Here is a 282,881-nt window from a genome sequence, read left to right on the forward strand (position 1 = left end):
GTTTTACATGGGCCACAAATTCAACTCTCAAGCTTGTTTTTCAATGAAGGAGGACCAGAGGCGTCTGGCCAGCTCAGTTGGGAGAACATGTGACTCGATCTGGGTCATGAGTTTGAGTCCCACATTGGGCATTAAGATTACTTAAAATAATAAAACCTTAAAAAAATTAAGAAAAGAAAGTAAATAAATGAGAGCCAGGTAGCAAGACGTAAGCAAAACCAACAGCAAAGACAGAAAAACCCCACTCAAACAGTTGCTAGTGGAAAAGGATTGCTGTCACAGACCTTTCAGGGATTTCATGATCAAGAGTCACATGCTCCACCAACTGAGCCAGCCAGGTGCCCCTAAATCATTTTCAAGTGAGGTTATGATATCCAATGTTTTATCTATAAATCTCCTCTCCAAATATGAGCGGGGCACGAAAACAAAGCTTTAGACATCAGTGTGACACGATCGCCACCTTGTGTTCCCCAGTCTCCATTACACCCGTGTTCCTATAAAAGATCACACCTGGATTCCGCAATACAGAATATAGCTTTATTTATAGAATCTTACAAATAAAACATTTACAGTCCACATAAGTTATTTTCTTTTCTAATTTATCCTCATAACACCTGAGTTATTTAAAAAAAAAATACTGTGATGTAACTGCAGAACTGTAAAAGGAAAGATGAATAACAAAAACCTAACCTCTCTCTTTTGCAAAAATCAGACAGCTTCTTGTTTTTAAGCAGACTTCCAGAATATTACCATGTCTTTGGAAGAGGATTTACTAAATACAGGTCTTAGGATACCCCAACAGAGATGCCTTCTCTTTTAAACCCAGGGTAAAGGACCAATGAGGCCTGACACTAACACCAGACACAAAAGATACTAACCACGTCTGGGGGCAAGGACAGAAGGCAACCTGCCTGCTCCTGGGTCACTGCCCCTGCCCATAACGTAAGCTTTCCTTGCTAACGTTAACAGCTGGTCACCTGGGAAAAGGCGTGGAAGACACTAATGCCGGGGTGAACAAGTACTCAAAACCTGCTACTCCTCAGACATCTAATATGTACAAATGCTTAAAACAGCAAATCCAATACTTAAAAATCAAAAGGGAATTGCCACATGTTCAACGTCTGAGGTCAATCTGCCGCCACGGACAACAGATACTCAGTTTACTACTCGCGTGCCTTCACCCCAACCACGTTCCAGCCAGGACTGGCCTCTGCACCCATTATGGTTTAAAGAGAATTTCCCTTTGAGGCAGCTGTCTATGGAAGGTAAGTTCTTAAGTTAATACAGATGTGCATGAAAAGGGAAAGCACCCTAGTACTTCATACTTTAATTTGATAACGATTACACTTTCAAGCTCTTCTCCTAAAACTAGGACCCACTAACTCTAACTTAGTATTCTACTCCAAGAAGAACAGTGTATTTGTAAGGAATGGCAGGTCTACAGGGAATGCTAAAATTATAAATTTCATAAATCCTTGTGAATTAGGGAAAGAAAACTCTTGGTAAAGTCTTAAAGTTTGAGTGTTATTTGCTACTAGCTCCTGAAAGCAATGTCAGACACTGAGAAAAATAAAACAGAAAAGACAAAGGACCATTTTAAAACCGTAACAACAATAATAAAAATAATGATAATATAAAAAGTTAGATTCCAACATTCAAGGAATTGGTTCTTTGGTAAAATTGGACCATAATCCTATCAGGAGTCAGTCCTGATATTTACTCTAGAATCTTGAGGACTCGAAGTTTTCCCGCTTCTTCAGCCCATTCTCAAATCTACCCAGGTCAACAGGCAAGAGAAGGAGAAAAACTTACAAAGCACCGCCAGCAGTTTTCCCGCTCATACTCTTTTCAAGACTATTCCTGGTTTGGGGGGTCATTTCCCAAGAAGGGGGGGGTCATAAAAAAAAGAAACCGAAATAGACGTGGCTTTTAAGTACTGTACAGTGGAAAGTCTTCCTGTGTAAGAACAGAAAAACTCACAGGTGTTGGCCATGACCAGCACTCATCAGTCATGCACGCAAATCAGTCAGTGAACACAGCCCCTGGGCTGCAACTGTGGGCACCACTAAGAAAGGCTTCTGGAGAGACAGGCTCCCCAAAGTGGCTAAAGAATCTCGCATTATCAATATGATAATAATAAATCAATTCACCTAGTGAACCTGGAGATGAGCTCCCCTTGAAGCCAGAGTTCTGAGGAGAGGGCTCCACAGTGCCTGGGGCTGGCCTACAGTCTCACAGACAAGGCTATCAATCCGTCTTCTGCAGAGGGTCAGTGCAATGAATGTTCAACCTGGTACAGGAGTCACCCTTTCTCGCTAGGGGTGAGGGAGGGGAACCTAAAACCCACTCATAGGGTCTCCTCAGGAAGCCCCTGTTCAGTGAGCATCTGCAGCGCCCCACCTTCCGTCTCAGACTTCCGCGACTCGTACTTTCATTGATGCAATTAACAATTTCTAAACTGTGCCTGCCCCGAGTCCATTTCTGATCTGACCATTTCTGACCTTTGTCTAAGAAGAACATGAGCTGCCTGTCCCCAATTGTGCATGGAAACTTGCCACTTTGCAGCAGAAGTGTTGATCAGGGGAGGGAAATTTGTGCAGTCTCCCCTCTGATACAAGATTGTAAATGTGCTTCTAGGGAGGCAGATAAAAAAGTCTCTCAGAAGACAGGAGAGGGGAGGAAGGGGAGGTGGAAATCACAGCGAAACCAACTGACTTCCCGCAGGCCGCCATTTTCCACCTTCCACTCTGTCGGTGTTAATGTGAAAGACAGGGGAGGGGGTCTGGGCAACTGACCCTGCACAGGAGGCCACCAGCGGGGAGCACTGGCTCCCCCGCACAGCTGCACATGCCAGCAGCAGCCCCGTCATTGCCATCCCGCTTCCCAGGGTTAACTGGGAACCGGGAATGACAGGGCACAGCTTCTGTGTCCCTTCTATCCACCACCCCCCCCTTGCTAGGATGAGCCTCCGCCTCTTCTCTTGCCTTACACCTCTATTCCAACTTTCAGTTCTGAGAAAACAGGCAACTGGACAGACTTTGAAAAATAGGAGGGATTCTTGTTTCCTGTACCTTATCTCTGGAAAAATAGATGAATTTATTTCAAAATGGGTCATCCTGAGGCCCAGGACACACATTTAGATTCATGGGCCCTGACACCACAGACTCACCTCCTCATACCAAGTCATGAGCACTGGCAGTGTTTTTGTGCCGCAGGCAAGGACGCAAAAACCTCTCGGTGCTGGTTTGAAGGGAAAGAGGCCAGGGTAGCCGGAGAGAGAAGTGAGGCTTGCCTGCTAAGGAAGCTGCATGCCGGTTCCAGGGTCACTCTGAAGAGGAAGGGGGGGGGGAGGGAGAGGCACTACCTAGAGCCTGGTTGCCAGGGCGGCTTGTTCCTAGGACAGAGCATGTGTAGAAACAGCTGACATCTGAATGCAGGAGTACAGTCCGTGTTACACTTTTTAATACAACTGCCTCTTCGGAGGTGCGTCATGGGTGCCGAGTCCTCGGGCCAGGGACCGGGCGGCCGAGGGCCAACTTCCAATCCTGATGGCTCCTGGCGGGGCTCTACCCGATCTGGATCTGCCCTGAATACATAGTGAGGAGCAGCATGATGGTGAAGCCAGTCAAGAGGCCCAGGTTCTGGATGACAAAGGGGACCAAGACGCTGCCGTTCCTTTCATCCTCCTGGCATACCTCGTTCATCTCAGGGAACTGAGGAAGGAAGAAAAATCAAGAGAGCTGCAGCCCGGTTCTCAAGGTGGGCAGTCCAGGACACCTCAGTGAGAGACACGGTCACCCTGGCTCATCACTGTAATACCAATCCCTAAGCTTATTTGTATTAGACCATGAACACAGTAATTACCCCATAATATAGGATTACAGGGTAATGATATGGATCATTATGTAGTAACTGTTCTAGAGCAAGAATACATAGTTAAACTATATGTACCTCAGAGAGGACTCAGTCACAAAGACACAGTCAAATCAGCAGCCGTGGTCCCAGGCGGCTTTGGCTACTTTTTAACTACTGAGGTAAAACCAAGTATTTATCCGTGTGCGGAGCCCTGCATAGGTGCGGATGCTGGCTATTTGCTGTGCACTTGAAAAACACGTCACAAGATGTTGTTACCAAAATGCCGCTGCCCCTTTTCGGGAAACGGAGCAACTGTGTCAGGAGCCAGAGCCCGGAGCCATGACATCGCTGGGACTCCAGGTCCTCAGCTGCAGGCCGGCAAGGCGGGTGACCAAGAGCAGAGCTCCGAATTCGAGCAACGCAAGCAGGAGAGTATCCTCACCACGGGAGGGCTCCCCCTAAGAGGAGGACCTAGAATATTTCCAGGGAATAAGGATGGAGTCACAGTGGTCAGCACCCGCACCACGCATCACAAGTGTGATTTTCAAAGGACATGGGAAATCATTCGTGCCAACGTGCCAGAGAACTGGTCAGGTCAACAAACAAGAAATCGCCCTCGTGCTATAAAAGATGGAACCAATCAGGTATTTCATGAGCCAACTCGAAGCTCCTTAGGAGGGTTATGCCAAATGTTAGCAGGTCAATAGCATCCATGATGTCAGACGCTGCTGAGATTGGCGATACTTGTTACAAGCCTCAAACCACAATGCATCCTTTCTGAGCCAGCAGTTCTAGCTCTGGATAAGGTATGGCCTGTCGCCCAATAATACTGCCACTGAAAAGGATGCTGCTAAAGGCATGCAAAATGAAAAAGACCTAGGATGTAGTAAGTAAAAAAGGAAATCCAAACATAAAGTTGTATACTCAATGTTCATTTCCATTCCCTCCTTCCTTTCCTATCTATAGGCATCTACTCTGTAATACTTAACTATTTAAGGGAGGACTGGAGTAGAGGTTAATCCTTTTCTTTAATAACACATGCTGGTAGGTTTTTTGTCCTTTAAAATCCAATGTCCTTTTTTTTATTTTTTTTTTAAATGAAGGAGTGTTATTACATTATTATTAGTTTTTTTTTTTTTTTTAAGATTTTATCTATTTATTTCACAGAGATTACAAGTAGGCAGAGAGGCAAGCAGCGGGGGTGGAGAAGCAGGCTCCCTACAGAGGCTTAACCCACTGAGCCACCCAGGCACCCCACAATCCAATGTCCTCTTAAAAAGCACTGAAGGAGGGGGCCGGGGTGGGGAGAGATACACACACACCTCAGATGGTTGAGTGTCGGCCTTTTTTTCAGGTCGTGATCTCTGGGTCCTGGGATCGAAACTGAGCCCAAATACATATCCCAGGTCAGCGGGGAGTCTGCTTCTCCCTCTCCCTCTGTCTGTCTCCCCTACTCATGCTCTCTCTCTTGCTCTGTCTCAAGTGGGGGTGGGGGGGTGGGGAAATCTTTAAAAAAAAAGGCACTGAACTGTACTTTCACTTTAAATAGGTGAAGCATGTGGTATGTGAATGATTCCTCAATAAAGCGGTTATTAAAAACTAACTTGGGTGCCTGGGTGGCTCAGTCGTTAAGTGTCTGCCTTCGGCTCAGGTCATGATCCCAGGGTCTTGGGATCGAAACCCGCATCAGGCTCCCTGCTCAGCAGGAAGACTATTTCTCCCTCTCCCACTCCCTCTTGCTTGTGTTCCTTCTCTCCGTCTGTCTCCATCAAATACATAAATAACATCTTAAGAAAATAAAAAACAAAACAAAACAAAACAAAAACCTAACTCATGTCCTCTCAGCTGCCACCTGTCCAGTGAATGACCCAGTCCCATTTTGCCTGCACGGCATGAACTATGGAAGACTTACCATATCAGCCAGAGCAATATACAAGAACATCCCTCCAGCCAGTGCAAAGATCCAGTTGGCAGAGAAGTGGCTGCCAGCCAGGATGCCAAAGGCCAGACCCACATAACAGCAGCAGGCAGAAAGGAAGTTGAAGAAGAGAGCCTGCTGGATACTCATCCCGGCGTTGAGCAGGATGACAAAGTCTCCTAAGGCGGGACAAGAAGGAAGGGGTGCAAGAGTTAGGCACGTTCGTATGCATAATGTCTGGGTGAACAAGCAGGACGGCCTCAGATCTGAGGTCACAAGACACATCCTCTTCACCTCTGGGAGCTGTCTCCATTTACAAAACTAACCGGGTATTTCTAGCCTAGAGGCTGAAAATGAGCACAAGATTTTCAACAGAGATAAGCCACCAGCAATAGCCTCGCTGCTCTTTTGATGGATGATGAAATAGGAGCTTCTTTCCTCACAATTACACTGAATGGTATTTTCAGGAAACAGAAGTGAGACTGAGAAAAGTTAAATAATTTGCCCAAAGTCATAAGTCAGTGAAATAACAAAGCCAGTACTTGACCTTGAGTCTCTGAGTCTCCGAAATCTGGGCCTTTCACACTCTTGCTCTGATAAAACTAGGGACCTTCTAATTCCTGGCTCATCTACTTCTTCCACCCACCTGACCTTTAACAGACATCTCAATCTTTGAAAGATTAATTGGATTGAGACCAAAAAAAAAAGACAGAGAGACTGATAATCCTATAGTGAACAGTTAGAATAGTGTATGGCACAAAGCAAGTCCTTTTCAACGTTTTTGCCTTTTTTTTTTTAAATTTTATTTATTCATTTGACAGACAAAGATCACAAGTAGGCAGAGAGAGAGAGGAGGAAGCAGGCTCCCTGCCGAGCAGAGAGCCCGATGTGGAGCTCGATGATCCCAGGACTCTGGGATCATGACCTGAGCCAAAGGCAGAGGCTTTAACCCACTGAGCCACACAGGCACCCCTGTTTTTGCTCCTTTAATCCTCATGAAAAATCTATAAAGCAGTATTATTAACCCCATTTTAGAGGTAAGGAAACAGAGACTCAGGATATGGGGCTACAGGGAAACAAACACCCTTAACAAAAATCTCCATCATTTTCATCGTGCCTGGGTGGCTCAGTTTGTTAAGTCTCCAACTCTTGATTTTGGTTCAGATCATGATCTTGGGGTCCTGGGATGGAGCCCCAGATTGAGCTCAAACTCAGCAGAGAGTCTGCTTAAGATTCTTTCTTCCTCCCCCTCTGCCCTGCCCTCCCCGCTTGCACTCCCTCTAAAATAAATAAAATCTTAAAAATCTCCATCATTATCAATGATCAATTTCAATTATTAATTCGACTATTAAGAATCAGTGGTCAGATTTCACAGAGCACAAAGAATGTGTTAATTGCAATAAGCATCCTGAAGTCTGGGATGGGGAGGGGTTCAGACACAGGTAGGGTCCTGTGCCGACAACCAAGGCAGCTCGGGTGGACCGGGAATGGCACAGTGCCAGCACACTTACCTAGCTCATGTGGGAACTCCTCACAGAGGATGGCCACGGAGGTACTGATGCCTTGGAAAACAGACACGGTGAAGGAGGCGCCAATAGCCAGGCCATCAATGAAATTGTGGAGGCCGTCGCTCAGGGTGATCATCCAGGCCAGAGTGCCAATATCAGAGTAGCGGACGCCTTTCAGCCAGTAACAGGCACTCTGGGAAGCCTGCAGGTCCTACAAGAGAGCCCATCCCCATGGCCTCTGGGTCAAAGGATGGACCTTCAAGGTAAGCCTCAGGCATCAAGGCCATTACTAGGTAAAGGCTCCTACCCAACAGCAAATGGCCCACTGACCTGGACGGAGAGTGAGCCCACGATGACCTTCTCCTCCATCCCGGGGGCCTTCCCATCCAGCTCACTGCTACAGTGCTGAGGAATCATGTGGTCCAGATCCCCATTCTGCAGCTTCTCAGTCACCCCCTCCTCCTGGTCCTTCTTGGAAGGAAGCGTCTCCGAGGCATAATGGCTATGTCCATGATGATGCTGGAGGGACCACCGGAAGGGATCAGCATGACACTCACCCAAACCACAAAGCTTCCTGAGCACTCACTCCGGGCAGGTGCTCCCAGCACTGGGAAGACCTCCTCATTCCCAGCATCACAGAAAAAATAAGCAGGCAATACACACAGAAACCTAGGGAAAGTCGTTATAGAAACGTAAACCAAGGACTTGGTGTAGGACAAAAGTCAAAGCAATGACCTCAGGGCCAACACTTGTTCCAGCGGGGCGGTCCTGCTCCGAAGGCTTGGAGCTCCTCCTTCGCAATGGCTAATCTGATTCCATTCACCGACTACATGGAGATTAACTGCATGCCAGGCACCAAAGATACCTTTCTGGAGCTGTACTGCAGTAAGCATTCAGTTTCTTTGTGGCGGTACTTCTGACCCAATGACTGTATGTATGAAGGCCCTCTGTCACCTCTTAAAGGTACAAAAGGTATACCTCCTCGTGAGGGGAGATGGGAGATCTACTGAAATCTGTCCACGGCATCAGTACTCACATAACCCCACTACCAAAACACACAAACGTGTCTAGGACGGAGGCTCTCCCTAGAAGCACTGCCTTTCCCAACAATTAAGCCTCACCTCATTTTTCTGCTTAAGAAGCATCTTCAAGATCTTCTCTGTGAAAAAGAAAAGATAAAAGCCCCCAAACACCACTGCAGACTTGGAGACATAATAATCTTCCAGAGGGTTGAAGCCAAAAGCCTGTGGACCCGGGAAAACAAAATGAGTTTAATTAAAAAAAAAAAACAAAAAAAAAACAAAAAAAACAAAACTACACAGGTCCCTGATTGTTTCTTAACCACTTCCTTGATTCTAGGAAAGGAGAGAGACATACTCACTAGGATAGCACTGCCACCTACCACTTCTTTCCTTTCCAGCAAAATTGAACCCCTTCATACCAGGCCAGTTAGGTTCTCTCTAGCTTACTTTCTGATGCAAAAGATAGAGCCTCTTTAGAATTTTACTCTCAGGAAGAACAGCCTTAGATATGGTTTCCCACTTTATTAAAGACTGCCTTTATTTTTCCTGGTGCTTTGCTGCAAGGGCAAAATCTGTCCTCCAATTCCATACTTAGGAAGATGCTTGTGTTTATTTTGTTATCTAATGTCCCTGGCTGATTTGCCTATAAACACAAAGAGATGGTCTAATTATACCTTCTAAAATGGGAAATCCATTCCCCAGTTAAATAGTAAGAATTGCAGCATCTTCCTGACCACAGACCTCCCAGTGACCACAAAGCAAAGAAAGCAGAATATGTTACTGCACATGTCAATTTGGGGGTGGGGGTTTGTTTTGGGCTATTTCTGGAAGCCTCGTTGATCATGGGGAGAAAATCATCTACTGGGAGGGGGACTGGAGCAGGAATCAGGAGAATTCCACACTCTGTGATGCTCCTAACTTATGGTGAGGCCTTGGGAAACTGGCGAGTGACCTGCTCCCTCCATCCTCTGACAGGAAACAAGCTTCTTGAAAAAACCTGCCTTCTTGTAAAAAGGTCAGAGATGAAAGTGATCCTAGTACCAGGAACTCTGGCCTGCTTAAAAGGTAACTGTTTTCCCTTTCTGTTTTAAAGGGGCAAACTGTTATCTCTACTTGCTTGTACAGTTTCCTCAGACACAAAGGTCCAGTTCTAAGGTAGAAATGACACATATTGGCCGGTTTTCCAGGAGAGACAAATCATCTCAGGAAAAGTGGAGTGAAAACCATCAACTGACAGTTCTCCGCAAGAAGCCATGAAGGATGGCAGAGTACAAAAGCATGGCTTTCATGAAACCCAGCCTCTAGGATAGCCTTTAGGTGGTCTTGTTCTGTATCTGTTAAATGGGTAAACATGTTCTCTAGACATCAGTGGATTTAAGAATCAACTAAGAAGACACAAAACCACAACTCAGAAAACCTAAGGTGCTCTGAGAAGAAGCATGTGGCATCATCTCATGCTTCAACTCTGGGTATGCCCAAGCCTGTCGGACCACCTACAAGGAGACGCCACCTGCTCCCTGTCATTAGGGGGACTACCACAGAAATTACACCAAATCCGATGACGCTTTTCCAAGGCTGCTTGCCAGATCTGACAAACACTAAGGTACTCCTGTTCTGTGGAGATTTTCTCATTAACCCAGGCAATGGGGCAAAGGTGCTGTCCATGTATGTGAAAATAGGCTCTTTTATTTAGATTACCTTTGCCCCAAGACAGCCTATTGTAGAGAACAGATCTTTTTATTGAGACCAATGGATTCTGCTGGTTTTTCTGTGTGGGCCACAAGCTCCCAATCAGGAGCCATCAAGTGCTACCACTACACTAGGTCTTTTCACCCAGCAGTCAGAGAGCACGTACGAGGCCCCCAGTGCTTTACAAGTACTAACATGTAGCCCACACAACACCATCATGAGGTCAGTCCTATCATTTCCCCTGTTTTGCATGAGGAAACAGAAGCACAAGAGAGGTTCAGTGATCTGCCCAAGGTCATTGAACTGGTTGATGGTGGAGTTGGGATTCTAATCCAGCTCCCAAACCTATGCTATGCAGCCTCTCCTAACTCGTGACTCAATCTCAGCTTCATTTTCCAAAAGGAAAAGGACCTCCCTCCTCTGCCTTGCATCGAAGTGGAGGGTCCTCCCGTTGTGCCCCACATGCCCCCCCAGAGACTGGCATGCTCCTATGTGAGAAAGCCCTGGCTTGCCATACCTCGGGGATGAGCTGGAAGAGGGCGTTGGAGTAGAGGGTTCCAATCGCCAGAGCTATGAAGTAGAGCAGCAGCCTCTTGTAAAAAGTCTTCTTCATGAAGGGCACCACGCTGGCCCCCATGAGGGAGCAGAGGGAGATGACGGTCACACAGAGGAGACCATATCCCCACACTGCCGTTGGGGGAGAGCCAGCCCCACCCAGGACAGGGAGTAGGGCAAATGCCCCATTTCACAGCAACCACCAATTAGGGGAAACATGGAGGTGGAAAGGATGGGGAGGCAGTGAAGGAGGTTTGGGTGGAAATTAACAAGGAAACAAAAAAAGAAGAAAAATCAGAGAAACAAATAGGGAGGGAGAGAGAAACAGAAAATTTGTTAGTGATTCAAGTCTGATGAAATTTCCTTTAATCCGTTCAGAAGAAATGAGGAGGAATTCAAGGTGGCCTTGGAATCCCATGGCTCCTGCCCCAGCTGTTGCCTTTGGTGGCCAAACCGACACCTGGAGGTGCACCTGCCAGCTGGCGTGGCTACAGGGCAGGGCACTGCCTTGACACACAGCGGAGGTGTGCTCAGGCCTATCCCCAGGCAGCCCGTGGCAGACTTTGGACTCGAGAACTTTCCCTTTAATAGCACCTCCCTTTAACAAGATTAAGGGACAAAGGGAGCTCACTGTGCTGTGTTTGCTTATCATATCCGGGCCACACTGTTTAGGCACATCAGTACCTCCTGGACTCAGTCCGGTTGGTGTAAGATACAACAAAGTCAGATGTGCAGGGCAGCGGGATGGAGAACAGAAGAAACTGAGGCCCATAAAATTCAGTTTCTTAACTTCTCAAGGTTTTGTTGTTTTCTCCCAAGTTTGTTTCAATGTGCTCTGAGAGCATTCCAGCATAGAGGACAGAGTCCAAGATCACCTTGTCATAAAAAATATTTCCTCTGTCATTTCCCAGTGTCCCACACTCCAGGTAGAATGACACGGAGCTGGGACGAGGCACGCCCCTATAAGGCACAGGGGCGGAGCATGTACAATTATTGTATTTCCATTCAGCAGGCAATATGGCATTTTATTTCAAATCTTTAAAGAATTAATAAATTCAATTTCTGGAGCTAAAGAAAAAAAAAAAAAAAGCCCAAGATGAGGCCTCCTGTAAGAGGTGCCTGTTAGACTCAGATGGGATTTTGAGATAACACTGAGATGGTTCCTCTTAAACCAGATTTCTTCTGGCATTTAGAAGGAACAGGCAAGGCCTGAGCATCCCATCGGTATCTCTTCTGGGTAAGTCTTTTGATTGGGAAAGGCTGGGCAGTCATTGACACAGTCTCTTCTTATGAGACTTCTTATGAAGTCTCTTCTTACGAAACAGCTGCCTCTGTTCCCAAAGGACGGCCACACAGTCACCCGTACTGCATAGCCACAGCCCTGCCTGAGCTGACAAAGTGGGCAGGCCATCAACTTGGGTCCTTTTTCTTTTCTTTTTTTTTTTAGCTTCTCAGTGGTCACAATTAAAAAGCAAAATTAACAAATATTTCAAAACAGTCAAGTAAGGGCACCAGGAAGTCAGTCCTATCCCAGGAAAAAGTCAAGATGCAAGGTATGGAGAACTGAGTGCTCTTTCCTTTGTCTTGGAATTTTCATTTCATTTGTTTCTGTTAAAAAGTTTTTGTTCTGTTTGGCTCTCTATGATATGGATTAAGGCCTACTTGGAAAAAGAAGGATCCCTTGCTTTTGAGCCAAATTCTATCAATCAGCTGGTAGCCTCTTTCCCTTCTACCTCCTTCCAGGTGGGTGATCTCGTGGTGGACACACCTGGGTACCGGTGGGGCCTCTGCTTAGAACAGAGCAGGTATGGAGTACCAGGGCTTGGACAGCGACCACCAACCACAGCATTCCTTCTGAGCCCTGTGAACTGGGCTTCAGAGAGGGAATCCCGGGAGGCTGAGAGGTCTCTGCCAGGGAGGGCAAAGGGGAAGAAAGAGCCTTGCATCTGACATCACCTGAAGAGGCCACAGGCCAACCTGGGTGCCCCAGGAGCAAGAGAAGGCCCTAGAGATCCAGAGTTAGAAGTCATATTTGTGTCCCCTGATATGAGGGAGAAGTGAATTTTCCAGGTGGCAGCAGTCAGGTGCCTCGGGACACAGGGTGGGGGCGGGGCCGGCCGTGAGGCAGAGGCAGCACAGCGGCCGGCAGGCAGGGGAAAGAGGACGCACGAGTTCTGTTCTACTGCACCTCTGGGATGAGCTGGAAGAGCGCGTTAGAGAGCAGCGTTCCAATGGACAGGGCGATGAAGTATGTGAGCACACGGCTGAAAAATGCTTTCTCCGTGCACGGCAGGACGAGGACTCCCAGGAGAGAGGCCAGGTTAATCAGAGAAACACTGAGGAAGCCAAAGCCCCACACTGTGGAGGAACAAGAACAGACGAGGCCTCTATTACTGAGGGTGGGGGTATTCTCGCTGCCTGGGGCGGCCTGGTCGGAATTCAGCTGTGCTCAGGGCAGACAGAGAGCACCAACCTGTCAGTACAGACTGGAGTCCATCTCTGGCAGGGTGCTGTGGGGCAGCTTACAGACAACATAGCAAAGTCACTCTCCAAAGAAGCTACCTTTCCGATGGAGAGGCAGGTGAAAACGATAGGAGAGTTTAAAAACCAGGAGTGAAATGATGACAACAGGGAACAATTAGCATAACGCAGGCGGCACGTGCTAGGTACCAAGGGCACTGCAGGCCCTCGGGAGGCACAGGCACTCAGCCGTGGGGAGTCCGCCGTGGCTGGAGCACAGGTACCGGGCAGGGCGGGGGACGGGGGAGAGGTGCCAAACTGAATGCCGAGGCATTAGTCCCTTGCAGTTAATAAGAATAAAAATGAAAAAGTAGCAAAAAAGAAAAAGAAAAAAAAAAATCCATAGGCAGGCACTGAGCTCACCAGCCATGCCACCGGATCAGACAATATGCCGGAGCAGTCACGGGAGTCAGAAGACACCAGTTATCATCGTCCCTCTAATCTACTCCCCTGGTGTTGATGAGCTGCTCACCGGTTAGATCTCCTGTGAGCAGCCCCAGCCCCAGCTTCCCTGTCCCCACTCACCTTCGATGGAGCTTGGCTTCCCCTCTTCCGTCTGCTCATCCTCCTCGTTCTCTTGGTTCTCAGAGGCACAGGCCCGGGAATCCAGCTGCTGGAGGATGGTAGGGCAGAACTCCTGGAACTCAATCCTTCCAATCAGGGACTGGTTGTTCAAGTTGTGGGCAGCAAAAAGGTCTCCGGAACTAAAGCACTGAGAAGAAGGGGGAGAGGGAGGAAGCTTCTCAGAACCCAGAATCACATCTCAGCCCTGGCAGCAACCGACTCAGCCTTCCACGAGGAGAACCTGTCCAGATCCCGGGGATCTGACATCACCTGAAGAGCTGAAGATTACCTGAAGATGATCTAGAGGCTCATCTCTAGGGATGAGAGCAAGGGGGTCCCTAAACCTGAAAAACTGAGACACAATCTCAGAGATCAGTCACCTGGTGCAAGTCACACACCTGACCCACACCCACGAGTACCTGGCTGCCCACAAGGTCTGGGAACAACTGGATCCCAGTCTTTGTGACCGCAGTGTGGTTTCTGGAAAATATGATCGTATTTGCATACCTGAAGCTACAGCTTCATCCAGATACCAAACCTACCCGCACATCACAACAGCCTGAAGAGTTATTCTATTAAAATGCATGTTCCAGATACTTGACCAGAGTTATTGAGCTCTAGCACCTAAAGAGGAACATCAGTCCCCAGGACCCTATACGTAGTGCTGACCCCACCCTGAAGCATGTGTTGATAGAGATCAGGGGAGGAAGAAGGAAAATCTAAAGGTTTGGTCTACCGTGGAGCATGTAAGGGCTGGTAGAGGTCACGAACGCGAACGCTCAGTCCCCTCAGGAGGCGTTAGGTAGGTGGTTCTCACATACCGTTCCTATGAAACACTACAGTTTTACTTCTAATTATACTTTATACACTTACACATCAGGCTTTATCTGGCTTGGTTTAACACGGGTCAGTCTCTAACAGCCCTTCGGGTGTGCTGACAAGTGAGAGGTCACCAGAGTCCAGCTCTCTACTTTGTAGGCTTCTGTAGGCCCAGAAGCCTACAAAGTAGAGAGCTGGACTCTGGTGACCCCAAGATAACTGCCGCTGTGCCAGGAGGCCCTCCGGGGTCAGTGAGCATGAGCCCGTGAGGGCAGCCTTCTCCCCAACTCCCACATTAACCGCACGCCTGCGGTTCTGCATCCAGGCTGCCTGGTCCTTTGGCCACGTTACCTCCCCAGGACGTTCTCCTTCAAGATGAAGGCCCTGGACACCTAACCCACAAACCTTCCTTGATCACTCTAGCATACACCCCCTTCCCCCTCTGGTCTCTGAACCCTATGAAGACTGTCCAACTCACAGCATTTAACACTTCATTTTTTTTTTCCCTTTTGTTTTTATTTTAATTTCAGTATAGTTAACATACAATGTTATATTAGTTAGATGACTGTATAAAGAAGATGTCTCACACACACACACCCCACAGTACATAATACACTGGAATATTATTCAACCACAAAAAAGAAATTTGTTTCCCTTTTGATTATTAACAGGTATTTGACATTAATTAATTCTTATATTTCTGAAATTGTATCTCCTTGGTCTTGCTTTATTAATTCCTTTGAAGTACTTAATTTGTAGTACATGTAGTACATGAAGTACATTTCCTTAGCTAATAATCTACTTGCAGATTTATTTTTTTTAGCAAAAAATTAAATTTAATTTTATATATATATATTTTCCAATTTATTTATTTTCAACACTTCATTTTTTTAAAAAAAGATTTTATTTATTTATTTGACAGAGATAGACACAGCGAGAAAGGGAACACAGTCAGGGGAACACGGTCAGGGGAAGTGGGAGAGGGAGAAGCAGGTTTCCCGCTGAGCAGAGAACCCGATGCAGGGCTTGATACCTGGACCATTACCCGAGACGAAGGCAGACGCCTAACTGAGCCACCCAGGTGCCCCAACACTTCATTTTAACATAGGTTTATTTATTCCTTTTAGGGAGAGAGAACGAGAGAGTGAGTGAGCAGGGGGAAGGGGCAGAGAGGGGGAGAATCTTGAGTAGACACCCTGAAAGCATGGAGCCCAAAGCAGGGCTCAATCCCATGACCTCAAGATCATGACCTAAGCAGAAATCAAGCATTGGAAGCTCAACTGACTGGGCCACCAGGCATCCCTAACACTTTGTTTTATGATCAGATAACTCAGTCCTCCACTGGGTAAGCTCTCCATCTTGAGAGCAGACTCTTTAACAGGACTCATTTTTCTCTATTTCTCCCAGCACTCAGTACAGGGAACAAAGCAGATATATAAAGACATTGCTGGCTGACTTACATTTGGCTGCCACAAATAGCCTCGGACTATGATTAGCCAAGATAACATGGAAGAACAAAGAACCAGAAGGCAAAGGACTTGGGTCTCCGTCCTGCACTGTCCAGGAACTCAGTGCGGGACCCTTGACATTCCCTTTTAAATAATGAAGACTTTCCACCTACACCCGGAGGGAGTGTGAGGCTTCCCTGAGACTTCAGGCAAAGGGCCTTGTAACCTGTAAACCCTAGGAGACATGCCAGCTGTCCTGGACACCCTGGCTTGCCCACAGGTGATTCCAGTGCAGCTGTGAGAAACACGGAGGGCTGAGAACTCCTGCTGACCACTCCCTCCAGCCAGAGCTTCAGAACAGCCACATGGGAGGACAGGAGGCGCTGCTGAGGACCCAGACAGGGGGCAAAGAGGAACTGGCCCCTCTGCTCTGCCATCACGGCTTGCCTGCTCCAAGTGTCTTGGGCTCCCCATGCCCAACTACACTGTGACCCCCTCGAGGCAGACAGTGCTCAGCAGAGCTGAGAGCCTTACCATCGAGAGGTTCCTCTGTCCATGCACCGGCTGGGTGACATTGTCCCGGCCCACACCCACATCCAGGTGGTTGAGCAGGGCCTTGAGCTGCTGCAGGGTGAGGGTGTCACCCTCTCCGTAGCGATGCAGGAGGTCTTGCAGGAAGAAGGCCGCACTGATGCCTGGCGTTCCCGTGGACACAGCGTGAGCTTTAGGAACAGAACTCCATAAGCTGACCCAGGTCAGCAGGAAACAGCTGAGGAAGGCTGGGTGAAGCAGCTTCATGGTGACAAACAAGCCTGCAAGAAGGAAAGGCAGGTGAGCGAGAGGCTCCAGAAACCCACTCTCTCCTCCCACTTCCCTGCCAGGTACACAGGACCCAGCAGACTTGCTCTGGACAGCCTCTTCTTCCCTCTGACTCTTCTCCCTTCTCTAATGCTTCTGCCAAGTGTTTGAGAAAAACCTTTCTCTTCAAGCATTGAATAAAAAAATAATGAAAGGACAAATTCAACAGATTTGACTAAATTTAAAAATTACAAAGTAAAACAACTGTGATGTGGTTAAAAAGTCTCTGTCTTTTAGAGACACCGAAATAATCACACATTAAACAATATCTCATCTGGAATTCACTTCAAAATAAGAAAGAAGGGGGTATTTCCATGGGGAGCATAGAGGAGGCAAGACCAGGCATGAGTTAGTAACTCATGAAACGGCTTGATGAGTGAATGGGAATTTATTATACTATTCTATTTTTTTTTTTTAAGTAAGCTCTACACCCAACACTGACTGAACCAGCCAAGTGCCCCTATACTATTACACTTTAATATGTTGGAAATGCTCCAAAATAAAAAAAGTTGCCTTAACAACAAACAAACAAAAAACAACAGGGGCACCTGGGTGGCTCAGTGGGTTAAGTGTCTGCCTTTGGCTCAGGTCAGGATCCCGGGATCCTGGTGAAGTCCAGCATCCAGCTCCCTGCTCAGCCGGGCGTCTGCTTCTCCCTCTGACCCTCCCACCGCTCATGCTTGTGCTTGCTAAAATGCTCTCTCTCTTTTTGAAATAAATAAAATCTTTAAAAAACAAACAAAACACACACACAAAAAAAGGCAAAACAAACAAACAAACAAACAAACTACAATTAGGGGCTCCTGGGTGACTCAGTGGGCTAAGCCTCTACAGTTGGCTCACGTCATGATCTCGGGATCCGGAGATGGAGCCCCGCATCAGAGCCCTACATTGGGCTCTCTGCTCAGCAGGGAGCCTGTTTCCCCTCCTTCTCCCTGCCTCTCTGCCTACTTGTGATCTCTCTGTGTCAAATAAATAAATAAAATCTTTAAAAAAAAAAAAAAACTACAACTACAACTAAAAGAGGGGGAAAAAATAGAGTGGGAAAAAGTCCACCATCAAACATGACAAAGGTTTATTTCTATATACCTTTTTTTTTTTCAAAGATTTTAAAAAATATTTATTTATTTGACAGACAGAGATCACAAGTAGGCAGAGAGAGAGGAGGAAGCAGGCTCCCCGCTGAGCAGAGAGCCCAATGCGGGGCTCAATCCCAGGACCCTGGGATCACAACCTGAGCTTAAGGCAGAGGCTTTAACCCACTGAGCCACCCAGGCACCCCTATTTCTATATACCTTAGTTAGAGAACAAAAATGAATACACTTAAGGGGGGTCAGGTGGACGGGCGAAATGGGTCAAAGGGATTGAGAGGTAGAGACCTCCAGCTATAAAAGGAAGACACGGGGATGAAAAGTGCAGCACGGCAAACACGGTGAACACCACTGTTAATAAGCTGATGTGGCAACAGGTGGCGAGTACACTTACGGTGGCAAGGGTGTAACGTATATACATAAGGTCGAATCACTATGTTAAACACCTGAAACTACTATATTGTTTGCTAACTACACTTCAGTAAAAAAAGTGTAGTTTGCTAACTACACTTCAGTAAAATATAAACTTAAAAGATGGATGGTGCCATACTGCTGCTTATTAAAACAGCAAAACAGATTCTTAAAAAATACAAAACCAAATATAGTGAGGTTTGACACCAGAGTAAGATGATGCTATAGAAGACATTACATTATCTTTAAATAATGCAGGTAAAATCACATATTTATGTAATGACATTAAATAATCAGACTCTTGAAAAGTTATGATAATAAGTGTCTCAATCTTTTCAATTGTTACATCTACAATCTGTACTAACAGAAGCAACCCCAAAATAAAAAAGTCTATAGGCAGAAAGTTATGGTCAGGCGAATTACAGCAATTTCATCGACTAGTATGCAGCTGTAAAAATGGAGTTTAATGTTCAGCAAAAAAGCAGAAAGATTCTGTAACAAGGTTATGAGGTGAGAAGGAATAGGGAAAAATAGGTCTCAGAGAAAGCAGGGCTTTTGTTAATTATTTCCCTCAGCATAGTTATAATTTAATTAGGGAAATAAGCAAACACCAGGCAGGGAGAGGAGGGACGAGCTTATTGAATCTAGACCTAGAAACCCAATCACTCAATCACTGCAGGTGTTTCCACGCCTCCCAGGCTCCCAGGGCTCCGGCTTGCCCCACAGTGGGTCACTCCACCTCTGGGCCTTTGCTTATGACAGAGGAGTTAAAGCAGAGTGCTTAAATGCAGGCTGGTTTGCATCCTGGTTCTGCCACTTACAAGTGGTACAATCTTGGGCAAGGTATTTAACCAGAGTCAACCTTCTAGAGTCACTCAGAGTAGTGATGCAGGGGCGCCCAGCTGACTCAGTCAGTGGAGCCCACAACTCTGGATCTTGGGGTTGTGAGCTCAACCCCCACACGATGGGTGGAAAGGTTACTTTAAAAAAAAAAAAAAAAAAAAAAAGAATAGTAATGCAGCTCACCCTGACCTTTAGGGTCAGAAAAACCAGACTTGAATTTCTGTGCCACTGATGGCCAGATAGGAGTAACCGTGGGGAAGTTACCTGGGCTCTCTACCTCAGTTTTCTCATCTATGAAATGGGTATTCACCCCACTGGAATACTGTGCAAATTCAAATGACATGAACTATGTCAAGTCTCCCAGTGCCTGACCTATAGAAAGCACTCAACCAAATGTTATAATGTGATTATAATCAGCAGGGTTCCTCCACTTTGACTTGCTCCCAGCCCAGATACCGAGCTTCTACTGGCACTATGAGGAATACCCCTGTGGCTAACTTCGTTCCAGACCAACAGCACACACATCACACAAGTCCCCCACCACAAACACACCAGCGGACATTTCAGGCTTTAGCCTCCACACACAGAATGCACAGGATCTGGGGACAGAAATTCTCAGGCTTCAGCAGAATGCACTCTGAGTCACACAAAGGGTAGATTAGCCATCAGCACAAACAGTGGTCTGTAAAGTGTTACTCTGAGACGACGAACTCTCAAATCTATACTGAGAACCAGAAGTTAATACAGTGGGCAGGTGGGATCTTAGGCCCAAATGGCAAAAATCCATTGTACAAAAAGAACAGTCCTCTCTACCTAACCACCCCGTCATCTGTCTGAGGCATGTGTTGTACTGTCAGAACAAAGGAGAAGAGGGCTGTGCGGATTTAGCAAAGGGGTGGCAAAGAGATGAGGACGGCCACCGGCAATCCCCAGTGCCAAGCCTGCGAAGCACCTGGCAGTCATGGATTCCTGGAGAAGTTGGGATGCTTATCCTCATTGAAGAGAGGAGGAAATTTTTGGAGATTAGGAAACATGATCCACAGCCAACAAGCTGAGTAGAGAAGCTAGAAATTAAATTTTTCATGAACCGATGCCAGGTCTGAATGAAAGTCCACACACTCTGAACCACTTCCCTGCTGTGTGGAGACACAGGCTCCACACAGAGGGCTGTAAAAACCTATAGGTCTCTAGGCAGGTCTTCCCAATTTGATTTAAAGATTTAAAAAAAAAAAAAAAAAAAAAAAAGTAATCTCAGGGCAGCTGGGTCACTCAGTGGGTTAAGCCTCTGCCTTTGGCTCGGGTCATGATCCCAAGGTCCTGGAATGGAGCCCTACATCAGGCTCTCTGCTCAGCAGGGAGCCTGCTTCCCCTTCCCCCACCTGCCTCTCTGCCTACTTGTGATCTCTGTCAAATAAATAAAAATCTTATAAAAAAAATAAGTAATCTCTACATCCAACGTGGGGTTCAACTGTACAACCCAAGATCAAGAGTCACACGTGCTACCACCTGGTCCAGCTAAGTGCCCCAGTTACTCCCAATTTCTATCAGCCCCAAGAAGCACCCCAAATCCAGTCATGGAAGACCTGTGCAGGGGACTGCCCTGGGTACACCTTAGAGGGCAGGCTGCATTACAGGGTACCTTCTTAATAAAAAAAAACAGTGGTTCCCACTTCAGCCATATTTCTCAGATTTATCTGCAGCAACCTCAAAACATTCAGAAGAGGGTGCCTGGGTGGCTCAGTGGGTTAAGCCACTGCCTTCGGCTCAGGTCATGATCTCAGGGTCCTGGGATCGAGTTCCGCGTCGGGCTCTCTGCTCAGCAAGGAGCCTGCTTCCTCCTCTCTCTCTGCCTGCCTCTCTGCCTACTTGTGATCTCTCTCTGTCAAATAAACAAACAAAATCTTTAAAAAAAAACAAAAACATTCAGAAGAAACACAGAATCACTCCACGTGTGGGACACCCCACAGAACTTCAGCGGCTTTACCTGGATGGGCATTCAGGTCCAAGTCAGCATTTACAAAACATCTGCTCTTTGTTGCCCCAGTGGCCCCTCAGCCCCTCGTCAGGCGTGGCTGGTCCAGCCTCCTGGAGTGCGTGAATAGACGCAGCTGAGCGGAACCTGCTCCCTGACCCACCACTCATGACATGACCCACTTCCCAGAGCACCTAAAAACAACTGCAGGACAGGAAGAAGTCCCGGTCCAGGGATCTTAGAGCTGCTAAAAGACACTTCAAATCCAAGGGACCCTGGCCTTCTGGCAGACACAAAAGGGGAGCTTTCTGCTCTGATGGAGATTTCTTTTTTCTTTAGCTATCAGTTAATTCTTAGGGGGGAAAAAAGTTTACAAAAGAGTCTTTGGATGAAAGAAAGGAGAGAGGAAGAGAACACATACAGCTCTTGATGCAGCTGGATGGAGAAGTCGAGCAGGGGTCGGAGGAGCAGGGGTCCTCCCAGTGTGGGCTCGGCTACAGGACGAAGCCCCATCTATTAGAAATCTGTGGAAATGGGTGGGGCCTGGGTGGGCCCCTCCAGACCTTCCAAGGGAGCCAAGCCAGCTGCCCTCAAGGACACCTTCCAGAAGTAGTAAGAGAAGCACATAGGGCAGGACATGAAAACAAGCTGGAAAGAGACAAAGGTCCGAATGTGCTCTTGGCTCAGACGACTAGTCTCTCCCACTCAAGAGAAGTTGGAGTCTCTCCACTCCTTTGTTCACTTGGCCTGGGTTCAAAGAAGTAAATTATTTTAGTGCCTTTAGGTCTGCCTCCAAGGCGCCAGACCCAGTCCTCCTAGGGGAAGTAAAAAACCCAAGAGAAAGTCAGTGAGAGATGCTTGCTTTCAGACCCTGAGACTTTAGGTCTCCTTACCATCTTGGGGGGCTCCTAAATCAGAATCTCACCTGCCTGCCATGCCTTCACTTGGTTCAGAAGTATCTTATCCTACAAACGGCACTTCTGGGCTGGGGACATAGTCCCACTGTTGTATCTACCATGCTGCCTGTTTTCTAGGCCCACACCCCCCCCACCCCCCACCCCCCCGTCAGAGAGGAGCGAAAATGGACTTCTCCCCAGGGTAACGAAGCAGCAACTCTTCATGATGCTTACTAATCCAGAAGCTGGAGCTCGGGAACCGATCAACGAGCCTGGGAGCTACCAGGTCTCCAAACATCCACTCCCTTGCCTGACCACTAGCTGGCCGGGTAACCCTCCCTACTCACTCTCAGGTCTTCTGAGCTGTGGAATGAAACAGGGAAGACCAAGTGCTCCAGAGACAACTCTTTCCAAGGCCACTGGTAAGCCACAGGAAGTGAGTGAAAGATGCCTGTAAGCACACCTCCCTGGGCCTGCTCTGTGCCCCTTCAAAGGATGGGTTATGTGGGAGCACAACGAATTTATGTAAAGCTAAAATTCAAGCTGAGGCCTTTGCTGCAGGTTGAAGGGTAGCCATCAAGGCAAGGGCAGTCTCAACTGGGTTTTTACAAAGCACTTTACTTAAAATTGAGAAAAGGTTGATTTTTCCTACCAAAGCAAGCAAGAATGACCATGGGGACTAGAGGGGTGGAAGAGGAGGAGTGGGAAGGGGAGGCCACAGAGATCCACAGGATGGCTCCCTAGAGCCCCTGGCCCCTCTACTGGTGGGATCCAGCGAATTACCTTAAGCTTTCCTTTCTTTTCTTTTTTTTTTTAAGATTTTATTTATTTATTTGACAGAGATCACAAGTAGGCAGAGAGGCAGGCAGAGAGAGGGGGGAAGCAGGCTCTCTGCTGAGCAGAGTCCTATGCGGGTCTCGATCCCAGAACCCTGGGATCATGACCTGAGCTGAAGGCAGAGGTTTTAAACCACTGAGCCATCCGGGTGCCCTTAAGCTTTCCTTTTAACTGCCTGCTTCCCCACCTAAAATCCAAAGGATATCAAAAGAGGTGTGTAGTTCCCTTATGTTCCTCTTGGGAACAGAGAGCATGGGCTCTCTAAGACACCTTGACCTCAGGACAGCCAGGGCTCCAGGGCTGTGAGCACCAATGCCCCCAACTAACCACAAGTCAATTCCCCACCCCTCTGGGGATTCTTTTCTGGTCAAGAGTGCACTTCTGTAGAATACCTTCCAACAGACTGGACCTGCTCCAGTCTCCATCCCTGTCCCATTCTTTTTTTTTTTTTAAAGATTTTATTTATTTATTTGATAGACAGAGATCACAAGTAGTCAGAGAGGCAGGCAGAGAGAGAGAGGAGGAAGCAGGCTCCCTGCTGAGCAGAGAGCCGGATGTAGGACTCGATCCCAGGGCCCTGAGACCATGACCTGCGCTGAAGGCAGAGGCTTAATCCACTGATCCACCCAGGCGCCCCTCCCTGTCCCATTCTAACACTAGGGCCAGACCTGGTAGGCCCAATAGGACCCAGAGAACACTCCCCACTAAGGGTTAACTACAAAGGTAAATAAATGTAGATGGCTCCAGGGGAGTCAAGGGGGCAACATTCCTGGCCTCCATTACAAAAACCCTGAAACTTACAAAGACAAAGCCATGGGGAGGGAGGGTGGGTAGGTCTTTGAGAAATCAAGAACCCTGGGCCAAAGGAAGTGCTGGCTTTGGCAGCAGAAGGACCACTGGATCTGGTGTGAGCAGGCCAACTCACAGCAACTCCATGCAATACCCTGATCTCATTACGTCTGTCTCCTTAGTTCCCGAAAGAGGAAAAGAAACCCGCAATTTTCTGAATATTAAGAAAGAAAAAGTATGTTATGAAAATATGGCTTTCTGAATTTAAATGGAGAACTGAAATGGTATTCACAATTTCCTTTCCCTTAATCATTCACATTTGAGTAAAACATTAGCCAAAAAAAAAAAAAAAAAGTCACTAACAGCAAGCAAACAAGGAAAGAGGCATACTGTAATACAGTAACTTCAAAACCAGAGGCAAGTTAAGAGGAACAGGGGACACCACCCATGGCTCACCTCCTAGGCCTGGCCCAGCCCTCACAGCCAGAGTTCTCACCCACCTCCCCCAAATCTGCAGAGGCCAACAGCTGCCAATTCTTTTTCTTCTTCAGTTAAGGAGTGGTGGGAAAAGCTGCTGGGAAAACAGGTGACACTGGGACCAGAACAATGAACGACTCTCCTGTGAAGGAAATCGGGGCTCCAAGGCCACACACTGAACTGGGGAAATGATCCACTTGCAGCGGGCATTCTTCCCCAGCAGAAGTGAAGCACACCTCCTAGATCTGTGGGCTGCGCCACGCCACAGGGCTGCCACCCAAACCCAAACCCAGAATCCGGGACAGCTGCCTTTCCCCCACCTCAGCCCCGCACTCACATGGTACAGGCTACAGAAAACAGGTCTTACTTTAGAGTCCACAAGCCCAACAGCACTAGCATGAACACGATGAGAATAGCAGGCAAACCATACAAAAAAACAAAGATGTCAATCCAAAGTAAAACCTAACTCCAGAGAAGCAATCTTCCCGACCGCTTCACCTAACTGCAGAATATTCATGCAATAAAACCAAAGCTCAAAGATGATAATTACAAAACGAGATCAAAGGGGATGAAGGCTTCCAAAAAAAAAAAAAAAGAAGAACAAAACATCACTAAAGAACCAATAAATAAATTATAATAAGCAGAGAACAAATTTCTGCCAGTAATTTAAAACAGAAATACTGACAAAGGAGGGTTTGAGATAACCACAGTGAACGTAGGTGGAAAAGACAAATTAAAACATGTAATGAGGGGTGCCTGGGTGGCTCAGTCGGCTAAGCATCTGCTTTCAGCTCAGGTCATGATCTCAGGGTCCTGGGATTGAGGCCCCATCCCCCACCAGCCCACATCGGGAACCTGCCTCTCCCTCCCCCTTTACTCCTCCCCCTGCTTGTGGTGTCCCTCAAAATAAAATCTTTAAAAAAAAAACCAACGAGGGGCGCTTGAGGGGCGCTTGGGTGGCTCGGCTCAGGTTGAGGTCTCAGAGTCCTGGGATCCAGCCCCACATGGAGCCCTGCATTGAGCTCTCTGCTCTGCGGGGGGCCTGCTTCCTCCTCTCTCTCTGCCTGCCTCTCTGCCTACTTGTGATCTCTGTCAAATAAATAAATAAAAATCCTTAAAAAATAAAAAAAACAACCAAACAAATACCTAACCTTGCTGGCTCAGTGGGCGCAGCCTGTGAGACACTTGGTCTCAGGGACGTGAGTGTAATGAGACAAAGATACCAAACATAGGATAACTGGTGTTCCTACAGAACTAAAGACAGGACTACGAGGTATGTTCAAAAATAAAGAACACGATTTCCCTGAATTGAAAGGAGCAACAGAACCTGAAGACTGAATGCTGAACTTGAAAGACGTTTTCAGGCATTGCAAAGGAAATCCCCCCCCACCCGCCAAAGTATTTTATTACAAAAATTGTGAAACATATGAAAACTTCTCTTAAGTGGCAGAAAATTCAGGCTGCCCTCCTCTTCCCCAGAGTAACATTCGGTATCAGAAGCAATTGCAACAGTGTTTACATTATTGAGAGAGAGAAAAAAACTGGAGATATTGTTCCTGGCCAAGATGTCACACAAATCTAGAAAGGACAACAGGCGGAAATTCTCAAGCATGAAAGAAGTCGGAGGCTACATTCTCCTTCCTAGAGTGAAAAAACAGGAGAACGAAATGCAGCTAATTAATAGAGAAATAAAAATAAAGGTTTCAGGAATGCAGTAACCATGGGAAAGTAACTGATGGTAATCATTAAAACCCTTCGAAAAAGAAATAATAAAAAAAACCTTGGAGACTACAGTTATAGGACGAAATCTAAGGGTTATAAAATGGACTATTTACTACTAATAATTAGTGCAAGCAAAAGATGAGGAGACAAAAAGGCGGAAATGCTAATGTCCAATCTCTCAGCAGAGTCAGTAAATACTATATAAAATGGCTAAGTAATTATAGATATGACTCACAAAGATTTTTTTAAGCCTCTTTTACAAAATAATCTCTTGGTGAAAAATACATTTCTTTAAAGCTTAATAATTCCTTTAATTTTACTGGTTTTTTTCTTCGGTTATATTCAGGGAAATTTTAAATACTTCTGTGTAAGATTATTCTTTTTCTCCATATGCATTTATCTGTGAATAAGCTGGAAGATTACAGAGTATTATTCACCTAAAGTAGTAAGGACTATTTCAGTGATGGGATTTTGAGTATTTGTTTCTTTCTTTTTTTTTTTTTTTTAATTTCAACTCATTGATGTGTCCCAATGGGAGGGGGGGTAGGGCAATACACAACAACATGGATGGTTATTTTTATAGTCAAGGAGTTAAGGAGAACTTTCTAAGTATGGCATAAAACCTACAACCCGTAAAAGCAATGATTAGGACGTCTGACTACAAAAACTGCCCAGTGTTCTATAAATTAGTATACTTCCAGTATTCGTGCTCAAACTAATAATGATACAGTCATGTGTGTAAGTACCAACAGATCCAGTGAGAAAACCAGTAGCCTCACAGCCTGGTCCTCAGGTAAATACCGCCCACTGGCTTTCTGGAGTTCCAAAGAATTTTGAGAACAACTACCAAGTCTGCAGCCCTCTCCACCCACCAAATGAACCAAGTCCAAGAAACCACTCTCCTCTGGGGCAAGCTGAAACCCCCTCGGAAGTAACAGTGCAAACACTCACGCTTGCAAGCCAGCCCTCCTCCTCACCCAAGAGGCCCAGGTCTCAACGGGCCCATTCTTCTGCCCCGCTCTGGGCTTTTGCTCTCTTACACACCCTAAAAGGACATCTTCTCTTCTCCCAGTTCCCACTCCCAGAACGTTAGCCTCAAGCTTTGGTTCAACCAAAGGCCACCCAGGGTGGGAGATTTCTGCAAACACTGCAGGAGGTCTAGGGGGGCGGTCCTGGCAGGAGGGAGAAGGGTGGTGTTACCTAGAGGTGGTGGCCCATTTACTTTCCCCAGAAAATCCCCGTTGCTGGGAGGGGCAGGATGGAGAGATCATTAAAAAAAAAAAAAAAAAATCAGTGGGGACTCAGAAGCAGGGAACAAAATTAGAACCAGCAGCCCGCTGCTCATTGAGTAATATTTACTGAGCCCCCACTGTGTGTGTCAGTGCCTATGGGAGGGAGATTGAGAAAGGCAGAGCCTAGTGTCAGGGCCTGGCACAGACAGCTGGGGTTGGTAAGGGGGGAGGCTGGTGGCTTGACTTAGCCACCTGCTGAGCCCTGAGTGAGGGAAATGACAGCCAGGCCCAGGGTCTGGACCAGGGGAGAAAGGGAGTACATTTGCCAGGCTCCAGCATTCAGGCGGAGGCTGGATCTGACAAAGCAGAGGAGTCTTCCAAAACTAACTGAGTGAGTCAGACGGCCTGGTGAGCAGCAGCCAGTCGGGGCTTCCCCACCAGAGGCCAGGGCAAGAGTCACTGCTGTTCTCATCATTCGTCCATCACCACTTCCCAGACACTCGGTTGCAAAATTCTGACCTGTTGTCCCTTATGTCCACTCCTGTTTTGTCAGACCATGGGGCCTGACATGTGGCTTAGGAAACATGGTGCTCCCATCCACCACTTGCGTCACCTGCTTGAAGTAAAACTCCCGGACTTGTTATTCAAGGTCCAATAAATAAGAAAAGTGTATGATCTACTGGCTAAATCAACAGACAACATGACAAGTTGGGCAGACCTAAGTTCAAATTTGGGGCCTATCACTAACTTACCATGTGCCCCTAGTACAATGAAGCAACAAAATGTCCAACCTCACAAGGGCACCCTGATAAATGAGACCTTAAGGGTCATAGCCCAGTGCTATGTTCCTTCTGTTCCCTCCCTGAAGCTCTCAGGCCAATCCCTTCCCCTAGAACTGACTCCTGCGTGTTCTCAGAAGGCAGTTGAATGGTGGCGCCTGGGTAGCTCAAGCTGTTTAAGCATCTGACTTCAGCTCAGGTCATGACCTCAGGGTCCTGGGATCAAGCCCCATGTTGGGCTCCCCGTTCAGTGCAGAGTCTGCTTGTCTCTCTGGCCACTGCTCTAAAATAAATAAATAAAATCGTTTAAAAAAAAAAAAAAAAAAAAGTAAAGAAAGGAAGCAGCTCAATGATCCTTTTCCCAGGAAGCCTTCTTGGACCACTATTTAGATACTCTTCAACTACTTTGCACTCCTCATTATCTGGTCTTCCAGGGATCCTTCCCAACAGATTTTTGCTCCTTAAAGGCCAGGAGGGCCCTCCCTTTACCTCTCCCCAGAACACAGTGCCTGGACCAGTACTGAGCATACAAGGAAGCAAAAGCAGCAAATTTCTGCTGGAAGATGTGAAGTCCAATGTCTAATGATGTTTCCTCTAAATGATGTTTGCCTGCATTGCCCCTACAGCTTGATGAGGAACAGGGAGCTCAGAGGCCCCCTCCAGAGACATTTTGTCCTCCTGACCTGGGGCCTTCAGACATTATCTGAGGTCAGTGGCCAATACCACTTACTACTTTCTTCTTCTTTAGCCTAATCCATCCCTGTTCCTTCAATTTCATTTTTATTAGCTAAAAGCTAGCTACACCTACCAGACTTTGAAAAACTGAGCCCAAGAGTTCATTTATTCAACAAATATTCATTGCATACTGGCTTCACCCCGGAAATAATGCTAGGTACTGGGAATGCCTAGCAGCTGTCCTCACTGAGTGGGGAGAGCAAACAACTCAACAACTTCTAAGAACAACGGTGACAAGGGTCATCATGTTGTTCAGGGTTCAGTTAGGCAATTTAATGGCTTGGAGAATCATGGGAAGAGCTGAAGAAACCCACAGCACGCTGCAGACTGAGGAGCTACTCCCAAAAATCAGAGTGCAGACACAGACCGCCCAGGAGCAGCGGCCCCTGCTGCATGAGGTAGTATGGCATCAAGAAGCTGCCCACTCAAGAACCATGTCGCCCCTCCCATGATCTACACCAGCATAATGGATGTTCTGGGGTCCATCTTGAGGAAGAGGATATCCAACCACTTAAGACCAGACTGCGTCCTGCTTATTGGCAAATCCAAGTCACAGTGGGACTTTTACTGCAAGGATGCCTGGCAAGTTTTTTATTTTCTTTTAATAGGGTTGGACCATAATTATCCAAAGCAGTGTGCTTGATGGTGAAAGGAGGCACCGTGTACAAACACATGGGGAGAACAGGAGTAAACCACGGAGTGGCCTTGGCATGGATGCCTGGTGACTAAGTCCACGCACACCACACACCATAGATCATGACATGGGGAAGTACAGGAAGCCATGGAGAGAACACAATGGGGCAATCAAATCTAGCGTCAGAGGAGACCTCTAAAAAGAGAACATTATTTTAGCAGAGACATGAAGGGCTGTAAAAGTGGGCCAGGTAAAGGTCAAGGGGGTGTGGGTCGGGTGGAATGTTCTAGAATGTAGCTGCAAAGATGGCGCATGTAAGAACTTCCAGGTCCAGTGGGGCCAAGGTAGTGGTCCAGTAGGCCTCGTTAAGGTGACGAGACCTAATTTTCACTAACAATGTGATCCAACTGGTGGTTTTAGCATACAGTCTGGAGAATGGATTGAAGGTTGCCAATCCCTGAGCCTGGGAGACCAGGAGGCTGTCTCGTGTCTGGGTGGGAGAGCACAGCACTCAGCTTGTTCTAAAGAGCAAGGCTTCTTTCTCCTTGCTTCAAAAGCCAGCCTGGGGCGCTTCCCCTGCCCCTGAAGCTGCTGGTCACATAGTTTTCCATTAAAAAACTGAATAGAGTCCTCTCTAGCAGCCACCAGGAAGAACAAGCCACATCATTGTCCTTACCACCCAAAGCCCCAGAGTTCAAAAAAACCAACCTACCTCCTGCCATCATTTCCTAAATCAGGCTGAAACAAGTCAGCTCCGCTGTCCTGCTGTCACAGGAGGGCCATTTATAAACACTAGCTCCTGCTCCCTGGCAGCAACAACTGTGGGCAGAATTTGCCACCCTGACTAGAAGTCTCTTATGCTGCCTTTTCCCCAAAATGGGTACAAATTACCCTCTGAGCCTCAGGCTCCCTCTGGGAGGTGAGGTGGGCCCTTCCCAAACAGTGAGCCTTTGTAAGACCCTGAGCCACAGCTGGCAGAGGTGTGCTTGGTTTCCCTGGTGCAGTGAACCTCTCTCTACTAGAAGCCAGGCCCTGGGCAGCTCCAGGGCTCCACGGAGTAAGACGATCTTGGCACTGAGGCCTGCTGCTCCACCCGCCCTTCCCCTTCAATGGCTTCTGCACCCTAGCTCCTCCTAAACAACCCCCATCCTTAAGCCCGTTCAAGTCCCCAACTCCCCACCAAAGACTCTGACCATGCCCATCTCTATAGCAGAGATGCCGGACTGTGTGGTAGTTCTTCTAGAAAAGTTGTTCCCAAAATGTGGTCCCTGAGCCAGCAACAGCGGTATCACCTGGGTACTTGGAAGTGCAAATTCTCAGTGGCACCTGAACCTGAGGACTCAAAAGATCTGGGGTGGAGCCCAGTGATCCATTTTAGGACACCTGTTAGGTGATCCCAATGCATCCTAAAGTCTGAGGACCACTGTTCTCAGAGGAAGATCCAGAGCTTCTGTTAGATTTCCAGATTTCTTCACCAAAGAGGGCAACCCCTTCTTGCCCAGCCACTGCTCCTGCATGTGAGCGACTTTCCACCTCAGCGCAAAGGCACAAGCTCCATCTGGGGTCTTAGATTTCTCAGCAGCCAGCACCATAACTGATTTTCAGCAGAGCCATACATGAGCCCAACTCTCATGAGAAAAAAGATTCTAGGGGAAAAGAAAGAAAAAGCCTGTATTTCCAAATTGGGGAAAGTAACAGGAAAGGGAGGGACACTAAGTAATTACACTACTGAATCATCATTCCTCCCATTTTCCCTCCCACTGTCCAAACTGCCCACGTGGCTCATCACTGACCCAAGGTTACTGGCAGTCACCATCTGATTACTGAGGCAAAAGGCTTTCCCCACATCCTACTTCCTCACTGTGGGCCTCCGCATGTGACCAGAGCAACCCTCTTCCTACAAATCCCAAAGAGAATGCAGTGTCACCCACAGTTTCATGCTGTATCTGCTTACATACTCCCTTCCCTTCCCTCCACTCCCCTGCACCATACCATCCTACCTCCTGATAAAATGCTACCTTTCCAGCACTCTCTTCCACCCAACAGCAAGTCAGTCCTTCTGCTTGTAGTTAAGAGTTCGTGCAACTAGACCCCATCGCTTCCACCATCCCCCGCCTTTACTCTCTGGCCTGGGCCCTGGATTCTACCCAGAATGCTCCGCCCACACCCCACTTCACCCCCGCACCTCCTGTCTTTGCAACCCACAGGCTAGAAGTCTGATTAACATCTGTTAGAAATGCCTGTCAGAAAGTCTGGATGTGTTTCAAGCACTCTCTCTGCAAGGTATGAAGGGCCTGGATGTGAAGGGGGGAAAAAAAGGGAGAAAGGGGGGCCAGGCAAAGCCCTATCTCTGACCCAACCCAAATCCTGCCTAGCACCGGTTCCACCACACAAGGAAGCACGTTCCTCGGGCTCCCACCACTCCTGTCTCAACTATACACTGTTTTAGAAGGCCGGGCTGGTTCTAGTACTTTCAACTATCTTCCCAGGTTGCTTCGTAACAGTCCTAGGCCAGTAGAACCTAGTAAGTACTTGCTGCATGAACACATATATACCAATGCGTATGGACTCAGATATACCACCCCCCCCGCCTTTTCTAGATATCACAGAATGGCTGGGACAGACCTCACTGAAGATGCCCCACTTTCAGCTGCAGGATCAAATGAGTGTCTTCCCAAAGGCCTCTCTATAAAGGGGTGAAGGGAGAGCATGAGGACCCGACCCTTTGCCCTCCAAATTGTCCTTTCTTTTTTTTTTTTTTTTAAAGATTTTATTTATTTATTTGACAGAGAGAAATCACAAGTAGGCAGAGAGGCAGGCAGAGAGAGGAGAAAGCAGGTTCCCTGCGGAGCAGAGAGCCCGACGCGGGGCTCGATCCCAGGACCCTGGGATCATGACCAGAGCCGAAGGCAGAGGCTTTAACCCACTGAGCCACCCAGGCGCCCCGCATAATTGTCCTTTCTTTGCCAGAGCTCTAGAGAGGCTGTCAAGAGCACACAGATGGATTCCAGAGCAAAGACAACCAGGTTTCTGGGTCCTCTCACACTCAGATCCAGACCAGGACCAACGAAAAAAACCACACAGGCAAAGCTTCCATTTCCCAGGTTAAAACACCCTCAAGGCTGTGGGTCCGCAGCAGTCCGGACTTCAGCTGCAGAAGTGACTTCCCTAACAACAAAACTACTTATGCGTGTATTTCCACTTCCCTAGCTCCTATAAACTGCTTGCCTATTAAAAAGGGATCAACATTCTGACCAGACTTAAAGGCTTACCCCCTCTCCGGCCAACCCTAACTCCAACCATGAGGGGCAACTGGATTACCACCTGGAAAGGGTTTCTGACTCAGAGGTGCTGTAGTTTGGGTGACTTTCCACTCCAAACAGAGAGAAAAAGAATAATTCTGGGGGAGCACTACTCACAATAATAAAAACCATGGAGGCAACCCCAAAAACCCATCAGCAGAAGTGGATAAATAAACAAACCAATTCTCACAACGGAACAGTATACAAGAGTGAATCAACCATAGTGACACAAACACTGAGTGTATACATTCTAAGATGTTACTAACAACTGCCTTGTGAATGCCACTCATTCTTCCAGACCTTTTCTCCAGGAAGGTTGGGAAGGATGGTCTGAATCTGAAGATACTGCACTGTAAATTCCCTGTGGACAAGAACTCATTCGGGTTTCCTCATAAAGCTGATGGGGCATAGGAAACGTGAGTGGAGGAGATGCTGAAATGAAATGAAATCTCTTAACCAGACTTCCAGATTCCACTGGGCACCTATCCCCATACTGTCAGTCTTTTCTCTCTTTTTAAAGTATAACATACACACATGTAAAGTGCCAAATCTTAAGTGTACAGCTCAATGAAAGAACTCACCCTTTGGAAGTACAAATCTGATCACAGCACGATCTTTGTTTTAAACCCTCTGATGGTTTTCCAGTACAAGTGGAATAAAAACTAGACTCCCTTCCCTGGCCTAAAACTCACTGTGTCATCTGGCCCTTGCCAACTGCACTGACATTTTTGAGCCCTCTCACTCACTAGGATCCAACCACTCTGGCCTTCTTTCTGTCCCTGACCTCAGGGCCTTTGCACCTGCTATTCCCTCTGTTTAGAGTGCCTTCCCCCTAGATCTTCATAGGTCTCAGTTCAAATGTCACCTCTACAAAGGTATGGATTCCCACGTGGTTCATGGGGAGGGTGGAAAGCTCACTTCCAGGCATTCAGAATCCCAACACACTGTTTTATTTTCTTCTTAGTGTATGTCACTATAAGCGTCTGCCTTTGGCTCAGGTTGTGATCCTAGAGTCCTGGAATGGAGCCCCACATGGGGCTTCCTGCTCAATGAGAAGTCTGCTTCTCCTTCTGCCCCTACCCCTTTCTCTCTCAAATAAATAAATAAAATTTAAAATAAAATGGTTCTCGTAGGGTGCCTGGGGGGCTTAGTGGGTTAAGTAACCACCTTTGGCTTAGGTCATGATCTCAGGGTCCTAAGATCAAGCCCCACATGGTTAGGCTACCTGCTCAGCAGGAAGTATGCTTCTCCCTCTCCATCTGCTGCTCCCCTCTGCACATAAGTGCTCTCAATAAAAAAAAAAAATCTCTAAAAAATGAATGGAAGTATTAATTTCCCACCGCCCATTGTCACAGTGTCAGGCAGTTCAGAATTGTGTTGTTCTTTGGTCCCTATCCACAGCTGAACTGTTGGCAAACTTAGGGGTTAGATCTCCTCTCCAGTAGCTCCTCTCCCCTGGAGCCAGAAGGTTGTCTGGAGCTGGAATACAGAACACCAGTCAGAGAAACTAAAGAGAAACCTAAACACAGCAGGGGGTCCAAGAGCAAGGTGGTAGGAGGGAAGCAGATGCAGGCAGACAGCCTCCCTTCCCAGCAATCCTGAAGATGACAAATGTGCCAAGGATGGGCAACCATCTGATAATCCCGCCAAAAATAACATGTGAACTTTCCCCCATGGCAGGGGGAGAAAAGGAAAGCAAACCCCACAAGTACAGGATGTTTCTAGAATTTCTCAGCTGCTCATGGAAACTCTGAGTCTCAGCCTAGTGGCATATAACCTCTCAACGTGCCAACTGCACACATCCTGAAATGCAGGGGGAGGGGCTTTGTGAGTGGCTGCCAAGAGGGAGTTTGGAGAGAATAGTCAAGGTCACAGGCATAATCTGGCCAGCAGAACTGTGCACACACCTCTGTTCGACCACGGTCAAGGCCTCTTGCCGTGGGAGGCATCCCCACGCAGTGTCTGCTGGATGCAGGGGGCGGTGGCTGAGGAAGGAAGAGCAGGAACTGGGACACAATCTCTGCTCCTAGGGCTGGTCAGGTTGCACCAGAGGCCACTTTGGCTAGTGGCCCGAGTCTGGGGGCATGGGTGACTTTGTACTTTTTGCACCTTTCTGGGAAAGGTGATGAGAACGGTCGTGGCTTGCAGCTCCTGGAAACGAACCGGGGACCTGGTATCCTGAGAATTTGCCTGGCCTCTCAAATGGAACATCTCCAACATCAGAGAAAAAAATGGTCAGCACTGGGGCGCCTGGGTGGCTCAGTGAGTTAAAGCCTCTGCCTTTGGCTCAGGTCATGATCCCAGGATCCTGGGATCGAGCCCCGCATCGGGCTTTCTGCTCAGCGGGGAGCCTGCTTCCCCCTTCTCTCTCTGCCTGCCTCTCTGCCTACTTGTGATCTCTGTCAAATAAATAAAATCTTAAAAAAAAATAAAAAAATAAAAAAAGTCAGCACTGAAATATATACACGCCAATCAATGTCACCTGGGCCTGGGATGGCTGAGTACAGGACATGCCATCCGTGGGCACGGGAGAGGAAGAAAGAGGCAGGAAGGGATGTCAGGGCCTTACAGCTCCGGCTCATCTCCTAGAGGAAAAAGAGGGCCAGCTTTCCCAGGCCGACATGGCTCCACCTTGCCCCAAGCTTCATGTACTCTGTGCTCTAAGAAAACGAGAGTCTGTGGGACTGGCTGGGAGCCCTCCAGTTTCCAGGAAAGGACGACAGTAGTCCAACAGTTCAGCTTGCTCCCCGTGATTTACAGGGCTTTCTTGACTTGCAGGACACACACATACCCCACTCCTTTCTCCCACAAACCAACCTTTTAGGCTTCCAGTAAAAAAGTAAGGGAAAAAAAAAAACAGCTGTTGGGTCTGCCCTCCTCACTCTCCCTTTGGGAGGGCAGCTCAACAATCCTGGGGCCAGGGAGGTGGTGATGGGAAAGGCCTTTCAGGAGAGTGGGCTGCATCCTCCCTCAATCTCCACCTGGCAGCAGGACACCCGAGAGAGGCCCTAAGGGGTCAGGAGGATCTCTGCAGAAGGAAAGGACCAGTGAGATAGAGTACCAAGTTGCCTGGGGGTCAGTCCTGTCCCCGTAGTGGCAGTCAACAAACAATTACTAAGAACTTACTCCACGGGCACCTGGGTGGCTCAGTGGGTTAAAAGTCTGACTGTCCGTCTTGGCTGAGGCTCAGATCATGGTCTCAGGGTTGTGAGATCAAGGCCCATGTGGTCGGGCTCCGAGCTCATTGGCGAGTCTGCTTGAGATTCTCTCCCTCTCCCTGTGCAGCCCTCTCTCAAAAATAAATAATAATTATAAAAAAAAAAAAAAACCAAACCAAACCAAAAAAAAAAAAAAAAAAACCTGGGTGGCTCAGTTGGTCAAGCATCTGCCTCCAGGATCCCAGCATCCTGAAATCAAGCCCTGCATCCAGCTCCCTGCTTAGTGGGGAGCCAGTTTCTCCCTCTCCCTCTGCAACTCGCCCCAGACCCGGCTCCTGCTCTCTCTCAAATAAATAAATAAAATCTTTAAAAAAAAAAAAAAAATCCATTAGAAATAAAACCCTTACTCCACAATCTGCTAAATCACCTTTTTTTAAAAAAGATTTTATTTATTTATTTGACAGAGAGAGATCACAAGTAGGCAGAGAGGCAGGCAGAGAGAGAGGAGGAAGCAGGCTCCCTGCTGAGCAGAGCGCCGGATGTGGGATTCGATCCCAGGACCCTGAGATCACCACCCGAGACGAAGGCAGCGGCCCAACCCACTAAGCCACTCAGGCGCCCCTGCTAAATCACCCTTTTGAAGGTTTAACTAATTTAATACTCGGACTATCTGTGTATAAGAATGCCTGCTTCAGGGGCGCCTGGGCGGCTCAGTGCATTAAGCCTCTGCCTTTGGTTCAGGTCATGATCTTGGGGTCCTGGGATCAGGCCGCGCATCGGGCTCTCTGCTCAGCAGGGAGCCTGCTTCTCCCTACCCCTCTCTGTCTGACTCTCTGCCTACTTGTGATCTGTCAAATAAGTAAAATCTTAAAATAAAAATAAAAAAAAAAAAAAAAAAAAAGGAATGCCTGCTTCAGGGAGCCTGAGTGACTCAGTTGACTGTGTATCCAACTCTTGATTTCAGTCCAGGTAGTGACCTCAAGGGTTGTGAGATGGAATGAGGCCCCCTGTCAGTTCTAAGCATAGCCGGGTGTGGAGCCTGCCTGGCAGTCTCCCTCTCTGCCCCTCCCCCACTCACACATGCAGGCTCTTAAAAAAATAAAAAAGGCCTGTTTCAGGATTCTCACCACCGTTGACTACTAAAATAGTAGTTCATCTTTACCAAATAGGTTAAAAATCATTCTTTCAATTCTTTTAATTTGCATTTCTCAGATTCTCAGTGTGGCTAAACATATTACCAGGTTCACTGACATTTGTATTTCTTCCTTCATAAACTATTACTCTCCTTTGCCCATTTTTGCTGAGATTCATTCATCTTTGTTCTTACTGGTGTATGTAGGAGCTTACTGTATGGTAAAAATATTAACCTCTTGTCATGTGTTACACATACCTTCCTAATTAATCATTTGCCTCCTAATTTTGTTAATAGGTATAACTGACAAATTTTATAAATAACGCAAAGTATATTTATCACACATTTCCTTTAAGATTACTGCTTTAAGTAGCATGCTTGGAAAATCCTTTCCCACTCATAAATTATAGAAATATATATCTTTCTTTTCTTTTCTTTTTTTAAATATTTTATTTATTTATTTGACAGAGATCACAAGTAGGCAGAGAGGCAGGCAAACAGAGAGAGGAGGAAGCAGGCGCCCCATATCTTTATTTTCTTGCATTTAAAAATTTTAAATCTCTCATTTAGAATTTTTTTTTTAAAAGATTTTATCTATTTATTTGACAGAGCGAGCAAGAGAGCACAAGCAGGAGTGGCAGAGGGGGAAGGAGAAGCAGGCTCCTGGCAAAGCAAGAAGTCTCACTCAGGGCTTGATCCCAAGACTCTGGGATCAGGAACTGAGCTGAAGGCAGACTCAAGGGACTGAGCCACCCAGGATCTCTCTCATCTAGAATTTGATCTGACACAGTGGAAGAAAGAGAATCTAACTTTTAAAAAGATACTCAATTATCCCAATATTGTTTAATAATGTCTATTTTCTTTATAAATTTCAAGTGCAGCGTCTATAAAAGGTAAGGAACGGAGGTAAATTCAAACATATCCTTTGCACAGGTGGCTACTCTAGCTAATAAGATGTGGTTGCCATCTATTTCCTCTCCTTCCTGCTCAGAAGTATAGACTGGCAAGTAACCACTACAAGACAGAAGTCCTACCTGCAAAGGATGGCAGAGCAGAGAGACACACTAAGGAGAGCCTGGGACCCTACAGGCATCACCGAGCAGGAGCATGGGCCTCACACAGCTAAAACTGCCGCATGCTTTACAAGTCATTTCCCAAAGCGGCATTGGTTGGACTCTGTCATTTGCACTAAACACCCCTGGAACTCATCCACGATCCTTTCTTCCTTAATTTTACAGTAAGAATTGCTCAGATTTATTGTTGTCTGTTAGGCACCACAGTTAAGCAATTTGTTTTCATCCTCGTTTGATCTTCTCAACAACCTCCGTTTTGACAGTCTACAGGACTTTGCTATAATTGTAAAAGTACCAATGACACCTTTTTGGAGTAGGAAAAGATTCCATGAAAAGCACACATCAATAAGACAACTCCCTATTTTGGAAACATTAAAATAAAAGCACCACAAAATTACATCATCTTCATTTTATTGATGAGGATACTGAGGCTAAGAATACTTGACCAAAATCAGACCACAACTAGTCAGAAATACCATTATTTGCTAAATTCCTACACATACTGAGGTCTGGTTTTGGATGTTTCTATTTTGTTCTATTCACCTATCCTGTACCAATGTCACCATTTCCCCCCCTGGTAAATCAAGTCTAACTTCACTACTTTCTTTTTTAAATTGTTTTTGGCGATTTTTGTACATTTATTCTTTCAGAAAAATACTTTTTAAGTCCTCTTGTCAAATCCCAATACTTCCCTTTTGGAATTCATCCTATGGAAATCATGTTGATTTCGATCTATTAAGTGCTGACTGTTTTGGGCATAGGGAATACAGCAATAAACAAAACGAACAAAAATCCTTACCCTCAAAGCGTAATGGTAAAAAGTTTCAAGCCACCTAAATGCTTGGTGCTTGGCCATCTCAGTGGGAAGAGCAAGCAATTCTCGATCTAGGGTTCTTTAAGTCTGAGCCCCACACTGGGTGTAAAGATTGCTTAAAAATAAAATCTTAGGGGTGCCTGGGTGGCTCAGTGGGTTAAGCCTCTGCCTTCAGCTCAGGTCATGATCTTGGGGTCCTGGGATCGAGCCTGCACTGGGCTCTCTTCTCAGCAGGGAGCCTGTTCCCCCTCTCTCTCTGCCTGCCTCGCTGCCTACTGGTGATCTCTGTCTGTCAAATAAATAAATAAAATCTTAAAGTAAAAGAAATAAAAACTCAGGGGTGCCTCGGTGACTCAGTCTGCTGAACATCTGATTCTTGGTTTCAGCTCAGGTCATGACCTCAGGGTCATGGGACTGAGCCCCGCTTTGGGGTCCATGCTCAGCGCAGAGTCTGCTCAAGATTCTCTCTCCCTCCTCTTTGGCCCTCCCTCCACTCATGCTCACACATACTCATATGCGCTCTCAAATAAACATAAAAAATCTTTTTAAAAAATCCTTAAAATAAATGTACAATACACTTGAACTGCTAGAGTAAGGCAATCCATGTAACAAAACATGTTTGAGCACAGAGATTAGGCGCTTTGGCTCTCAGTGAGAGAGACCTCAGTGCAAATCCTAGTCTGCTTTTACTAGCTTCAAGGCTTGGGTCAAGGAGACTTGCAGTCCTTATACAGAAAAACAAAGCCTACTAATGGTACCTACTTAAGAGTAGATGAGATACTGAATTATAAGTGCGAACACACAGTAACTGTTCAATTAATATTAGTTATTTGGGGGAAGATTAACATGGAAAGATGTTCATGATATGGGAAGTGGAAAAAAATAAAAAGAGCCTATAAAACTGTAGACACAGCAGACCATCTTTCCTTAAGCTGTATTCATTCAGAGAAAGACTAAAAACGCATAATTGTTATCTTCTGATGATGGATTTAATGCTTACATCTGTTATCGTTTTATTCATCTGCATTTTTTACAATGAACCTATATTACTTTAAGAAGAAAGTTAATTTTAGACTCCAGTTGGGAAAGAGGAAAGGCTTAATGACGACCAAGTGAGAAGGCTTTTTCCTACCCTTCACGAATCTGGAGGTGGACTGCAGTCCTCATCTGCCCTGGGCTGCACTACATTTGTGCCTGGTTCCTAAGTAAATAAAATCTTAAGTTTTATTTTATTTTATTTTTTATTTTTTTTTTAAAGATTTTATTTATTTATTTGACAGACAGAGATCACAAGCAGTCAGACAGGCAGGCAGAGAGAGGGAGAGGAGGAAGCAGGCTCCCTGCAGAGCAGAGAGCCCGATGCGGGACTCGATCCCAGGGCCCTGAGATCATGACCTGAGCCGAAGGCAGCGGCTTAACCCACTGAGCCACCCAGGCGCCCAAGTTTTATTTTAAAATCTTAAGTGAGCAGGGCCTCACTTCAGTTCTCCTGGATCAGGGCTTCTTCGATCAGATCCAAGTATCCGTACATCTAGGTCTGAGAGATCATCTGGACTGTAGTCTGGGGCACTGGTCTGACATTTCAGGACTGCTGTACTAGACAGGACTAGCAATTAACATTCTGTGATTTATCTAAACTCTCTGAAGTCAGATCACCCCTTTCCCTACCAAATGGTTCCCACCACCTCTGTCCTGCCCATCCTACATGGAAACTAGTGCTCGGTGAGAGCTCCATGAACACGCACATTGTTGTTACTGCAAAGTTGCTGGTCTGGATCCCAAGCATGAAGGACCTCAGAGGCCAGCTTTCAAATTTCTGCTTGGTTCTCAGATCTGGGTCAAAGGAGGGGAGCAGGCAGGCTGAGGCTGGGCCCCGGCCTCAACAGCAAAGCCCGAATTCGATCTTAGGTCTAAAAAGAAGCCTCCCTTTTCTTTTGCAACTCTGTGAATGACAGTCTATACAGGACATTTCTCCCCATCCTGAGTGTAGTGAGTTGAAAAACATCCCCCCAAATCCATGTCCACCCAAAACTTCAGAATGTGACTTTATTTAGAAATAGGATCTTTGCAGATATAATTAGTTAAGGATCTTGAGATGAAATCATCCTGTATTTAGGGTGGGCCCTAATGACTGGTATCTCTACAAGATATAGGAGAGGCAGATTTGGACAGAGAGGCACAGAGAAGGATATGTGAAGATGGAGGTAGACATTGGAATGAGCCAAAGAATACCTGGAGCCAAGAGAAGCTGTTAGAGGCAAGGAAGGATTCTCCCCTAGAGCCTTTGGAGGGAGTGTAGTACTGCTGACACCTTGATTTCGAAAGTTAGCCTCCAGAACTGTGAGAGGACACATTGCTGCTGTTTCAAGCTACCCGATTTGTGATAAATTTGCTCAAGAAGCCATGGGAAGCAAATGCTTCAGTGCTGGAATTAATGCCTGATTGTTTTTACCTGGGGTTCTCTTGCTATGGCTGGCAGAATTCTAAAATGACCCCCCCATGACCCTTGCCGTTGCTTGTGGGTAGGCCTTGTAAATATGAGGTATCACTCAGGTTACTATGTTACATTATCTGGCAGAAGGGATTTTGCTGGTGTTAGCTGACCAAATTCACTGACCTTAAGATAGAGAAATTACTTTATGTGACCAGAACTAATCAGGTGAGCACTGGAAAGAGACAGGCTCTTCCTGGCCAAAGAGATATGAGGCATAAAAGGATTCACCATGGGAGAAACAGTAATTTTTTCAGCGTGGAAGTCTAGCAGACACCAGCTGGACCAAGTGAAAGAACACATCACCAGTATTCAGACATACTCACATCCTGAGTGCCTTGACAGAATGCTCTGAAAGGACGCAATATCATTTTTGTGATATTCTCGCCCAAAATGCATGACCCCATTCTAAGAAAGAAAGACACAGGAACTGTGAGATACTAGAGGAGACTAAGAAGAAGTAACAACTAAACGCAACATGGGATCCTGGGAGAGAAAAAAGGCATTAGCGAAAATACTGGCCACATTACAAGAAGCCCTGCAGTTTGGTTAAATAATGTTTGCCAATGTTGATTTCCTCTTCTTGATAATTGTACTACAGGGTGAGGGATATGAAGGAACTCTTCAGTATTTTTTTGCAACTTTTCCTTAAGTCTAAAATTAGTTCAAAATAAAAAGTTTAAAAGGAAATGGCTGCCTAAGATATTTTTCGAGCCAAAAGGCAGACTAAATGCTTCAGGAGAAATTTTGATGCCAACGTACAGTGGGAGATAGATACCCAATCATATCATGAAAACAATTACAAGGGAACAGGTATTTTGTGAACGGAGGTTGCCTCAGGGCCACAGGATTACAAACTTTTTCTCCAATACTTCTTTATTCTTTTCTTTACAATAAGTTTTCTTTACAATGCATTACTTTTGACAATCAGAAAAAAAACAAAATTTTCAGGGGCACCTGGGTGGCTTGGTTAGTTGAATAGCCACAGCTCAGGTTGTGATCACCAAGTCCTAAGATCGAGCCCCATGTCGGGTTCCCTGCTCAGCTGGGGAGTCTGCTTCTCCCTCTCCCTCTGCCTCTCCCCGTCCTTCTGCTGTATGTGTCTCAAAAGAATAAACAAAATCTTTAAAATAGGGGTGCCTGGGTGGCTCAGTGAGTTAAGCCGCTGCCTTCGGCTCAGGTCATGATCTCAGGGTCCTGGGATCGAGTACCGCGTCGGGCTCTCTGCTCAGCAGGGAGCCTGCTTCCATCTCTCTCTCTCTCTCTCTGCCTGCCTCTCCGTCTACTTGTGATCTCTCCCTATCAAATAAATAAAATCTTTAAAATAAATAAATAAATAAATAATAAATAAATAAAATAATAAATTTTTTTCAAAAATACCAAACAGTTGCTTGGGGATGCTGTGGAGTATGATTAATCAAAGTTTCTGGAAGAGGCTTTTAAGGTAGAGAGGTCCGTGTTAAGATGGGATAGAAAGGTGTTCCCTGCCTCTGACGGCTAAGAGGAGGCAGGAGGTGGCAGTTTAAGTGGACTGGTGCAAAAGATCTAGATCTGGGGTCACAGAGTCGTTATTCTAGGTAACAGCAGGCTGGACCCCAAGACAGAGGGCTGCTGAAAGAGAGCTGTTAAGTATTTTTTTTTTTAATTTTCTTTTTTTTTTTTTTTTAAAGATTTTATTTATTTATTTGACAGAGAGAGATCACAAGTAGGCAGAGAGGCAGGCAGAGGGAGAGAGAGGAGGAAGCAGGCTCCCTGCCGAGCAGAGAGCCCGATGCGGGACTCGATCCCAGCACCCTGAGATCATGACCCGAGCCGAAGGCAGCGGCCTAACCCACTGAGCCACCCAGGCGCCCCAGAGAGCTGTTAAGTCTTTGACATGGAACAGCTAAGGATTCTCAGAGTGAGTATCAGTACCTCAGACCCCAGAGCCCTTCAAAAGCCCTGGGTCCAACCTAAATTTCCAGGCTGTCTGTCACCAGCCCTTCCCTCTATCACTACAAACCTATGGCCTATGCTGATCACCCCTGCCCCAGATCGTCCATCTTTGTGCCTCCTCGCCAGGACCCCTCTTCCAGCTTTCCTTTCTTCATAGCTTTCAAAATTTGGCTTAATTCCACCTCCAGGAAGCCTTCCCCGACCACTCCTGCCCTAAGCACTTCACCTTCTTCCAGTCTGCTTAAGTATCTCACCTGCTTCACTCAACTGTAGCTTAAACCCACAAGACAGCACATAACCTTCCACATGTTGTCGGTGCATCTCCGCAAGGACTTTGCAAGCATCTTCAGACCAGAGACCAGGTTCACCTGTCTTCACAGGGCAGATGCTCTCAGCTGAGCTCCACTGGTTTGCCCTGCCCCAGTACATCCTCCAGCAAATCACCTTTCTGCTCTCACCAGCAGAGGTCACATTTGGCAAGTCTGCTGTGCCTATGCCCAAACCTTTTTACACTAGTTTGTTTTGTGACTATAATTTAATTAAACAGTAACTGAAACGTAGGTGCAGAAAGAAAAAGGTTTGGTTTCTATGAAAATTCAGTGCTCTAGAACAGTAATTCTGAAATTCTGGTCTTAGAGGACACCTGGGGTCATTGAGACCATTTTGGGAGGTATACCAGTTAAAAACGACTTTCATTATAATATTAAGATGTTGAAAGCCTTTTCACTCATTTTTCAGAGGCTACATGAAGTGTGGTGAATATGGAATTCTTAGTTTTGAAAGATTTCTACGGCAGAAGTTTCGGGTATAAATATGTGTGTTTAGAGATGAACTCACTTTGTTCTCAAGACTTCAACTGAGTCTTTACCAGCAAACTTACATCATACCTATTATAATCTCTGCTATCTCATCATCTAATAAATCATTATTTTGAAATTCTGTAGATCTGTAAAGATGTAAAAACAATGCCATCCTGTTCTCCATTTTTTTACTCTTGGAAAACAGGTACTTACATAAAAATGTGCTTTTTATGTTAACATGTAATGATCTTGCATTTATTATTTTTAAATGTTTTAATCTGGGAGGGAGGTAGGGGGAGAGGGAGAGAGAATCCCAAACAGGTTCCACACCAAGCTCAATCTTACAACGCTGAGATCAAGACCCTAGCTGAAACCAAGAACTAGATGCTTAACTGACTGAGCCATCCAGGTGCCCCAAATCTGTTTTAATTTTTTTTTTTAAGATTTATTTATTTATTTATTTGGCAGAGAGAGAGAGAGAGAGAGATCACAAGTAGGCAGAGAGGCAGTCAGAGAGAGAGAGAGGACGGGAAGCAGGCTCCCTGCTGAGCAGAGAGCACGATGCGGGACTCGATCCCAGGACCCTGAGATCATGACCTGAGCCGAAGGCAGCGGCTTAACCCACTGAGCCACCCAGGCGCCCCTGTTTTAATTTTTAACACAGCAAATATCAAAAGACTTGGCACATAAACAAAAGACAATATTAAAGAATTCTAGGATCAAAAAGTCTGAGAACCGCTCATCTAGAAAGACATGTTACAAATGAGAGGAAAAGGGGCACCTGGGTGGCTCAGTCACTTAAGCATCTGATTTCGGCTCAGGTTATGATATCAAGGTCCTGAGATCCAGCCCTGTACTGGGCTCCCTACTCGGCGGGGAGCCTGTTTCTCCCTCTCCCTCAAAAACATAAAATCTCAAAAAAAAAAAAAAAAAAAAAGTAGGTTTCTACATGCAGACTGATAGGCAAATGTCTTTTATATTCTTTAAGAAAAACTAATGAGGGGCACCTGGGTGGCTCAGTGGGTTAAGCCGCTGCCTTTGGCTCAGGTCATGATCTCAGGGTCCTAGGATCGAGTCCCGCGTCGGGCTCTCTGCTCAGCAGGGAGCCTTCTTCCCTCTCTCTCTCTCTCTCTCTCTCTCTGCCTGCCTCTCTGCCTACTTGTGATCTCTCTCTGTCAAATAAATAAATAAAATCTTAGAAAAAAAAAAGAAAAAAAAGATTTTAAAAAAGAAAAACTAATGAACAGATGTATATGGCCTTTTACCCAGAATCCCCCTTCTGAGAATTTCTTCAAGTCGTAATTACACATGTAGGAAAAGCCATTTGTACAAAGTTATTCATTGCAGCGTTGTAGGTAATAACAGAATAGACAAAATAATGGAAACAACATAGTTCAGGGACAGAGAGAGATGACTTACGTACATTGGTTAAAAGTATCACCATACTTCCATATCCTGAATATTGTGTGGCTACAATAAAAGAATGACCCAAGTGTCATATGGAAAGATCCAACACAGTTGCTAGGTGAAAACATCCAGGGGCTAAACAACACGTCTAACGTGCTAACCAGAACCATCTGTAAAAAAGAGGGGTGGGGGGGGGCAGGGTACGGTGTTGCACTGAATACCAAGTGTGTGTGTGTGAATGTATACATTGTTTTTAATTTTTTGATTTTTCAACTATGTGAATAAAGCCTAGTGAAAAAAAAATTTAATAAAATAAAAGGAAATGTCAGGGCACCTAGGTGGCTCAGTCGGTTTAAGCGTGTGTCTTCAGGGCCCTGGGATCAGACCCCATGTGGAGCTCCCTGCTCAACAGGGAGCCTGCTTCTCCCTCTCTCCCTCTGCCCCTCCCCCCTGCTCGTGCAACCACTTGCTCAGTCTCTCAAATAAATAAATACAATCTTTAAAAGTAATAAAACGAGGGGCACCTGGGTGGCTCAGTGGGTTAAGCGACTGCCTTCAGCTCGGGTCATGATCTCAGGGTCCTAGGATTGAGCCCCGCATGGGGCTCTCTGCTCAGCAGGGAGCCTGCTTCCCCCTCTCTGCTTACTTGTGATTTCTCTCTCTGTCAAATAAATAAATAAAATCTTCTTTAAAAAAAAAAAAGGAATAAAACGAAATGTGAGAAAACTGCAGGTGGCATGTATAGATATGATTTTTATATAGAATTTGCAAGCTTGGGAACCTGGGTGGCTCAGTGGGTTAAAGTCTCTGCCTACAGCTCGGGTCATGATCTCAGGGTCCTGGGATCGAACCCCACAACGGGTTCTCTGCTCGACAGGGCGCCTGCTTCCCTCTCTCTCTCTCTGCCTGCTTGTGATCTCTGTCAAATAAATAAATTAATTAAATTAAATTAAATTAAAAAAAAAAAGAATTTACAAGCTTAATTAGAGTACCCAGAAACTCAAGAAAAAGGCCTCAGCCCTAAATCAATTTTGGTGAGTAAAAAAATACATGCATATGTTTTTAAAGTAAAATGAATTGTTTAAAACATGGATTGTTTTAAAACCCTCCACTTTAAACTGACTTTTTATTAACTACTAACACCAAGTGCCTTGCCTAAGAGCTCCTAGGGATCCAATGGTTAACAAATTCAGGACTGTCACCTTCTCATTCCATCAAACTCCAACATTCTCCTGGGCCAGATGCTGGTGGAAGGTGGTTAGGCCTGAGAACGCAGTCAGATCTTGAAGTTTCCAACGTAGGGAATACAGTTTTCCCACTGCTGGGCATGCCAGTCTCTCTCCAGGCTGATTCTGTAGCCACTCTCCCTCCCCCTTTGTGGGCTTCCCAGAGTGTATTCTGCCTCTGAAAGGCTCAATGACCACAGCAAGGGTGGGGACAAGGCAGCGGGGGTCTCAGAGATCTTGTAGCAAGGCTGTCCTGCTGGCTCCCGGGAGGGCATGAGGCCCCTGGCTGGCAGCAGACTCTGAACTCCTTATCTGCTGGCATTCTGCCAAACCACCAGCCTCCAGGTCAGACAAGTCCCACTGTAGACATTTAGCCAGTCCTGGCTGGGGCCCCAGCAGTGTGACCCTTCCACATTCAGTCCCTACCCTCACATGTCTCAAAGTATTCTGGAAAGAGAAGAAGACGACTCCTGCACTGGGGCGCCTGGGTGACTCAATCTATTAGGTGTCTGCCTTCAGCTCAGGTCATGATCCCAGGGTCCTGGGATGAAGTCCCACATCGGGCTCCCTGCCTCTCCCTCCCTCTCCCACATCCCACTGCTTGGGTTCCCCCTCCTACTGTGTCTCTGTCAAATAAATAAATAAAACCTTTAATAAATAAATAAGGACTCCTGCAGAAGAAACTTTTATCCACACAAGTAAAGGGACTTTCTTTCCCCTAAGTAAGCATAGGGGATAACTGGCTCCTTCCTCTTCACATTTTCAAGGAGAATTACCAATTTCATTATCACATTTACAAATAAAAACAGAACCCTCGATGGTCTTCGCCATCAAGCCTCATGGTCACTAGCAAGCAAAGTGACTTGGTTAATGTGACCCATTAACCTCTCTAGATCTAGTTTCTTTAGTTGTAAAACAATCTAGTTTCTTTAGATGTAAAACAAAGAGCCTAGACTTTAAGATTCTCAAAATCCCTGCAGTTCAACATCCTGCTGTCTTTAGTTCTGCAAGATGCCTAAGCATTACTTCTTTCACACAAACAGGCTGAATTATTTTAACGCAGTGGAGAGAAGGGGTCCCAATTCTCAGACATATTAACTTGATTCACAGCACTACTACTTAGATCCCAAGATCCTGTGAACACTGGACATGATTTCAGGTTCCTCCCGGAACTGAGTGGGATATGAGCAGGTAAGGAAAAAGGAAGACTGTGGGAAGGGTTTGAAAATAGAATCAGTCCAGTGACTGACATATACCTGCAAGCCCCCACACACAATGTTAGTCCTTCCAGCCCATTATCAGCCCAGTAAAGGAGTACTTCTGCTACCTAAAGAAATTACAACAGCTCCCAAAACTAAAGGTAGCGGGGAACCCTTTTTCCCTATGTCCAGTGATTCTGTGGAACAATCCCTAGAAGGGCACAGAAAAGCGGCTTACCAGAGGCAGGGAAATTGCATCCATGTTCCCAAGGAGGAGATGAATCAGGCCCAAGTCTGCACTCATACCACTCCTACAACCCAACCTACCTAGTTTCTAGAACCCCTAAATAATACACCCCATCCCACAGAGAAGCTGCTGCCGCTGCTGCTGAAACCTCTACTGTGTTCGAGGAACAATCACAACGTGCTTCACGGTAGGGAGAACAGGCCCACAGAGGTTACGAAACCACCCTGCTGGAGAGTAATGGGGCCAGGATCTGGGCAGATTGATCTGGTTCAAAAGCCCAGAATCTCCCACCACCTCACACCATCTCTAGCAGAGTGCTGTCTTTTCCTAACGTAACTGAACACAACAGTGTGGCCTCTCTTGTGTGGCTACTTTATTCATGTCTGGATGTTCTCTCCTCATCAGGAGTCTGCAGGAGCCAGGCCTCATCCCCTCCTTGCATCTGGCAGTGGCCACTGCAGAGCTGAGCACAGACTGGGCCCTGTGTATTGACGTACGAGAGAGACGAGGACTACTCAGAGAGCCATCGAGCCTACAGTTCTTATTCTTCTTGCCTAAACGACAAGGCCATTAATTCTGTTTGATGCCCTTTAGTCACACCTGCAAACCAAAGGCAGAAAGAGTACCACTAGTCTATCTCCTGGCTACCACACAATTTGGGAAAAGCCCACCTCTGGGCCTCCAACAAGAAATGGAATATGTAGTTTTTAATTACAGCTTCTAAAAGTCACAATTTTGGACACCCTCTCTCTTGCTTCATCATCGATTTCCTCTCACTTTTTATGGCTTTTGTTTCAAGAGTTAATGATTAATCACAGATGCTGTAGGTGAGAGATCTATTCTGACCCAGCACTGACCCCTTCCCAAGGTCACAGGGCAAGTTAAGAGCGGAGTTGGGACAGGGACCAGGATAACCAGGCCAGTACACAGTACACCTTATCACCACCACTTCCCAGTAGCCTACCACGTGCCTGTGGTTCCTTGGGAAGAGTGATTCCGGTGATTCCGAAGTCAAAACCAAATCCAGGGTGGCTCCAGGAAAAGGATTCAAGGGTTCAAAGTGGCTCCTGCACCCACCATTCCTATGCCCCCGGTGAGCATTCTGCCCTCATCAAATCATGCCCACACCGTCCTATTGGACCCCCAGACCCTATCAGACACTAGATTCTCAAAACTGAAGCCACAACTCCGAGTCGAGAAAATTTTCTTGGCTTTAATTCAATCTCAGAATCACAAGGTGAAAGTGCTGGATGGCTATTTTGTCCCATTGCCCTAACCCACCAAGAGAGGGCAGTCTGAGCCAGATCGCCCAACTTGGTCGGCAGGACCAAAAATAGCTGAAAAAAAAAAACCATGCCCACGGGGTAAGCCAGGTCAGGGTTTCACACAGTCCCTCCAGCTCTCGGTACTAGTCATCCGGGAGATTTGGGTCATTTTTCTTCTGCTGGTTGGCGATTCGGCCGGGGTGGGGGACACAGTTCCCGGAAAGCAAAGTCCAGAGACAAGTGTCCCATCGGAGCTGCCCACCAGATTTGCCCACTGCTCTCTGCTTTTTCTCCTATCTATGGGCTCCAGAAAGCCCTTTGGGCTTTTAGTGCGGCTGTCCACGTTCCGGACACCCTTCTTTGGCTCCCACATCCCTCGATCTCCTGCGGAAAGGAGAGCAGCTGCCACCAAATAACCCCCATCGTGGCACCGCGGCCAGGTGTCCCCTCCATCCAGCGTCCGGGCGCATGTGCGGGTGCCCCGGGGCGCCTCCCTGGTCTAGCCCGAGGCTTCGGAATCCGGAGCCCAGCTCCCAGTCCTCGGCGCCGCCGGGCCCCCGCCCCCACCCGGTGACCCCGAGACTTGGAGGCGCGCCGCTTCTCCGCGCGATGCCCCACTCCTCAGCACTGCGCGGTCCCGCACGCACGCACGCACGCCCTCCGCCCTCACCTGAAGCTCGGGAGGACGCCACCTGTGCTCCGCGCAACCTCACAAGCCAGGCCCTCGGACGAGCCGCAGCGCCGGCGGTACCCGAGTCGGTGCGTCCGCGGAGGGAGCCCGCGTGCCCCAGCCCCGCTGCCTGCGTCCGTCCCCGCCACCGTTGCGCATGCCCCGCTATAAGCCTGCGCGTCAGCGGCCGGGCCCACCCCCGGGCCTTGGCCCCGCCCCCGCCCAAAACCTCGCCCTCGCCCCACCCTGCTCTCCCCAGGGCCTGCCACGTGGGACCCCCGCGGGCCGTGGGGCGACGTGCGCGAGCTGTCAGCCGGCTGGCGGCCCGCTAGGCCCGGCCCGGCGCTGGCGTCTTGCCGCCCCAGGCTGAGAGCTAGCTCGCCGGGATCCTAGCCGCAGCAGCTTCGTCTTCTAGCCCTTACGCGAATTCCATTCTTCATTCACTGAGGCCCCGTAGACTCCTCCTTCGCTTGGAAACTCCCTTTAAGACCTTTCCCTCTCAACGTGGGAAGCTCTTACAACCTGGCCTCCATCCCTTAGCAGGAAGACTGCTACTCACCCGATATGTATGTATATATCTTAACTTTTGATTGATGTAAAAACCTTCTCACCCCCAGCTCAGTTCTGAAATGTACCCTAGAAGGGGACGCACCCATACACAATGTTTCTTCTGCATATTTTAACCAGCCAAAAGAACAAAAATAAAAACAAAAATTTCCGACTCGAGTTGCAAATAAACCAATACATGTCGCATCGCACCCCCCAAATAATCAGGCTCTCTAAGGGCGCTATATTTCTTCATCCCAAACTGGGAGAAATGTTAATTTTGGAGTGCGGCTTGTCCTAGGAGTCTCTTCCGGTGTGGGATAGTCCTATTGAGATGGATATCAGGCCTCGGAAATGCTAATTTCTTGAGAAAATAAGCCACCCATTAAACTCCCATTGTTCTGTTCTGCTGGACATCATGATTATTTCCTCTACAGCTAAACCAGCTGCCACCTGGGTCTAGGGGACCCAAAGGAAAGGTCTTGAAGCAGAACTGCAGCCAGTTAGTACCCATGTCCCAGTTTTACCTTAATGACTGATGCCTCACTGGCACTTAGGGTGTCTGTGAATTTGCTCAGGGAAGGGGGACCATATCCCACTCTGCAGAATTTGGGAGAGAGGAAGCCTCCTGCTGGCAGTCAGTGCTAACGATAAAAGGAAAGCAATCTCTGGAGCACGCAGCTGGAAGAATCCGGGGCTCAGTAACAGCTCGTTCCAAAGTACTGGGTAGTGACGGGAAAGCAAAGAATTGAAACAAAGCCAGCAGGCCAGAGTGTTTATGCCACTCTTGAAGAGACTAGCTCGGCCCTGGGTTTTTCTAAAGTTCAATTATCCTCATACTGTAATTACAGTGCTCCAGTTGGATAAGGGGTGGGATGATATTCCTCTCATTTTCCAAGTGATTTCAAAGTAATGGTATCTTGCAGAATTTCCCTCAGAGCCCCTTCATCTTTGTAATAACCCTTTATATTTGTCTTTCTTGGTTAAACTCGGAGTATTTTTCAGACATTATGTCATCCACTGGGACTCAATCCCATCTCCAATGGGCCGTCAGAAATGGTCCAATCTATACCACTCCTTCCTTTCCTTAAAGTTCTGGGAAAGGAATGAGAAACTCACCCAGGGACTAAACAAAATAAGCATGCTTCTAACACATACAGCTCTGAAAAGTATTAAGCCCTTAAATGCAGATTGCACAGGGGCGTTAATCTCTTCTTAAACCTGAGGTCCAAAAACAATACCATGACTTCTCCAGCAAGGTGTCAGTACTGCACCCAGGGGAACAGGCTCCTTTCAGAGAGACAGACAGGAGGGCAGGCAGGACAAGACACCCCACCACAGGGCCTATGGCAGCACTTCACTTGTTTGCAACCAGACGAAGGGTAGAGTTGCCAAAGTCCACCAAAGCTGATAAACTATCAGTAATCCATTAGGGGAATACAATTAATTATTAACACAGCTTAAAATCAAAAGGTTTTAACTCTCCTTATCCACCCCCACACAAAATTCTGTAGATGAACCCTAAGTCTCTCCTCGTTGCCTAGTAGTACTCAATTTTTTATGCCTAGTGCCATGTTTGGGTACCCAGTTCTAGATCTCTTTTTACATAATATGCCCTTTTTCTTATTAGCCTTTATTAGCCCTCTTCTTATTTTCACTTGTTAAAATCCTAACTCTTCAAAGCCACTTCAGAAAGCTTCTTGATTCTTCTGTAGCACATTTGATCTACCCTTTCAAACTTTCTTGATTGTAACCCACATTAAAAAATATTTTACAGGGGTGCCTGGGTGGCTCATTCCTTAAGCATCTGCCTTTGGCTGTGGTCATGATGCCAGGGTCCTTGGGATAAGCCCCACATTCAGCTCCTTGCTCAGCAGGGAGCCTGCTTTTCCCTTTCCCTCTGCCCCTCCCCCTGCTTGTGTTTCCTCTCCTGCTGTCAAATAAATAAATAAAATCTTTAAAAAATATATATTTTACACTCCACTATAAATAACAACTCGAGTATAAATAATACAGCAAAGAAGTTTTTAAAAATTTCATTAGTACAGACAATGTACTGATATTTTATATTCTATTTCAATCTTTTAAAAAGTGGTAACAAGCCCACTAAATTTATTTCAGGACCTATTATTGGGTCCTGAATTAAAACATTTTCATACGGTTTATGATACTTGCATTTTCCCCTTAAAAGTTATTTCATTTTGGGGTACCCAGGTGGCTCAGTTGGTTAAGCATCTGCCTTCAGCTCAGGTCATGATCCCAAAGTCCTGGGATCCAGACCCACAGGGCCCCATACTCAGAGGGAAGCCTGCTTCTCCCTCTCCTTCTGCCTGCCACTCACCCTGCTTGTGCTCTCTGTCAAATAAATTTTTTAAATCTTTAAAAAAAAATTACTCTCACCTCCTTATTAGACCTTAAACTATCTTGATTACCAAAGATTTCTGTATATACTTGCATCCCTTAACATTACATCTTGCATGTGAAAGATTCTCAGTATTTGTTGGATGAATGAATAGGCCAGCTCACTAGAAGTTCCATGTTGGATGATATTTAAGGGAACTAAGCACAAAACCCAGACATTTTCATGACTATTTCCTTTCTGACAAGTTACCACAACTACCAGCCAAAAGATATGCAGATCGCCCATAGCTGAGGTGAATGAACATCCTTTGGAAAAAAAGGCAGAGAAATGAGACCCCAGGCCTGAGGACTGGGGGCTCAGAAAACCAAACACCCCTCTATGGTTTGTGTTGACAAGGTAGGCAACTTGATCAGCAGGTGGGGCAAAGATCCTCTTTTGGATCCCTAGCCCTCAGGTCAGTTGAAAGACACTGAAGAGAGAAATCAATGACCAGGTTTTTAAGATACTTTTTTTTTTTTTTTTTAATTTATTTGACAGATCACAAGTAGGCAGAGAGGCAGGCAGAGAGAGGGGGGAGCAGGCTCCCCGCTAAGCAGAGAGCCCGATGTGGGGCCCGATCCCAAAACCCTGAGATCATGACCCGAGCCGAAGGCAGAGGCTTTTACCCATTGAGCCACACAGGTGCCCCTTTAAGATACTTTCAAGGGGAAAATGAGTTTTCCACGTTTGGCCTGGTGTAATGAGTTTAAGAGGATCAGAGTAAACGTGAATCATGTCAGAGGACCAGCACCTCACACTGTTATCCAAGAGTTAGAATGACTTTAGCTTCAGTCACTTCTTTTATCAAATAATTTTTTTTTAAGATTTTATTTTTTATTTATTTGAGAGAGACAGTGAGAGAGAGCACGAGCGAGGAGAAGGTCAGAGAGCGAAGCAGACTCCCCATGGAGCTGGGAGCCTGATGTGGGACTCGATCCCGGGACTCCAGGATCACGCCCTGAGGTGAAGGCAGTCGTCCAACCAACTGCGCCACCCAGGCGTCCCTCTTTTATCAAATAATTTTTAAAAAGATTTTATTTATTTGATATATACACACACACGAAGAGAGAACAAGCAGGGGGAGCAGCAGGCAGAGAGAGAGGGAGAATGCGGGACGGGATCCCAGGGATCCCTGGGATCATCCCCTGAACTGAAGGTAGGTGCTTAATGACTGAGCCACCCAGGCGCCTCATCTAATGGTTTGGGCAGACAAAAAAGACAACTGGTAAAAAATAACACTTGATTGGGTAGCAAATATAGGAATTTGCCCATTTCATCTAAGATAACTTAGTTTCTTAGCATATAGAGGATTGATGTTTGTCTCTAATTCTGTTTATAGTATTCCCTTTATAATCTCTTTATTTCTGTCAGGTCAGTAATCCTTTCTTTCATTCCTGATTTTTGTAATTTGAGTCTTTTTTTCCCCCTTGGCTAAAGGTTTGCCCATTTTGTTAACCTTTTTAAATAACCAAGTCTTATTTTTCTATTTTCTTTACTCATATTATTTTTCATTATTTCATTATTCATATCATTTATATATTATTCATCTATTTTCATTTCTTTTCTTTTTTTTTTTTAAGATTTTATTTATTTATTTCACAGAGATCACAAGTAGGCAGAGAGGCAGACAGAGAAAGAGGAAGGGAAGCAGGCTCCCCGCTGGAGCAGAGAGCCGGAGCCGGACTCGGACTCAGGGGTCGATCCCAGGACCCTGGGATCATGACCCGAGCCGAAGGCAGAGGCTTTAACCCACTGAGCCACCCAGGCACCCCTCATTTCATTTCTTTCATTAATTTCTGCTCTGATCTTTATTAGAAAATACCATTATTTTTGTCCTTGCCTTTGAATGAATGTTTACCTGGCAACAGAATTCCAAGTTGACGGTGCATTTTTTTTTTTTTAAAAGATTTTATTTATTTGACAGAGAGAGGTCACAAGTAGGCAGAGAGGCAGGCAGAGAGAGAGGAGGAAGCAGAGAGCCCGATGCGGGACTCGATCCCAGGACCCTGAGATCATGACCTGAGCCGAAGGCAGCGGCTCAACCCACTGAGCCACCCAGGCGCCCCTGACAGTGCATTTTTAAGTTACTATTCCTTTGCATTAAGCAGTTGTTGTGACTGATAACAAGTGAGCTGTTAGTTTGACAACCTTTCTTTGTCAGCTATCTTTTACCTCTAATCGTTGCTAAGATTCTGTCTTTGGGGGTTCTATAGTTTTACATTACATTTAGAAGTGAATGTGCTTTTCTTTAGCCTCAGGTTCTTCAAGAAGAGGGTTAATATTTGTCTCTAATTCTGGAAAATTCCACCTTTATATCTTTCGTATTTTCCCACTCATTCTTTCCCCTTTAAACTGCAGGAGCTCCTATTAGACAAATACTGGAGCTTCTCGTTCTCTCCGGTCTCATTTCTTGTGTTCCCACTGTACCTCTCCGTGCTGCCCTCCCATTGACTGCACTAGTTCCTCTCACTAGTCTGAGCCAATCTTCACGGTGATGTTTCAGCTTGTGGTTCTTCCACATGCCAGTAATATAAATTCAGACAATGTTTACGTTCATGTGGCCCAGGCTTTGGGCTTCCTCACGAATGCCTGTTTACCCCAAAGTTCCTTGTTGCCACCCCAGGATGGTTGGCAGGGTCTCTTTCAGGATCCAGCTCTCTTTGTCAGGACGGGGGGGGGGGGGGGGGGGGGGGGGAGGGGGAGTGGGGGGGAAGGGGGGGCACGACTCTACCTTTGTAATCCGGCACCTCACAGGCATCTTCCATCCTTAACTAGAATGCAAATCCTCAGTGCTCTTGCCCCTGCACTTTTGTCCCTAACCCTGGGAGCTGTGTTTGTCATCATCAACTATTACCTCTCCGGCTTCCCTTTCTTTCTTGTACCTCTGTATTTTCTTCCCTTCTTCCTTCCCTCCCTTGTTTTTTCCTATTTTGACCAACATTTGTCAGTATGGTCAATTCAGTCTGACACATTGCCAGACATCTCCCTAGTTTACTCACTTAAAAACATATATTTCAGGGGCGCCTGGGTAGCTCAGTGGGTTAAGCCGCTGCCTTCGGCTCAGGTCATGATCTCAGGGTCCTGGGATCGAGTTCCACATCGGGCTCTCTGCTCAGCAGGGAGCCTGCTTCCCTCTCTCTCTGCCTGCCTCTCCATCTACTTGTGATTTCTCTCTGTCAAATAAATAAATAAATAAAATCTTAAAAAACAACAACAACATATATTTCAGAGCAGTTTTGCTCAGACTGGTGAGTAAAACTGAGTGGAAAGTAGAGATTTCCCATGACACACAGTTTCCCCCATTACCACCATCTCCAACCAGAAATGGCTCCCGTGTCACAACTGTCGAACCCACAATGACACATCATAATCACCCGAAGTCCATAGTTTACATCAGGATTGATGCTTAGTGTTTTTCATTCTACAGTTTAGATGAACACAGGACATGTATCTACTATTACAGTATCATACAGAATAGTTTCCTTACCCTAAAAATCCTCTATGCTCTGCCTATTCATCCCTCCTTCTCCCCAACCTGATTTTTTCACTGTTTCCTTAAGTTTTGCCTTTTTCAGAATGTCATATAGTTGGAATCATACAGCCTTTTCAGATCGGCTTTTCACTTGGTAATAAACATTTAAGGGGCACCTCAGTGGCTCAGTTCTTAAGCATCTGCCTTCAGCTCAGGTCATGATCCCAGGGTCCTGGGATTGAGCCCCGCCTTGGGGGGGGGGTCCCTGCTCAGCAGGAAGCCTACTACTCCCTCTCCCACTCTCCCTGTTTGTGTTCCCTCTCTCTCTGTGTCAAATAAACAAAATCTTTAAAAAAAAACTTTTTTTGAGTTTTCTCCATGCTTTTTGTGGCTTGATAGTTGTTTTTTTTTTTTTAATATTCCGTTATCTGGATGCACCACATTTTATTTATGCATTCACCTACTGAAGGACATGTTGGTTGCTTCCATGGTTTAGCAATTATGAATAAAGCTGCTATAAACATCTGCATGCAGGGTTTTGTGTGGACGGAAGTCCTCAACACATTTGAGCAAATACCAAGGAATGTGATTGCCAGACAACATGGTAGGTTTAGATTTTGATGAGTCTGGCTAAAGGATTATAAATTTTGTTGGTATTTTCAAAGAAAGATTCTGGTTTCACTGATCTTTTTTTTCTTTTTTCCTTTTTAGTTTCTATTTATTTCTGCCCTAATCTTTCTTATTTCCTTCCTTATACAGGTTTTGTTTTTTTTCCTAGTCATTTAGGTATAAAGTTATGTTGTTTGAATTTTTCTTGTTTCTTAGGAAAGGCCTGTATTGTTATAATCTTCCATTTTAGAATAGCTTTCACTGTATCCTAAAGATTTTAGACTACTGTGTTATCATTTTCATTGTCTCTCCAAGCATTTTTTTAATTTCCTCTTTGATTTCTTGGTTGACTCATTCATTGTGTAGTATTGTGTTATTTAACTTCCACATATTTTTGTTTTTGTTTTTGTTTTTTTTTTAAGATTTTATGTATTTAGGGGCGCCTGAGTAGATCAGTCAATTAAGCATCTGCCTTCAGGTCAGGTCATGATCTCAGGGTCCTGGGACAGAGCCCTGCATTGGGGTTCCTGCTCAGTGAGGAGTCTGCTTCTCCCTCTCCCTCTACTCCTCCACTACTCAAGCTTCTTCGCTCTCTCACTCCCTCTCTCAGATAAATAAAATCTTAAAAAAAAAAAAAGATTTGGGGCACCTGGGTGGCTCAGTGGGTTAAAGCCTCTGCCTTGGGCTCACGTCATGATCTCAGGGTCCTGGGGTAAAGCCCCACATCGGGCTCTCTGCTTGGCGGGGAACCTGCTTCCCTCTCTGCCTCTGCCGGCCTCTCTGCTTGTGATATCTCTCTCTGCCAAATAAATAAATAAAATCTTAAAAAAAAAAAAAGACTTTTTTTTTTTTTTTAAAAGATTTTATTTATTTATTTATTTGACAGAGAGAAATCACAAGTAGACGGAGAGGCAGGCAGAGAGAGAGAGAGGGAAGCAGGCTCCCTGCCGAGCAGAGAGCCCGATGCGGGACTCGATCCCAGGACCCTGAGATCATGACCTGAGCCGAAGGCAGCGGCTTAATCCACTGAGCCACCCAGGCGCCCAAAAAAAAAGACTTTTTAAATTTATTTCCAAGATAGTGAGTGTGTGTACGAGAGTGGAGAAGGGGCAGAGGTAGAGAGAGAGAGAGACAATCCCCCCTGCCAGCAGACTCCCCACTGAGTGGGAACCACTGTGGGGCTTGATCTCATGACCTTGAGATCAGGACCTGAGTGGAAACCGAGAGTAGAAGGCTTAACTGGCTGAACAACTCAGGTACCCCCATGTATTTGCATTCTTTCCAGATTTTTTCTTTTCTAGTAATATTGCATGTTCAGAAAAGATGCATGGTAGGACTTTATAATCTTTTTGAATTTGTTGAGACTTGTTTTGTGGCCTAACATGTGATCTATTCTAGAGAATGTTCTCTGTGCACTTGAAAAGAATGTGTTATCCCACTGGAATGTTTTGAATATAGCTGTTGGGTCCATCTGGTCCAATGCGTCATTCAAAGCCACTGTTTCCTTATTGATTTTCTGCTTGGATGATCTATCCATAGATGTAAGTGGGGTGTTAAAGTCCCCTGCTGTCATTATATTATTATCAATTACTTCTTTTATGTTTATTATTAGCTGCTTTATGTATTTTGGTGCCTCCATGTTGGGTGCATAAATATTTATAATCGTTGTATCTTCACAATGGAGGAGTGTTCCCTTTATGATTATATAGTGTCCTTTTTTTGTTGTTTTAAAAAAAGTTTGTTTTTTTTTAAAGATTTTATTTATTTATTTGACAGAGACAGATCACAAGTAGGCAGAGAGGCAGGCAGAGAGAGAGAGGAGGAAGCAGGCTCCCCGCTGAGCAGAGAGCCCGATTCGGGACTCGATCCCAGGACCCTGAGATCATGACCCGAGCCGAAGGCAGCGGCTTAACCCAGGCGCCCCCTAAAAAAATGTTTTTAGTAGGCTGCAACGGAACCAATATGGGGCTTCAACTCACAATCCTGAGATAAGACCCAAGCTGACACCAACAGTCAGATGCTCAACCAACTGAGCCACCCAGGTGTCCTTAAAAAAAATTTTTTTCAGGGGCACCTGGGTGGCTCAGTGGGTTAAGCCGCTGCCTTCGGCTCAGGTCATGATCTCAGGGTCCTGGGATCGAGTCCCGCATCGGGCTCTCTGCTCAACGGGGAGCCTGCTTCCTCCTCTCTCTCTCTCTGCCTGCCTCTCTGCCTACTTGTGATCTCTCTCTGTCAAATGAATAAATAAAATCTTTAAAAAAAAAATTTTTTTTTTCAGGCATGCCTGGATGGCTCAGTGGGTTAAATAAAGCCTCTGCCTTTGGTTTGGGTCATGATCTCAGAGTCATGGGATCCAGCTCCATATCGGGCTCTCTGCTAAGCAGGGAGCCTGCTTCCCCCTCTCTCTCTGCCTGCCTCTTTGCCTACTTGTGATCTCTATCAAATAAATTAATATTAAAAAATTTAAAAAAATTTTTTTAATTGGAGTAAAGTTGATATAACCTTTGCCACTTTAACCATTTTGTTATTTTAAGTAATCTCTACTCCAAATATGGGGCTTGAACACTTGACCCTGAGACCAAGATTCTCATCCTCTACCAATTGAGCTAGCCAGGCACCCGCTCTTTTACCTTTTGTTAGTCTTTCTTTTAAAGTCTATTTTGTCTGATAGAAGTATTGCTATCCCAGCTTTCTTTTCACTTCCATTTGCATGGTAAATGCTTCTCCATCTTTTCATTTTAAGTCTGTAAATGTCTTTAGGTCTGAAGTTAGTCTCTTGTACTCAACATATAGATGGGTCTTGCTTTTTTATCCTGTCACCTTATGTCTTGTGGAATGTTTGTAAAAAAAAAAAAAAAAAAAAAAAAAACCTGCCAAACTGTCTTCCAAAGTGGCTGTACCATTTTTGCATTCCTACCAGCAAGCAACAGAAGTTTCTTTTGCCCCACATCCTTGACAGCATTTAATCTTGTCAGTGCTCTGGATTTTGGCCAATCTAATAGGTGTGTAGTGGTATCTTGTTTTAATTTGTAATTCTTTAATGACATGCGATGTTGAATACCTTTTCCATATGCTTATTTGCCAACTGTATATCTTTGGTGAGATGTCTCCTCAGGTCTTTTGCCCAATTTTCTTTTTTTTTTTTTTTTAATAGATTTTATTTATTTATTTGACAGACCGAGATCACAAGTAGGCAGAGAGGCAGGCAGAAAGAGACGGAGAAGCAGGCTCCCCACCGAGCAGAGAGCCTGATGCAGGACCTTGGGATTATGACCTGAGCCAAAGGCAGAGGCTTTAACCCACTGAGCCACCCAGGCGCCCTCTTCTGCCCAATTTTCAATCAAGTTGTTTGTTTTCTTATTATTAGGAGTTGTTTTATTTAGGGTAAGTCTTTTATCAAATATGTTTTTGGCAAATATTTTTTCCTAGTCTATGGCTTGTATTCTCATTTTCTTGATTTTCCCCATTTTTTTAAAGAAAAAAAAAAATGTACTAAGAAACTCATATAAAGCTAGGCATGGAGCCACAAAGTGAAAGTAGGGTCTTTTCCAGTAATCTCAAAGCACTGAGAAATTTCAGGCACAAATTTTGTTTTTAATATAGAAAGACAATCTATTTATAAGTCTGCTTCCTTTTATAAACCACTCAACAAAATGTTGCCCAAGTAAAGGGCCCTGTAACACTATACAGAAATTAGGTTCTGTCTAGGGGTGCCTAGATGGTTCAGTTGGCAGAGCGTGAGACTCTTCATCTTGGGGTCATGAGTTCAAGCCCCACATGGGACATAGAGCCTACTTTATTTTATTTATTTGAACCTATTTTAAAAAAATTTAGTCTCTATCTAGAATGAGTTCAGGGGCACCTGTGTGGCTCAGTTGGTTGAGCATCTGTCTTCAGCTCAGATTATGATCCCAGAGTTCCAGAATCAAGTTCCACATCTGCTCTTTGCTCAGTGGGTAGTCTGCTTTTCCCCCTGTCCCTCCCTGTTCTTGTGCTCTCTAATAAATAGATAAAATCTAAATAAAATAAAATAGAATGAGTTCAAGAAACACTACACCATCTCAGAATGGAGTTTCTAAATAAATACAAGAAGATGTAGTGGTGAAGCAAGCAGCCAGTGTGCTTTGGGAAGGTATTTTTAAGGGTTACAGAAAGAAGGGCAAGCAAGCATTATTAGAAAAAGGGGAAGGGAGAGGCCACTCTTTAGGCCGGCTCTCACACAGGTAATAGAAACTGTCTGATGGGAAAAGAGATTTGAATAACAAGATAAAACACACACACACACACACACACACACACACACATCCCTCTATCACTCCAGAAGACTGTTAGTGACTTTTTCGAGACATCTTACTACCGGGTCCCAGTGAAATTACCTTGCTACTAATACTGGAGCTGCATCTTGCATACTGAATAATAAACTAATAATTCTAACAAGTGTTGCAGTTCTAGAAAGGAAAAGAACTATATCAATATATCAACAGCACTATCTCAAACACAAATTTACATTTATACAAATTTGTTTTTATTTATTTCCCACACCACAGCCCAATCATTTCACACTGAGACTGAAAAACAAAGCAAGAAAATAGGAATAAAAAGTGAAGAAATTTTTGTATTATATTCAAGCATTTGTCTTTTCTGATTATATAAGAGAAAATGAGTATTAGGAAATCCAACTTCAAAAGAGAAATTCAAAATTCAAAATGCTTCTGAAGAGAATCAGAAAACTGATCAGTTAAGGCAGAGACCAGTGATCCAATGTGTTTGATTCAGTGGTTTTAAATTCCAGGCCTTAGCGTTACCCTGTGTCCTACCCTCCAAACGACACCAGAAGTGCACTTAAGGACTATCAACACTCAAAGTTCTTCAACACAACTTTGAAGCAGAGGCTGGGCACCACAACAAACTGAAAACTTGCTTGGTTTTCTTTTTCTAAGGGGTTTTTTAAGCTAAACTTTGTCTTCTCACACACTGTCATATAAAATGGGAATTTCTGCTTTGTCCCCTCCATGCCATTACACCAAAATATAAATAAAAGCAAATTCAAAAAGGCTAAATAAAACTGGCTTTTAAAACCAGTTAAAGCAAGTTAAAACGGAATTAACCCCAAAGGGGTTAGGAGATTTTAAAACAGGGAAAAATAAACACAAAAAAACCCACAGGCAGAGTGACAACTTTCTAAGCTGAAATGGCTGGACTTTGGCAGGAGTGTCATGTTTTCCAAAGCTGACTTCTGGAAATCTTAAGCTGGATTCAGAAAAATTCCTAGCAAAATGAGCCAAGACCCAGGAATAGGTTATTGAGCAAGGAAAATGAGTGATTCCATTTATAAACACATCAACGAAAAGAAGGCCACACATCCGGGAGAAAGGTTTAAGAAAGGCTCACTCTGTCATGAACCTTCCTGTTGAATTTCACCATGTTCTGATTCTTAATTTAAAAGCTGAAGCTTATTAAAGATCAGTAACAGAACAAATGTGTGTTGGGGGTGAGGGGTTTAAGAAGAAATCAACATGGGACACTGTAAAGCAACTAAAATATACAGAAAAAAACTATCTGGCCTCTCTCAGGAGGCTAAGGAATGGTTCAAGGCCTCTTTCAAAAGCTTCAAAGCCAACTCCTTCACAGGTGTCATAAACTCTGTCCCCAGACAAGATTAGGTCAGAAGGGCCTGACTATGCCACCAGCTGGTTTTACTACGTGCCTTTCACACTTGCCAGCAATAGCAGTATCTTGAAAAACTTTGCCTCAGCCTTTTTATTACCTTTCTCAGTTGCCCAAATAAAATAACTCTCTACTGTAAGAAACCTGAAATGACTTCATTCATTATCACCTCTGGCGCCAGAAATGGGAACTGCGTAGTCAGCAGGACTTCCGAGGTGTAAGTACTGCTCCCGCAGGTCTGCACAGGGCATGCTGGCTGCAGAGGCTCCTCAAGGCTCCCCCACATCCACCTCTCCATCTACACAGGAACAGTGCTGCCTGCACTTGATCTACAAAGACCACAAGGCAATTTCCAGCTGATAATTAGAATGGAACTTATTTCTTGGTGCTATCAGGTATAAAAGAGAAAAAAAAAAAGAAGATAAAATATCTTATTCTACTGGGTCGATGAAAAAAACCCAACACAAAAACCCCTTCAGTCTCTATTGCTCCTCCAGGAGTCGCCGCCGAGTTCAGAACTCTAACCTCGCTAACCAGCCCACAGCCTGGTGGTCCAGTCACAGGAAGAACAGGTTCTCGCATAGCTGGATGGCTGGTTCGTGATGCAAGATTTGTCCTGACAGGAAAGCGAGTTTGTGGGCATACTTGCAAGGAGCTGGAACTCTGATGGTGCCAGGCCAATTCCAGTACATGTGGCACAGTTTGAAAGTCAACCTGTAGGCCAAGAAGAAAATAGGATCTGTAGGACTCTCCACCTTCAATCTGGGACATGATTATGAAATGGGTGTATGACACACAGCATACTTTTCAAAAAACCAGGGGACTGAGAAATACATGATGCAACTTTGGGAAATCATTATTTTTAAGTGGAATTATTTCCTTTCCACTATTTGTAAGTTAAGAGGACATGGGTAACATGGGTAAATTCCCTCACTTTAGGTGCCCCATCTTTAGATGAAAACAAGGTGGGGCACCTGGGTGGCTCCATCATTTAAGTGTCTGCCTTCAGCTCAGGTCATAATCCCAAGGTCTAAGTCCTGCATCAGGCTCCTTGCTCAGTGGGGAGCCTGCCTCTCTCTCTGCCTGCTGTTGGTCCTATTTGTGCTCTCTCCCCATCCAATCCTCTCTGACAAATAAATAAATAAATCTTTAAAAAAAAAAAAAAAGGTAAACAACAGAACTTTTTTTCCTCTCAGTAAGAGGCTGCAGAAGGTACCACCCCAGCAAACTACTGATATAATCTGAGCCCCAAAACACTGGGTCTCAAAACTTGCTTTATGGGGGAGCCTGGGTGGCTCAGTCATTAGACTTCTGCCTTCAGCTCTCAGGTCACGGTCCTAGGGTCCTGGGATCCAGCACTGCATCAGGCTCTCTGCTCAGCGGGAGGCCTGCTTCTCCCTCTCCCACTCCCCCTGCTTGTGTTCCCTCTCTCTAATGTGTGTCTCTCTCTGTCAAATAAATAAATAAAATCTTAAAAAAAAATGAATCTCTTAAAATAATTTTAATGTGCACAAGACAGACCAATCCACCTTCAAAAAGATACCATTAGCATGAAAGATAAGAAGAAACTCAAAGGGTAAATATTTGAGGGGGAGGGGATTAACCCCATCTTAACTAGCTGCAGAATTAATTACTAGAGAGAAAGAGTAAATGACAGATCAGCTCACCTCTGCATGTGATCAGGGCTCAGGTTTGCAGTGTTGAGAACACAGATGTAGTGGGTAGGAATGCCACAACCCTGCCGTACGTGATGAGCAAGAAGGTAGAAGTCTACCCTAGGAAGGAAAAAGTACAAAGGAATGATATGGTCAGATCTGGCTACAGAAAGCTGGAAAAGATCTTGGTGGTCATTTTGGCTCCTTCACCTAAGGCTCAGAAAGCTCAAATGACTGGATCAAAGACACACACAGACCACCATGATTACAGCTCAGGTTTTCAGATTCAACAGGCTATTTAAGAGTGGTAGTAGGAACTACCAAAACTGTGTGCAGAAGATTAAAAAAGCATGTACGACCTTAGGAAAAGAATGTGCATTTAGTATTTTATACTGAATATTTATAAATACTTATATTTATTATATGCATTCATATATTTACATAAATATATTTATATTCTATATACATATATTTTATCTATAAAAATGTATACATTTATAAATAACTATTTTATAAATACTGAATATTTATATTTAAGAGGTAAAAGCTTTATTGTTGTTTTCTTTTTAATCCTTTTGGAAATATTTTATAATAGCAAAATCTCTGAGGATTCCATTTCATCTCTCTCTAGGCAACCTCCCCATTCCAATACCTAGGGAACAGATAACTCTTCACACCTACTCTTATTGAAATATAATGTTTTCCCCTACTTACCACTCACAGCTTGTTATGGTATGATCTACCACAGTCCCAGGGGAGGGAGTCACAAAGTGCTCAGTAGCAGCCAGGTACAGATTAGTGCTGATTTTCTTCTGAACTACAAATACTACCATCTTGGGCTGATAATTCTCAAAAGCTTCAAAACACTTCTGTAGCTGAGGAATCTCGTAGTTGGCAACTGTCTTCAGTTGGCCATCAGACACTCCATCACGGTACACCACGATCTTCTCCGGGAGACAGTGATTCACCTGCAATGGACACCACGCTGAGGTGAACTGTGGGGTCTGGGGTTAATGACCGCAGGCAGGAAGAGGCTCACTCAGTACACAGCCTGGAGATCTGGCAGCAGATCCCTCTGATGGAGGGACCAAACCACAATATCAGAAGGGAAAGGAGAAAAGATTCTAGTCACTTCTAGACTTCCTGAGGGTAGTAAAACAGACCTGGTACAGAGAAGGTGTTATAAAATATGAAAGCAAAAATAAGCCAGTGATGCGTCACATACTATGGCACGTACTCAAAGTTAAAAGGAATGGTAGGAAAATTATGGGCTGAATCAATCTTCCTATGATTTGGATTTAACATGAATTACTGTCTAGGCAAAGAACAAGGTAAACTGGTAGAGAAATGCACCTATGACTGCACATCCTACAAATCTACCATTTTCACATTTTTTGTATGTAAGTAACATCCGAAGTTACTAATTAGTGAAAAGGTCCTTTACTAAATATTATCCTAAAGGATAACATTAAACATAAAGGTATAACATTAAACATTTTTACTTTAAGTAATTAGTTAGCAAAAAGTCATGGTAAGTTATTTATGGATCCAAATCAAATTTGGATGCTGGCTTGAATCAGTTTGAAGAATAATGTGCTTCCCATTAAAGAATATAATTATGTTCTAGCTGGATTTGATTTCAATGGTTCAAGAGAATAAGCTGTTCTATTTTAAACTAGAAGTTCCGGGGCGCCTGGGTGGCTCAGTGGGTTAAGCCGCTGCCTTCGGTTTAGGTCATGATCTCAGGGTCCTGGGATCGAGTCCTGCGTCGGGCTCTCTGCTCAGCAGGGAGCCTGCTTCCTCCTCTCTCTCTGCCTGCCTCTCTGCCTTCTTGTAATCTCTCTCTGTCAAATAAATAAATAAAATCTTTAAAAAATAAATAAATAAATAAATAAATAAATAAATAAACTAGAAGTTCCCTGAAAAGTGCTTTAGTTTGACTCATAGTAAGTGGCAGTTCGATTCTAATCGCGTGGTATAGGTTATTCACAATTCCCCTCAAAAACCTAAATTACTAAATTAAATATACACACAGACTATACATTCTTTTTTCTTAACACTATTCATTCTTTATACATTACTCTTTTTAAGTTCAATTCAAAGAATACTTTTTAAATTTTTAAATTTAGAATATTTCTGGAATTTAAGTTCAGAACTTCAAATATTTTATAAATGTCTCTTTCTTTCTAACAACACCTCAAGTATTTCATTTACAAGTGTGTACTCATCTTCACAGTCCAAAACTGACATTAGTGCTCCAGTTTGTACTACTTTTTTTGTGTGTTATCTTTGGCTGTCCAGCATCTATTGTACCTTTTTTGGTAAGAACATTCAGTTTTCTCTTACCCCCAAAAGGATAAGCTGGGAGGACTATTAATCCAGGTGCATTCCCCTTATCCAAGGTTTTTCAGCACTCCTGATCTGGCGGGGCTAGATAATTTTGTTTTGCAGGGGCTGACACTATAGGATATTTAGCATTCCTGGCCTCTACCCATTAGGTGCCAATAACAATCGCCCCCAGTTTTAACTAAAAATGCCTCTAGACACTGCCACTGCCCCCAGCTGAGAACCACTAACCAAAGGACATAAAGAAGACTCAAGTCACATCAACACTACGTTCCTCCTTGCTCGGAATCTTGAGCAGAGAATGAAAATCACTTGGGGGACTCCTGGGTGGTTCAATCGATTAAGCGTCTGCCTTCAGCTCAGGTCACAATCCCAAGCTCTTCGGATCAAGTCCCACATGGGGCTCCCTGCTCAGTGGGGAGTCTGCTTCTCCCTTTGCCTGCTGCTCCCTCTGCTCGTGCTCACACTCGCTCTCTCTGACAAATAAATAAATAAATCTTTAAAAGAAAAAAAACAGAAGAAGAAAACCACTTGGATTTTGGACCCTTTGTGGTAGTATCTTTTTAGGTCCTTGCTTCTGGAACCTCTGGAGCTACCCTGGCTCCTGTCCATTTCCCAGCTTGATGCCAAACCTTCTCAGCCGTCCTGAGACTCTGTAATTTTATCAACTAATTCCCATTTTGCTAAAGTTAACACATTTCTGTAACTTCTCAAAGACCTCTTACTGATACACTGTGTTAAAAGGTGGATACCACAGGTATCAGGAAAAAACTCTCAATTCACAGGTAAGGAAACACAGAGGAAGGACACTGGATCTGGGGTCAGGAGATCTGGGACTGAGTCTGATTCTACTGTCCCTTGGCTATGATCTTGAACACTTTTTCCTCAGTTGAAAAATGGACTTTACCTTGTCAGGGTTGTTAAGAGAGATAAAGTAAAAAGTATATTTGGTTGACTCTTGAGCAACACAAGTTTGAACTGTGTGGGTCCACTTATACATTAATTTTTTCCAATACAGTGCAGTATTTTAAGTGCATTTTCTCTTCCTTACAATTTTAACATTTTCTTTTCTCTAGCTTACTTTGTTATAAGATTACAGCATGTGATACATTTAACATACAAAACATGTGTTAAATCTACTGTTTATGTTATTGGTAAGGCTTCTGGTCAATAGCAGGCTATTAGTAGTTAAGTTTCTGAAAAGTCAAAAGTTATACACAGAATTTTGACTGCATGATGGAGGGGGTTGATGCCCCTAACCCTTGTGTTATTCAATGGCCAACTACATTTATTTTTAAAAGCTGTTGAGAACCAGCTAGATCAGGGAAACACAGGTATTTGAAGCTCAAAGAAGGGACATAATGAGATCAATGGAGTGAAAAATAGAAACAAATTCATCTGAAGTATTCACTGATATCACCTCTTTCTTTAAAATTTGCTAACCAACCACTGAGTGTGAGATACTATACTTGGCCCTATATAAGCTGCCAGTAGAAGTGAAAAGACATGATTCCTGTTATCAAGGAGCTTAAAAACCTAATAATAGTTAACAATGGTAACTTTTCTAGGTCATCTAATCCAGTCTCCTCATTCTATAAATGATGATTATGGTCTAGACAAGGATCAGGACATAAGACAAATCATGTTTTTTTAAAAAGATTTAATTTATTTATTTGATAGAGAGCACAAGCAGGATGAGCAGCAGGCAGAGGCAGAGGGAGAAACAGGCGTCCTGCTGAGAGGGGAGCCCAGTGCAGGGCTTGATCCCATTTATTCATTCATAGAGCACTCAAAGCCACTAAATAAAGCAATTGTGCTAGTCTCAGAAAATTAAAAAATTACTTTGATACAACCCAAATATTCATGGAACCCAAAGTAAAACTGGGGAGACAGATATATAAAGTAAATGCTAGTGACAAATTATAAATAACATTGTAAAGGTATAAGCAAAACACTGTAAGAATAGAAAAGCATAAAACATTTGTCATCTGGAGAGAGAAAAATGAACATTATGCCTCAGTAAAAGGTGTAATGAAAAATCAGGAGACAACTGAGACAGCAGAAAAGGATAAAAGGATTCCAGGTAAAACATAAGCAAAGGCCTAGATTACAGCTGGAGAAAGGGTAAGAAAACTACTAGAGACAACGATATGATCAGTTACACATTTGAAAAACTACTCAGGCAACCATCTGAAAAAACAGATCGGGAGCCTGGGTGGCTCAGTCGGTTAAGCATCTGCCTTTGGCACATGTCATGATCCTAGAGTCCTGGGATCAAGCCCTGCATCCGGCTCCATGCTCAGCAGGGAGCCTGCTTCTCCCCCCCCCCCCGCTCAGGCTATCTCTCAATAGTTCTTTCTCTCTCAAATAAATAAATACAATCTTAAAAAAAATTAAAAAGTAAAAAAGATTAAAGATGATTAAGAATGGGTATTAGGACTAGAACACTTCAAGTTCAGAATGTCAAAAGACACCAAAAACCTTCATTCTTACGGTACCACACAAAGAAATCAAACTATAAAAATCACACTCCCAGGGATGCCTGGGTGGCTCAGTCAGTTAAGTGTTTGACACTCGGTTTCAGCTGGGGTCATGATCTTGCAGCTGTAGGATTGAGACCCACACTTGGGCTCCTTACTCAGCTTGAAGTCCTTTGGGTTCTTTCTCCCTTGGCCTCTCCCCCTGCTTGCACAGGTGTACACACAGTCTCTCCCTCTAAAACAAACAAACAAATAAATAAAATCCTAAAAAAAAATCACACTTCCATATGGGACTATCAAAGACCAGCAGATGCAAGAAAGCCTTGATAAACTGACTTGAACAAAGAGGAGCCTTCAAAGATGAGCAGTGAATCTCTGAAAGATCCAAGAGACAAATGCCAAGAATGAGTGTGGGTAGCAGGAAGAGGAGGCCCGAGGCTGGAGAAATTGTTATCCAAAACAGACCAGATTGACAGGATTCTTGGGAGGTGGTGGAGGAGGAAGGATAAGGAATTTGTCTTCCCCCACCCCTCCTTAACAAATGCACTAGCAGAATCCACCTGATGTAAATGGTTTTGGAACTCTAGATAGAATTCATTGAAGGCTTGCAACTTCTCAGGAAGACTTGGGACAGTGAAGTGCAGGTTATTTCTTAGTCTCAGTATGAAAGCAGCTCTATCGGGACGCCTGGATGGCTCAATTGGCTAAGCTGCGCCTTTGGCTCGGGTCATGATCCCAGGGTGCTGGGATCCAGTCCCGCACTGGGCTCCTTGCTCAGCGGGGAGCCTGCTTCCCCCTCTCTCTGCCTCTACCTGCCACTCTGCCTGCTTGTGCTCTCTCTCTCTTTCTCTGACAAATAAAATAAATAAACAAACAAACAAATAAATAAATAAAATCTCAAAAAAAAAAAAAGCAGCCCTATCCCCATGCTCACCCACGCTTCAGGGCACTATCCTCTCAATCCCAGGATCTGGGATTGAGGATCTGCTCTGATTGCTGCTTCTGATCATGTGCATGCGAAGAGGCAGGTAGCCATTCTTGCTACATCTATCTCTCCAGCACAAGTGACTTCCATGGGGTGCCTGGGTGGCTCAGTGGGTTAAAGCCTCTGCCTTTAGCTTAGGTCATACTCTCAGGTCCTGGGATCAAGCCCCACATCAGGCTCTCTGCTCAGCAGGGAGCCTGCTTCCTCCTCTCTCTCTCTGTCTAGTGATCTCTGTCTGTCAAATAAATAAATAAAATCTTAAAAAAAAAATTAAAAAAAAAGTGACTTCCAGAGGCTTTAATGGGTAAGTGCTATTCATTTTGCTCTTTCTCCTCTTTTGGGGGTCAAACACTGAAACTAGACATTCAAAAACAACTGCATATATGTAAATAATCAGGAAGTGACAATGCATGTCCAGACACAGAAATGTGCAAAAAAGAACTTAAAAGACCTTAAGTTTCAGCATAGTCATAACCTATAGCAATAAAAAAAAAGAAAACTAACAAAAACCAGCAAAGCCCTGAAGAAGGGGAAAAATCTGATTTCCAAAGTTACAACATTAGATGCAAATGTCCAGTTTTCAACAAAACTCACAAGGCAAAAAAAGAAAGAGGAAAGTACGCCTAAAGGAAAACATTAAATCAACAGAAACCGTTGCTGACAAAGACCTCATAGCAGTTATGCTGACCAAAGACCTTAAAACAATGGTTTTAAAGATGCTCAAAGAACCAAAGGGAGATGTGAACAAAGTAAACAAAAGTGGAAATAATAATGAAGAGAACACCTAAAATGTAATGAAAAATAACTTCTAGAGTTGGAAAGTACAATAAATGAAATGAAAATTCCCTAGACAGATTCAAATGCAGATCTAAATAGGCAGAAGAAAACAGCAAACTTGAAGACATGCCATGCAAGAAATGCTCAAAGAGTCCTAGAGGATGAAATAGAAGAATACCTGATAGTAACGTGTAGCTGTGCGAAGAAATAAAGATTTCAATAAAGGTTAAGTATTATTGTAATGATGGTTGGTACTACATTTTAAATTTTTCTACACGATTTGTAAGACTAGTAACTTAAAAAAGAAGTATTAGTCTACAACCTAGTGCCATTTACCTTTGGTTTATAACTCTAAATCTTGTTTTTTACAAAATTTAAAGACAAATGTATGTATGTATGTATTTATTTATTTTTTAAAGATTTTATTTATTTATTTGACAGACAGAGATCACAAGTAGGCAGAGAGGCAGGCAGAGAGAGAGAAGGAAGCAGGCTCCCTGCTGAGCAGAGAGCCCGATGCGGGGCTCGATCCCAGGACCCTGGGATCATGACCTGATCTGAAGGCAGAGGCTTTAACCCACTGAGCCACCCAGGTGCCCCAAGACAAATGTATTTAAAAGGATTATCAGTCTACATTTTGGGACGTTTTGGGACGTATTTATTTATTTACAAATAAAGATACCTATATTTTTGGACACCAAATGTCAAAATATATAATAAATTTTAGATATATTTTTTAATCTATCTATACTTATATATAAAGAGCTAGAGACAGACCTGCAAGGAGCAGAGCTTTTAATATGTTATTGAAGTTAAACTACTATACATTCAAATTAGAGTGTTAGAACTTTAGGATGTTAAATGTAATCCCCATACTAACCACATAGAAAATAGCTACTAAACATACATAAAAGGAAATGAGAGCACCCCCAACAAAGTCAACCCAAGGAGGTCCATATCTTGGTGTGGATATGTAAACCCCATCAGTTGATTTTTCAGCAGAAATGTTGCAGACCAGAAGAGAGTGATGTGAGACATTCAAATTACTGAAAGGAAAAGATCTCCATACAAGAATACTCTACCCAGCAAGGTTATCATTCAAAATAGGAGAGATAAAGAGTCTCACAGACTAAAAGAAACTTAAAGAAGTTCATCACCATTAGACAAACCTTATAAGAAACATTAAATGAAATTCTTTGAGTGAACAGAAAAGGTCATAAGAGCATTAAGAGTATTATGAAAGGGGGATTCCTGGGTGGCTCAGTTGGTTAAGCCACTGCCTTCAGCTCAGGTAATGATCCTGGAGTTCTGAGATCGAGTCCCACATCAGGCTCCCAGCTCCTTGGGGAGTCTGCTTCTCCCTTCTCATGCTCTCACTCCCTCTCTCAATAAATAAACAAAATCTTAAAAAAAAAAAAGAGTATTATGAAAGGAAAAAAATTCAAAGATAAATGCAAACATATAACACAAGTAGATTAAGCACTTATAAAACCTGTATAGAAGTTAAAGCACAAAAGCGATAAAATCAATTATACCTATAAATATCAGCCAAAGAAGTCACAAAATAAAAGTAAGACATCCTATACATACACTCTGGTTGGTCGGGGGCAGGGGGATAAAAATTTAGTGCTTTTGGAATGAATTCAAATCTAAGCAACCCATAAGATGTTATATACGAACCTAACAGCAACGACAGATAGATACACAAAAAATAAAGAAAATGGAATCCAGGCATATCACTGAAGAAGGACATCAAACCATAAGGCAAAAGAGCAAGAAAAGAAAGGAACAGAGAAGAACTATTAGAACAATCATAAAACAAGTAGGGGCACCTAGGTGGCTCAGTTGGTTTCGGTTAAGGTCATGATCTCAGGGTAGTGAGATTGGGCCCACCAGACTCAGCACTGAATCCACTTGAGATTCTCTCCCTCTCCCTCTCTTTACTCCCCTCTGCTCCTCCCCTCACTTGCACACGCATGTGTGGCACACTCTCTCTCAAATAAATAAATAAACAAAATCTTTAAAACACAACCATAGGGGCGCCTGAGTGGCTCAGTGGGTTAAGCCGCTGCCTTCGGCTCAGGTCATGATCTCAGGGTCCTGGGATCGAGTCCCGCATCAGGCTCTCTACTCGGCGGGGAGCCTGCTTCCTCCTCTCTCTCTCTCTGCCTGCCTCTCTGCCTACTTGTGATCTCTCTCTGTCAAATAAATAAATAAAATCTTTAAAAAAATAAAAATAAAAAAAATAAAACACAACCATAAAACAAGTAACAAATGTTAGGAGTACATACCTATCAATAATTACTTTAAACTTAAAAGGACTAAATGATCTAATAAAAAGAGACAGCGTTATTGAATGGATTAAAAAAAAAAAGACCCATCTACATGCTGCCTACAAGAGAATCACTTTGGACTCAAATACACATGTAGACTGAAAACAAAGAGAAGGAGAAGCATTTATTAGGCAAATGGAATTAAAAATAAAAAAGTGGAGTAGCAATACTTATTAGACAAAACAGACTTGAAAATAAAGACTGTAGTGGGGCGCCTGGGTGGCTCAGTGGGTTAAAGCCTCTGCCTTCAGCTCAGGTCATGATCCCAGGGTCCTGGGATCGAGCCCCACATCAGGCTCTCTGCTCAGCTGGGAGCCTGCTTCCCTTCCTCTCTTTCTACCTGCCTCTCTGCCTGCTTGTGATCTCTGTCTGTCAAATAAATAAAATCTTTAAATAAAATAAAATCAAATAAAGACTGTAGCAAGAGACAAAGGACACTACATAATGATAAAGGGAACAATCCAAGGAGAGGAGATAACAATTGTAAATAGTTGTGCACCCAACATGGGAGCACCTAAATGCATAAAGCAACTATTAACAGACATAAAGGAAAAAGCTGACAATAATACAATAGTAGGGGAATGGAAAGACATTCCATGTTCATGGGTTTGAAGAACAAATATTGTTATAAAAGGTCTAGGTTAGCCAAAAAAATCTATACATTTAGCACAGTCCCTATCAAAATACCAATAGCATTATTCACAGAGCCAGAACAATCCTGAAAAATTGTATGGAACCACAATAGAACCCGGATAGCCAAAGAAACCTTGAAAAAGCAAAGCAAAGCTGGAGGCATCATGATTCCAGACAATTGTAGTAATCAGAGAAGTATGGTATAGAAACAAAAATAGACATATAGATCAACAGAACAGAAAACAAAACCCAGAAATAAACCTATAACTATATAGCCATTAACCCTTGACAAAGCAGGAAAGAATATCCAATAGGAAAAGGACAGTCTCTTCAACAAATGGTTTTGGGAAAACTGGACAGCAACATGCAAAAGAAAGACACTAGACCACTTTCTTACACATACACAAAAATAAACTTGAAATGGATTAAATACCTAAATGTGAGACCCAAAACCATAAAAGTCCTATAAAAAAGCACATGCAGTAACATCTCTGACATCAACCGTAGCAATATTTTTCTAGATTATGTCTCCTGACACAAAGGAAACAAAAGCAAAAATAAACTATTGGGACTGTATCAAAATAAAAGGCTTCTGCACCGTGAAGGAAGCAATCAACAAAACTAAACAGGAAACTATGAAATGGGAGGGGATATTTGCAAATGACATATTCAATAAAGAGTTAGTATCCAGGGCGCCTGGGTGGCTCAGTGGGTTAAGCCGCTGCCTTCGGCTCAGGTCATGATCTCAGGGTCCTGGGATCGAGTCCCGCATCGGGCTCTCTGCTCTGCAGGGAGCCTGCTTCCTCCTCTCTCTCTCTGCCTGCCTCTCTGCCTACTTGTAATCTCTCTCTGTCAAATAAATAAATAAAATCTTTAAAAAAAAAAAAAAAAAAAGAGTTAGTATCCAAATATATAAAGAACTTGTAAAACTCAACACCCCAAAATAATCCAATTAAAAATGGGCAGAATATATGAACAGGCATTTTTCCAAAGAAGACATACAGATGGCTGGGGATCCTGGGTGGCTCAGCTGGTTAAGCGTCTGCCTTTGGCTTGGATCATGATCCCAGAGTTGGGGACTGAGCCCCAATCTGGCTCCCTGCACAGTGGGGAGCCTGCTTCTCCCTCTCTGTCTGCCTGCCACTCCCCCGTTTGTGCTCTCCTCACTCTCTCTCAAATAAGTAAAAATAAATAAAATCCTTAAAAAAAAAAAAGACATAAAAAATGCTAACAAATCCATGAAAAGATGCTCAACATTACTTATCATCAGGGAAATGTAAATCAAAACTGTAATGAGATATCACCTCATGCCTGGCAGACTGACTAAAATCAACAACAGAAGAAACAGATGGTAGAGAGGTGGAGAAAAAGGAACCTTTGTGCACTGTCTGATGGGAATGCAAACTGGTGCAACCACTGTGGAAAACAGTATGGAGCTTCCTCAAAAAAGTTAAAAATAGAACTACCCTACAATCCAGCAACTGCACTACTGGGTACTTACTCAAAAAATACAAAAACACTAATTCAAAGGGATACATGCACCCCTATGTTTACAGCAGCATTATTTACAACGGCCAAGATATAGTAAGCAGCCCAAGTGTCATCAACTGATGAATGGATAAAGAAGATGTGAGATAAAGAAATTTGTATTAAGTTTTTTTTTTTTTTTAAGATTTTATTTATTTATTTGTCAGAGAGAGAGGGAGAGAGAGCGAGCACAGGCAGACAGAGAGGCAGGCAGAGGCAGAGGGAGAAGCAGGCTCCCTGCCGAGCAAGGAGCCCGATGTGGGACTCGATCCCAGGACGCTGGGATCATGACCTGAGCCGAAGGCAGCTGCTTAACCAACTGAGCCACCCAGGCATCCCTGTATTAAGTTCTTTAACATCACCCATATTTTTTCTAGATAAGTCTCCTCAGGTATGGGAAACAAAAGGGAAATTAAACTACTGGAACTATAGCAAAATAAAAAGCCTTTGCACAGTGAGGGAAACCATCAACAAAACAAAAAGGCAACCTGCCAAATGGGAGAAAGTACTGGTAAATGATATATCCAGTAAGGGGTTAAAATTCAAAATATATAAAGAATTTATAAAACAACACTAAAAAACAAATCGTCCAGTTTAAAAAAATGGGCAGATGGGGGTGCCTGGCTGGCTCAGCTAGTAGAGCATATATATGACTCTTGATCTCAAGGTCATGAGTTCACTCCCCACACTGGGCATGGAGCCAACTTAAAATCTGGAAAAAAAAAAAATGGGCAGAGGATCTGAATAGACATTTTTCCAGAGAAGACATTTAGATGGCCACTGGACACATGAAATGATGCTCGACATCACTATTCATCAAGGAAATGCAAATCAAAAACACAATGAGGTATCACCTCACACCAGTCAGAATAGATAAAAACAAAAACACAAAAAACAACAAGTGTTGGTAAAGATGTGGAGAAAAAGGAACTCTCATGCACTACTGGTGAGAATGCAAAGTGGTGCAGCCACTGTGGAAAACAATATGGAGGTTCCTTAAAAAATTGAAAATAAAATTACAATATGATCCAGTAATTGCATTACTGGGTATTTATACAAAGAAAGCATAAACATTAATTTGAAAAGATATAAGGATGCTTATGTTTATGGAAGCAAAATAGTCAAGATACAAAGCAATCCAAGCGTCCACTGACAGATGAATGGATAAAGAAAATGTGGTATACACACACACAGAGACACCCAACATGCTGGATTATTACTCAGCCACAAAAACAGATCTTGCCGTTTGCAACATCATGAACAGACTTAGATGGTATTATGTTAAATGAAATAAGTCAGTCAGAGAAAGACAAATACCTTATAATTTCATTCACAAGTGGAATTTAAGAAACCAAGCAAATGGACAAAGAAAAAAGAGAGACAAACAAAAAACCAGACACTTAAATACATACAGCAAATTGTCAGTTGCCAGAGGGTGGGTGGGTGGGGAAGATCCTTGAAATAGTAAAAGGGGATTAACAGCACACTTAATCTGATGCACACAGCATGATGTATAGGATTGTTGAATCATTATACGATATGTTAATTATACAATTAAAAAATGAAATGAGAAAGGAATGTAACCATTTTACAACAAAAAAATGAACTAAACACAAAAGAAGATACTAATACAGTAAATGGAGGACAAGAAAAGCTAGAAGACATACATGGAAAACAAACAGCAAAAGGACAAAATTTCTCCCCTAATTAGTAATTACTTTAAATATAAATGAATTAAACTCTCCAATAAAAAAAAAAAAAACTGAGACTGGCAGAATAGATTAAAAACACATGATCCCGGGCGCCTGGGTGGCTCAGTGGGTTGAGCCGCTGCCTTCGGCTCGGGTCATGATCTTGGGGTCCTGGGATTGAGTCCCACATCGGGCTCTCTGCTCAGCGGGGAGCCTGCTTCACTCTATCTCCCTCTCTGCCTGCTTCTCCATCTGCTTGTGATCTCTGTCAAATAAATAAATAAAATCTTTAAAAAAAAAATTTAAAAACACATGATCCAAACCCCCCCCCAAAAATAAAAAAAACCCCACATGATCCATCTATACACTATCTACAAGAGACTCACTTTAGATCCAAAAATACATGTAGATTGAATGTGAAAGAATGGAAAATGATATTCTGTGCAAATAATAATAAAAAGAAACTGGGGGGGCTGCTGGGAACCTAGGTGGCTCAGTCAGTGAAGGATGCAACTCTTGATTCTGGTTCAGGTCATGATCTCAGAGTTGTAAGATCAAGTCCTTTGTCAGGCTCAGTGTTAAGTGTGGAGCCTGATTAAGATTTATTCTTTCCTTCTCTCTCTGTCCCTCAGTACAAAATAGACTTGAAATCAGAAATAGTTACAAAAGGCAAAGGACATTATACATTAAAAAAGCTTCCAGGGGCACCTGGGTGGCTCAGTGGATTAAAGCCCCTGCCTTGGGGTCAGGTCATGATCCTGGGGTCCTGGGATCGGGCCCCACATCAGGCTCTCTGCTCGGTGGGGAGCCTGCTTCCCTTCTTCTCTCTCTGCCTGCCTCTCTGCCTACTTGTGATCTCTGTCAAATAAATAAAATTAAAAATAAATAAAAATAAAAAAGGTTCCAAAACTGCAAGATGATGTAACAATTCTAAGCATTTATACAGCTGATAACAGAGCATCGAAATATGTGAGAAGGGCAGAATTGAAGGGAGAATTAGGGAAATGCAAAATCAAAAAAGTACAGTAATATATCACTTCACACCCACTGGGATGGCCAATATAAATATATATACATACACACACGCACACAGACAGAAGACAAGTATTGCCAATATGTGGAGACACTGGAACCCTTGTTGCACAGTGGGATTATTAAATGGCATAGCCGCTGTGGAATACAGTACAGCAATTCTTCAAAAAATTAAAAAGAAGACTTATCATATGATCAAGCAATTCCATTTCTAGATACAGAGGGTATTGACGAGATTTTTGTACATTCGTGTTCACTGCAGAATTATTCACAATAGCTAAAATGCAGAAGCAACCCAAGTGTCCATAGACAGATGTATGCATAATCATAATATAGTATATACATACAACAAAATATTATCCAGTCATAAAAAGGGAGAAAATTCTGCAATACAATACGACATGGATGAACTCTGAGGTCATTATGCTAAGTGAAAAAAGTCAGTTACAAAAAGACAAATACTGTATGATTCCACTTATGTGAGGTATTTAGTCAAAATCAATAGAGAATAGAATGGTGGTTGCTCAGGAGCTGGGGAAGGTGAAGAATGGAGATTTATTGTTAAATAAATACAATTTATTGTATGTACAGGGTTTCAGTTTTATAAGATAAAAAGAACTATGGAGATTGTGGTAGTGATAACTGCACAACATTATAAATGCATTTAAAACCATCAACTGGGGGCGCCTGGGTGGCTCAGTGGGTTAAGCCTCTACCTTCGGCTCAGGTCATGATCCCAGGGTCCTGGGATCGAGCCCCACATTGGGCTCTCTGTTGGGCAGGGAGCCTGCTTCCCCCCTCTCTCTGCCTGCCTCTCTGCCTACTTGTGATCTCTCTCACTGTTAAATAAATAAATAAATAATCTTTTAAAAAAATAAAATAAAACCATCAACTGTATTAATCAAAAATAGTTAAGACAGGGCGCCTGGGTGGCTCAGTGGGTTAAGCCGCTGCCTTTGGCTCAGGTCATGATTTCAGGGTCCTGGGATCGAGGCCCGCATCGGGCTCTCTGCTCAGCAGGAAGCCTGCTTCTCTCTCTCTGCCTGCCTCTCCATCTACTTGTGATTTCTCTCTGTCAAATAAATAAATAAAATCTTTAAAAAAAAATAGTTAAGACAGTACATTTTATGTTATATGTATTTTACTCAATAAAAAAATTTGGAAAAAAAAAAAAAGAAGAGGCAAGAAGAGGCCAGGCAAACTATGGGCAATTGTGGTTACAGGAAGGGCAAGGTGATGTCTGGAAGATTCCTCCAAATTATAATCACTTGCTGGAGTAAGCACTCCACCCCAATCTTGTCCCAATTCAGCTGAGAAAAGAGAAGTGAAGATGGTACTGAAAAGCGGAAAGAACCCACATTCACATATTCTACAGCTGCCTGCAACTTTTCATTCTAAAGGAAATTCCTTGGCCCTCCCCACTCTAAAGTCAAATACTAGCAAAACTGGTCTAGCCCTATGTAGTCATAGCAACAGTCAGAACCACATCAGCAGCAACAAGGATGATCAGAGCAGAGTTCCAGCTTCTTAGGCTGAGGCTAAGTAACTAATGAACTTATCATGTGTTGATTACTCATCATGAAAGATAAAGCTGAGTCAAGTGTCAAGAATGTAGTTGGGTTTTGATTTTCACACTTGAGTAGAAGGAAATAATGGCACCCATACTCAAACACTAGGTTTCAGTGGCTCCTGAGACACCAAAGTAGAGAGGCCAAGCAGAGAGTTGGAGATAAGTCTAGGAGCTCAGATGAACAGTACTGACTACAGAGTGTGTCCTTTTGGGTCCCATCTTTCTCTACCGGCAGTCCTTGGAACATTCTAGGAAGTCCATAAAGTCGAAAATATTTTTATACTACAATACTACTACTACATTACCTGTCATTTATCACTGTAATTCTCTCATAAATTACATACTAGAATTTTCCAGAAGTAAATGATGCATGACATCACAATAGACTAAATATAGAATATTTACTTGCATTTTGCTAACCCAAACGTTAAAGCCATTTGCAAAAATGTAAAACAATGGCTCTCTTCTCACTAAACATTTTGGTAGTAGTTATCTTTAATTAAAAACATTGTTACTGGGCGCCTGGGTGGTTCAGTGGGTTAAAGCCTCTGCCTTCGGCTCAGGTTGTGATCCCAGGGTCCTGGGATCGAGCCCCACATCGGGCTCTCTGCTCAGCTGGGAGCCTGCTTCCTCCTCTCTCTGACTGCCTCTCTGCCTACTTGTAATCTCTGTCTGTCAAATAAATAAATAAAATCTTAAAAAAATATATTGTTATTGGGCGCCTGGGTGGCTCAGTGGGTTAAAGCCTCTGCCTTCGGCTCAGGTTGTGATCCCAGGGTCCTGGGATCAAACCCCACATCAGGCTCTCTGCTCAGTGGGGAGCCTGCTTCCCTTCCTCTCTCTCTGCCTGCCTCTCTGCCTACTTGTGATTTCTGTCAAATAAATAAAATCTTAAAAAAAAAAAGTTATTGGGGCATCTGTCTGGTGCAGTCAGTAGAGTATACAACTCTTGATCTCAGGGTTGGAAATTCAAGCCCCATGCTGGGCATAAAGGTTACTTAAAAATAAGTAAAGTAAAAACAAAAATGTCATGTCATTAACATATACTGAGTTTATACTTATCCTATTTTTTACTAGAGTATAGTTGACATAGGAGACTAATTTCAGGTATACAATATAATTATTTCATATTTATACACATTGTAAAATCATCAGCAAAATCCATCTTGTTAATATCCATCACCTCATATAATTATAGTATTTTCTTCTTGTGATGAGAACTTTTAAGATCTACTGTTAGTAACTTTCAAACGTACAACATACAGTATCAACTACAGTTGCCAACATTACATCCCCATGACTCATGTAATTTTATAATTCAAAGTTTGTACTTTTTGACCCATTTCAACCATTTTGTCCATTCTCCTCACTCCCCAACTCTGACAACTCCAATCTGTTCTCTATGAACTTTTTTTTCAAGATGACACAAATGGGCTGCCTGGATGTCTCATGGTTGGTTAAGCTGGTTAAGCTTCATGTCCCACGTGGGCTCCATGTTCAGCAGGGAGGCTGCTTGAAGATTCTCCCCCCTTTACCCCCTCCCCCACTTGTGTGCATGCACTGTCTCTTAAATAAATGTATCTTTGAAAAAAGTCAACACAGGGGCACCTGGGTGTCTCAGTGGGTTAAGCCGCTGCCTTCGGCTCAGGTCATGATCTCATGATCCTGGGATCAAGTCCCGCATCAGGCTCTCTGCTCAGCAGGGAGCCTGCTTCCCTCTGTCTCTGCCTGCCTCTCTGCCTACTTGTGATCTCTATCAAAAAAATAAATAAAATCTTGAAAAAAAAAACAACAACACATATGAATAAACTCATGTGATATTTTTCTTCCCCCGACTTATTTCACTTAGCACAATGCCCTCAAGGTCCATCCATGTTGTTGCAAATGGCAAGATTTCATTCTTTTTTAATAGCTGAGTAATATTCCATTATAATATATATACCACAGTTTCTGTATTCATCCATTGATGGACAATTAGGTTGGCCCATCATATCTTGGCTACTGCGAATAATGCTTCAGATACCATTTTAAGTTAATGTTTTCTTTTTTTTTTTCAGATAAATAGCCAGAAGGAGAATTGCTGAATCATATGGTAGTTCTGTTTTTAATTTTTTGAGGAACCTCCAAAATGTTTTCCATAGTAGCTGTACCAACTTACATTTCCATCACAGTGCACAATGGTTCCTTTCTCTCCACATTTACCAGCACTTCTTTTCTTATTTTAAAGTAAACTCAAAAACATTAAACATTTCCTCAATTTTAACTTTGAATATGATAAATATTGATATATACTACTTAAATAAAAACTCACTAATATTTAAAAATGTAAAGGGTTCCTTAGACTGAAAGTTCAAGAATGGCTGGACTAAAGATATAAATCTAAATACAGACATTAAATCAAACCATGAATGAGCTTAAAGCCTGCCTGCAAGATGTGACACTTGAGACCAGGAATTCTGAAAAATCTTACAAATGAAAAGCTGGACAAAGTACATACACATTAGGTGAAGGCCTTAAATCCAGGCAACATCAGCAAAAGAATGGAGGCATAGACAAATGAACCAGGCTTTTGTATCTGTTTTTCCCATGGCATCAGTTGCTGGTTTTGCTGATATCACAAGGGTACCTAAAAGGCTTAGGTTTGGAAGTGCTTTTTTTTTTTTTTTTTTCCTTTTTTGAACAGTTTTATTTGCTTTTAGGTTGCTATGCCTTAAGGTCACTCTTTTAAGGTATAGAACTCAAAGGTTTTATATTCATAGAATTTTGCAACCTTCATGAGTTATCTATTTTTTTTAAGATTTTAAAGAACACTGCTTAAACTGTTTAAAGAACCCTGTGTTCAATCTTTAAAGATTTTATTTGAGAGAGAAAAAGAGTGTGCATGCCCCAGCACAAGTAGGGGACGGGCAGAGGAAAAGGGAGAAGCACAAGCACACTCTCTCCACTGAGCAGGGTACCTGGTGCGGGGGCTCCTTTCCAGGACTCTAGTATCATGACCTTGTACATGGATCATGATGTACTCCCTCTGCCCCTCCCCCATACTCATACTCTCTCTTCTTTCAAATAAAATCTTTTTTAAAAAAATTTTTTGATTTTTTTAAAAATTTGAGACAGAGAAAGAGAGCACAAGTGGGGAGGACAGTCAGAGAGAGAAGCAGACTCTTCAATGAACAGGGAGCCTGATGTGGAGCTCCATTCCAGGATCAAGATCATGACCTGAGCCAAATGACCTGAGCAGACACTTAACAAACTGAGCATGACCTGAGCCATCATGACCTGAGCAGACACTTAACAAACTGAGCCACCAAGGCGGTCCTCAAAGAAATAAAATCTTTATTTTTTAAAAGATTTTATTTATTTGACAAAGAGAGACACAGCAAGAGAGGAATCACAAGCTGGGGGAGTGGGAGAGGGAGAAACAGGCCTTCCGCTTAGCAGGGAGCCTAATGAGGGGTCCCATCCCAGGACCCTGGGATCATAACCTGAGCAAACACTTAATGACTTAACAACTGAGCTACCCAGGTGCCCCAGAAGTAAAATCTTAAAAAAAAAAAAATACTATTTTTAGACCATTTATAAGTTCACACACACAAAAAACAAAAACTGAGATGGCAATACAAGAGTTCCCACATAACCCCTTTCAATCTTCAGTTTTTCTCTATTACCATATTAACTATTAAGGTAGTACATTTGTTACAGTTAATGAGCAAATACTAACACATTGTTATTAACTAAAGACTATATTTACATTAGGGCTCACATGGTGTTGTACATTCTTTAGGCTTTGAAAAATGCGTGACATCATGTATCCATCACTACAGTATCACATATAATAGTTTCACAGCCCTAAAAATCCCTTGCGCTCCCCGTTTGTCCTTCCCTTCCTCACACTCCCAAACCTCTGGCAACCACTGATCTCTCTATTGGCTCCACAGTTTTATCTTTTTGAGAGTGTACTATAGTTGGAGTCATGCAGTATGTAGTCTCCCAGATGGGCTTTTTTTAATTTTGTAATATGCATTTAAATTCATTGCCTGGATACACCGCAGTTTACTTTTCATTTCACCTACTAAGGGAGATCTTTGTTGCTTCAAAGTTTTGGCAATTGTGGATTAAGCTGCAATGAACAACTCTGTGGAAGTTTTTGTACTGACATAAGTTTTCAACTCATTTGGGTAAATACTCAGAGCTACTGCTGGATCTTATGGTGAGAGGGTTTTTTTTGTTTTTTTTTTGTTGTTGTTGTTGTTAAGTAGGCTCCATGCCCAGTGTGGGGCCTGAACTCACCACTCAGAGATCAAGAGTCACGTGCTCTACTGACTGAACTAGCCAAGCACCTCAAGAGTCTTTTTGGGGGTGGGGGGCAAGTTCCAGGTGGACATGAATTTGGAAGGGTAATACTGAACTCAGTACAGTTAAGGTATTTAATTTTTGAATATAGTTAGATTTGCTTTGCTAATATTTTGTTGAAGATTTTTTTTAAAAACTTATTTATTTAACAGATCACAAGTAGGCAGAGAAGCAGGCAGAGAGAGGAGGAAGCAGGCTCCCTGCTGAGCAGAGAGCCTGGCACAGGGCTCGATCCTAGGACTCTGGGATCACAACCTGAGCCAAAGGCAGAGGCTTTAACCCACTGAGCCACTCAGGCACCCAGAGAAAGAGAATCTTAAGCAGGCTCATTGCCCCCCATGTAACCCAGTGTGGGGCTCAATCTCACAATCCTGAAATCATGACCTGAGCTGAAGAGTCAGATGCAATTTAAGCAAATGTGCCACCCAGGCACCCCTCACGTGTTTCTTGTCTATTTGTATATGCTCTTTGGAAAAATGTCTATTCAAATGTTTCCTGGTTTTAAATTGGGTAATTGGTCTCTCTGTTGTTGAGGGATAAGAGTTCTTTACAATGTTCTGGAAAGTAGACCTTTATCAGATATATGAGAAGAATGATTCTGTCCCATTCTATGGGTTGTCTTTTTACTTTGATGGTGTCCTTTGAGGTAAAAAAGATTTAATTTTGATGAAGTCCAATTTATCTTTTTCTTTACTTGCTTTTGCTTTCAGTGTCATATCTGTTGTCTAATATACAGTCATAAAGATTTACACCTACATTATTATCCAGAATTTTAAAGTTTAAGTTCCTACATTTGAGTGCTTGATCCTTTGGAGTTAATTTTTGTATCTTGTGTGGGGTAAGGATCCAGCTTCATTCTTTCTCATGTGGATATCCAGGAGTCCCAGCATCAGTTCTTCAAATGACCCATTCTTTCCACCCTTGAATGGCATCCTTGTGAAAAATCAGTTTACAATAGGGACGGGGTCTTCCAATCCATGAGCAAGGGATGTATTTCCTTTTATTTACATTTTTTTCAATTTCTTTCAAGACATTCTGTAGTTTTCAGCTTGCCTCTTGTCCTTTTGTTAAAATTTTTGTTTCCTTTCATTTTTGATCACTGCTAGTGTACAAAAGTACAAGTGATTAATATATATTAATCCTATATCCTCAATCTGGCTGAACTAATTTATTAGCTATATAGTTTATGTGTGTGATTTTTAAGGTTTCCTATATGTAAGTTAACAACATCTAAAAAGGCATAGTTTTTCTTCATTTCCCAACTAGATGCCTGCTGCAGCTCTCTGGTGATAGCTTTGGTTAGCTTTAGTATCGTGGTAATATTAGCCTCATAGTCTGAATTGGGAAGTGTTTTCTCCTTTCCAATTCGATGGAAAAATTTATGACAGATTGGTGTTAATTCCTCTTTAAATGTTTGGTATAATCAAAAAGATTCAGTGGTCTGTGTCTTTCTCAGGGTCTGTCCGTTTCTTTTATTTTCTTGGGACACAGTTGTTTACAGTATGTTTTTATAATCCTTTTTTTCCCATTTGGTCAGTAGTAAGGTTTCTTTTTTTCATTCCTGATTTTAGAAATCTTATTCTTCTATATTTCATGGGTGTTTAGCTAAAGGTTTGTCCATTTTATTGATCCTTTCAAATAAACTTTTGGTTTCATTGATTTTTACTATTGTTTTTCAATTTTCCATTTATTCATGTTCTAATCTCTATTATTTCCTTACTTCCTATTATTTCCTTGCTTTAAGTTTGCTCTTCTTTTCCTTACTTCTCAAGGTGGAAATTGGGTTGTTTTGAGATCTTCATTTTTAAAATAGGTATTTACGACTGTAAATTTCCCTCCAAGCACTGTTTGCCTACATCCACAAGTTCTGGTATGTTGTATCTTTGTTTTTATTTATTTCAAAGTATTTTCTAACTTTCCTTTTAATTTCTTCTATGATGCCTTGGTTATTCAGGAGTATTAATTTTCATGTATTTATGAATTTCCTGAATTTATCTTTATTAAAATTTCTAATTTCTTTCCACTGTGGTTTGAGAATGTATTTTATGTGATTTTAATCCTTCTAAATTTAATTGGTCTTGTTTTATATCCCAACATAGTTGACTATCTTGAGAGAATGTGCCATATACATTTGAGAAGAGTCTGTATTCTGTTGGTGGAGAGTTCTATAGCTACCCGTTATATTTAGTTGGATCACAGCATTCAAATATTCTGTTTCCTTGTTAATCTTATTTCTAATTGTTTTATCCATTATTGAAAGTGTGGAGTTTTGAAGTCTCCAAGTAATTACTGTGAATTTTCTTTTTGTTTTTCTTTCTTTCTTTTTTTTTTGTTTAAAGATTTTATTTATTTATTTGACAGAGAAAGACACAGTGAGAGAGGGAACACAGCAGGGGGAGTGGGAGAGGGAGAACAGATTTCCCACTGAGCAGGTAGCCCAATGTGAGATAGGAACCTGGGATCATGACCTGAGCCAAAGGCAGACGCTTAACGACTGGGCCACCCAGGTGCCACTGTTGAATTTTCTATTTCTGCCTTTAATTATGTTAATTTTAGTTTCATATATTTTGAGGGGTCTATTTTGGATTACGTTCATATGTATTTGTATTTTGGGTCTTCCTCATGGATTAACATTTTGCCATTATAAAATGTCCTTCCCTGGGGCACCTGGGTGGCTCAGTGGGTTAAGCCGCTGCCTTTGGCTCAGGTCATGATCTCAGGGTCCTGGGATCGAGTCCCACATCGGGCTCTCTGCTCAGCAGGGAGCCTGCTTCCTCCTCTCTCTCTCTGCCTGCCTCTCTGCCTATTTGTGATCTCTCTCTGTCAAATAAATAAATAAAATCTTTAAAAAAATAAAAATAAAAATAAAATGTCCTTCCCTATCTCTAGTAACAATTGTTATCTTAAAGTCTGTTCTATCTGATAGTACAGCCACTCCATCTCTGTTTTGGTTACTATTTGACTTGTATATAATCTTGTTCTATCCTTTTACTTTCAGCCCATTGTGTCTTTGACACTAAAATGTGTCTCTTGCAGAAATTATAACCATGTATTTTTCACTTAATCCATTCTCTAATCTCTTTTGAGTGGACGTTTAGTCCTTTTCCAAGTAAGGTAATTACTAATAGGGTAAGATTACTGTTTTCCACATGGTTTATATCTATTTTGTCCCTCTATTCTTCCACAAATGCCTTATTTTCTATTAAACAAATATTGTCTAGTTACCATTTTAATTTCCTTGTTCCCTTTGTTGTATTTTTCAGAGGTGGGTTTTGTTTTGTTTTGTTTTTAAGATTTTACTTATTAGAGAGAGAGAGAATGAGCACAAGCAAGGGGAGGGGCAGAGGGAGAGGGAGAGGGAGAAGCAGACTCCCCACCCAGCAGGGAGCCTGATGCAAGACTTGATCCCAGAACCCTGTAATCATGACCTGAGCCTAAGGCAGATACTTAACCAACTGAGCCACCCAGGTGCCCCTCAGAGTTCTTTTCTTAGTGTTTTCCTTAGACATTATACCTAACATATTAACTTGGAACAATATCATTTGGTTAATTAATATAAATTTCAGCAATATTAAAAAACTTTATATATGACTCCATTCTCTCACCTCTCCTTTGTGCCTTAATTGCCACACAAATTCAATCTTCACACTTTGTATACACTTCTACTCAGATTTACATCTATTATTTTAAACAGTTGTTTCTTAAATCATGGAGTATGAAAAGCTGACAAAAATACATTTTGCTCTCTTTTATATTTATCTGTATGGTTACCTTTTCTGGTGCTACTTATTTCTCCATGTGGACACAAATTACAATCTAGCGTTATTTCATTTCTACATGAAGGACTCCCTTTAGTATTTCTTGTAGGACAGGTGTGCCAGTGATAAATTTTTCCAGTTTTTATCTGAAAATGTCTAATTTCTCCTTTTTTTAAATTGGAATACTTATATTTTATTTTGCTTTTATTTATTTTATTCCCCTTTCCTTATTTTTTAAATTTAAGTTCAATTAACATATAATGCATTATTAGTTTCAGAGGTAGAGTTCAGTGATTCATTCTCCTTCATTTAAAAAAAAAATTGACATAGAGTTGCCTGGGTGTGGCTCAGTCATTAAGTGTCTGCCTTTGGCTCAGGTCAAGATCCCAGAGTCCTGGGATCAAGCCCCGCATCTGGCTCCCTGCTCAGCCAAAGCATACTTCTCCCTTTTCCACTTCCTCTGCTTGTGTTTTCTCTCTTGCTGTCTCTTAGTCAAATAAATAAATAAAATCTTTTAAAAAATTGACATGAATAACATACTATAAAATGCTCCATTTTGCAGTCAAATGCTCTACCACTGAACTATACCCCCTAAAATGCTCCATTTTGAAGAGTATAATTCAGTGGTTTTTAATAATATTCACCTAGCTATGTACTAATTCTGTAATATTTTCATCACCAAAAAGAACCCTGTACTCATTAGCACTTACTCCCCATTCTTGCCCACATTCTCACTCTCTGGAAACCAGTAATCTCTTCTGTCTTTATGATTTGCCTATTCTGGATAGTTCAAATGAAATGATATAAAATAATAGCATTTTTATATCTAGCTGCTTTCACTGAGCTTACTATTGTCAAGATTTCTCTCATTTTTAGTTTTTCTGGATCTGAATTCTTATTCAAACTTTTTCTTTCATTATTTTGAATATGTCCTCCCACTGCCTTCTAGCCTCCATGATTTCTTTCTTTCTTTTTTTTAATTATCCTGTTATTTTCATTCATAGTATCCAAGTCTGGCAAGTCATTTTCTTTCTTTCCTTTTTTTTTTTAAGATTTAATTTATTTATTTGACAGACAGAGAGATCACAAGTAGACAGAGGTGGGCGGAGAGAGAAGGAAGCAGCTCCCTGTTGAGCAGAGAGCCCAACGTGGGGCTCAATCCCAGGACCCTGAGATCATGACCTGAGCTGAAGGCAGAGGCTTAACACACTGAGCCACCCAAGCACCCCAGCCTCCATGACTTCTGATGAGAGAGCAGGTCTTAAACTTACTGAGGATGCCTTGAACACATTAATTTGTTTTCTCTCAGTGCTTTCAATATGCTTGCTTTGTCTTTCAGTAGTTTTACCGTGATGTGTCTAGGTGTGGATATCTTTGACTTTTACTACTTGGTATGCACTGGGCTTCCTGGATAAGTTTGCTACTCATTTTCATGAAATTTGAGAATTTCAGGCTATTGTCCCTTCCAATGTTCTTTCTTTTCTATTCTCTTTACTCCCCTTCTGAGAATCATGCTTTATTTATGTTGGTATGATTAAATGGTATCCCACAGATCTCTGAGTCTCTATTCATTTTCTTCATTCATTTTTCTTCCTTTTCCTCACACTGGATAATCTCAATTGACCTATCTTTAAGACTGCTGGTTACTTCTTCCACCTAGTCAAACCTGATACTAAACTCCTCCAGTGAAATTTTCATTTATTATATTTTATTTTTAAAAAGATTTTATTTATTTATTTGACAGAGATCACAAGTAGGCAGAGAGGCAGGCAGAGGGAGAGGGAGAAGCAGGCTCCCCACTGAGCGGAGAGCCCGATGTGGGGCTTGATCCCAGGACCCTGGGATAATGACCTGAGCCGAAGTCAGAGCCTTTAACCCACTAAGCCACCCAGGTGCCCCTATTTATGATATTTTACAACTCCAGAATTTCTGTATGGTTCTTAAAATTTTTAAAAACATCTTGTTTTGAGATATAATTCATATACCATATAATTCACCAATTTAAAGTATAAAATTCAATTATTTTTAGTATATTTATAAATATGTACACCACCACATTTAGTACATTCACAGATAAGTACAACATCACCACCTTATTCACCTTTCTGTCCTCTCAGACCTAAGCAAACACTGGTCTACCTTCTGTCTCTCTAGATTTCCCTCTCCTATACATTTTTTATAAATGGGCTCCGTGGTCTTCTGTGACTGGCTTCTTTCACAAGGTGTAACATTTTTAAGATTCAAGGATTGTATGCTATTTTTGTTTCAGCTGTTTCACATTCTTTTTTTCTTTCCTTTTTTTTTTTTTTTTAAAAGATTTTATTTAATTATTTGACAGGCAGAGATCACAAGTAGGCAGAGAGGCCGGCAGAGAGAGAGCGGAGGAAGTAGGCTCCCTGCAGAGCAGAGTCGGATGTGGGGCTCTTTCCCAGGACCCTGAGATCATGACCCGAGCCAAAGGCAGAGGCTTTAACCCACCAAGCCACCCAGGCATCCCTTTCTTTCTTCTTTTAAAAAAAAATTTTTTTTTCATCTTGATAGTTAATATACTTTTTATTACTTAAGGCCTGATCTAGAAATTACCAGCAACATAGATCTGCAGCAAATCTAAGTATAATATAAATTATTACTTTCATCTTTTACTCAACAATTCAAGGACCAGCATTAGAATTAGAATTGCATTTACTCCTTCTTAATATATGCACTACTGTCATTAATTTGAAATTTATTATTTTTTAAATTTTTTTTTTTTTAAGATTTTATTTATTTGACAGAGAGAGATCACAAGTAGGCAGAGAGGCAGGCAGAGAGGGAGGAGGAAGCAGGATCCCTGCTGAGCAGAGAGCCTGATGCGGGACTCGATCCCAGGACCCCGAGATCATGACCTGAGCCGAAGGCAGCGGCTTAACCCACTGAGCCACCCAGGCGCCCCTGAAATTTATACACATACACAAATACATATCCATTCAGGAATTATATTAGATAGTATGTATTCATTCAAATTTATCCCATATTTGCCACTTTTATTCCTGTAACTACTTCTATGTTTCTCTCTAGGATAATTTGCCTTCTAGATGGCAGAATGCCATTTATTATCTTCCTTCACTGTGAGTTTGCCAGTGACAAAGTCTGTCAATTTTTTGTTTGTCATGGAATATCTTTATTTCACCTTATTAGAAGTTATTTTTCTTTGATACTAGATTCTACATTGTCAGCTCTTTTCTTTTCTCTCTTAAAGAATCTTTTTTAATCTCTGCACCCAGTATGGGGTTCAAACTCACAACCCTGAGATTAAGAGTTCCCAAAGCTATTATTTTATTACCTGTGGCTTACACTTTTTCTTTTGACAAGTTAGCTATTGGTCCATTTGTTGCTCTTTCAAGGTAACCTTTTATATTCCTGACTAGTCTTAAGGGGGGTATGTGTGTGTGTGTGTGTGTGTCCGTCCAATAGTTTTATTTATTATAATGTACCTCTTTTCAGAAACTTCTTCTGTTCTTATACCCTCTTTAACTTCCTTCTGGGCCAATTATGCATATATTATATTTTAACCCCATACCTCCCATGTTTTTGTACCTTAATGCTTCAGTTATTTTTTATCTTTCAGTTGACTTTTTACTTCCTCGATTAAGTCTAAACTACTGTTACCCATTTTTATGCATAGAGCTCTGTTTCCCCAAAATTTGTAAGTTAAAGTCCAAACCCTAGTATCCCAGAATGGGACTGTATTTGGAAATAGTGTCTTTAAAAAGAGGTTATTAGGTTGAAATGAGGTCACCAGGGTAGGGTGACCTACCTACCTAAATATGACTTGTGTCTTTGTAAGAAGAGGACACAGATACACACTGGATGAAGACCATAAGACAGAGAAGACAGTCATCTACAAGACAAGAAGAGAGGCCTCAGGAGAATCCAGCCCTGCCAACACCATGATGTTGGACTTCTCGTCCTCCATTACTGTGAAGAAATAAATCTTTTTGCTGTTAAGCCACCAGGTTTATGGTACGTTATGGCAGTCCTAGAAACCTAATACAACCATCCATGGAGTATTTAATTTTGGTTGGCATAAATTTCAGTTCTAGAAATTCCAACTTTTTCTTTATAGTTCCCAATTCTTTGCTAAAATTCATAATGTCTTTTATCTCTTTAAACACATTAAGTGTAGCTATTTTTTTTTTTTAGAAGGGGGTAGAGAGAGAGGTGGGAAGAGAGAGGGAGAGAGAGAATCTTAAGCAGGCTCCATGCCCAGCACAGAGCCTGATGCAGGGTTTGATCTCACAACCCTGAGACCATGACCTGGGCTGAAATCAAGAGTCCAATGTTTAATCAATTGAGTCACCTAGGTACCCCAAGTATAGCAGTTTTAAAACATGTCTGATTACTCAATTATCTGAATCCTACGTGGACCAGAATCAATTATCTGGTTTTTTTGGTTGTTTGTTTTTAGTTCCTTCATTTTCTCTCCTTGTGTTATTAGTTACTATTTACTGACGGGTAGGCAATGTGGAAACATTTGGATGCCTAACATGTTACCCTTCTTCAAAGAATTTATATTTGCTCTGACAAGTGGGTCATGAAACTACCAGTAGAGTTCACATAAATTCATATTCAGGGACTGACATGATTCAGAGTCAGTCTACATATGCTTCTTCTTTACTCCTAATCTGTACCCTTTTAGATTCACAACCCAAAGAATGGATAGTATATTTAGGACCACAGCTTTGGGGACCCTGGTCTCCTGTTTTTGATCCTTAGAAGCTTTCAAAAGTGCTAAAGCTTTTCAACATTTTATTATTTTTTTTTAAAGATTTTATTTATTTATTTGACAGAGAGAAATCACAAGTAGGCAGAGAGGCAGGCAGAGAGAGAGAGGAGGAAGCAGGCTCCCTGCTGAGCAGAGAGCCCGATGCGGGACTCGATCCCAGGACCCTGAGCTCATGACCTGAGCCGAAGGCAGCAGCTTAACCCACTGAGCCACCCAGGCGCCCCGCTTTTCAACATTTTAGCTGCCACTTTCAGAATTAGCATATGGCCCTATGCTCTAGGCCCTAGCTAACCATATCTTGGCTTTCTTACTCTTTTTTCTTCATTAAGTCTTCAATTAAACACAATTAGATTTTACACACACTCATGTATGCATTTGCATATATGTATGTCGATTTATATAAGTATGAATGCATATATGTGTGTGTATATAACTATACCTACCCATACATGCACATGTGTAAACATATACATGTATATATATAATATATAATAATATATAATATATTCCTTTCTCAGAATAGTATGCTAAACATAGCATTTATAAATAGTGTTAATAGAAATCAGGTGAAGCCTGGAATGATATTTCAATACAGAGAAGACTTATGTTTGTTTCTTCCAGGAGTCTGTAGTATTAGCGCTCTGAGAAACTAGGGAACACTAGTATACTGGGTCATTGTATCTGATTTCAGAAATAGTAATAATTCAAAGATGAGCTGTAGTTTGCTCTAAGGGTTTACATACCACTCCCTCACCCTTATTCCCATGATGTAGCTCTTTAGGGCACCAAACCAAAATGTTGGAGGTTTCCTAGTGTCATCTACACTTAGTGAGTTCTAGACTCTAATCACCGTCCACCTGGAAACTGCAAGACTGTCAAAAGTACTCCTCAGGGGGCGCCTGGGTAGCTCAGTGGGTTAAAGCCTCTGCCTTCGGCTCAGGTCATGATCCCAGGGTCCTGGGATTGAGCCCCGTGTCGGGCTCTCTGCTCTGAGGGGAGCCTGCTTTCTCCTCTCTCTCTCTGCCTGCCTCTCTGCCTGCTTGTGATCTCTGTCAAATAAATAAATAAAATATTTTTTAAAAAAGTACTCCTCAGGAAATTGAAAGGGAAAGAAAGGACCTTGAAAAACCTGCTTCTCCATAAAAGTAACAAGTACACTGCAAAAATGGTCAAAATCAAACTTCCTGGAACTGTGGATACTAACTGGAGGTTTGCAACAATCTGAGGAGCATTTACCCAATGAAACCAGCTGACTCTCACAAGCTTTACGGTGTTTTAACTTGCTCTAACTCACATCCTCCTTTCTCTGCAGTAGCTGCAACAAACATCTGTAGCCTCACTACTATGATAATTGTGAAAATAATGTAGCTGTCACTGAAAGGGGCAGAACAAGGCATTTAAAGAAATATCTGTCCAGTCAGTAACTGATCACTAAGCTAACCAAGGGGAAAAATTTTCAATGCTACTCATAATCTAGATTACGGAGATTATAGAATCAGGCCAGGAAAACCATCAAACAAAGAATAATAATTCCTGGGAGTGGAGATTTAATTTGAAGAGTTTTCACGTTATATTAAAAATGTCTAGTTTTCAATAAAAGCTTATGAGACACACCAAGAAATAGTAAAACACGGCTCATTCACATAAAAAAGTAGTCAATAGAAACTACCCAGTTGATAACTTTACTGAACAAGGACTTTAAACCAGTATTTTAAATACTGTTCAAAGAACTAAAGAAAACCACATCTAAAGACCTTAAGAATTGGAAATGTCTCACCAAACAGACCATCAATAAAGAGACAAGTTATAACCAAGAACCAAATAGAAATTTTGGAGTTAGAAAGTGCAATAGCTAGAATGACAAATCACACTAGAGGGGCTTAACTGCAGATTTGATCAGGCAGAAGAAATAATCCATGAACTAGGAGATAGGTCCCCTGAGATTATCCAGTACAAGAAAGAAGGAAAAAGAAAAAAAAATGAACAGAGCCTCTGAGACAGTAAGATGCCATTATACATACCAAATACAAATAACTGGAGTCTCAGTAGGGCAGAAGAGAGAGAAAGGGTCAAAAAGAAAGCTAAAGAAATAGTAGACCCTAAATTTACTAAACTTGGTGAAAAATTTAACTTATCCAAGTAGGAAAAACTCAAATTTCATCTGCAACATCAGTTATTCCCTGGGACTTCAGACTGCTGGCCCCTCTGGAGATTTTAAACTTGCCACCTTCCATAAATTATGTGAGTCAATTCCTTAAAATAAATAAATCTCTCTCTGCATGCACGAATGCACATGCGCACTCACATATACACACACACACTCCTGCCTCTGTTTCTTTCTTTTTTTTTTTTTTAAGATTTTATTTATTTATTTGACAGAGAGATCACAACTAGGCAGAGAGGCAGGCAGAGAGAGAGGAGGAAGCAGGCTCCCCGCTGAGCAGAGAGCCCAATGCGGGGCTCAATCCCAGAACTCCGGGATCATGACCTGAGCCAAAGACAGAGGCTTTAACCCACTGAGCCACCCAGGCACCCCCTGACTCTGTTTCTTTAGAGAACCCTAATACAGAATTAGCACACAAAAAGAGGAAGAGAATAAAATTGTATAAGAACAAAGTTTTTATACATTACTGAAATTAATTTGGTATTACTATGAATAAGGTTTTTATAGATTAATATACAAAAAAAGCATTTGATAAAATCCAACATACTTTCAACATAAAAATGCTCATGACCTGTCCAAAAAAAAAAAAAGAGAGAGAGAGAGAGAGCAAGAAATGCTCATCAAATTAGGAATAGAAAAAAAGAAACTTCCTTAACATAAGAAAGCATCTGCCTTCAGCTCCGGTCAAAATCCAACAGTCCTGGGTTCGAGCCCCATATGGGGCTCCCTGCTTAGTGGAAGGCTGCCTCTCCCTCTCTCCCATTCCCCTGCTTGTATACCCTCTCTCACTGTGTCTCTTTCTGTCAAATAAATAAATGAAATCTTTTTTTTTAAAAGAGAGAGATCACAAGTAGGCAGAGAGGTAGGCAGAGAGGTAGGCAGAGAGAGAGAGAGAGAGGGAAGCAGGCTTCCTGCTGAGCAGAGAGCCCGATTTGGGACTCTATCCCAGGACCCTGAGATCATGACCTGAGCCGAAGGCAGCAGCTTAACCCACTGAGCCACCCAGGTGCCCCATAAATAAATAAAACCTTAAAAAAAAAAAACTGAGAAAGCAAATTTATGGAAAACTCACAGCTAACATATACTTAATAGTGAAAGACTTAAAATTATTCTCCTACAAACATCAGGAATAAAATAGGATGCCTGTTTTCATCGTTGCTGTCAGTGTTGTACTGGAAATTCCAACCAGAGTAACTGTGCAAGAGAAAGAAATGACAGACATCCAAATTGGAGGGGTACCTGAGTGGCTGACTCAGTTAAGCATCTGACTCTTGGTTTGGGCTCAGGTCATGATCTCAGGATCACGGGACAAAGCCTTGCATTGAGCTTCATGCTCAGCTCAAAGGCTGCTTGGGATTCTCTTGCTTTACCTCTTCTCCTCCCCTCTGCCTCTCCCCCTGGCTCATGTGAGCGTTTTTTCTCTCTGAAACAAACAAACAAATAAATAAATAAAATGTTATAAAAAAAAAGTAAAGTATCCAAGTTGAAAAGGAAGAAGTATAATTTGTCTATTTGGAGATTCCCTGATTCCATGAATAGAAAATTCCAAGAATTTTTGAAATTAGAAAAAGCCCTAAACCTAACAAACTCAAAAAAGTGGTAAGGTTAAAGATTAATACATACAAACCAGTTATGTTTCTGTATACCAGCAATGGACGATTCAAAAATGAAATTAAGGGAACAATTACATTTACAATTGCATCTAAAACAGTAAAATTCCTAGGAATAAATTTAATCAAGGAGGTAAATATTTATATATGGAAACTATAAAATGCTGCTGAAAGCAATTAAAGACGACCTAAAAAAATAGAAAAAATATTCTCCGTCTATATATTATAAGACTAAATATTATTAAGATGGCAACACCTGCAAAGCAATCTACAAATCCAATGCAATCCTTATCAAAATTCCAATGGCTTTTTTTTTCAGAAATGGAAATTTCATATGAAATTCTAAGGGGCCCTGAACAGCTAAAACAACATTCAAAAAAAGAAAACAAACCTGGAAGACTCACACTTCCAGATTTCAAAACTAACTATAAAAAGAAACAGTAATCAAAACAGTCTTGTACTGACATTAAGAATGACAGACCTAGGGGCACCTGGGTGGCTCGGTGGTTTAAGCCTCTGCCTTCGGCTCGGGTCATGGTCTCAGGGTCCTGGGATCAAGCCCCGCATCGGGCTCTCTGCTCAGTGGGGAGCCTGCTTCCCCCTCTCTCTCTGCCTGCCTCTCTGCCTATTTGTGATCTCTCTCTGTCTGTCAAATAAATAAATAAATAAAAATCTAAAAAAAAAAAAAAAAGAAGAAGAAGAATGACAGACCTACATGGACAAAAGAAAAACAGATAAATTGGACTTCATAAAAATTTAAAATTTTTATGCATCAAATTAACATTATCAAGAAAGTGAAAACATTCCACAAAATGGGACAAAATATTCACAAATCATTTATCAGACAAGCATTCTGTATCCAAAATATGTAAAAAACTTCACAATTCAACAACAAAAAGACAAATAACTCAATTAAGAAATGGGGGGAAAAATGGGGAAAAGGGGCACCTGGGTGGCTCAGTCAGTTAAACTTCTGCCTTGGCTCAGGTCATCATCCCGGGGTCCTGGGATTGAGCCCAGAATCGGGCTCCCTGCTCAGCAGGGAGTCTGCTTCTCCCTCTCCCTCTGTCCCTCACCCCACTCAGGCTCTCTGTCTCTCTCTCTCAAATAAATAAATTCTTTTAAAAAATGGGGAAAAGATCTGAAAGGACTTCTTCAATGAAGATATACAAATAGACAATAAGCATATGAAAAAGATGTTCGACATCGTTTGTTATTAAGGAAACTCAACTTAAAATCACAATGAGTTACCACCACTTCACAGTGGCTACAATTAAAAATGGAAAACAAAGTCTTGGCAGGAATTGGGGAAATTGGAAATTTTGTACATTGCTGGCAGGAATGAAAATGGTGTGGCCACTGTGAAAAAAAATTTGCTGGTTCTTCAAAAAGTTAAACACAGAATTACCTTATGGTCCATCAATTTCACTCCTAGGTATATACCCAAAAGAAATGCAAAGAGATACTTAAACGAATACATATATAAGCATATTTACAGCAGTATTCACAATAGTCAAAAGGTAGAACAAGTCCGAATATCCATCAATAATGGATGGATTAACCAACTGCAGAATACACACACAATGGAATATCATTCATCCATAAAAAAGAACAGTGATAGATACAACTTGCATGAGCCCTAAAAACATGCTCAACAAAAAAAGCCACACATAAAAGGTCACATATTTTATGATTATTTCTATAAAATGTATCCAAAATCAGTAAATCCGTAGGACAGAAAAGCAGAGTAAACATTACCAGTAAATAGAGTAAATGGGGAATAATTACCTCCCTCCCAAATCAAAAAGACATTGGACCTGGCAAGTAGATATTTTGCTGTGCTTGCTTGAGGTGAAACCTGGGTCCATGAAATGAACACATACAGGAAGACTGCAGTAATGCAGAAATGGATTGAATCTAGACATTTCTCTTGCACACTCTGAAGTGCAGAATGCCACCAAGAATTGTTCTGCCTGACAAGAGGAGATAACAGAGAATGCAGATGGCTCTGGGATAGATTCCCTAAAGGGAAGGCCCTGCACATAGGTGGCAAGTTAGACTATCCTGGTAGCTCCAGGAGGCAAGAAAAACTTCCTGACATAAATAGACGTCTACTGGGCGCCTGGGTGGCTCAGTGGGTTAAGCCGCTGCCTTCGGCTCAGGTCGTGATCTCAGGGTCCTGGGATCGAGTCCCGCATCGGGCTCTCTGCTCAGCAGGGAGCCTGCTTCTCTCTCTCTCTCTCTCTCTCTCTCTCTCTGCCTGCCTCTCCATCTACTTGTAATCTCTCTGTGTCAAATAAATAAATAAGCATATTTACAGCAGTATTCACAAAAAAAAAAATAGACGTCTACTGTGGACTGGGCTATGCATACCTCCTGGTAGATATAAATGCTCAAAATACTAAAAAAAAGATCTACAACAAAAGATACTGTATCAATTTGGACTGACAACTCACATTTCCTCAGATCGAAGAACACATTTTCATCCTCAGAGTAACAGTTTGATAGCGAACAGAATGGACAACTGAAACATTTTTTTTTTTTTGGTCTAAAATGCAAGGAATAAAGGCATGAGGGTTGACTTGCAAGATTTCATGAGTGTGTAGAGACACTCAACATCAACAGGACCCAGAGGATGTCTCTCCCTTTCTCTGGGGGATCCAGAGAAGAGAAGATGGAGAAAGATGCTGGTATAACAATATTTTTTTGTTTTCCTCACATGACCTCAACACTTTTCTTCCTACTGGTTCTCAGACCAGAACTGCAATTGCAGATGCCCAAACTGGGATAAAGGGTATATCCGTTCTCTAGGGCTGCATAACAAAGTACACTAATTGAGTGGCTTCAACAACAGCTAGGTATTGTTTCACAGGGGTGGATGCTAGAAGTCTGAGATCAGGGTGTTGGCAGGGTTGGTTCCTTCTGAGGGGTATGAGGGACAATCTGTTCCATGACTCCTTCTTAGCCTCTGGTGGCCTCAGGTGTTCCTTGGCTTCTAGACGGCGATCTCCCTGTGTCCTCACATTGTCCTTCCTCTAGGTGTATCTGCCCCTGCGTTCAAATCTCCTCTTTTCATAAGGACACAGTCATATTAGATCAGGGCACACTCTAATGACCTCATCTTAACTCCATCATCCACAAAGACCTTATTTCCAAATACAGTCACATTCACTAGTACTATGTGTTAGACTGTCAGTAACTTTTGTGTGTTGGGGAGGGTATAATTCAATCTACAACAATCTCTAAGCAAAAAACTGTAACTATACTTTTAAACCTTTATGATGAAATTCCTAAGGGCCTGATGGGGTAGATCATGCTTTCACCCCTCTAACAAAATTGAAGTTCACAGGAAATGCAGCTAAAATGCCTAGTGGTGGGTCGCCTGGGTGGCTCAGTGGGTTAAAGCCTCTGCCTTCAGCTCAGGTCATGATCTCAGGGTCCTGGGATCGAGCCCCACGTTGGGCTCTCTGCTCAGCGGGGAGCCTTCCTCCTCCTCTCTCTCTCTGCCTGCCTCTCTGCCTACTTGTGATCTCTGTCAAATAAATAAATAAAATATTTTAAAAAATAAATAAAATGCCTAGTGGTCAAGAGAGTTCACTAATTCTGTACCTGTGTAGCCCTCCCTATATGAATGGGAGTGGACTAAAGGGGAAAGCACCTACCATGCTAGAATTGCTATCAGCAACCTACACCAGCACAGGAAGAAAAGTTAAGGTATAAATGGAAAGAAGGAAGAATGGTAGCTGAGGATAAAGGAATGAATCAACAGTTATGCAATGAGGGAAATCCAGTATTACATTCATTGGTATCTCAAAGCAGGCCTTGAACAAGAAATAATAATATTGCTTGTAGCTTAAGTGTACCACATGCCTGAAAAAGTACAGCCACATTGCTGACACTGTTCTTGCTTTTAGAACCTGACAATGACAAATGAAAGCCTGCACTTAAGTGGCATAGTTCTAGGAGATATTTTGGTCATGTAATATGACAATGAACCGGAATAATTACTCATGCCTGAGTGGAGCTGTAGTAATGCTTCAGTATCTTCTGATTCATATTTCAGGTTGTATTTACTACCATACTGCAATGTGATGGGACACTAACCTTGTTGGTTAAGAATCAGTTCTATTACTTAAACAAGTATTATAGTAATACTGATGTTGATAGTCAAGTATATTTGGAGACTTGGTTAATGCTTCTTCAGGATGTAATACTGATGCAAGAATGAATGGCCTGAGAAAGAACTGGATTAGTTAACCACCAGCGAAATTCTATGCTCAAGAGTTCTGCACAAATTTAGTGGAAGGAATAAACAGTGGCAAATTGAGGGGGAAAATGTACTAAATTAGTATAAACAAATGAAAATGTATGTAACAGTTTTATAGGCAGATCCATTATTTAAATCTATCCTATCCCCACACCGGCTCCTCCAAATATTAGGCATATTCATACTGAGACTACTGGACAAATGGAATGCAGTGGAAGTGATACTGCATGACTTTCCAGGGTATGGTATAAAGGCAACGTGATTTCTACCTGGCTCTAGTTTCTTGGACTACTCATACCTTGAACTGTGTCCCACCACGCTGTGAGGAAGCCCAAACTAACTCATGTGAAAAGACCACATGAGGGGCACCTGGATGGCTCAGTCATTAAGCGTCTGCTTTCAGCTCAGGTCATGATCTCAGGGTCCTGGAACTGAGCCCCACATTGGGCTCCCTGCTCAGAGGGAGACCTCACTTCCCCTGCTTGTGATCCCTCTCTCACTGTGTCTCTCTGTGTCAAATAAACAAAATCAAAAAAAAAAAAAAAAGAAAAGAAAAGAAAAGAAAAAAGAAAGACCATATGAAGAGTCACCAGAGCCCACTGCACCCTGTGCAACTTCTTGACTTCTTGACTTCGGAATCATAAATGCTCACTGCATGTCACTAAGTTTTAGGGTAAGCTTGTTACATGGCCATCAATAACCAAGCAGTGCTCAAGTAATTCACAGCCCAGAGAAAGATAAATAAGGATACAATGAACTAATATAAGGCAAAATGTAATAGCCACTACACAGAAGGTAAAGAAGGGGACTTGGAAAAAATAAACAAAGGAAAAAGGGTCCTTGGAAGAGGAAGGAACATAAGTCTAAGGGATGGAGCACTGGGGCGGTGGGGGGAATGGAAAAGCCTTCAAAGAAGGGATCTTTGAAAATCTAGGACCTAACAGAAGAGCTTGAAGGGAAATAGTGCCAACAACAAAAAAAATGAAGGTGTGGTAAGACTTGGTGACAAGGTAGTATATATATAGGTCTCCTTAGAAGCAAAATTCAACTTTTTTTTTTACATGATCACAAATACTGAAAGAATATTAAACTATTTGAAGGACAGTGTAGCAAACAGTCTAAAAAGAAACAAGATGGTGTTCTATTGACTGTGATCATACGAAATAATTAAATTTCTTGCTGTTACTCTCCATGCAAAGGGCTAACTCTGACCCTAAGACATGAAAACTACTTATCAGCACTTCCTTTGATGTAGTGGCCAAGGTAAAACCCAGTACTTTGCTTGCTCATTGTGCCAGACCCAATATCAGTTTAATGACAGCAATTCTCCACGGTTAGCATTCCTGGGAGTTCTAGGGGTGATTTACAGGGAGGCATTTGTCTTGAACCGAAATGAAAAGTACCTAGTAATAGCCATAAAAAGCTGAGTAAATTCATAAGCTGCTTTAATTGCTGAAATTTACCCCCACTTTCCTGATAAGGGCATGAAAATTATGTCTACAGACATCAAGCTGACAAACTGGGAATAATCATTACTTACCAAACAAAATCAAAGTATTTATCTCTGGTACAAGTAGAAGCCTGAAAGCAGTCCCTTTGAGATACCTTTGCCAATCGCCAAAGTTGCCAATGACTAACTTTTCAGTCTGTTTAGGAGATACCTTCAATTTGGGACCCCTCCCACTAAGTCAGACCTCCTCTTAAAATGGTCAGATAGGCAGTCCTTAAAAACCCCCAACTTTATAAAATTTCTGTTCTGGGACACCTGAGTGGCTCAGTCAGTAAGTGTCTACCTTCAGTTCAGGTCATGATCCCAGGGTCCTACTCAGCGGGGAGGCCTGCTTCTCTCACACCCTACCACTCCCCATGCTTGTGCTCACTCTCCCTGTCAAATAAATAAAATCGTCAAAAGAATAAAGAAATAAAATAAAATTTCTGCTCTCCTCACCTCATAAAACTTTTTTAAGGAGCCCACCAGGCACAGCTTCAGGCTATCCACAATCTCCTGATGAGGCATCTGGAATACCACTCGTGAATACCATTTTGTGAGAGTGCTGGGAAAGAGGCAGTAAGAGAGAGACAGATGAACACACACTCACAGAGGAAGGTCCACAATCTGAATGTCAGTACACACAGGCTCCTCCATGCACCAATACAAATACCTAGTAAATGCATTTGTGTTACAGGTAAAAACACATGGCAATACAGGGAAAAATATATGCCACATAGAGAATGTAAAAATAGAGACATAATTGTGATATTTGCTATAAAACCACTTCCAGCTGAAAAACATTAACCACCTAGATAACCACCAACAGAAGACTAAATAGTGCTCTAGCATACAATAAATTCCATGCAGCACTTAAGAAGAATTGGTTGAGATTTATTTGTATGGACATGACGAAATGTCAGCAATATACAATTTAAGTATGTAAAACAAGCTAAGGTATAGTATACACATTAATATGCCATTATGTATACATATATACACCACCTATATGTGTTACTATGTGCATACATGAGAATCTAGAAGTATATATACATCAAAATTTTGGTGATAGTTACTAAAAGATGGCCCATAAGGTACTTTCACTTTCTAAATTTCTGTAGTTATCTGCATGAGTATGCCTTTTTTTTACAATCAGAACAAACAAAAAAAAATTCCTCATTCCTGGGGGAAAAATCACTAAGACACAGCCCCCATTTTGAAGACGATTACACCACAGCCAGGGGAACAAACTCACAGATCTGACAAGTCTGGTAAATAGACTAGATAAACTAATAGGAAGATAAAGGAGGAAAAAGTTAAGTATACTTTAGTAAAGTATACTTTTACTAAAATACAAAATGTTAGAAAGCATTCCCTGGATTTATAGTAAGACTTGCATCAAAATGAGGAAACCAAACAAAATGGCATCATAAGTAGTACTTACAGATTGATGCTTGCAACGAAGCCAACCACAGATCGCATGCCTCGGCTAGGATCATGGTAAACATCCATCCCAATCACCATTAATTGTTTCTGGGTTAGAAAACAAAAAACAGACCCCAAACAACAAGCAATCCATCACCCCATCTTTTTGTTATCTGTACCGCAAAAACAACATATGAATAAGTTCTGGGAATGGAAGAGAAAGACTGATAACAACTTGACATTTTTTTAAACACTATGAACGAGTCAGAGATCTAGAACAGGATCACCACACTTCTTCTGTAAAGGACTAAACAGTATATACCGTTGGGCTCTGTGAGCTACACAGTCTCTGCAGGAACTCTTCAGTTCCATCTGTTGTTACAGTACGAAAGCAGCCGTAGCTAGTCTATAAAGAAGTATGGTTGTATTCCAATAAAACTGCACTTAAAGACACTGAAAATGGATTTTCAAATAATTTTCACGTGTCGGGAAATATTAGTCTTATTTTTATTGGTTTCAACTGTTTAGATTTATAAAAACCATTCTCAGCCTGTGGGCTATACCAATTCAGGCTATGAACCATTTAGACTACTAAGCATGGAGAATAAAGATAACTCTATGAGGAAAACAACTAGGTAGGAGTCTCTGGAGAGCTAAATTGAATGAAGACACATCTCAGCATCACTCACCAGAGGAATATCCACTCCCCAGAGCTCACCACCCAATTTACAATTAATCTGAAGTAAAATTTTCTGGGCCACACTCCGAAGCCTGGTTGGCTGACCAATGGTTCGGACATTGATGACCTATAACAAAGGGGTGTGGGGAAAGAGGACACTATCAGCTTGTCAGATGACGTAAACAGGCCTAAAGTAAACACTACATTTGTTTAGGAAACCCCAGTTAGCAGATAATACACTTTTACTAGTTTTAATTCTAGGATTTCTAGGCAAGCATTGCACTCACACATACACACTCCCCACAAACACAAAACAAAACAAAAAAACAAAACAATAAACAACCAAAAAACAAAAACTTTCCAAAAATCTCATACAGGGTAATTTTTTTTTAAACCTACTAAGGAAAAAAGCTTTCCCCTTTCAGAGCAAAGCCTATACTCTAGGAACCCAGTCATGTGAAACCACCCAGCAGCTCACCCACTGAACCAGCAAGAGTAACTCATTTGGGAAAATGAAGGCAGCATTTACAAAGAGCATCTGCTTTTAACCAGGTTATTCTAATAAGGGGAATGTTCCACCAGACAGTATATACACATGGCTTCTAATAGTTACTTCAGTCTTTTTGAATACCTGTATCCCTCTTTTCAAAGCCTCAAGGGAGGCTAGAGTTTCCATCTGTGCCTCCTGCCCAGCTCCCACTCACCTGTGAGGGCACAGGAGCCTGCACACAGCACAGCTTTTTAATGGCCCCATAGAGATCGTCACGTGTGCCCATGATGATGCAAACAACCATCTGTATCTTCCCCTTGAGGAGATAAAGTACATAAGTCAGGCTTTGAAACTCTCAGGGCACCTTGTTGGGGCTCCAGCTGGGGGCAGTCTAAGAGCCTGCAAAGTCGTGGGACCTTTAAGGCGGAAGATGACTGAAACAAAGTCGGTAGACATTCCAACCCCAAACAGGTCTTTGAACCTTTGTTGGGTTCAGGGCTTCTTTGCACAGATATGGAATATGATACCATAAATTATCTAGACGTCTTTCTAGACGCCAACTGACGTCTTTCTTAGGACACTTAAGATGCCTGGAAAAGGCAGGCTTGAAAATTTGCAAGGGTTACTTAGTTGCTGCTTTCAATTCCCTATAATGCTTTTTACCATTCTCTTCAGTAAACTAACCACCTTATTACATTCATACCACAAAACTGAGGAAACATGGAGTACAATACCACAAGAAACTATTAGGAGCCGAACACAAACAAATGAAACTACAGCCAAATCCATAAGTGGCTCTTCCTTACTCTCTGGTTACAAGATAGACTAGTATCGCCCCCAGAGCATCTCATACAAGCATCCTTGACCCCTTACTGTTTAATAAGCGTTCCAAAACTGGAGGGGCGCCTGGGTGGCTCAGTGTCTGCCTTTGGGTCAGGTCAGGATCCCACGGTCCTGGGTTTGAGCCCCACATCGGGCTGGCTCCCTGTTCATCAGGAAGGCTGCTTCTCCCTCTCCTACTCCCCCTCCTTATATTTCCTCTCTTGCTCTCTCTCTCTGTCAAATAAATGAATGAAATCTTTAAAAAAAAAAAAAAGAGTTCCAACATTGGAAACACAGGACCTTTCAAAGTCTGAATAAGAAAAGTGAAATGAAGGTGAAAGTGAAATGAAGGTGCTAATCCTTTATGCCAGAAAGAGCTACTAATGGCAAATCAATAGTATATTATTCCAAATCAAGATTAGTGTTAGATTAAGACCTCTCTGAGGGATGCCTGGGTGGCTCAGTTCGTTAAGTGTCTGCCTTTAGCTCGAGTTATGATCCCAGGGTTCTGGGATCAAGTTCCACATCCAGTTTCTTGCTCAGCGGGGAGCCTGCTTCTCCCTCTGCATGCCTCTCCCCTTGCTTGTGCTTGCATGCACGTGTTCTATGACAAATAAATAAGCAAAATCTTTAAAAAAAAAAAAAAGACCTCTCTAAGGACGCATTCTAATAATCACATCAAAGAACTTCCAAATTCATGGAGAACACAGGCTGCACACTGGGAGCCTATGGCCTGGACCTACCAAACATGTAGCTTTTTAGTCCCTACAGTGACTTACATGTGTGGTTTTTTATTAACACTTTTTACATTTTATTATTATTATTATTTAAGATTTTATTTATTCGTTTGACAGAGAGAGACACAGCGAGAGAGGGAACACAGGCAGGGAAGTGGGAAAGGGAGAAGCAGGCTTCCCGCTGAGCAAAAAGCCTGATGTAGGACTCAGTCCCAGGACTCTGGGATCACAATCTGAGCTGAAGGCAGACGGTCAATGACTGAGTCACCCATGTGCCCCTATCATTTTTTTTTTAAGTAGGCTCCATGCCCAGTGTGGGGCCTGAACTCATGACCCTGAGATCAAGAGTCACATGCTCTACCAACCGAGCCAGCCAGGTGCATCCCTCCCTTTTTAAACTAATATTTAAATATAAGGAGGGGCACATACACACAAATCCAGATTTTCTTGCTTCTACTGAAAAAGGAGTAAATTAAAAATTAATTTGATAATGCTGTGCTTTTATAAGCAGTCATAGGGTTTACTCTCTTTAGTTCACTACAATCCCCTCCCAGCTCACTTCATTTGCATTATTCACCTGGCTCCCGCAGACATCTGAGTTTGAGACCCCTAATAAATAATACAACAGCATGCCCTGAAGACAACAGAGACAAGACCTATTATGAGTTAAGTTTGGTAAATGTGATGAATGACCATCATATCCATGTTGCATGAAAACTGATAGCAGTATACTCTCCTAAAGAGAACGTGGCAAGCGGTGTGATGGGGGAGCTGAGGTAGTACACTGGCTTATTCTTTTGAAAGCAGAGCAGAATTATCAATGATCAGGAGTAGGGAGAGGCCACACCAGACAATAAGCCTGGGAAACTAGGAAGAAATTACAAAGAGAGACAGAACACAAGGGTGCTGCTGTGAGTGATAACCTAGAGCGGGGAGGGCAGGGGGATAAGAGAGATCCCAAGACAATCTCATTCCAGTACTGATCTCCCAAGAATGGACTCTTCCAGTCAAAGACTAACTACTTTTATTGAGGGCCCTCCTTAAGCTTCTTCCTCTGTTTTATGTACAAACAGGTAAGAACTGCAGGCCTGAACTACTGAGTTACGAGTACTGTGACCTGCTCAGCTCCAGTGGTCCTGAACAGCTGTCAGGACTGAGCTGATGGGCCAGGTGCCAAGTTCATTGTCAGAGCAATTCAAATCTTAAGCCAGACCAGACTGTGACAGCTAAATACTGAATCGTGCAAAATGGCACTGGGCCCAAAAAGTTGCTTTCTGAGCACAACATGTTCTATATAGATAACGAACTAAAGTTAAGTCAGCTATTCGTCTATTATGTGAAAAAAGAACACAAGAGTGAGGCTGCCAACATAGAATGAGAGCAGCAGAATTAACCAAAGGGCATAAAGACTACTTAGTTCATTATTTCATGTGTACATGAGTAACAAACTGGTTTCTGGGCATCAAAAACAGTAGACTGACAACCAAGATCATTTAAAATCAAGTGTTCAAGTATTTTAAAACAGGCATTCTATAAATACACTCAAATTAAATTAATTTATTACCTCAACTCCTAGCATGGATTGAATGGTTCTGACATAGGTTTCTATTCGATCATCCTTTAGTTCAACCCAGGCCGGTGGGCTCATGCGCATACCAATGGGGCCAGCTATCTTCTCCAACATGTTAACCAGTTCTCGGGCCTGATCCATTGCTCTCTTTGGGTAAAATAGTGCCCAGAAATGCATGGGGACCTAGGAATAACCACAAGCTATTTTTAGTACTTCTCATAACTTAGACACTCCAGAGTCACACCCAGGAGGTATTATTCTAGAGAATAAATCACTTTTAACTCTCTCCGCTTGAATCTTTTCTAATTCCTGTAACTAACACAGTGTATACAATTAAGTAAACGGAGGACGACTTTCACAGTGGAATAGTATGCAACAATGAGAATGAAAGACCTACAACTATATCTAACAATATGGATGAAACTCACCAATCAGGGCTGAAGAAATTAAGCCAGACATAAAAGAATATATACTGTATGGTTTCACGTATACATCAAGTACAAAAAGCAACTGAAATGAATCTATGCTGTGACTCCTCATATCGTTTTTAAGGGTGAGAGATAGGTAGTAACGAGGAGCAGAAGGGATGACTTCTGGGTCACTGATAAAGTTCTCTTTCTTAACCCTTGCTGTGGATTCTATAGGTTTATGAACCTTTGAAAATTCCTCAAACTTACACTTGTAAATATACTTTTTCTTTAAACATATTTCAATAAAAAGTTTTAGAAACAGATGTGTATACCTTACGCATGGCCCAAAAACATTTAAAAATAATTATATACCATTTTGTTCTTTAGTTCCCTTGGTGGGGGCTGTTTTAATTACACTTCTTTCATGGATAAAAACATCCTTCCCCAGGGAAAAGCGGGGGAAGATAAAGGAACATAAAAGGGAGAATGGGTAATAGGCTGGCACTGTATGAGTTACCATAGCAATCTATTTCCTTTTCCTAAGTCTATAGCCAACCAAAGGGCTTACCTCTAACAATTCATCAATTTGCTGTATTTGAAGGACCCATTTAGTAGATAATGCAGGATAGGAATTCTGGTGGTACTCTCCCTCCAAAAGAAGACACCCAATCCTTCCTGCTTCCTAATTTCCATACTTATAGGAATACTGGTCCTCTCTTCACCACCTCAAAAGTCACTTACAGTTAAGATGGAAAGGTCCCTGGTTACTTCCTTAATCCAGTTTAGTTCCTGAGATGTGATAAATGAAGTATTTCTTAAGTTAATTCTTTCCATTGGGAGAACACGTCCTTCGATCTAAATACAAAACAAAGTACTCATGACATGAGCCATCTACAAACACTATTTAAGGAAAGAACAACGATACTGTTCTCTCTTGGGCCTGGTCAACTCCACTATGTAAACCTGTCCAGGTTATAACCTCTGAGAATGGCACCAAAATGAAACTGTAGCAGTGAGTCTAGGCTAATAAAACCCTGGACAAATACAGGTAAAATTTTTATAGGCATGGCTCTTTAATTATTGAAGCTTCCAACATGGTCTCCCAAGAAAGGGATTAGAAAGCACTGCCTCTTTAGAAGTATAGAATGCATGTAAAATAACTACATTTCAAGATAAATAGTAAAATAATTTTAAAAATATTTTAAGGGACAAACTGAAAGAAAATTAAAAGTGAAATTTCTTAATAAGGCTGAATATAAACTATTATCCTTTTAAAATGAAAAAACAGGGAGGAAAATGCATAAATATAATGAAAGAACAAATCACCATTAAGAATAAGTCAATCAAATCTAAATATCCAAAAACAGGAAAATAATTAAGTTGATATAACAACATGATGGACTATTTTGCAATCATTAAAACCACTTTCCATCTAATATGATCCTGTTTTTACAAAAAATAAATAGTAATATATGCATCAATAAAAACTGAATGAGTCTATATTTAGTGGTGATTATCTCTGTGGATATGTAATTATAAAGGATTTTTACTATGATCTCTACCATTTGTTTATTAAAATTAACAAATACTGGGGCTCCTGGATGTCTCAGTTGGTTAACACCTAACTTTTGATTTTGGTTCAGGTCATGATCTCGGGGTTATGAGATGGAGTCCCATGTCAGGTTCTATGCTCAGCGAGCAGTCTACTTGAAATTCTTTTCCTTCTCCCTTCTGCCTCCCCCCGCCCCCCCGCCACCTCTTGCATATGTGCTCTCTTTCTCTCTCACTCTTGCTCTCTCAAATAAATCAATCTTTAAAAAAATAGTTATTTTATCTATAACCAAAAGAATGTAATGAGTTTATTAACATAAGTAACAATTTCCATATTAGCAAGAAAAAGGAATCAAACTCATGATATGAAAGTAAATTTTTAAACCTTTTAGAAGGCAATTGGCAATATACAACAAAAGTACTAAAAACAGGGGCGCCTGGGTGGCTCTGTGGGTTAAGCCGCTGCCTTCGGCTCAGGTCATGATCTCAGGGTCCTGGGATCGAGTCCCGCATCGGGCTCTCTGCTCTGCAGGGAGCCTGCTTCCTCCTCCTCTCTCTCTCTGCCTGCCTCTCTGCCTATTTGTGATCTCTCTGTCATATAAATAATAAAGTCTTTAAAAAAAAAAAAAGTACTAAAAACATAAATGTCCTCTGACATCTCCACATCCATAAATCTATGAAAATAAACAACATTACAAAGACTTAGTTAAAAGGTTGTTAACTGAGTAACTACTTCTAATTAAAAAATATTAAATTCTGGGGCACCTGGGTGGCTCAGTGGGTTAAGCCTCTGCCTTCGGCTCAGGTCATGGTCTCAGGGTCCTGGGATCAAGCCCCACATAGGGCTCTCTGCTCAGCAGGGAGACTGCTTCCCCCTCTCTCTCTGCCTGCCTCTCTGTCTACTTGTGATGTCTGTGTCAAATAAATAAAATCTTAAAAAAAAAATACTAAATTTTTGGGGCACCTGGGTGACTCAGTCAGTTAAGCATCTGCCTTCAGGGGTGCCTGGGTGGCTCAGTGGGTTAAAGCTTCTGCCTTTGGCTCAGGTCATGATCCCAGGGTCCTGGGATCGAGCCCTGATTCGGGCTCTCTGCTGAGCAGAGAGCCTGCTCCCTGCCCCCACTCTGCCTGCCTCTCTGCCTACTTGTGATCTGTCTGTCAAATAAATAAAATCTTGGGACGCCTGGGTGGCGCAGTTGGTTGGACGACTGCCTTCGGCTCAGGGCGTGATCCTGGAGTCCCGGGATCGAGTCCCACATCGGGCTCCCAGCTCCATGGTGAGTCTGCTTCGCTCTCTGACCTTCTCCTCGCTCATGCTCTCTCTCACTGTCTCTCTCTCTCAAATAAATAAATAAAATCTTTAAAAAATAAATAAATAAATAAATAAATAAAATCTTTAAAAAAAAAAATCATCTGGGCGCCTGGGTGGCTCAGTGAGTTAAGCCGCTGCCTTCGGCTCAGGTCATGATCTCAGGGTCCTGGGATCGAGTCCCGCATCGGGCTCTCTGCTCAGCAGGGAGCCTGCTTCCCTCTCTCTCTCTCTCTGCCTGCCTCTCTGTCTACTTGTAATCTCTCTCTGTCAAATAAAAAAAAAAAAAAAAAAATTAAAAAAAAAAAAATCATCTGCCTTCAGCTCGGGTCATGATACCAGGGTCCTGGGATCAAGCCCCGCATCAGGCTCCCTGCTCAGCAGGGAGCCTACTTCTCCCTCTTCCTGCCACTCTGCCTGCTTGTGCTCTCTCTGTCAAATAAATGAATAAAGTCTTTGAAAAAATAATAAATTCAATTTTATTTATTTTTTTAAAGATTTTTAAAATTTATTTGACAGATCACAAGTAGGCAGAGAGAGGCAGGCAGAGAGAGAGAGAGAGGAGGAGGCAGGCTCCCTGCTGAGCAGAGAGCCCGATGTGAGGCTCGATCCCTGGACCCTGGGATCATGACCTGAGCTGAAGGCAGAGGCTTTAACCACTGAGCCACCCAGGCACCCCTAAATTCAATTTTAATGTGAAAGAATAGAAAATTGTTAATAAACTATCTTGCGGCCATTAAGATATTTAGAAAAATATTAAATTACATAGAAAAACATTCTACGTATACGGAAGGGAGAAAGGAAACTATCTAAATACATGCCATGTGTGAGTATGCATAAGCACGCAAGCGTGTCCATGTACACACACACAAATCCACTGAAGGGTATGTATAAAAACATTAACAGCGGTTATCCTGATACAGAAAGATGAACTTTTGGGGCACCTGAGTGGCTCAGTGCGTTAAGCCTCTGCTTTCAGCTCAGGTCATGATCTCAGGGTCCTGGGATCGAGCCCCGTATCAAGCCTCGTATCAAGCCCCGTATCGGGCTCTTTGCTCAGCAGGGAGTCTGCTTCCCGCTCCCCCGCTTGCCTACTTACGATCTCTCTGTCAAATAAATAAATAAAATCTTAAAAAAAAGGAAAGATGAACTTTTTTCTTTCTTGGTTTAGATTTTCTACATTCTCAAATTAATACTTAATAACACAAAAACATGTTTTAAATATTAAATGAAAAAGAAGATGCAAAACCATACACAATACAATCGCAGCTCTGTAACAAAAAGATTTATACTCACAGAAAAATGTGTAGATGAAGGATACATATATTGAAGTATCTTTCATATGTATCTAAAATAAATTACTGAAATATCATCTTTGGATGATGAAATTACTGATGTTTTTATTTCTTTCTTTACTTTTTGTAAGGTTTCAACATTTTCCTTCTTGACTATCCATTACTTTTATTTAAAAAAAAGAAAATTTTAATAGGGAGTCAATTAAGAGTGTAAGAGAACTAGAGAAAAGACAAAATTAATTATTTTGGTATAACCTCAAAAGAAAGGTGAAAAGTAATATTAACTAACGTTTACTGAGCACTTGCTATGTGTCACATATGATGTTGAAAATGTTACCATTTAAATTCTTACAACTCAATTATCATCCTCATTTTACAGATAAAAAAACAAAGAGATGCTAAGCAATTTGCTCAAAGTAACTACGATGGCAAGTGGTAAAACTGAGATTCAAAGCCAAATAAGCAGATACTGAAGGCCAAGCACTCTGCCACCATCTCTCACACTGCCTCTGCTCTATGGATCATGCCACACCAAATACAACACAGGAGGCTCAGGCAAAATGCAGGCAGAAAGAGCCATAAGAATATCAGAATGGTGCAAGTCCTAAACTCTCTATGCCTACAGAAAGAAAGTCAAAAGCATATTGAAAGAATCACAATTATTCGAAAGAAAAAAAAAACTTGGAGGAAAAAAAAGGACATACAGAACCTTAAGAATTATTTGGATTGGAAAACTGAAAATGAGGTAATTTTTTAATAAAGATTTATTTTTTTATTTTACTGGGTGGAAGAGTGCATGTGAGCATGGGGATGGAGACAGAGAGAGGGAGAGAGAGAATGCCAAGCAGAATTCCTGCTGAGAGTGGACCCCAGCGTGGGGCTCGATCTCACAACCTTGAGATCATGACCTGAGCCAAAATCATAAGTTAGGGGTGCCTAGGCAGCTCAATCGTTGGGCGTCTGCCTTCAGCTCCGGTTGTGATCCCAGGGTCCTGGGCTGGAGCTCCACATCAGGCTCCCTGCTCAGCGGGAGGCCTGCTTCTCCCTCTCCTACTCTGCCTACTTGTATTCCTTCCCTTGCTGTGTCTCTCTCTGTCAAATAAATAAACAAAATCTTTAAAAAACAAAACAAAACAAAACAAGAGCCAGAAGATGCTTAACCAACTGTCACCCAGGCACCCCAAAAATGAGGTAAAATTTAAGTCAATATTCCTTTTACTATCTGACTGAAAATTAACAGCTCAAATCTCTGCAAAATACGGAAGAAAAATCTCTAACAGATACTAACAAATTAAGAGAAGAAAATTCAAATATTGTGGCTAGGACCCCCCAACAAAATAGAGCAAAACCCCAAAATAGAGACCAGATTGGAAGCTATCACCCACTTTCACTACGCTCTTAAAATCACTGATGAACACTGTTTCCTGTTTGACTACATCCAGTTTACCTTATGTACATCCTTCTGAAGGCAGAGACCCCAGCGTGTCAATTCATTGCTGGCTGTTTCATTTTTTGAAATTCTCTGCAGCAAGCATTCCAGAGCATTATGGTGTTGTTTGGGGCTCAGGTTGATCTGCTGGGTCAAATCCTAAATAGATTTAAAATGCAGATAATAACTTCTAAGTATTAGTTTCTCCAATATGAAATTAAACCTGAATATGTCTAAAACATTTCCAAAAGAAAACATCCTTTCCACTGAAATGGAAGACTTTTTTTTTTTGAAGATTTTATTTATTTATTTGACAGTCAGAGATCACAAGTAGGCAGAGAGGCAGGCAGAGAGAGAGAGGGGAAAGCAGGCTCCATGCTGAGCAGAGAGCTGGACTTGATCCCAGGACCCTGAGATCATGACCTGAGCCGAAGGCAGAGGCTTTAACCCACTGAGCCACCCAGGCACCCCTGAAATGGAAGACATTTTTAAATACTCCAAAGATTTTAAAATAAATATCTCTCAAGAATGTGAAGGAAGCGCAGGGTTAAAATTTTAATCATAGGGTGGCTCAGTCGATTAAGCAATTTCCTTCAGCTGGGGTCATCATCCCAGAATCCTGGGACTGAGTTCCACATCGGGCTTCCTGCTCAGCAGCGGGTTTGCTTCTCTGCCCCTCCCCAGCCTGGTAATTTCTTTCTCTTTCTCTCTCTCTCTCCCTCTCTCTTGCTTGTGCGTACTCACTCTCCCTCTCAAATAAATAAATAAATCATAAAATAATTTAAAATGCTATTGTTTCTTTCTCCCATGAGACAGCTAAATCTTACCTCTTTCTCAAAGCCACGTTCTGAATTTAAAATTCCTAAAATAATTCAGGGGCACCTGGGTGGCTCAGTGAGTTAAAAATCTACCTTTGGCTCGGCTCAGGTCATGATCTCAGGATCTGGGATCCAGCCCTGCATGGAGGCTCTCTGCTCAGTGGGGAGTCTGCTTTTCCTTCTCCCTCTTCCTTTGCCCTTTCCCTGCTCCTGCTCTCCCTCTCTCTCTCTCCCCCAAATGAATAAAATCTTTAAAAAATTTTCTTAAGAAATTCTATGAAACAGGAGCAAAGGGGGCTTGATTACATCTATTTAATATTTGGGGAAAATAGGGGGGAAAATGTCCTGTGCCAGGCAGAGACAAACAAAACAGAATGGAAAACCAGATCCAGTCTTAAACTTCATGTGATACCACTACTGTATTTAATGTTATCATAAGACATTTTTTTGCCTAATGTTTGGTCCATAATTTGTGCTTTCTAAATGTTACTGTTAAATGAAGACCCAAAGGTGTACATGAAGATTCTGAAGCACATATGTGAGTTCTTTATTCTTCTGGGACCAAAGAACTATACAGTTGTTGTTCCCTGTGAGGCAGTCACTACCACCTGTCTGCAGGGCGGTACAGACAGCTCTGTGATCATGAAGTCATTAGGTAACTGAGTGTTGTAAAGAAGGAGCCTTGACCTACATGCTGAATGCAGAAGGATCAAAGGTAAACATGAAAGACATCTCTAACAGGAATGCTAAGCTTCACTTCGGGCTCTTTATGATGTTACTGAAAACAGTCTGTGGCATTGGAGATAGGCAGGGTCCGAGGGTAACAGACATGCACTGGGAGAGTGAGACAGCACAGGAGCTCAGGTGTGGAAAGCCCCACACACTGCAGACAGACTGGAGGTGAAGTGCTTGAGTGCCAGACTCATGCTGCTGCCCATGTCTGAGCTGCTCAGCTATTTCCTACAGGGACTCAGCCCAGCACCTCCTGGACACTCCACACCCCACACCATAACCTTCTATCCTTTTACCTCAGTCTCTGACTTGTTAATTATTCCCCCACCCTCTTAAATAGACTGAAGGCTTTTAAGAATGCTAGAAAAATTCAGTGCTATCAAAGAACCTCACTTATGATCATATGACCAGTTTACAGTCATCCATCTGATTGGTGGGGGTGAAGACAGAATTACTTGTTTCCTTTTACCTCGTGATCCGGCACTCCACTGTTATTTGTTTGTTTTTGAATAATTTTCAGAAGGTAGCTCCGATTAGCTATTTCACAGTGTGTGGGAAGGGACATGGAACATGTTTGGCAAACAGAACTGGAGTCTGGAAAAACAGACCTGCTCAGGTGATGACATAAGCCTGCCCAGGTCTAGCTCCATCCTGGACATAAGCCTAGACATAAGCCTAGGCCAGGTCTAGGCCTTCCATTCAACACGGGCATTTCTCACCTTCATGGCTCTGAAGTCCTTCTTCATCTTCTCAGGGATTCCAGTCATGAATGAAAGCTCAGGCAGCAGTAGGATTTCACCTTTTAGCAGCTTTGAGAAGAGAATGGAGAGGAAAAATAAGGCAGTGTTCCTCTGTCCCAAAAATAAGGTCAGTGTGTTCCTCTGACCCCACAAGATATGTCATGCCCAGAGCTGGGCCAGCAAGGACATAACCGGCACAATAAGGAACATAAAACCCCAGAAAAGAGGGCGGTGAAACACTACAAGTATTTTAGCCTTTTCCCCTCAGTCACTATACTCACAGATTGTTCACAATACAGTCTGCTGTATTAGGTAAAAGGGAAAGTGTTGAAATGGTCAAAAAAAAAAAAAAAAAAAAACCTAGGGGGAAAAAAAAAAAACCAACTTCCCTCTTGGGCCTCCAGGCAAGCTAAGGCAATACATCCCATCCAGTTGGGGTCTCCAGATCTTATCTTAGCTGGCTGATCTTCAGCCTTCTCACTTAAGACAGAAGAGTCAGTGTCAAGGCACTTTCCCTGTCTCTGGTCCCTGTTACCTGTCTAAAACTTCCCTAATAGATACAGTGTTTTAATCTTTAGCAGAAAATTCTTCTTATTCCTTAGCCTACCTTGCTCATATGGATAATTAGCTTCTCCTCAGGCCGACATCAAAAGCAAATCCTACCACATGAAGTGACACTACTGGCTAGATGAGACAGCCCTGCAGAGTCTTCCCCAATCATACCATAACACTGCTCCCCAGCTCCCAGCACCATGGATGAGAGCTTAAGCTAGAAGTGCCAATCTGACACCCCTCCACTCACCATCCCTTGGTTATTCTGTCTCTCACTGGGCCTGTGGATCAGCAGTGGCTGGTCCTCTTCCTTAATCGTGATCCCATAGTTTTTGCTAGAGCAGGACAGAGGCAGGAAAACATTTCAGAAGCAGCATCCCTGCTTCTGAACACAGTCTGGGTCTCTTAATCAGCACTGGGGTACACAATTTGCATAATACCCTTGTTAAGGATCCAACAGAAACTCCTTATAGCATATTTATAACGAAAAAGCAGACTCAAGTTAACACTGTAATGAAATGGAGGAGAAATCATCTTAAAGGTCCAGGGAAAAATATGCTTGAAACTGCATCAGGTTGGAGTGCCTGACTGGTTCAGCCGGTTAAGCATCCAGCTCTTGTTTGGGCTCAGGTCATGATCTTGGGGCTGTGGGATGGAGCCCCAAACAGGCTCCATGCAGAGTCTACTTGGGGTTCTCTCTCTCTACTCCTCTCCCCCTGCTCATGTGCACTTCCCCCCACCGTCAAATAAATAAATCTTTAAAAAAAACACAAAAAACAAAAAACTGCATCACACTGAAAGGCTTGGACAACTGGAAAGGCAAAATGATAGTCAAATGATTAAAACGTGAATTTAATCTTTCCAACCAGACTTCTACCTAAACCAACAAAAGAAATATAATTCAAAACCCTGGTATTAATTTATAAAGTAACTTCCAAAATTACTAAAACAAACGAAACTGTAAGGGTAGCATATCCAAGTGAAATCCCACAAATAAGCTCATTTAATCTAAGATGTATTACCAATCCAATTATTTTAAAAGTGTCCCAGTGTAAGCTACTATGGAACTCAATACCCTGCTACAGAATGGTAGACTACATCCCACACCCACCCAAAGGCCCAAGCCCAGTCTCTTCTTTCCACCTGTAGTATTCCAAGAATGTGATCTCCTTCCCGTCAGACATTGTGAAGCTATCTTTTGGTGTCTTATTCCAATCCACGTCATCAATACGATAGGTACGATTGTTGTATCGGGTTATAACAATATTGCCAACCAGAAGCTTAGTGCACTCATTCTGGAAGTTTTCTTTGTTCTGATGATACATGGCATGCCTTTGGAAAGAGACAAAAGACTTTTGAATCATATCTGTATACAGAAAGCACAATGAAAAGGATGGGGGATGCAAAAAAAGTGCTTCAGGGATATGATCACAGCTCACTGCATTAGAAGGCTCCAGTTGTCTTTTTTAAGAGATAAGACTCTCATCTCTTTTCAACACTACCAAAAAAACTCAAAATCAATAAAAAATAGTGAAAAGAGGGGCACCTGAGTGGCTCAGTCGGTTAAACATCTGCCTTCAGCTCAGGTCATGATCCCAGATCCTGGGAATGACCCCCGTGTCAGAGTCCCTGCTCAACAGAGAGTCCACTTCTCCCTCTCCTGCTCTCTCTGCTCTTCCCCTGCACTCTCTCTCTCTCTCTTTCAAATAATCTTTCAAAAAATAGTGAACAAATAAAAATAAAATTAAAAACAGTAACTAGAAATTAATAACATTCACAGTTTGCCTTCAAATAAGGTACTTTAATCATCAAAATAATGATTTAGTATTACCATTATTAGGGTAGTCTACGGAAGGACAACAAAACATTCCCAAAACTATATTTGCCCTTTTGAGCTAATGGAAGGGATTACCAATACCTATCATTAGACAGCACTTCAGCTGAAGATGCTGAAGATGTCAATGAACAGACTCACCATAGATAAATGTACCCTCACTGTAACCTCTAAACAGTGCTGTGAACAAGTCAACATAGGAAACTCACAGAAAGCATGTTTGAATATGCCCAGGGATTCAAGGAACGTTTACAGAAGCAGCTGATGCTTGAAGGAGCAATCTGCCAAGCAGAAACGCCAGGGCAGAGGAATGAGTGAAACTCCAGGCAGAGGCAGCAGTATGCAGGGCATAAGCAGGGATCTGGGGAGATGGGGAGGGCAAGGAGGCTGAAAAGGGACAGAAGATGGTAAGCACGGGCTGAAGACAGGCAGTGATCAGATGTAAATGTCCTTTAAGTCAAGGATCAGAGCTTGAACTTTTTTCTGTGAGTCAGTGTCACCCAGGGCAGATTCTTCAGGAACATTGGTCCCTTGAGAGGTTGTGAGGAGGTGTGAAAAAGGTTCCACAATCAAAAAAGTGGAGTCCATTGTGCAAGTTATAAGCCATTCAGAGACTCATAACATACATAAGCACCTCAGACTGCTAAAGAAACATATTTACCTTTATTTACCCCCAATGTATTAACCACAGATTCTTCCCACCGTTTTCCTTTTAACCTCACTGAATGAACATTTATTGCCATCCTGGGCAATTAGTACCCTGCAGAACTTGACTTGAAAAACCATCTCAAAAAATATATATATAAAGAAAAAAAACCATCTCAGAGTTTAAGCAGTTCAACCCTGACAACAGACCCTGGAGGCGAATGCCTGGTTTAAAATCTTGTGTCTTTTACTTACTAGCCTCAACTCATAGAGTTGAGGGAATGCAATGACTTCATAAATGTGAAGCACCAAGAACTGTGCCTAGCACAGAGAACAGAACTGTGGGTTTGCAAATATCATCTCCATCATTGTCTTAGTGCCTGATACATGACAGATGCAGTGTGTGTGTGTGTGTGCGTGCGCGCGCATCCATATGCATGCATGCGTATGTGTGGGGGGCGCCCTACTCTCTCTGCAGGTCAAATACAGAGGAGAGACAGCTATAAAGATAGTTCACTTCAGGGGAGCCTCAGTGGCTCAAGTTGGTTAAGACTCTGACTCTTCATTTTGCTCAGGTTATGATCTCAGGGTTGTGAGATCAAGCCTGGTGTCAGACTCTGTGCTGGGCATGGACCCTGCTTAAGTCTCTCTCTCTCTCCCTCTCCCTCTGCCCCCATCACTTGTATGCTCTCTGCCTCAAAAAAAATGTAGGTTAGCTATATATATGTAGTTGTGAAAGTCAAAAGCAACCACTAATATAGAATCCATATTCAAACACTTTTTTTTTTTAAAGATTTATTTATTTATTTATTTGACAGACAGAGATCACAAGTAGGCAGAGAGTCAGGCAGAGAGAGAGAAGGAAGCAGGCTCCCCACTGAGCAGAGAGCCCAATGTGGGGCTCCATCCCAGGACCCTGGGATCATGACCCGAGCCAAAGGCAAAGGCTCTAACCCACTGAGCCACCCAGGCGCCCCTCAGACACTTTTTTTTTTTTTTTCCTCAGACACTTTTTAACTTGTAATTTATTTTTAGAACTCTTATTGAGTTCTTATTGAGTTTATGTTTTGTTTTGTTTTTAAGATTTTATTTATTTGACATAGAGAGAGAGCACAAGTAGGCAGAAAGGCGGGCAAAGGGGGAGGGGGAAGCAGGCTCCCCGCCAAGCAGAGAGCCCTATGTGGGGCACCATCCCAGGACCTTGAAATCATGACCTGAGCCGAAGGCAGAGGCTTAACACACTGAGCCACCCAGGCGCCGCTTAATGACAGTTTTTAATATTCTCTCACCAAATCCCTTTCCCTTAATCACTGTCTTTTGCATCAGTAAAGGCAGGAGGCTGACATGGAGGAAGAAAGCACAATGAAGAAAAAAACTAAAAAGGGACTGAGGAACACAGCAGACAACAATATAGGCCTATGTCTTGTTACTACAATATTCAACATTGAAAAGTAGATAAAAATCCATGTTTCTTAACTGCAACTATTTCACTTTGACTTCTATACTGGGATTGAAATAAAAAATTAAAATAAAAAAAATCATGCTGAAAAGAAGGCAAACCAAACAACAAACAACAAAAAATGAGTATATACCATATGATGCTACATATACAGAATTCTAGAAGATGGACACTAATTTCTAGTGGCAGAAAGCAGAACAGGGTTTGCTGCCTGTGGTAGACAGAGAAAAACAAAGGTAGAAGGAGGTCTGAAAGAGACCTGAGTAAATTTTATGCAGGCAATGGATATGCTCATTATCTTTATTGTGAGATTACATTGGTATATAAATAAGTTAAAACTCATCAAATTGTATACTTTGAATGTATGAGGTTTATTTTGTCAATTGTGCCTTACTAAATCTGAAAAAAGAAAAGAAATTAACAGAATAAAAGATCTCAATGAGACTGAAATACAAATTAGGATTGAGTGTCCACTAATTACTAGTGGCATTTCAAGTTAGTGGGGGAAAAGGACCATTAAATAAATGGGTAAGAGGGGAGCCTGGGAGGCTCAGTTATTTAAGTGTCTGCCTTTGACTCAGATCATAATATCAGGGTCCTGGGATCGAGTCCTGCATCAGGCTCTCTGCTCACCTGGGAGTCTACTCTCTCTCCTTCTGCCATTCACTCCCCCTTGTGCTCTCTGGCTCTGTCAAACAAATAAAATTTTTTTAAAAAAAAAGTTTTATTGGGGCGCCTGGGTGGCTCAGTGAGTTAAGCCGCTGCCTTCGGCTCAGGTCATGATTTCAGGGTCCTGGGATCAAGTCCCACATCGGGCTCTCTGCTCAGCAGGGAGCCTGCTTCCATCTCTCTCTCTCTCTGCCTGCCTCTCCATCTACTTGTGATCTCTCTCTATCAAATAAATAAATAAACAAAATCTTTAAAAAAAAAAAGTTTTATTGATTTATTTGAGAGAAAGAGAGAGAAAGCAGGAGGGAGAACATAAGCAGGAGGAAAAGGAGAGGGAGAAGCAGGCTTGCCGACGAGCAGGGAGCCCGATGCAATGCAGGGCTTTATCCTAGGCCCCTGATAACATGACCTGAGCTGAAGGCAGATGCTTAACAACTGATCCACGCAGGTGCCCCCCAAAAAATGCATGTTTAAAAAAGTGGATGAAAACTTGCTATCCATTTAAAAAATAAATTCTTCATCAATTTAACATTAACATGTAAGAAATTAAACAATAAAATCAGGTGAAAATGTGAACATTCATGTGTTCCTGGGAACTAAAAAAATCACAAACTTTGTAAAAGATATATTATTTTGCAGCCATGATAACAAGGAGCCATAAAATCCAGGTTTGTTTTCTTAAGGTTTTATTAAATTCATCTGAGAAAGAGAGAATAAGCAGGGGGTGGTCCAGAGAGAGAGGGAGAGGTAAACTCCCTCCTGAGCAGGGAGCCCACATGGGGCTCAATCCCAGGAGCCTGGAACCACAACCTATGCCAAAGGCAGATGCTTATTCAACTAAGCCACCCAGGTGTCCCCATAAAATCCAGTTTTAGGGCACCTGGGTGGCTCAGTGGGTTAAAGCCTCTGCCTTTGGCTCAGGTCATGATCCCAGGGTCCTGGGATTGAGCCCCGCATCCGGCTCTCTGCTCAGCAGGGAGCCTGCTTCCTCCTCTCTCTTTCTCTGCCTGCTTCTCTGCCTACTTGTGATCTCTGTCTGTCAAATAAATAAATAAAATCTTTAAAAAAAAATCCAGTTTTAAATCTGCTTAATACATCTATATCAACTCACCTCAGCAACCTACTTTTCCAAGCTATCCAACCAGAGTCATCCCCTTGTTTCTGTATACTGGCCAATCCGGGAACAACTTAATCCAATAAGCATCACAAGGAGTACTACTCAATCAACAACAGACTACCTTAGCAGCCATGCTTCTGCTGCTTGCCCCTCTGCGAGACTGCTGTCCTGAACTCCATACCTCTTCAGTACTCTCTGTAAGATCAGCAGTCTCTTCTCACTGCAATAAGCAATCAGCCTTCTCTTTATGACAGACAGAACAGAGGTCTCATCATCCTTTGACATTTCTGGAGGTCTCACCATAGTAACTATGGAAGCTCTTCCTTGGCAAAACTCCTAGGCGTTTCATACCCACAGATGCACTCACTGGGTCCCTTGTGCTTAATTCTATCTGTCCTTCAGATCTGCTGCCACTGAGTCAATCCCAACAACTATCTGAGCTCAGACTAGTTTCATTAGGCATTAGCTGCTTATCTAATGCGCTTTTAGGTTGGAAGTCATTGTTTGGACCCAGGTCTTTGTATGAGGTCTTCAGAATTTGTTTTGAAGAAATTTAATTTGAAAATTATTTTTGCCATTAACTTGATTACTCTTTATCTGCTTACTTTGCTTTTGTTGTTATTTGTCTATATGCATAAAATCTTCTTTCACATATTTTTACATTGCTCTGCATTTCCTTATTTCTGTTAAATGTACAAGAGAGTGTTCTATAGGGAATAAATGGAGGCATAAGCCAGATAATTCTCTAAACCAAGCCAGTCTATTCCAAAAACATCACAGTTGGAGGTCCATTCGATCAGAGACCAATTTGTAAAAAAGCAAGTGGTCAAACATTAGGAAGGCACTTCTTGTCTTGGCAATTTTGTGAAACAAGATCACTGTGTTTATTTAGTTCAAATTCCAGGGTCAATGATAGTTGGGTCACTGATCTCATGGCTCTTCCTATCTGTGTTTGGAACCTGAAATACGGTTCACAAACAACACATCCTTAGACAACTTTAGTGCTTCTCCTTCTTGTTGTCACAGGTTTGCCTCTGCCAAGGTCTCAAACACCCTGGGAGAATTTCTGTTTCCAATATAAAGGCGTACCATAGTTCTAATTCTGGCAATTTCCTTAGCAAAGGTAAAAATAAAATCACAGTGTCCAAAGTGTACACAGTACATTCTCCAGTATAATTCATATGCTGGATCATAAAACCTCAGTGAATATAAAGGACAAAAATAATACAAAGTGAGTTCTCTGATCACAACAGAAGAAAATTCAGGAAACTCACATACATGTGGAAAGTGAACACACTCCCTTAAATCATCAAGGGGTCAAATAAGAAATCACAAGGTAAATTAGAAAATACTCCAGGTTATGGGACACCTGGGTGGCTCAGTTGGTTAAGCAGCTGCCTTCGGCTCAGGTCGTGATCCCAGCGTCCTGGGATCGAGTCCCACATCGGGCTCCTTGCTCAGCAGGGAGCCTGCTTCTCCCTCTGCCTCTGCCTGCCATTCTGTCTGCCTGTGCTCGCTCTCTCCCCCCCTCTCTCTCTCTGATAAATAAATAAAAAATCTTTAAAAAAAAAAAAAAAGAAAATACTCCAAGTTAGATATAAATGAAAACACAACATACCAGAACATACAGCTACAACATTACTTGAAGGAAAATTTATAGCTGTAAAAGCCTATATTAGAAAGAAAAAATGTCCCAAATAAGCTAACCTTCCGCCTTAAGAAGTCTTTTTTTTTTTTTTTAAGATTTTATTTATTTATTTGACAAGCAGAGATCACAAGCAGGCAGAGAGGCAGGCAGAGAGAGAGGAGGAAGCAGGCTCCCCACTGAGCAGACAGCCCGATGCGGGGCTCGATCCCAGGACCCTGGGATCATGACCCAAACCAAAGGCAGAGGCTTTAACCCACTGAGCCACCCAGGCTCCCCTAACCTTCCACCTTAAGACACTGGAAAGAGAAAAGCAAACTAAATCTTAAGTATGCAAAAGGAAGGAAATAATGAGTATTAAGAGTGGGAATTAATGAAATAGATAATAGAAAAATACAGTCAACAAAACTAAAACACTAGCTTTTTGAAAAGGTCAACAACACTGACAAACCTTTAGCTAGACCACCTATGAAAAAAGGAGACTCAGGTTTCTAAAATCTGGAATGAAGGAGGGAACATTACAGCTGGGCTCATAGAAATAAGAACTGTAAGGGAACACTGATGGCAGTATGCCAACAAACTAGATAAGCTAAATGAACTGGACAAACTCTTAGAAAAAGACAAATTACCAAAACTGACCCAAAAATAAATAGAAAATCTAAATAAATATCTAACAATACAGACACTGAATTAGTAACTTAAAAATTGCACACAAAAAAACCCCAAAACCCAGATGGCTTCGTCAAATTTCTACCAAGCATTCAAAGGAAAATGAATTCCAATCCTTCATAAACACTCTCAAAAAACAGAAGAGGAAGGAAACACTTTCCAACTCTTTCTTTTTTTTTTTTTTAAAGATTTAATTTTTTATTTGACAGAGAGAAATCACAAGTAGACAGAGAGGCAGGCAGAGAGAGAGAGGGAAGCAGGCTCCCTGCTGAGCAGAGAGCCCGACGCGGGACTCGATCCCAGGACTCTGAGATCATGACCTGAGCCGAAGGCAGCGGCTTAACCCACTGAGCCACCCAGGCGCCCTCCAACTCTTTCTATAAGACCAATATTACCCAGATATCAACACCAGACAAAGGTAACACAAGAAAAATACAGATACTGCTTAGGAATATGGGAAAAAATCCTCAACAAAATATAAGCAAACCAAAAACCAGCAACATAAAGAAAAAAATTATACATCACGAATAAGTGGGATTTATCCCAGGAATGCAAGATTGATTTAATATTGAAAAATCAATTTAAAAGCAGGATGTTTTGGGTTTTTTTAAATGATCAAAACCCAATTCCCTTTCATGATAAGAACACTCAATAAACTAGGAATAAAATGGAATTTCCTCCATCTGATAAAAGGGCATCTACAAAAAACTCACAGCTAATATACTTACTGATGAAAGACTGGATGGATATTTTCTTCCTAATATCAGGAAAAGAGGACAAGGATGTCCACTCTCACCACTTTTTTTTTTTTCCTGGTTGAATTGTCTTTATTAACAAAGGGAATATCCAAGAATACTATGTTGAGGAGGGCAGGGCCAGGGCTTTTTTCCCCCCTCACTTTCTCCACTCCTATTCAACATTGTACTAGAGGTCCTAGCAGGATAACTCAGCAAGAGAAAGAAATAAAAGAGATCCAGATTGGAAAGGAAGAAATAAAAATATCTTTATTTGCAGATGACATGATCTCCTATATAGAAATCCCAAAGAATCCATGATCAAACTGTTTTAAGGAGTACTTGGTTCTGTGTGGATCCTTAGAAGGATGCTATTGAAGGATCACAGAATTTAGGACAGGAAATCTTTTTTTTTTTCCTAAAATTTTTTATTTATTTATAAGACAGAGAAAGAGAGAGAGAGCACAAGCAAAGAGGGAGAAGCAGGCTTCCTACTGAGCATAATAAATTGTTTTAACTAATAAATGACTTCACAGGGATTGTAGGATACAAGATTGATACTAAAAAAAAAATCAGTTGTTTTTCTATACACTTGCAAGGAACAAACCAAAAATGAAATTTTAAAAAATCCATTTACAAATGCATCAAAGAGAATAAAATACTTAGGAATAATTCCAAAACCTTTACTCTGAAATCCACAAAACATTATTGAATTCGTGGTAAGTACATATAAAATTATATACTTAGAAAATGAAGATAATTTTTTTAAAAGATTTTATTTATTTATTTGGCAGAGAGAGATCACAAGTAGGCAGAGAGAAAGGCAGAGAGAGAGGAAGGGAAGTAGGTTTCCTGCTGAGCAGAGAGCCTGATGTGGGGCTCCATCCCAGGACCCTGGGATCATGACCCGAGCTGAAGGCACAGTCTCAACCCACTGAGCCACCCAGGCACCCCAAAGATAATTTTTATATGCAAAATAAGCCATTAAGCAGGTAACAAAACCAATCCTACACATACTACATAATTCACTTATTTTTTTTAAAATATTTTATTTATTTATTTGACAGAGATCACAAGTAGGCAGAGAGGCAGGCAGAGAGAGAGAGGAGGAAGCAGGCTCCCCGCTGAGCAGAGAGCCCGACGCGGGACTCGATCCCAGGACCCTGAGATCATGACCTGAGCCGAAGGCAGCGGCTTAACCCACTGAGCCACCCAGGCGCCCCCATAATTCACTTATAAACAGCTTTTGTGTAGTAATAAAATATGACAACTTTAATGAAAGTAAAACTTTAATAAAAATAAATTTCAGTAAATGGAAAAATATGCCTTACTTGTGAATAGGAAGATTCACAGAACATTCTCCCCAGTTGATGCCAAGTAAAATGCCAATTGACTTTTTTTCTTACTTTCATTAAATTAGTCAAAGGATCACATGCAAAAATAAATGGGTGGCATTTACTAAGAAAATTCTGAAAACAGATTCCTTGACAAATATTAAAAGCTAATAAAATTACAATAACTAAAACACTGTTTTAACAGTATCACACTGATTTTAACCATGGATCAAAATAGAATATTCAGAAATAAATCCAAGTATTTTTATTTTTATTTATTTATTTTTAGATCCCATTTATTTATTTGACAGAAAGAGCGACAGAGCACAAACAGGGAGAGCAGCAGAGGAAGAGGGAGAAGCAGGCTCCCGGATGAGCAGGGCACCAGATGTGGGATTTAATCCCAGGACCCTGGAATCACAAGCAAGTGAGCCAACCAGGTGCACCTACATTTAGTATTTTTTTTTTTTTTTTACATTTAGTATTCTTAATCTGTTCTACAATTTAAAATCTAAACACAACAATGGCCAATCTGTATTCAGCTATTACTGAACTTTCCAGAAAATTGTTAGCTTGTTAAAAGTAAATACCATCATTCACTCACATGACATCCAGTACTGAATCATTCCGAATGACCTTATGGGAGACATCAGCTAGGAGAAAAAGACCTCCATCTGTCCTTCGGATGCTAGCTGCATAGCCTGGCCAGATCTGCAACCTGAAGAGACAAGAGAGCTTTACCTCAGGGTTCTAAAAAAGCCACAGATACTTCCAAGCCACCATTTGAAATGGTTGAGCAAATACCATCCCCCCTCCCCAGTAATAGCAAGAAAGCACCACCAAACAAAGTAAGGCAACATCTTTGTGAACTTACTGAAAAACTAAACTATGGAACAGATTTAATTGATAGATTGTATTTACAATCATAAAATACTGTTGAGATTTCTGTACTACATATGGTAATCACAATGAAAAAATTGTTTCCATAACATTAAAAAGTGAGGAAAAGAACACTACTGACCTGTGTTGCTGTAGTACCATAGCACTTGTAGGGTCATAAAAGTTTCTCCCCACAAGCTTCATATCTAAAAGTTTCATTACCCTGAAATGAAGAGCAAAAATGGGTCTTCTAGAGAAGAATAAAAAAAATTCAAGCTCAACTACTCTGAATTGTATTTTCCATTTTTTTTTTCCTGTATTTTCCTTTTGAAGCCTAAAGTGTCAGAATTGTTGGTGCCCTTTGCACAATACACCATTTAGGCTCAGAATACTGTTGCCAAAAGAAAAAGAAAAAGAAAAATTATGGAAGTATTTATCTTGAGGTAAATACAACTGACAACAGCTTGTCCTACATACTGGGTGACCAAAAACGGAGTTGATTTCCCAGGTTCAATTTACATTATTTTTCACCATTAACTAAAAAGAATGCAACAGTCAATTTCTGTTTGTAAAGAAGTCTGTTCCTGGCACTTCACCTTTGTAAGGAGAAATCGAGTTCTGTGTTTCACTTAAAAAGAGGTGGTGTATGAGTAAGTTTTATGAAAATCTAGGTCTTATAAAAAGTAAAAACAATTATGAGCTGTGAGAATCCAAAAATCAAGAGACGTGGAAAAAATTCAAGCAAAAATTTTTGCACACTACCACATTAAGTAGCCCCATCAGTAACAACATGAAATTACACAATATAAACATCTGCTTTTAAAGTTCACAAATAATTCCAAAGGAACCCAACCAGCCACCTGAATCATTTTACCCAAATCTTACTAATCATTTAACATAACTTTTCAGTAATTCAGCCTCAATACCATCCATTTATTTATTAAATGTTTCCAAACTCATCTTTATATGTGTGTGGTATAACACCATCCAAGCTTCTTGAAGAGCACTGTTACAAATATAAGACTGAGATTAAAGAAAATAAGCTGTTTCCTCACCGACGGAAAACAACATTGTAGAAGGGAATGCACAAGTCGGAACAGGGCTCCAGGATCTTTGTCAACTGAATCTTAATGTTGATATCTGCGCCATCAGTTTTCCTTTGACTTTTTAGCTCAAGAACCTAACAAATAAATATATGCAAGTAAAAAAAAAAAAAAAGACAAAAACTACCAAGCCCTAATCTAATTCAATCATGTTCTAGAAAATACTAAAATGTCTGAAATATATTTTCTACTTGCCCCTTATTTTGCCTGTCCACACTGGCCCAAATCATAGCGTAACAACTAGGATTTAAAAAAAGATTTTGGTGGGGCACTTGGGTGGCTCAGCGGGTTGAGCCTCTGCCTTTGGCTCAGGTCATGATCTCAGGGTCCTGGGATCGAGTCCTACACATCAGGCTCTCTGCTCAGCAGGGGGCCTGCTTCCTCCCCCCAGCCCTCACCCCCTGCCCCGACCCTCTATCTGCTGCTCTGCCTACTTGCGTTCTCTCTCTCTGTCAAATAAATAAATATAATCTTAAAAAAAAAAAAAAAAAAAAAGATTTTGGTAAGAGGACTGACTAGCAATAGATGCCTTCCCACCATGTCAAATCTTAAGCCATTCTCTGTCACTGAGGTCAAAGGCTTCCAACCACTCCTCTTATGTGAGAAGAAACTTCTTGAAGAATTCAGATGAAAGTCTTTTAGTCTGACATTTCTTTTTTTTTTAAGATTTTATTTATTTATTTGACAGAGAGACCATAAGTAGGCAGAGAGGCAGGCAGAGAGAGAGGGGGGAAGCCGGTTCCCCACTGAGCAGAAAGCCTGATGCAGGACTTGAGACCAGGACCCCAAGATCATGACCTGGACGTTTAACCCACTGAGCCACCCATGCATCCCTTGTCTGACATTTCTTTGTTATGGAAAAGCCCGTCTTTCCTCTAAGAATAGCTAAGTAAAACTCAAACATCAGGATGTCTATGATTTTCTACCACTCAAAGTGCCAGAACTCTCTTAGGTTTCAATCCAAAATCTATTTCCTCTTTGGTCTTACTTGTTGAAGTTTAATAGGCAGATAGAGAATGGACCCATCAAAAGCAGTAACATTTCCGGTGACAGCTTGATGGTCCTTCAACATGCCAAACCTCATGCTTTTGCACTCCACATTGGGGCTAGAAGACAAGAGAGGATTTACTTCAATTTGCTTAACTGGCCAGCAATCTTTACTACTGCTCTGTGACAGGTTTGGTAGAGAACCAGTCAATTGTAACTACTGCTCCATCTAGTGGTCATATTAAAATTCAACTATATCGACTATGAAAGGAATTTCAACCCAATACCTGCTCACAGGGAAAAAACCTGTAATTCCACCACCCAAAGACAACTGCCTTAACATGCCAGTGTACCTTCTTCCTGACTTTGGACAAGAGGCCAGAAAACTTTCTCAGTAAAGGCATGATAGCAAATATTTTAGTCTTTACAGGCCATATAGTCTCTACTCAATTTGGCCAACATACATGAAAGCATCATGGACAATATGAAAACCAATGGGCCTGATTATGTTCCAGTAAAGTTTTATTACAAAACAGGCAGCGGGCCAGATTTGCCCTGCAGGCCAGCCATATTCTGCCAATCCCTGCTCTAGAGGCTGCAGAAATATACACTTTAAAAATAACTTTTTTTTCACTTGTGGCAATTTCTACTTTTTATTGATTCATTGTCACAAATCTTACAGCTTTGAAAAGCTTCAGTAGCTACTTAGTACATTTGTACATGTCCCATTTCAGATCAATAACGTAAATCCTTGTTGTCCAACTATAAAGTTTAAACAAATCTAAGGCTAAAAAGGGTTAAGTATGTTCAAGTACATGATGAAAGATTAAAAAATCAATCAGTAATCCAATACAGCTGTCCCCAAAAGTAAACTTTCATATGCTAGTATCACATTTCAAAATGCTTCTCCAAAAATTCATCTACATGAATAGTGCTATGCCCTAAACACAGTGTTTTAAATTGTCTCTCTGGACTTCCTTCACATAATACAAGGAAAGCCATAGGATAACCAGTCCACTACAATACATCTTCTCAGTATCCTCTCAATGGTCTGGCATGCTCTTTATATCATGGCTTCAAAGGTCCAGACCTACGATCTTGAAATTTATAGAATCCATGTCTTCTCCACTGTCCAGTCAATGGAGAGACCTGTGAGGACTCACATTCCTTTCTGCTTCATTAACATTTGTCAATCCATTTCCAGAAAAAGGTTCTTCCCTCTCATTAATGCTTATCTGTTTATGTTCCTGAGCAGGCCCTTTTCCACTACCTTTCCCTCTCATGGGTTCAATTTCACCCTTTTATTTTTTTAGCTCCTTCTCTTCACCTACCACATGTGCTCAGCTTTAAAGCAATCTTGCTACTCTCTTGAATTATCAATCCATTTCTCATTTCTCTTACATACTTGTTATGTAAGTGGCCAATTCACTGGCTATTTCCCATTGCCTGTGCACTCCTTGGTTCCTTTAGTCTAGTTTTTTCTCCATAACTCTAACAAAGCTACTAGAAAATCAGCAAGGGTGTTCTTCAGAGTAAATTCAGTAACTTTTTTTCTACGGCCAAAATCAACTGCCTCCTCTTCATTCAAAGAAACTGTCTTTTGTCTTTATAATTTATATTCAGGATATTTCCCATAACTGTTCCTTTCTTTTCTCCTTCACTCCACTTACTTCTTACACCAATTAGCACCTGTGCTTCAAAAATCAGTCTTCCATCTTCCTATTTTCTCTCCACAGATACTCCAAAACACTCACTCATTTTCACAACTCCAGCTAATATTCTCTAGCTAATGACTCTCCTGAGATTTTAACATAGGACTTGAATTCACAACCATGAAATCAAGACCTGAGCTGAGATCAAGAACTGGATGCTTAACAACTGAGCCACTCAAGTGCTCCCTTCCTGAGATTTGAAAAGAGAACACAAACTGACATGAATTCTTAATTTTTAAGAAGTATGAGAAACATTGAAGGTATTACTATAAGATTAATGTTATTCTGATTTTTTCACCCTCAGATTTCACCCTAGACTGTCACTGGAGAGCCAGTGTTATGGTAGGAGACTTATGCAAGCAGGGTCCAGGTTTTGTGGGGTGTGGGTCTTGTACCAGTGGGGTGGGGAGGAGTTTCCCTTTAAGAACAGGAATATAAAATTGCACATATAAAATGGGTTAAAATATTATGGAAGGGATCTATGCAAGTAAAAGGCCCTGACCTTAAGCTTCACCAACTTCACATCTGGGTTTGTGGAGGGACATTCATCAGGAATCACAGAGAAAAATACTCAGTTATCCCAGGGAAAATATTTCATTAATTTTCTCTAAAAAGTGAATACATAGAAAAAAAGGTGTGCATACCTGAAAGTCACATGATATTGATAAACTGCTTCATTGTGACACTGTATTTTGATAAGGTTCAATCCCAAAGATTGTGGTGTTCCTTTTGAGCCTTGCTTCACAAAAAGCTCTCTGGAAAATAAAACCATGTATATATGTCAAAAACAAAAATGCAAACAACTCATGCCACAAATTAAAAAAGAGAAAAAAAACCGCACTGACTCAAGTAATGCCTTACACTTAGCTTATACAAGTCATACAATAACAAGCTTTGAAGGCTAGAGACTAAGTTCGTAGCAATCTCTAACTAGAGAAACAAGATCACCCTCTGCCTTGGTAATATCAATGGAATAACTGAGGCCAGCTAACTAAGAACACAAGAATTAGTTCCACTAAAAAAGATGAACTGTTGAAATATCTTTCCTAGATGATTTCCTAATCTTTGATGTGACAAAGAACTGGCTATGTCTGAATTGAGAAGGAAATGAAAAATCATTTGAATCTACTCTCTGGTACATACTACCTAAACCATCAACCCCGTTTCACTTCATCAGGAATTCTCCCACCTCTTTGTTATTCTCCCCACTGGCACAAACCCTAAAAAAACAAAATAAACAACCTTGAAGTACCTACCACCCACAAAGGTTTTTAGACACAACAGAAAGAATGTTTACAATATTATGAGAAGGCCTCCTCCCACATCATTGTCAAGCAGAGAAGGTGGTACTCCAGACTTACTTTTCCTTGTGTTCTACAGTTCCAAGTAAAGAGTGATCCAGAGGGTGTGGTGAGGATGGGGGCAGAGGTGGTGGTGATGACAGCAGGGTAGGATCCCGAGAAGTCAGGCCGAGAGCACCAGGAGCCTTGTAGACTCCTCTGCCTATACCACCAGCTGTTCTTCCCAAAGGTAAGAAAGATGTATCCGAATTCCCTCTTCCAAGCATTCTGAAATGTTGAAAAGAGAAGCAAATCAAGACTCTCTGAACCATGCTACTATCTATACCGCATCTAAATGATTCCTCCAAGTTTACATTCTTTTCCTGAAGGAGTCAGCAAAAGGGACCCAAATCTTGGGATTCTCTCCAGATCCAAATATGCCTATTCAACTCATTCACTAATTGCTATTAATACGGACTCTCAAAGTCAATTCCCATGGGCAGAATTGAGATGGAAGAGTGAATCAGTCAGGTTAAAGAACCACCAGAACCATGTTAACTTAATAGGGCAAATGGAGTTATAAACTGCCCAGCAAAGAACTGCTTTTTACCCTTTTCCTGTGACTGACTGGATCAGTGGCTTACTGATTATTCTTGGAAACTATCCATTCTTTAATATAAAACCATGCACTGTTTATAAGATAATACGACCCTTCTCAGAGTTTCTCTTTGGGCTTATAGAGATATTGCATCTGAATCCGACAATTACCCTTGAAAGCAACTTTACCCACCTATTCCAACCAACGCAGGCCTCTGCTATCTTGCTACCCCCAGCTGCCAACACAGGAGGATCCAGAAAAGTGGGATGGGTTTCTTCTTTGTCCTTGCGCACCATACTGGTAGACAAACCTCGACCTAAAATGCCTCTACCTGGATGGAAGGGCCAAAACCCAACTATCACTGTGAGATGAAGGTGTTATAAAGTACAATTTTTTTTTTTAAGATAAATTGTATGTCTTTGAGAACAAAGCAATCATACATACACACTACCACACTTCTTTTTCAAGTTAGTTTTCTACATACCTAAAGAAGGTATTTCCCGTTTCAGAGGGGTCTGGGACACTGTCTCAAGGCCCAGTCCTCGGAACATAGAGACCAAACCTACAGATTCCTATGGAAAGTTAATAGGAAGAGTTACTCGAAAATATATTTCAACAGTTATTCTAAGATGTGGAATGTGTTTCATTTCTAAGGTGACATAACAGTGTTATTTCAATGGCTGCATGTGAAATACATTCTGTAACACATGTAGTGAAGTGTTTAAGAAGACATAATAAAGATGTTTCTAACAACAAGACACCCAGAAACACTGATGGTGTTCTTAAAGTCTTGGTAAATAATAAAAATCATCTTCGAATGTTATACATATTATAAGAAAGGATAAAAGTACCTCATACAAATTACTTAAGTAGTTTTTTTATAGGTCAGAGGAGCACACAGAGACAGAGAATCTCAAGCAGATTCCATGCCCAGCATGGAGCCCAACACAGGGCTCAATCTCACAACCCTGAGATCACAACCTGAGCTGAAACCAAGAGTTGAGCTTGAACAACTGAGCCACCCAGGTGCCACTTTAAGTAGTTTCAGTAAACACTTTTTTTATAAAGATTTTATTTATTTATTTGACAGAAATCACAAGTAGGCAGAGAGGCAGGCAGAGAGAGAGAGGAGGAAGCAGGCTCCCTGCTGAGCAGAGAGCCCGATGCAGGACTAGATCCCAAGACCCCGAGATCATGACCTGAGCCGAAGGCAGCAGCTTAACCCACTGAGCCACCCAGGCGCCCTCAATTAACACTTTTAATAGTAACTATGTCATTGTAGGTTTTTAAGCATAAATACAAGTATAGTCCATGATTTGATGTACAGAGTAATTTTTTCTAGTTTGTTTCCTAGAGATCCAAGGTAACAGAGAACATGTGTACTAGCTAATAAATTTTCAGAAAAAAACCAGACCACTGGGGTGCCTGGGTGGCTCAGTGGGCTAAAGCCTCTGCCTTCGGCTCAGGTCATGATCTCAGGGTTCTGGGATCAAGGCCCACATCGGGTTTTCTACCCAGCAGGGAGCCTGCTTCCCCCTCTTTCTCTCTGCCTGCCTCTCTACCTACTTGTGATCTCTGTCTGTCAAATAAATAAAATCTAAAAAAAAAAAAAAAAACCCAGACCATTTAAAAGAACCTAAGGTTTGGGTTTTTTAAAACAACCTGCAACAAAACTTGCTACTGTTTTCCTGTGGCAGTCTTGAAAGTTTACTGGTGTTATACCAACTAGAGCTGCCACCGATAGACTCAAGCAAGTCACCAAAGAAAAAAATACAACATGTCATCTTTTCTTCTGCCTGCAGAACATTACATTTGACGCTGTCTACTTAAAACTGTCATAACTGCATTATCAGGTTCTCCCTATATTTGTTAACTCTTTATTCTTTGAGATTTCTTAATTATAGACAAATACTATTCTTAAAATTACTATAAATTAGAAGATTAAGAATGCACATACATGCAGTTGTACACACATTAGAAGCATAAGCTGAGAATCTTTTTTTTTAAGATTTGGGCAGAGCCCTCTTGAGAGGAAACTCCTTAATAATTATTACCTCAGAAGCAGGAATGGCTGCTAATACCATAGAACCAAACTTAAGGGAAAAATCTAAACACTCGGGCGCCTGGGTGGCTCAGTGGGTTAAGCCGCTGCCTTCGGCTCAGGTCATGATCTCAGGGTCCTGGGATCGAGTCGCATATCGGGCTCTCTGCTCAGCAGGGAGCCTGCTTCCTCCTCTCTCTCTCTGCCTGCCTCTCTGCCTACTTGTAATCTCTCTCTGTCAAGTAAATGAATAAAATCTTTAAAAAAAAAAAATCAAAACACTCAAAAGCAGTATCTTCAAACTTGTCATTCATGTACATATATATATCTATAGAAGCTAGAGGATGGAGGTTCATACCCAAGTCTATTTAGCATTCTTTATGAGGCACTTTTTCTAAACTCACAACTCTAGGATTTGAAATATATGCCCAGAAAAAAACAAACAACCCAACCAACGAATGAACCGAAAGAAAAAAATAAAAAACCAATTTTTTTTTTCCTATAGGGCTGCACAGTTATTATAAACCTGTTATTCCCTCTAATGATAAGCTGTATGCTCCTACGTGCATCCAGACAGGGTCTTACCCTTTGCGCTGGCCCACTCCGTGGGCTTGGTTCCCCTTGCTTTCCAAACACATGGCCTCTGCCTACAGGTCCTGCCCTGCCCAGAGCCGAGTCCAAAGGTTTAGGAGCTTGCAGCCAAGAGCCTGGCATCCGTACAGAGTGAGATGGGTGCACAGAAGTGCCCCTGAAGGGTGGTCGGACAGGATCCATTGAAAGGCTGCAGAGAATACCGATGTCAATCCTGTTCTGATCAATTACCTGCCGGCATTTTATAAAGGTTAAAGATTTCCAACTGTTTTCCTCTTCCTTCAAGACAGACTCACAAAGCATTAAAAGGTTTCTTTAGGTCAGACCAGTAATACAACCAACCTCCTATATCATATTCACTTCAAAAGGTCTCTGTAGCCTGGAATATTCTAAACACTCTCCATCAGCAAGCCCTTAAAAGCCAAGCTCTTGTCAAAGTTACATACGTTTTCTAACCAAACAGCCTCTCAGAGAACTCAGTCCTGTAAGTTTAACCACCTGTTGTGCAAGGAAACACTTTTATGTATGAACATGATTTTGGTTTATGATCCAGTTCACATTAAATTATTCCCATCTTCCCCTTGGATCTCTGTAGTTCCATCTCTGAATCTTTATCAAGTCCTCTCTATAAAACTCCTTTTTCAAATTATGTAAGAACTGAGGTCTCTAGGATGTAGATCCACTAAGCCTCTTCAAAACCACTTTGTAACCTATAGAATTCAGGAGTCCTTCTTTAAAGAGCTCCCCTCACCGCCCTGACCCACTCGTGAGCCCTAAAGAATCCTTAACTGACAAATAAACCTCTTCTTAATGTTTGCAAACCTGCCTTAAGCATTAGCTACAAAAAATCATGCCATCTTTGTAAAGACAACACCGACAGAATTCCCAAATCAATATTACAGGTGGAAGCAGTTCAGGATCTGGAAAAAAAAAATTTTTTTTTTTTTTTTAGTTTTTAACTAGACTATTCTCTTTTACACAAAAATGGCAGGATATGCCTCGCTTCCCTAAAGGACACCATAGTTCTCTCCTTTAATTGCTTAAACTCCTTTTCGGTCAGCCTGGCCTCTTTGCTCACCTCTTCCTAGCATCACCCAAAGAATCAGTTGCCCAACTGGTACACACTGAGGGGCGCTGTAACACCTGCCAATTACAAGATCTCTGGAATCCTCTCTTCTCCACTCCTCCCTCACCTCTACATCACTTCTTTGGATTCTGGCCGGTCCTCCAAAAGGTCCTCCCTAAATGTGGACTTTTCTCCTTTGATTAGTTAGCAGAGTTGGCTACCTAAAATGTGCAACACGGAAAGGCCTGGGACCAGGCCTGCCTTCCCCACCTCTCCAGGTGCCAGCTCCAGGCTGGGGCACTATGACTGGGGGCCTAACCAGAAGGGAAGCCCCTAAAGGCAAATCCTACTCTCGACCCCCCACCTCAGAGGAAAGTCCCAAAACCAATTGCTTTGCTGGGGTTCCCACCCATTCTTCCATCCAAATAACTCTTCAGTTCACTCAGACCCAGCAGGAGTCCCCTCTCTCCTTGGGCCACAACCTTTATACCTTTTTCCTGGTCCTGCGTTTCTCCTACACACTGGGCGTCAAATAACGACTTCCCCCCTCTGGCCTGGTCCCACCTGGGGCCCAGTCTCTCGTGCCGCGGGGGGGGGGGGGGGGGGGGGGAATGGGGGTGGCAATGGAGTGGGGTGGGGGTGGGGTGGAGGTAGGGTTTAGGGTGGTGGAGGGCGGAGGGTCCGTACTGGGCCGGAAGGACCCCTGCTCGCTACCGCGGGATTCAACAAAAGGCCACACAGCCTTCAGCGGGGCTACCTGGCCTTCCCTGGCCTTCTAAACCTCCGTTCGGTCCACACAGCAGGCTCGAGCTGTCGCCAGGGTCCCCTGGCCCTCAGGAGAACACAGCGCTTAACGCACCAACACGCCGAAAGGCCCACATGCTCCAGGCCAATTTCCGGTCCTCTCGCGGGGCTTCAGGGGCTCACCCCATTGGCCAAACGATGTGACACTCACAGGATTCATCCATCTCATTGGCTCCTCTGTGACAAGAACCTCTCCCTTTCTAGCAGCTTCGTTCTACAGAAGTTTCATCCCCAAAAGGGTGTTTGAGATGGGGATCTGGAAGTTAGGACTAAGCCTAAGCATTAAAAGTATTATGTTTCCAACATCTGAAGTCTGTTCTGTGGGCAACTCCCATAAATACATTTGCTCAGGTTGCTCAGGGTAGTTTAGCCGGCTAAGTGTCTGCCTTTGGCTCAGGTCCTGATCCCAGGACCCCCCGGACGTGGAGTCCTGCATCAGGCTTCTTGCTCAGCAGGGAGTCTGCTTCTCCCTCTGCCTGCTGCTCCTCCTGCTTAAGTGTATGCTTGCTCACTCGCTCGCTCTCTCTCTTACAAATAAATAAACTCTTAAAAAAAAAATTGCCCATAATGAAGTCGACTGGCCCCATCTTTCCCAGGCAGAGGATATAAGACTATAGGCAAGGGTAAGCTTGAGTTTACCTTCAAATACCTAATTATCTCTGAGCCTCGCTTTCTTTATAAAGTAGGAATAAAAGCATCCGTTCATAGGGTGTATGGAAATGTACATACATTAATAAGATGATGTACATAAATTACCACAATAAAAAGATTGCCTGCAATAAATGTTGCCTGCTATTATTATTTATTGATGTCTGAATCTATAAGCCAAGAAAAGCTTTCTCCAAACTATATAAAGGTATTAGTGGTTAATTTTGTAATTACAGAGTATTTTCACCCAAAGAAATAAGGACTTCTCACCCTTCTTCAAACATTTTGGCAAATAACTATACACCCCACCAACCCCAGGTTTTAGTAGGTGGTTGGGGTCAAGGTTCAAGAAACCTCGGCTGATGCTATAGAGACAGGCAAATGCTCGGCATAGACTAGCACTAGAGGCTTTTCCAAACCTCAGATTCCTCAACCTTGTTTTAATCCATACATTCAAGGACTCTCCTCTTGTCAAATCAGAATAGAGTTTGAAAAGTACTGGTGCAGGTGGATTTACAAAGCAGGGATCTCACTAGCAAGATACCCGTTTACTCTTTGAAGGTATTTTTTGTTTAAAGTTAACATTTTAAGTTCTTCTACTCTACAACCTTCCTACCTTTCAATGTTACAATTTTATCTTCTATTAACATACATAGTAGGTAGAATTTTGTTGCCCAGGCAACTATTAGTAGCAAGTATGCTCAAAAACAGCAATACAAATTGTTTTGTAACCTTAGTAAAGTCCCAGCTCCCTGTCCTTTTAGGTACTTTGATCAAACTTTGCATGAAAGATTCATTCTGTGCCTAGAAAACAATATCTTAGGGGGAGGATTCAGAAGATCTTCACAATATCAATTCTCAGAAAATGTTCTGAAGCTGACAGTTTTGGAACATAAACCAGGAGCATCATTACAGAGAGTAACGGTAATATGCAGTACAAAGGGAGTATCTAGGGTCCCCTAGTTTTCTATATCTTGTTGTGCAAGAGTAGGTGGCTCTGTACAGTGTTTCTAGCCAATTCATACATTATAAAGAAAAATCCATATGGTATCGGTGTTGAGTGGAGATAAAGATGGTCGTAGCTGTGTAAGGTGTGGACATCTGCTTAGAATCTTTCAAAACCTAGTCAACTTCTCCTGGAGATTATATTCCCCATCAGGGTACTTCAGTTGCTAATTAACAATTCCTAGGATATTGATTAAAATCGGCACACATACATCATACTGTTTTAAGTATTTAAAATTAAATTATCAATGATATTCTCATAATGTTCAATTCTGTCCACTTGGCACTGCCACGCTCTAAGGCTAGGGGGGAGGATGACCCTGTAACTATAAGCAATCTGGATTTTTCCCAGGCAATCACTGTAAGGTAACAAAGCCCAGATACAAGGGTAGGTCAGGTCAGGTGGAGATAATGGCCCGAATGCAGGGATGAGTTGGGTCAGGTGGAGACATCCAATCAGTAAAGGGCGCACACTGTCTCCCTAGCTACCAAGGAGCGTGGGCCCTGCCTTTTTTTTTTTTTTTTTTAAGATTTTATTTATTTATTTGACAGACAGAGATCACAAGTAGGCAGAGAGGCAGGCAGAGATAGAGGAGGAAGCAGGCTCCCTGCTGAGCAGAGAGCCCGATTGGGCCCTGCCTTTTGGTTGCCAATTCTGACTAAGGTGATAGGCTAGTTCAAATAGCTACTATGGGGTGAATTGTAATTCAATTGGCCACCCATATGTGACCTAGCATGACTGTGCAGCTTTCTCTGTGTGTTACAATCTCATTGGCCACCCGTGTGTGGCCAGGCCCAACCACATGGCCTTTGCTCTATAAAAGTTAGTCTGTGAGGCAGGGAGGGGTCGCCCTCTCTGTAAGGGGCAGCCCCGACTGGTCTGTTTGACAGTCGTTTTGATTCTTAAAGCTTGGCGCGAAATAAAGCTTTGCTTGACCTTCACTTTGTGTATCAGTCTTGCTCCTTTGACCATAGACCCATTATTGGGGGACCCAACATCATGACTTCAAATACTCTGGCCCTTTGTCCCCGTAACTACTTTCATTCTTACCACATTTCCAGATTATTTTTGCTCAGAAAATAAAGTCACCACAGCCACAGCAAGATCAAGGGCAGAAAATTACATTGCCTGTTTGGCCTAGAAACTATAGGGAGGATTTAAGTGGAAGTAGACTTATGTCTGCAGTACCTCTGGGGTCCAGGTAGGGGTAAATACAGATCCTCCCAGGAGAAATACAGCTTCAAACAGGCCGCAAAGCTCCCATAAACAGTGTCAATAGATATGAGGTCACAAGAAAAATAAACAAATCACAAAACACATTAGAATCAATAAAATGGGTGAACTGTTCTTTTGTTTTTTGTAATTTAAATTTAAAATATGCGAGTGCACATTTAAATACACATACATTCACTAGGCTCAATTAGGAGACAAAACACCCCATTAAAAAGTGGAAGGTAGGGCTCGTGGGTGGCTCAGTCAATTAAGTGTCTGCCTTTGGCTCAGGTCATGATCCCAGGCTCCACAGGAAATCTGCTTCTCCCTATGCCTCTGGCCTCCTCCCAGCTCCTGTGTGATCTCTCCTTCTCTCTCAAATAAATAAATAAACAAAATCTTAATTAAAAAAAATTGGGAGATAAGTGATTAAACTGATCTTTCACCAAAGAAGATATAAAAATAGCTAATAAGCACATGAAAATATGCTCAATATCATTAGTCATTAAGGATATACAAGCTAAAACCACAATGAGGTATCATTTCATACCCACTAGAGGTATCATTTCATACCCACTAGAATGACTATAATAAGTAAAACAGATAATACCTGTCATGGTTAATTTTATGAATCAGTTTGACTGTGCCATCTCTGGAGTGCCTAAAGATTTGGCCAAACATTATTCTGTGTTTTGGACGGGCTCAACATTTGAACTGATATCTGAATAAAGCAGACTGCCCTCTGTAATATAAGTGAGTCTTAGCCAATCAGGTGAGGGCCTGATTAGGACAAGAAGGCTGATTCTCTCTGTAATAAAAAAAATTCCTCTTTACCTGCGTGCTTTTGAACTGAGACAGAGCTTTTCCCCACCTTCAGACTCAAACTAAAACACTGACTTTTTCTGGGTCTTGAGCCTATTAGCCTTCCATTTGGAACAGCCATGTGTGTATCCTAATGGTTCTTTTTCTCCAGAAAACCCTGATTAATAACAGATTTTGGAACCATGAAGTGGGATGCTGATGTAACAAGTACATAGAAATGTGACTTTGGAACTGGGTGGTTGATGTAGACTGGAAGAGTTTGGAGGTGTGTGCTAGAAAAAGCCTAGATTTCCCTGAAAAAAACTATTGGTAGAATTATGGATATTAAAGGTGCTTCTGGTAAGATCTCAGCCTGAAATGAAGACCACATTATTGGAAACTAGAGGAAAAGCGTTTCTTGTTATAAAGTGGCAAAGAACCTGGTTGAATTGTGGTCTAGTGTTTTGTGGAAGATTGAACTCATAAGCAATGAACGAAGCAAATTCTAAAATTTGCTTCTAAGCAAATTCTAAATTCTAAAATTCTAAGCAAAATGTTGAAAGTGAGACCTGACTTCTCCTTCCTGCTTCTAGTAAAATGTGAGAAGAGAGAGATAAATTGAAGGAAAAATGTAGTGAAAAGGAATCAGAACTTGAAGATTTAGAATGTTCTCAACCTATCTATATTGCAAAAATGAGAAAACTGGTTCTGGAGAGGACACCAGGGTGTGGCTAGACAATCCACCCCATTAGGAGATTATCCATGATTATCTGTGGAGGTAATCAGCTATATCAGCAGAAGCTAGGAGTAAAGATGGGATTATATCCATGGAGACACTGCCAGTTTGAATCAAAAGGAAAAGAGATGGGCTGAAAGAAAGAAGACTTTTGGACTTCTGGGACTCTAGAGGACAGGACAATAGAGCTATTCAGCATGCCTTATCCTTTAAGAAGAGGGAAGAATAAAAAAAAAAAGAAAGGGAAGAACCCCAAAGGTGACTCAGAGACCATCAGGGCTGGCACTCCCACCCCAAGCCTGGGAGGCAAAGCTATTTCTTCTTTACAGGTTCGCAGCTGGAGAAGAGTATTACCTCAGGATGAATGAAACCTCACTTGTCACCCATACCTGATTTAGATCCAAATGAGACTTTGGACTGGAGTTAATGCTGGAATGGGTTAAAACCCGGGGCGGGGGGGGCATTGGGATGGGGTGAATATGTTTTGCATGTGAGAAGGACATGAATTTTGGGAATCCATAGGGCAGGAAGTTATGGACTGAATTTTGCCCTCCCTAAATCCTTACGTTGAAACCTGCTGCTGAATGTCACTGCATTTGGAGATAGGACAGAGGTAATTAAGGTTAAATGAAGTCATAAGGGTAGGGGCCGCATTCTGATAGGATTAAGAGGAAGAAACACCAGAAATGTCACTTTCTCTCCCTGTGAGCCAAAAGGAAAGGCCTTGTGAGGACACAGCAAGAAAGTGGCTATCTCTACAGGCCAAGGAAGGCTTTCACCAGAAAGGAGTTTGCCAGAAACTTGATCATGCACTCTTCTTCTTCTTCTTCTTTTTTTTTTTTTTTTAATATTTATTTATTTGAGCGGCACCTGGGTGGCTCAGTTGGTTAAGCCTGGGCCTTCATCTCAGGTTGTGAACTTGTAGTGCTGGGATCAAGCCCCATGGTGGACTCCCTGCTCAGTGGGAGTCTGCTTCTCCTTCTCCCTCTCCCTCTCCTTCTGTGTGTTCTCTCTCTCTTTCTCTCTCTTGCTTTCACTCTCTCTCAAATAATTACATTTTAAAATCTTTAAAATTAAAAAAAATTTTTTTAAAGATTTTATTTATCTGAGAGAAGGAACACAAGCAGGGAGAGTGGGAGAGGGAGAAGCAGTCTCTCCGCTGAGCAGGGATCCATATGCGGGGCTCTATTCCAGGACCCTGCGATCATGACCTGAGCCGAAGGCAGACACCTAATGACTGAGCTACCCAGGCACCCCTAAAAAATTTTTTTTTAATTAAAAAAAAAAAAAATTGAGAGAAACTGTGTGCGCAGAGCGCACAAGTTGGGGAGGGATGGCGGGGGTGGGGGTGGGGAGACGCTCCAGCAGACTCCCTGCTGAGTGCAGAGCTGGCTTGGGGCTCAGTCTCAGGACCCTGAAATCATGACCTGAGTGGAAATCAAGAGCTGGCGGGTTAACCAACTGAGCCACCCAGGCGCCCCTTGAATGTCTGCATTTGAGCACCGCCTTCACCACCCCTCACATCTGTAGTATTTTGTTGAGGAAGATCTGGCTGCCTATAATAAATGTCAACAAGAATGCTGAAGTGTAAATACCTGACATTAAGCTTTTGATTGCTGAGGCATCCATTTCAAAGACATGCATCTTGAACTAATTTTATTGCCGGTAAAACAACTAGATAAGGAGCCAGGCTGTTTGCATCCATGAATTTCCCCTTCGGAAAGCCTTGTCCAACTCGGACCTCTTGAGTGCTCCTGCTTTTCCCTACCTACTCCCTATTTCCTGCTCTTACGTTTTGTTTTTGTTGAAGTTTTTTTTTTTTAAGATGTTATTTATTTATCTGGGAGAGAGAAAGAGAGCACAAAAAGGGGAGGAAGGGAGGCAGAGAGAGAGGGAGAAGCTGACCCCCTGCTGAACAAGGGCGCTGGCATGACTCTGGCTTGATCCCAGGACCCTGGGATCATGACCCGAGCCCAAGTCACACATTTAACCAACTGAGCCACCCAGACACCCCTAAGATTTTATTTTTAACTAATCTCTACATCCAGTGTGAGGCTCAAACTCAAAACCCTGAGATCAAGGGTCCCATGCTCCACCAATTGAGCCAGTCAGCCACCCCATGCTCTTATGTTTTAAATTGACCTAATAAAGAGTAATCCTACAAAAAACCCACCCTTGATCCTAATAAGGACAGAACCCCAGGTCCCCCACTCCCACCCCGCCACACACACACACCTCATCTCTCTCCTTCCTCTCTGTCCCCTAGACCTTGTGGTGTGGCCCTCAGGCATACTGTGTACCCTCCAGGACTTGTGGGTAATAAACTTTGGGCTTTTTTTTTTTTTTAAAGTCCCTTAATGGTTGTTGCTGAAATGGGTCTTGCAATCCTAAGAACCACAAGGGTTGGTTCAGCCACAATAGTGACTCTAGTCAGGGAAATTATCTGTGGGGGTTTGCCACAAGTAGTACAGTGAATGCCAGGTGCCCCCTGGCATTCCTAGCTGAAAGCGTCACAGTCAATAGGTTAAGCCTGACACAAAACAGATGCGGTGAAACCAGAACCCTCATAAGTGCTGCTAGGGATGTAAAACCGTGCAGCCACTTTGGAAAACATTTGGCAGTTTCTCAAAAAGTTGAACAAAAAATTACTGGAGGAACCAAAAATTTCACTTCTTGGTAACTACCTAAGAGAAATGAAAACATATGTCCACACAAACCGTGCACGTGAATGTTCATAGCAGCATTACCGATTAGAGCCAGAGCTTAAAAACAGCCTGAATGTCCGACAACCGGAGAATGGATAAGCAAAATGTGGCATATCTAAACAACGGATAAATTCAGCAGGAAAAAGGAACAAACTATGCCACATGCCATGGATAAACTTCAAAAGCATTATGTTAGGTGAATGAAGCCGGACACACACCACATATTATATGACTCCATTTCTAGGAAAAGTCAAGAAAAGACAAATGGGTAGAAACAGAGTGTAGAATAGCAGTTGCCTGGGGCTGGGAGTAATAATGAAGATGAACTATTATTTTTTTTAAAGATTTTATTTATTTATTTGAGAGAGAGACAGTGAGAGAGAGCATGAGCAAGGAGAAGGTCAGAGAGAGAAGCAGACTCCCCATGGAGCTGGGAGCCCAATGCGGGACTCGATCCCAGGACTCCGGGATCCTGACCTGAGCCGAAGGCAGTCGTCCAACCAACTGAGCCACCCAGGCGTCCCAGATGAACTATTATTAATGAACCCAAGGGATCTTATTAATGTGATGAAAATGTTCTAAAATTGATTTATGGTGATGTCTGTACCACTCAAAAAATTTACCAAAAATTCTTGAATTGTACACTCGAATAGGGTCAATTTTATGATATGTAATGTATACCATAATAAAGCTGTTTTAAATACACACATTAGGAAACAAGCAGAAACTGCAATGACATTACTAGTCACTGGACACTATAAATAAATCTATGTTTTAAGAAGTAAAAAATGACAATTAAAATCACGAGGAAAGAGCAAAGTCTATCAAAATTGACTAGGCAGACTTGAAAAGAACCAAAATAGAGCTTCTAAAAATGAAGAATATAAAAATTGAAATGAAACACCCAGGGGAGAAAATGACACAAGAGAGCAGACATGGCTGAGGGGGGCCCATAATGAATCACTAGGGTAATCTGAAAGAATTACCCAGAATGTAGCACTGATGGAAAATATGAGAGGTTGAGATACATGGAGAACAAAGTTAGAACAAAAGATCCAACAGACTTTGAGAAGGAGGAAATATAGAGAAAAGAGGAAAGATACATTTAAAAGAGTTAACGGGGGGCACCTGGGTGGCTCAGTGGGTTAAAGCCTCTGCCTTCGGCTCAGGTCATGATCCCAGGGTCCTGGGATCGAGCCCCACATTGGGCTCTCTGCTCGGCAGGGAGCCTGCTTCCTCCTCTCTCTGCCTGCCTCTCTGCCTACTTGTGATTTCTGTCAAATAAATAAAATCTTTTAAAAAATAAAAATAAAAGAGTTAATGGCTGAGAATTCTTCAGAATTGATGAAGGATACAAATCTCTAGAATCAGAAGCCCAAGGAATCTCAAACAGAAAAATAAAAAGAAATCTACACTTAGCATCACAGTTGCACTGCATAATATCAAAGCCAAAGAAAAGATCTAAGAAACACATTCCCTACAAATGAAAGAAAATTAGCTCAATAGAATAAGCCTGGAAGACAGTGGTATGATACATCCACAGGCCTGAAAGGTTAAGGAAAAAAACAACAACACATTGCCGTCAACATAGAAGTTGCATTATCTAATGAAATTTTCTTTCCAGAACAAGAGTAAAATAAAAATTTTTGAGAGAAACACAAAAAAGAGATTGACCTCCAACAACTAAATAATTTCTAAACACTAAAATGAAGAAAAATGAAAAATCTGAGAAAAGGAGTCATAAAGTAGTTGGCCGAATAAAATAATAGGGGCACTTGGGTGGCTCAGTTGGTTAAGCAGCTGCTTTCAGCTCAGGTCATGATCCCAGAGTTCTAGGATCCAGCTCTGCTCCCTGCTCTTGGGGAGTCTGCTTCTCCCTCTGCCTCTTATCCCGTTCGTGCTCGCTCTCTCTCTCTCAAATAAATAAATAAAATCTTTTTAAAAAAGTAGTAATAATAATGTCTAATAGGTGGGGAGCCTAGGAGCCTTAGGAGCCTTAGGGAGCCTTAGGGAGCCTAGGAGCCTTAGGCTCTGAAGACAGAGTCTAAGATAAAAGTTTCAGTGCCAGGATTTTATTGGTCTGTGTGTAATCCCAGGGAACAAGAGTGAGGGATGGAGGAATGATGGAAGGCAGGAGCGCTCAATCAAGGATACATGATTAATTTGGCCATTACTACAAAGTTCTGGTTCCTCCATCACTCAGGACCATTTGAGAAACCATACGATATACATATCAAGACTACTCATCTTGGGGGATGTTCCCGCGGAGAGTACTTGGGATACATGTATCCATTGATTCTCTCCTCTCCCTTTGTCAAAGGCTCACCTCAAAGTGTGTTAACCCCTTATATTTTCCAGGTGCACCATGGTGTCCCAGTGCTCTTCTATGCCTTGGCGTCAACATAGATGCCTCAGGATAGAAGGCAGGAGATGCGCAGGGCAAGCCTGAGGCTTGGCATTTTCAGATTCTATCTATGTAGACCTGGTGAGTGCCCACAGAGATGTTTACCACAGAGCGGCTATATAAAGAGAGGTAAGGCTGAGAGGATCTGTAAGGAGGCATAGAAGTATGCAATACAGTGAACTTAAAAAAATTAAAAAAAAAAACAGAGTTCGAGGGTGAAGAAAAATAACATATAGGGATGCATGGTGACTCAGTTGCTTAAGCGTCTGCCTTTGGCTTTGGTCATGATTCCAGAGTCCTGGGATCAAGCCCTGCATTGGGCTCCTTGCTGAGTGGGGAGCCTGCTTCCTCCTCTGTCCACCCTCTGCTCTCTCTCTGTCTCAAATAAATAAATAAATAAATAAATAAATAAATTTTTAAAGAAAAATTACATATAAGTAAAGAGGATGTTAATTAGAATTAAAGCATTATAAAGTTCTGGAGGAGGGTAAAAATAATTAACTCTACACTCTGTAAATATGTATATTAAAATTTTTAAAAATAATTTTTATGGGGGGTTGCTGGGTGGCTTGGTCAGTTAAGTGCCTGACTCTTGATTTCAGCTCTGGGTCATGAGATCAAGCCCTGGGTGGGGCTCCATGCTCAGTGGGGAGTCTGCTAAAGATTCGCTCCCTCTCCACCTCCCTCTGTGCTCTCTTTCTCAAAAAAGTAAATAAATCCTTTAAAAAATCATAATTTTTATTGGAGGCGCCTGGGTGGCTCAGTAAGTTAAGCATCTGTCTGTTGAATTTTGCTCAGGTCATGACGTCAGGGTCATGAGATTGAGCCCTGCATGGAGCCTAGTTAAGATTCTCTCTCTCTTTCTCAGGGTACCTGGGTGGCTCAGTGGGTTAGGCCTCTGCCTTCAGCTCAGGTCATGATTTCAGGGTCGTGGGATCAAGTCCCACATCGGGCTCTCTGCTTGGCGGGGACCCTGCTTCCTCCTCTCTCTCTCTCTGCCTACTTGTGATCTCTGTCAAATAAATAAATAAAATATTTTATTTTATTTTATTTTATTTTTTTTTTTTTTAAAGATTTTATTTATTTATTTGACAGAGAGAAATCACAAGTAGATGGAGAGGCAGAGAGAGAGAAGCAGGCTTCCTGCTGAGCAGAGAGCCCGATGCGGGCCTCGATCCCAGGACCCTGAGATCATGACCTGAGCCGAAGGCAGCGGCTTAACCCACTGAGCCACCCAGGCGCCCAAATAAAATATTTTAAAAAAAAGATTCTCTCTCTCTCTCTCGCTCCCTCCCTCTGTGTCCCCCACCCCAGCTCATGTTCTTTCCCCTTTAAAAAGATATAATAATAATTTTCATTGAAGTTTAATTAACATACAATTTAAAATTTTAATTAAAAACTAAGGTATAATTGAAATAAAATTTTATGTTAGTTTTGGGCATACAACATAATGATTTGATATTTGTATACACTGTGAAATGATCACACAATATGTCTATTCAACACTTCTCACCTTATACAATCACAAAAAATAATATTTCTTATGATGAGAACTTAAGATTTACTTTCTCAGCAACTTTCAAATACACAATACAGTATTAATTCATTGTAATCAGCATGCTGTACATTAAATCCCATGATTTATTTATTTGATAATTGGAAGTTTGTATATTTTGACACCCTTCATCCATTTCTCCCAACCACCACCCCCTTCCCCATCTCTGGCAATCACCAGTCTGTTCTCTACATCAAGCCAATTTTTTTTTTAAGATTTTATTTATTTATTTGCGAGAGAGAGAGAGTCTGCTCGGGCACAAGCAGGAGGAGCAACAGACAGAGGGAGAGGGAGAAATAGACTTGCCTCTGAGCAGGGAGCCTGATATGGGATTTGATCCCAGGACCCTGGTTATCATAACCTGAGCCAAAGGTAGACATGTAACTGACTGAGCCATACAGGCATCCCTTGCTTGTTTTTTAGATTATACACATAAGTGAGATCATATGGTATTTATCTTCCCCTGTCTGACTTAGTTCACTTAGCATAATACCCTCCAGTTCCATGCATGTTGTCACAAATGGCAGGACTTCTTCTTTTTTATGGCTGAATACTATATATGCATGCATATGAAGTTGCAGATCATATGGATCATGTGGTAGTCCTATTTTAAGACTGCTTCTCTCCACCTGTTTTAAGAAGTGTTTAAGGAAATAAGATGCATATATTTCCAATCAGTAAGAAAAAATGAGAAAAAAATCAATCCAAACAAAAAGGCAAGAAAGAGGAGCAATTAATCACAGAAAAATCTGGACAAAGAGAAAGTACCAATTAAGTGGTAGAAATAAATTAAACAGTATTAGTAATAATGATAAATATAAATAGACTGAATTTTCCAAGTAAAAGGCAAGGCTTATCAAGCTAGATTTAAAAAACAAAATCCAATAATATGACATTTAATTTAATAGAGATAGACATAAAACATAATAATAGAGAAAGGTTGGAAGTCAAATGTTAAAAAAAGAAAAGAAAAAGGAATCTCGTGCTGCTGTATCAATTTCAGCTAAAATAACTTTAAAGTGAAGGTATTATTAGGGAACAAGAGGGTTAATGAATAATGATGGCGGATTCAAGGAGTTTTAACCATTCTGAAGTTATATGCACCTAATAACACAGCATTGAAATACGTAAAACAAAAACTGATGAATACAAAGAAAAACCACCGGCAAACTGGAAGTTGACAACATACATCTCCCAGTAATTGATTGATCAAGCAATCCAAAAAACTAGTAAGGTTAGGGAAGACTTGGATAACACAGATCACAGGCTCTACTGGCTTTGTTTATGTGTTTGCTGTTTAACAAATACCCATATAGAGTTTAGTATGTAGCAGGTGCTATTCTAAAAGAACTTTTGTCAAGAACTGGAACAAAAGGGTTCTTATCTGAATATCTTCCAGAGGCAAGGTGGTGTCATTGATCACTTCGGCTAAATTCAGGGACGAATTTCACAGTACTTTTTCTAATAGGACAACTCCTATCATGAAGATAACTTCCTACAGTACGCACATGAATAACAAGCTGGTTATCTCCAAGTAATAAAGGACATCCTCATTTTGAAGAGATCTCTGCTGTTGTCTGAGAGCCACAGGACCTACTGGTAGTGTTCTTATGGTCTCTTATTACTCACCATTAAGTGCAAGTCACCATGATCTGGGGAGGCAGGCAAGTTAATGCCTGGCTTCCATGAACCAAAGGTGTTCACGGTGCTCCTGGAAAAAAAGCATGATTTACAACTGCTGGGTCCCCCAAGTAGGACCCTACATCAGTCAGGCGTTCAGGCTGACAACATCTCCAATGTAGCCTGCCGGCAGGATTGTAATCCTTAGGGTTCTTAGTGTTGTTCCAAGAATCAAACCTAGCCCTTGTTTCCAGAGGGACTGCTAGGCGGAGGCAGTCAGTTCACCCTCCTCTATCTGTCCACACCACCAGCCAAGTGGCATTCATCCATCCACTACACAAAACACCATCCATCCATCATGGGATAACTGATCAATGGCTAGGGGAATGATGGTGAGATCCAGAGGTGCTATTGGGTGTTTTGTGTGGAAGGGGCAGTGCTAGGAGCGGATTCTGCTTTTTCTGATAGACTCGAGATAAGATTAAAGGGAATGGTGATCGAATGGGAGGCCAACTCAGCAGTCAGTTCAGTGTCAAGGGCTTGCAACAGGTGGAGAGAAGCAGGATGCTTTTCTTTTGTGGGGAAGCTCTAGAGGCAGTTCTGGAAGACAAAGATCATTAATGTCCTGCCCTCTCCCACGCCTTCCACAGGACTGAAGTCGTTCCTCCCTGGTGCCTAATTCATTATTCTCCCGCCAACTGTGTTCCACTCCAGCAACTATAAACTTACTATTTGCCACACCCAGACCATTTGTCCAGAAGGATCCGGTACAAGAGGGAGAAGGGTATTTTTATAAAATTTAATCAGTTGTTGGGGCGCCTGGGTGGCTCAGTGGGTTAAGCCGCTGCCTTCGGCTCAGGTCATGATCTCAGGGTCCTGGGATCGAGTCCCACATCGGGCTCTCTGCTCAGCAGGGAGCCTGCTTCCTCCTCTCTCTCTGCCTACTTGTGATCTCTGTCAAATAAATAAATAAAATCTTTAAAAAAAAATTTAATCAGTTGTGTTCCTAGTGTTTGAGTAATTTTTTTCACAGCAACTCAGGACAAAAGAAACACTTAAAAATCCCATTATTAATTTGTCAGTTCCAAATATCTTAATACATATTTATTCTGTCACCACTTTATAGCCATTTGAAAAAATAATACATATAAATGGAAAGAAAAATAATACTTTTATTCTACTTTTAAGCAACCATAATTACTTGCTAATGGGACATGCTGGGTACTGTATGTATTCTTAAACCTTGGCATCAGATTGAGTATCTCTCACACAGTTAGTGCCTTTTATCACAGCAACAGCAGGAGACCCAACTTTGCAAAGATACGACCCTACTAATAGTATAATAATTTAATGTTGGAAGCATGATTGACTTTATACCAGTGGTTCAGTTTCCCACAGATGTTGAGGATCACAGTGCTTCCCTAGAACATTTAGAATATTCTCTGGTGGCCCATGGGCTTACTGCAGCACCCTGCCATGCATGATACAGTTTGGGAACTGTGGGTCTCACACGGAGTTGTTTAGTTTGGGACACAATGTCCTTGGCGGGGAAGATTCAAAATCAGATTGTCACACTCGATATTCCTTAATGGCGTGAATGTTAACAAACTGTATAACAGCATTTTTCAAGATTTTTTTTTAATGTATTTGACCAAAAAATTTGTATTTTTAATGTATTTGACAGATTTTTTAAAATGTATTTAATGTATTTGATTTAATGTATTTTTTTAATGTATTTGACAGAGAGAGAGATTGAGGAGGAAGCTGGCTCCCCAGCAAGCAGAGCCTGATATGGGACTCGATCCCAGGACTCTGGGATCATGACCTGAGCCGAAAGCAGAGGCTTTAACCCACTGAGCCACCCAGGCGCCCCTATAACAACATTTTAAACACTTGATCATCAGCACTCAACTTGAATGCCCTAGGCCTCCTTTCAGCTGGGCAGCCACCAGAGGATGAAGCTGCCAGGTCCCCTGGGGTTGCCTTCAGGAGAAAGAAACACCACAAGCATCAGGGAATCTCAAATTCTCAAAATACGTCTGTGTACATCCCACCTTTCCCCTGGTTAGTACCAGGGAGTGGCCACGAAGAAATGATTGCTTTCTAAAACAGTCAAATTCAGTGACCACACTGCCTTACTAACTTGCTCTGACCAGGAGGAAGTGATGGAGGCCGGATCAGAAATGGTTTTGAGTTGATTTTTGAAGAATCAATTCCAACGTACCACAGTCCTGGATTCCTGTGGATGGTGTGGATCATACCGAAGGTCCGTGAGATACCTCGAGTAGCTTGAGAGCCCACTGTGATCAAAGCTGCATCGTGGTCAGACTGCAAATGTCTGAAAATCCAGAAATAGAACAAATACCAGTTTCAAGGGCTCCAAGGAGCTAGCCAAGAGTCAGCCGATTGGACTGAACACTGCAGCAACATTGCAACCGGAAAAATGATCAGCGGGGGTGAGCCTCCACCAGCAGCCCTGGGAGGGGATCAAACATTTGATGGACTCAACTGCCTTGCCCTGTGCAATGGTCTCCCTCTCCACGAGGTAAATAATTCAACTTTTATTATGAGTTGCAGGCCTGGTATGCAGTCACGGCTGATGCATCTCAAATACAGTCTTTCCTCAGTGCCCAGTCTATGCTGCTGGGTGTGCTGCGTGTCTTCTTTAATGACGGGTCCAGGCAGCGAACAGGGCTATGTGGGCAGGGCAAGCTCAATCTGCAGCTTGATTCGGGTCGATCTCAGGAAGGAGCCTCACCATGAGCACCTGCCCGAGTGACACAAACAGTTCCACCAGCAGCCATGATTTGTTCCCACGGTTCGTGACGCCAAAGAGGGAAGAACCTGCCAGTCTGTAGTTTTCCGAGCAGTAGACCGAATGGCTAGGCCATTGTCAACAGCCCAAGAGGCAGTAAAAACGTAACAAGTTTCTTCAGCGATTCCCCCCTGGAGCTGCGAGGATGGCTTTGAGCTCCGCCCACTGAGAGCAGCGAGCACATCTGTTTTCCACTCCACATCGCTGGCAGCGATGTGGACCAGCCACAGCGGCCAGGCCGCCATCACAGGTTTCAGCAGAGCCAGACCAGCAGGGAACCAGGCCCAGGCATGTAGGGGAACCTTTGTGGACTGAGAGCCCCATGGAGCAAGTGGCTTTGCTTCAGCCGTGGAGTGGAGGATAACCTTTCCCCCAAAGGGAGAGCTGCCTTTTCTTCACGTAAAGCTGAAAGTGCCATGGATGCCCCGTAGCGGTAGACTTCAATATACCAATTCCATCCGACAAGTGAGGCTTCTCAGGCCCTTTCCCACATTATCCATTGTTCAGTCTGAGTTAACCTACCCCCTCCCCCCACAAGATAACAGTCACAGGGTCTCTATAGTATGTGTTTTAGCCCCATCAGGTGTTCAGCTTTGACAAGAACCCCACACAAACTAAGAGCTGCTTTTCGAAAGAGTTGTACCTCTTAACCACATGAGGGAAGCAAACCCCTTCTATTCCCTACCCCCCACAAAAAGGGGTGCCTCCTGGTGGAGGCCGCCTCCCTGGAAAATGACCCATCAGGAAAATGATGAGTCAGAGAGATATTTAGCTTAAACGAGTCATAAGGTGGTGGAGTCCCCAAAACACTAGCACTTCTCTGATGCAGAATTTCAGATTGATCTAATCCCTCCAGGCATTTCTGAGCATTCACAGTGTGTTCATGGAAAACACTGATGCCAATTACACACTCAGCATTGAAAGCCACCAGAACAGTACACTGACTTGGCCTAAAGCCCTGCCCACAAGGTCAATGAGATCCTTTCTTCTCTCTGGAAAAGTGAGGGACATTCTTGAAGTGAGGAGACTTCAAGTACTTTTTTTGCAATTGCTCAGAAATGTGGACCAATTCTTAGGAAACACCTACAACCTACATGAGAATAGCCTTCATTCTTTCAACAAATATTCATTTGGTACCTGTTATGTGTAAGGAACTATTTCAAGTTCTGGGGAAACAAAATAAACAAATGAACAAAACAGTCTCTACTGTCACGTAGCTTATGCTCGAAGGGGAAAAAAGGGAAGTAAAAAAATACGTCGGGTGATGATAGATGCTATGGAAAAAAGGGAGCAGGGAAAGGGGCACTAGGAGTGTGGGGGATGGGATCTCACTAATTTATGTAGTGTGGTCAGGTTATGTAGTCTCAGAAACCCGAAGGAGTGAAGGAACAAGACATGAAGAGATCCGGGGAAGTGGGTTCTAGGCAGGGGTTAAATAATGCCAAGACCCTAAAGCTGGAGTCTGCCTGCTTTGTTTCAAAAGTAGAAAGGCATGTGAGGCTGGGGTTGGGTGACCCAGGAAGGTAGGACACACGAGGAGATCATAGAGGACACACGAGGATCCAGGAGGTCTTTGTAGATGGAAAAGACTTGGCTTTTACTCTAAGTGAGGTGGTGAGTGGCATGATATGGCACATTTTACCAGGATCTCTCTGGCTGAGTGTTGAGAACAGACTGGTGGCTGGGGGGGCTAGGGTAGGGGGGTAGGGGGTGGCATAGTAGAGGCAGGCAGATTGTTTAATAGGCAATCATAAAAGTCCCATAAGAGAGGATGCTGGGTGGGTCAAGAGTGATAATGCTGAAAATGTGGTAAGAAGTGGTAACATTCCAGATAAATCCTTTTTAATTATGATTTTGAAAAATAGAATCACAACACCATTATCACAGCTTAAAAAATAACAATAAAAATTTAATATTATCAAATATCTAGTCAATACACAGATATACAAAATTACCTTGAGGTTTTTTGTTTTTTTTTGTTTTTTTTTTTTTTTACATTTGTTAGAAATGTCAAAGATAAAGCTGGATAGTAGTTGAAGCAGTGAAAACAGATCTTATTCAGTATTCCCTGACAGTAGGCAAAACAGCTGAGCTCCATTCCGATTTGTGAAGAGGCAACAGGGCATTTTAAACGGAGAATGAAGAGCATGGCCTCACGCTAAAAATTATAAAGGGTTGATTACTGTAAATGTGATTAGGCCAGCAGCGTCTGCTAGCTGGCAAGTACGGAAGTTAGGAATCCATCTTCCCAGAGACAGGGAGATGAAAGACCTCTTCTTCCTGATTATACTTCAGAGGAATGGCTTTCCCGTCCCTGAGACAGACATTTGGAAGTTACAGAAGATACACAAACATCTTGAAGGGACAGAGGAAGGATTCACAACTGCAAGCCCTTTTTAATGAGTGCTCTAGGAAAACGAGATGGGGCTGATGTCGGGTATTAGCTAAAACAAACAGCAATTTTTTTTTTTTTTTTTGGACAGCTCTGAGCTTTTCCAAAAAGGAACTCAAAAGGAGCTGGGTTGTCTCAGGGATGAGGCCTTTGGCTGCTAGAAGGCATGTTAGAGTTTGGTCAAGCCTCAGGGTGGGGGTTTAAAGGGAGCCTTCATATTGAGAGGTTTTTGCAGTTCTCAGAATCTATATCTGATAAGGTCCATATATTGTAACTGACTGACATTCTCTCTTAAATTTCTTTTAACCTATAGGGTCCTCCTGATTCTTCCTTTTTATCCCTTACGACTTGTTTGTTGAAGAAATGGGAGTCATTTGTCCTGAGACACAATCAAGATTTTGCTAACTGGACTCTCATGGCTTATTTTAACATGTTTCTTGGATCCCATATTTCTCTGAAGTTGGTACTTAGGGTCGAGTTGCCTAGTAGACATACAAAAAGAGATGGGAGAGTAGGCAGCTGGATATAAGGCTGGGAGACCGGAGGGATCCAACTGGCAACAATAAATTGAAAGTCATGGGCATAGAGAGTTTAAAGCCAATTCCAGATGTGAAATGAGAAAGCTGAGGGAACGAGAGGACATGAGAAACCCTCAAAGCATTTAGAGGTGTGGAGATGGGGCAGTACTGGGAAGGATGAGGAGCACATTTAATATGAGGGGAGTGACCCTGAAGCCAAGAAAAGAAGGTACTTAAAGGAGTGCTCAACTGTGTCAAATGTGGTAACAGATTCTATCAAATAAGGATTGCGAATTTCTATTGTTTGGTCAAGACGTCACTGGTGACCTTGAGGAGAGCTCTTTGGAATGGGTTCAAGAAAGAATCAATGAGAACATGGGGAGACATGTAAGGACAACTCTTTCAAGACATTTCACTGCAAAGGGAAGCAGAGGAAAAAGGCTTAACCGGAGATCACAACCTTGAAGGAAAATTTGTTGTTTTCAAGATGGATCAGTAAGAGCCTATTTGTATCCTGTGAAAATGATCTAATAGAGGGGGAAATTGGGGTATTGTGTAGGGGGGTTGCTGGAACAATATCCTTGGAATAGGAAGAGGGGATGGAATCTAGTGCCCCAGGGAAGGGTCTGGTCTCAGGGGAGAGCAAGACAGTCCATCCACAGTAATAGGAGGTGAGGCTGTGCACTGGGACACAGATACAGACAGAGCCCTCAATGCCATAGAGGGACCGTGTGTTCTAAGTGCTTCTGCTTGCTTACTGCAATAAGAAACAGGGCTGTCAGCTAAGACTGAGAAATGGAGAGCTGTTGAAAAAGGTTTGAGGACACAGGAATAGTGGTTAGCTGGTACTCTCTGGGGAGTGAGGAAAATAAAAAGACTAAGAAAATATAGCTTATTGGTCTTAAAGTGAGACCATCAGCTTGCCTGGTGTTTCTCCATCCAAGTTTAAGCTCTTAGAGGAAATGCAGAGTAAACAGAGACTTAGATCTACCTAAAAGTGGGATTTTTTCCCCAATGAGTAAGACAGGAAAGAAGAGCAAGGGCACTGAGGGTGTATGCAAGGAAGTTGTTATAATGACCACGCATGGTATCTACAGAGGCAATTGAGGGTTTGCTTATGTAAGTGATGTGCCTTAGAAACCCCTCCCTGTCACAACTGGGACCAGCAACTCAGGTTTGTTTGTTTTTAAGTAGGCTCCACCCAGCATGGAGCCCAGTGCAGGGCTTGAACTCACAACCGTGGGATAAATACCTGAGCTGAGATCAAGTCAGTGCTTAACCGACTGAGCCACCCAGGTGCTCCTGTTCAGTTATTATTAAAGTAAGTTAAGCAGATGTGACAAAGTGTACTCGTTGTTCCACAATATCCTGTTTCCTTCTTTCATGATCATGAACTTTGACTCTTAAGAGGGTACATGCTCATTCAAAACAAAGACCATATTTCTCAGCCTCCTTCAAGGCCAGGGGTGACTATGTCTCTACTTTCTGGACAAAGATATATAATCATCAACATTATGAGACAGCTCCCAGGAAACTCCCTAAAAGGAGATATGATACACACTCTGTCCTTTAGCAAACGGGAGGGCCATGAACCTTCCATTTATCTGGCCACCTGGGGTGGGGATGCAATGACTAGAGCTCTGGTCTTGCACTTAGAACATGAGGATGAGGTCCACACCCTAGACACTATAGGGAGATAAGCTGGAGAAACCCTAGGCCCTTGGCTCTTTGTGGCCCAGAGCTGCTATCCACACCAGTTCAGACTACATTTTAGAGATTTTACAGGAGAGAAATAAAATCCTATTTGTTTAAACCACTGTTTTTGGATGGCTCCATTTCTCATAGCTGAATCTAATATTAACTGATATTTTGGGGAACATTCCTAGTGAAAGAAACGTAGCTATTTTAAATATTTTAACTTGACACTTATTAATGGACATTCATCCACTGGTCTTTTGGTGTAGGGATGAGTCCTTCTTTTTGAGTAAGGTTCCACTAATTAGCATTCACAGAAACTACACATGCCCACGATGCACTGCTAAGATCACCAGTTTGGATTTCTCCAAAAGCATAATGCAAAGGCAAAGTCTTAGGGAACTTGTGAAGCCATGTGAATGCAATACCCTGGATGTTTACAATTACTCCCATCTTTATGTCTTCCTTGCCTACACCTAATTCAACAGTATTTTTTATTGACTCGCTTTTATTAAGTCTTTCCACAGCATTTGCTTTGGTTTAGAAGAACTTTGTTTTAGCATTCGCTGTTCGTCAGTTTATATAGTATTTCATTACATATTTACCTTATTTTCATCAGAAGTACTTTCTCTTAGCCCTCATATTTTATTAGTTTATGCAATGTTTAACTGAATTCCACAATTACAACAGCGAACACAACTGGCAGAAGCAAGCTGGGGAAAACATAACTGACTTTGCACATAACCCAACTGAGGGAGCAGTGCACTCTTCCCAGCATCAACCCTCTCTGATGTTTGTTGGAGGGAAGAGAGAGAACATTAGCCACCTGTCCACTTGAGTACGGGTCAGATCTGCTACTCAGCCTCTTTTTACATTTATATAATTTAAAAGAATCTTGATGATACATTTAACTTTACAAATGCAGGAGCAAGTCTTACACACTGTTGATGGGCATGTGAAGGCATTCTGGAGGACAGTATCTATCGAAGCCTTAAAAACGTCATAGACCTGACTCGGCAAAGTCATTTTTAATAAAGAATCCTACCAAAATAATTGAGACATTTCTGAAAGAGTTCCTATGATTATCGTGCCCTAGGAAAAGGTTTAAGAGCCACATGGAGTATGGCTAGTTTTATGTACCGACTGTGCTTTCATTTGGGATATACTGTTTTGAAGGAATGAATCAGAGAGAACTGTAACTTTGGATTGGCACCAGGACATGGTCACAGAAAGTTTTATTAAAATTTTGGATCCTTAAGCCAACTGTGATGAATACAGCTTATGGGAGCTCAAGTGCCACCTGACTACTGGGGTTAGAAAGGGAATACCACCAAATAAATAAGTAAATAAATAAAAATAAAACAAGTGAAAGAAAGGAAATACCACATTTCCCCAAATCTCTTGTGCTGGGGTTCTGGATGTGAATCAGTTTCCATCAATTGAGATGTGAAAGGTGGAAGACAGACCACCTTCCTACCATTGTAGCTGATTCCTGCCAAAGTTGTGGAGTGATTCTTCTTTCCCTCACACCCCACCTTAGTATCAGCATAGCATGCTGGCCCCACCTTTGAAGGAACTACCCAGAATCCATGCACTTCCTAAAACCTCCCCTCTTTCCACCCTGGTCCTCAGCACAACCAACCGTCACCGGGATGACTGCAGCAGCCTTCAGACGTATCTCTGCTTCTACCTTTACCTTGATCTGGCAGTTCTAGTGAGCCTTCTAAAACCCAGGTAACACTTGTGACAGTGAAACGTTTCACTTGGAAGACAGCCCAAGTCCGCTTGGTGGCCTAAAGACCAGCTGACCTGGACCACCCACCCCACACTTCCTTTGCATTCTCCCTCCTGGTTTCAGCTCCAGCCAGCCTCCTTTGCTGCTCCTAATTCTGGCTGTCCTCACCCCCTACTGGTCCTGCCAGTTCACTTCCTCCAGTGACACTTCCTCAACTGTGATATGCTGAGCTACCACCTGGAGACTCCCTCTCCCATTTCAAAAAATTCCCAAGTGCCTGTCACCTTCTAAATACCATACAATTTATTTTTGTTTCTTGTCTGTCCCTCCACTAAAATGAAAGTTGTCAGGACAGACATCTTCCACCTCTGTCACTGTGTCATTAAGCTGCAATGTGCCTAGCACCCAGGAGGCATTGTCTGTGGGCTTTTTCCTTTCAGGTGTCCCAGGGTCCAGTCTTCAGCTCTGTGGTTCTCCAGAGGCGGCTGGAACTGTGGGGATTTGATCACTGGACTGCAGCTATGCGGTTCTGTAACTCAACAGCTCCACAGCCAGATTCTCCACCCTCCCCACTAACACTATCATAGCACCCCCGGTGGGAGTTCTCTGGTGTTTGGATTCCTGGAGGCTCAACCTATTACTCACTCCTCCAGCTTTCCAATGAGTCTATAAACACTTATTTTCCTGTATTAAATGCTTCTGCTTAGAATAACTGGAATGGCTTTTATTTTTCCACAGAACCCTGAAAATTACACGAGGTAGAGCTCTTGGACCAATGACCCAAAAAATGACTGCATTTTTTTCTGACTGACTGGGTCTTAGATGTAAATGAGCCAAACAGAAGAAAGCCCCGCCCCTACCTCAGTCCTTGGGGAGTTCCATCAGTGACTGCTCCAACACAAGGGAACAAAAGAAACTCTTCAGAAGAGCTGAGTCAGAAGTTGGCCACACAGGGAGTTACTAGAGTTGGCATTCTCTTTTTTTCAGAGGATACCCCTGAGATCCAGTCCTTCCAGTCCCTACCCTCTATTGGTAGAACTTTGGCAGCTGAACCATATCCAAGAGGAGCTGTAAACACCACATCTGTCACTAGCTAGAGCCATCTGAAGAGGGGAAATGCCACAACTGTGAATGTCCTGCATTAGGATGAGGGTGGCAGCACATGACCAACAGGCAGTGGATGTCATTTTTCACATAATACCTAAGAAATAAGCCTCCTTTCCTTTAAAGAGCCAAGTGTTAAGTGGTCAATTTAATTGGATCATGGAGGTAGGTCTAGGAGTAAAAGACCCTGTCTTTAATTCACTCAGCCAGTTCAGACAGATCTGAACTACAAGATGCTCATTAACAAAGAACTGTATGTATTTTTAAGATAAAGCACATGATGAGACAACATAATATTTTTACCATTGTTTTAGAGTCTGAAAAAGAATATGTACTAAAATGTTAAACTGATGTATTTAGAAGAAAAGGTAATTGGGACATTCAAAAAACTCTACCTAGATATACCTCAACTCTTTGTCATTCCTACAAATAAAACTGTTTCAGGTAACAGGTTGCCAAAGGCCCAGGGACAAACTGCTCCATCCATCTGCTTGGCAGCACCACATCTAAGGGTGGGAACGTGACCCAGCTCTGTCAAAGAGACACAGGGGCAAGTGTCTTTGGGCTTCTGAAGGATATTGCCAAGAGCACAATGAGGAGAAAGTTCCTTTACCACTGCCCACTTTGCTTCCTGCTGTGGCTTTGGACGCTCATTTGGAGAAATGATCCTGAGCTGTGGCAGCCGCTTTGAAACATGGGAGGCTAGCAGAACAAATGGATCTAAGCAAATCTTGATGACATTTTGGCTGACACCCAGCCCCAGAGCCATTTATCTCTAGGCTTCCCGTTATAGGTGATAACTACACATCCTGACTGCTTATGCCACCGTTGGCCTGGCTTCCTGTTATACTTGTGCTGCTCAGACTCTACAGGGCCTCTCTTCTGTCTGGCACCAAATGAATACTTTATGTTCACTCTAATTTAAAGGTTTGTTTATTTATTTATTTATTAGAGAGAGAGAGAGAGAGATCGCAAGTAGGCAGAGAGGCAGGCACAGAGAGAGGGGGAAGCAGGCTCCCCGCTGAGCAGAGAGCCTGATGCGGGGCTCGATCCTAGGACCCTGAGATCATAACCTGAGCCAAAGGCAGAGCCTTAACCCAGAGCCACCCAGGCACCCCTGTTCACTTTAATTTAAAAACAACCCTATTAAGCGGCTACTACTACCTCCTGTTTATAGAAAACAAAATAAAACTGAACTTGAGGCTAAGTAATTTTCCCCAAAGTTACTGGTAGAGCTGGATTCAAATCCAAGCCTGCTTTAGAGCCCACAGTGTCACTCTACTCACACAGTTAAAAAATGGACACATCTATAGTTCTCTTGTTTAGAATCATAACAAAATGCCAACACACAGATGCAGGTAGTAATAAATTTGCATACATTTGCACTCACACATATGAATTTGGACTTTAGGATTTCTCCTCCCGTTATTTGCGTTTATATGCTGGTAGGAACGTATGCTTCAGAGGCCTGATCAAGAAAGCAGACTTGTTTCAACTTTTTCCCACACTTTCACTGATGACATCCATTCTGTGTATCGGGGATACTGAGACAGGTCATGGGACTCTGATGCAGGGTCATTAACAGTCAATTCCCAAAATACCTGAAATGGAGAAAGGGAAAGTGGTACATGCTCTTCCTCAAGCCTTCCTGGGAGAGCTGAAGATGGCAAAATACCAAGGGTTAACAAGGCAGGGCCTTTGAACTAGCCCAGAAAAACAGAAAGAACAGTGTTTCTGAACTGAAGAAACAGAACAGAGGACTGCAACAGAGGCCCAGTGGCAGGTCATCACCTCTCTAAAAGAAGAAAGCACCTGAGCCCAGAGAACAAAGCTCAGCCTTCAACCAAACAGAACTTCCATGGTTCATGTCTCCACAGAAGCCTTCTGTCCCTTACAAGAGACCAGAACAATCCGACAGATAGATCGCACGTAAGCTCTTAGCTACAGGAGGGGCAATGTTCAATTCCCCTCACAGCTGCTGGCTAGGCAGTTTGAGGGGCTCAACATAGGCAAACCACAGTCGTCATGAACAAAAATCAGACTCCATGGGACAGAAAGGTGAGACTAAAGGAAGGCATACCCATCCTAAATCTCCAAGTCAGGAGGAGGCAGTGTTCTTGAGCCTGTGTGGTCCATCACTGTTCCAGAGGTGGCTAGCTAAGCTCACAGCAAAGGGAGCTAGGACATCAGTCACATGTCTAATGACCAGACACTGCTGCAGGCAGCTTTCTCTAACCCTTAAGATGTCTCCCGCCAGGGCGCCTGGGTGGCTCAGTGGGTTAAGCCGCTGCCTTCGGCTCAGGTCATGATCTCGGGGTCCTGGGATCGAGTCCCGCATCGGGCTCTCTGCTCGGCAGGGAGCCTGCTTCCCTCTCTCTCTCTCTCTGCCTGCCTCTCCATCTACTTGTGATTTCTCTCTGTCAGATAAATAAATAAAATCTTTAAAAAAAAAAAGATGTCTCCCGCCATCAAAGTAGGAAAAAAAACCCAGTCCCGTGGACAGGGGATGAGGGAGAAGCTGCTCCTCCATGAATGGCACACTGGAAGGATCAAGAGCATGATGATTTGGTAAAAAGAACAAGGTCACAGACCCATGAACTTAAAGGCCAGCAGGGATTGGGATGCAGACCTGGTGATGGCAGGTCAGGAGGAACAGGGGCACCTCTCGAATTCAAAGCTTTTGAAGTGGGAGGCCATCTGTCAAGCATCAAGGAGGCCACTACACAATAAATCCCTAATCGCCGTCTTCCCAAGGTTGTTTTTTAGCAGTATTTGAGAATGCTTCTAATTCTGAGTGCTCACAGGGTTCTGTTGGGAAATATTTAAATGGAAGCCAAGAATACGGCTAGTCATTGCAGGGCTTGGGGGTGGAGGATGAGTCCTGGCAACCCCTGCCCCGCCAATGTCTCCCAAAGGCAAATGTAGGGTGCTGGAAGGAGTCTCTGACTTCACCTCCGGTAGAACCTGCAGCTAGCACCTCACCACACTCAACAGGAGGCACTTAGCTAAGAGTGCTCAGGAGAAAATGGGCAGAGTGGCCTGAACCTGTATCTTCAGAGCTTCTGGGCCCAGGGGGATGGCACGTGCAGTCAGGAGGCAGGGAGAGAGCAGCTCTAGACACGTCTTCTGAGAGATTCTTGGAATCTCTATTTTGTTTGAAAACAGACTCAGGCAAAGGGAAGGGAAACTAACATTTATTGAGTGCCCACTGTGTTTATCTGGCCTTGTGCAAGGAGTTTTCATCTACAGCATTCCACTTCATCCTCACACCAACCCTGTGAGGTAGGTATTATCCTCATTTTTGTCCCATGAGGAATATGAGGCTCAGAGAGGTTAGGTAGTTTGTCCAAGGTCGCACAGCTAGTAACTGATGGAGCTGGGATTGAGCACTGAGTCCCAGACTCAAAAATTCCCTGCTCTCTCTCCAACAATGCTTCTTGGAAAAAAGAGAAGGGAGCAAAAGCAGCAACAGTCCTTACGCTTCCTACCCTGAGAACAAGCCACTCAGCAAAAGGAGGAGCATGGACTTTCCCACAGACCCTCCCCTCTCTACCTGGGGAGGGTACAGTCACTTGAAGAGATAAGACATAAATATAAAAATAAATAGAAGGGACAAGTCCCCCAGCAGCAAGGATGTGCAGGATCCATGCTGTGGGAAGGCCACTGTGCCATTCACAGCTGCCGTGGGAGGGAGCCACGTGGGCTCTGTGGGGGAAACTGGGACAATGGCTGCCAAAGGCTGGAGTGGGTGGGCTAAACAGGCCCCTTCTGGGTCGCACAGATTTGAGAACAAAACGTCTGGAGCAGGCAGCAGCCGTGGGCACAGTCACCATCATCCTCCATCTGCTCATTTTACCGGTGTTTGTGATCCAAGAGGGACTCAAAATCGGGGGAACATACAAGTTTGTGCTTTATGTGTCCCAGGACCGTCATCTCACCAGTCCGACTGTCTCCAAGGCCCACGGACACGAGCTCCTGCCAATCAACAGAGACAGCGATGAGAACCGAAGCTACACGGCCTGTTACTCAGTCCTGATTTTCATGTGATAACCCCGAGAATGCTTCTCCCTTGGCGTGGACCCCTCAACACTCCTTACCTCTTAAGGAGCCCCTACTACTACCCTTACGGGCTCTCACCTGCAGAAAGGAACAGGCGGTTCCCATTGTTACGTCTAGGGTCACCTTGCCCAGGAGGAGCTGCACCTTTCCTGACTTGCGGATGAGCAGCTTGCCAACCTGACCCTCTGTCAGGTCAGCCAGGGTACACACATTCTCTGCCAGCCTGGCTTCCTGTGGAGAGAATCAGAAGACAGAAACAGGGTAAGGAGCTGCTTCCTCCATCCTCCATGAATGACACCTTTTCCAAAGGAAAGCATCAGCAGCAGAGGTTAGAATGAGCTCCTCCAGAGGACCTTTCCCCAGGGCTCCCTGCCATTGGCTGAATGACAAAATGCAAAGCAAAAAGATCAACAAATGGACAAAATACTGGTAACTGCACGGGTGGAGGGATGGTACATGAGCATTTATGTTCTCTCATCCACGTATGTTCAAAATATTTCATTATAAAATATAAACACACGGGGTGCCTGGTTGGCTCAGTGGGTTAAGCCTCTGCCTTTGGCTCAGGTCATGATCCCGGGGTCCTGGGATCGAGCCCCACATCGGGCTCTCTGCTCCACGGGGAGCCTGCTTCCTTCTCTCTCTCTGCCTGCCTCTCTGCCTACTCGTGATCTCTGTCAAATAAATAAATAAAATCTTAAAAAAAAAAAAATTAAGGAAACACAGACATGATAGGGGTTGAAATACAAAGCCCCAAGTCCCTTGTGGGTAGAGAGAACAACATTTTGACTTTGGTGGCACACCTCTGCTTCCCCAAGAGCTCACTGTTTCCCTTCCTGGTGCCCCTGGCATTTTCGCAGAGCTCACTCCCGTGCATACCCGGTCTTTCTCCTGCTTTATAACCACCATCTGGCCATCCTCACTCTGCACCTCTGTCTTGATAGGCTTGATGTCCTGAGTAGGCGGCTGGCCAGGGAGCGTGTCTGGTAGCTGAAGGAACAGCAGCTCTTCTTCCTGGGTGAGGCTCAGCTCCCTGAGCAGCTCTGCCACAGATACGTCCTTTGGGAGGCCCGGGGTCTTTCTGGCTGTCCTGGGAGGAGCCTTGATCTTGGCCTCCTCCTCCTCATCTCGGGGCTCCTCTTTCACTGCCCAAGGTAACACAAATGGAAGGGCTATGAAGTGGCCATCTCATTGTACTCTTCCCTTCATCCCCCTCTGCTTCACTGTCACTCAGCCACGAAGTGGGAGGGAATCACTAGTTATGAAGAAGGATCCAGGAGTTATGTGTCTTATTTAAAAAGGAGCATCTGAGGCTAGGCCCACAGATCCATGTCAGCATGAACCTTCTGAGAGTGAGAATTCAATGTCCCTGTTCAGGTCATGTATTTTATAGCCAGAATGGGAGAGGACCTGCTTATGAATCTGGGAGGCTCATTCCGGGAGTGGAGTCCTGGGGGGCAGCCACAGGGAAGGAGAGGAGACATTAATGCACACATAGTACCTTTCACAACAGGGACATCCACCTCCATGTCCTCTTCCTTGGGGCCAGCCAGCCAAGGTTTAACATCTGGCTCTTCATTCTCTTCCTTAAAAAGCCACCCTGAGTGGGCCAGTGGCAGCTGCACAGGCATGTTTCGAGTGTCATTCCTCAGCCCAGGGTCATCGATGAACTACCAGGGAAGAGTCAGGAGGTCACATGGTCTGGCTAGCATGCACACATACCTGGACTGAAGACCACCACAGCCTCTTCTGACTGAAGATTCTTGCTGTTCACAGGTTTCCAGGATATCAGAGAGCTCTTATTCCCCCAAGACCGGTTCCCCAGAAGCCCATTCCTCCTGGCCGAGTGGTACCTACATCATCCTTCTCCAGCATGCGCAGGATCTGTTTCGTTTCTTCATCTGTCTCCCTCTTTTCTTTTTTGATGTTGATGATATGAGAAGGTCCCATGTCTGACACATCCACTGTCTTATCCCAGTTCCCTGTGGGAAATCATTCAGTTCACCAGAGGTACGGAAGAGGCCAACAGCAAGGAAAACTGAACTGGGAGCAGGGGAATTATACTGCCCTTGCCCTTCTCTTGGGCAGTCTGGACTGAAATCCACTGATTCCTTCCTCCCAGAACCCCAGAAGCTCTGTACCCTTTTTCTTCATCATTTCAGCTGGACCCTGCTCAAAGATGGAATGGGACTGGATCACTTCTGGACGGCCCCGGCCCCGTCCATGCCCTTCTCGCTGTCGGTCTCTATCCCTGTCACGCTTCTCCTTCTTGATGGTTACTTCTTCCTTGGGCCTGGAAAACAGAATGGAGTTAGGGAAACCACTCACTCACTCTGCCTCAGAGAACTGGTCTTACTCTACCACACGACTCTACTCCACCTGAGTGGAGAATTAATGAGCTGTAGCAGAAGAAGCAGAATTAGACCCTAAGTCTAGCACCTTTCCTATTTCCTTGATGGGGCAGTGTTCCTTCAGTTTGCTTTACATTTTACCTTCTTGCTTAAGAATATGCATTAGAACTACAACTCAAAAACTGAATTATAGACTGCCCCAAAATGTGGACTTTTTCGTATTGCTTGAAAGCAATAAGGTTGCAATACAAAAGAACGTAAGTGAAAACCTGACCCATATTTTTGTCTAAAGTAGGGCCTCTCAACTCTAGCTGTAAAAGATAATCATTCTGTTTCATTTCAAAAAAGTAAAATCCACTATTTCTAGAGACGGACTTCCAGGCCATCAGTATTTTTTTAAACTTGCACATTAGAATCACCTGGAAACCAGGGTCCAAAAATCACTAGTGAAAAAAATTAATACAGAAGTTTACATTTCAGAGACACATCCCTAGTTATTTCCCTGAATACCCAAAATCAGAGCAATAAGGGGAAAGTTTTTAGAAGGCCCAGCTACTTACTCTTCCTTGATTTTCCGACTGATGATATTTGGGGTGAAGGTTTTCTGAAAATAAAATACAGGAGTCACTGATTTGGTAAGTTCTGATGCCAAAGTAGAGAGAAAAATGAACATTCTCAAAGGTCATTCTACCTTCCCCATGGTTGTCAATGATTTAAAGAGACAGACGTGTACCTAAGAGGGACAAACACCCTGTCTGGATAGCTGTGGACTTACACACAGAACAGGGCACCAAAACCTATTCAAGGTAGCAGCCTCAGCTCTGCTCTCTCCAAGGACAGCCCTGAAAACTTATTTGTCTAATCTCACTTCCGGTCATCAAATTGCTATAGAAACCATAAGGTATCATAGGGAAGAGCACTAGCAGCAAGGTTCAAGTAGGAAGTCAGTCGGCCAGCACTCCCAGACTGCCACCAGCATTTCCAAAGGCAAACAAGTCTTTGAAAACTGGTTGCTTTATGCTTCCATTACAGCGCACACCCTAGGGGGTGGGATAAATTTCAGGGCTATACTTACATCTACAATCATAAACACAACAGAAAAGGACACAGAGCCTCCAATGTCCTGCCTAGGATTCACTACCTGCTGGCCTTCATGGGTTTCTTAAAGGTGTCCAAAACACATTTTTTAAAAAAAGGGAAATAAGCCCTGCTCAAGTTGCTTGGGAAGTAATTAGGATTCTCTGCCCTTCAGCCATCTCTGAGAACCAGGTCAGCATCTCGCACCCAGTATCTGGACCTGAAGGTAGGCAAACTCCCTAGAATCTGTCAGCAGAAGTCTGGGGGCGAGTTTCGTTAGGCCCAATACCAAGCCTGGCACACGGTAGGCCCTACTGAACATCAGCTGAACCCCAGGATACCGGAATTCAAGGTAGCAGGATTTCTTTAGAAAGGTGCCATCGGGGTACCTTCTTGACTCCTCCAAGGGTGAGGTCCCTGGAGCGGATGGAGGGAAGGCGACCTGGAGTGAGTGGAGGCGCCGGTCGCCGCCCGATAAGCCCCCGTCCCCCAGAGAGGAGGGGGCGGGGACCTCCCGGAGCACTCGGCTCGCCCGCAGCGTTTCCTTGCGACATTTTGCCTGGGAGAAAGGAAGGAAAGGGGCAACAAAGTCACTCGAGGGGGCGGATACACGGACCCTGGGCGGAACCCCACCCACGTGGCCTCTCGCCCCCCCTGTCAGTGCGTCCCTCCTTTCCACGTGGCAAGACTCCCCGGACCACCCAGTCAGAGCCCTTGGCTCGCTCTCAGCCCAGGTCCCCGGCCAGGCACGAGGCAGAGACGCCCCCCCGCGTACCCGGGCTGTGGCTCCACACCACGCGCGTCCCGACTTCACCTCCTTAGCGGCCCGCAGAACGCCCTGGGTCTCTGCGCCCGGCGGAAGTCTGCGTGGCAGGGCCCGAGCGCCGCCATCTTGCCGCGGGGCGGAAGTGAGGTCGGTGGGCGGAGCCGGGCCACAGTATTTATCCGGCGGCGCCTCGCTCCCCTCCGCCTTCTCTTCCCGGTTCTTCCCGGAGTCGGGAAAAGCTGGGTTGAGAGGGCGAAAAAGGAAGAGGGGTCTGGTCTGGGTTACGCTGCGGTGCAGCGCTCGGGGGTCTTGGCCCGAGCCAAGGGGCAGCGCCCAGCTCCGAGTCCGGGGATTGTAGCGGCCGCTACGACCCAGCATGGGGATTCGCCGTGGCGGAACCTCTGGGAGCAGTGGGGTCGCGGCTCGGCTCGGCGCGGCGCGGCTCGGCTCGGCTCGGGACGGGGCGAGGGGCGAAGGCGAGACCCGGACTCAGAGTTGAGCAGGCCTGGTCCCAGCCGAGCTGCGTCTGTGGGCTCGATGATGACCTTGGAGTGGTCACTGTACTCTGGGCTGTGGCCTCGCCCTCGCTTGGGGGTCCTTCCCTTGGGCTGCTGGTGTGTCCTTCCCTTGGGCTTCTGGTGGGATCCTGGGGTGGGGCTGTGGGCGCAGCGGTGGGGCACCCGCCCTCAGCTCCTGACTGCTTACCTTTGCGCGCACCCACGTTCCAAGACCTGAACCCGAAAAACGAAGTTTGCTCCTTTGGGAGGGACGAATTTAAAGAACTTTCATGGTGGCTGCGACATTTGTAATTTAACATAAAAATGCCTTTACTGTTCTCCCTAATCCCAAACCATGTAAAAACCACGTAACATTGCCGAGAGTTTGAGGGGAGGAAAACATTTCTGCTACAATTCCACATAGAATACTACTATTAAAACTTTTGTAATAGGGGCGCCTGGGTGGCTCAGTGGGTTAAGCCGCTGCCTTCGGCTCAGGTCATTATCTCAGGGTCCTGGGATCGAGTCCCGCATCAGGCTCTCTGCTCAGCAGGGAGCCTGCTTCCCTCTCTCTCTCTGCCTGCCTCTCCATCTACCTTTAATTTCTCTCTGTCAAATAAGTAAATAAAATCTTAAAAAAAAAAAAACTTTTGTAATATATTGCAATCCCCTTGTTGAGCTGTCATATTGTACCAAAATTTTGAATCCTCCCTTTTGAAATAACATTTCTCTGTTGCTGCATCAAATGAGTAATTCTTGGGTCTATGTCATGATTTGCCTATTTTCCTATTTGGACACTTAGATTGTTTTCCCCCACTGCTGCTGTAAATAACGCTGTAGTGAACATCTGGTGCATTTAAGGTCTTTTCTTCTTTTGGATTATATCCCTAGGACAACTTTTCAGACTTGTGATAACTGGCCAAGAGAAGATGTACTTTATTTTTTAAGTAAAATTTTTGAGAAAATAGATCACATGCAAGGCTTTTTTTTTTTTTTTTTTTTTTTAAATTTTAGAGCAAGAAAGGGAGAGCAGGAATGAGCAGGGAGAGAAGGGGAGAGAAAAATCTCAAGCAGACTCCACGCTGAGCTGAGCGCACTGACCCCCATGCTGGGCTTTATCTCATGATCCTGAGATCATGATCTGAGCGGAAACCAGGAGTCAGATGCTTAACAGACTGTCTCCCAGGTGCCCCAGATACACATGTGGTTTTAAGAAATAATACAGAGATCTCAATTTTTTTCCAGTAGAAACATATCCTAAAACTATAGTACAATATCACAACCAGAATATTGACATTATACATTAGAAATATAAAACATTTCCATCAATGCAAAGATCTCTTTTAGTTGTCTTTTTATAGCCATACCTCCCTCTTTCCGCCCACCCCTGGCAACCACTAATCTGTTCTTCACTTTCATACTTTTGTTACTTCAGAAGTGGAACTCATTCAAAAATGGAATCATACAATATTTGACTTCTTGGGATGGCTTTTTTCACTCAGCATAATTCCCTTGAGATTATCCAAATTGTTGAATGTATCACTAGTTCATTCCTTTTTATTACTAAGTATCCATGGTTTGTTTAATCATTTGTTCTTTGAAGGACATCTGGGTTGTTTCCAGTTTTTGGCTCGATTATGAATAAAGCCCCTATGAACATATATGAGACGGTTTTGTTTTTTACAAAGATACCTATTCATTATAGAAAATTTGGAAAATTTTAACAAACACCCAGAAGCAAATGAAAGTCATCCATTACATGCTTGAAGTTGTTTTCCTAGGCATGTAGCTTTTTAAAAATTGAGATGTTTTACACAAGGTTCAATAATCTGCTTTTGTTTCTCCTAACAATAAACTATAAATATCTTTGAGTTACTAAATATTCTTTTAAATTATCATTTTTTAAAAGATTTTATTTATTTATTTGACAGAGAGAGACCACAAGTAGGCAGAGAGGCAGGCAGAGAGAGAGAGGAGGAAGCAGGCTCCCTGCCAAGCAGAGAGCCCGATGCGGGACTCCATCCCAGGACCCCGAGATCATGACCTGAGCCGAAGGCAGCGGCTCAACCCACTGAGCCACCCAGGCACCCATTAAATTATCATTTTTAATGGCTAAATAGTACTCTACATTGTTGTCTTGCATCATAATGTCTTTAACCAGTTTCCTTAACCAGGAAACCAGTTTCCTTCCTGCAATGCTGATTGGATTTCTGCAAAATTTTTCACCCCAACAGGACAAGAGGAGAAAAGACTTAAATCAAGACTTCCATCTTTAACATTTTGGGGCTTGCTTCCTAACAACAATTACTATAATTTCCCATTAAGAACATTCTCCTGTGTTCCCTCTAAATAGGCTAATATACCTTTGGCACCATTCTCCTTTCTTCCATCTTTTTCTTCCTCTACTTCTACTTCTTCTTCTTTTTCTAGAGAGGGAGAGACAATGTGCACCCACGTTGTGTTGAGGAGGTGAGGTGAGGGAGGGGGAGAGAGAATGTCCAGCAGACTCCTTGCTAAGGGCAGAGCTGCAGGCTCGACACAGGGCTCAATCTCATGACCCTGAGATCATGACCTGACCTGAAATCAAGAGTCAGAGGCTTACCCAACTGAGCCACCTAGATGCCCCACACTATTCTCTTTTCTTCCTTTCCTTGCTCTAACACCTCCCTCTCTATTTTCTTCCAAAGGCTATATTCTTTCATCTCACCTCAAAAGAAACTGGTAAATCCTTACTAGCTGAACCCCATGTCATCACATCTGTGACTCTAGCAGATCTTAATTGTCATTAATAAAAGTTTATTTCTATGTATTCATAGTAAAGTGATCATCTCATTGTTGTCTCATTGATTAATGAAATTAATAAACTCTTAAGAGCAAATACAATTAGTTGTTGCTGTTGTTGGTTCCAAAAGCAGAATTCAGAAGATGTAAACAGATTCTGTAAAAAAACTGTTTCTATGAACTCTTGTTGGGCATTGGAAATACCAAATGAATAAGGAACTGTTTTGAATATGTATCAGTAGAAGAAAAAGAATGTGTGGTATGAAAATGCTATCCAAGCTCAAGCCATTACATGTTCTCTCTGAGTAATTTCTCCTGATTTGTTTGCATCATTTTGCAGGCCATTATTTGTTGGTTCCTCCTCGTCTCCTTGACCTTAACACTTTGGAGAGCCCTTGGATTCAGTCCTCAGAACTCTTCCCTTTTTTCTTTATACTTACTCCTTTGGCCCTGTTCAGTTTCTCGGCTTCAAACCCTGTGCTGAATGCTGATAATCCTCCGCGTCTATCTGAATATGGACCTCTCTGAACACCAGATGTGTATTTCTGCCTATCCGCCACTTCCACTTGGATGTCTACAAGACATCTCAAACCTATGTCCACATCCAAACTTTTGATCTCCCTCCTCAAACTGCTTTGAAATGTTCCCCATCTCAGTACATGGCATCCCTCAGGCTGCTCAAGTAAAAAAAAAAAAAAAAAAAAATAAGATTTTATTTATTTATTTGACAGCAAGAGGGGGATCACAAGCAGGGGGAGTGGGAGAGGGAGAACCAGGCTTCCTGGCGAGCACAGAGCCCGATGTGGGACTCGACCCCAGGACCCTGGGATCATGACCTGAGCCGAAGGCGGACACTTAATGACTGAGCCACCCAGGCGCCCCTCAAGTCAAAATTTTGCAGTTATTCTTCACTCCTGTCTTTCTCTCATGTGATGCATCCAGTGCATCAGCTTTTCCAGATATATCCAGAATCTTACCACTTCTCACCACATTTACTGATATGCCACCCTGGGTCTGGCCACCATATATATATATATATATTTTTTTTTTTTTTTTTTTGTCTGTGATTATTTTAATAGCCTCCTAACTGGCCTCCCTGCTTCCACCTGGGTCCCATCAGTTTAGTTGCAACATAACATAACTAACATATTTCACATCAGGTCACGTCTCTGCTCTTGACTTCCTAGAGGCTTCCCATTTCAGAGTAAAGACCAGAGAGTTTAGACTGGTCTACAGAGCCCTACATAATCTGTCTACCTACCTATCTACCCACCATCTCTCTGTCCTTAACTCCTACCACATGCCTGTCACTCACTCTGCTCCAGCGGCACAGGTTCCTTGCAGTATCCGGATCAATCCAGGATGCTCCCTTTCAGAGACTCTGCACCAGCTATCTGGAATGCCCTTCCTCCATGGAATTCTTTTTTTTTTTTTTTTAAGATTTTATTTATTTATCTGACAGAGATCACAAGTAGGCAGAGAGGCAGGCAAAGGGTGGGTGGGGGAGCAGACTCCCTGCTGAGCAGAGAGCCCAATGCGCCAGATCCCAGGACCCTGGGATCATGACCTGTGCCAAAGGCAGAGGTTTGAACCCACTGAGCCACCCAGGAGCACCCCGCCCCCCATGGAATTCTGCATGGCTCTCCTCCCCTCCTCAACCAGGTTTGTTTGTTTTTTTTAATCCCAAAGTCACGTTTTTCAAGAAGGCCTTCTCTGATGGTATTAAAAATTGTAACCTCCCCCATGACATTCCCTATCCCTATTTACTGACTTCTTTTTCTCTATAGCGCCATGACCTGATAGACACCATAGTTTATTTGCCTCTCCATCTTCTCCCCACCAGAAAGTAAACCCCGTAGGAGTAGGGACTTCTTTTCCTCCTCCCCTACAGTATCCTTACTGCCTGAAACAATACCTGACACAGAGTCAGCACCCAATAAATTTTTGTTGAATGAACAAATGAATTCCAGGCTGCGTTGAGACCAAGTAGCGAATCCGGATGTGTATTAGAGAAATAAAAAGGGTAGATTGTTTCCAGGTGGATTATACAAGTGATTGAAGTTTAGCACCGCTGAGGTAAAAGCCAACCTTGCATTGCCCGTCTGTATGTCTTCTCTGTAGGTTCTCTATGTGCCAGTCGCTTATGTGTACTAAGTAAAGTAAATGCTGAGCGAGTGGAGGGAAGGCTTTGAGGCATGACAGCAGTTTCTGGATCCGCAGCATCGAAGTCTTGTCCCTGAGATCTTGCTACGAAGTGCCCAGTGGTATTCCATGCCTTCTATGTTGTGCTCTTCCCCTTCGGGTACAGCTTAGTGACTATGCCAGTCTTGTGGATTCGTCCTATTGGTCCTTCCACTTCTCACAAAGCTTGTGATTCTTTCTTCATTGTTCTTGGGCTTTGTCCCTTGAAGTTTCTCTTTGCCCTTCCAGTATTTCATTAGTGTCTCTTCTATAGCTTTTCAGGGTGCTTAAATATAATTCAGCATTTTTCCCGCCTTAAAATTGTTAAATATTGGGCGCCTGGGTGGCTCAGTGGATTAAGCCGCTGCCTTCAGCTCAGGTCATGATCTCAGGGTCCTGGGATCGAGTCCCGCATCGGGCTCTCTGCTCAGCAGGGAGCCTGCTTCCTCCTCTCTCTCTCTCTCTGCCTACTTGTGCTCTCTCTGTCAAATAAATAAATAAAATCTTTTAAAAAAATTGTTAAATATTTAAGTAAAAAACAACTAAAAACACTTGAAAAGTTCAATGGAGTGAGAGTTGGAAGAGGTCTAATATAATTTCAAAATGATAAAGCAAATAAGCGCCAAGAAATCCATACGTTCTTACACACAGTCACTGCACTTTCCTGTCACTGCCAAAACATTGTAAATGAACAAAGTGGTTTTTATGAGCTGTCTGGATGTGTCTGCATTCATTGGCTCTTGAGATCCTTACACTTAGCTCAACCATGGGGAAATACATGTAAACATCTTGAGTCTATAAAATTTACAAACAATATTAAGACTGTAGGTCTTTTTTGCTTACAGCTTCTCTCTATTGCCTCACACTCTATATTTGCTCTATGTCCTTCAATCATGAAGAATCCAGCCCTTGTACTCAGACTTGAATTAGAATCAAGTTTTACATCTTATGGGCTGAGTCTCATTTCCCACCACCAACCCTACTAAGATAAGGTTGAAAGGTCAACCTCTCAGGGCTGTGGTGAGAACCCCATGCCTAGGGTCTTGGTGCTTAAGAATAAAATAATAAGGGACGCCTGGGTGGCTCAGTTGGTTAAGCAGCTGCCTTCGGCTCAGGTCATGATCCCAGCGTCCTGGGATCGAGTCCCACATCGGGCTCCTTGCTCTGCAGGGAGCCTGCTTCTCCCTCTGACTCTGCCTTCCACTCTGTCTGCCTGTGCTCACTCTTCGCTCGCTCTCTCTCTGACAAATAAATAAATAAAATCTTAAAAAAAAAAAACTTTAAAAAAAAAGAATAAAATAATAAAATTAACAATAATAATAAAATAGTTTTTGTTATTATTGTAATCATACCCTGGATATAATATTAAATATGGAAACTTCCAAGCATGCACAAAAGTGCAGAGGATAGCTTATTGGATATCCAAGTACCCAGCTTCAAGAATTATCTACCCATGCTAATCTTGTTTCATCTGTCCATCTCATACCCCTCCAGATTATTTTATTTTTTCCAGATTATTTTTAAATAGTCACGGATACCATGTCACTCACTCATAAATATTATAGTATGCATCTCTGAAGGATATTCTTTTTATTTTTTATTTTATTTTTTTAAATTTTAATTTACTTATTTGAGACAGAGAGAGAGAGAGAGAAAGCATGAGAGCAGGGAGGGTCAGAAGGAGATGCAGACTCCCTGCCGAGCAAGGAGCCCCGATGAGGGACTTGATCCTGGGACTCCAGGATCATGACCGGAGCCAAAGGCAGTCGCCCAACCAACTGAGCCACCCAGATGCCCCAGGATAGTCTTTTTAAAAATAACCATAAAGTATCTTTATCAGAGTATCATTCTTAAATACTATCAAATACCCCCTTAATATTCAAATTGCCCCACTGTCACACAGGGTTTTCTTTCTTTCCTTTTTTTTTTTAAGATTTTATTTATTTATTTGACAGAGATCACAAGTAGGCAGAAAGCCAGGCAGAGAGAGAAGGGGGGTGGGAAGCAGGCTCCCTGCTGAGCAGAGAGCTGGACTCGGGACTTGATCTCAGGACCCTGGGATCATGACCGGAGCCAAAGACAGAGACTTAACCCACTGAGCCACCCAGGCACCCAGGGTTTTCTTTTTTTTTTTTTTTTATTTTAAGATTTTTTTATTTTATTTATTTGAGAGAGAGAGAGACAGTGAGAGAGAGCATGAGCGAGGAGAAGGTCAGAGGGAGAAGCAGACTCCCCATGGAGCTGGGAGCCTGATGTGGGACTCGATCCCGGGACTCCAGGATCACGCCCTGAGCCGGAGGCAGTCGTTTAACCAACTGCGCCACCCAGGCGTCCCTAGGGTTTTCTTTTTTTAATGGTTTAAGTATCCAAATAAGGTCTATACCCTTGAATATTTTATTGGAGATATAATTAAGGTGTGGCAGAGTTTTTGCTGTAAAAACGTCCCTTGCAGTGTTGTTTAGAATGGAGAAAATGTAAAATAATCATAGTAGCGTAGGGGATTGGTGTGTGATCTGACAACAGAACATACTCAGCAATTTAAAACAATACTGCAGAAAGACTGTGTCATGAACAGAAAAGGTATCAGTAAGTGAAAAAGGCAGGTTACAAAACAATATTTATGCTTTCTATTTTTGTTATTAGAATATGTATCTGAATGGTGGGGGAAATGAATGATTTTAATTCTCCCTTCAATTTTAGAATCAAAATTTCTCATCTTTTTATAGTGATCATGGATTCCTTGTGTAATAAAAAGCTATTAAAAATAAAAATGCAGCAGAAGGGTATCTTGGCGGTTGTCTGGTTTCATACAGAGTTAGTTCTATTTGGGTTGTGAAGCTTTCTCCTTACCATGTGTTCTCTCATGTGATCTGAGGAGAAGTCCTCAGAGACAGGAAGCAGCAAAAGCCCTGAAGGGGTCTGTGGCTTCCCCGGAGGCTATCACACAGTTCCACTGAAGTGCACACAGATGGCTACTGTTCACCCTTGGGACACATGATCTCATGCGCCCTCCGCGTGCCATCCTGGGAAGGTGGGAGGCAGAGGTGTGCTAGGACACGTCTTCCTCTTAAGCAGGGAAACCGAGTTACAGAGAACCTGACTTTTCCTCACACTACCCCTCAAGGTAGTTGTGAGGCTAGGTTTGGGTCCAGATGTCTGGCGCTGGCCATAACCAGGAGATTACATTTTGCACCCCTTCAGAATTGCGACATTTCAATGTAGGTGTGCGAGGGGCGGGACCTAGGTAAGTTGGCTGAGGCAGTGCTTAATCCTGTCTCAGTGTACTGCACCACACTGCATTCTGTGGTTCAGGATCTGACCAGACTTGCTTGGGTTCTCCACACCCACCCAGGGAAGAATTGGCGTCTGCTTGTCCTTGCTTTCTGTAAAATTTTCACATTCTGTCCACTGTCACCTCCTCTAAACTTTGCTGCCTGCTGATGTCCGCAGCCCCCAAGTCCCTCTCGGTGAGTGTCCCTTGCACTCAGTTCATGCCTTCTATGGCACACTGAGCCCTCAGGCAGGAGCTGAGAGGTCTGTCCCTGGCTCCTGCCCCAAGCCCTCCCCACTCCCCACCATGCTTCTGCTTCCACGGTCCCCTCTTGGCTGTGCTCTGCCTGGACTCAAGCTGGTTTTGACTCCTCCTTCTCTGAATCCCTATCTGTACACTGCAATTTAGTTGTATATTTCTTACTCTCTATGTCCACCTCCCCCCGCCCTCAACAAAAGACCATGGGCTCCTTGCAGGCAGACACAAGTAATAATGATGGCAATGACAATAGTTCTGATGGATCACTGGGCCCTTCTTGTGTACCAGCCCCACAGCTGAGTGATTTACACAATTTCTCCTTTAGTATTTATTATCTCACTCAGCAGATGAAGAAATTAAAGCTCTGAGAGGTTGAGGAACTTGTCCAAGATCACCCAGCTAGAAAATGATAGAACAGGAATTTTAACCATATCTGACTATAAAGTCCGTGCTTTTCCACACTGTGCATACTTTGTCACTGTTGGTTGTTTGATTCAAATTTCCTTGAGTGCTCTTCACAGCGGCATCCCTGGGGTTTTCATGTGGTGGTAGAAAAGCCTCCTGTCAATAAGAAAGCTGATAGTATTCTCCCAAGCCCAGATGGTTGGTTGGGATGAGAACACTCCAAGCTCTCTATGTGTTCTTCCCACCCCCACTTTCTTGCCTCTGCACACCCTTCTCTGCCCCACAACCTCTCTCTCTCTCTCTCTTTCTCTTTCCTTTCCCTGGGGACAACTGAGCAGCCAGAGGACTCTCCCTAGATGATCGAGGATCGTCAGTGGGTCTAACATCTTGTGATAGCTTTGGTAAGAAAATGGAGCCATGGGTCAGCCAGAGTCCCCGAGGAGAGAATCCAGACTGAAGACCGAACCCCCATACCACATCTGGACCCTTTCCCGTCAACAGCTCCCCTTCCCTTCCCCGACTCAGAATCCTTTCCTGGGGACTCCAAAGCCTCTGGGCTCAGCCCCACCCCTCTCCCAGCATCCTAAAGTTTGGGGGCTGCATTCAAGTGAGAGATTTCCAAGTCGAGGTGTGTTGGAGAGACTTCTGAGGGCAGCTTGTCCTGCAAGAACAGGGAAAAGTGGCAGCCACCGCCGCTGTGTCTGAGGACATCAGCAGAGCTTCCTGAGAGACCCTCTGCCCTTTCCCCTCCCACCAGTCCAGGGAGCGGGGACCAAGCTTGCTTATTGTCACCTGACGCTGGGCAGCCACTGATCCCATTGGTGGAGCCAGATTCGGTCTGGCTCTCTCGTTCTTTCTCGCCTTCTCTGCCTCTCTCTCTCTCTCTCTCTCTCTCCTCCACGCTGCTTTGATTTCGCTCTTGCCTCTCCTTGCACTCGGCTGGGAACATCGCCTCTCTGGGGGCAGCAGCCGTGCGTGTGCTGCAGAGCCAGGCGGGAGCTGCCTGCGGGGCATGGAAGAAGCCTCTTTGGCAGCCTCGAGAGGAGTGAGAGGAGCGAGAGGAGCAAGCGAGCGCCACTGCCTGTGACCCAGGCATCGGCCGCTGCCCCTCTCCCTGGGGAGAGCACATCCATACAGAGGTCTCTCCCTTCCCTCCCTTCCAGGTCTTCCTCCGCAGAGCCCGGTGGAGCCAGGTGAGTGCGCGTCCTCCCCAGAACATCCCTCTGTCAATTCTGAGAGCGACTCAGGTGGCAAGGGGCTAGGAGCTGGGGGCACCAGGGGCCTGCCACCGTCCACGATGCCCGCCTAGGTCGCCAGGGCCAACGACCTTGTCCCCTGTCCCCCAGGGCCTTGGCAAAGGGATTAACAGCTGGATCCAGTCCCCCGGGGCACCACAGTCAGTCACCCCGTGACCATTCTGCTGCAGTCAGCTATGCCAAAGGGGACAGCGGGGGAGGGGGTCAATGTCCCCCTGGCCGGTGGGGGGCCTTTCTGGAAGGGCATGGGCAAGGGCTGTTGGTGTGTATAGCACGTAGGCATGCTTGCGAGGAGACTGGAGGTTTGCTTGCGTAGATAGTTCTGTATGCACGCACTTCTGCTCTCGTGTGGGCTTCCGCCGCTGGGGGGCCTGTTTAGGGACATATGTTTCTTGTACACGTGAGCTACGTGTGTGGGGGCTTACTTCTCTGAGTAGCCTCTGGGTTCTGGGGGTGGGGGCAGTGTGAGGCGGTGTATTTATGGAGTGGACATATCCTTGTCATGTGTGTGGGAGGACATGGTGAGGGAGGGATTGCATGTAACTAAAGGGTTTCTATGTGGGGATGGGCAACTCCGGAGCAGAAAGGGGTAGGTAGGTGGAGAGTGTGGGCAGAAGCCACTGTCTGTGCGCAGACCCACGTAGCTGTGCAAACCTGTTGGCATGTGGAGGATCGGGGCTGGCAGAGTGTGGCTAGGCACAAACCAGATTTTCAAAGTCTGGCTCTCTGAGCCTGAAGAAGATTTGAGAGAGGCTACCGGGATCTGGGCGGGGGTGGACACGTGTGTGAGAGTGCACGTGTGTGTGCAAGCCGGCGTGTGAGTTGAGTGCCTTGTGTGGAGGAAGCACAGGTGCCTGTTGGCGCCCGTGGCTTTCTTTTTTTTTCCCAAATATGGCTTGCGGACTAGGTGTGCATGCATATGTGCGTGTGTGAGCCTGTGGACTTCAACATGTGTGGGTCTGGGTGGAGGCATGACAGCTCATAGAGGGAAAACTGGGGGACATTCTTAGACTGTGGAAGGTGGCGGAGGCACCTGAGTGCATAGGTGAGTGCGTGGGAGCGAGGCTGTCTGAGGAGGTGTGAGCAGCCCTTGTGTGGCAGGTGTGGGTGGGCACATTCGGCGCATGTGTGTGCGTGCGTGTATGTGTGTGCACTCATGGGCCTGCCTGTGTGTGGGTGTGTAAATGCTTGTCTTGGCAGCGTGGGTGTTTCTCAGGTGCTGTCTCAACCTGTCCCTCACACCCTGACATTCCCCAGGCACCTGGACTTGGAGAACTGGGGCTCACGCCCACCCTCGGTCCACCCTGGCTTTGCTGTTCTCCCAAGTGTCACTCACGACCACTCTCCCAGGCTAGCACAGGGGGAGTAATCTCAGTGCTGCTAGAACTGTAGAAAGGAAACGATGAGCCAGCTCCTAGAGTCTGCACCCCCCCAAAATGGCTGCCCCTCTCTCTGGGGGAGAGTCTGAGGAGAGGAGTACTGAGGCAGGAATAGGTGCCCACCTGTCCAGTAGGCAGGGACTAAATCTGCTGTGGATGGGAGGTGGTCACTCAGGATGGGAGTGTGTCTGTGTTGGGGTGTGTGTGTGTGTATCTGTGTGCATACGTGTGTCTCCCTGGGAAGCTCCTCACTGGAAGCCCAGAGCATACCAAATCCCCAAGTCTCCACATCTGTCCCCATGAATTATAAACTGGTTTATTGCACAGTTGTTTCACAATCCTATCCTGCTTTATTTTGGGATGAACCTGGTAGCACCCCCGTGTTTGTTTATCACAGGACTCCCTGCACACAAGCCACCAACGTGTGGCTGAACTTCATGACAGGAAGGCTTAGGGTAGGAACCCAAGATCAAATTCGGGCTCAGGGGGCATCCTGGAACAGGTAAAAGCCATCACCCATATCCTTCCCTCTGTGCCTGCCACTCAGGCGCCCACGGATGAATTTAGCCCACCAGGCTCCACAACAGGCTTTAACTGACAGGCAAGTGTGGGTTGGATCTTCTGGAAGCTATAAATAGAAGTACCTGCTTTTGAAGGCACGAGGTACCCTCACCCTTAGCACCTGGGGAAAAAGAGGAGAAGAAGCAGAAGGGGGAGAAAAGGAAACAACATTCCAGAAACCTGAGGTGTGCTGGGATGGGGCTTCAGAAGGAACCGGGAAGGCACGAGCTCCACTGGGCACTAAGCAAATGGCCGGAAGGAAGTCCAACCCACATTCATGTTCTTGTCCCAGAGACAGTCCCACCCCTCTCCCTGCCCCTCTCCCTTCCCACCCTGTTACCCCAGAGCTCATGAGCCAGGCCACAGTCAAGGCCAGCATTAGCTCTTGCTAGCTAAAGCACAGGGGAGCGCCAGTGATGTGGTCCTCTGATCCCTGAAAGAGCAGCCCGGGTGGAAGCAAAGAGAAAATGTAATTACTCAAAAGGGAAAGACAGAAGAAGAAAAATAACAGTAAAACCATGTGCACCGACCCATATACACATGCCATGCACATCACACACATATCTCGCACACACACTCACATACACACACACACACACACACACAGAGGGACACAACCTTTGCTCAATGACTAAGAGTTTGGGCTCTGGAGTCAGATGTGAGTTCAAATAACTTCCTAGCTGCATGACCTCTGGCATCTCATCTCGGTATCCCCCCAACCTCAGTGAACCCATCTGTAAAATGGGGATAATAATAGTACTTACCTATGGTGAGGCTTGCTTGAGATGATGTTTGGGCAATTATCACCACAGATCGGCCTGTTGTGGATGGCAAAGGTAAAACGAATTATTCAAACGAGTCGAGCAACAGAGGATCAGCTGAGAGGAAAGAGTGACAGTCGAAAAGTTGGGGGCGGAAGAAGAGCTATGGCCCGTGCTGGCCCCTCCCGCCATTGGTATATCCATGTGCATCTCCGTGGCGCTTGGACTCCCAGCCTTGCATCTTGGCAACCCTCCCTGAGTCACCCTGAGGGAGGAGGGAGGTCTGAGCCCAAGCAGCCTGGCACCCTTGGCCTCTTGGCTACTGGGGCCCTCTGTCCACCTCAACCCTCATGCTGGTCTCCTCAGTGGGTGCTTCCTGTCTCTCCTACACTGCCTCATACAGTTCTCTCCACCCCCACTCCCTTCTCTTTTCACGCCTGCTGGCTGAGGGCCCCCCCCTCGGCTCCATCTGCTGCGAATCTGTCCTGTCGGCGTTTGCAGCATTCCCACTGCCTCGGCCACCTGTCAGGTGCTGTCTGCTCCGCAGACCCCTCTGAGGAGAGCCAAGAGCCCCCCCAGGGGGGACACCCCATCCCACCCTTGGTCCTACCCCTCTATCTTCCCATGCACTCTTCCCATCTGATGTGATGAGGCGGGTGCAGTCAATGGATTCCCAAGGTTCCAGTTTGCAAAGCATGTTGGGAACGAGACATTCCAGAAAACTCTGGTGGGGAGGAAGGGGCTAATTCTTCCTCTCCCCTCAGTCCCCACAGGAGCCAAGCCAGAGGGGAGCATGGAGCTGCTGTCCACGCCCCACAGCATCGAGGTCAACAACATCACCTGTGACTCCTTCCGCATCTCCTGGGCCATGGAGAACAGTGACCTGGAGAGGGTCACCCATTACTTCATTGACCTTAACAAGAAGGAGAACAAGAACTCCAACAAGTTCAAGCACCGGGTGAGTAGAGGGTGCCCAGAAGGCCTCTTGCTCATACCCCTCCTTGAAGGAGGCAGGGTAATGGAGTGCTGTGTGGTGATCATCGGGAGTCAGACAGGTCTGGTTCAAACACAGGCTCTTCTCAGTGTGGAAACTTAGGAAAGTTATTTAGCCTCATTGAGCCCAAGTCCCTTCACTGGTAAAAACGGAATAATAATGTGAGCCCCCACGGGCCTGTGAGAGGCATCCGTTAGGTAATGTTCACATGGTGTCTGGCTTGGGGCCCAGCTACTGGGAACACCAGGATTGGCCTCAAGACGGGGCCTTCAGACGGGGTGGGAAAACCTGAGGGGGGCCACAGACACCACACCTGGGGCTGGCGTCTCAGGGAATGACAAAGCCGCTGACTCAGGAAGCAGCTTTGTTGTTGACTGTGTGGGCGACACAGGCCATGGGAGGACTGGGGCTCTTTGCTTGGTCCTCACTGACCCCTCTTAGACTGCTGTGATCCTCTCGGTCCCCGGCCCTCTGGCCTACTGGTGGCTGGGTTGAGGAGAGCAACATGGCCGAGTCCTCCGCTGGCTGGGGTGTCCTTTCCCTGGGTTAAAGCCGGTGTGGGGGTGGGTGAGAGGAAGGCTCCCATCTTCTCACACTGGCAGAGGGAAGGGGGAAGAATGAGGTGGGAAGGAGCTGGTTCCCACGACGACTGCATCATGTGGGTTACTCACCCTCTCTCTCTTTGGAATTGGCTCTCCCGATCTGGGTGTCTTTTGGCAGGCCAGTTGCCACGGTGACGTGAATGTTCAACACCACCCCCTTAACCCTCCCCCCCCACAAAGAATAAGGCATATTTTCCCTTCCTCCCTGGCTCTCAGCATTTGCTGTTGCCGTGGAGACGGCACTGCAGTGTGCAGAGCTCTCGAAGTCTCCCTCGAAAACGGAGGTCTCAACGTCCTCAACTTTTCGGCCTCCACCCCCGTGGCCTTTCTCCTTAGCTCCCAAGAGAACGGGCATCGGGGGCATTTCGGAGGGGTGGAGGCTGGGGGTTATCTGTATGGCCTTTCCAATGGCCACTGCTTGCTTCCGCAGGAAAATGGTGGCCAGGGCACCGAGCCATTGAATCATGGAGATTTTGGCCCTCCTCAGGCAGCCTAGGGGCTGGCTGGGGAGCATGAGGCCTGGCGGAATACCAAGGTTGGGAGTGACCCCCTCTTTGACTCTAGGTTCTCTGCATCCCATTTCTCAGGATGTCCCCACCAAGCTTGTGGCCAAGGCTGTGCCACTGCCCATGACTGTGAGAGGCCACTGGTTCCTGAGCCCCCGCACGGAGTACAGTGTGGCTGTGCAGACGGCAGTGAAGCAGAGTGACGGGGAATACCTGGTATCTGGCTGGAGCGAGACGGTCGAGTTCTGCACCGGGGGTGAGGCCCTGCTCTCCTGCTGCTTTGACACATCAGGCTTAGTTAGGGTCAGGAGGGGGCTGTTCCTTAGCCCTGCAGCCGCTTATGAACACCTCCTGAGGGCACAGGACTTTGGCCGACAGGGCGGCCCCCATGGACGAGACCCACGCCTGCCCCGGAAAAGCCTGCGGTCTGACACAGGAGGCAGACGTCAGGGCTCCTAGTCATGTTGGCAAAACCACTTCCATAGAGGGATGTCCTTCTTCTCTGGCTCGGGGCAAACATACTGTTTTGAATTGCAATAAAATATACATAACACAGAGTCTCCCATTTCAACCAGTTAAGTGTGTGGGTCAGTGGCATTAAGTCCGTTCACAGAGGTTGTGCGACCCATCTCTAGAACATCTTCCCTATACCCTCTACATGACAGCTCCCCTTCCCTCCTCACTTCAGCCCCTGGCAACCACCATTTCACTCTGTCTTCCGAAGCTATGACTATTCTTGGTATCTCCTGTGAGGGGAATCATGCAGCATTTGTCCTTCTGGGACTGGAGCGTTGGCTCTGTCATTTTACTCAGCATCCTGTCCTCAAGTTTGGTTCATCCGTGTTGAGCATGTGTCAGAATGTCCTTCCTTTTTAAGACAGAATAATAGGCCGTTGTATATGTAGACCGCACCTCGTTTATCCATCATCGGCCGATGGACAGTCAGCGAGTAGGAATAATAATAATAATCCCATTTGCTCCTCTCGAGTCTCCACTTAGCCGGGGAACATGACCCCTATTCAGAGGTCCTGCAAACCCTCTTAGCAGAATTTTGTTGGCAAATTCCAGCACAAATAAGTGCCAGGCTTATGTGTCCCTACCGGGTCGTGGATGACCCGGGATCTGCCCCACAAATAGTCCACTCTTTTGGTGTCCACAGTGAGAACTGCTCCAGATCTCTCTCTGTCACAAGGAAAGGGCAGGGAATATTCCTAGCCCCAGGCTTCTGAGGCGGCTGGCTTCATCCTCTGCCAGGGCCCATGCCCTAAGTCTCCTTGACTTGCCATTCTCTTTCAAGCAGTGCTTTTCCTTAGCTCGGCTGTAAAGCCCCACTCTGGGGTGCTCTTGCTCCCTGCGGGGAAAGCCTCTTGGTTTACTCCAGAGCCCCACCCGCAGTGGGAGTTTAATTCAAACTGGGGAGCTGGGGATGGCTGCGGTCCAGTCCCCACTCTTCTTGCCAAACCCAGCACCCTGGCCAGGGCTGCATCTGCAAAGGAGGAAAGGGCACCTTTTTCTAATCTGTACAAAGGCCCTGTCTTGGTTGGCAGCAGCTCTGCCTGGACCCCAGGACTCCTCTTCACATGAGCATGGCTGGGGATCACGGCTCCTGGGCCCCCTGGTATGACTTTGTAACTGGGCAGCCCCTGCCCCTTTTGGACTCAGCGAGCCTAAGCCTTTGGCAATGGGAGGGCAGAGGTGATGAGGACAAACAGCATCCAGCTGTCCATGTTCCCAGCTGAGCCCCCTGGCCTGCTCCTATGTGGTCCAAGTTGCTGGGACTATTTGGTGTCCCCTGTTGCTCTGAGGACAGGGGTGGGCTGACATACTCCGTGCGCAGTGGGCAAGTGTGGGGGCGGGGCGAGGCTGTAATACCCATCCTGACCCTGGGCTTACCAGCTGGAACTCTTGCAGATTACGCCAAGGAGCACCTGGCGCAGCTGCAGGAGAAGGCCGAGCAGATCGCAGGCCGCATGCTCCGCTTCTCCGTCTTCTACCGCAACCACCACAAGGAGTACTTCCAACATGCCAGGTACAGCGTGGCCCCCAGCAGGGCCCCGGTCTTGCTTTCCACCCTGCCTCTGTTTTGCCTGGAGGGTCCTGGCTGTCTCATGTCATGCCTACCTTGTCACTGCCAGCCCCTCCTAAGGAGACCCTATGATCTCTTACCCCAGACTGGCTGCTGTGGGGACAGCTGGCTTCTGAGGACTGAGCTCCAGGGAAGGAAAGGGCCCTCCGGTTGGGGATGCTATGGGGGAACCATGGTATCTGGCCTGGGTGAACAAGATCTTGAGTTTGCTCTTTCTTTGGGATAGTTCCTTTCACTGGGTTCTGATGCCAAGAGTCAGCTGTCTTTCCAGTTCAGGCTCTGGGGCCTAGGGGAAGGTGGTGAGGGGAGCACAGGGCGAGAGGATTCTGTGCATGAACGGTCCTAGTCTTCAAGCTGTGTACTGTGGAGCCTGGAGGCTCCAGGGAGGTGTTGCAGGGCATTTTAGGCGGGTAATGAGGGGTCGTGGGGGAAGTCAGGGGGAGGCTTGGTGGGCCCCACACCTGTTGTTCAACTGAAGCAGCTTCAATTTCATTGTCTATCGACTGCCTATGTATAATATCCTTTGGGAATGAGAGGGGCTCTGTAGTCCAAAAATATTTGATCCAATTGATGATCTAGTCCAACCCACCCAGCCTACAGATGGGGAGCCCGAGGCTCAGGGAGACAGTAAGTCATCAGTCACCTGGGACATCCAGGACGCGACAAGGGTGAAGCTCTCTGGGGCTGCCCATCCCCCCAGGCCTGCTGACACTGCTCCAAGTCTATGCCCTTCTAAGGCTGGGCTAGGGCAACCTACTAGTCTTATTGTCTTTGTCAGTGCATTCAGCTGGGGTGGGGTGCTCCCACCATAACCCGGTGTGGCATGGAGCTAGTGGGGTCTTTGGTTTTTGTACTAAAGAAGAGAGGCAGCAAGGTGAATGTTGAGCACACTGGCCCAGTTCCAGCTCCTCTGGCAGCAAGCAGGCAAGAGAGGGAAAGCACCCATATGTGCCAGGATGTAAAGATGAATAAAGGACAGAGTCCCCCTCTTGAAAATCTGAGAGTCTATCAGTGGGACAGTACAGACAGACGAAATGTAAGAAGTACGTGTGATTGTTGGGTAAAATTCAGTGTCTGCACACAGTAGGCAGTCAAAGTTTTGTGGAATAAAAGTGCCTGATGTTCCTGGAAGATTCTGGAGAGGAGGGGACACCTGTGCGGGGCCTGGAAGGATGATTAGGAGTTTACCGGGCCAGGTGAAGACAGGTGGGAAAGGCAGTCCAGGCAGAGGGAAGAGCACTCACTGCAAAGTCACAGAGGCAGGAAAGTCGGGGTTCGTGTGGGCCTGGAGGATGTTACTTGTGGGAGTGGGGATGGGGGGAGGTGGGGTCAGAAAGACCGGATCTTGATGCCCTTGCTTTTCATGAAAGCCCCATCAAAGGGTTTTAAGCTGGGGAGTGGTAGGTTCAGACCTCTCCTCTATGAAGGAGTGGGTTGCATCAGCCCATCTCTAGGGCTCTCCCCGATCTCAAATTCTGGAATGTTCTATTTGCGATGGACGGAGGCGGCAGCTGGTGGGAAAGCTGGGAGCCGTGCTGGCTCCTTTCTCAACCACACATAGCAGCCAAGGCTCAACCCAGCTAACCAGCAGCATTTTCTCTTTCCTTTGGCATTTTTCCCCTGGGATGGGTAGGACCCACTGCGGGAACATGCTGCAGCCCTACCTGAAGGACAACAGCGGCAGCCATGGCTCTCCAACCAGTGGCATGCTCCATGGCGTCTTCTTCAGCTGCAACACAGAGTTCAACACAGGCCAGCCTCCTCAGGACTCCCCCTACGGCCGCTGGCGCTTCCAGATCCCCGCCCAGCGCCTCTTTAACCCCAGCACCAACCTCTACTTTGCGGACTTCTACTGTATGTACACAGCTTACCACTATGCCATCCTGGTGCTGGCCCCCAAGGGCTCCCTGGGGGACCGCTTCTGCCGTGACCGCCTGCCCCTCCTGGACATTGCCTGCAACAAGTTCCTGACCTGCAGCGTGGAGGATGGGGAGCTGATCTTCCGCCACGCCCAGGACCTCATCCTGGAGATTATCTATACGGAGCCCGTTGACCTGTCCCTGGGCACCCTAGGGGAGATCAGCGGGCACCAGCTCATGAGCCTATCCACTGCTGACGCCAAGAAGGACCCCAGCTGCAAGACCTGCAACATCAGTGTGGGCCGCTAGGGACTCCTGGGGAGCTGGGGGGCTAGGGAGAGATGACAGGCAGGGTGGCGATGGGTGGCATAGGTTCAGGGAGCTGGCTTTCTCTCCCCTGCCCCCCGCTCCCTCCACGCCACGGCCTCCCCCTTTCCCACCCCTTGGTGTTAGAGGTAACAGAGGGCGTCCCCTTGGTAGGCGTGGCCTATTCACCCCCTGGTGGACTTGGTAACGCTTCTTAGCCTCCGTACGTAGGTTGGTGGAAGGAGGGTAGATTTCCGGAGATTTCCCCGTTCCTGGTTTCCCTCAATCCTGCTGTTTCTTGCTTATTCCCAGCCTCCGTCCCATGGAAACTTACAGCCTGGGGGCTGTAGCTGAGCAGCCACCCGGGGCCAGAGCCCACGTGTTGCTTGCCCGCCCCCAGAGGCACTGCAGAGAGCTGCCGGGCGCTCGTCTTTAGCCCCGCCCACCGCACTCAGGGCCAACCACAGAATACCCCTCCCCTCTGTGCGGGTCCCGGGGGCTGCTGACTCCAGGCCTGGCACTTTTCCCTCTCTATACATAGTCTCCTGCACCGCTCTGACCCCCAGCTGCTCCTTGACCCCCAGCACCCTCTTCCTGCATGGGGAGAGCTGTCCTTCATCCCCCCTTCTCCACCTGCCCTCTAGAAAGGGGCCCTCTTTTTCCTCTTGGCTTTGGGGGCTCCGAGCTGTTGGGACTTTTCCTTTCTCGTCTGGAGATGCTGTATACCCCAGCGTATCTTCTCCCTTGCTCAGAGCACTGAGGTCTGCAGTAGCAGCCACTGGGGTCAAGGAGGGGGACAGAGAACCCTGAGACCCAGAGGTACCCCTTCTCAGTCGGAAGTGGGCCGCCTCCTGCCCTGAGGGGACCCAGTGTGGAACTATAGTTGCAGGGTTTCCGAAGAGCCCTGACACTTTGCCTGACTGTGCGCTTTGCTCGCTCTCTCTGCCGCGGCGCCGTGACTGCACTGTGCCTGCGTGTGATCTGGACTGTGGCTTCCCTGCCACCGCACCTCACGCCCCACCCACTGGCACTGTCTGCTCCCCACCGCGAGCCTGTTGGCGGAGAGCCCCTTCCCTGGGGAGTTTTTGGAGAAGTCTTCCTGGGCCTCCCAGCGTTTTCGCCTATCTCCTACTTTGGTACGGGTGGTAAAGGTGGTGAGGGTGGACCCCTGGGACAAGCAAAGGGGGTGGGGGTGGCGGGTGGAGGTGTGGATGGAGGCAGCTAGCTGTTGGGGAGGATGGTGGAGGTGAAGTCAGGCAGAGGACTCCAGCCCCCACAGTGACAGCCAGATTTCTGTAGTGAAGTACAGAAGGGGCCAGAAGGCCAACAAGGCCATATCTCAGTAAGGGCGCAGGTGGGACAGCTGGTCGCCTCTTGTGTAGCCACAGGGAGTGGTGTGGTCAGCTGTCTCCATGGCATGAAGCAGGTCTGGAGGCCCTGGGAGATGCATAGAGGAGAGGACATGGGCTCCCGGGGCCTTTTCCCCCTCTGCTGACTGCGTTGCTGTGGGGGGTGGCCCTCTGCTCTCTCCTGGCCCTGTGTCTGCCCTGAGCTGGGGGCACACCCGCCTGTGTTGTGCTTGCGACCATGCATCAATAAAGCGCCATGGCCTGAGAGCCTGACTCTCTGTGAGCTCTGGGAGGGGTGGGCAGTTGTACAGTCACAGAGGAACTCACCCAGGGACGTCCCCCAGGACGAGACATCTGGAACCGTCTCTGAGGGTGTTCCAAATCTTGCTGCAGGAGGCAGGGCTCAGAAAGCAGAGCTGTATCTCTAGCTTGGAAGGGATTTTGGAGGTCTTTTGGTATTCCCCTGAACTTTGCAGAAGGGGAAACTGAGGCCTCTGAGAGGGGAACCTGGGGCAGTCTGGAGACATAACCAAGGTCCCCTGTTTGGAACCCTTCCTCATGCAGCAGCCTGCCACTGCGTCAGACCCAGATGCTGCCGAATTTCCCTCCCCCAGAGCCCAACTCTCCCCTCCCCAGCAGGGCTCCTCATTTGCAGATCTGAGTCACCTCTGCGTCTATTATTATGGACTTATTAAAATGATCCTCTGCTGGAGTAGAAAAGCTCCAGAAAAATTAGAGTCACCTCGCTGACACTGACTGGCTCAGGACCAAATGAACATGTGTCATTCAGAGCTTGGGGCACAGCCTCCTTGGACTAGGGGAAAGCTGAAGGGCAAACGACGGATTCCGGAGGACCTGCTATGGGCCAGACATTTGGCCAGGTGCTTTCACACACATCGGTTCATGTGTTTACAATGGCCCTGTGCTGTAGTAGTCCCATTTACCAGATGAAGAAACTGAGGCACAGAAAGTTAAAAGGCTTGCCCATGCCTTCCAGCTGGTAGACAATGGTGCCTGGATTTGATTCAGAAGCTGGAATCTTCCCATTCCACTGTCCTGCCTCACCTAGTGTATGCCAGGAGCCACCTGAACAGTGCGACATGGGCAGGCCGGTCTCAACACATGACCCTTGAAAGGGTCTCCCCTGGACATCTCTTCCGGCTGATCAAGGCTGCACCTTGATCTTGAATAACACCAGGGGGGGCTGTGGAGTCACAAATGCCAAGGTGCCTTCTTTTAAAGGAGAGGTGAGCAACACTGGGTGTCTAGAATTCTGCAGATTGGGAATGACCTCCAGGGCCCATCCTTCCCTCCTCTGGTCAGGAGACCCCCAGCCCACCCCAGAATCCTTCAGGGGTGCAGGGTTTTCAGAACCCTTCCTGGATTAGTCTTCCTTTTGTGGAGCCAATGGAAAGATTGGCTCCCAGTGTCCTCTTAGTGGGGGATGAAGGCAGCCAACTGAGGTGGGGGTGGGGGTGGGGCCACTTTCCTTGCTCTCTCCAGATGGCCGCTCTGCTCTGCTCGCTGGTTGCTGGAGGCACTTGTCAGAGCTGGGTCAGGGCACCGGCTGGAATCTGGCCGCCTGGAGGTCCTTTCTGGCTCATGTCCCTCTAATCTGACCTGATGGAGGGAGAGCGGTCTACATGCAAGCAAGCGCACGTGTGTGCGTGCCACACACATACACCACCTCCCTAGACACACTTGGCTGCTACAGAGAGCCACAAGGTAAGGGATGACCCTGAGCTTAGCTGCCACTCTGCAGCCGAGGGGCCGCCCGACTTAGCCCTGCTAGCAGGCAGAGAGGGAAAATGAGGCAGTGGCCACCAAGGGGTGCCTTCAGGTGACAAGTGGGGTGTTCTGCTGTGGGGGCACAAATACAAAGACAACCCAACAGAGACACATGGTTGCATGCCCTCATGTCCCCCACTGTCTGTTTCTGTCTCTCTGCTGGCATCTTTCTTTTTGTCTTGGATGGATGACAGTCTCCCCAAGGTAGTGGGTGGGGAGGTGCCAGTTCTGAGGACCCTCATGGTTTTGTGTGGTTTTGGTATGTGTCTCTTTTCCATGTTAGGAAAAAAGGTGGCAGGGGTTCCAAGGAAAGGGATGAGGAGGGACCATTCCCCCAAATGGAGGGAGACCTTCAGGAAGCTGAGCTGAGGTGATTGGCCATAAAACAGCTTGGCCACAGCATCTGGAGGAGATTGGAACCAGATGTTCCTGAGGTGGGGGAGGGAAGGCTGTGGGGCTGGGAGGAGGTTGGAGCAGGGAAGCAGGCTGGTCAGTAGGAGGCTGTTATTGGGGGCCTCGTGTCTCTCTGAGGAAGACATCTGGCTGCCCTCTCCCCACTCCCCAAGTCAGACACTATTTTTGCAAACTGGAGCAGCAAATCTTTTCACAGATTCTAGAATCAGCTCTGTGTGTAGGGACAGTCAAGCACAGGGTGTGACTTGGGAGGTGCCCAGAAAGGCTACCAGCTAGCCAGAAATGTCTCCTGCTGTCCCACAAGGCCCCGCCTTGCTGTGGGCCAAGCATGGCCTTCTCTGGCAGGAATACTTCTGCCCTAAGCTCCTAATGCTTGACTGGAAACTAGCGTACCCAGAAGTTTCCTTTTTGCATAGAAAGAGAATAGTCCAGGAACTGGAAAACTGTCTGGCAAAGAGAAGGAAAAGAAGGCTCATTTACAGAGAGCCTCCTATTTGCCAGGCACTGTATCAGGATCTCCTCTAAGGGCATCTCATTATTTCCTTGAAACCCTGTAAGATGTTGTCATTCCATGTGTCTGGATGAAGAAACTGGGGCTCAAAGAGTTTAAAGGACTCACCCAGGGGCACACAGCCACCAAAGGGTAGAGCCTGTGTTTGAAACTGGCTATATTTGCATGCAAGCTTATGACCTTTTGAAGAAAGAGAATCATATAGGGTTAGATGGAGGGGAAGGGAAAAGGAGGAAAGAGAAGGGAGAGGGTGGTGGTGCAGGGCATGTGACTTTCCTTCTGCTATAATTGAGCCACACTTGGCCCTAGGAGCTCCCCCACCCCCTTACTGCTGAGGAACCCCACCCTTGGGCTGCTTGGAGCCTAAGCCCTGGATGTTCTATTCCACCTCAGCCATGGCAGGAAGGGTTGCCGGGGACAGGATAGAGGCTTGGGGATCAAGGGCTGCAGGGAGGAGACAGCTGGCCAGCGCCATTGGACAAAGGATGGCAGAGCCACATCTCCTGACTGCCAGGCTAATGCTGTTGCCCTGGCCTCTGGCCTCTGTGGGCTAGAAAAGCGATCCCAGAGGCAGGACCGTGAAGGTCCATGGTGTGCGCTAATCTCAACCTGGGAGCATGGTCTAGGGCAGGTCCATCTCGGCTCTTCTACTCCTGGCCATGTACTCAGGAGTGAGGAAGCCCTCAGGGACCTGAAGATAGTTGGAGGAGCAAGGGTCCCTTCCCTTGACATGGAGTCAGCTCAGCTGTTGGGTGGCTAGCTGCACTGGACTTGGCCTAGTCTAGAACCCAGAAGGTGAGGGTAGGTGGAGCTCTGAGGGCAGGCGTGCTGATTAAGTTCTGGAATATGTATCAGTGGTCTGCACCCAGGTCCCAAGCAGCCTCTACCACTCAGCAGCAGCCTCTGAAGACAGGCCCAGGGCAGTCGGCAAGGGCCCACCAGCATGATCCCTGTGTCATTAGAAGGGTCTGGGTCTATGGCAGTGATGGAGTTTGGGGACAGGGGCCTGGGGTGGCTGCCTGAGCTGCTCCTGCCTGTGGCATTGCTGTTCCCAGAGCCCTTATTCAGGGTGGAGGACCAGGTGCTCTCTGTGGGCTGGAGCCCTGAATTCTGCATGGTGTTTAGGATCCTGGCTCCTTCTGGACATGTGGCTAATGACCTGGGAGCACAGTCCTCTGAGCTTCCAAAGAACCTGGAGGGCTGTTAGGAGAGCTGTGGCCACGGACTACAAATTCTGCTGCGGAGGAGCTGAGCCCAAGTTGGTTGGCAAAGTGTCTGGGGGAGATGCCCTGGCAGCTGCCAGTTTGGGGGCCTTTCCACTCTACTCGTGGCCTCCGGGGCGAGGTCGGAGGAGGTGGGGGTAGGGAGGGGTGGCTATGATGTCCTGGGCTGTGACCTCACTGGAGCAAGAGGCAGTAGCCCCTCGGGCCATCACCCCCTGCCTCACAGGACCTCAAGGGCTCTGCAGCCTTGTGATGGGAGCAGGCTGGCTTCCTGGAAGGAGAGGGTCCTGCCTACACATCAGATGCCAGCAATGCGTCTGGTTTCCACGACGGCATTCTGCTGAAAGGGCCCATCTGGGGTGCACCATGCGATGCTGCTGCCTGGGGGTAGGTCCCCTCCCACAGTCCAGGGAGTATCTGGCACAACACATGCCTCAGCAGTGGGTTGGGTGAGGGGGCGGCACACTGGAGGCCAGTGAAAGACCTACAGACCCACAGAAGGATCTCAAGGAGGCCCAGGGCCAGGAGCTAGATGCCTGGCTCTCTCTCAGATATGGTAGTGACCAGCCCAGGCCAGAGAACCCGGGTCCTCTCCCTGCTTTCTTTGCCCTTGAGATCCGTGAAGAGAGAGGGGAGAGAGAGGTTCGTTTGAATAGAGGGTGCAGAGATGTGACTTCTCTCCTCCTGGCCTCTGGGAAACAGGTCTGGACCTCACTGCTGGCTGGGGAGGGAGGAGGCAATGGCGGGAAGGAGGAGGCCAGATGAGACACAGCCTTGGGAGAGGGGCCGGAGCTGGAATGTTTGCTCAGTGGCTACTGAGTGTCAGGCTCTTGTCTCCATGAGAAGAGAAGGACCCGCAGGGGCCAGCACTCAGCATTTGACCTGCAGGAAGGCAGAGTTTAATGGTCGTTCGTGGACCTGTTCTGGCTGATGCCAGTGTTCTGAGTTCTGGTGGGCTCCATAGGACACCCTCCAGCTCACCCACCCCTTTCCCCAGACAGAGACAGAAAACCAGGATGGACACCAGCTGGACAGAGGCATGCCCGTCCCCTTTTACATACCTCCCCCTCCCTGCCCCCACACGCCCTCTTTACAGAATGTTCCACTCCTCACGCTGTGTGGGAGGGCTATGAGCACTGCGTGTATGCTGTACGCCTACAGGCTGAAGTGTGCGAGGCGGCTGTGTTTGTGTGTGCCTGAGTGTGAAATCACACCCTCAGGGATGGATGGGCAGCCAGCGAGGCCAGGTGTCCTGGCCATCAGCTGGTCCCAGACGCAGCAAGCCTGCACATCTGGAATGAGACAGCCCCCGTCCCCCTCCCTCCTCCCCCGCCCCGCCATGTCCCAGACGGCATCTGGCACAAGATCCTGGCTGTAACACTTTCAGTTTATTGTCTGGGTGCCCTGGTGTGGCTGACCAGCCGCTGGGCCCGAGAGAAGCCCTGTCTTGTTTCCCCACCCCCTCCCCTGCGTTTCCCCACTGTGGCTCCTGTGGGACTCCTGTGGACACTCACACCCCAGGAAGTGGGGAAGTGGGGGCTTCAAAAAACCAAAGGGAGTTTGGAGGAGGGGTGGGAAACGTACATTACAATGAAGATATACCACCACCTCTAGGCAATGCAGTGAGTGCTCAGAGAGGGCAGGGAAGATGGGCGGCTGGGCTGACAGACGCTCTCCCCAACCAGGCCAGGCCCCCAGAGAGGAATGGCCACTTCAAGTGTCTCAGTGAAAGCTCTGGCTCCCTGGCTCTAGCCCCCTTGCTCTGGTGGGGGCAGGGAGGAAGGGACCGTGAAGGAGTCCAGGTCCCCCACCTCCTGAGGACAGCCTCACCTGGACCTTCGGCCTGCGGGTCTTGGCACCTGAGGGACTCCTGGGGGACAGGGACGGGGTGCCCACCTCCTGCCCACCTCCCACTGTGCAGTCCAGGTGACTGAGGGCAGCAGGCCTCCCGTCCCCACCCCCATGGGAAGGCAGTGGTCATTTCCTGCTGTGCAGTGTGTCCTGGAACTTGGTGCTGGTGTACCGCAGGTGAAAGCCTTTTTTGGTGATGGTGTCATCTGAGTGGAATTTCACCAGGACAGAGTCTCCCGCCGAGTACACCTCCTCAGGAGGCTGACAGAGGAAAGGGATGGGCATGAGGCTGAGGCTACTGTTTTTTTCCTCCCTAGGATCCCCTGCTCTAAGGACGATGGGCGCTCCCAGACATTCACCAGATTCCCCCAGCCCCACTGACAAGCAGGAGGAAGACTATTGCCACCAGGAGTTTAAGGGGCTTCCTGGAGGAGGGAAGAAAGCAGGGGACGAGGAACTTGTCTTTCAGTTCAGACTCACACTTATTCTAAACTCAGCGCTGCTATGAACTAGCTAATTGTGAAGTCTTAGGCAAGGTGCTGACCCTCTCTGGGCCTCGCTTCCCTCAAGGGCAAATGGGAGAAAAGCTCCCTGCTCTCCAAGCCTAGAAGGGCGGGGTGGGGGGGATCAAGCCCCGTGGTTCAGGGTGGGGAGCAAAGGAGAGGAGGGTTGTGAAAGCGTTTTATAAAGGGAGTGGGTCCTCTGAGAGGCTGTCTTCTCACTGTCTCAGCTGTCTCCTGGAGAATATGGGACAGCTGTGTCCCCAGGCGTGGATGTGGCCATTCCCATCCTGTCCTCTCCTAGTTCTGGCCACAGTCAACTTCCCAGGCTCCTGCAAGCCCCTCCTCCCCTCCATCGCGGCCTTAGAGCTGAGCGAGAGCTACCGGCAGAGCATCAACACAGATGCCCTGGCTCTCAGGACATAGAAAGCGTCATTTCCGAGAACCTTGGGGACATTTCCAACAACCTTGCCAGGAAGCCCTGACAGGCTTGGGTTCCTTCCCCAGGTTCCCTCCCGTTGGCTCCAGCCTGGTGGAAGTCTCTGGAAGAAGCCACCTGGGGACGCCGGATTTGATGTGTGGCTCGGTGGAATGTGCCAGATCAAGGGAGTTACAGAGGGCAAAGTGGGGAGGGGGTGCTGGTTTGGCAGCCAGGGGACTCCAGAGCAGTAAGCCAGGCAGATGGGGGACGGGCGGTTTGTGTGCCCTGCTCCTGCCCCACCTCCCTACCTCCTCACCCTGTCCCAGCCCTACAGAGGCTGAAGCTATGTCCTAAGGGCACATTCAGCTGGCTAATGCTGGACCCAGCGGGTGCTGCAGCTCTGGGAAGTTTAACCCTTCCTCTGGTGCCCAGGCTGCCCTGGAGCACGGCCAGGAAAGAGGGGAGGGACCAGGGAGGTGACAGGAGGGAGGGCGTGTATGTGTGTGTGTGTGTGTGTGTGCATGTGCCTGTGTATAATGGTGTGTGTATGTGCCCGTGCATGCACCCATGTGTAATGGTGTGTGTGTGTCCATGTGTGCACCCACGTGTAATGGGTTGTGTGTGATAAGTGCATGTGCCCATGTGTAATGGTGTGTGTTTGTGGACCCATGTGTAATGGTGTGTGTGCACACCTGAGTAATCGTGTGTGTGCACCTGTGTGTAATGGGTTGTGTGTGGTAAGTGCATGTGCCCATGTGTAATGGTGTGTGTGGACCCATGTGTAATGGGGGGTGTGTGTGTATGTGGTGTGTGCATGTGCCTGTAATGGTGGGTGTGTGTGCCCATTTGTTCACCCATGTGTAATGGAGAGGGAAGATGATGTTCTCTGAAGGGGGAAAGGATTCACAAAACCAAAAGAAAAAAACAAAAGAAGCCACAAGCTCTGACTGAGGGGAAAATAAATCCACCTTTGTGGTTTTCCCGTGGCCTCGGTTAAAATCCCATTGAGCAAGCTTTTGCCCACTGCCTCTGCAAGTGCCATTTTTATGGCCCAGGAAGCAATGCTCAGCATCTGCTTGGACAATAGCACCGATGGCTCCGGGACCACCTGGCCTCCCACCAAAGGGAGAAACTGGCAGTGGAAGAGATGAGGGTGCTTTTACGGGCCAGCCAGAATGACTAGTGAGCACAGCTTGGCTCAGGCCTCCGGTTCCTGGCTCTTGCCCCAAACCTCTGCCCCTGACCCCAGGCCCTGGTAAGCTGCCTTGGGACTGAAACAAGGGATGGGGGGGTTAGGCAGAGGGAATTCCAGCCTCCTCTCCAGATGCAAGCTACCCCGTAGGTCCAACGAAACAGTCCTGAGCCGGCTTGGGTCAGGGCAGGGCCCATCCCAGAGGCTGCAGAAACCACAGTGTTGGCCAAAAAAGGACCAAATTTCCTGGGTGGGGATGGCCCAGGGCAGGGCAGGCCTCCGTGAGCAGCCACCCACCAGGCCTGGTCTCCAGGCGCCTGCAGAGGGCCGGGCCTGTGCTACCACCTATTCCGGTATCCCACAACTGCTGAGGTCGCATGGGCGCTGGGGGGTGGGTGGGGGCACGGGGGGCGGAGGGGGGTGGGGTCTCACCCCTGAGCCGCAGTAGCGCCCCAGTCTGGGGGCTGTGCTGTCATAGCCGTCGAAGAGCTCCATGTAGTCATAGCCACAGTCTGTCTCCTCCTCCACCTCGAAGGTCTGGAACACCAGCTCCACGCCATAGCCTTCCTCCGCCACTATGACCCACTCGCAGTCCACCCCCCCAGGGTAGTTGTTGTCGCCAAACTGGGCGTGGGAGTAAAGATCCTTTGTCTTCACCTCTGCCCGCACCTGGCCTCCACATTCTGTGGGAGAACAGCAAGATCAGCCACCAGTGCCCAAGCCCAGCTGAGCGCCAGGTGCTGCACCTTACCACGCTGAACCCGCACAGCTGGATGGAGACCCTGCAGGGAGGGCCACGTGCCTGGTGGTGGGTGGGTGTGGACCTGGCCCAGGACAAGTGCTCTGGGGTTCCACCTCTAAATCGACGCCCACAGAGGCCTGGGGACACACCGGGCTGCTTGGGGAGGGCATGCCTGTCAGAAGAGGACATGGCTAATTTGCTCCGTCTGACGGCCGCTGTGGAAGAATGTGGGCCCTAGTTGCCAGAGCTTCCATTCTTCAGAGAGAAGAGCTACATCTGGATATTCGGTGAAAGCTCTTGATTTTTTAAATGTTGGCTCACATTGTTAAAAAACACAGTGTGGGCCAAACAGAGAGGTCTGAGGGCCAGAGAGAGTTCCGGGCCTTCAGTCCATGACCCTCTGCTGGGAGGGGCAGAGGAGAGCATGCTTGGCAGGGACAGCTATGTCCATTCTCCCCAGGAAGCCCTCTGGCCTCTAGGAGGCCCAGTGCTTATGCTTCCCTGGAGGAGTGGGGAGGGGGTGGGACGGGCCCCAGAGCAGGAACTGAATTGCAAGGGTGGAGGGGAGGCTGTGCACCCATTGGTCCTGGGGATGCCCCAACAGGGGGCTCAAGACCCACAAGGAGCCTGTGAAGCCTGCGCCAGACACCCTTGCTCTGACGTTCCAGGCCTCCCCAGCCTAGGCTCCGGCCTCTCTCTGCTGCTGCTCTGTTTCCACCTCGCGCCTCTCCTCATACACCTGTTGCTCAGGCCAAACGAGAGGACCTCTGGCCACGTGTACATATCCCGAGTTATCCTGGGGTTGCCACTGTGCCTGGGCTCCTCCCCCCACCAACTCCCACTCGCCGCTCGAGCTTATCTTGTTTTGTCTCGTGCTCTCGTTATCTGTGCACTGCCCGGCTCACCTCTGGACTGGGAGTTCCTGGGCTGAGGGTGGGGGAAGGGTTCCTGCCTGATTCACCGCCCTGTGCCCCTCGGAGGCTCGCAGCGGGGCCACAGCTCCGTAAAGGGTTGCTGAATATACAGACAAGGGATCATGAAGGAAGCCCCTCCAGGGCTGAGATGTTTGCTTCATTTTGGGGACCAGCACTTGAAGCACTACCTCAAACATGTTATGTGTTAATAAATATCTGTAGGATGAATGAATGGGTGACTTCTGACGGTTGGAATGTGGGTGGGCTGCTGCATGGTCAGGCGTCCTACCGCTGGGGACTCTGGGGCTTCCCTCCCTATCTCTGGCTTCCCCACCCACTGCAGTCACTGCCCTCTGTTTTCCAACTTCATGGCCCCTAATCAGGACCTCCCCCACTCTCCTTTTAATGCTCCCTCTCTGCTCCCCAGCCCGGCCCCTGGAACACAGCCTCTCCCCATCCAGGCCGCAGGCTTGGTCCAGCTGTGCCTTCACATGCTCTTTACCACACCCCCTGCCACCCCCCGCCACCTGGAGCCTCCCGAGCCTGGGCCTGCCTTTGGGACCAGCACCAGCAGATGTTTGCTGAACACGACAACATGTGAATACTGGCTGCCCAGTGCCCTGGCCTGAGGCGGCCTCACCTGTGGAGTGTGACGCCTGGAAGCCCTTTCTCTGGACGGAGTTGTCCGAGTAGAAGCGTAGGAACATGCGGCTGCCCGTGGCCAAGACTGGCTCGGGCTTCTTGCTCCCACAGAAACGGCCCAGGACGGGGGCCTTGGCATCCCGCCCATCGTAAACCTCCAGATGGTCATAGGCACACTCAGGCTGAGACTCGATATCCATTTCTACGAAGGTCTGAAGGGCATGAGGGAGGATAGCAAATTCAGAATGTGGCTGAGGGGCGGCAGCAAGCAGGCCCCATATCTAGGCCTCTCTGGACCCTAGCTCCTGGAGACTGGGGACGTGGTCACTGCTGGTGGCACGGCTGGAAGCAAGGAGGGAGGACCCAGGTCGGGGAGGGGGGGCAATGGAAGACAGGGCCTATGTCCAGACCCGACAGGGGTCTCACTAGGATCCTCAGAGGGGTGACAGCCTGTGGGCTCAGCCAGGCCAAAAGCCTGCAGTCTGTGTCACTCTGAGTCATTCAGGGTTTTGGAGCCGACAGGAAACAGGCGGCGGCAGGATGGCACACAGGAGCAGGGGTGCCCGTGCAGGCTGGGGTGTGGCTGACTTACCAACTTGACCCGGTGGCCGGGAGTGCTGGAGATAGCCCAGGTGCACTCCTTCTTGCTGGGGTATTTGTCAGGCCAGTTGGGGCTGGTGATGGTGCCACTGGTGGATGTCACCTTGTGGTCACAGCCGGCTATGGGGAAGTGAGAGGAAGAGGATCAGCAAGGACCCCAGGGCTCCAATTCCTCCTGTGAAGGAAGAAACAAAGCCCTTCCCTCCTGCCCTCTTTGCTTCTTTCTCTTTTCCCTCATCTGCCCCTGGATGGAAGGCTCGCATGACTTCTTTTCTGTTCTGGGACCCAGGGCTGGAGAAATAAGCTGCTTGCTTCCCTGCGGGACCCTGCCTGGCAGCATCCATGGAAGCCACCCTCACAGCTGCCCCTGTGCAGATCCCTGGGTCTCAGAGGCCATCGGCCACACCCCCTCTGCCCTCCGTGATGCTGTCATCCTCTGGCTTGCCACACCTCCACAATCGCAGAAGACATTGGTACCTGACTCAGTTCTCTACCCACTCCTGAGGCCATCCTAGGGCTGGTCTCTCTGTCCCTGATCTTCTCAGCTCTCCTGGTGCTTATCTTCTTCCTCTCAAGGGGGACTTGCTTATGACCTTACCCTGGGCCTTGCCATCACCCACCATCTCCTTGTGCTACAAATATTATCTCTCTGTGACTACCCCCTGTTCTTCTAGGGTGCTCAGGCCCTCACTGTCCCTTTACTGCTTCTTCGGCTTTAAGAGAACGCTCCATGGCCTCTATCCTTCTGGATTCTCCCAATATTTCCTCCTTGGTTGACTTAATTTACTTCCCTATCTGGCTGGACCATGGGGCCGATCACCCTGGCTGCCCTACTATGTCATCTTGGAGAACCTCAACTGTGGCCCCAACCACTGGAGACCCAAACCACTTGATACTCTTGGAGCTGTCCTTCGCCAGCTCTGCCTCTCACCTTCTCACCTCCTCAACAGCGGCTCCAAACCCTCAGCCCTCTCAACCCCCAGCCCCTCCCACCTGGACGACCAGCTCACCTCCTGTCTCCTGGAGAAAATCAAGGCCTCAGATAGGAACCACTTCAACTTCCTGGCCCCTACCTGCAAACTCACCTTCCCTTTTCCTCATCTCTAAGAACTTGTCTCTCCTTCTGTGAACTGGGGCTCACTGCTACCCACCAGCTGGGGATGCTTATACTGCAGATTACCCACCCTCACTCCCTGTGCCAGCTCTGCCAGGCTGTGCACCTTCCTAAAGCTCTGCCCCACCCAGAAACAGCTCTCCCACGGCCCCATGATCCCCTCCAGCTGCTGCCTATCCTCTCTCCTCTTCTTGTCAGTCGAGCTTCAAGAACACTTGCTGTCACCCCCTTCTCACTACTTATGGCTGCTCCATCCATTGCAACCTGCCGTCTGCTTCTGAGAGCATGGCCTCCCCAACAAATGGAAGAGCTGGTGCTCGTTATTTATTATCATCCAATCTGACAGGTCCCCCTGGGGAAAACAGGCAGCTGATGCATGGCGTGCTGGGGAGGAGAAAGGGACAGGCGGGTGCCTACGGTCAGCAGCTCGCAGGATGGAAGCACAGCCACGAGGCTCTGGGAGCAGCCAGTGGGCTGTGCAGAGGCCCTCATGGAGGCAGGTGGAGCCCCCATCAGCCTTATGTAGTTCCCCACAGCCACACTCGCTGCCATCCCCCATTTCTACGCTAGCTCGCCTTCCAACTTCTCTGTGTAGGCCCACTTCTCCCCCAGCTAGACTGCAACCTCCTCGGGGGCAGAGGGACCCCCCCCTTGACCCCCCTGCTAAACTCTGCACAGCACTCAGGAACTACTGACCTGTAACTTGCCTAGCATGTCAGTAAGGCCGCTGAGTGCTTCTGAAGTGACTCAACATGAAGCCCAGGCTATCCGCCCAGAAGCATAAACCCTCTCCCAGCTACCGTGTTGGTGTTGATGAACGCTTTTTCACACAGTACAGAAAGATGGGGGGAGGGAGTGCACTTTGGACAGCCTCGAAATAAGGTCCCCTCCAGCTAAAAGATGTGGAGGCCCTGTGAGTCAGGAACTCCATATTTGGAGAGCCCAAAGGGATGGGGTTGGAAGCTCTGGAACCCCCCATTGGGTCACTGTGGAGTGCTTCAGTTGTTTGTCTTAGCCAGAAGTTTATTTGTCTGTACCTTGGCTGACAGTGAGAAGAGGCATTTGCCAGACACTGGGCTAGGTGCTTAAGCGAGATCTATGAAACACAGCATGCGCCAAGGTAGGGCCCACTGTTTGATCATCTCATGAATAAGGATCCTGAAGCTCAGAGAGGAGAAGTGATTCACCCAGAGTCACGCAGACATTCGGTGGCAGAGCCGAGTCTGCATTGTGCTGCTGGGATAGTGTCCCCAGCAGGCAGGGGACACAACAGAATTAATGACTTGGAAGGCCAATGCTATGTCGTGGCCACAGAAGTACTGGACGATCTTGGTGATGATATGAGAGCTGTTTTCAAATATCTGCTTCAGTGTCTGGGAGGCAGTGACCCTGTTCTGAGTGTCCCCCGGGGGTCTGAAGCATGACCCATATGGTTGAAATATGTAGTTGTGCTTGCTGTGAGCTCCGTGCCCTGAGGAAGTGGCTCTGTGACCACCTAGCTGTCCCGCGGGAGCAAAGGGCTGGCCAAGCGGCAGGGCTGGGCCAGGCAGTCCCTGCCCTTAACTGCCATGCCATCTGGGACATGGATTTTAAGAACCAACAACCAGATCACTCTCAGGATGGAGTTCGGGGATGGGCGTGAGCCCCTCCCCTCCTGTTGGGCACAAGGAGAGAAGGAAGTGTGTGTGGGGAGTCTGCGGACCTGGTGGGAGGCCGAACAAGGTGACCTCAGAGGCCACACTCATGTCCTTGAGTCGATCGGAGCCAGATGGTGGTGGCACCCCTAGCCTCCTGGGCCCTGGCCTCCAGTCCCTGCGGCTCCAGGTGGGCCCTGCCCTGGGACTTCTGGGGGGGCTGCCCCAGCAGTGCTCACCTTCCTTGCAGTCGTGCTTGTTGTCGTGGAGGACGAAACCGCTGCGACACTGGCACTCGTAGCTGCCGAACGTGTTGACGCAGTCTTGCTGGCAGCCACCGTTATCCTTGGAGCACTCGTCCTTGTCTGCAGGGGAGCAAACAAGGCGGGGCCCAGGTCTGTGCAGGGCCAAGGGCTGGGTGGTTGCCCCAGGGGCAGCGGGAGGCTGGCTGGGCTTCCTCCCCCCGGGGGGCCCAGGCCATGGTGGCGATGGCGGTGGTGGTGGGGGGGGGTCCCAGGCGGTGCCTCCAGCAGAGCCAGCAGAGTGGCCCAGCTGTGGGGAGAGAAAGTAGAAGTGGGGTGGACGGAGTGCTGGGGACTGGAGCTGACCAACGTGGGCACCCTCTACCATTACCTGCTTACTGGACAGACGGACAAGTGAAAAAACAGACACACGGACAAGCAGACTGCAAGAGAAAGGAGCAGGACGCAGGGGTCCCTCTTTTACTTCACAACAGGAAATGTCACAGACACCATCAAAATGAGAGGGGTGGGAGCAGGGAAGATCCCCTGTCCATGGGAGGGGGGACAGGGGGAGAGGAGAGCACCAGTTCTGTCCGGCCAGAAGGAGGGCAGGCCGGAATGGCCGAGCGGAGGTTGGGGGGTGGGCGGGCACTGAAGCCCCCATCCCATTCCGTCCAAGGTGAGGAGGTTCCTGAGTAACAAAGGGTCCGGGAGGCCTGGCAGGCCTCACTGGGGGGTCCGGTTTCTTTTCTGCACTCGGAATTTGAGCTGGTGGGGGCGTCCCCGAGGGGGCTGCAGAGCCGGCCTCTTTTCTGAAACGAGAGAGAGAAGGAGAAAAGGGACCAAGGGGTGGGGGTGAAGGGCAGGGACCAGGGAGGGTGAACCGTGAATAGCAGCCCGGCCTCAGAGGTGGAGTCACAGGGCGCTGCAGGATGGCAGTGGGAGATGCATGCGGGACAGCCATGTCCGGGCAGCCAGCTCAAGGAGGAGCAGCAGGTGGGAAGGGGCACAGCAACGGGGACAGAGTGGGAGAAAGCCTGTGGCAGAAAGAGGGCCTGGAGGGGTTTGGGGTCGTTGTGGAGGAGGAGAGAGGGGGAGCTGGTGAAGGACAGATCCAGGAGTATCAAGTGGTTTGGGTCCCCCCAGTGGTTGGGGCCGCAGATTGGGGAAGGAGAGAGACAGATCTCTGCTAGAGGGGAGCTGCCCACAGAAAGGGGGCGCCTGGCCTAGAGCCCCGCCATCTCATTTGGCCCTCCAGCTTGCACTGAGCACACTCACACCCACGTGCTGCCAGACGCAGGATGCCCCCAGGGATGTGCTATTGTCCCTACACGGCAGCAGAGACACGGACACGTGGGGGCGTGCACACAAGGTCCCAGGATACACAGGCAGACACGGCTACCCAGTGCACGCACATCACCAGCCATCCACCTCACTCCTCACTCCCCCACTGTGTGAGGAGGCGTGCACGGGCGCCGACACAGAGGCACAGGTGTGGACGCAGGCACTCAGGGGCCAGCACATGGGTGCGAAGACACACACGTGCAGAGACCACAGGCTCTTTGGCAGATGGGGGGGGGTGTCTCAAGTTCTCTCACACACGCAGCTTCTCAAGCTCAGGTCAACTCCCACAGGCGCTCCACCACGCACACACCCATGCGCACTGACACACAGAGAAACACCTGGTTCCAGGCACCCACATATTCTCCAGTCTGTCTGAGCTCACTCTGGGGACTGTGTGCCTGGCACAGAGGCAGGCATTCGGAGAAGGTGTGTAGACTGGATGGACACCCAGAATTCCAGAGGGGAACCGCGAGGTAGAAAGATGCCCCCTGCCATTCAAATGGGGTCCTTGACAAAGGGAGCCCTGTTCCTGGTCTCCATCAGCAGAGGGACTGAGGACCAGCGTCCTGCTTCTGCACTCCATTCTCATGTAGGCCAGACCCCTGGGGGCCCATGAGAACTCAGGGTCAAGAGGTAGAGTCCACAAGTCCCTCCCAGAGCTCTGCCTCAGAACCTCACCAAGGACCCTGGCTGAGGGTCCTGTGGAAGCTGCCTTTGGGGCACACCCCACCCCTCCCGCAGGAAGGTGGTGGGGAAGGGCACATACAACTTGTCTTGGGGGTTTGCCTGTGACTATGCCTAGAGCTTCAGGGCTCCCAGCTCACGAACTGAGCGAAGAGTTCTCAGAAACATCTTGATCTGCACGCCTTCCTCATATGTGTACCTTAAATGCCTACCTAGCATGGTGCCTGGCAGATAGGAGGGGTAGAAGAAATACTTGCCTCCTCCAGGAATGACTACGTGGGTAAATGTGTGGTTGAACAGACAAGTAATAGAAAAGTGAGTCCCGAGGAAGGCCTGCCGCAGTGTCCTGGGCCAGGGCTTGGACGCTGGTGGGAGTGGGTGTGGCAGCCTCCCTAGGAGCTAGGGGAGCAGGGTGCAGGAGGGGCAGGAGCAGGGGGCGGGGGTGGACACGGGCCCGGACAAGGAGAGGGCACTCACCCTCCAGTGCCAAATGCCCCAGAAGGTGGCTGGGGTCAGACTGAAGGTCTTCAGGCTCTTTCTTCTCCTTCTTGGCTTAGGGTCTCCTCGCTGGGTGTCCCAAAAGTCCAAAGAGCCCCCCTCCTGGGGAGCCAGAGTCAGATGCCCCACGCCCTGAGGGCTCAACCTCGATGCCCACCAGTGCGGGTCTTCTGCAGGTTTCTTGTGCCGCAGGGCATCACATGTGTGCGCGGGTGTGCAGGTGTGTGTGTGTGTGCGCGCGTGTCCATGCGGGGCTGAGGGGCGGCTGGCCCAGTGTCATGCCAGGGTAGGGCAGTACCCGGGGGTGGAGAGCCCTGGGCTCTAGGCCTGACGGATGTGCTGGTGTTGGTCCCCTTCCCCCCTCCAAGACCGGAGCGACAGAAGGGCAGGAAGAGACGAGAGTAAGCAGGTAATGGCTTCCCCAGGACCAAGCCCATCCCTGAGTAGGTGTTACATCCCCTCAGCCCTCAGGTAAGCACCCTGTAGGATTTCCAGGTGGGCACAGGGAAGAAAAGGATTTGTGTTGCATGGGGAGGGGTCTGAGCAAGCAGCGGGGCAGGGGCTGGTAAGCAGAGCAGGATGGCTGGCAGTGCCAAAGCAGGGGCCAGGGCACAGGGGCAGGGCATGGCATCCAGATGGGGCAGGCAGGGGTGAAGGACCACAATGTAGGGGGCTCGAGGATGCAGGACCCTGGGCAAAGGAGGGGAGAAGGAAGGCAGCATGGACTCGGCCAGTGGCTTCCTGCCTTCCTGCCACCCATGCCCGGCCCACCAGGCCTGCTGGGGATCAGGATCCCTGGGCCACTCCCGCAGAAAACCAGCCACTCGAGCCACTCCCTCTGCCTCCCACTCCCCCTACTCAATTTCATGGAGTCCCCACCCAACGCTGTCTATGTCCCAGGCCCAACTGCCTCTGAAAGACCACCACCCTCACCCCAGGATGAAGCAGAGAGAGATGAGTAAAGCAGGGGAAGGGTCCCTTGGGACCCCTGGAGGCCTTGCTCAGAGACTACCTTTCTGGCCACCCAAAGATGAAGCCACCAAAGGGACCTGATCCCCAAGCCTTATGTGGGACAGCTCTTAGTAAATGTATGTCGGTTGGATCTGAGTCCCCCACCCAAGGGCTGAGGACGAGTGGGAAGGTTTTGGCCTGGAAGAGAGGGAGGCTCCTCATCTTTTCTGAAGGTCCCGGCATGAACCCTTTTGGCATGTGTAGGTTCTGATTAGAAATGCGGTTGCCCCAAGATCACCTGCCCCACATAGTCCAAGTCAAAGACCTTTCTCCTCTACATGTACCCCGTGTTCTCTGGCCACGATGAACTCGCTGTTCCCAGGGCCTGCCATCTCTGGGGCCTCGGCATGATGGCTCCTGATTCCTGGAAAGCCCTCTCCTTTAATTTCTGCATGCCTATGTCTTGCCCATCCTCAGGCTGGCTCCAAATCCCAGAGGATTTGGGAGTAATACGGTTCTGGAAGGGCGAGGCTGGCCTGGTGGTAGAGGGCTAGTGGGGGGAACAGGGGACAAAGCCTGCTGTCCTGGCAACTGGGAGGGCTAGAAAATGCAGGAGTACAGTGGCAGGGACGGTGGGGGCGGGCTCAGAGCTGGGAAGTCCGGGTTACCTGAGAAGAAGTGGGCCTTGAAGCCCTTTTTGGAAACTGTGTTGTCGGATTTGAACTCCACGCGCATGTTGTTGTACTGGGACGTGATGACCTCGGGCTTCTCAGAGCCGCAGAACTTGCCATGTAGCTTGGAGTCAGCTGTGAGCCCACTGCGCACTTCCACAAAGTCGTACTTGCACACCTGCAGGGCAGGGCAGCTCCAGGCCTGCCTCCTCCAGGAAGTCTCTCCTGACCACCCCTACCTGGGAAGGCTCCCTGTTCTGAGGGTCCTTTTGTCTTCAGTCACCCACTTTACAGAATCTAATAACTCAAAGAGGGTGCCAAGTCAGCCCCACTGGATCCTCTCGAGCTCTCCACGCAAGCTGCAAGTCTTGCCTCGCTCCACACCACCACCTGTGTGCCCCTGGCCTTCAAGCCCTCCTCCTCCAGCCTCCCCTGCTTCCTAAAATTGGGAGCAGTCCCTCCTCCTCTACGTTCTTTGGGTATTTCTTTTATAGGGACAGAAGCCGGCTCCCACGCCTCAGACCTTCCTGCATCTCCTCAGCCCCGTGGGCACTTACGTCATTGCCCTCTGTCTCGAAGAAGTCGAACTGCAGGGAGATGCGGTACTGGGTCGGGGCCACCAGTTGCCAGATGCAGTTTTTGTTAGGGGGGTACTCCTTGGGCCAGCCCGGGCTGGTGATGGAGCCATTGAGCTTGGTGAGAAATCCACCACAGGCAGCTGGGGGGGGGGGCAAGAGAGGTGCCATCACCCGCCAGGAGCCCCTACTCTAGGTCGGGGCCAGAGACAGGTGAGGGAGCTGGGGCTCTTGGATTCCCTGCAGCCCTGGGGCTTCTGTCAGGAGCGGGAGGGAAGCAGGCAGGGAAAGGAGGGTATCTTCAGAGTATGAGGAACTCAGGAGCGTGTGTGTGAACACTTCTACCTTCTCAACAACAGAACGGCCAGGACATCTGCTGAAAAGGAGGAGGGAGGTGAGGGGCTCAGGGAAGGCTGGGTGATGGGCATGGGGGACTGGAAGCCTGGTGAGGCGGGTAGAGAGAAGCCCGCCCGGCAGGACCGGGTGGAGCTGGAGGCAGCTGGTGGGGAGTGCTTTCACCAGCTTTCACCTAGGCAGGGTATCGGGAGAGGCCAAAAAAAAAAAAAAAAAAAAAAAAATCAGTGTGTGTCTGAGGACAGTGGTTTCCAAACTGGGGATCATGACCTTCTGGAGGGTGACGGAATGAGTCAGCCAGTCAAGACTAGCATTTTAAAAGAATAAAAATGAGAAAAAAGAAAAAAAAAAAAGAACAATCCAGAGTGTATCCACTTAGTAAGTGTGTTCTGGGGGACTTCCTTGTCCACCAGTAGTGAAGAACGTGCTAGGGAGTTCTAGCTTCGCAGGGGAGGGGAGTGTCCAAGAGCAGGAGAGATCTTGGCTAGAGGGCTCGGGTCATAGGGGCAGTTTCGCATGGGTTGGGCAGGGGACACTCACCCTCACAGCGGCGCTTGTCTGGAGCTAGCTCGTACCCAGGGTCACAGCTACACTTATAGCTGCCCAATGTGTTGAGACACCGCTGCTCACAGCCCCCACGGTTGGGGCGCGAGCACTCGTCCACCTCTGCCGGTTGGAAGGAAAGGGGGACAATGACTGCCAGGCTGGGGCCTGGGTCTCTTCTCCTGCCCTCTGCTTGTGAGTCAAGTCTGGGTTCCCTCAGGCTTCCTGCGACCACCTCCAGCCCCATTGTAGGGGGTGGCAGCAGGCTGTGGGCCACTCAGAGCTCTGAGGCTGTGGACCTCCCTGCCCCACCCAGCACCCACCCAGTCCCCAGGTGATCCTACTCCTGAGAGCCCCGAAGGAACAGGTAGTGACCTAAAGAGGGGACAGGTGGACCCCCCAGAGCCTCCCACAGTGGCTGGGCTGGTGGCCGCCACCATGGACTGGTTCCTCTTCTGTGCCATTCCCTGGGTAAGTGCTATTTCCTCCTTTCTCCTTTATTCCTGACATGACCTGTGATGGAGGGGCTCTTACTATCCCCATTATACAGATGAGGAAATGAGGTTCAGATGGATTACTGGCCCCCTGTGACACTGGGAAAGACATCTCCACACTATCCGGCTTCCTCCCCAAGCTTCTACATCACTCCCTGCCTCTAGGCCTCATCGGCATGTCTTCCATATAAACTTCTGGACTTTAGGGCCACTCTTGAGTTATTATTTCAGTTCATAGCTGAGCACCTACCATGCGTCAACTACTTTTACATAACTTTGTCGTTTACTCAATGAGATATGCAGTTTTTCACTGGAATTCACATTTTCTCCGCAGTTAGGCCATAAGTTCAAGGGCAGGGCACCAGGGTCTATGCACCCCTCCTAGAGCCTGTGTGTCGAATGGCTGAATAAAGAACGTGTGAAGTCACCACAGCAGTATCATAAGAGCCAAGATGTAGAAACAGCCTAAATATCCACCAACAGATAAGGAAAAAGAAAATGTGGTACGGGATGGGAAGAAGTAACACTGTTGCAACATCCATACCACTCAAAGCAATCTACAGATCTGACGCAATCCCCATCAATATGCCATTTTTCACAGAGCATAACACATGATCCTGAAATCTGTTCGGAACCACAAAAGATTCTGAACAGCCAAAGCAATCTTGAGAAAGAACAAAGCTGGAGGTAGCATGCTCCCATAATCCAAACTCTGCTACAAAGCTATAATCAAAAACAAATCAATCAACTCTAAAAAAAAAAAAAACCAATCAATCAAAACAGTATGCTACTGGCACAAAAATAGAAAACTAGATCAATGGAAGAGAATAGAGTGTCCAGGAAAAAAAACAACAACCCATGATTATATAGTCAATTATCCTATGACAAAGGAGGCAAGAATATACAATGGGGAAAAGACAGTCTCTTTCTCTTTCTTTCTTTCTTTTTTTAAGATTTGATTTATTCATTTGAGAGACCGAGTGAGAGAGATCACAAGCAGGGAGAGTGGCAGGCAGAGGGAGAGGAAGAAGCAGGCTCCCCGCTGAGCAGAGAACCTGATGTGAGACTCGATCCCAGGACCCCGGCTCATGACCGGAGCTGAAGGTAGATGCCTAACCGACTTAGCCACCCAGATACCCTGAGAGTCTCTCTCTCACTCTCTCTCTCTTTTTTTTTTTTTTTTTAAGATTTATTTATTTATTTATTTGAGAGAGAGAGAGCACAGTAGGCAGAGAGTCAGTCAGAGAGAGGGGGAGGCAGGCTCCTTGCCGAGCAGAGAGTGGGGAGCAGATCGAGTGGGGCTTGATCCCAGGACTCTGAGATCATGACCTGAGCCTAAGGCAGAGGCTTAACCTAATGAGCCACCGAGGTGCTCCCTGAGAGTCTCTTTAATAAATAGACAGACTGGAAACCTACATGCCAAAGAATGCAACTGGACACTTAAACTATACACAGAAAGAAACTAAAAATGGGTTAAAGACTTAAATATAAGTCCTGAAACCATAAAACTCCTAGAAGAGAACACAGACAGTAAGCTCTCAGACACTGGTCATAGTGATATTTTGGGGGGCTCTGTCTCTTCAGACAAGGACAATGAAAGCAAAATAAATAAATGCGATGATGTCAAACTTGAAGGCTTTTGCACAGTGAAAGTAACCTTCAATACAATGAGAAGGCAGCTTAACGGGAGAAGATATTTACCAATACCATATGTAATAAGTGGTTCATATCCAAAATATATAAAGAACTCATAAAACTCAATATTTAAAACAACCAACCAACCAAACAAACAATTGATTGAAAAATGGTCAGAAGATCTGGACAGATATTTCTCCAAAGAAGACATCCAGATGGCCAAGAGACACATGAAAAGATGCTCAACATCACTCATCGTCAAGGAAATGCAAATCAAGACCACACTGAGCTCTACCACCTCACGCCTGTCAGAATGGGTAGTATCAGAAAGATAAGAATAACAAGTGTTGGTGGAGGAGTGGAGAAACGGGAACCCTTCTGCACTGTGGGTGGGAATGCAAATTGGTGCAGCCACTGTGGAAAACAGTATGGAGGTTCCTCAAGCAGTTAAAAATAGAAATACCATATGATCCGGCAATTCCACTTTTGGGTATTTATCCAAAGAAGATGAAACAGCGATTCAAAGAGATACATGCACCCCCCTACCCCCTGAGATGTGATTTACAACGGCAAAGCTATGGAAACACCCGAAGGGTCCACTGATAGATCAATGGATAAAGAAGATTGGGGAGAGCCATTCAGGGGAATATCATTCAGCCATGGGAAGGATGAAACCTTGCCATTTGTGACACCACGGAATAAGTGAATTCATACTAGGTGAAATAAGCTAGACAGAGAAAGACAAATGCCATATGTTTTCACTTAGACGTGCAGCCTAAAAAAAAACAAATGACCAAACAACACAGAACAGAGACAGACTCATAGACACAGAGAACAAACTGATGGGTGCCAGAGGGGAGGGACTGGAGAGATGAACAAGAGATGAACAAGAGAGATGAACAAGGTGAAGGGGATTAAGACATACAGTTTTCCAGCTATAAAATAAATGAAGACGGGGGATGTAACGTACAGTGTAGGGTATAGTCCATAAGATGGTAACGACTTTGTAAGGGGACAGACGGTAACTAGACTCACTATGGTGACCATTTTGTAATGTACATAAATGTTGAATCACTATGCTTGAATGCTTGAAACTAATAGGATATGGTATGTCAATTATCCTTCAATTTCTTTTTTAAAAAATTTTAATTTTTTATTAAAAATTAGTAGTCCCAGAGGTACAGGTCTGTGAATCACCAGGTTTACGCACTTAACAGCACTCACCATAGTATGCTTCAATTTAAAAAATGTGTTCTGGACACACTGTGGAATACTATTCAGCCTTAAAAAAAGAAGGAAATTCTGCCATATGCAGTATGGATGAATCTTAAGGACATTATCTTTTTTTAAGATTATTTGAGAGAGAAATAAAGAGAGAGAGCACGAGTGGGGGGAAAGGGCGGAGGGAGGGGGAGAGAGAGAATCTCAAGCAGACTCCACCTTGACTCGGGGCTTCATCCCAGGACCTGAGCCAAAATCAAGAGACAGATGCCTACCCCACTGAGCCACCCAGGTGCCCCTTAAGGACATTCTGTTGAGTAAAAGAAGCCAGTGGCAGACAGAGAACTGCAGGATTCCACTTACGTGAGCTGTCTAAAATAGTCAAGTCCAAGAAATAAATACGGAGAGATAGAGTGGAATGATGTTGCCAGAGGCTGGAGGAGGGGGAGATGGGAGTTGCTGATCAACCCACATAAAGGGTCAGTCAAGCAAGATGAGCAAGCTGTTGAGCACGTTTTGACCTGTGGACACAGGACAGATCTCACACAAAGGCTTCCGACCACACAACACCAGACAATCTTAAACACTAGCAAAAAGAATGAAGGGGCTGGATCCGCCGCAGGGGTTGGGCTGCGTGGCGAATGGGAGGGAGCACCTTTGAAGAAGTTGACAGCAAAGCCGGCTTTGTTAATGGATCCGTCAGAGACGAACTTGAGCCAGAGGCGGCTGGACGTGCTCTTGATGTCGTCGGGCTTCTCGTAGCCACAGTAGCGTCCGATGAGGGGGCTGCTCTCGCTGTGCCCATCACGCACCTCCAGGTAGTCGTAGGCACAGCTGTCGTGGCGCTCGATCTGAGGGTTGGGGCTCAGTCAGCAGGGGGAGGGGTGGTTGCCAGGCCCAACACCTGGAAGCCCACGAAGAGGTGTGCCTGAAGGGTCTCTGACCTACCTCGAAGGACTGGAAGGTGAGGCCCACGTGGAAGCCTTCAGACACCTGGATCCGCCAGATGCAGACTTTGCTGGGCCGGTAGTCATCAGGGTAATTGGGCGACTGGATGTGGCCATTGTCCTTTTTCACATCTCCCCCACAGATGGCTTCAGGGACACAGAGCGAGGTCAGTTAGGATGCTCTGCCCAACTCAAGAGCCCCACTCTCCCTCTCCTCCAGACCTTCCCATGGGCCTCCCCGCTTCTCAATGCCCCCGGGGCCTGGCCAATCCCACCAGGATCTCTGCTTCCTCCCTCATGGGCCCTCAACCTTGCCCCTGGGATGCCAGGAGCAAGCTGTTCTGGGATGCCCGGGGACCCCATATCTGACTCCTCCTGTCACTCTTCCTCAGTACCTTCATAGACGGCAAAGAAGCCCTTCCCGACCCAGTTGCTGCTGCTGCGGAACTCCACCCAGAGGCGGCTGTCGGTGGAGACAATAGGCTCGGGTAGTTTGCCCCCACAGAAGCGGCCTGTGCAGACAGTGTGGACAGAGGGCAGTGAGGCCTGAAGCAGGTCGTTCTCACTCCCTGTTCCAGGAAGCCAGTCCTGCTTCCTTCTTCAGGGGCTCTGGCCCTGCTCTGCACTTGGCAAGAATTCCCAAGACCCTGCAGCTGGCCTGAGTCTGGCCCAGGACCTAGCATGGCCTTGAAGAGCCAGAGAGTACTAGACTTCTAGAGGGTTCTGTGCACCTGTGGGATGGAATATGAGTTCAGGGAGGAAAGGGGCTCCTCACGATAACCAGCTGTATCTGTGTTTTATTTACTTTTTTTAAAGGAACATATGACTGCCATTACTGTTCTCATTTGATCTCCATGCAAACAAGTAATCACCAAGAATGAACACAGTTTTCTTTGGACATTACTAATGTTTTCATCTGACCAAATGCAAGAGATGTCAGAGGACCCCAAGGAAATCCTAGAATCCAGGGACTGGGTCAGAAAATGTCCCCTTTGAGGCGCCTGGGTGGCTCAGTGGGTTAAGCCGCTGCCTTCGGCTCAGGTCATGATCTCAGGGTCCTGGGATCGAGTCCCACATCGGGCTCTCTGCTCGGCAGGGAGCCTGCTTCCTCCTCTCTCTCTCTCTGCCTGCCTCTCTGCCTACTTGTGGTCTCTCTCTGTCAAATAAATAAATAAAATCTTTAAAAAAAAAAAAAAAGAAAATGTCCCCTTTGAAATAAACCCTGACAAGAATCCGTGTCAGCAGGTGGGGATGGTCATTTGTGGAATTCTCGGTAGTCAAGAATCAACGAGGGATGACCTGTGTGTTCCAAATAAGATTGGGTGTTGCCCAACCTTCGGCAAGGGACAGAGGGTGCTGACCTAGGAATGCAAGTTACGAGAAAGTAAGTGGAATCTTGGAAACGCTTCCACGTCTGCAGGAGGAAGTGTTGTAATGACAGCTGCTTTGGGTGACTAATAAGAAGTATTCGAATATCAGAAAGAGATGGATAGCAAGGATTCATCAGCCTGCTTCAGGCCGGGCTGTGGAACGAAGGTTCTAATGCTAATGGGCAGTCCTGGGCAACTTAGGAGCATGCCCAGATTGGAGGAGAATTCACACAGCTCCTCAGGCTTGAAGGAAAAGCCTCTCTTAGCCCTAACTCCATGCCATTAAAGCATCTTCTGTCCTGTGCTTCTGAATACTCACCCCCACACACACACTTACTCACAACTCCCCTCACCAACAAGGGACAAAGTATCCTGTGCAAACAAGTGAAGGCCACTATTCCAGGTGGGGAGCCCCCACAGCTACCCTGTGGGCACCCTTAAGCCAGACCTTGCAGAGAGAGAAAATGGAGCCTCTGAAAGTGCCCAGATGAGGAGGAGAGCCTGGAGCTGGGGAGTTGTGCCTGTCTGTCTCCCTGTGTCCACTTGTATGACTCCCACTTGTATGACCCACACACTGAGCGTCACCCTGGCAGGAGGCCCAGAAGCCCGTACCGAGGACTCTGAGGTCCAGATTGGGAAAGGGACTTCGTGATAGAGCTTTGAAGGCACTAGTTCTGCCAGGACTCTTGGCTCCCACACCAGGGTGGCCAGATCACCCTTGGCCAGCCTTTGGATTTCAGCAGAGGATGAAGAGACTATGATTTAAGTAGTTCTTAAGAAGGAATTAGCCACATCAAACCGAAAGCTTTTGTATAGTGAGGGAAACTGTCAACAAGACAAAAAAGCAATTCACTGAATGGGAGATGATATTTGCAAATCATACAATGCCACAGCCACAGAGGAGGCGGGGGAGGGGGTGGGCTCCTGCGTTACCTCGGAGGGGCGCCTTCCTCCAGAAGCCGTCCCGGACCTCCACGTAGTCATACCAGCACAGGCGGCTGCGATACAGATCCATGGACGTGAAGTTCAGAATGATCTAGGGGACATTGGAAGAGGAGGAGAGTTATGTGGCCCCCTACGCCTCACCAACCTCACCTGCCAGCCCATGGTGGGGGCCTGCCTTCCCCTCTGTGAATAGTGAAGAGGTCCCCAAAAGGAGCTCCCGGCACAGAAACGTCCCTCTTCTCCCCAGCTGTCTGCCAATGACGGCCAGCATCCTTCTCAGACATCCTGGTTCTCAATATATGTAGCCTTGTGGAATCTAAAAGTAAAATGTCTCATTTTTCTTATTCCCTTCGTGAGGAGCCATTGCTTCCGCCTCGACCCAGCTTTCCTCCCGGACGAGTTCAGCACCTTTAGAGGGATGACGCCTCAGTGGGAGGCATGCGGGTATTGGGGACTCTGAAATGGGAATGAAGGGTCCAGAGGGGAGAGGCAGAGAAGAAGGGCTGGGTCACTGTGGTCACATATATCTTGAACAACGATCCCAGGCAGGGGGCCATCCTAGCGGCTAAGGGGAATACCGGGTCCGAATGCTTCCTGTGAACGGGTTTCAGGTCTGTCCCTGTTAAGGGGCTCAGGATTCAGAAGGATATATACAACTGAAAATCTCACTTAGTAAAAAGACTCAGACTCCACACACACAGGCCTGAGCTGAGCTGTCACCTCTGCATTTCCTGATGTTGAGTCCTTGGGTAAATCACCCAAGCTCTCTGACCTCAGCGGCCCTGAGCATGACCCGAGGAAAGAGCATGTCACCCTGACATGGGACTCATCCCCACTGCCCTGAGTGCCTCCTGAGCATGAACTCCAGCTGGTCACGTCACACTAGAGGGACGTTAGACACTTTGGTAATGTCCAACTCTCCCCGGCAGGTACACATACTAACAGGTAGAGAAGCACACTGAACAGGAGGGAAATTGCTTTAGTAGTTTCCAGAATGTGCCCCAAAGCCTCTTGTGTCTTTAGAGTCCAACAAGCAGGGAACTCCAGGGAACGCTGTGACCTAAGGGGTGTGTCCCGTGCCCACAGGGCCCACCTGTTAGATCTAGCTGGCTTCCCTGCTGGAGGAAAAGAAAATAAGGAGATCTGTCTCCCCTTTGGCACATGGCTGAGTTAGAGGCAGGCAGAGCAGAGGCGAGAATGAAAGTGATCCCAAAGCTGGCACTGGCGACCGTGGTCCATAGCCTGTCATCACAGTTGTGATGGTCGAGGTTCAGGGAAGAGCGCTGGCTCGCTGTCGCTCCCTGACACGGACCCCTTCAGAATGTTCGGTGATTTCCACATCCACCTAGATGATGCTTCCCATTTCCTGGCCTCTCCGCCATGACCTCCTCTCCCCACCTCTTCTTCACACATGGCACATCATGCCCTAGACCTTGTTCTCATCAGTAACTGTGCCTCCTCCCACAGAAGCTCAGCTTCGAGGAGCCCACCGTCTGGCCACGTGCCCCCATCTGTCCTCACTCACCGCTCTCTATGGAGTCCAGCAACACTTCCAATTCACCAGGACTGTCAGCCTGAGCCTGTGGGGTTTTCCTGCCTACTACCTTCACGTACTCACATCTCTCCTTGCCTAGCTTGGGACATACACCCATCCCACTTCTCTTCTTTTGATTCGTAACATGGGCTGAAATGTGTTTGTGTTTGCGGAAGTGTTTCTTAATTGTGGTTCTCTGGGATGTAACCGAGCAAGCCCAGGTTTGGAAAAGTGCCTGTATTACTCTTGATGATTGTTACCAGTCATCATGAGAGCTATTGTTATTATCCAGATAGAACTCCTCATATTTTGAAAAAACTGATGTTGAAAATCTGGCTCTTGCTCTGGAGACAGTGTGCCCAATATTTTATCTTTCTAGAAAATGCCTGAAATGGGACACAGAGGAAGTGGCAAAGACCGGCAAATCCATGGTCTAACTTTATCATTACCTCCTTGCAAAGGACCTCAACTTTCTCCTTTTCCTGAAAATCCCTGACTAAATCCGACTTCTACTTACTCTGTGCCTCTTCCCAGATGGTCAAATGTAGTGGCTAGAGAAAATACAAGCACATTGACTGTCTCACTTGAAATGTGAGACTGACTGGGCCCTTTGAGCTGCCAGGCCCACCTTTTACAGCCTCCCCTTCTCTCCTCAAACCACCCGTTCCCCTTCTTGACTCGTGGTCCTGGCCCTGCCATCAACTTTTTCCAAGATTAGTTCAGTAGTCCCTACTCTTGATACTACCTCTCACTACAGCAGGTCTTTCATGATGAAACCGGATCTTATCTTCCCACTGCTCAAAATCCTTTAATGCATGTTATTCAGAGTAAAATCCAAAGTCTTCACCATGTCCTCTAAGGCCATCTGTGGTCTAACCCCCCGCTATCTCTCTGACCCCTCTCCCCACAATGCCCTCCTTGCTTACTTGGCTGTGGCCACATTGGCCTTGCTGGTCCTCAAACAAGCCTGCTCTTGCCTCAGGGCCTTTGCATTTGCTGCCTAGAAGCTCTTCCCAGCTATCTGCCCAAAGCGTTCCCTCATTTCCTGTCCATTTCTCCTCCAACTCACCTGATGTGAATGAGGCCTTCCCACATGGAACAGTAATCCCCGCTTCACTCCTTTATCTCCTACTACTGCTTTCCTTCATGACATCGATCACCATCTAACTTACTGCGTTTACTTTTTATTTGCTTGCCTGTCCCTCAGCCCTGCCAAACTGTAAACCCTTCAAGGCCAGGAATTTTAATTCACTACAGAATCTTTGGTGCATGGCATGTAGGAATTGCTTCATAAATACTTCTTGAATAGAATTTTGCTTTTAGGAATCTATTTTACAGATACATTTGCCCCAGTGCATAAAGATCTAAATCTTGAGATATTTACTGTAGTGATTTTGGTTAATACTAGAAACTTATAAAAAACTTAAATGAAACATCCATCAGTGGAGACCTACAGGGGATGGCCGAGCAGTGAAGAGAAATGGGGAGGACAGCAGGCTAAGCGGCCATGAATAACGCCTGAGGTAGAAGTTGATTTATGAACACGGAACCCTGACCACAATTAACTGCTGAGTGAAAAGAAGGTACCTGAGACCATATATCCATACACACATGCACACACATGTACTTGAAAGGGTCTGAAAGGATCTAGCAAGTGTTACTCATGCCTAGTTGCCTCTGAAGAGTGGGATTTGAAGGAGAATCCAGGGGAGAATATCCACTTCTTACCTTGGGAATTCTTCTATTTTTCAAAATTCTTACAGCACGGATACATCATCCTTCTATCTGACAAATAACAAAACTCTCTTTTAAGGAGTTGCTGGATAGAAGAAGGAAAGCAGAGGGCCCAGGGAGAGAGTTCTGGCTCCTCAGTTTATGCCCCTCACCATGATTCCATGTGGCCTCCCGGGTCTGCCAATCAATTTGGTCAGCAGCTGGGCTAAGAACAGTAGCAACTTTCCTGTCATCCTCGGGAACAACTCTGGCTCTGTTCGGGGCAGATGAATTCACAGCCTCTGAGGAGACCACGCCCAGCCAGCGCTGCCCCAAAGGGCCCACCCGAGACCTCCCACGGGGCAGGAGGGACCCGCGGTCGCCTCACTCAGGAGGAAGAGACCTGTGCTGGCGGTTAGGGTCACCCTCCAGGGAGGCACGGCCATGGCTATATTGAGACCAGAGCTGTCTAATTAAGCATCGTAACAGCTTCTGTCATGTGGAAACAGATGTGCTCTGGTGGCAGAGGCACTGCCCTTGGCCAAAGAAAACCTGGCCGGCTCCACCACTTCCTGGCTGGTGACTCTGGGCCCGTGGCCTGATTTCTTTGTGCCTCGGTGTCTTTGTCTAAAACGTGGAGGCGAACCTGAGGAGCTGGGGGATTAAATGAGGTACAGCGTGCGGGGTCTCCAAGTGCAACCTGCACATGGGAGGTACGCATCACATTTGTGGGCTGCTGTCAGGGAGCAACTGGGACAATATGTTGACTCCTGGGGACCCACGGCCTGGCTTCTGTCTGCCTTGCTGGACCACTGAGGCCCATCATTTCACACCTCTGGGCCTCCATTCCCTTCTTTGTAAGATGGCAATGGTCATAGACCTACCTCACAGGACTCAGGGAGCTAATATACGTAAGGTTTGTAACACTGACACATGTAAGAGTCACGCATACAATGTACATAAAGGCCACACATATATACTACAGTGTATGTCACCCAAAAAAAGTTAATTTCACTACTGGAGCTGAGTTTGCCCAAGATTTTGAACTTTGAAATGGGTTCATTCTAGAAAGTGGAAGTAGAGGGAGGCAGATGGGGGATGTGGAACCCGGGGAGGTTGAGCAGGGATTTCTCCGTTAACAGAATGATAATAACAACTAGCCTCGATTGAACCCACACCACGTGCTAGGCGCTGCTCTAAGCACTTCACGTACATGAACTTGTTTAATCCTTGTATCATCAGCCCCCTGATGGAGGCACTACCACCAGGCCCACGTTACAAATGGGGAAACAAAGCCCAGAGTGGTTAAGCAACTTCCCCAAGATCATGTATCCAGTAAACAGCACAGCAGCCCGGAGTCAGACCCAGACACTCTTCCGCTCTGGCTCTTCAACTCACACCCTGAACCACCACTCCATGTGGCCTCCCCAGGCCCGCTGCTCGATTTGGCCAAACAGTTGCGCCAAGAATGAGGGTCAGCTTGGCCTTCGCCTTCAGAGCCCCACGCCCTTCAGCACGGGGAAGCAGGAGCTCAGGGGAGGGTCCTGCATGGGCCTTGCCAGAGGAGGGAGGGCTCCCCTCTCCCAGCTGGGGGACGGGAGGTGGGGTTCAGAGAAGACATGACAAAGGAGGAGGGATCTGAGTGAGTGGGAACTTGAAGAACGGGAAGGTTATCACAAGGCAGGGATGGGAATGGGGGTGGACCCTACTGCCAAATCCAAAAGACATTTTCAGTTCTTATCTTCTTGGCTTCTTTGCGACAGTAGACCGTGATCTCCTAAAACTACTTTCCCGCTCAGAAGGAGCTGGGTTCGTGGTTTGGGAGACACTGTCAGTCCTCTTTGGGACAGCTGCTAATGACGCACAGTGTGGACACTTGGAGGTTCTAGGAAGGCTTCCAACCAGGCTCTTTATTCTCTGATATATCCCTGACTTGCATAACCATATAAGATAAAATGCACATATCACTCATACTTCTGGCAATAAGCAGAGAAGCGGAGAGCGAGTGAAAACAACCTCTCAGCCCAGGAGAGACATCAAAGTCCACCCCTGAACGCTGGCGGGTTTATTCCAGAGTGACTGTTGAAAGAGCATAGACTTTGGAGTCGGGCAGTCCTGGAACTGAAGGCTGGTTCCACCACGACTGCCTGTGTAAACCTGGGCAGAGTTCTGCACTCTGAGCCCCGACTCCCTCGTCCATACCTGAGAGATGACAGCCCCCTGCACCACGAAACAGATGAGATGAATAACGAGGTCATGCACACGAGATGCCTACTACTCTGCCTGGCACACAGTGGACGTGCAGCAAGGAATGGCGGCTGCGGCGTCACGATGCCATCCTCCCTAGCTCCCCAGCCTCTGAGAGCCCTTCAAGGGCACCTGTCCCCCGGGGATCCATCTCTGGCTCACTTACGACTCTACAAATGCATCCAGGACTGGGAGCGAGTTTTACTTTTGCTCTCTCTGCAACCACACACTGATGAATCTGGAATTTTTCTCTGTAGCCTTCTTCTCTCCCTGGAGCCCCAGGCAGCCCTCTGAAAAGGGCTGGGGAGTCTCTGGGGAGTTGTAGAGGGAAGAGGCTCCAGGCACAGAGAGGCTTCTGCGGCCCAGCCACGTGTCTACTGGAGACTTGGGCCAGCCCATGCCAGCTCAGAACCGAAGGGAAGGAGACAGATCCTGACCAAGGTGTCATATCCTTGCTGACTGAGCAAATCTTCTGAACAGGAAAGACGGCAATATTCTACCCTACTCTAAGTTCCTGGAGCCGGGACTACCTCGTGCCTCTTTCCGTCCCCCTGTGCTGGGCGAGCAGTGTGCACAGGAGTCTGGGGAAGGACATTTTAGCAATTGTTGATATGGGAAAAGGCTTTAGAATACCCAGTACGGCAATCATGGATTTTTGTGTCGTAATCCAGTTTCTTGGGCCAGCTACTTGATTTTCCCAAGTCTGTTCTCTCATATGCAAAACGGGAATGACATGAGCACCCACCGAGAATGTCACTGTGTTAATTACAAGACATAACACATAAAAAATTTAACACATGCCCGGCCCATCACGCGGTCAATAACCGTCTAGTTGTTTTTATTGTTATCTGCTGTGAGATCTCCAAAGGCTGCAGCAGTGGAGACCTCTGGCAGAAGGATCAAGGAGGCCAGGGCATGCTCCGAACAAGGCAGCAAAAAGGACAGCGATAGTTTAAGTTCAATTAAGAATTTAAAAAAGAAAAAAAAAAAAAAAAGACCAAGGAGGGGATGGGTTGACTTTTTCAAGGCGGGTGACAGAATTTTAACTGAGAGAGGTGATGGAATTACTCAACCCTCAACAGAAGTCTAGCACAAATGAGAATGATCTTTAAATTGCGAAAAATAAAATAAGCACAGTTTGGAAAGGAAATGGAAACCGATTCATTTTGGAGGAGAGTCGGGGAGCACCTCTTTAAACTGGCTTTTGCCTCTAGGCTCAAAAATGACATCAGAGGACACTCAAATAACTAACAGATGTGATCAGTGTCTGTAATCTTGAGAGCTCAGAACAAAAGCTTTGCCAAGTTTCAACAGGGGGGTGTGTGCACGCGCATGCGTGCCTGTGTTAGAAGGAGGGTTTGGAGTGAATTCTGGGAATGGCAAACCACTGAGTTGAATGTCAATCCCCAGTTAAACAGACAGTCTGCCACCATTTAGAAAAGAGACACTTGAATCCTAGGAACCAGTTCAGGTTCACTTGAAACAAAGTATCAGACAAATGTCACTTCCATTTTAAAAGGCATTTTACCATCTACTACCGGTAGATTTGATTTGGTAAGGGAGTCTGTCTACCTATTCAGTGTTCAGCAACTAGTTCCTGTACCAGGAATATGAAGATGACAAAAGCATGGTCTGAGAAGCTCACTTCCCAGTCAACAAGGCAGTGACTCATGGCTGGTTGGTAGTGCTATTAAGGGGTGTCATAGCCAATGGAATAACTCTGCCCAAAGTCCGCCAATGAACCATGTCACCTCAGAAAGGGATCTTGGATCTGCCTTGATTCGTGCCATGTTCAGTGTTTCAGTCAAAGACCAGGTTCCAAAGACCCAGAAGTCATGCTCACCGACAATTCGGGACAGAGTACGAGGGACGGCGACCTGCTGAATGGAGGATTCCACATGGTCCTGAAAGCTGCTGGACTGGACAGTAGGACCAGGAACGAAATCTAGCTGGGCTCCATACTGTACTAGTACATTAAGTGCCATGTTCCAATCAAGGGAAATAAAGTCTTAACGTTGACTTTTGGAAACAGTCAAAATGCATGGAAGGACATGGGAAGTGCAAGGGTGGATGAAGGGTCCAGATTCCACATGAAAACTCTGTGGGTGAGCCTGAGAAGCCCTCAAAAAAGTGCCTCTTGTGTAGCAAGGGCTCTCTGTGATCCAGCCTTCCCTTACAAGGATGGCTAGAAGCCCCTCCTCAAGGTAGTGCTCCTTTTTAAATGGGGTGAATGGGTCTACGTCTCCCAGGTAGGTCATTCACAGCCACAATGGACTATGCTCTCCTACTCTGGGGTCCTGGCAGAGGAGGGGACGCTCGGTTACCTTCTCCCCGGGTGTGACTGAGATACGCCATACGCAGTGCATGTGGGCGGAGTAGCCATTGGGGTACTCGGGGGAGGAGAAGTTGCCTGTGCTGTCTTGTAGGGTCTCTCCGCAGGCTGTCAAGGAAAGGAAATGACTGAACTGCTGGCTGCAGATGCGCGATCCCCCCACCAGCCTTCTGGCTTCCCGCCCTGAGCTCTGGCTTCCTTTGATGGGGAGAAGAGAAGAATGTCTGAGGAGGGGAGGGAGTCCGGGGTGGTCCTGTCCCTTTAAGATCCACTCCCTGCTCCTCACATATAAGCTCACAGGTCTGACCTCTTCAGCCTAGTGCTGCAGGATGCCCTGTTGCCAAGGCAACAGGGTTTCCAGAGTGAAGGTCCGTTCCTTTGGGGGGCCTCGCTCTACCTCACTCCTGAGAATTGCACTGCTTGCCCTTTTTACTGCTACAACTGCCCTATTCTCCCAGAGCCCCAGAAGGTGTGGGGCTCGACACCTCACCACCACCCAATCCCAGCCCCTGTTTGGTTCCTTATCTTGAACAGTGCCCCTGCCTGGGTGTTCCCACCCCCAACACCAGGCAGCCTCTGGCCTTCCCTAAGACTTATGACTTTAGCCTCCTCAGCCCCAGGCCCTGGCCACTGGTTGCCTCGGGGCTCTGTCCTCCACCCCTCCCTGGCCCGTCCCTCCCCGCCCCGACCTGGGCACTTGTAGAGCTTGCGGGCCTGGGCGATGTCCCCCTTGCTGAGCCGGGTCCTTTGGCCGATGGGAGGTTTCACCCCATTGACCTCGTACTTGGGAACAATGGTGTCCAGGAAGATGCCCCTGAGGAGGAAAAGCCCGACCTGGGTGAGAGTCTGATGGAAGGACGGGTGGCATGCCTGTGTGCACCCAGGTCACGACCCTGCCAGAGCCCAGACATTCCTCCGTAGGGTCAGGGACGGGTAGAAATATCTCACCCTGTCATTATGCTGCCCACTGACCAGCAGCCACCCTGCTCCGTGGCAGCCACATGGCTGGAGCCTGGGGGAGCCCCAGGAATACTCTGGGAGGTCAGGGATGCAGGTTCCACATGCCTTGGGGACCTGCTGGTGCTCTGGCTCAGTCTGGGTGCAGTGCCCAGCATCAGGAGATCTACGGACCCCTGCTAATCATGTGGCCAGCCTCTCCCAGTCCTTGCTCCATAGCCCCTCGTGCTAACCCTCTCTTGGGGCTGCCAGGGCCCGCACTCAACCTGCTGCTACAGGCTGCTCCTGACAAGTTCTGCCCTGGCCAGACCAGGCCCTGGGGACAGTCCCACGACTCCCGATCCATCAGTGCCTCCTGTCCCCCCTGAGTTCCTGCCTGCTAAGTCCTGGGTGTTGCCATCTGGGAGGAGCAGGGCGAAGGAAGCAGGCGGCCCTCCACCTCCCCAGGGTCCCTGACTCACACCCAGTTGGGTGGAACTCAGCAGGGGGGAGGGTGGGATGTGGTGGGAAATGTCCAGGGGAGGTCTGTGGCCATGGTGGGGGTGGTGGATGACCTCACCACCCTTCCTCCTGTCTCTGTTCCCTCAGGTCTGGAGGCAGGGAGACTGAGGAGGGGCTAGGACAGAGCAGGAGAGCAGACAGAGGTTGAGGAAAGAGCCAGGCATGGGAAAGGCCAGGCCGGGAAGGGGAGCCTGAGGAGGAGGCGGGAGGGGCCTTTTCCCACACTTTGCTAAGGAGAAGCTGTGGGGGCCAGAGGCTGGGCCACTACCTCAGGGGGTTCTGGCTGTGATTTCTGGGAATGCGGGCCCAGGAAAAGGAGTAAGTGTGCATGCACTTGGGAGCAGGAGAGAGAGGCTAGTTCAGGGCAGGAGGAAGCCTTCGTACAAATTAGCCAGTTACAAAAAGGCAGATTGATTAGAAAGGATGACCCCAGGGAGAAAAATGTGCCTCTTTTGGCTGAAAGATGAGGGAAAAGCTCAGCTCCCTTGGGCTGATAACAGCTCCGGAGCGACGGCATTTATCTAGGTGGCCAGTAGAGTGGCTGGATTTTCAGCCTATTGGGCCAGGTGCCCTCATTTACATGGTACTAGGCTTTGTGAGTGTCGGCCGGGCCATGGACCCAGCATGGAAGAGGACAGCAGGGCAGGTAGCTCCCACGGGTCCTCTGCTTGGGGGCTGCAGCCACCCAGAAGTCCATGCTTGTCCTTGGGTACTGCCACAGTTGGGCAGCCTAGTGCAAAATGATGGGCCCAAAGAGAATGGCCTACAGGGGGCGGGACTGGGCTGCCCCAGAGGAGGCCAGGCCCCATCTCTCACCTGGAGAACGTGTTCCGGGCATAGTGCATGATACTGTCAAAATCATAGGTCTCCCCCAGGGACTCCACCTCCTGGAGCTCCATCTTCAAGAAGTTATACTCCTGCCCTGCGAAGACCAGGAAAAAGGTTTGGGGGGGTAGGCAGGGTGGGTCTGTGTGGGGCAGTGCCACATTTTCAGGGGTGGGGTCCTCCCTGCACTTGAGAGGTGCCCCCCCTACCTGGGGGTCTGGGGAGTGGCCAAGGGAAGTCTGGGGGTAAGGGTAGGTCTCTGGAAGAGTCTGTCCTGCAGAGGGGCAGGGTCAACGAGGACTGGCCGGAGGGAAGGCTCAGGGAGTATGGGAAGGAAGCACTCATTTCTAGAACCACAGGGAGATGAAAGCCGGGAAGAGTGGATGAGGCCTGGGAGGGAGGAAGGAAGCAGGATGGAGAAACAAGAAAGAAAAAAACCCTTAGAGGAGAGAGTAGGCAAAGGGCAGAAGACTGAGGAAAAGTGAAGAGAAAGGCTGAGATGGCATGGGGGATGTGCCAATTCCCTCCACCAAATCCCCACCACCCCAGGGCAGCTGGGCTCTGGCTTGCCTGATGGCCTCTCCTCCAGGACCCAGATCTCTCCCAGCCCCCCAAGCAGCTCTATAACTGATCAACCATGTCAGAGCTGCTCCTGGCAGGGAGAAGAAGCCTCAGGGCTGGGGTCTGGACAAACCTGGGCCCTGGACAAGGGCTGCCCACTAAGCTGACCAAAAGCGATGGCTCCAGGCAGCAGCTCCCGCTCCCACCAGAGGCCCTGGAGCATGCGCCCCCCCCCCCCCGGGGCTGCTGCGGCACACAGCTAGGCACCAAGGTCAAGGCACTACCTGGCTGGATGTTTTCCCGCACGATGGAGACGTGGCGGTCTCGGTCTGGTCTTGTGTGTTCGTGCCAGAAGCCGATGACATGACCCAGTTCGTGGACAACGATGCCGAACTTGTCACAGTTCTTGCCGATAGAGATGGCCTGTGGGCCCCCGCCACGGCGACCCACGTAGGAGCAGCACCTGGAGGGCGGGGCCAGCTCAGGGGGGCGGTCCCGAGCTGGGGGAGTGCATCCACTCAGGGGCCGGGCGAGGCTGCCAGGGGGGCGGGGGAGCGAGGCGCGGGGGAGGGGCCTGAGCACGGGATGCCCAGGCTGTGTGCAGGGGTCATAGCCACATCTGGGCGGTTCCTGGAGAGATGCCCCAGGGCAGGGGTGGTGGGGGGAGACAGGTGATGAAGTGTCAGGTCCCGCTGGGGCAGCAACAGTGCCCGGGGCAGAATATAGGTTGGGATGATGGCTGAGGGTGCAATGCCCAGGGGCCCCTGCTCACCCGCAGGGCCTGTAGGTGAATACAATGTAGCTGTCCTCATCAGTGCGCTCCAGGAAGGTGACACAGGTATGCTTCTCCCAGTGCCTCATGGCTTGTCGGAAGACAGCCCTCTGGCTACCTGCCAGGATGAAGGGGGCCAGGGGGTCACAGGGTCCAGCTGGGCCCACCCACTATTAGAGTGTCAGCCTGTTGTTGGATAGACAGGTACACAGAAGGTACCACTCTTAACCCTACACGTGACCCAGCTGCCCCACGGTCAGGTCCAGACACAGGCTTCCTCCCTCCCCCGTCCCCCATAATCACACTCACCAGTGAAGTTTCCCCCAATGACAAAGGGGATGACCCCATCTGGCCACACTCGCTCTGGTCTGGATGTGGCTGCCCGCCGGCTCCGGGACCTGCCCCTCCATCTCCCACGGCTTCTCCTCTGCAGCTGCCCACCAGTGCTCTGACAGTCCAAGGCAGAGGAATTTCCTGGGGTTGGAAGACAGAGACGTTGGTAGCAAGTGAATGAAGGGGTGGCGGGGCAAACAAATTATATAATCTATCCTCATTTTGGGGGGATTCCATATTTGCCCACTCACTAAAATTTATTTGTAATCCAAATCAATACCATTCGCTTTCTCATGGTTATTCGCCGACCTGTGCAGAGACAGGCGGAAAAACGTGAGTCACCCACATGCCCAGCTCAGGTGGAACAAGGTGACGCTGTCAATAAGTATCCTTTTTAGAGTCTTTTTAGTTCCACTCTTTTCTTCTTCTTCTTTTTTTTTTTTTTTGCATTTGGGGGCTTTTTGTAGGTGACTTTGCTGTTTAAAATGACTTCCGTCCACCCCGATGGTGCTGAAACACTGCCATGCCGTCTGGTGTCCCGAGTGCTAGAAGGATTTTATGTGCTTTATGGAGAACATACATGTGTGTTACAGAACCTTCATTCGGTCATGAGTCAGAGGGCTGCTGGCCATGGCTCCATGTTAATGAATCCACTGTGTGTTAAACCAGGGGTCTTTTTTTTTTTTTTTAAAGATTTTATTTATTTATTTGAGAGAGAGAGAGAATGAGAGAAAGCATGAGAGGAGAGAGGTCAGCGGGAGAAGCAGACTCCCTGCCGAGCAGGGAACCCAATGTGGAACTCAGTCCTGGGACTCCAAGATCATGACCCGAGCTGAAGGCAGTTGCTTTACCAACTGAGCCACCCAGGCGCCCTAAATCAGGGGTCTTTAAACAGAAACACATGTACACGTAAGACGGGGTCACAAACCGATCAGTTGATGAAAATCATAGGAAAAGAGGCTGGCAGGAAGCGAACACTGCGTTTCTCCTAGGAGTGATGAATGGCTTAGGGTCTGTGAATTCAGTGTTCACAGTGACTTTATGGAGCAAGGTTGTCTGATTGCTCTATTCATAACTACCACGGAGAGCGAGGATTGAGCATAACTGAAAAAGAAAACCATGGTGTACTAATTTCCTAGGAAATTAGGGGGGGGTCTGGGACTAGGAAATGCTCCCTTCTCACCTAATAAGACTTCCTCCTTGTGGAGCATACGGAACTTGATGTCTTTAAGTGTTCCCAAATGCACGTTCTCCCGTGACATAGTAGCTTTCTGGGGTGCACTGGGGCAAGTGTCACTATGTATACTGGACAGATGAGGAAACTGAGGCCGAAGATTTGCCCAAAGTCACCTGGTGGGTTCGTGATGGGCCCTGGCACTCCAGCCCCTCCCTTCTGCCTGTACTGTCTGCCGGTCCTCTCTCAGGCCCAGGAAGCCTTTCCAGTTATCAGGCCACCATGTCACCCTCCAGGGCCAGGTCTCTACAGCTGCCCGTGCCACAATCCTCCCTCATGGGGAGAGGGCAACTGCCTGAGCCCCGCAGAGTGTAAGCTGAATGGGTTCCAAGTGAGAATTCCCATCCCTGGCAGGCAGAGAGCTCCCTGGAGGCAGCACCACGTTCCAGAGCAGTGACAAGGCTGGACAGAATGGAAGCAGCCTGTGCCCTGACTCCTTCTCTTCTCTCACCCATTCCCAAGGGCCACGTGGGTTGCTAGCTGCTTGGGCCACACTCAAGGGTGAAAAGGACTCGTCCCTGACCTTGAAAAGTTTTAAGTCCAGCAGGGAAGATAGACATATTAAAAAAAAAAAACAAAAAAAAACTATTGAAATACGGTTCACTGACGTGGTCAACAGAGTGGAGGGATGATCAGGGAAGGTTTCCCCAGCGAAGCTCTGGAGATGGGCTTGGAAAGATGCGTATGGGCTTGGAAAGATGTGTAAAGGCTTGCAAAGAAGGAGCACGAGAAGCCAGAAGGGGTTGGGGTGTTGAGCGAAGAGCCTCAGATTTGGGGTGAGAAGGCTTGGGTTTCTGTCCCAGCTCTGCCACTGACCAGCTCTGTGATCGTGAGCAAGTCACGTTACCCCCGTGAGCCTTAGTTTCTGTATCTGCAAAGCAGGGCTTGTCCTGACGCCTACCTGCGCAGGTGGCTGGGGACAGTTAAGTTAGATAATGCTTTTGAAAGTCCTTTGTCAACTGTAAGCAAAAAGAATGTCAGGTCTAACTCCCAGGTTTGTCTACACTTGCTGTTCCTCTGGGGAAGGGATGAAGCTATCCCAAGGGAAGACAAGCCATTATGCTGGGTTCAAGCTCATAGCCTCTGTCCTGAGAGACCCTGGCTGGGAAACAGGGAGGTTCCTTGTTTCTCCAATTCTGGAATCCATATCTGGGACATAGGAGAGCCAGCCTGTACCCAGCATACCTGCAGTTTTGACAGAAGACCTGTGGGTTGCCCGCTGCCTAAGATCCACAGCCTGCTGCGCCTGGAAGGCCCTGAGGTCCTCCTCATCCAGGGCGATGTCCCCAAGGAAGGCAGCTAGAGAGAAAAAGAAGAGGCCAGGGGGAGTTAATCCTTCTACCCAGCACTGACAGCCTCCACCTCAGGGGCTCCCTTATAGCAACTTTCGTCCTCAAACGCCTTCTGAGGAAGAAAGCTGTGGGAGACGGGCTTTGAGGCTCCCTCAGGAGACTCATGCTCACTCTGGAGTTGGGAATCCAGCAAAGCTGATACCCACGCCCTACCAGAGGAAGACACGGTCATGTCACTTTGCCCATCACTCTGTAGCGAATACTTAGTAAGCACCTTCCGTGGGCCAGGCACCACTCGAGTGATGAACCAGGTAGAAAAGGGCCCTGTTTGTGGAGAGCTAACCTTTGACAAAATGCAAGGAAACAAACACTGAACTCAAGAGCCGTGATGGGTGCCATGGAGAAAGCAGAAGGTGGTCAGATAACAGTGTCTACTCGGTGGGCCCGGACCCTTGGCGCTGTGCTGAGCTCACGGTATCCACTCAGCAAATGTGGTTTCAGTTAGACAGAGGAGAGGATGTGAATAAGGACAGAGCAGAGAGACGCATCAGGGAGAGCAGGACACAGAGCGGGAGCTGCCCAGCTAGGAGGAAGTTGAACCGTTCTCAAGGGACTCCTGTTCTGAGTCTCAGGGTCCCTTCTCTGGAGCAAGAAGGGTGGGTGGGGGAGTGGGGACAGAGCCCCCTGAATAGGCTATTTTGATCTCCGGACCTGGGGAGAGATGTGTTTGGAAGATGGGCTAAACAATTTGGCTGTCTTTTGAGAAGTCGGGAGCAGGGAGTGGGAGGACGCTGTAGTGCTGAGCCTCTGGAAGGAGCTCGGAAGCAGCTTCATGCTGGGCTCGGGGAGGCGGGAGGCTGAACTGGATGGAGCTGGAGCACAGAGCCGATTCCCTGAAGCTCCACCCATGGCAACATCTGCTTCTCATCCCGAGTGCTACACAGGACTGGCGGCGGCATTACACAAATTGTTTTAACCTTGAGGCCTTGCACCCAGGTTTCTCCGCCCCAGATGGCCCGCTGGGTGGACACACACACACACACACACACACTTCATCATATGCAGAATCAGACACACGGTGACATTCACAACCGTGCCCTCAAACACAAAGCAGTGTAAGTCACGAGACATGCTCCCTACCTCCCACCCGCCCGAAGCAGTGCCCGCACCGCCCACACCACCCCTGCAGGTGGAAGACACTCCGGAATGTTTGTTCGAGTGGGGCATCACGTCGATATTCTTTGGGCCTGCAAACACATACTCTGATGCAACCTAGACCTAGATCGACAGAACGTGGGAGTCCCTCTAGCAGTTATCCAGGCCATATTCCATTTTACAGATATGGAAACTGAGACCTGGAAGGGAAGTGGTCTCCCAAGTGCTGGTCATTGGTGAGGCTGGATGCATAACTCGGGCCTCCTGCTTCCCAGTCTAGCACTCATTGTATTCAAGTGCATTATTGCTGTAGAACCCATATTGTAAATACACACAGAAATAGACACTCATGCAGACACACAACCACATACACACAAAATGCAGTCATAAACGGTTCTAAAACACGTATGTGCACAAACTCCAAGGCCCATAGACGAACTGCAAGCTCCAGACCCAGGAAGCCGGTCATGGTAGCCATAAGGACACTCTATGTAAATGCTGAAGTCTACATTGTGCTTCCCAGCTGACAAAGTGCTTTCCCATTAACGAATTCACTTGACCCTGGCCCACTCAGGCCATGCCCATTAAATCATACTCAACCTGTCCATTTGCCCAGGAGTGTACAGTTACAGACTCTTTGAGAGACAGCCTCATGGCTAGATTCTGCCCCACCTCCCTGAATTCAGAAATCAGAACCCTTGGGCCTAAGAAGGGAAATGACTTGCCCAAGGTCACCAGCTGGTAAGTGGCCCAGAATCTATTCCACCACAGGAGAAAGATTCTTTTCTGTAAAACATCATCCTTGGGGGCCTTGGCTTGGCAACTGATGGGACAGCAACAGGAGATGTTTCTCAGCTGACCCACAAAGCTCGAAGGATGAGAGGTACACTCTGAGAAGGCAAGGCCAACATTCACAAAAGCACACGCACGCCACATGAATACCCTCACACCTTTACACGCTTTGCACAGACACTGGCATCTCCAGGCTCACGTGCCCACACCTACGGGCATCATCATATACACATGTAGCTGGACATTTAGACTCATCTTTGGACATCGCAGCAAAAAGCAAAGTCTTTGTAGGCAGACAGACCTGTCTTTGAATCCCCTATTGGCCCCTATTAGCTGACAAGTCACATAAACTCTTCTAAACCTCAATTTTCTCCTACATAAAAAGGAGCTAACAATAGAATCCATCTCCCAGGATGATGGAATGAAATAAGCATGTGAATAAAGCGCCTAGCACAGAGCCTGGAGCACAGTAAGCACCCACTAAATGGCTCCTATTAATCTTAACCCCAAAATAGCCCCGTAAGCTCAAGATCAGCTCTCTACTTCCTAAAGGCATATCAGTTCACCCACATTGGGCTCCTGGTTGAGTGAAGCCCCAGAGTGCTCAGAAGCAGAACCTTGAATTCCAAGCACAGAGCACACGGAACCGTGCTGGCCTGTGAGACCAGGGCAGTGTGGGGGGCAGGGCAAGTGGAAGGCGGGACAGGCCCTCGGCCGGCCACAGAGCCCTTCTGCCGGGCGGGCGTCCTGTGGTGGGGAATGTCATGGCTGAAGAATGTGTGGGAACAGAGTGGGGGTGGGGAGACATGGGGTGGGCAGGCGTTGAGTCTGAAGGCCCTGCCCATTTGGGATTCCCCCACTGGGAAGCTCTTGGGAATCTGGATGGCGGAGAGTCCAGGACAAACCCCCACCCCCTTACCCGGAAGGAAGCCCTGGGGTCAGGGTCAGGGTAGTAACTGTTTTCAACATAGGATCAAAAGTTTGTTTTGTTTTCTGGCTGTAAAACATCCAGGAGCCCTCATGGCCACTCCATAGCCAGGCTGGGAGCAGGCGAGGAAAGAGAAGAGTAAGGTGGACTTCATGTGCCTATCCTCTAGGCGGGCCTCTTGACTGCAGAGTCTCCTCCCTGGGGATGCGGCAAGGCATCCCCGTCTGGGGAGAGGGAGAGGAGCTCGCCAGTGTGATGGCGCCCCAATGCCACGGGCATAGGGCATACGCATGTCCCATCACACAAATGCAGCTTCTGGCTGGAGGAGAATGTTCTCAAGCTCCCACAGACTCATGCGTGTACTTAATCACAGCTGTGTGCTGCTACACAGGCGCGTATTTGCACACCTCCTGACGTGCACTCGGAGTACCCACATGCACAGTTGAAGGGACTTGCCCAGAAAGCAGGGGGACACCCACAAGTGTGCCCAAACACTCTCTTGACTACTTCCTCGTGCAAGCCCTCATATATTCAAACACACAGCTAATTCCATGTATACATTTCACAGCCCATACACCCTAAGGGAGAAGGGCACCCTTAGAAATGAATGGGGGTAGAGAGAGAGACAGAGAAACAGAGAGATGAGCTGATTCCTCCTGATATCCTTAGGCGGCTCTTAGTGGCCTAAGAGACACATTCTACACCCTCCCCATCCTCCCCCAACATCTTCTCCCAAAACCTCTGGAGAAACTAGAATTCTTGAGAGTTCCTTCTTTCTAGGGGAGTCCCATTGGTCCCCCTCCATCTGGAGCCCAGGGAAATTCTAAGTCTTTTCCGCCTCCCTTGGGGCACCTAAAAGAGAAGGTGACTCAGGGAGCAGGGGCACAGGTGGGTGGGTGACTCTTTCCAAGTGCCTGGAGGGGGAATGTGGTCTGGCAAGAGAAGGGATCACTTCTCAACCTCCAGAGCTTATGACTGAGGGCCCTTGAAATCCAAACCTGGGGCACAAGTCCCCTGGGGTGGGGACAGTGATGAGGGTTGGTGAGCTACTCCCCTACCTCCTCTTCTAAGAGCAAACCTGTGAGCTGCCATCAGGGGCCGAAGTCAGGTCCTCACTGGCTCAGGGGCAATCCCCGTGTGCTTCTCTGCCTATGGGAGCAACTGTGTCCCAATTCCTGCCTCCTCAGGAGAGCCCCAAGGGTCACTCCCAAGAGCTGGAAATCTCAGGGAAGTTCCCCGGGATGGTTTGGCATCCTACCATGCAAGAAATCAGGGCTGACTCACAATCTCTCTGGGCAAGGGGGAGAGAAGGAGAGAGAGAGACAGAGAGACAGTTCATATGTGCACGTGAGAGCTTCCACACCAGAGCGTGAGCTTGGTGGAACCAGCGCTCAGCACACACACATACCAATGCAGCTTCCCACTTATTGTTCTAGTGTTGCCCACAAGATCCAGGAAACTCTCCAGGGTATCAAGGGTCTTAATTTTGCCTTGTTGGCCTCAATTTTGCCCTAGCTCTGACAGTAAGTGCAGGAGGTAATCTCACGAGAAGGGGTCTGGTTATCCTGAGAGGTGATCCAGGGGAGTCAATAGGGCTTTCATTCCCAGTCCTCGTGTTCAAGGAGGACCAGAGGAGAAAGCTGGAAAGGGTCAAGGGAGCAGAGGTAAGTGGGCCTATCAGGGACGTCCGAAGGCCGGAAAGCCAGGTGTTTCCGCCACCATCACGTCTAGCACCCGGACAGCGAGGCTCAGAGGGGGCAAGAGGACACAGCAACACGAACAGAGAGTAAAGCCTAGGTACCTGAGGCATGAAGCTGTTGGTATGGGGTCTTAGGGAGTCAGGGCAGAGGTAGGCAAGGCTGCAGCAGTCACACCCAGGAGGGAGGCCTGATCTGACCCTGACTCTTGGCCTTGTCAGGCTCTCAGGCCCTCTCGGCCACCCCTAGGCCTGGCCCAGCTCCCCACCAGCCTCACTTCACCCTAGGGCAGAGCCTTCTCCAGAGCCCTTGTTTGAAGTTCCAACTCAGCCAGCCCCACCCTAGCATGAAATCTGAGACTGGGGATAGAGCCCTCAGCCTCCAGCTGCCTCCTCCAAGAATCACTCCAAAACCCTCCAGGAGTGAGATACGTCAGACTGACTTCCTTCCCATTCTTCGAGGTCTTCCCTCCTCCATGAAGAACCCCCAAACCTTCCCAGCCTCCCGTGACCCCTGGTTCTCTGCCACCACCACTGTCGCCGGGACTGCAGTAGGGGAAGAGGCTCCTTGAGCCTTTAAGCCCTGTCCTTCCAAGATGGCACGGAACGCATCTTGGTTGGTGCAGCTGATTACATCCCCATCCATTTTGTGCCCCTCCTGGACTGGAAGCCCTCTGAAGGCAGGGGACATGTCTTACACTTTTCTCTTTCTCCCCCAACATCAAGCTCAGGGCCTGACACATATTCTTAGCATTCAGTCCATGTTGATCCGCTGAATGAATAAGTGACACAAGGACAGGGACAGGGAGACACTCCCTTTTCCTGCAAACCCAGCCCATTCCTTCAGAAAAAAAAAAAATGAAGTGGGAGTGTGAGGCATAGAAAACTGGGGAGTAGGCAGCACACATTTATTAAGTGCTTACTGTGTGTTAATCTCTAATAAGTGTTTTATATATGTTCTCATATTTAATCTTTACCACCAACTCTACAGAGAGACATAGGACCAGTTCCATTTTACAGGTGAGAAAAGCAAAGTTCAGAGATGATAATTAACATTCCCCAGGCGGTAGAGCTAATGAGTTGTGGGTCCAGGATTGACAGCTTAGGTCTGCCAGCCTCCAAAGCCCAAGATCCATCCGCTTAGCCTCATGCCCACTCCAAGCCCAGGGAGAAAGATGATGGCTAGTGTCTGGTTTACCCACAGCCCGGCAAGGGTGGAGAAGGGCTGAAGAGATTTGGTTTCTCCTCCTCCCACTAGAGGAAGGGTCTACCTTTTCTGTAGCTGGCTGTGATCCATCCACCCAAAGTAGGGAGCCCAGGGTCAAGAATAAAGGGATCCAACCCCTTATGCCACATACAGGCACTTCTAGAACTCTAGAAGTCCACTCTAGTGGACCAGGCCACTACCCTGGTCCTAGCTATTTGGAGACAGGCCAAAATCAGAGGCAGGAAATTGAGGAAAGATTTTGATGGTATCTTATGGCCTGTGTGTTCTCTTGCTCCAGGCAGCCCTGTTCAGTGTCATCTGATTAGGCAAATGGCCTGAGTGCCTGGCCATCTGGTCACTCCAGGGGCAAGACCCCTCTGGGTCCAGCAGGAGTGATGGGGTTACATGGGGTCTTCATGGACAAAAAAACACACACACACAGACAAACACAGGCTCCAGGGCTCTGACCTCAGCTAATTAGGCTCCAGTGTCTTGGACTAAGAGAACTGATACACAGTATTTGAGTTTTCTGTGGTTTTTCCCTTTTCACCTCAACTTGGCCTTGGTAGGTACCTCTGGCACCTAAGGGCAGAGGTAATCCCCCCTCCATGGCTGGCTTCTCTAACTTTGACAGCTGACTCCTCTGTCCCAGAAGCCTTGTGTTTGGTGGGGGGACCAAGGGATACCCCAGGAACATGACATCAGAGGATCCCTTGAAAAACTTTCTTCCTTCATTTGGGCTGGATAGGGGGCCTCAGGAGACTTGCTCCTCGGAGATGCAGGCCTCCCGCACCGCCTGGGCAGACAGATGTGCCGGCTGGGGGGTAGCCCAGACAGGCTGGAACACAGCAACGTCCTGGAGCCGGAGCTAGGGGAGAAGTGCGCGCGTGTACACACACACACACACACACACACACACACACACACACAGGAGTTTGGCCAGAAAAGTTTCCTGCAGGAGGAAAAGCCTCCTTGGCCGCAGGTTTCTCCCGGGACCCGAGGAGCTTTCCCCAGGAATCCTCTGGGAAGAGAAGGCAGCGGCAGCAGCTTCCACAAATAGCAGCAAAACTTCAGTCCTAAAAGTCCCCCAAAGTTCCCCCTCCCTCTCTCCCTCTTTCTTTTGTTCCCCACTGCATTGCCAACCAGGCAGCTCCCGGCTTCCCACACTGGACTGTCCTCCCCCAACCCCGAACCCTAAGCAGCCCGCGCCTCCCCGCCGGGCCTGCCCGAGCTCCGGCCCCTGCGCCCCGCGGCCGGTCGGCAGGGTGGGGGGCGCCTACCCGCCTTGCAGGGGTCTTTGTAGTTGATGGGCTCCGAGTCGTCCTCCTCCCCCAGGTCATAGGTGTAGTCGGCCAAGTCCAGCGGCCGGCCCGGGCGCGGGAGCAGCAGCAGCCAGAGCAGCAGCGGCAGCGGCAGGCGGGCCACGCCGGGCATGCTGGAGGGCGCGGCGGCGGCGGCGGCGGTGGCGGCGGCGGGCGCGGTGGCGGCGGCGGCGGCAGGTCGCGCCCGGACGCGGGAGCCGGCGAGAGGGGAAGCGGAGGACTGGCGGCGAGGGGAGGGCGCTCCCCTCCGCTCGCCCGCGCGCTCCCTCCCTGCGCTGCCCCCCCTCGCGCGTCCCTACCTCTCCCCCTTCCCTGTCCTCGCCCCCCTCCTTCCTGTCTCCCGCCCCCTCTCCGGCCCGGCTCCTCGGCCCTCTCCCTGCGCCTCCAGCCTTCTCTGCTCCCTTCCCTTCTTTTCCTCTTTCCTTCTCTCCTCCCTCCCCCCCCTTTTTAGGGAAATGAGCTCGCTGGAGGGCGGGTTTTCGCCGGGAGCTCGGCCCCCCTCGGGTCCCGGACAGCTCTCGGCCGGGCCGGGCTGTGCGCCAGCCGGGGGCGGGGACGGCGGGGAGCGGGCCCGCCCCGGGAGGGGGCTCGGGCGGCCCGGGGCGCGGGCCGGCGGGGCCTGGGAGGGGGCGCCGGGCCCCGGGGTGCCCGGCCGACGGCCGCTCTCGCGAGGTGCCCTCTAGCGGTAGCTCGTCCCGCGGGCGCCGGGCCCGAGCCCCGTCCCGGGTAGCGGGACTCGCTGTCAGGTCGCTCCGCGGCTTCTGCGCGCCTCCGCCCCATGGTCTCCGACAGCGTTTCCCTGCAGGCGTCTGTCGATCTCTGCCTTTCTCGGACCCTCACCCTCTCCCATCGCGGTCCCTGTCTCTCGAGTTCTGTCGGTCTCTGTCTCTGTCTTTCGTCCTCTCGGGAGACACCACTGGAGGGCGCCTAAAGCCCGTGGATTGCCTCGTCCCCTCGCCACTGCCCCCTGTCCCCCATCACGCCCTGACCGAGGGGGGAAGAGGGAAAGCCCCGTCGTTCCCCCAGGGACCTATCCGTCTCCTAACTGGCCCCACCAAGAGCAGGACTGAGGGGGTGTGGGAGGATGGAAGAGGCGCATCCTTTGTTTTTCAGTCAGGCTGCTTTATTCTTTCGTGCTAGGAAACCCTTGGCCCTAGGAGCCGCATCTCCTCTGCCCGCTCCCACCTCTCCCCACAGCTCCCATTTCTCCAGCTCCAGTGTCTGTGGTGTGGGTAGGAGCAGCTTTCTGCCTCTCTGCAGAAGAGCCTTAGCGCATGGCTCTTTCCTCTTCACTTGGGGCTTCCACAGGTCCTAGGGAGCAAAGAAACACTGTTTATTACGTCAGGGAGAGGGACTGGGAGGGGGCCATCTATGACCCCCACCCCCGGGCCCAGCTCCCTAGATGACCCAGCTCAGTGGATTCCCCAATTCCTGGTCAGCTGACATGTCAAGGTGGCGTCAGCCTTCCTGGGCCACTGCTGCTCACAGCCCTGCAGGTCACACCTGCTCACCTGTGGAGTCCTAGATGTAGTAGAGAGGCACCTCGCCACATAGGGTGCTCACTGTGGTGCCCAGGAAGTCCAGGTCCCCAGGGGATGCTGAGCCAGCATTGTGGCCCTCTTCCTGGCCCAGCTTAGAAGTAGACACTGCAGGCTTGACCTGGGAAGAACGCATGATTTGGAGCCCTGGACCCGAGTTTCTGTCTTGCCTGTGGCCCTTCTCGTGGGACCTCTGGCATGTCGGGCCAACTTTCTGAGCCTCCTAAAAGTCTTACTTTCCTCACCAGTGAAGAGGGGGCAGTGCTGGAGTCAGAAGCCCCCAGGTGGTGAGGTTCAGCTGAGACCAGCAGCTTAGCATCAGAGAAGAGCTGGGGGACAGGTAGGGAAGGTGTGGCACAGGTGAGTTTAGAGAAGGGCACACACCTGGCAGCCCCCCGGGAGTAGGACTTTACAGGTGACAAACAGCTGCCATCTCAAATGCTCCTCCCAGCAGCCCTGGGAGGAGGACAACCCCCTCCTCCTCACCAACACACCTACCTGGAAGTTCTGGAACTTTCTAGTGAGAGCCTCAAGACTTGGGATGTTTTCCGGAGCCATCTTCATGATGTAGCAACAGGTTCCCGGGGCTGGCTTATAGGCAATCAGGAGCTGAACACAGGAACCCCAGAGTGCATTCAGGAAGGCCCTGCCTTGCTCACTCCCTAACCCTGATCCGGGGCCCTCTGCCTCTAGGTTAGGCCCCAGAGGGAGACCTGTTGGAATCTGGGGCTCAGCCTGGGAAGGAAAGGGCTAGGGGCTGGGGAGAGATGGATGCGCATGGAGTGGCACAGCTGCGTGGTCTAGCAGTCTTGTCATAGGGCCACCTCCCCAGGGTCAGGGGCTCAGGGATACCCACCCGCTGATAGTCATACACTACGATGCCGGTGGAGCCAATGGAGAAGGTGGCAGTGGTGCCCGCACGCTCCTGCAGGGCCAGGCGCTGCTGGGCTTCCGGCCCCCCAAGGCTCATCTCTAGGACCTGGGGGAGGGCACAGGGTGGCCTGGTATTTCTCTTTCTCCACTCATCCCTTTGGTCCCCATGTCCGCCCTTAGCCCTCTTTACTAAAATGCAATCCCTTCTTTGCTGAGAGCCCAGACAGGTTGGGTGGGACCAGATGCTAGAAGGAACAGGCTGCCAGGCCAGCAACAGGCCTGGTGGAAAAGCCAAAGCCAGGGTTGCCACCCTGTTCCTGCTTCTGTTCTTTCTTGAGGCACCCCTTACCTCATCCCCTCCATCCCCCTCGAACAGTTCACTCTGCCCAGCCCACCCAGCCCCCCTTTTTGGCGGGTCCTCTACCCACTGCCTACCCCATTCTGGGTCTGCTCACCATCTCAGTGTGTTTCTGGCTCATGTGAAGACCCATTAGCAGAGCCCCTACAATCACCACGACCACAAGGACTATCACCACCACTATGATGAGAAGGCGCTTGAGACTTGAAGGGAAGCAGGGAAGGCCAAAACGGCCCTGGGGGGCTGCCGAGTAATCCTGACATGGTGGGACAGGGAAAGAGACAGGTATGAGGTCATGAAGAGGGTGTTTCTTTCCCTGCACAAGCTAGACACCCTCCCACACCGTGACACCAATGCTACGGATGTGCAGAGAAGGGCTGAGATCAGAGAAGACTTCTTGGAGGAGGTGGCCTGGATTCCAACAGAAATGCTTAGATGTGAAGTCTAGCACCAGTCTCATCTCTTGCTGTTTCCTCTATACCCCGGCACCCCAGCCATCCCCATCCCTCTCTGTTCCCCAGAACAATTCCCCCAATCTGCTCTGTTTCAGGAAGGATCATCTCAGTGTGGGGAGGATCTGATGATGGGGTGTGCTCTCTCACACCTCCTTGCCTTTACACATACTACCCCTTCTTCCTGCAGTGCCTGCCTTCTCCACCTAGTGAGCTCCTACCTATTCTGAAGCCAGCTCAAAAGTCATTTTCTCTGTGAAGCTTCCTGTGACTCCCTGCATAGTGGCTGCTTACACAGTGCCCTCTGCAGCCCTTTCCACTGACCACTGGGGTGGCTCTCGGCCCCTCATGCTGGAATGACTGGTTGCCATGTCCCTCTCCCCAAGGGACTCTCCCTTAGTGGTTGGTGTTCCCTGACTTGACTTAGCATGGTCCTCATTAACTCAATGAATGAAGCAAGGTGAAGAGACCAGCTCGAAGAGCTTGGATGAGGCAGAGCCCAGCTCACACACATGTCCCCACATGGTCATACTCACCGGCGGGTTCTCAATCAAGACCTCCTTGCTGCCCACATCCATCTTGCTGCAGGCACCTTACCCTTTCATCTCCCAAGTGCAGATAGGGTCTTATATGTGCTGGTAGGGAGAGCCAACAGAGGTGAAGGATCCGGCCCCCTTCTGCCAGCCAAGCCCTTGACTTTGAAGCCTGTTTGTTCCTGGCCCTCCAGGACTGAGGTCCCGATAAGCCAGCTGCAAGAGCCCCTGAGGGCCCTTGGCCCTGGCACATGAGTCCTCTTGGCTTCAGCCAGAGCAAAGCTGGGTGAGCTGAGCAAACTTGCCCTTGGGCAATCTGCGCCTCTCACCGTAGGTGTCTTCCTGGCGTTGGCCGCCTTTCTTGCTGGCACCTGCCCCTGCAGTCTGTGGCTTTCCCTGGTCCTTTGCCAGGTTGAACCTCTCAGGCAGCCAGGGGTCTGACCCAGTGCGGAGTCCACTATACTTCCTAGCAGAATTTCCCCCGTCACAGGGATGAGAGTCAGGAAGGGGAGTAAAGAGACAGTGCCTGCAGACCCAGGAGGTCCTGCTGGAGGCAGGTGGATGCTTTGGCATCAGTGTGGGGGTTTGCATGTGGCCATTTCTCGAAGAGCCTCACATTTTCACTTCAAGTATGCCACCTGCCTGGTCTCTTCCCACATATCTGGTATCTATCCTCCCTTGCTGGTAGCCATTCTTTTCCTAATTCTGAAAACTCCGTCCCCTCTGGCTATACATTTTTACCTACTACTGTGGTTTTTCAGTCTTTGCTATGGGCCTGTTTGTAAGCTAAAGGCCTTTCCCACATACTTTTTTTCATATTTATTTTAGGCTGAATTTATCCCCAGGCCATACGCTGTTGTTTTTCCAGTCTTCTTGTGGGCTATCTTTCTCATCTGTACCACCTCCTCTTCTGGGCTGGGAACAGTCTGCTCTGTTTCGGGAAGGATCATCTCAGTGTGGGGAAAATCCGACCATGAGCTCTGTAAATTTAGCGGCTCATCTGGGGGCTCTGTTCACCGGGATGTGCTTGATGACCAGAGCATCTACATCTAAACCCTCAAGTTCAGCATTACTCGCTGCATTTTTAAGCAGGTGCAGCAAAAATTCAGCACTCTTCTGAGGCCACTGGTCCTTTGTCCAGCCCACCGTTTGGCCCTGGGCACACCTACCAGCTCCACTGTTACGATGATGGAATGGCCTGCATTGCTTCTGTAAAGTGACTCCTTCAGATACTTGGTGGCTTTGGGGATGTACATGCCCTTGATGACCGGCGCAGTTTTATGAGTGTTCTTAAAATGAACGTGAAGATTTGAACCTCATGATGTGAATGATTTTGGTAGGTTTTCTGCATCAAGTAAACAGTGAACTATTTTCAGAGATCAAGCGGAAGGCTTTTGATAGCAGATTCCACACTTGACACTTCTCTTTTGTGCCCAGAGAGCCCAGCACAGGGCTGGGTGTGATGACTGATGGGGTCCCAATCTCTTCGTTCCTTTTTTTTTTTTTTTTATGATTTTATTTATTTATTTGACAGACAGAGAGAGAGAGAGAACACAAGCAGAGGGAGAAGCAGGCTTCCTGCTGAGCAGAGAGCCTGATGCGGGCCTGGATCCCAGGACCCTCAGATCACAACCTGAGCCAAAGGCAGACGCTTAACCGACTGAACCCCCCAGGTACCCACCAATCTCTTCATTCTTAAATCTCACCTGTTTGGTGCCACCTATAACCCTATCCTTATAGGCTCCTCTTTTTAAACGCTTTGACCCTAAATTTCCCTCAAGAATACTCCTCACCCCATGCGATGCCCCTTCTGGACCTTCCCCTCCCCTTCCAGCTCTTTCACCTCCCTCCTCAAAGCCGTGTCTGTTGCTTTATTGTACTAAACCAAATTGACCCATGGCTGCATCCCTTCTCTTGCGTTCTCCTCCACTTGCTGGGCCGGGTGGTCTCTACAGTGCTTTTTCCCTTAGAACTTTCTAAGTGTCTAAGTCAGCGGCCCACCCTCACTCATCTGGTTCCTGCTATTTTACTTCCAACACTTCACCCCAGTTCCTGTCCCTGGCCTGGGGGCTCCCTCGCACCTTGGTCCTGCCCTTCCGTCAGGAGCTGGCCCCCAGCTCTCCAGACCTGGCGAGTTGCCCCGGCCCCATGAGGACCTCCTCTCCAGCAGGAGGGCCTTCAGCCTCCAGGTTGCACAACAGCATGACATCTGAGCTGAGAGTGACTGAGAAGCTCAGGGAAGGAGAGAGAGGAGGGAGGGGAATGTTTGCTCCCACCACCCTCCTCACCCCCCACCCCACACCAACTGTTCCTTTAAATATTTGCGGAAACCTCTAGCAGCAAGTGTCCTAGGAACAGTGTGTGTTGGTGGCTGGGGTGGGGGGTGGGGGTGGGGGGTGGGGGTGGGGGTGAGGGGGGACGGTGGCGGTGTCTGGAGAGGAGGGGGAGGCGTCTTCCTCTCAAATGTGCAAATGTGTGCAGGTGCCAGATGTAGGAGACAGCTGCCTGTGGTGCCCACCCCTGCCCACCCCCAGAGCCCCTCTCCTGCCCCTGGGTTGTCCTGGCAACACTGGGATTGATTGGCTGACTCCCATGCACTGGGCCTGAGCCAGGTGGGCAGCAGGCCAGTGGGAGAGCCAAGGAGGACTGCAAGCATCTCGGGGTCCCTGCGGGCATCTCGGGGGGCCGCAGGGTCCAGCTGTGGGGCTTGTCCTGATCAGGCACCGCGTGGAGGGCTTGCGGTCATCAGCTGGGGCTGAGAAAGGAGTCTCTCTTAGAGAGACGTCTCTGTTCTCCTCGCAGGTCCTCAGTCTCCCCTGCAGGCTGCCCTTAGGCTGTAATTCTCACAAGCTTTATGGTTTTTCTTTTTCTGTTTTTTTCCCTTAACTTGCTTATGCTGGTTTGGAGGTTGGGGAAGGAAGGTTGCCCTCAAGTTTCATAATGGGAGTTCAGATGCTAGCACATACCCCTCTGACACTGACCCAGTAGAGGTCTTTCTCTGGAAGCAAGGAGGGAGGGACCTTTAGCTGGGAGCTGTCCCCCCATTCGCCCTCCCCCCACCCCAGTTCTCTGCTCTGCTGCAGACTTCTCACATGTTGGCATTTACTTAGGCCTTTTCTCCCTCCTGAAATCCCACCCTCAATGCCTCTCCACCTCTCTGAGTGCCATCAAGCTCCGAAGGCCAGGGAAGGGTCAATGGTCTCTGCTCTGCCACCTTGCTGACCCAGGCTGCCACGCCCCCCCACCCCCAAATCTCCGGGCCTCCTGCTGCTCTTTCCCCTGCCACTTAGACCTCACTGCTGTTCTCATCAGCAATGCGGGAGCTTCTCATTGCCCTATCTTCCTTGGGGACTGGCCCTGAGACCATGGTTTCCTGAGGCTGCTTTGTAGCTGCTGCAGGGCACAGAACATGCACACAGCCAGCATGTCATTATATGCAAGTATAAGATGGTCATCAAGCGTGAAGGGGCTCCAGGGGACCGGTAGATAGTTCATTTCTTCTGCATATGGAGCTCTTGATGCTTCACTAGCCAGCTCTGCGACCCTGAATGAATCCATCTTTCTGCCTTTCCTTTAGTGTGTTGGGCTGTGAAATGGAACTAGTCCCCCTGTCCTGTCCCCTTCTCCAAGCTGTTGTGAGGATCCAATGACATCATCAATCCAATCGTCATGATTAACATCATCTATTTCATCCCCCAAACAGCTCTTCTCCCTAGCTGAGAATAGGGCAAAGTCTTCCCCTTTCTGTCTGTCTCTGGTCTAAATTCCTCTGGGAGAACCGTGGGTGATGGAGAGCCCTAAGGTAGCCACCCCTCCTATGTGGACCTCCTCTTTTTCCCCTTCCAGCTCCCCTGCTGCAGTGGCTGGGACAAGAATCACTCCGCCCTTTGTGCGCTGGGCAGAGCTGTGCCAGGGACGGGCGGGGACGGCTGCCCAGCTGCCCAGGCCTCCCTCCCCACCCCCATTGCTTGTTGTCCCACAAGCTGGCATGCGGAGGGCTGCACGGGCAGCTGGATGGGCAGTGGCAAGTGAGCATCAAAGGGACAGGGCATCCCTGGTTGAGAGAACATGGGCAGACGTAAGCTCTGACCAGAGAAGTCCCTGCTGGCAGAGGCTGGGCACAGCTGGGGACACATCTTAAACCCAGCGATCTCAGTTTCCTAGCCTGCTATGGAAAGAACACCAGATGGGCAGCCCATTCACCTGACTCCCAGGCTCCCCTGACCCTGTGTGAACTTTCAGCACAATCAGTCCCATACAGAGACCCCAGGGAAGTAACACGGAGGAGAGCAGCAGTTCTCAAACATTTTGGTTTCAGGACCCCTTAACATTCTTTTTTTTTTTTTTTTAAAGATTTTATTTATTTATTTATTTGACAGACAGAGATCACAAGTAGGCAGAGAGGCAGGCAGAGAGAGAGAGAGGAGGAACCAGGCTCCCCGCAGAGCAGAGAGCCTGATGTGGGGCTCGATCCCAGAACCCTGGGACCATGACCTGAGCCAAAGGCAGAAGCTTTAACCCACTGAGCCATCCAGGAGCCCCAGGACCCCTTAACATTCTTAAAAAAATTGGGGACCCCCAAGATCTTCTGTTTATGTGGGTTATATCTATTGATATTTACTGAGAAATTTAAAAGTATTAATCAATTAGTGAAAATTGCAATAATAAACCCATTCTGTTTTAACATATGTAACATAAATCTTAAAAATGATTTTACAAAGCAAAAAAAATGAGAGATAAGAGTGTCGTTGTTTTACATTTTTGCAAATCTCTTTATTTTTTTCAAGATTTATTTATTTAGAAAGAGAGAGAACATGAGCGGAGGGAAGGACAGAGGGAGAGTAAGAGAATCCTCTAGCAGACTATGTGCTGTGCCCCATACTGGGCTCCATCCTAGGACCCTGAAATCATGACTTGAGCCAAAATCAAGAGTCTTTGGCTACTCAGTGGACTGAGCTGCCCAGGTACCACTTGCAAATCTCTTTAATTGCTGGCTTAGTTGAAGATACATGGTGTAGCCTCTGGAAAACTCCAGGGTACTTTTGTGAGAGTATGAAAGTTAAAAAAGTTAAATTAAGTTTTAACATTCTTAGGACAATTATTTTGACGTCAGTGACTCCCCGGAAGATTCTCCTGGACTCCCTGGACCACGCTTTGGAAAGCCCTGGTACGGAAGTATAACTCTGAACTTTGGAGTTGGGGCAGAGTGGGTTGAAATCTCTGTTCTGTCCCTTTCCTCTGGTACCACCAGCCTCACTTCTCTTATCTGTAAAAGGGGATTAATATCATCTACCTTAAAAGGTTGGAAGGATTAAGCACGCAGAGTACACAACACACAGTAGATGTGACACCAAGCTGGTCTGCTTTCCTCTTAGTTTGGGCCTCTGTTTCCTCATTTGTGACAAAGAGCTGGCCTGGGAAACATCCAGGGCTCAACCCAGCTTCAACAGTCTGTGGTTGGGTAGGGAGAGCTGTTCCAGAATTCCACACACTCCCACTCGGACTCAGTGACAAACATTTCCCTTTTCAGCTCCCAGAGACACAAAGGCACATTCTGTTCACTGGCTCGTGGAAACACATGTGAACACAGCTACACACACATGTGGCTTTACACACTCATGAACTCTTGTTTAGAGGCTATGTCCCCTGAGGGTCACGGCAGATAGACACACAGAGGCACGGGGATCCACAGTGCAACAATGCCCCCACGAGGGGATAGGCGCCTTACGTGCAAGTGCCCGTGCAGAGGCAGAGGCAGAGGCACACACGTGCACAGTCATGCCAGCAGACGATGCTCTTGAACACCTCGCACACCTGCACTCGCGAGTGTCTCTCTGGGCGCCGGACGTGCAAGCAGACGCCGGCCCCGGAGACCGCCGCAACCACTCCTTTCTTGGGCTACTCCCAGCACGGGACTCCCCCCGCCACCGCGCCCCACCCCCGCCCGCCCTGCGCGCGCCCCCGCCGCAGCCCGCGTCCGCCCCCGCCGGTCAGCCCTCGCTCGGCTCCGGGCCCGCGCAGCTCTCCTTGCCGGCTCGCGAGAACGAGCAGGGGTGGGGACGGAACCGGCGCCCGAGGGCCGGAGGAGTCCGCTTTCCGCAGCGGGCAGCCGGGCTCCTAGCTGCGGCAGCTGCGGCAGCGGCGGCCGGCGGCGGTGGCCGGGAGGTGGCAGCCCGCGCTGGGTGGCGGAGAGCCGCGGGGCGGGGGCTGCGGCCGGTGGCCCCCAAGAGAGCTTGCAGGCAGCATGGCGGGGTTGCGGGCCAGGCGGGGCTCCCGGCTCCGGCTGCTGGCGCTGTCCACGCTCGGCTTCTGCCTGATGCTGCAAGTCAGTGCCAAGAGGCCCCCTAAGACGCCACCCTGCCCGCCCAGCTGCTCCTGCACCAGGGACACCGCCTTCTGCGTGGACTCTAAGGCCGTGCCCAGGAACCTGCCCTCCGAGGTCATCTCTCTGTGAGTGTCCTGCCCTGGCTCAGGAGGTGGGGGAGCGGAGAGAGGGAGCAAGGCAAGAGCCTTCTGACAGTGGATAGGGAAAACCCCTGCTCCCCCTGCACAAAGTGTGGGGAGTAGGAGGACTCCAGGGGTCCTTAGGACTGGAGATTCAAGGCACCAGCCCTGCGGGGAGTTCTGTAGTCATGCAGGCTCAACAGCCATGGCTGGGGAAAACAGGAGTTTAGGGCCAAGAATGAATCACCACCGGCATCAGCATCAATGAGACCTACTGTGTGCAGGGCTCTGGACACGGGGGGGAGGGGTTGTTTACAAGAGCATGTGGTCCCCTGCCTGTGATGTCACTCCCAGGGCAGAAAGGCTTTTTGTAGGGGGAGGGAGGGTGGAAGCAGGGGGAGGGGTGGAAGGGACATACACCCACACAGTGCCCTGGCACGGGACCACCGCCTTGCATTGGTCTTCCATCCACTCTGGACTGAGCCAGCCAGCCTGTCCCTTGCAGTAAGTGGCCTCAGGGACCAGATGGGCTGTGTGGTCCTTGAGAGCAGGAGGCTAACCACCCCCCACGCCCCATTCCAGTGCCACATCCCTCAACAGCACCTAGCACACGGTGGGCATTTGGATGATCTTGAAGGTGTGGGTAATGGAACCTTCTTTTTGGCTGAAGGGGAAGCTCAGCCTGGGTTCACTGGTGCTCAGGGAGGCCGTAGGGGAGGATAGCCATGAAGAAAGGCAATGAGTTTCTGAAGGGAAAAGAAAGATAGTCCCAGGTAGGGGGCCCAGGCTGGTCAAATGGGGAGTGTCCAGGGTAAGAGTGTGGAGAAGCAGTGCCCTGTTCACCTTGGGTGCCCTTCTACCCCCAGTCCCTGCGTAGTCCCCACAGTACTGACTCCAGTGTCCCCTGCAGGACGCTGGTGAATGCCGCCTTCTCAGAGATCCAGGATGGAGCATTTTCCCACCTGCCCCTGCTGCAGTTCCTGTAAGGACGCTGGACCTTGGGGAAGGGCGGGTACGGGGTGGGGCAGCAGAAGGGGAAAGATCCTGGGCTGGGGAGAGGAGAACAAGTACAGGTAGCCATTGCAGGTTAAGAGGCAGGTGTCCCCTAAAATTCTGCTGGTAAGGAAAGCCACAAAAGCTGGAGCAGCATAGTCAGGAAGGGTGCGGGGAACAGTAGTGTGGAGAAGGAAGGTGGGGCGTGCTTGTGAAAACCAGCAGTGGGTATTTGGGGCCCAATGAGGAATGGACTTGCCCCCTCTGGAGACCAAAGGAACTGGGTGCAGTAGCTGGGTTGGTGCCAGAAGATGAACACTGCAGGGGACAGGGCTCATCTTAGAGACAGTTGACCCCGGGGACCAGGATCTGAAGAAGGAGCTGGGGGTCAAAAGGGAGGGTGTGGAGGGTGCGGAATTTTAACAAGGGCTGTTCCTGTTTGAAGCCCCAGTCGCAGGAGAGAGTGCTGTGAGTTACCCCAGCTCCTTTTCAACATGGGTTACCCTCAAGCTCACCACCAGTCTAACAGGGAGTGAGGGAGCTGGGGTGAGGGTGGGAGACAGAGGATGGACACAGACACAGAGATAGAGAGACACACTGGGGAAGGACCCAGCTTGGTAGAAGAGCTCTGCCCCTGACTGTTTCTACCCTTGAAACAAACAGTTTGTGGGCCCGGAACAAGCTTCTGGCTGTTCTTGGTGCTGGGGTGCTCTGGGGTCCCGACATGGGGCAGCAGGGCCCCGGGACTGTGAGGAAGCCCCAGGGTGGGAGTCTGGGGGCTGGCACAGAGGGCACACCCTTGGAAGCTCTAATCCGCTCTCTGTCTCTCCAGGTTACTCAACTCCAACAAGTTTACTCTGATTGGAGACAACGCCTTCACAGGACTGTCACACCTGCAGTACCTGTGTGTGTCAAGGAGTGGGGGAAATGGGAACCCCAGCCTGGGTGGGCTGAGAGGGCAGCTTGGTTGAGGAAGGCTGGGGGCAATGGAGAGGGAGAGCCCTTGAGTCCTCTGACGGCTGGACTCAAGCAGATGGTCATTTCATCCATCTCTCTGCCTAAACCACCCTGATCAGATGCCCTGTCACCACAGTCTTCATTCATGTCACCAGAATCAGAATGGAAGCCTGCCTTAAGACCACGGGCAGGAATCTAGCTGGGGTGGAGAGAAGTAGCTGATTGGGGGTCTGGGATACTGAGTGGCATCTACAACAAATTCTCATTGTCTCCAGCTTCATTGAGAACAACGACATCTGGGCACTATCCAAGTTTACCTTCAGAGGACTCAAGTCTTTGACACACCTGTGAGTATATCACGGACACACACATGGGACCAAAGCCTCGAATCTCCTGTGGTCTTTGGCCTCAGTTAGGTGACCCAGGGGTCTCTCTTGCAGATCGCTGGCCAACAATAACTTGCAGACACTGCCTCGAGACATCTTCCGGCCCCTGGATATCCTTAGTGACTTGTAAGTCTGAGCCCTACCACTTTTGACAATGGCACAGAGGGGCATGTCCCTGGAGAGAGGGGCATGTGAGCTAGAATTGGGAAGATCATAAGTTCTTGAGAGCCTGGGAGGGCTTGCGTTTGGGGATGCCTCCTGGAAGTTTACGTGGATACACAGTGTGTATGTATATGCTTCTTAAACATGTGCTTTTAAAACACATGTTTGATTTGATCATACATTAATGTCCTATTGTATAGCCACAATAATCAGTCAGTATTTACACAAGAAAAAAAGCAACAACCCGGGACTGTGGAAGGTCTGAAGGAACTGAGATGCGACATAGTGGTGCAGGTTACACACTGCAAAAGGGCACCTCACCCAGGAGGCCAGCAGGGACTGAAACTCAGCCCTGGCTCCGCTGGCCAAACCCATGTCCATGGGGGTGCATCTAGCCCAAGGGGGACTTCTCTCTAATCTGTGCAAAGATGCCATGTGAGCAGCAAGCAGCAACCTTGATTATACCCACTTGCAAAAGCCCAGAGAGCCCCCAGGTGGGAGGTGGGGGGGGGCGCAGAGCCACTGGGAGCCTGCTCCTCTCTGTGTTCCCTCTGTCACCCTCGCGATCCAGGGACCTGCGGGGCAACTCGCTCAACTGCGACTGCAAGGTCAAGTGGCTTGTGGAGTGGCTGGCGCACACCAACACCACTGTGGCTCCCATTTACTGTGCCAGCCCGCCCCGCTTCCAGGAGCACAAGGTGCAGGACTTGCCACTGCGAGAGTTCGACTGCATTACCACCGGTAGGAGGTGCCCCCCTCTCCCCACCGCAGGTCTCCGTGGGGTGCTCACAGGCACTGCCAGAAGCAACCCCAGCCTCCACCATCCTGGTCCAGCAGCACTTAACCCCCAACAAGCTCTTAGCCTTCTTCTTCCCACCGCTCACCTCTCATCCCTACAGATTTCGTGCTGTACCAGACCCTGTCCTTCCCAGCGGTGTCAGCTGAGCCCTTCCTTTACTCCAGCGACCTCTACTTAGCTCTGGCCCAGCCAGGTGCCAGCGCTTGCACTGTCCTCAAGTGGGACTATGTGGAACGGCAGCTTCGAGATTATGATAGAATACCAGGTACCTACCCCCAGCTGGCTTTGGTGGCCCACATTTAAAGGGGTGGAGAGGCGCTGGGCTCCATTGTTCCTCTTCACTGAGTACCTACAGGTAGAGGCATAGATGAGACATGGTCTCTGCTCATAATAACTTTCCAGTCTTTGGGGAGAGGCCAATATATACACAGATAACATCCATATAATAGGTGGGTATGAGGAGGGAGATATGAATATGATGTTCTAGGACCACAAAGGAGAAGTGTACCCTGGGCAATCAAGGAGGGCTTTCTGGTGGAGGGGATGCCTGACTTGAGCCTTGAAGGGTGAAGGAAAGTCAGAGGTGATGCCCAAGTGCCTGGCTTGAGTAACTGGTTGGTTCCAGTGAACGAAGAAGGAGATAGGAGTGGCTAGTGAGCTCAGTTTGGGATCCACTGAATTTGAGCTGAGTCTAGAAGGCTGAGGGAGACTTAGCTCAGAAAAAAAATGTGGCAAGGGTATTCTGGCAGCAAGAACAGTATGAGCAAATTCAAGAAGGTGTGTAACAGCTTAGTGCATGAGTGCGTGCATGTGTAAACCATAAGGAGCTCATGTGACTACAGCATAAGTTTCAAGGTGGAAAGAGGCAGATGAGACCCAAGAGACATGAGGACCAGGTCATGGACAGGTTTTGAGCAGAGTGTGTGAAACAAACCACCTGGTATTTTAGAACAGTTTCTCTGTATGCCGTGTGGAGAGTGGCTTGGCATGGGGCAAGACATGTGAGCACACCATTAGGGGGATAGGCAGGAGTCTGGACTGGGGCAACAGTAGTGGGGATGGAGAGAAAGATTTAGGATGAAGGAGTGAACTGACACAAGAGGAAACAAAATTTAAATTACCCTGTATCTCTGAAGGAATTTGAAGTTTTTATAAAAAAGAAACCCTTCCCCCAAAAGAAGGATCTGGGGCCAGATGGTCTCCCTGGTAAATTCTAGAAAATGTTTACAGAAGGAATAACAGCAATCCTACACAAACTATATTAGAAAGCAGAAGGGAAGGGCTGACAGGACTTGGGACTGATCGGCTGTGGGTGAGTGAGGGACAGGGAGGTGTTGGGGATGGCTCCAGGCTTCTGGAGGGGGCAACTGGGTGGAGCCATGGATGGAAATTGAGAACATAGAGGAGGAAGAGCAGGAACAGGTTTGAGGGTAGATGTGTGCCCAGTCATGGCCAGCTGGATTTTGAGGTGCTCTTGGGTATGTGGGCATGGATGGTCTGAACTTGGGAGCTGGGGAGTCATGAATATCTGGGCAGGTGGAACAAGGCTGTCAAAGGGATTTGCGGTGACTGCCAGAGGCCTGGGGTTCAGCACGGGCTTTCTTAGGTGGGGGGCGGGGGGGAGGGATGGGGAGGAGGAGGGTGCATAAAGCAGCGCTGGGAAGGAGGAGACTTGATAAACAGAGACACCAGGACAGGTGAAGAGTGTGGCCCTGTGTGCTTCACGTGCTTGAGAAGAGGTCAGTCAGATCGATCTGGTTGTTGAACAGAAAGAGGTTCGTGCAGACATCCTCGTACCTCACAGCCCTTGCAAAAGTGGGAATTCTTAGGATAATGTGTTTTTGTACACAACTCTCCAAACATCAAAGTGTCATGGTGTGTTCCTTGGCTCTATGACCTGGCTATGGATGGGCTCAGTCTCTTCCTCCTTCCACTGCCTGGCATCCGGCCACCCTAAATGACACTTTGGGTGTCACTTGGACTTTGAGCCTGCTCCTGTCAATGTTAAATGGGCAAAATAACAGGATCCATTTCTGATGATCAGTTGTTCACACTCAGCCCAGGGGCTTCACACAATAAACATTACATAATCAATATTATAGGTAAACACCTGGTCAATACGTAGGGACACCTGTTTTGTGCTCCATGTCAGCTGATGTTTTAACCCTGGGGGCAAGGGTGGAGGGAGAGTGATGCTGAGAGACACATGATCAGCTGGGAAAAGCGGGTGACGTTCGGTGGGAGGGCCACTGTCCCCGAGAGCCTTAGTTCTGGGCCAGGGTTGGAGGGGAGTGACCCCCTACTTTCCAACGGCATGGCATGGGGTGGGGGCCTACAGGGCTGCCTGACCCTGCCTGAGGCTGCTTCTCTCCCTCCCCGCAGCCCCCTCTGCCGTGCACTGCAAGCCAATGGTGGTGGACAGCCAGCTGTACATGGTTGTGGCCCAGCTGTTTGGGGGCTCTTATATTTACCACTGGGACCCCAACACCACACGCTTCACCAAGCTGCAGGACATCGACCCACAGCGCGTGCGCAAGCCCAACGACCTTGAGGCTTTCCGCATTGATGGCGACTGGTACTTTGCCGTGGCTGACAGCTCCAAGGCGGGCGCCACCAGCCTCTACCGCTGGCACCAGAATGGCTTCTATTCCCACCAGGCCCTGCATGCCTGGCACCGTGACACTGACCTGGAGTTTGTGGACGGCGAGGGCAAGCCACGGTTGATTGTATCTAGCAGCTCCCAGGCGCCTGTCATCTACCAGTGGAGTCGCACCCAGAAGCAGTTTGTGGCCCAGGGCGAGGTGACCCAGGTGCCCGACGCCCAGGCCGTGAAACACTTCCGTGCTGGTCGCGACAGCTACCTGTGTCTCAGCCGCTATATCGGCGACTCCAAGATCCTGCGCTGGGAGGGCACCCGCTTCTCTGAAGTGCAGGCCCTGCCTTCCAGGGGCTCCCTGGCCATGCAGCCCTTCCTGGTGGGCGGCCGCCGCTACCTGGCGCTGGGGAGTGACTTCTCCTTCACGCAGATCTACCAGTGGGACGAGGGGCGCCAGAAGTTCGTGCGGTTCCAGGAGCTGGCTGTGCAGGCCCCTCGGGCCTTCTGCTACATGCCTGCTGGCGACGCCCAGCTGCTCCTGGCCCCCAGCTTCAAGGGACAGACGCTCGTGTACCGACACATCGTGGTGGATCTCAGTGCCTAGAGGGTGCCCGGCCTCTGGGGTCCGGGTGGCTGCGGGAGGCTTAAGGGAAGTCTCTCTGTGAGCAGCACGTGTGCCTGCACATGTGAAGACACGTGTAACCAACCTGCGTACATGGCCTCATGGACACGCCTCCCCCCGCGTCCCCCCTTCCGCCCCCACCCGTGAGCATGGATACACATTGTGGGTGGGCCCAGGGGAGCCACTCACCATAGTTGTCATCAGCATGGAGACCTGGAGATGTGCCAGGCAACTCAGCGGCCCTGTGCCCTCTCCTGTGTGGACATTGGTAGCCCAAGACTCTGTCCCCCTTGATCTGCTGCTTTCTCTGGGCTCTGGCCCCAGGGGAGGGGCATGCGGGAGCAGAACCACCTGTCCCATTTTTCAGCTTAGCTTTCCTATTCTGGTCTCTCCTGTTGGTGCTCCGGGGCTCTGTTTACCTGCTCACGTCCGTACTGCAGCCTGGGGCCGCAGCCTCCATGCTGCAGGGCTCAGTCCCCTGCGCTATGCTCCTTTGGCATGCACACGCAGACGCTGATGGACACCCTCAGTTTACACACACGCTCCTGCTAATTCTCCCACTTCTGTGTGCACACATGCAGATGAAGGGCGGCCTAAAGAGGCTCTCCATCAACTTGGCTCTCTTCTTGGAGAAGGCACATGGTCCCTGCGCTCCTCCGCTCACTCATCCCTCATGTGCCCACCCTATAGCTGATAAGGACGGGAATGGTGGTGCCAGGCTCTGGGCACCAGCTTGATCTGGGGGCTTTGCCCCTCTGCCCAAATCAATAACAAAGCAGACCCTGAGCTCTTCTTAGGGTTCTCTCTGTTCTCCCTGGAGTTTCCTGCTCTGATCTTGAATCCAGCTCACCTGGGGATGGGAGACCACCCAGATAAAAGTGTTTCAGCTTTTCTTCACTATGGCTGCCCCAGCTTTCTGACCATCCCCTGGTTGAGCCCCACCTTTGGGATGTGGACTTTGAGCTGTGTAGGCCCTGTAAGGTGGGTCCCAACGCTGGCCCGAGCCAGGGCCCCCGGCAAGCACCCTAGCCAACTGGGCCAGTGCCAAGAGTGGAGGAGGGCTAGAGAGCATCCTGGGGATCCCAGGACCTCTCCAATCCACAGAGGCAGGCTCCAGGAGCATTGTGTCTTAGTGCGAGCTGAGGGGTGGAGGGGGGTGAGGGTCCGTAGAGGCAGGACCTGGGAGCCAAGCTTCTGCTGCCCTCTGCTGTAGGCAGAGGAGCTCGGAGCTGCAAGGCCGGCGGAGAAGGCATGGGGTGAGGTGGGCAGAATTCCCTGTGCCCAAACTCTGTGAGGGCCCACTGGTGGTGGACGCCCAGGGGCACTTGGGGACAATGTCATGACTTCACTGCTGCAAATAAAAATGTCCCACCCCATTGTTGGCTCTCACGTGTCCAATGGCTACTGTTGGAGGTGGCTGTTTTTCTCTGAACAGAGCTAGGGCTGTGTTCTCTGTCCCTACTGTCTTCAGGGGGCAGTAGCCTTCAGAATCCCCTCTTCCTTGCTCTCTTTCAGAGGAGCAAGTGGGCACCCCACAGTCAGCTGGTGCTGGGGTCAGGAGTTCATGATGATGATGACATTCAAATGCGGATCAAGTGTGACTAGTCTCTACCACCTGGGGCTGACTCATGGCCCAAGTGTTTCTTCCTGGAGATCACAGACTTGGGGCCCATGGAGACTGGAGTCTGTCCTTCCATCAGGTCAACTCCAACTAACATGGCCAAAGATAAGCTCAGCAGTCCCTCTCCATTCTGTTCCATTACATCCAGCTCTTGCCTGAGGTGGGAGTTTTCAAGCAAGTGCGCTGATTTCCCTGGCCCTGTGTTTCTCCTCTGTCAAGTAGATACTAAAACTTAGTCTGTCAGTTCTTGATCCTGCCACTTAGCGGCAAGGGCAGCCTCAACCATGTTACTGAGCCCATTTGTATCTCTGTTTTTATCATCGATGAAATGTGAATAATCAAAATACCTGGCTGACAGAGTTAGTATGAGATCTAAATGCATGAAATATATGATACATTCATACGTGGAAAGCCGTTGGAATAGTGTGTCTGACACAGCACTGTGACTTGTCTTTAGGACTCTAGTCTTTAGGACTCTAGGAGATGCCGAAGGGGCTCAGAGAAGGGTGCTTGCTGGGAAAGGAGGAGGTTGATCTTTGGGGAGAACTCTGTCTGCAGACTAGGGCTCCTCACCCATCAGTCTCAGAGCCCTTGGCCCTCTGTCTCTCCTCTAGTGTCAGGTGCACCCCCAGGCTTGCCCCTGAGCACCCCCTCACCATGGGGAACCTCATGGGTGCTGTGTCTGGGCTTCCACCTCTTCAAATCACGTTCATGTGCTCTTGGCTTAGCAGATGTCCCTCAGGCCCTCCAGCCACACTGTCCTGGGAATTCCTGTCCTGCTTCTTCAAATGGGGAATGGACCCTCATGCTGGGCCAGGAAGAAGTTGCCGGGGGAAGTAGGTTGAGTGTCACAGACACGTTGGTACTCTGTTGCCAGGTAAAAAGATAAACATTTTGTCACTCCCCCAGGACTCCCTCCAGGGTGGGAGACCCTACTACCCTTGAGTGCCCAGCTTTCTGTACATGGGGAATGCGGCCTGATGTATGCCTGCCTGGCCACCTGCCCTGGGGGTCATCAGCGTGTCCAGAGTTGCCTAGCAACCCAGGGTAGCTGGGTGACTGTGTCAACATCTCACGACCAAAGGCCATGAGAAACAGAGTCCACTCACTCTGTACCCCTCAGCTGCACACCCCTCCATGCTGAGCCCTGCTCTCAGGAGCAGACCTCTGCTGTCCCTTAGATTCCCTAAGCGCAGAGTCTCCATGTGAGAGACCTTCCCTGTGGGGATGGTCTTTTTTTTTTTTTTTAAAGATTTTATTTATTTATTTGACAGACAGAGATCACAAGTAGGCAGAGAAGCAGGCAGAGAGAGAGAAGGGGAATAGACTCCCTGCTGAGCAGAGAGCCAGATGCAGGGCTTGATCTCAGGACCCTGGGATCCCAGGACCCTGGGATCATGACCTGAGCCGAAGGCAGAGGCTTTAACCCACTGAGCCACCCAGGAGCACCCCGTGGAGATGGTCTTAAAGAGGGCCCAGGAGAGCTCTTCGCCAGCAAGTGGGGGTAGGTGCTGGGGTCAGGTGACTGGAAGGCAGCCAGGGAGGAGGTGGCTGTGCAGCAGGTACCAAAGGACCAGAGGTGTGCACACACACCCCGTCAGCCCAAGCACACTCACCTCCTGAGGATCGGGGCTTCCTTCCCTCTTCTGCAACCCCCTGCTCCTCCTGAGCTGTCCCCCAGGAGTCAGTCACATCCTTCTGCTCCCAGGAGACAAGGAATGTGTCTCCTCAATTAAGCTCAACATTCATCTCGATCACATTGTTTGGGCCTAGAGATTGGTGGTGGGACTTTGGCCCTTGCAGTCTCTTGTTTTTCCAGCATAAGGTAGGAGTGAGGCCTAGTGTGAGGGGATGGTTAGATGGGAAGAGGGAGGCCTCAGGGCAGTTTCTCCTGTGGGTCGGTTTCACTGCTGGCTCTCACACCCAACACCACCAATAAAATGGATGATAGTAATTAAGACTACATCATTACCTGGTGTTTATTCCCAGGAAGCCTCCTTTCCCTGGCCCCCATCATTACCTATGCCATCCTTTCCATAGATGATGGGTGTTAACTATGGCTCTAATAAAAATTAATAACTGTTCAAGTTTCCCATCCACATGGCTCAGGGTAACTCTGCTGTGTCCTTCACCTCAGCCCTGTGAAACAGAGGGGGTGGCTTCCCAGGGTGGAGAGGTATGGTCCCTATTGTCAGAGGGAGGAATGGGGCACTATGCAGAAGAGAGAACAAAGAATGCAATCCTAGTATAAAGTTCTAGAAGCAACAAAGCTTGCCTTCTCCTTCAAGCCTCCTACTTTCTTTCCCTTATACCCCTGCCCCTAGAGGAGCTTCTCTGTTCCCTCTCCCTTCCTGGACTGTGCTCAGAAGACTGATCAAGTGGAGCATTCACTCATCATCCAGTAACAAATGCCACAGAGGGAATCTATTTCCTAAATGGTAAAAAAAAAAAAAAAAAAAAAAAAAAAAAAGGTTGAGGGGATCTTCATAAGGGTCAAGACCTTGCACACAAAAATTAGCTACAAAGTGGCAATTGTTGATATGATTCAGCTCTCAGGGATGTTTGTGTTCTTGACTCACAAGGAATAGAACTTCAAATTTCTGGTGAAAAAGGCATGGGTAGGGGAGTGGTGGCAGGGGGCTCTGTCCGGAATCTCTCAAATCATCATGGTCAGCCCACCCAAATAGGTGGGCTCTAGAGAGGTATCCCAGAGAGAAGTCAACTCCTGAAACCCACTCTTCAGGGTGACTCCGGGGAGAGGGCAGGGGGTGCGGCGCGGTGATGAGTCCCTCAGATTCCCTCTCCTACTTCTTCTGCTTTCGTCCTAGGTCAACTCCGTGTCTTCGGGGCGTTTAAGCATCTCCTGACCCAGGGCTGCAAGACCTGGATCTGTTGGCGCTCAGCCAAGCCTCCTCCCACTTGTCTGTGAGCCTGGAAGTGGGGCACTGCACCCATCCCATGCCTTTTCCCATTTTCCAGAAGGGAAAGACAAGGCAAAAGGGGGAAGCCAGGGAAGAGCCGCGAGAACTCTGGACTCCAGGTTTCCTTCGTTTCCTCTTCCCCACCTTTTTTGCTGCCGTTTCCCACCCCCTAATCTTTCCAATTAGGGTGGACGCTCACCTACTGGGCCTCATCCACGAGTAGGAGGCGCATTGCCCCTTTAAGGGGGCAGGCCGCTGGCTTCCTTGACCTCGCCCCGCCCCCTCCGGGGCCTCACTGCGCCTGCGCCAAGCGCCGGAGCCCTGGGGTTGGGTAGAACCTAGTTCCGTGCAACTTTCAAGTGAGTTGCAAACTCCGCCCCGAGGCCGCTACCCGTGGCAGGGCCCGCTGAGACCGCGGGGACCCGGACGAGCGAAGGCCGTGACTGCCACCCGCGGCCCGGGACCTGCAGCAGCGCCACGGCGAGAGCCGAACACCTGGTTCCCCGCAGTAGGAAGTGCGGGGCTGAGCCGTAACTGCCCCAGGAGCGCCGCGGGCGAAAGAACGCACCCGCCCTTACCGGCTCCCAAGTCGGTTCCTCCGAGACCCGGTCTCCTCGCTTCAGCCCACGGGTCTCCCCACTCTTCAGACTCCGCGCACTGCTGAGTGAGGGGGTGGCGGGCTCCGCCTCTGCCAAGGGGCCGCCCGAGCGCCCCTCTGGTTCCTGCACTTCCACTAATTACCCCATCCCAGCCCCGCGTGAGCGTCCCTCTGGTCATCTTCTTGCGGAGGTTCCCCCTTCGTGCCGAGGCTGCAGGATGGTGTCCTGGATACTCTGTCGCCTGGTGGTGTGAGTATGGCTGCTATCAGACTCCCTCTATCCCCAGGAGCCAGACCGCTCCTGAGGTGGAAGATTGATGGGAACGTCTGGTGGGAGAGGGGGCACAGTGCCCTCAACTCTCACCACAAGGGTTAACGGACCTGCGGACACGCACGTGCCAGCCGGCACCTTCGCTTGTCCTCCATCCCCAAAGTCTCCTTGGCTCCTGGCGACCCCTCCCGCAGTCACACACACTGCAGACAGGGCTGTGGGACCGAGGCCCTCACACCGGCCTGGCAGCCCCTTAGCAAACGCAAGGTGTTGTGGCACCTTGTGGGTGGAGATTCCAGGTGCCTGCTTCCCATCTGAGCAGTCACATGACTCACTGCCCTGGCCTCTACCTCCCCACTCTGTCCTCCTCTCACCTTTTAGTATTCCAGCACCTGGCTCCTATATTCCTGCCTGCAGCCTGGCAGTGCCAGGTCTGGTGGCTCTGGGCCTGATTGCATGCCCATGGGAGGGGACGGCCTGGTGCTCTCACCAGCTCTGAAGCCTGCCTCCCACCCACCTGTGTGTGGCTGTGTGTGCTCCCACTCCATCATGCACCCATAGGGCACCCGTGCAGGCCTGGGCAGGCTTGGGGTGTTTGTAAACAGCAGGGTGGGGAGGTGGCCTTCAGGGCACTGACTCAGGCACAGGTTGTGCAAGCCAAGCAGGAAGAACGGGGTAGGCCCTTGCCACTGCACACCTATGAGGGAGGTGGCCATCTGGTGAGGGGCAGGAGGACCCTCATCCTCCCACTCATTTTTACCCGCTCTTCTAGGTTGGTGTTTGGGATGCTGTACCCAGCGTATGCTTCCTACAAGGCTGTGAAGACCAAAAACATTCGTGAATATGTGAGTGTGGTTGTGGGCAGGAGGGCTTGGTGTAGACTGGGTGGGACAACAGCCTTAGGGGTATGGTAGGACTCGGCAAGGTGGGGAGGGTCGGAACTGGCCTCCCTTTCTTCCAGAGGCATAAGCAGATGGGATAGCCTGAGCAGAGTGGGTGCGGTTGGAAGGCAGGCTGTTGAGGATGCCTGTGCAGGATCATGTGGGTGAAGCTTCTGGGGGGGTTGGGCATAGAGATGGGTGGGAGTTTCTCAGAGACAGCTCTCTGGGGCCGGCCAGGAGCCGGGAGAATGCAGTAGCACAGGCTCTCTGGAATCTCGGGTCAGCTTGGGACAGGGGAGTTGGCTGTGTGGGCTCAGCTATTGGCCTCTGACCGCCACCCACCCCCAGGTCCGGTGGATGATGTACTGGATAGTCTTTGCACTGTTCATGGCGGTGGAGACCTTCACGGACATCTTTATTTCCTGGTATGCATGCAAAAGGTCTATGGGCAGTGGGGAGGTGACAGGCCACTCTCGGCCTGGCCCCCTGGCTGACCGTGCCCACCCTTCCCTTTGACAGGTTCCCTTTCTACTATGAGATCAAGATGGCCTTTGTACTGTGGCTGTTGTCACCTTACACCAGAGGGGCCAGCCTGCTTTACCGCAAGTTTGTCCACCCGTCCTTGTCCCGTCATGAGAAGGTACTTCGTGGGAGTTGAGTAGGGAAACATAGGGGTGGGTGTGAAAAAGAGGGCCCTATACTTGGGGTTCCGGATACTAGGTGATAATCTGGGTTCTAATCTGGGTCCTGCTGCCATTGAGCTGTGGGACTGACCTTGACATAAACTAGTCTTCTTCCTCTCATGGTAATCAAATGCAAGCACACAGGAATGACCATCTGAGGCTGTGAAACACCAGCTTGAAGTTGTTTTGGGGATGGTGGGAGGAGGCTGTGTTGTGGTCACTCACAGAGGTGTGGAAATGGGTGGGTGGGGAGCTCTTGGTGTGGCTGCATCGGCCCTGGTAGGTGGGGATGGGCAGGGAGGCATGGTGCGCAGCAGAGGAGTGACTCAACTGTCCAGCTGAGTTCAACTGTCCCAACTGCCCCCCTCTTTCCTGTCTTCCGCAGGAGATTGACACCTGTATTGTGCAGGCCAAGGAGCGCAGCTATGAGACGGTGCTCAGCTTTGGGAAACGGGGCCTCAACATAGCTGCTTCAGCTGCTGTGCAGGCTGCCACCAAGGTGCCCTGGGCCCCAGCCCTCCAGCAGCACCCCCACCCCCAGTGCCTTTTGGAGGGGTGCAGCTCTCTGTCAGGGAGCCAAGAGAGAACACCTGACCATACCAGGGAACAGGGTGAGGGGTGACAGGTGGGGTGTTGGCAGGAGGACAAGCTGGAAGTTCAGACTTCTCCTGGCTGGGACAGTGACCATGAGCGCTTGTTCCTGCTCTCTGGACCTTCATTTCCTGTTGGTGTTGCAAAGGCATGGGGCGAGAAGGTTACTGAGCTCCTTACAGTTCCTTGGCCTGGGCCCCTTCACCTCCCTGAGCAGCTGTGCTGGCTCAGACCCCTTTCTGTTAGGATCCCCAGCCCCGTGCCTCCAGGTGACATGGTGGCTCCCCATCCCCTGCAGAGTCAGGGTGCACTGGCTGGAAGGCTGCGGAGCTTCTCCATGCAGGACCTGCGCTCCATCCCCGATGACCCTGCTCCCACCTACCAGGATCCCCTCTACCTGGAGGACCAAGTCCCTTGCCACAGGCCACCCATCGGTGAGTGGGAGAGCGATCTGGAGCTGTTTGTTCTCAGGGGGCTGGTGCTTCCATGCAAGCCATGGCTTCCCCAGAGGTTCGAAGAAGGCCTGGCTTGGCCTTCCCACTACGGAAATGCCCAGCTTTGTCTCCCCGGCCTCCCCCTCCTCAATACAGGGTACCGGGCAGGGGGCCTGCAGGACAGTGACACCGATGATGAATGTTGGTCAGATACCGAGGTAGTCCCCCAGCCACCTGCCCGGCCCCGAGAGAGACCTCTGAGCCGCAGCCAAAGCCTGCGTGTGGTCAAGAGGAAGCCGCTGGTGCGGGAGGTCAGTGGCAAGGGAAGCATGAGGGAAGTGGGAGGGAGGTGTGCTACCCAGGTACCCAGGGCCTAGACCTTTTCAGGTCGTACCTGCTCCCTCCCCATCCAGGGTACCACCTCGCGCTCCCTGAAGGTTCGGACAAGGAAGAAGACCATCTCTTCGGACATGAACAGCTAGGGTCTGTGGAGCCTGGTCCAGTCTTACCTCTCCTGCCTTATGAGGCGCTGGGGGCCGTTTGGAGGAGACCTCTGGTGGCACGTCTGATCTGTCTAAGGCAGCTGCTCAGGCTCTGTCCTCCTGGCTTCCACGCTGCTGGGACCATGCACGGGGCTACACCTGTAATGTACCAAAGTGGGCTGTGCCCAGGATTCTATTTATTGCCTTTTTCCTCCTTCTCCCCTCTTGGGTGTGTGGGACCAGAGCCCTTCCCAAACCTCTGCAAGTGAAACCAAAAGTCCACCCAGCCATGTTCATTCCTTCCTGTCCTTCAAAGTACTTGACAGCCTCCTCCAAGGCCCTGTGTGTATGTGTGTGTCCTGGTTGTGTGTCTTGTGTTGCTGAATGTGGTCAGGTTTATGCACGTTTTGGTAAATAAACACATAAAAGTGTTCTGCGTGTCCTGGTTTGTATTCCTGGTGCTCACAATACACATTATTAGACAGCCTGCTATAGGCCAGTCCCAGTCCTAGGATGGGATGAAAGGACAGACAGACTGCTAGAAGGGCCCGGTCTTCTGGGGGAGGAAACCATTGATGTATAGTTGTGACATGGCGAGCACCGTCACCAGAGGCTCTTGGAGACCTCTGAGAACACAGATGGGGGAGTGGGGTAGGAGGGAGGACACCCCTGAGACAGTTCAGAGCCTAAGACTAGCGTCAGAAGGAGATGGAGTTGGACCTTGATGGGAAGTAGAAGCCAGTGGGAACAGAGGTGTGGAGGGAACACGGGCAGCACAGTAATCTCCTGGGGATTAGCTGGAGCTATAAACAGATTAGGCCGGAGGAGGCCACCTTCCTCCATGGGCCCATGGGGGTCTCTAGGCAGCTGTAGGGGCCCTGAGTTCCTGTAAACACCAGGTTGGCCTTGGAAGCATTGCACCTCTTCAGAGTGGCCGCGAGAGGGCAGCAGCTGCCAGGGTCTGGGCTGCCCCTAGCTTCCAGGTCAAGGAGGGTGGGGTTGAGAGGCGGGCCAGAGCCCTGCCCTAGAGGGACCTGGCCGCTGGCTGGCTGGCTGGAGAGACGATGCAGAATTCTGGCCTGGCCTCCAAGGGCCCTCTCCGCTGTTCCTTCCTGTTGTTTGCGGTCCTTGGTCCTGTCTGCCCCATCCCCGGAGTCTCCCCTGTTCTGAGATCCAGGCTCTTTGCCAGAGCTGACTCTATGTCATCCCTGACTCTAATCCCTGAGATAGCCCGGGCTGGCTTTGCCCCCTCCTGCCCCTGGGTGCTGGTCTCACCGCAGTGTCCCACATCTGTTCCCCTCAGCCACCCATGCCTGCTCTTCCTTCCCACTTTTGATGAAGCAAAGACGTGGGTGGGAAGAGGGGAAATGTGTGTGGGGGGGGGGTAACCCTGAGTGACCTGAGGAGTGTGGATTAACTCTTGGTGTGGGGATTATCTGGGTTTTATTTCGGGAAGGCACGTAATCGGCTGGGGTGGTTTAGCTCCTCACATACTGATGTTCAATGACTTCCTATCTAGGCATTCCCTTGCATCATGGTGTTGCCTCATCTCTGCATGTATCCATTCAAAAAGTCTCTGGTGCGTCTCTCCCAGGTGCCAGGCCTGTTTTGAGACATTCAAGATGCAGAGTCTAGGAATGGCTAGCACTGAGGACGTGACTACCCAGCCCTGCTCTGAGCCCCTAACATACATGTACTGAATCTTCCCCACAACCTCCTGAGGCAGGTACAATGATCACAGCGCCCCTTTACAAATGGGAGGACAGGCACCGAGAGGACAGGTGATCTGCCCGAGGTTACACAGCTGAAGCTAATAAATGGCAGAACTCATCTTGGAACCGGGCAGTGTGGCCCCGGAGTTGGTGTGCTTCCCCACAGCGCAGGGTGAGATGAGGCAAAGACAGGGAGATGGACCCATGTGGAACATCGGTCTCGTGCCTGGCCTTGCCCTGGGCATTTTTAGACATGGTCTCCTTAAATCCTCCCAGTGAGCCTGTGGGTAGGGCTTAGACCCATTTCTCAGACAGAAAAACGGAGACTCGGAGAGGTGAAACAACTTGTCCCGGGTCATGTTGCCTGCGCGTGGGGGTCCTGTCTCATGAGGCAGGATGGCCCAGAAATTGCTGTGGCAGACCTGGAAAGGCGGGACCCAGCCCCCGGCACTGGGGATGCACAACAGAGGAGTGTGCAGTGAATGGGCAAATGAGACATAGGCTCAGAGGAAGGGGCACTGGGGAAGGCCTGAAGCTATGGGGGTGTTGAGGGAGCTGGAGCTTCCCCTGCCCTCATTCCTATAATGGGCTTTAGAATGGACAGCAGAGTCCCTTGGGCCCCTGAGGAGAAATAGTGACTTTTCTCAGGTACAAGATCTTCTTCGCGTTATGCCCACCCCTGGCCTCCTTGCTAGGCCGGCTGCCCCACAACTCCTGACTTTTCCAACCCCTGAGCGCTCACGTTCATCCGCTCATCCAGGTCGGCCCCGGGCCTTTGCAGCAGCGGTATGAATCTCCCGGCCTCTGAACAGCCTTTCTTTCCCAGCCCCCACAGCCTTCCTTACAGACCTGCTTTCTCCAAGAAGCCTTCCCTGACTTGCCAGCCCCTCCTCAAACTCCCAGGTCTCCTATCTCTGGCCTGCTCCCCGGTTCTGGGTACACTGTGGGTTGTGTTGGTGCATGCATCGCCCTTCCCCTCCCTCCCAACAGGCCTCCCCTAAACCTTGCTTTGTATTTGCCCCCTCGTCCATCGGACTGTCTCATAGCTCCATGCTGTTCCCCTGACCCGATCTTCCTCTTCTACCCAACTCTCTGTCCTATTCCTGTTTGCCCTGTGCTCCCTCCCCACTCAGACACTGACTGTCCCAGGAAGCCGTTGGCCAGCATGCCCCCTGCCTCCTGGGGGTTGGTGGCTTGTCCAGACCACACTATATCTATTCTTACACGGACTTCTGTGTTGCCTTGAGCACTTCAGATTGTCTGCCTGTTCATGTGACTTCGTAAAGCACAGACTTGCTGTCCTGCGCACTTTGTATCCCAGGCTGAAACAAATGGTGGTTTAGTCAAAGGGAAATACTGTCATACGTGTGTGGCTCAGTGGTGAAGGCCCACTTATTCTCTGGCCTGCCAGCTTGAGCGTTACCTGCTCTGGGAAGCTCCCCCCACTTCCCAGGTGGCACTAGAAGCACCTTGTCCTCGTCTGTAAACGTGCCACCTCCAGGAGTCACACCGTGGTGCCCTGCGCCGGGTCGGACATGTCAGAGGCCCCAGAGACTGCTGGTACAAGAACAAATGCACTGAGTGACTACATAAGGTCCTCGAGGGCAGAGCTGGCCTTGTGCTTTCATCTTTGCCCACTCTATCTCCTCGGTGCCGGTCACAGAGCCTTGAAAATGGCAGGTTCTCTAGAACACACATTTGCCAAATGGCTGCTGCAAGTTACGTGGGTTCTGAGACATGCGGAGCCCAGAGGGGAAGGGACGAGGAGAATTCCAAGTTCTGGCCAAGCACACACGCGATCCTGAGACTGGAGCATTGGGTATAGGCTGGGCCTCCCTCAGAGCCTCCCGTGTCCCTCTGAGAATCACAGAGATATCTGCCACCCTCTGTGTGGGGTTCCTGGCCCTAGGGCCTCTAGGCTCTGGCTTGCCGGCAGCCCTCAGCCTTCTATTATCCACCAGGAGGCCCAGGCAGATCAAGGCTGGGCCTCCGTTCCAACTGGCCTGGAGCAAAGACATGCTGGGGTCTGTGCTGGGCACTGAGGAAGATGAAGGCACCTGGGCCAGGCCCCTGGGAAGAACATGCCTCAGCTGGGCCCAGGGACTTGCCCCTCTCGGTTTGCACCCTGGGCTGACTCTCCAGCTTCACCGTCGTCTGCCTGGTCTGTGTGAGGGTCTCTTCCATTGCCTCCCAGTTGCCGGGTGTGTGTGGTCCTGAATTCCTGGCCTCCCCTTTCCTGCCTCCACACCGCCCCACCGGCTTTCAGACCTTGAGGGGCTCCTCTCTTTCCCCTCCCTCTTCAGCTCCTGTCTGCATGTGGCCCTTTCATGTCCATCCAGGTCTCTGTTCCTGCCTCTGGCCTCCATGTGCCCTTGGCTCCTGCTGCGGTCATAGCGGCCACTCTGGGGCTCAGGGAGTTAGCCTCCTGCTCCAGCCCTGCCCTGGCCAAGTTGGGGAGTCTGGGCTGGCACTGCCCCACCCAGGAGGGGGTCAACAAAAGCCCCCAGGCTCTCACCCCTTGTCCACCATAAAGGTCAGGGACTTGCCAGGAGGTCTGAGTGCTGGGTAGGGGACAGAAATCCCAGCCGGAGGATGGTGCCTGCTACTCAGGAAATCCTGGGGGCCAGATCTGGGTTGCTAGGCAGAAGGTCCTGAGCCTGGGGCAGAATGAGGTAGCTTTCTCTACCGGGGTGGTTAGACTGCAGGGGAGGGGAGGTTGGGGGAGGGAGGAGGAGCAACGGGGAGGTACATACTGAGAAGAGGAATTAGGTCAGAGATGTGGGTGGGTGGGCACGAGGGGAGGGGGCATCTGCTCCAGAGCTTCCTCCTGGCTCCAAAAGCATCTCCAACACTTCCCTTCCTCTCCCCCTTACCCCAGGTCCTGGGAGAATTCTCCCCGGTATTCCCCCTCCCCCACGCCCTCCCCGGGGTCCAGGCATTGTCATAAGAGTGGGGGGTAGGGTGGGGGGAGGCCAGCCTCAGCTGTCTAAAGGATGGAGGGGCTGGGGAAGTAGGGCTAGGTGCCCAGACGGCCGCGTGTGTGGGAGGGGATGTCCTCAGATGCCCTCCACCCGGCAGTCCCCGCTCTGACGTGGGTGCCCCCCCCTCTCCCCGCCCGGATTAGTGGCAGCTTGGCCTGACTCTCCGGGGCTCCTTCCCCCGCCCCCGCCTGCTGCCCTCCCCTGGGCAGGGGGCTGTTCTACCCGAGGGGCACTGTGCTTGCCCAGGTAAGGGGCTCTGGGGACAGGGTGAGGGCAGCTGGCTCGTGAGTGCTGCTGCGCTTGTCAGCATGAACGTGTGTATCAGTGTGTGTGTGTGTGTGTGTGTGTGTATGCGCGTGAGGGGTCGGTGTGAGCCCAGGGTGGGCCCAGGCGCTTCTGGGGGTGCTGGTCAGCTTGCCTTTGTCCATGAATCCAGCATTGTGTCCACGCATGTGTGGCTTTCCTTCTATGTTTGTATCTTTTGTGTCTCCTTCGATCCGCTCCGTCCTCAGGCACAGAACAGCCGGCTACAAGGGCTCTGTGGGCCAGTGGCATGGGCTGTGGGGCAGGATGGGAAGCCAGTGAGGGTGGAAAGGGCCTTCTCCCCCGACTCCCATGACCCCCTGGGCATTTTAGAAGCCTGTCCCGAGAGTCCAGTTCTAGTTCAGAGATTGACCTGACAAAGCAGACATGGAACTGGGGGTGGGGGTTGAGGTGTGGGGGGATGACTGTCCTGCTTCCCTGGGACAGTCCCCATCTTCTTGGGGATGACAGCGACAGGCCCTCAGCACCCAGGACAACCCAGGCTCCCACCCTGCCCTGTCCAGCCTCTTCTAGGTCCTAAGCTGAAGGAATCTCCCCCTAGACTCTCCCATAAGCTTCAGCTGACAGAGGACACAGATGGGGGACCAGAGGCACACCCCACCACCACCCCCAGCTGCACCCTGGAGCCAACCTTGCTGCGGACGCTATCTGGACCTTGGCATTATGGTCCACATTGGGCCCCCCATGGACATTTCCCCTGGCACACTCAGGTCCAGGGCACCCCTCAGGGGAGCTGGGGGAGGAAGGGAGTGTTAATAACTAAGTCATGTAAACAACCCCTACCAGCCTGCCCTGCCACAGAAGCGGCCCCTGGGGGGAGGTGGAGGGACTGAGGGAGTTGGTGCCAACAGGGCCAAGTCTTGCCCAGCGCCCCTTTGGGCCTCCTCTTCTCGAGCCCCCTCCTCTACTCCTCAGCTGGTGAAAGGATTCCTGTCTCTCTTTGCATCTCCTGGGAGAAGGCTTCCTCCCAGCTCTTCATGGCTCCCCCCTCCCGGGGTGATAGAGAGATGGTGACTTGGGACCAGGCCGGAGGCATCTGAGAACTCATCCCATCGATGGGATGGGGTTAGGTGGGGTGGCACTGCCTCAGTCCCAGGCTGGGTGAAGGCAGACCGGGGATGGCTTCCACGGGGAGGCAGGCCGAGGAGTCGTGGGGTGGGAGGTGGGGGGCCTGCAGGGAAGGGAAGCGCCGGTTGGGCGTGTGGGTTTCTATGTGTGTCTGAATCTGTCTGTGTGTTTGAATCTGTCTGTTTGTGTCTGTGCTCTGGAACCACCCCCGCAGAGGAGCCGGGATGCTTCCCCGGGTGGAGGGTGCCCTGCTTTCCCATTTCCTCTCCTCCTCTCTGCTCCCTCCCAGGAGCCACTCCCATGGGCTCTTCTCCAGTGCTGGGCCTGGAAGCACTAGGAATCAAGATGGGGCAGACCCTCAGAACACTGGGCTAGAGCAGGTGTTGGGGCTCATCTGCTCCAACCGACCGCCTGTCTGGACAGTTGGTGAAACCTAGGCTCTTAGAGTAGGGATAAACTAGAGCCTAGGTCTCCCCAGAACTGCTAAGGCAGTACCCGGGTTCACTGTTGGGCCCTGGAAGGGGTCTTGAGTCAAGAATGGTGAGGAGCAGCTTGGCCCTTTGAGGATATGGCAGGGTAGACATGGGCCAGCGGGTTGTGCCCATGTGACAGAACCAAAGGACCAGGAGCAAGTGTTCCAGGAGGCACAGGGTCGGCTGGCGTGGGTCAGGCGCCCATCACTGACCCGTGAGAACCCGACTGCCCCTGCCAGCTCTGGCACTGCCCCCCCTCCCAGCCGCCCCGCCCTAGCACCCCGGGGGGCACCCCGCCCCACCATGGCCTGGTCCGGCCCCTCCCGCCCTTTGCTCCAGTTCCCGGGCTTGGCACCTATAGTGGGGGTGCTGCCCGCCTGCCAGGCTCCGGGGCCGGGCCCACGGGAGGGTGGGGCGGCTGGGAAGCTGGCACGCTGCCCCGGGGGAGCCTCTCTCGGCAGGCGCCCGGGTGCCGCGGGGGGGAGGGGGGAACAAAGGGCTCATTCTCCCCGTGCGCAGCCGGTGGCATCGCCGGGGCGTTGGCGGAAGCCCCCGGGGCCCGGGAGGGGGCAGGCCCAGGCGGGGCCGCCGAATCACGGGCTCCTGTTTCCCGCAGGGTGCTGGAGGAGGAAACCGGCGGAGCAGCTTCCCCACTCTCAGTTGTGCGTCTGGCGATGGCGATGAGAGGTCCTGCTGCGCTGTCCGCCGCGCTCTGCCTCCATTAGTCGCACTGCGCGGTGCTGCGCCCTCGCTGGTGCCTCTCTCCTGGGACCCGGGATCGGCCCCCACTTCCAGGCACGACCCCCTCCCCCGGCCTCTCGGCCTTTCCCCCCCTCCTCGGCCTTCTCCGACCCGGGGCGCACGTTCCCCCCGGCCCGGCTCCCACTCTCCCTCCGGGGGCACCCGCTCCCTAGCCCCGGCCCGGCCCTCCCCGCGGCGCAGCACGGAGTCTCGGCGTCCCATGGCGCAACCCACGGCCTCGGCCCAGAAGCTGGTGCGGCCGATCCGCGCCGTGTGCCGCATCCTGCAGATCCCGGAATCCGACCCCTCCAACCTGCGGCCCTAGAGCGCCCCCGCCGCCCCGGGGGAAAGAGAACTCGAGCGCGCTGAGCGGAGAGCGGGAGAACGCGTCCTCGCTCGCCGGCCGGGAGGCCCCGGAGCCGGCCCATGGGGAGCGGGCGCCCGGCGCTGGCCACGACGACCGCCGCCGCCCGCGCCGCGCCTGGCCCGCGAAGCCCAGGTAAGCGCCGAGAGGGGGCGGCAGGGGCGGGCCTTCTGGGGACACTCGTAGCTGGGCATTTCTGAGCCAAGACCCGACTGCCCGCAGCGAGGGAGTTCCCCATGCTTCTCCAAGGTGCTGCGCCACAGGTCTGAAAGTTAGGATGCCCGACGGGGCTGGACCGCGACGGAGCGGTGGCCCTAGAAAACCCGAGCGACCTCTGTCAGGGCTCCCTGGGCTACCTCCCCTCTCTCCTGGGGCTTCAGCCAGCCGGCCAAGGGGGCCGCGCTGGGAGAGCGCTGCAGCTCTGGTGCCACCTGTCACCCTGGTCCTTCGTACGCACGTTCAATTTTCCCTCCTTTGCCTCTCTCTGGGGCGCAGCCCGCATTCCCCGCCTCCTTCCCTCCCCCTGCCAGGCTGCAGTTACCAGCGGCCGCCAGCGGCCCTGGCACTGCCTGCTGGACTCAAGCAGCTTGACCTGTCCCAGCTGAGGCCTCTTAATCCCCCCTCTCCTGTGCTGGCTCCCTCCTTCCCTTGGGGGCTGTGGTGGAGATCTCAGCCCCCAGCAGTTGTCCCCGGACTCTGCTTCCAAAGCCAAGAAACCATAGAGAAATGGGAAGAGACACACCGGCGACTGCCCAAGTGTAGGGAGAGTTACCAGCCAGCAGCCCTGCCAGGAGGCTCGTCCCTGGTGACTTCTGCCCATCCTGCCTGTGCTTCCCACCGCTACAAGCTTGAGTGGGGCTGAGCACTGGCGGTAGGCAAGCAGTAGCCCCTGGCCCCACAGATGGCAATGTGGAGAGAGGCCTCGAGAGACTGCCGGTTTCCAAACCCTATTTTACACAAGGCCACATGGAGGACCAGAGGAGTGATATGACTTGCCCAAGGTCACATAGCAGGTCCTAAGTCAGGGCCAGGATCCTGCCTTCTTCTTTTTTTTTTTTTTTAAATTTTATTTATTTATTTGACAGACAGAGACTACAAGTAGGCAGAGAGGCAGTCAGAGAGAGGAGGAAGCAGGCTCCCTGCTGAGCAGAGAGCCCAACGTGGGGCTCGATCCCAGGACCCCAGGATCATGACCCGAGCCAAAGGCAGAGGCCTTAACCCACTGAGCCACCCAGGCGCCCCAGGATCCTGCCTTCTTGTGCCCAAGTGCAGTACTCTCCAGCGACCTCAGCTTTTTGGAGTCTCTCCCCTTGCCCTGCCCCATGGATCGTGCCCAGGATCCAGACCCATCCTGCAAGTGGCAGTCTGCCGAGGGCCTCTGGCCCAGGTGGGCTTGGGCATTTGGGGCAAGGGCTGACCGCCCCACACTCCTGACCGCCCCACACTCAAGCATCCCACCCAGGCAGGTCCTTCGGGTTGCATGTGGGCAGGTGGCGTGGAGCTGAGCTGTAGGCTGGCACTTGCCTTACTGGTTTGAGCTGCCTTGGTGCTGCAGGGCGGTGCCCAGCTCTGTACCGGGCGGTGGGGTGCTTGGGGCACGTGCTCATGGTGTGTTGGTTATGCTCCAGGGACCCCCTCTGGGAGAGCCCCATGAGGGCAGGAGAGTGATGGAGAGTACGCCCAGCTTCCTGAAGGACACCCCAGCCTGGGAGAAGACAGCCCCCGAGAATGGCATCCTGGGACGGGAGCCGGATACCCTGCCTCGAGATGGTCTGCGCCGTGGTGCACTGTGCCTCGGAGAGCCTGCTCCCTTCTGGAGGGGTGTTCTAAGCCCCCCAGACTCCTGGCTTCCCCCTGGCTTTCCCCAGAGCCCCAAGGACACAATCCCACTGGTGGAGGGAGAAGGCCCCCGAAATGGGGAGAGAAAGGCCAGCTGGCTGGGCAGCAAGGAGGGGCTGCGCTGGAAGGAGGCGGTGCTCACCCACCCACTGGCCCTCTGTGGCTCGGCATGCCCACCTCGTTATGGCCCCCTGATTCCTGAGCATAGTGGTGGCCATCCCAAGAGTGATCCTGTGGCCTTCCGGCCCTTGCATTGCCCCTTCCTTCTGGAGACCAAGATCCTCGAGCAAGCTCCCTTCTGGGTGCCCACCTGCTTGCCACCCTACGTAGTGTCCAGCCTGCCCCCAGAGCATCCATGTGACTGGCCCCTGGCCCCACACCCCTGGGTGTACTCAGGGGGGCAGCCCAAAGTGCCCTCTGCCTTCGGCTTAGGCAACAAGGTGAGATTGTTGGAGCAGAGTGGGTACCTGGGGCTTAGATCACGCAAGGTAGCTGAGTGTTCCCTAGCAGCCACGCCAGGCCACAGTGCTCTGCTCTTCTGTTCTGACGAAAACATCAGATGGGACCCCTAGTAGACGAGCCTGTCAGATCAGACAGCGTCAACCACAAGCAATGCCTCCTCCGAGTGATTCCATCTCACCAAGCCTTCCCTGCCTTTGGGCCATTTCAGGGACTGACACACTCATTGTCCCCCCCAGAGCAAGGCCCTGGGAACTGCGGTCTCTGAATATGTGGTCTCGTCCTGGAGTTTGTGGGGGGGCAGATAAGGCCCTTTATCTGGTTGCGGGATGTGGCAGGTTTCCCCATGACCTGTGTCTATGACACATGTTCCCCCCCCCCAGGCAACCCACCCCCTTGCCCAGGAATAAGATTTACGCTATTTGAAGACCAGTCTGATACTGGTCATCAAACTGTCTAAACAGATCCTTTGGTGGTGGCAGGCGCTGACCCTTTAGCTGCTGGATTGTTCAGAGGTCTGAGAAATCTCAGGGAGGCCCCGGGGGCAGGGTAGCAGGGCAGTGGGGAGGCGCTTAGGGATCAGGGTCTGGAAACCAGTATTGAGTTCCTCAGTGTCTTCCCGACCCTTCAGGCCACACAGGCACACACCAGCTGGTCGTCAGTTCTGCCCATCCTTTGAAGTGCTGGGATCAAAGTCAGCATGAGCTCTACCCTTTCTCCTCTCTTTAGGGCTTTTACCACAAGGATCCAAACATTCTCAGGCTGGCAAAGGAGCCACTGGCAACCGCGGAACCTGGGCTGTTAGGCTTGGCCCCTGGTGGGCATCTCCAGAGAACTGGGGAAGCGGAACGTCCTTCATTCCACCAGAGAGATGGAGAGGCAGGAGTCGGCAGGCATCAGAGTCTTTGCCCATTCCTGCTGGGGCATCCGGACGCTGTTCCCCGGACCCCCTGGCCTGGTTGTCCTCCGGGCCTGGTTCATACTCTCAGCAACGTCTGGGCTGTACCGGGGGGTGGGAGCCTTGGGTACCAGCTGGGACCATCAGCCACATCCAGGTGTCCCTCTCCTGGGCCTCCTACCCCCCAGGGAGGCTGTTGCTCATCTCACCCACCTGCTAGAGATGGAGGCCTTGGCCCTTGTGGGAAGTGCCAGGAGGGGGCTGCCATTGGGCCCAGTGAATCCAACGGGGAAGTGAACAAGGTATCTGGTCCCAGGGCCTGCCCACCCAGCCATCACACCAAGCTAAAGAAGACATGGCTCACACGACACTCTGAGCAGTTTGGGTGCCCAGGGGGCTGCCCCAGGGACGAGGAGAGCCCACCTTCCCAGCTGCAGGCTCTCAAGAGGGCAAGCAGCCCTGAGGGAGCTGCTGGCAGCCCAGCCGCCAAGCGCCCACCCAACCCTTTCCCAGGCAGTGTGGGACAGGGGGCCAAAGGCTGGCAGGAGATGCTGGAGTCATCATTTGGGAACAAGGCGGAGGCCTCACAGCATACTAACCACAGAGGTAAGGGTGCAGAGGGTCCTACCTGGGAGGGGGCAACCAGGACTGGCGCTCTGTGGGGAATTGGGGTCGTTGGGCCCTTTATGAGGGGATCATACAAGTGGTCTGGTTTCCAGCTGGATGTGATGGTTCTCTGGGAGTTCCTTAGCATCTACAGGCCAGAGCAAGTGGCTTCTTACTTCCGTCGGCCTCCTCCCAAGCTGTGATGTGTCTGTGGCATTGTAACAACACCTGGGTCCTGACTTTGCTGCCTGGTGCTTTGTGACCTTGGGCCAGTTACTTCACTTCTCTGGGCCTCAGTTTCTTCATCTCTAAAATGGGGCTAAAGATGGCACCTGCCTTGTAAAGACTGCTGCAAGATGAAATGGTATAATTCACATCAAAGGCTTTGAAGAATTCCTGGCGCTAAATTAAGTGAGCACTTGGCATACATTCATCTTGGTGACTGTCTGTGCTACTGTCTGTCCCCCGTCTGGGGGACTGTCCCTCCTAAAGGACCCCTTGTTGTGCCCCAGGAATGAACAACTCCTCCCTAGGCCAGCCGGATTATGGGAACTCATTTTGGACTCGGCTAGTAGTAGGACTTTGGAAGGTGTCTCCTGGACCTGCTGTCACACTGTGCTCTTCACGGAGGGTTCTAGCACTGCCGGCTCGGGCTCAACTGTTCAGGGTCATTTCAGTTTCTTGGTTGAAGCTTCTGGATTGAAGCCCCCAGGGGCCTTGCTCAGGCACCCTTGCACCTGGTGTGGGTCCGTCTGTGCTCTTGCGGGCCTCTGCCAGGGCTGGGAGGCTGTTGGCCCCTCTCCCTTCTTGGGTTACTGCACCTGTGGCCTGTGTTGAAACTCTCCGGCCTTCTCACCTTCCGGCACCCAACGTCCTATGCCCGGATTGTCTCCTCACGCTGACAGGAGGTCAGCGATATCACTAAGCCCACTGTGGAGCTATCCAAAGTTTGCACCGACTGAGGGACGCCTGGCTGGCTCAGTCAATGGAGCATGCGACTCTTGATCTCAGGGTCGAGAGTTCAAGCCCCGCGTTGGGGCATAGAGCTTACTTAAAACAAAACAAAACAAAACAAACTTGCACTTGGAGCAGGATGATGGCCCAGCAGCTCCAGCCTTGGACAGCAGACCTCTCCTCTTGGCCGTCAGGCCACATCACGCATTCCGAGGCTCCCCCACCCAGCCCTTCTTGTGAAGGTTCTGGCTGTCTGGTTCACTTTCTCTAGCTCCAAATCCAGCTCTGTAGACCAGGGCCTAGGGCTGGGCTCGCTCTGCCTGTGGGTGGGCTGGGTGCTAAAGGCAGGGCCTGGGGCTCCCATAAGCTCAGGAGGCCCAGACCCCTGACCAGTTTCATTGCCTCCTCAGGACCCCAAGATGGCAGGGCCAGCCTCCAGGACCCGGGGCTTCATGACACATCTTGTTCGGCTCCCCTGGCAGGCACGGCTCAGTGCCAAAGCTGTGCCCATGCAGCTGGAGAGGCGGGAGGGCTGGCCCGCCCCTCCCAGCAAGTGGCGAGGTGAGCCTCTTGCCCTTGGCTGCCCCCAGCACCCTCCCAGTCGGGACTCTCTCCTTATCTTCCTGTACCCCGTCCCCAGATTGCCTCTGGGAGGGGAGCAGCCGCAGGAGGAAGACTCTGCAGCCTGCCCTGAGGAGGGAAGATGGTCTGGCCCTGAGGCCAGGCTCAGCAAGGGCCTCGCCAAGCATCTGCTAAGTGGTTTGGGGGACCGACTGTGCCGCCTACTGCGGAGGGAGCGTGAAGCTCTGGCCTGGGCGCAGCGGGAAGGTGAGCAGGACACGTGGGCAGGCGGGAGCCGGGGAAGGCTGGATCCTGTGGTCACTGTGCTTTGACAAGGAGCATGGGGCCTGCAGAGTGTGGGCCCCTTCCTCCCATTAGCACAGTCCATCCTGGTACCAGCTCGAGAGAGCTCCTGCCCTGCTTTGCCCTTATTCCTGGCTTAGGCTCCTAGGTGACATGAGTTCTGAAGTTTGTTGCTGGGGCAAGGGATGTTGGGAAGGTGTGAAACCTGGTCCAGTCCAGCTGCCTGAGAGTTTCTGGGTTTGCTGGGGAAACAAGACAGAGTGCCACGTGTTTTCAAGGGCACTGGAAGGTGGGGGCCCTCCCTGCTGTTTGGGCTCATAGGCCCTGGGAACCTAGTAGGGTCTGGGCCGATGCGAAGGGTGGGGTGCCAGCCATTCATTGGGTCCCTCTGGCTTCAGGGTCTCCCTCCTATACCCTCCTACAGCCCCGCACATGCATTCGAAAATGTGTGCACGCCCCTGCAGGAAGGTCACAACCTGGGTAGGAGCCCCTTCTGGCTCCCTCTTGTCCCAGAGAGTCCAGTCCCTTCCCCCTCCCCTCGGCCAGTCTGGTCTGGCCCTCCCTCAGCCTGGATTCCCAGCACTTCACATCACCGGCGGCCCATCCTCCTCGGCTCACCCCAGCTTGTCCATCCCCTCGGGCCTTGGCACTCTCTGTTCCTTCTGTCTGGAATGCCCTTCTCCTCCCTTTCTCCCTGATGAATGAACACTTACTCATCACTTGGGGCCCATGTCTGTTGCTGCCCCCAGCATCCCCACCCTAGTCATTCTATCCTAGTCTCCTCCTGCAGCACTCTGGAGTATCATGAGCACTGCCATGTTTGCGGGCCTATCTCCCCTCTTGGAATGTGAGCGCTGGGAGGGCAGCTCTGAGCCCCGACCTGCGCTGAGGCGCCAGCACTCAGCCCCGCACAGGACCAAGTGTTTGTCGCATGAGTAAATGAACGCATGCTCACTGGCGTCCTTCCACTGACCAAGGAGGGCTTAGTCAGAAACTCTGGGTGAGGGAAGGCGTGGCCTCCTAAGGTTCCCTCTTCTGGTATTCAGAGTCTCCTGAAGGGACACCACCTCAGGATGGAGGGAAGTGGGTGGAGGGCTGTGTTGGAAATGGTGTGGATTGATAATTCAGGGCCGATGGGGAAATCCTTGGAGCAGGAACTGGGGAGGTGAGGCCTGCACTGTTGCTGGGAGAGTTTTCTGGAGACAGTGCTATGGGAAGGTTCTTTACAGAGGCTGTCTGACAGGGGCCTGTCTCCCTTCCGGGGTGGCTCCACTGTTCCACTCCATCCCTGCCTGGAGGTCCTCAGAAGGGACCTGTGGTCTGAGCCTTCTCTGACCCTGTTCTCTCCCGTGGCTAACAGGCCAGGGGCCAGCCAGGACGGAGGACAACCCAGGCGTTCCTCGCTGCTGTAGCCGCTGTCACCGGGGGCTCTTCAATACCCACTGGAAATGCCCCCACTGCAGCCACCGGCTGTGTGTGGCTTGTGGTCGCATGGCAGGGCCTAGATGGGCCAGGAAAGCAGGTAGGAAAGGAGCTGGGAGCTGAAGGTGGGAGGGCAGGGATGGGGGCCTGAAAAGGGCGTCTCTAAGGTTTGTGGCCATTTCTGGGCTGCCTTTCCCCAAGAAAGCCTCGCTGCCAGCTCCAGCCTCAGTCACCATGGCTCAATGCCCCTTAGAGCAGACTTTTCCCTCTCCCGAGTCCAGAGGGCTACACCTGTGTCCTTGCCCACCTGTAAAAGGAGCCGAGTGCCTACTCTATGCCTCCCACTTTGCTTGGCTTGCACCTTTTTAAACCTTACAACACTGTGAGCTGGGTATCACTGCCTCCATTTTTCCAGATAAGAAAAACACAGAGGTTACGTGACTTGTTCAAGGTCACACAGCTAGTAAGTGTTGGATCTAGGATTTAGACTCAGACCTTCCGATCCCATGTCTTACTGTTCTCGTGGTTCTCAGCTTTTCTCCCTTGGCTCCACTTAGTCGCCCGAGGGCTTAAAATTTCCCAGTGTTCCCACAGAGGTAGCCAAAAAGAGTTCCAGGGTCAGAAGCGTTTGAGAACACTGTATTCTACAAGATCATCTTGGAGTGTGGCAATGAGTGTCAGCATTTTAAAGGCTCTGCATTCTGCAAGCAAAGGATCCTATGTGATTCTTGAACCCAAGTGTCCCAGAAAGCCCATGTTTTATGGATTTATGGATTGTTGAGTCCCTTGATTTAGATGTCATGCCCTTGCCCTTCTTCACCAACCTTAAGCTGTGGTTTTCTCGGTTTCCTGACTGCAGCTTCTTTCTTCCTACCCCACAGGCCCTCAGGAGGAGTCCGCGGAGGAGTGTCCCCAAGAGGCCGGGCATACTGCCAGTTCCCTGACGCTCACCCAATTTGTTTCCAGCCAGGGTGAGCCATCTTGGAGGGGTGGGGTGTGCAGAGGGTGGGTCTCGGGGGAGAGCGGCTTCCTGTCTGGATGTGGCTTAGCCCAATCCCATGCCCTGCTGCTTGGCGAGGCCCTTCTGTCCACACTCACTACCAAACTCCGTCTCCCCTCCCCACTCACAGCCTTGGCAGAGTTGAGCACCGCCATGCACGAGGTTTGGGTCAAGTTTGACATCCGGGGGCACTGCCCCTGCCAAGCTGATGCCCGGGTGTGGGCCCCTGGGGATGGGGGCCAGCAGGTAAGAAGCTGGGCAGTACTAGCTGGTGGGCCCCCAGACTGGGCAGTGTGTCTGGATATTACTCGCAGAGTTTGGCCCTCGTCCTTTTGGTGGGGATGAAGGACATGGATGCTGGGTAAAATCAAGGTCCTTCTCCCTCTCCTTTGGTGATCAGGATCCATGGAGGGAGCTCTAGCATTGGCCCCACCTCCCTCTCTGCTTCCTCGGAGCGCCTGCCCACTCTGTACGCCTTCCGGCTCAGCACTTGCCCCATCATGCTGGAGCTGCTCGCTGGCGGGCCCTGTCTCTCCACTCCCCAGGCCCGGGCTCCTGCGGACAGAGTACAGACCCACCTTCTTTCTATACCGTGCTTTTAACACAGAGCAGGCACTCAGTGTGCATTTTACAAAGTTTTTATAAAGTTCACTCTTTTGTTGTGAAACTGATTCATTCAAGAAATAGTTTATTGAATGCATTTTGCGTGCCAGACCCTGGTACAGAGCCATTATGGAAAATACAACAAGTATAAGGAAGAAGACAACAGGCTAGAATGGTACCGTTATCATCTGGATGTATTTCTTTCCAGTCACTTATCTCTGTATTTGTTCCGCTTATTTTTGTGTATTTTAGATCAGTACTGTGTGTGGAATTCTGTGAGCACCTTTTCCCCACCTAATGTTGTATCACAGAACCTGCTCCCTGTAAACCCAGTTTTGCAGTCTGTTGTTAATTACTGGTGGGTTGAATTGGATTGAACTCTCTTTGCCATTTTTAAATCTCTGGTTGGATGGGGGGGCGGTGGATGGGTTTCACAGAAGGAGCCGACAGAGAAAACTCCCCCAGTTCCACAATCTTCTTGCAACGGGGATACCAACAGAACCAAGGACATCAAAGAGGGTGAGCAGCTCCCCTGGCCCTTGCTTAGACTGTCCAGGGAGGCTGGGCCGAGCTTGGCGTCCTGAGGACAGACTGGAATGGCTTCAGCTCTCCTGTGCCATCCCTAATCTCCATCACTCTTCTCAAGTCATTCCAGAGAAAATAAATCTAAAAAAAATGTATGACGAGCCCCCTCACCCATCTCCAGTCAGACCCCCACTGTGAGCCCCTCCTTGGGAGAGGTTTTGGAAGCTGCCGGAAGCGGGAGGTGAGCGCCTCCAGAGCAGTGAGGAGAGAGACTCAGCCAGGAGATGAGGGCAGAGCCTGTGGGCAGTGGAGCCTCCAGAGAAAGGGGAAGCCCCTCACCGTTTTCCTCCCTGCCAGAGACCCCGGACTCCACTGAGACCCCGGCAGAGGACCGTGCCGGCCGAGGGCCCCTACCTTGTCCCTCTCTCTGTGAACTGCTGGCCTCCACTGCTGTCAAACTCTGCTTGGGGCACGAGCGGATACACATGGCCTTTGCCCCGGTCACTCCTGCCCTGCCCAGTGTGAGCAAGGGCACAGAGGGAGGCCTGGGGGCCTGGGGACAGAGGTTGGGCTGGCCCTCCCTGTGGGGTAAGGCAGGTCCTGAGTTGTCCTGCCCCTCCGTCCTTCTGTCCATGCAGGATGACCGCATCACCAACATCCTGGACAGCATCATTGCGCAGGTGGTGGAACGGAAGATCCAGGAGAAAGCCCTGGGGCCTGGGCTGCGGGCCGGGCCAGGACTACACAAAGGCCTGGGCCTGCCCCTCTCGCCAGTGCGGCCCCGGCTGCCTCCTGTCGGAGCTCTGCTGTGGCTGCAGGAGCCCAGGCCTCAGCGAGGCTTCCGTCTCTTCCAGGAGCACTGGAGGCAGGGCCAGGTGAGGCTCCTCCCTCCAGGCCCCCAGTTCTTCCGGCCCCACTTGCCCTTGGAGCTTAATCTGTAGGCAGACTGGGTCTGTCACCCGGAGTGGGCAGCAGGGTTGGTCCCCACGTGGGTCTGTTGTCCCCTACAACATGCCCCGGCCTGGCCAAGTTGGCTGCCTGTCCATTCTCCCCCCAAATCCTTCTGCCTTTTCTCGATACAGCCTGTGTTGGTGTCAGGGATTCAGAGGACATTGCGAGGCAACCTGTGGGGTACAGAAGCTCTTGGGGCTCTTGGAGGCCAGGTGCAGGCACTGACCCCCCTCGGGCCTCCCCAGCCCACAAGCCTCCACAGTACAACATTCTGGGAAGGATTCTCCCGGCCTGAAAGTAAGTGTCCCTGATGTGGGGGAGGAGGAGCTGGGAGGCCGAGCCAGGTGGCAGCAAAGTCCCATGGTGACCCTGGGGAGGGAGCCAGAAGCAGAGCCCAGGGCCGAAGCTGAACCCTCTTGCTGCCACAGGGCCGGGTCCTCTGGCAAGGAGGTTCTTCTCCTGGGGCCAATGGCATGTCTCCTCCCCTAGTTCGCCCAAAGTCAGACGAGGGCTCCGTCCTTCTGCTGCACAGAGCTCTGGGGGATGAGGACACCAGCAGGTATGTATAGTACCAAAGGGAAAGGGCTGGCCCAGCTCCTTAGCCTCTGCCCAGCCCCTTACCCTTACTTCCCCTCCTCCTTCGCCCCCCACCCCATGACCCTCTTGCCTCTGGGAGTGACCCCAGGAGAAGTGGGCTCAGAGGGGATCTTGGGTACCTGGGTTGAGCCTGCTGGGCATGGCCCTGCCCCCTCCAGGTTGGAGAACCTGGCTGACAGCCTGCCCCTCCCCGAGTACTGTGCCCGCCATGGGAAACTCAACCTGGCTTCCTACCTCCCACCTGGCCCCGCCCTGCGTCCACTGGAGCCCCAGCTGTGGGCAGCCTATGGTGAGTGCCCACTCCGCTCTTGGCTGACCCCTGATCCCATGCCTGTTACTTCTGAGCGCCTTTGTGACCCGCCGGTCCCTTCTCTGCCTTTGCACAGGTGTGAACCCACACCGTGGGCACCTGGGGACCAAGAACCTCTGTGTGGAGGTGACTGACCTGGTCAGTGTCCTGGTATGTGCCGAAGCCCCACCGCCTGCCTGGCACCGGGCACAGAAAGGTGGGTCCCGGGCCAGAGGCAGGGACTGGCCACAAATCTTGATGTGCGGTTTCTTCCCCGCCACCCCCAAGTCCCCCCTGACCTCTTTGTCTTCCACAGACTTCCTCTCAGGCCTGGACGGGGAGGGGCTCTGGTCTCCCGGCAGCCAGGTCAGCACTGTGTGGCACGTGTTCCGGGCCCAGGACGCCCAGCGCATCCGCCGTTTTCTCCAGATGGTGAGGAAGGAGTTGGGAGTCTTCCCCTTTCCCTTGCGCTGCCCTCGTGCTCCCTAGAAGTGGGGGCTCCCAGCCCCCCGAAGCTCTTCCTGTTGTGCGTGCCCCATGTGCTCACTCTCCCCACCCCCCCCCCCCAGGTGAGCTGGACGGCCTTGACTCACACAGAGAAAGCAGCTTGGGACCTTACGAGTTGTGTGGTGGGGCACACAGGAAGAGCTGGGGCTGAGCAGGGACCTAAAGGTGACACGAGAGCAGAAGCTGGTGCAGGCTAGGCACTGTGTAAGGGCCTCGGGTACACGATCTCGATTAACTGGCACAGCCACCCTGTGTGGCAGGTGCTGCTGCTTCCTATTTTGCAGCTGAGTAAACCCGGGCTGAGTGCAGAGCTGAGACGTGAGACCAGGTCACAGTCCTATTTCTCCTGGGGACAGACAGCCTCCCCTGCATGGGCTCCAGGTGGCAGAGCGGGAAGGGAAGCCCGTCTGAGATGCCCTCCTCCTGCCCCCTCCTCCGAGACCTACATCTTATGAGCTCTTTGGGATGCTAGTGAGTGAGGGCTGAGGGAGGCAGCATGGGAGGTAGGAAAAACTGGACCGAGGAGGGAAAGACTGGACCAAAATAAGGGGCAGGGAAGGAGAACATGAGGGGATGAGCAGGAGGTGGGAAGCTCCATGGGGCTGGGGAGGTGGAAGGTCATTATTAAGGTTAGAGCAGATGCAGTGGTTCCAAAGTCCATCTCAACCCTGAATGTCCTGGGAAAAAGACATCCACTAAGGGTCACTGCTACTAAAGACACACGAACACATCCACAGACAGGCTGGTGTCACCACAGCTGTCCACCACCCCCCACCTGCCCACAGGCACGCATATCTGCAGACAAACTGACACACATACAGGGATCTGTAGATGTACACACCGATGCTGGGACACGCCGAAGTAAGCAGACAGAAGCACACCTTCATACATAGATGGCCTCATCTAGTCTGGGTGTGGTGGCCCTTAGGCAGTCTCACAGGGCCGGGCCTGATGATTCACAGAGAAGGTTTGAGGGGCCTTTTCTCACTGGGTGGCCTGGGAAACACCAATAAGCTCCAGGATGGACTCTGAGGGCAAAAGAGCCTTGGCGCCTGCCTGGGGCCACCCTAGGGTTCAGCCTGGCTCACCGG

General features: G+C 47.8%; 10 protein-coding genes across 15 annotated transcripts in view; 5 read left to right on the forward strand and 5 right to left on the reverse strand.

Moving 5' to 3' along the window:
• Positions 1-515: 515 nt before the first annotated feature.
• On the reverse strand, positions 516-50,032 carry SLC39A14 (solute carrier family 39 member 14). The gene is made up of 9 exons (XM_044225177.1): positions 49,894-50,032; positions 16,433-16,710; positions 13,593-13,779; positions 10,510-10,679; positions 8,403-8,525; positions 7,612-7,800; positions 7,285-7,492; positions 5,768-5,952; positions 516-3,713 (listed from the first exon to the last, which is right to left on the reverse strand). Exons 2-9 carry the CDS (start codon positions 16,694-16,696, stop codon positions 3,567-3,569), a joined length of 1,473 nt encoding a protein of 490 aa, XP_044081112.1. The 5' UTR covers positions 16,697-16,710; positions 49,894-50,032; the 3' UTR covers positions 516-3,566.
• Positions 50,033-61,462: 11,430 nt separating this feature from the next.
• On the reverse strand, positions 61,463-136,074 carry PIWIL2 (piwi like RNA-mediated gene silencing 2). 2 transcript variants are annotated; one of them, XM_044225179.1, is made up of 22 exons: positions 135,871-136,074; positions 133,729-133,816; positions 133,437-133,575; positions 132,728-132,934; positions 132,011-132,121; positions 129,656-129,773; positions 128,620-128,744; positions 127,707-127,787; positions 127,290-127,403; positions 117,723-117,911; positions 116,830-116,914; positions 116,007-116,096; positions 113,756-113,896; positions 108,895-109,008; positions 107,738-107,926; positions 104,829-104,930; positions 104,135-104,251; positions 103,465-103,553; positions 102,480-102,585; positions 64,958-65,211; positions 64,256-64,363; positions 61,463-63,302 (listed from the first exon to the last, which is right to left on the reverse strand). In XM_044225179.1, exons 1-22 carry the CDS (start codon positions 136,057-136,059, stop codon positions 63,146-63,148), a joined length of 2,913 nt encoding a protein of 970 aa, XP_044081114.1. In that variant the 5' UTR covers positions 136,060-136,074; the 3' UTR covers positions 61,463-63,145. The 2 variants fall into 2 exon arrangements, with proteins under 2 accessions (XP_044081114.1, XP_044081113.1); XM_044225178.1 differs by lacking the exon at positions 64,256-64,363 and having other exon boundaries at positions 135,871-136,059.
• A 27,796-nt stretch (positions 136,075-163,870) lies between these two features.
• On the reverse strand, positions 163,871-169,075 carry POLR3D (RNA polymerase III subunit D). 2 transcript variants are annotated; one of them, XM_044225181.1, is made up of 9 exons: positions 168,994-169,075; positions 168,569-168,738; positions 167,663-167,706; positions 166,893-167,044; positions 166,609-166,733; positions 166,253-166,421; positions 165,631-165,896; positions 164,830-164,982; positions 163,871-164,667 (listed from the first exon to the last, which is right to left on the reverse strand). In XM_044225181.1, exons 2-9 carry the CDS (start codon positions 168,731-168,733, stop codon positions 164,545-164,547), a joined length of 1,197 nt encoding a protein of 398 aa, XP_044081116.1. In that variant the 5' UTR covers positions 168,734-168,738; positions 168,994-169,075; the 3' UTR covers positions 163,871-164,544. The 2 variants fall into 2 exon arrangements, with proteins under 2 accessions (XP_044081116.1, XP_044081115.1); XM_044225180.1 differs by having other exon boundaries at positions 168,955-169,075.
• A 10,073-nt stretch (positions 169,076-179,148) lies between these two features.
• LOC122889785 (phytanoyl-CoA 2-hydroxylase interacting protein) lies at positions 179,149-190,264 on the forward strand. The gene is made up of 5 exons (XM_044225184.1): positions 179,149-179,531; positions 183,060-183,253; positions 184,479-184,653; positions 186,309-186,426; positions 188,117-190,264. Exons 2-5 carry the CDS (start codon positions 183,089-183,091, stop codon positions 188,649-188,651), a joined length of 993 nt encoding a protein of 330 aa, XP_044081119.1. The 5' UTR covers positions 179,149-179,531; positions 183,060-183,088; the 3' UTR covers positions 188,652-190,264.
• Positions 190,265-195,301: 5,037 nt separating this feature from the next.
• Positions 195,302-237,612, reverse strand: BMP1 (bone morphogenetic protein 1). Of its 3 annotated transcripts, XM_044225185.1 has the most exons (20): positions 237,377-237,612; positions 230,212-230,325; positions 227,769-227,933; positions 227,460-227,577; positions 226,972-227,150; positions 226,118-226,223; positions 224,533-224,657; positions 223,836-223,951; positions 216,006-216,108; positions 214,098-214,214; positions 213,704-213,849; positions 213,411-213,606; positions 209,403-209,528; positions 208,491-208,651; positions 207,931-208,111; positions 203,783-203,908; positions 200,788-200,915; positions 200,194-200,407; positions 198,330-198,580; positions 195,302-196,045 (listed from the first exon to the last, which is right to left on the reverse strand). In XM_044225185.1, exons 1-20 carry the CDS (start codon positions 237,528-237,530, stop codon positions 195,911-195,913), a joined length of 2,961 nt encoding a protein of 986 aa, XP_044081120.1. In that variant the 5' UTR covers positions 237,531-237,612; the 3' UTR covers positions 195,302-195,910. The 3 variants fall into 3 exon arrangements, with proteins under 3 accessions (XP_044081120.1, XP_044081121.1, XP_044081122.1); XM_044225186.1 differs by lacking the exons at positions 227,769-227,933; positions 230,212-230,325; positions 237,377-237,612 and having other exon boundaries at positions 226,972-227,187; positions 227,460-227,575; XM_044225187.1 differs by lacking the exons at positions 195,302-196,045; positions 198,330-198,580; positions 200,194-200,407; positions 200,788-200,915; positions 203,783-203,908 and adding an exon at positions 204,418-204,597 and having other exon boundaries at positions 237,377-237,610.
• Positions 237,613-238,523: 911 nt separating this feature from the next.
• SFTPC (surfactant protein C) lies at positions 238,524-241,281 on the reverse strand. 2 transcript variants are annotated; one of them, XM_044268152.1, is made up of 6 exons: positions 241,176-241,281; positions 240,285-240,443; positions 239,813-239,935; positions 239,455-239,565; positions 238,930-239,077; positions 238,524-238,729 (listed from the first exon to the last, which is right to left on the reverse strand). In XM_044268152.1, exons 1-5 carry the CDS (start codon positions 241,215-241,217, stop codon positions 238,940-238,942), a joined length of 573 nt encoding a protein of 190 aa, XP_044124087.1. In that variant the 5' UTR covers positions 241,218-241,281; the 3' UTR covers positions 238,524-238,729; positions 238,930-238,939. The 2 variants fall into 2 exon arrangements, with proteins under 2 accessions (XP_044124087.1, XP_044124088.1); XM_044268153.1 differs by lacking the exon at positions 240,285-240,443 and having other exon boundaries at positions 241,176-241,270.
• Positions 241,282-247,416: 6,135 nt separating this feature from the next.
• Positions 247,417-255,507, forward strand: LGI3 (leucine rich repeat LGI family member 3). Its single transcript, XM_044225188.1, has 8 exons — positions 247,417-247,622; positions 248,527-248,598; positions 249,442-249,513; positions 249,842-249,913; positions 250,007-250,078; positions 250,686-250,855; positions 251,014-251,178; positions 253,296-255,507. Exons 1-8 carry the CDS (start codon positions 247,417-247,419, stop codon positions 254,111-254,113), a joined length of 1,647 nt encoding a protein of 548 aa, XP_044081123.1. The 3' UTR covers positions 254,114-255,507.
• Positions 255,508-258,993: 3,486 nt separating this feature from the next.
• REEP4 (receptor accessory protein 4) lies at positions 258,994-263,045 on the forward strand. Its single transcript, XM_044225189.1, has 8 exons — positions 258,994-259,521; positions 260,315-260,387; positions 260,772-260,848; positions 260,943-261,063; positions 261,492-261,605; positions 261,996-262,131; positions 262,288-262,442; positions 262,545-263,045. The coding sequence occupies exons 1-8, from the start codon at positions 259,490-259,492 to the stop codon at positions 262,611-262,613; spliced, it is 777 nt and encodes a 258-aa protein (XP_044081124.1). The 5' UTR covers positions 258,994-259,489; the 3' UTR covers positions 262,614-263,045.
• A 7,087-nt stretch (positions 263,046-270,132) lies between these two features.
• On the forward strand, positions 270,133-270,237 carry HRURF (HR upstream open reading frame). Its single transcript, XM_044224676.1, has one exon. It carries the CDS (start codon positions 270,133-270,135, stop codon positions 270,235-270,237), a length of 105 nt encoding a protein of 34 aa, XP_044080611.1.
• A 1,668-nt stretch (positions 270,238-271,905) lies between these two features.
• The window catches only part of HR (HR lysine demethylase and nuclear receptor corepressor), a 13,350-nt gene continuing 2,374 nt past the window's right edge, over positions 271,906-282,881 (forward strand). Inside the window, exons 1-15 of the mRNA XM_044225190.1 lie at positions 271,906-272,555; positions 273,304-274,078; positions 275,443-275,593; positions 275,673-275,860; positions 277,257-277,418; positions 278,200-278,289; positions 278,449-278,564; positions 279,359-279,440; positions 279,804-279,967; positions 280,085-280,321; positions 280,529-280,694; positions 280,887-280,956; positions 281,153-281,283; positions 281,381-281,500; positions 281,600-281,715. Coding sequence (XP_044081125.1) covers positions 271,944-272,555; positions 273,304-274,078; positions 275,443-275,593; positions 275,673-275,860; positions 277,257-277,418; positions 278,200-278,289; positions 278,449-278,564; positions 279,359-279,440; positions 279,804-279,967; positions 280,085-280,321; positions 280,529-280,694; positions 280,887-280,956; positions 281,153-281,283; positions 281,381-281,500; positions 281,600-281,715 — 3,180 coding nt within the window. The 5' untranslated portion in view covers positions 271,906-271,943. The remainder of the gene's footprint in view (positions 272,556-273,303; positions 274,079-275,442; positions 275,594-275,672; positions 275,861-277,256; positions 277,419-278,199; positions 278,290-278,448; positions 278,565-279,358; positions 279,441-279,803; positions 279,968-280,084; positions 280,322-280,528; positions 280,695-280,886; positions 280,957-281,152; positions 281,284-281,380; positions 281,501-281,599; positions 281,716-282,881) is intronic.

This window comes from Neovison vison, chromosome 11 (assembly GCF_020171115.1).
Source record: "Neovison vison isolate M4711 chromosome 11, ASM_NN_V1, whole genome shotgun sequence".
NCBI classification, from domain to species: Eukaryota; Metazoa; Chordata; class Mammalia; order Carnivora; family Mustelidae; genus Neogale; species Neogale vison.

Bases quoted from the DNA above. Each gene is read 5' to 3' on its own strand.
- PIWIL2 (XM_044225179.1), bottom strand. From the start codon at position 136,059: ATGGATCCTGTCCGACCACCCTTCAGGGGCACTTCTGTGCACCCATCT. The intron at 116,915-117,722 runs GTGGAAAGAAGA...GTCCTGCTCTAG, and splicing joins ACATTCTTGGAATACTACAG to CAAAAACTATGGGATCACGA. The intron at 104,931-107,737 runs GTAATAAATTAA...TATCTCCTCAAG, and splicing joins AATCCATGCTAGGAGTTGAG to GGGAAGATACAGATGGTTGT.
- HRURF (XM_044224676.1), top strand. From the start codon at position 270,133: ATGGCGCAACCCACGGCCTCGGCCCAGAAGCTGGTGCGGCCGATCCGC.
- REEP4 (XM_044225189.1), top strand. From the start codon at position 259,490: ATGGTGTCCTGGATACTCTGTCGCCTGGTGGT. The intron at 260,849-260,942 runs GTATGCATGCAA...TCCCTTTGACAG, and splicing joins ACGGACATCTTTATTTCCTG to GTTCCCTTTCTACTATGAGA. The intron at 261,064-261,491 runs GTACTTCGTGGG...TGTCTTCCGCAG, and splicing joins CCTTGTCCCGTCATGAGAAG to GAGATTGACACCTGTATTGT.
- LOC122889785 (XM_044225184.1), top strand. From the start codon at position 183,089: ATGGAGCTGCTGTCCACGCCCCACAGCATCGAGGTCAACAACATCACC. The intron at 183,254-184,478 runs GTGAGTAGAGGG...CCCATTTCTCAG, and splicing joins CCAACAAGTTCAAGCACCGG to GATGTCCCCACCAAGCTTGT. The intron at 186,427-188,116 runs GTACAGCGTGGC...TGGGATGGGTAG, and splicing joins GAGTACTTCCAACATGCCAG to GACCCACTGCGGGAACATGC.
- POLR3D (XM_044225181.1), bottom strand. From the start codon at position 168,733: ATGTCGCAAGGAAACGCTGCGGGCGAGCCGAGTGCTCCGGGAGGTCCC. The intron at 165,897-166,252 runs GTACTATGTGTG...TACCTTGGGCAG, and splicing joins GGATGTCCCTGTTGTGAAAG to TGAAAGAGGAGCCCCGAGAT. The intron at 164,668-164,829 runs GTGAGAGCCCGT...GTTGATTGGCAG, and splicing joins CCGCCTGTTCCTTTCTGCAG to GAGCTCGTGTCCGTGGGCCT.
- SFTPC (XM_044268152.1), bottom strand. From the start codon at position 241,217: ATGGATGTGGGCAGCAAGGAGGTCTTGATTGAGAACCCGCCG. The intron at 239,936-240,284 runs GTGAGCAGACCC...GCCCTCCCCCAG, and splicing joins GCCAGAAACACACTGAGATG to GTCCTAGAGATGAGCCTTGG. The intron at 239,566-239,812 runs GTGGGTATCCCT...TCCTGTGTTCAG, and splicing joins TAGTGTATGACTATCAGCGG to CTCCTGATTGCCTATAAGCC.
- BMP1 (XM_044225185.1), bottom strand. From the start codon at position 237,530: ATGCCCGGCGTGGCCCGCCTGCCGCTGCCGCTGCTGCTCTGGCTGCTG. The intron at 230,326-237,376 runs GTAGGCGCCCCC...TTTTCTCTCTAG, and splicing joins CAAAGACCCCTGCAAGGCGG to CTGCCTTCCTTGGGGACATC. The intron at 200,408-200,787 runs GTAAGTCAGCCA...CATGCCCTTCAG, and splicing joins CCGGCCACCGGGTCAAGTTG to ACCTTCGTAGAAATGGATAT.
- LGI3 (XM_044225188.1), top strand. From the start codon at position 247,417: ATGGCGGGGTTGCGGGCCAGGCGGGGCTCCCGGCTCCGGCTGCTGGCG. The intron at 250,856-251,013 runs GTAGGAGGTGCC...TCATCCCTACAG, and splicing joins GTTCGACTGCATTACCACCG to ATTTCGTGCTGTACCAGACC. The intron at 251,179-253,295 runs GTACCTACCCCC...CCCTCCCCGCAG, and splicing joins AGATTATGATAGAATACCAG to CCCCCTCTGCCGTGCACTGC.
- SLC39A14 (XM_044225177.1), bottom strand. From the start codon at position 16,696: ATGAAGCTGCTTCACCCAGCCTTCCTCAGCTGTTTCCTGCTGACCTGG. The intron at 5,953-7,284 runs GTAAGTGTGCTG...GTCCCGCCTTAG, and splicing joins GGAGTTCCCACATGAGCTAG to GAGACTTTGTCATCCTGCTC. The intron at 3,714-5,767 runs GTAAGTCTTCCA...TTCCTTCCTCAG, and splicing joins ATATTGCTCTGGCTGATATG to TTCCCTGAGATGAACGAGGT.